Source organism: Lemur catta, chromosome 11 (genome assembly GCF_020740605.2).
Source record: "Lemur catta isolate mLemCat1 chromosome 11, mLemCat1.pri, whole genome shotgun sequence".
Lineage (NCBI taxonomy): Eukaryota > Metazoa > Chordata > Mammalia > Primates > Lemuridae > Lemur > Lemur catta.
The window spans coordinates 14,416,308-14,704,665 of NC_059138.1; the positions used below are offsets into that span (position 1 = coordinate 14,416,308).

A 288,358-nucleotide genomic window follows, 5' to 3' on the forward strand; every position below is an offset into this window, starting at 1 on the left:
GTTTGTAGATAGTATCCATGACTTGATGTCTAATAAAGGGAAATGAAGTCTTTGGGGACTATTTACTGAATTCCTCAACTGCAGAATCCTATCTAGTGTAGAAGTAAATACTGAATTTTATAAAAAAAGTTGAGTAAAGTAAATTTAGTTTTAATGACTCAGACATCAAAATCTGTAACATTTATAGGCTATGAGCCACCCTCAGCACTTCATCTCTTAAGAATTCTTTCTTTATTAGGAACATACAAACTATACAGTGGAGTGATGTTTTTCTTATGCCTAGAAGCAAAAAGAACACTTCTATTTTTTCAACTTTCTTGTGCAGATCTCCTGCAAATAACATATTTACAAAAATCACAATGAATATAAAAGTTTTCATCAAGAAAACAAAGAATAAGAAAAAAATGAAAGACAAATTATACTTCAAATTGAAAGGTTCCTAAATGCTTGAGGTGATGGATACCCCAATTACCTAGATTTGATTATTACACATTGTATACCAGTATCAAAATCTTATATGTTCCCTATAAATATATATATGACTATTACGTACCCATATTAATTAGCAAAAACTAAAAAAATATGTCTTTGCATTTTCTTCCTACTTGTTTGCATCTACCTGCTTATTTCTTAAAAATAAGTAAAGTTGTGTGCTGGAGGCTCAATAATCACTACATGAAAAAAGATTGACAAAAGAAAATCTGTTTGAGGCAAAGGCAGTTTTAACTTCATACTTTCATTGATTTGAAATAGATCAAAATTACAGTTTTCTGTGGAAATACTAATCAATTACTCATAGACCATTTTGCATGCATGTAGTATAACTCTCCAATTAGTGTTTTTGGTACCAAATACTGTCATTTAACAAATATTCAAAAATGATTATGTCCTGGCATTGTCCTAGGTGGAAAAGCCTTTGAAGAAAGTGTATTTCTCCACCCCTTCATCATTCATATACCCGATGCTTCTTATGCCAGACATCATAATAATGGGTTAATAGACATAATGTTGCATGGATTTGTCCTCCTCTCGTTTTTACTTGGGAGAGGAAGGTGCACGTGTATTAATATTATCTGGCAGTTCCTGGGGAGTCCAATGAACCGGGGTGTTCATTGAAATCTATAGATTCTGGGACAGAACTAGGCATTACCATCTTTTGTTTATGAACTGGATATTATCATTTTTTGAGCTCCAGAGTAGAAAGGAGGCAAGACAACAAGGTGCCTAAGATGAACATTTTGCTTCAGCACAGAGACAGGATTTTGTACCCTCAAAACTAATGCAGGAAACCTTTTTGATTTTGAGTCATCAGAAACCCGACAGTGTATGATGTCTTTGCCACCTTAGTTACTACCTGAGTCCTGTGTTCTCAAGTCTTTGTGGGCCCGTTCCACAAGCCTGGTTCCTAGCCCAGGAAAGACAGTGCACGTGATGGGCTGCCTCCTGGATTGCCACAGACACACAGACCCACTCCGCAGTCATCCTGGCATAATAGCGTAGACTTTAGGGAAATACAGCAGCTTGAGGTCATAGGAAATAAGAAAATTATCAGGCCCTATTTCAGGATCACTGCACTGGAACATAACCAGCCTGGCAGAGGGCTCAGTAATGGAGACAATGCCAGAAAATTAGGGAATTCTTGGGAAATGTTTTATGCATGTGTCCTTGCATCCCTTTTATCCCAATTGCAATTGAACTGTTTTTCCTGAGTGAAATATATGCCTGTGGGGGAGGAGTGGGAGAAAGACATTGTATTAGTCAGCTTGAGCTGCTATAACAAAATACCACAGAGTGGGTGGCTTGAGCAACAGAAATTTATTTTCTTGCAGTTCTGGAGGCTGGAAATCTGAGGGTACCCTCATGGCCAGGTTCTGAGGAGAACTTTCTTCCTGGCTTGTGGATGTCTGTTTTCATGCTGTGTCCTCACGTGGCCTTTGCCTGGTGTGTGGTGTGTGGGGGGTGAGGGTGGGGAGGGAGAGACAGAGATAGAGATAGAAATAGATATATTATATATTTATATATAAATATGTATTTATATATAAATATATATATATATAGAGAGAGCTTCCTCTTCTTATATGGCCACCAGTCCTCTCAATTAGGGCCCTTTGCTTTTGGTCTCATTTAATTTTAATTATCTCCTAAGGACCGTATCTGCAAATACAGTCACATTAGGGGTTAGGGCTTCAATCTATGAATTTTGGGGGGACAAAGTCCAGACATAATGATTGTATAATATTAAGATAGTAGAAGAAAATATTATGTATCCAGTGGAGAATAAGAATAAGAAAATAAAATGAATTGAATAAAATATTAATAAGACCTATAATAGTAGTAAGTACAATAAATGCAAATGGATTAGCTCAGTAATCAATAGACTGAGAATCTCAGAATGGATTAACAAAAACAAAAAACTTTCAACAAAATATTTTATGACACACACCAATGCATATAAACACACACATGTGCACACACATTGATAATAGAAGTATGAGAACACATACCCGACACAAATATAAACCAGAGGAAAGCTGAAGTAGCAATATTAATCTATATAAAAATAAAGAACTAAATCAACAAATATCTTAAGTGAAAAAGAAGAATGTGCTGTACTAGTACAAGGAGCAATCAGAAAATCACTATATTCATTAATAATACATGTTCACATATCCACCTAATAATATAGGTTCAAAATATATAAAGCAATAATTGACCCAACTACAAAGTCAATTTTTCATAAAAAGTTTTATTAGGAAAGACTGTTAAGTCTATGGAATTTCTCTTCAACTTCCACTGATATGATAATTTGCTTTTTCAATGTATTTTTTTAATTTTTGAAATTGAGCCATTCTATCATACTAGAGTATGCACAATTTGTTGATTGTGACATATTACGATTGTGATTTGTGCTGGATTCTTTCTGCTAATATTTTTATTAGAATGTAGGTACATATATTTGCAAATGAGATTTTCTTATGAATAATGTTTTATATTAATATCATCCTTATCAAGTTTTAATTAAAAATGTGATGCTCTCATAAAATAAATTAATCAAGATTGTCATCTTTTTCTATGGTTTATTGTATTAGAATTATCTGTTTACCAATGGTTACCTGGGACTTACTTAGCTGTGAAGCCCTTTGTGATGCATTCCTTGACAGATATCTAGATCTCATTTATACAAAGATAGCATCTATGATATCTTTTTCTCTTGATTCATTTTGAGTTATTTTTAGAAGTATATATTTTGCTAAGAAATTATTCTTTTCCTTTAGCTTTCAAATTAGTTGCCAACAAGTTGCATATGGTATTCTTTTACACTTCCTTAATTTCTTCTGTATTTCATATTGGTCTCCATCCTCATACCAAATCTTGAATATTTTTGTCCTTTCTCTCTCTCTCTCTCTCTCTCTCTCTGTCCTTCCCTCCCTCCTCCTTCCTCTTCCTCTCCCTCTCCTTTCTTTCCTCCTTTCTTCCTTATTCAGATATGCTGGGTCTGGAGAGTGACCGGTAATTTACAAAGACACCTGACTGGCCTGAAGGAGCCTGGGGAACAGCTTTTTCTACTCCTGCTGCTTAGCTATCAGGGAACCATAGGCATAAAGCACAGAAGCATCTGCAACTGTGTGTGATTGAGCATATCAGCTTTCAGTGCTTATGAACTTTAGGCAGACACTCAAAGTTACGAACATATTTAGTCTGTTTAACCCAACATTACTCATATTGATTTTATTTTATTTAATTTTTCAAGAATGAGCATAAAGTATCTTCTTCAAGGATGAAAGGGTTCAGATTCCATTGTATTTTTAAATGGTCACAGTTGGCCTTTTTATACATTGAATTCCTTATTCCATCACTATTTGTTCTTTGATGGGCTGTATTCTATATTTGATAGGCTGTATCCCTGCTTCTCACTGCCTTATTTCCCACAGGCAGGAATATGGGAAGAAGACATATCTGTGAACATCTTTTTGGGTTGTATCATAAGAATAATAACTTGGGCATGTAGAGAATTCTTGTTCACCTTGAAAAGTTTGTAGACTGCCTAATTTTTCTGGCATCTAGTGGTCTGATCCTCAGAGTTTTCTGATATTTTTCCTCTAACCCTATTGGTTTAGATTCCAACATGTCTGATGAACAAAAAAGAGAAGACGCAGAAATACTATTATCAATAATATAGGAGACCACCACATATACGAAAGTTTTAGATTTAGTTTCACATAAAAATATTATATGCAACTCTATTGCAGCACTTATAAAAACAAAGAAAACACTTTCCCAGGAAAATATTTACTAAAATTGATCCAGGTAGAAATAGAAAGCTTAAATAGATCAATTTCATATAAGAGACTGGAAATTTTAGTACAATCTCTGTGGAAAACAGTATGGAGATTTCTCAAAGAACTAAAAGTAGACCTACCATTCTATCCAACAATCTCACTACTGGGGATCTATCCAAAGGAAAAGAAGTCATTTTATAAAGAAGACACACACATCCATATATTTATCACAGCACAATTCACAATTGCAAAGATATGGAATCAACCTAAGTGCATACCCACTGATGACTGGACAAAGAATGTCCATGTATTACTACTGGAATACTACTCATCTATGAAAAGTAATGAAATAATGTCTTCTGTGGCAACTTGAATGGAACCACAGGCCATTATTCTAAATGAAGTAACTCAGGAACAAAGAACCAAATACCACATGTTCTCACTTATAAGTGGGAACTAAGCAATGGGTATACATGGTCAAATAGAATGACTTGATGGGTATTGGAGACTTAAAAGGGAGAGGGTGAGAAAGGGGTTCAGTATGAAAAATTACCTATTGGTACAATGTACACTCTTCAGCTGATGGGTATATTAAAAGCCTAGGTGTCTCCACTATTCAATTCAGCCATGTAACAAACAAATTAACAAACCACTTGTACCTCCCAAATCCATTAGAAAAAAGATATCCATGCAAAATAGACTTCTTGCCAAAATTATCTCCCAGAAAGTGGAAATTATTTACACTGAATCACGAAGCAGTAAAGCTCAGTGCTTATGTATAATAAGAATCTTTGAAATGGAACATCTTGGAGTTTAGAAATCTAATATCCCTTTGTGTGCATTAACCACAAAGATATTTGAACAAAAAGATTACCAAAGTTAAGGGTCTTTTAATCCACAAGTGTAAGTAAAAAAGCAAGAAAATAAGCTAAATGTTCCTCTTTTGGGAATTTTTAAGGAAAAAGAGAAACCTAACTTTGTTAACAGTTTGGGATTAATGAGAAATTGTTACTTGGTATTGTTTTCTCTAAAAGCTTTTTCAATTTGTTTTAAATAAAGCTACGTGATATCAAGTTTAATTGTTTTAATAAATATTAAAGGATAAAGTTTAAGATGATTTTGCATATTCTCCAAAGCATGATTTCCTTTGGACATAATATAACGTTTTGTTTCAAAAGTTTGTTCAGAAAGATAACAAAACAGAGGATATAAGTTTGTAGAGCTATAATTTTCCATATTAAGCTAAGTATATGAAGCAGGGTAACTATGCACTGGTTACCAACTTGACTGAGTCCAGTGAGACAGAATATCCATGTACATAACCAGTTACATGGAGTAGGTTTATTATTGCAGATAGGCAGCAAGGGACTACAGAGCCTAGAGTTAATTGCCATCCAGTCCCCCAGGGGTCAGGAAAACTGCTCATGTTCCATTTGCACGGTTGCTGAGGGACCCAGGAAAACAGCTCACCCTCGGTTTTGTACTTTGAGGTCACATGACATGCTGAGCTAAAGCACTGAAGTACATCTTGTTTCTAGAAGGGACTGGGACATAGCCCAGGCTGTTCCAGCCAGCCCCCACTTATCTCAGGGTGTTACAATCCCAGTACATTCTAAAGTTATTGAGAATTACAAGCAAGAAAATGGGAGGGAGAACCGGTCCATATCCACCAGGAGAACTGTTCTGCAGTGAAGTTACATTGTAGAGAAGGTCAAGACATCTGTTAATTGCCTTTTTTTTTAATGGCAAAAAATTTAGGGGGTACAAGTGGCTTTTATTATGTGGATAAATTGTATCTTGCTGAAGTCAAGCTTTCAGTGTATCTGTCACTATCTGTCACCAGAATAGTGTACCTTGTACTTGATGGGTAGATTTTTATCCTTCACCTCTCTCATGCACCCTTCCTAGTTTCCAATGTCCATTACTGCTGTTTATGACCATATATATCCTTCGTTTATTGTCTTTTAAGAGGAAAGTAGTCTTAGTGGCTGCTTTTGCAATCTAAACTCTAAGCCAATTGTGAAATGCTGGACATTATCACAATCAGGCTACTAAATCATCTCTGTCTAGAAACTCCTACAGAATCACCCCAATCTGGAGCCATCTGGGACCTTAATACCAATCTAAACCAGATATGCACTCTGGTCTGGGCAGGGCAAATTTAATGCTAGTGCCCTCTGGAGCAACCAACGAATATTTTTTTTTTTTTTTTTTTAGCTTTGCCCATGTTGGCCTGCTTCGTTTTTCTCATAAATCTGTGTCTGAGGTATCAATACAGAAATGTAATGGAAAATAGATAACACTTATAATAACAAAAAATTTACAAAATGACTATAAATTGACGACAAAAATTATAGAATTTATTGATAAATCATCAGTTAAAAACAGCACCGCTTATAAAGATGATTTGTTTGCACATAATAAAATAAATGACCCAGTGAGAACATTCAATATTCTAAAGATAAAATTTAGACTCAGATTTATATATACAGGTATGCACTTCTAATCAAAATGTCCATAGGCTTTAGGGGAGGGCATATTTTTCAAAATAATATTAAATATCATGATGAAATTTAAATGAATAAAAATAATCGAGAAAAACTTGAACAAGAGAAATGAAGAGGGACATGCCCTATTAAGCATTAACATATATTATGTTGCTTTAATAAATAAAATCACGTGGTGTAACAGAAGACAGGTTAATAGAGCAAAGATAGAAGAAAATTCAATAAGCATTATGATAGGTCCTTAGTGACACTTTTTGTCTGGAAACACATTTTTAAACTCAGGGAAATTTTCTTGAATTATTTTGTTAATAATTTTATCTCTTCCATTTTTTGCCTACTTAGTTTGAAAGTTGTTTTAGTCATTTGTTAGATCTCCTGGATTCTTCATTTAACTTTTTTATATTTTTCCTCTTATTTTCCTACTCCATCATTTTCCCCCGTCTTCTATCCAGGTGATCAACTTAACTTTATTGGCCACACTCTTTACTGACTTTTAAATATCTGCTATTATGCATTTATTTTCAAGCATTGTTATCTGATTTTTTCAGTAATCTTTCATTCTCTTCTTATTTCAGTTTCAAAATCTTCTCTTATCTCTCTCATGATGTTAATGATAGCTTCTTTTCTTAACATTTCTTCCCTTAGATCTGTGATAACCACTTTAGCCAAGTGACCAAATGTAGCATCACTAATTATTCTTAAGGGTGGACCAATCTAATCTATATGTTCTTCTAATGAGATGTAATAAGAATAAAAAATAGCATCACCTATAGAGTAAATCTATATTCAGAAAGTGCAATAAATATGAAAATAAGTTAAATGACATCATGATGAAACAGCCAAATCTAGAAGGTAGGATGTCCTGTTTATAAGGAAATTGGACTGTACTCCTTGAAATATTAAATTTCATGAATAACAAATACAGAGAAACTGCTCTATATTAAAAGGCATAAAGAGACACAAAAACAAAATGCAATTCATACAATGTGATTGCATGATATAATAAAAATGAAGGATCAGTAAAACTCGTATAATTAAATATAGATGGTAAATTACATTATAGAATTATTAATTTTATTAGATTTGATAATGACATTATATAGGGAAAGCTCTTATTCTTGGGAGATAAATGCTGAATTATTTAGGAGTGAAGTTTCATGAATCAGCATTTGAGAGAGAGAGCACACAAGTGTGTTAAAATGTTCACTGCAGTATTTATTCATTCTTTAGGGTTGACACTTTTCAAAATAAAAATTGAGGAAAGGTGTTCTCTTCCTTCATAATCCCTTTCTTCTAAGTTACCTCTTTTTTAATGTCTTTTATGTTCAGAGAATTTCCTCAAGCAATTCTTGATTGTCTGCTCACATGTAAACAGGTTAAGAGCAAATTAAAATGCTGATTGTAAACTTTGAATGTGGGTGGAGGTTGTTAACTATGGTTTAACATGTTATCTCTCTGGGATGTTTTATTTTTATTTTTGTGAACAACCCTCCAGTAAGTACTGTCATATATTTCCACATTTGCTGGTTAAATTCTCTAGAGAATAGTTCTTCAATCTGTTACCTAGAGAGTTTAAGCTTGGGTTCCTGAGTGCTAATAGGAAAAGAAAGTCAGAAATTTCAGCATTCATTTTATAAACCTACACTTAATTCTCCATTTTCACTTTGACATGCTCCCCAATTGCATCTGGTCTCCCAGCCCCCTTGTGCAGAGACCTTCTAATTTATCCTCTTCAGGGAACAAACCTCAAGTAAGGAAGAGATGGTTAAGTAATTAAATAAGGGGGGAAAGAGATCAGTGAGGTTTGACAGACTTTGACATAAGCCTCTTGCTATTGTTCCACCATCGCTTGTATTCAGTGGCATCCCTGGCACTGGCAATCCAATCCCTGTGACTACTTGGGACTCCCCGTTGCCACCTAGGATGCAGCTTTCTTGTATGTGCTAAATTGGTTACCACTTATCCATCTGCCTTCAGCTTCCAAAAGTTTGCTGCATTTGCCTCTTTCCCAGCTATTTTTGCTCTTGTAGATTTCTGACTGTTCTTAAAAATCCCTTCACTCTTATCTTTGTGGAATTTTGGAGGTAAGCAAGGGTATGTATGTGCCTATAGCCCATCATTTGTAACCAATTTTCCAAGAATATGTAAGGATAAAGAGAAGCACTGAAGATACATTGATAAAAAGCACACTGTATCTTTTTATTTTTCAAGGCTAGTATTCAGTAATCCTAGTTTTATAACGTTAGCTGATATATACACGGAGTACTGAAAGGACATAACTGGAAATTGTACTGATAAATAGCTAGGAGAGGATTTCAGGTGAATTTTTATTTTCTTGTTTGTCTCTATTGCCAAATTTTTATAGTAACAAATATTAATTTTGTAAAATGAAAAACACATGTGAAAGCTACATAAAAAATAGCAAATAACCCACACATTTTGGTTGGTTCTTTTGTATGACAAGAATAGCAGAATTCAAAAAAAATTACTTACTGAAAATATGAAATAGAATTCATGATTTCAAATAGTGTTCCCGGTTTTAACTATTAGCATGCTGTTTTTCAGTGCAATTCTTTTCCCGTTAGGGGATGTATGGTATGACAGTAGAGAACCAAATATCCTTCATGACTGTTCATAGAGTGGCTTTTGCTATTCCCCCTCCATGACAATAATTTAAAGGCATGGTCTTAATAGGAAGGTGGACTTACTGTCCTTCCTTAATGGGTGATAAGCTTTTTCTCATTTGACAACCAGAGCTTCCTTCCAAACTATGGCTTCTAAGTAGATGAGACAAAAGCAGTATCAGCCTACGTCCATCAGGCATAGCTAAAACTGATTTTAAATAAATCTCCATCCATAACAAATTCAGGAACACACTTGGTAGGAGGAAAGGAATCATAAGATCTTTATTTAAAAGGCTTCAGAGAACTTGACGGCACCCAGTTCTGCTCTCTGATTATCTTCTAAAAAGAGGTCAGTCCCAGAGGGGCATGGAAATCATATCCCTTTGACCTCGTTCCTCTTCTTTCTTGAGTAAGCTGAGCATAGGCAGGCAGATAGGGCACATGGTTTCAGAAATACACTTTCATATTTTATTGTTTCAAATCGACATGAAAATTGGAGAATTATATGATATTTTGTAAATTGTAAGTTTCCAAGAGGAAAGGGTGCTAGGAAATTGAACTTTCAGATAGCTAGGAAACAGATCGTATAGACCTGTGTCAAGAATTACCTTGCTTCCTATTCTATTGCCCTTCACATTTAATTCCAGGTATCCCTCTGTAGCTTCATTTTTAGATAATCTGACCTTGAACAGGTGAGGAAACTCTGATTCACAATTTTGCAGCTTAGCATCAATTTCCATTTGTCCTGTTCAGTTTACTACTGAAGTCTCTTAAGGAGAAGTTGACCTCTTCTTGTACCAAATTTTTTTTAAGGTTGCTGATCTTTTAGTTTCCATTCTCCTACCACAGTTCCCACCCCAGGCTACCAATTTCCTATACTCTAGAACTCTTGTAGACATAAGCCTATTCCATCTACCTGCCATTCTCTTTTAGCTGCCTTCTTTGAACATAATCCCAGATTCGCCTTTTTAGACTCCACATATGTGAGATCATACAGTATTTGTCTCTGTTTTCTTAACTCAGACATTCTATCCCTTGTTTTTGGCTTTACTGCAATGTCTGACAAGGTGTGATCATCTACTCATGTTCAAGAATGAGGCAATGACACACTGACCATGGGCTCTTGAATGGAGACGCTGCTTTTTCCATTCTACCTCATCACTCCTCTAATCTTTATTTATTCGACACATTAGTCAATAAGAGTCTTGCTGGGCTTTAGGCTTGTGATTAGCACAGTCAGGTAATACTTGATGATGGGCAGAGCTGGGAATTCTTTTTCTGAGATTCAGATAGCAGAGAGATTGTAGTGTTAAAGATCACAGACTCTCAAGCCAATAATGGATTATCAGAGATAATTTTTAAAATCATTCTCCAACTTTCAGACAGATTTGAACTTATACAATTTCAAGAAAATAAAAATCTATTCTCTTTTGAAAGATACATGATTTAAAAATTAGTGGGATCATTAGATTTTGCCTATAAAAGAGGTTATTTCTTAATTGGCCAAACGAGAGCAATATAAGGTATTCAGGCAATTTAAAATTTATGAATCTTGAAAAAATATTATATTTTCCAGTAAATCAACCAATACATTTTTATGAATATATCCCAGGAACACTTTTTTGCAGTGTATGCATGTGTGTTTAATATAGTTACATTTTAAAATGGAGGAAATCTAGGCAAGTGATTCTGTAAAAATGTTTGTAGAATAGTAATCCCAGGAGATAATCCTTGAAAGAAAGATTTCCCTAAGCAATTTACTTTGTTTTCCTCTTGGGACTCACATTGCATACTAACACACTCTAAGAAACCATCAGTAAACAAACTTGTATCATTTTTAAACTCCTTCTAAATGGTTTGCCACAATAATCTTTTTCACGTTAAAACCCATGAATGTGTTTTAGGACCCTAATATTGAACAAAACTTACTTTAGAAAATGCAAATCTAAGTTCATGCTCTGTCCTAGTAAATTAGAAATACACAGAAATATAACAGAAAGCACAGTTATTAATTATAGTCATTTTTTGCCAATCATTTTTGGCAATCATTTTTGCCAAAGAGCAGTTTTCAAAATTTTTGCTGTTTTAGTCCAGTCATGTGGGAAATGATTATCAAAGGCTTGAGCCAAAGATTTTTGCACTCAGACCTTCAATGACTCAGACTCTTACCCCCATTGTTGAAAATAACAGGAACTATTTAAGGAATATTTGAGAATCTTCAAAAGACAACAGTTTCTTGGCAAAAATACAGTATCAGCAGATGAACCTTTATTTAGGAGATTAATGGTTTGCGTCAAAATATCTGTTGAAAATTTTGCTGTTTTATAAATCATAGACTTTTTGTTAAAACACGTGTCTAGATAAACGTGACTAAAATGATAAAATAATAAAATGCCAAGTGCTCTAGTGAGGTATATGACATTGAAGAGGACAGTTTGAAGAACTTATCAGAGTGTATTCTAGCAATTCTAGTCTTAGTATATGAGTGGACTGGAACTAAAACCATCACATCCATCGATGTTCATACTTATTTTTAAGCAGCAATGCCATTATATTCAAAAGGAAGCTTGGCAGGCACGGTGGCTCACGCCTGTAATCCCAGCCCTCTGGGAGGCCGAGGCGGGTGGATCGCTCGAGGTCAGGAGTTCAAGACCAGCCTGAGTGAGACCCCGTCTCTACGAAAAATAGAAATAAATTATCTGGACAACTAAAAATATATATAGAAAAAATTAGCCGGGCATGGTGGTGCATGCCTGTAGTCCCAGCTACTTGGGAGGCTGAGGCAGTAGGATCGCTTAAGCCCAGGAGTTTGAGGTTGCTGTGAGCTAGGCAGATGCCATGGCACTCACCGTAGCCCAGGCAACAAAGTGAGACTCTGTCTCAAAAAAAAAAAAAAAGGAAGCTTAAACAGAATGTAAAGCTGATGAAAGTTGCACTGGGCTGATTAGAGTGAAGTGCCCACCAGGCTCCCTAGTCCCCTGATAGCATCAGCTTTGCACTAGGCAGTGATTCAACAGCATCATCTGAAGGAACTTTGGGCAAAGAGATTCCTATACCTCCTGGGAGATAGCTCAACGGGTTTGAAAGAAAACACAGATTTGATGTAACTATATATCATTTCAGAACTTCTATTCAAAAATTTTAGTATCTGGAAACCCACCTTGTTAAATAATATGATTCTAAGATGTGTCTTCTAGTGCTTTCTCCTAATGCTCATAGTTGTGAGTTCCACTGTCATTTTTCTTGCAGTATCTTCTGAGAGGCTCTGTGACTTTATGGTAAACTTATGGATTTCATTTGTGATTTACCAAGAAAAAACAATGGATAATGGCTGTACTGAAGCATTACTGGATTATAGTATTCACCTTCAAGAAATCTTTTATGAGTCTCTTGGCCAGAATGAAGTTTAATCTTTCCTCTTTTTTTTTTTTTTTCTGTTGTAACTCATGAGCTCCATTTTTCTTTTATGCTAGTGTGTATGAACATCTTGGTATCCTCATTGGCCTGGGACAATCAAGTACAGAACCCGATTTTCCATTTCTTTTGTGCTTTTCATAGCACAGAGTAGGAAAATAAGAGCAATGGTGATTAACTGATGTAGTCGCTATAATTAACCCAGTATCATAAGTAGTTCCATTAATAGTAGGAGAATCACACAATGGAAACTATAGGACAAAAATGGTTTAAGATCCAAGGAAATCATCTTTTAAATGGAAATGTTCCTGAAAAGGTTCCTGTTGACTAATTTGAAATAAATATCAAATTCTATTCAAAGAGCATGAGGATATTCGGCTCAGTAAGGGAAGATCCTGGAAAATCCTTAGGAAAAGTAACAAGCCCCTTTTTTAATCTTGATTTTTTTTTTGTATTTTCACTTACCAGCTTTCCTTAAATCAAATCCAATCTCTTCACTTCAATGTGAAGGAGACTAGAAATGGATTGTTCTTTCTCGTAATAGCATAATGAGATTAGAGGTCTCCTCCTCCTCCTTGTCCTCCCTCTGTGTTTAATGAAGTCATTCTGATCTAGATGAAAAGATTCTTCATAATACTGATTGTCTTAGCATGAGAAGATAAATCACTTTCATAATGAGATGTGTGTGTGTGTGTGTGTGTGTGTGTGTGTGTGTGTGTGTAAACTGTTCCTGATTGTTATGTCACAGTAAAGACTTTAAAGCCATGATAAATCCCTGGGAGCAATTCCATTAAACAATTAGAAAGTGCTCATATTTGCTCTCCAGGGAGCAGGTATATCCAAAGTACCTGTCAGACCAAATTGAATTAAAATCTGGAAAAAAATCATCAATTTCTGAAAACAAAACAAAATGTTTTCTCATTTTCAGAGTTTTCTGCATCCAAGAATGAAGTTCTCTCTCTTTGGCAAATGACTAAGCACTTAAGTTCTATCCCATTCATTTTGTTTGCACTCTTTGAATACTCATTCATTCACTCATTCAGACGCAGGCTTGTTGCTTGATCAGCCATTTTTTTGATTTTCCAGGCAGGCTTATACATACACATCTCACAGTTATAAACACTGTGTAAGTGATTTTAATATATCATTTCACATCATATTGTAGTTATTTGGTTTTCTCTGAAACAACTGAAACAAAGATTCCTGAATAATTTATAAGATATTCAACACAGTTGCTATTTTTCACACACTAAGAAAAGTGCTATTTTATTTTTGGACCTCTTGTTTTTCTAAGAGCTTTTGACTTCACATCCCAACATAAGCTGCTTTCCAAATGGTGTCGCTGGGAAGAGGGAAAGTGGACAAAGTGGCTCTAGAACAAAGGCTATTCAATCCTATTTTGTGTGATTCTTACCTTTGAGTTGCTGCAGATATTCAATAAAATTCCCTTGTTGCACAATTGCACTGGACCTGAATGCTTCACAAGCCTTTTGTTTCCCTTTTCTATGAAGTACCTTATATTACTATGTTGTAATTTAACAGTAAGGACTGAATTATTATATTCAATCTACCCACTGTTGAAATGACAGCTCCAAATGCTGCTATAACCAAAGCAACCTGTATCCAGACCCATCAAAGGTCTTATGAAAGCTTTAACTAAAAACAGCTACCATTTGTTGAATAGCTATAGGCTTTTGAAACAAGAAAAGAGAGATAAATGATTTTTTTTTAAAAAAACCTAATCACTAAAATGTGATGCTCTTGAGGGTAAATGTCAACATTGGGGTGGATAACTTAGATGTTATCTCTTAGCTGCTCCAGGTATTTTACGCTTTCCCGCAACTTTTCAAACCACTGAAAGAGCTAAAGAAGGTGTTAAAATATAGAATGTTATTTTTCTGGGAATTTATGGTTGAGTATCATTTTCAAACAAAAATAGTAAATCCACTATGTGTCTGGTAAAAATCTGGGATCTAAAAAAGCCACAGAGGTCACAATAACTTTATTAAACCAATAAACCAATAATGAAAATATCTGGAAAAAGAAAACCAGGATTGTAAAAATGCCCAAGGATTTAGTATCACCTTAAGAAACAGATTTTATGTCTCCCATTTACAGTGGGTCTGATTTCTACCTTGAAGTGTAGATTCTGAGGGTTTCTCTAGTTCTTCAAGAAGTAGGATTTAAATATGGATGCTGGATACAAAATAATTTTTAAAAACTTACCACAGTGACACCCCAGTATAATGAACATTCCCAGTGTGCAGATCTTGATTTCTCCATACCATTCTCCAATACAAGAAACCAGAGCTCCTTGGAGAAATGGCTGATTCTAGGGATGGGACACTGAAAATATAAGTTGTATTTGGAGCTACATGTAGTGCCAAAATTAAGAAAATGCTCAAACAAAACAAAACAAACACACAAATAAACAAAGGATGAGGGCAAGTCAAATTGACACAGGAACTAATCTCAAAGACCTTTCATTTGTCAAAGCTGAAGCAATCTGAATAATAAAATAATGAAAGTACAGGATTATATTACAAAGTACAAAATCAATATCCATGAGTACACACTGATATAAATAATTGAGTAAATAAATTTATGGTGGAGAAATAACAAATCACTTTTAGAGAAGATTCCAAATAATAGTTAATTTTCCTACCCTTGAGTATGGACTAGACTTAATGATTCACATTTAAAGAATAGAGTATGGAAAGGGGGAAAATAGTAACTTTATAGTGGAGAAACCTGACACACATCACCTTATCCAAGTGATCAAGGTTAACATTATCAGGTGATCAGTCCTGTTGGTATTATACACCCTCTGATTTGATGCAATGAGAGGCCACCTCACTTCTGTGTATTCTTCCCCAAAACCCGTAACCTGAGTTGCTAGAGTCTGAATGTTTGTGTTTCCCTCAAATCCATATGTTGAAATTCTAACCCCTGAGGTGATAGTATAGGAGATGGGCTTTGGGAGGTGATTAGATCATGAGAGTGGAGCTCTCATGAATGGGATTAGCTCCTTTATAAAAGAGACCCCAGAGAGCTACCTACCTCTTTCACATGTGAGGACTTAGCAAGAAGGCCCCACCTATGGAAATGGGCCCTGACCAGACACCAAATCTTGTGGTGCCTTGATTTTGAACTTTTCAGTCTCCAGCACTGTGAGAAATAAAATTCTGTCATAGCAGCCCAAATGGACTAAGATGATTGTCCAATCACAAAAAAATATCTAGCAAGCCCAAACTGAGGAATATTTAAAAAAATATATACACAAAAGCACAAAACTATGAGTCATCTTCAGATGTGTCAAAGTCATGCAAAACAAGGAAAGACAGAAACTATTACAGTTTGGAAGATACTAAGGAGACATGATGACTAAATGTCATCTAGTGGAAAAACTGGAGATGTCCAAATTAAGTCTATAGTTTTAGTTTTGACAAAAGTGTCATGGTTAAATAACATGCTAACATTGGGGAAAGAGGAAAAAAGGATATGAAAACTCTTTATTATTTTTGTAACTTTCTGATAATCTAAAATTATTACAAAGTAAAAGTTAAAAAAAAATTAAGATATGATTGTTATACAAAGATTATGATTTTGATTTATGTATTAGAATAAGTGCTTTCCCTATAAAGTGGGAAAATGTTTGCTCCATCCAGTAACTTTTATTCCTATTCTATTTTATTCCATGTGCTAGAAGACACCTATTCCAAGGACAAGACTGATGTTTATGGTCTTAGAAAGGATCATGAATATAATAAATAGATCTCCACGGGCTCAACCTGTAACCATAGCTAATGGTTCTCAATTCTCAGTGCATCAAGCCCCTAGGGTGGTTAAAATAATACAGACTAGGGCCACATCCACAGTGGTCCAGGTTTCCTTGTTCTTAGGCTAAACCAAGTCATCACTATTATTTTAAGATCTTCCTAGATGATTCTATTATGTAGCTAGGTTTGAGATCCACCCCCCATCCCCCCACCCCCGGTATCTAATCTATTGGAGCATGTAAAAAATAGCGATTCAAAAAGATAAATTAAAAAAAGTACTAAATATTACCTTAAATCCCTAAGAATCATTAGTTAATTTTCAAGATGGAAAAGCCAAATATGATTTTTTTCTACTAATAAACTAATTGTTCATATATCATAATTGCAAGATAGATATGGAAGGTGTCAGGAATATCAGAATTGGATAGAGAATTGTATTCATAAATGAATGTTGAATTTTCCATATTGAATGGAATGTAAAGAAAGGGAGAGTCAAAGCAGGGTGGAGGAGACCCATGAAAATGAGGATTTGTCACTTATTTTGCCCAAGGCTCTCTTATTAGCCTTATCCAATCAGAGCAGCAATCTTCCTTTATGGCTGATATCCCTTTAGATTAGTATTCACAGATTGCATTGTTATTGGTAAGTGACTTTCATAGCATATTAGCTACTGTGCATACTAATTCAGAGTGATGGAAGAGTGCTAATGTGAGAAAGAATTTGCCCTTAACTTCCTGCCATTTCTAGCTGACTTCATGGTGCCTCTGAATGTCAAGGACCAAAAAGAGATAAAAAGAGAGGGAGAGAGTGGTAGAGTGGAAGAGAGAAGGAGGAGAGAGAGAGAGAGAGAGAGAGGGCAAGGGAGGGAGAAAGAGACAGAGGCAGAGAGACAGAGTGAGACAGGGAGAGAGACAGAGAGAGAGACAGAGAGACAAGTAGGAAGGAAGAAATGGAAAAATGGGGAATGGGGATTGGGGGGTGGGAATGGGGTGGAACAGAACGCACATCTCGTGCATTCCCTGATGTTAAGGACATCTAAATTAGCCCTAATGGATTTTTTAAATAGAAGGACAACTTTGCTTTCCCTGCATTTTACAGTTCAGAATTTATTCATTTTGTCAACAGAGATTAGGAATTCTCATGGCTCAAAAAGTATCCTAGTTTCTGCCACTGATTTGATGACTTGACCTCAGAGATTGATATCAGGGTATTTTTTTTTTAAAAAAACATATTTTAATTTAACTTATATGTATTTTTATAACTATCTGCTAGAAATCCCATGTTTGTGTCCCACAAAATTCAGATGTTGAAATCCTAATCCCCAATGTGATGGTGTTAAGTGGTGGGGGCTTTGGTAAGTGTTTAGGTCATGAGCATTGAGCCCTCATAAATGAAATTAGTGCTCTTATAAAAAGAGACTCCGGAGAGCTCCCTCTCCACTCCATCTGCCACATGAGGAAATAGTGAGAAAATGGCAGTCTTTGAACAAGCAAATTGACACTCACCAGGCACAGAATTTACTGGTGGTTTGGTCTAGGATTTCCCAGCGTCCAGAATGTTGAAAATTAATGGGGGTATATACCTCAGGGTTAGAGCATTTGACTGTAGAACTGTGAGAAATAATTTTTTTGTTGTTGTTTATAGCTCTGTAGTCTATGTTAGTTTGTTTTAGCAGCCCAAAGTGACAAAGACACTATTCAACACCTGTTTATGAGTATCTATTCATAAATGGCCTGTGAGGAGCAAACCTACTCAATAAAGTCGTTGAGGACTATTAATCATTAAATCCAAACATGACTTAAATTTTCATGTTTAATTACATGATTCTCTCTCCAGTGGATGAAGGCTTCTGCATTATTGGTGAAGACTTGAGAGTTTGAGGTTATCTGAATAAAATTACATTCTATATTCCTTATTAGAGTGGTAGAGTGGATTCTGACAAGAACAATGCATCCAAAACTGCAATATCACTGAAAATGGTAGGTTCTAACTAGCTGAAGTTGTCAAATCAATTTATGAGAAAACATGCTTGAGATTCATGAAGTAATGAAACATAGGGAAAGACAGCACTTGAGAACAACATTAAGTGTATCTAGGCAGTGAGACACTGCATCCAGATGGTGTCTCCAACAAATCCTCAGTCTAGAACACTTGACCAACCCTCACTTAATAGCCACGAAGGGAAGAACTCCAAAAAGAAGATACATAGGTAGGTACAGTCCCTTGATTCAGAGCTTAAATTCTAGGGTGCTGTTTCTGTGGAGTAGTTCACGTAGTGAATAATTTTGAGGGAAACCATACGTCATAGATAATAGGTACAATTCCTGAGGCTGTTTTATGAAACCCTTTGCTTCCTCCCAGGAATTCAGTTAATCCAGAACTTGCTGATATGTCTCCGCTCCCATTGTTATTGTTGTAATTATTTGTTTAATTTCTTTTAATCCTTACAAGTAATATTTTTTCCTTTGCTTAAAAATTATAACATTGCCAAAAATATTAGTCTCCTGTGATCATCACCCCCAATCCTAATTTTTTAGTCATTGGAAAAAGACTGGTTTTAGTTTGTTGTATAACTTTCCAGAATGTTTCTCATACATTTACATAGATATAAACGAAACTGTAAAACATCATTGTTTTCTGAAAGACTTGGGAAATGATAATATATCATTTATTTATTCTGGAATTTCATGGTCTTGAAATAAGTCAGGGGATTTTTCATTTTATAAAAAGAAATAATGTTGGCCGATAATTCACCACTGTTGAACTTGGGTTCCTTCCGTATTTGTTTCTTTCCTTCATTTTTTATATCCTGTGTTCATTTGTTTCCATGAAAAATATATAAATTATGAATAAAGGAGTAATTGAAAATGCATTCATCAATCTTTCCTTCTCTCTATTTCTTTCTACTTTCCTTCCTGTTTTTCTCATTTTTATGCAAATGGAGGAAAGATACAGAAAGGAAATGGCTGCTCTGATCCCTCCTGAGCTTCATGTTGCTCATCTCTGTGTCCCACAAGGCTTGCATCTGCTCCTTGCATGCATCTGTGACATTTGAGTTCTTGTAATAAATTCTCCATCACTTAAGCTAGCCTGAGGGGGTTTCTGTTTCTTGAAAACAAATAATAATTCATAACTTAGATAATGTTCTATTCTGCAAGCTGCTCCTTATTTAGGGAAGATCTTTCCATGTTAAGAAAATCCATCTAGGTTTTGATGGGAGAGTGTCCCCTTTCATGCAGCATCATAATTTATTTTCATTAAAATATTTTCTACGATTGAAAATTTTATGTATGAAAATACGTTCCTGAGAAACATAAGAGAAATATTAAGTAGAGTGAAGAAAATAAAATGCAGCCACAATTCGACCACCCAGTGTCCATAACATGCTGATTTATCTCCACTCCAATTATTATTGTTATTATTTGTTTAATTAGGTTTAATCCCTTGAAGTAATATTTTTCCTTTGCTTAAAAATTAAAACATTGCCAAAAAATGTTAGTCTCCTTTGATAATCATGCCCAATCCTAATTTTTCAGTCATTGGAAAAAGACTGATTTTAGTTTGTTGTATAACTTTCAGGAATGTTTCTCATACATTTACATAAATATAAATGAAACTGTAAAACACCATTTGTCTGTGTGCCTGTATAACTCATATTTATAAATATGTTTTATTATTTTGTACATATTAGTTTACAACTTGCTTTTCTCCACATACACTTATTTAGTTTATTTTTTAAAATAATTTTGTAGCCATTTTTTACGTACATCATAAATTATGTCTTCCCTGTCAACTAGATATTTTGGTTTTTAACAATTTTCACGGTCACAAAAACACAGTAATGAAACTTCTTGTATGTGTCTCTCCATGCACATGTACAAGTATTAGTCTCTGGTATTTAAAGTTAACACATTTTAACTTTCAATAATCTCTCTGACTTTATAATGAACTTTGATATTAGATAGAATATGTGTGTGTCAGGGAATGGCCAGTTATTCACCAATCTGAATCCTATACCTAGAAACAGTAAAAACTAAATTTTCAAATTCGTCTTGGAGTGAGATCATGGCCATGTAACTACTTTGAGTCAATGGAATGTGGGGATTTTCCCTTTAGAGCAGAATCTAGGAACTTTCTCCTCTCCCAGAATAGGCAGCTGTGACGCTGCCCAAGGGGACCGCAGCACTGCTGTGGACCCCTGATACTGTGTGCACTCCATTCGTCTCCATTTTTCATGAGAACGTTTCTTGTGGTTATCCTGCCCCTCCTCCACCATGGCACATCTGGTATATGTGGCAGAGAGGGCAAGTAAGGTAGTGTAGGTGCAGGAGTTTTAATTTCATGGGTTGCCAGACAAAGAAGGAAGGACCATGACTCAGCTCTTTGACATTAAGTGGGTTGCATTGAAAGGATGGTTGTCCCCCTGGAAGTTGGTAAATTTTAAAGAAGGGAAAGAAAGTGAAATGAATATTTGGTGATCAAATGGTCAGAATGATAGACAGTGGAGGATATGTCTATATACTTACCACTGATTTTCCTCTTCCTGAGAGAAAACTTACAAGTTTTACCTACTTATTGTGTTTGGAATTATACATATATACATATACATATGTATATGTACACACATGTATATAATTTATAATATATATTAAATTAACCCTTTATTTTGAAATAATTTTAGATTCACATTCAGTGGTAGGGGATAACACAGAGAAACCCATATACCTTTTCCCCTGTTTCTCTCAATGGTAACATCTTATAAACCTATACTACAGTATAACAAATACAATATTGACATTGATGCGGCAAAGTTGAAACATCTACAAATCCACAAAAGTCCCTGATGTTGCCCTTTAGCCCCAACCATTTTCCTCTTTCCTTCCTTCTACTCTATCTTAATCCTTGGCAACCATTGATCTGGTCTCTATCTCTGCAGTTTAACAATATTATGTGTAATGTTACCTTTTGGGATTGGATTTTTTCATTCAGCCTCTAAACTTTGAGCATTTCAAGCCAAATGGAATAACAGAAAATAAAACAGACACATTATGTTTGATTCTGAAAAAAGAATATTAAAATTCATACTTTTTTTTGACAAAGAGGCCAGGAACAACAAAAGCAAGAGTTAAGGAAAAATCTAACATATCAGAATACTTAAGCTTGTCTCACAGATTATTTGGCATCTAAATAGTGTAAGAGACTTCCCCAAATTTAGGAAATATTTTCAAATATTCCAAGATATTCAGATTATCATCCTTGCCTTCAGACAAAGTGTAAGGATGCCCCTGCCTAGTGTAAGAACCATTTCTGTTGCCTACATGATACAATAATTCCAAATTCTCAAAATCTGAATTTCTTAGTGACTTCAGGTAATGGTTTTCATTGTTTTATTCCACATTCCAATCAAAAACCTGTTGTAGTGGGACAAAGGCAATATATGTAACCTAAATATTTGTACCCCCATAATATTCTGAAATAAACAAAAGCAATTAATATGACTTTTAGATAATCAGTAAATATTTTGAGAAAATTTGAGGATTGTTCATGTTTCTTTAAATTTTTTCCTTGCTATTTATTATTTATGTAGAACTAATGTGTTGTTTATTTTGTTTTGGAAAAATATGTTAATCTTATGTGATTTAAGATTATAATACTGAGTAAATATTTCAAAATGGTCCCATAAATAATCATTGTGACTCCTTGTTTAAAATCATCTTTTTGTATGTATTTTCTTAAAGATTATTTATAGTTTATGACATCAGAAACACTAAAAAAATTAAGAAAATATTTGTTTCTTTAAATAATATATTTCTGGCACAAGTCAGAGAAAGTTGAAGTCATCATGGTTAGTAATAAAATTTTAGGTTTTTCTATGAAAATCAAGTGATCCCCAGAAAGAACATTAACTCTGTCAGTGAATAGTACTTTCAATCGCTCATTTATTGAAGGCAGAAATCTTAACCAGTGTAATAATCCTCTCACTGATCTCTCTATGAGCTAAGTTCTCTGTATCAATATAATGGTAATTTAAAATCTCAAATCTGAACATACGCCATCTCTCTTTAAAACCCATTAACAGCTTGCGATAAAGTTGAAAATCTTCAGCATGGCGTAACCTATAGACCTCTCCACAGACCATCTTTCAGACTCCCATCCACTCTGCTTCAGCCACACATACTACATGATGGAAAGACCTCTTTGCCTCTTTCCTGTGCGGTACTAGATCTCAAAAACCTAGCATAGAGCCAAGTTATATCATTTTCAGTCAAAAAATATTTGCTGAATAAATGATTTTATGAACAAATGGAATAATTAATTATAATTGGCTCCTGTTTGTTTGTTTTTTTGGACAAACTGTCAAATTAGACCATAACTCTAAAATGGATGCCTAATTGTTTTCTGTTTCCTTAATTCTTATTCTGATATTCTGCTTTTTGAATCCATCCCTTAAGAACCAGTCCTAAATTACCTTTTAACTATTTAATGGAAATTAGAGAATGCTTGTGCTTTCTACTTTAATAAACAACCCTTGTTTATTATGTAAAGACACAGTCGGTAACAGATAGTCCATTCAAAATAAGCACTTTGAGGAAAGTTTAATAAAGGCACCATGCATGAAGATGAGGGTGGTGTTTAGGAAATAGGTACAAAAGAGAATAGTGCAAGATCCTGAAGTTAGTAACCGAGAAGAGCCATTAGCATCCCTGGCCTGAAGGCCCAAGGAAAAGGGAAGGTACTGAACTCAGCTTACCAGCCATTACAGGCCACTTGTTTGGCTTCTTGTAGAGGGACACCGCCAAGTTGTGGTGGGCCAAAAGGAAGGGAGCCCAGTGGAATAAATATTATTTCATTCCTTTCCTTGTCTCTGACATTTTTCAAGACCCCTGGATGACACCAACTAGAAACTAGGAACATGTTAATGCAATGCATGCAGTTCAGCTTCTCAGAATCCACAGTGCAGGATGGAGAAGGTGGTGGACTGGGAGGGGCTAGAGAAGACACCCAGCCTGCCCTGCTATGTGACATTAGCAGTCCGCCTAATGACCAATGCTAAAGACTTCTTTCATTGTGGTTCCCGTATGAGGCCAACCTCTTGCCTGACCAGATCTCCCTCTGTTGCTCCCTTCACCTGTCTGTTCTATCTCTCTGTCATCCATTAATGGGAAATCTCTAATAGTTTGCTACATCTTTAGCTCTAATCCATCTCTTCAATCTAACTTCTTCTAGCAGGTTTGATTTTATTTTGAATCAAAAAGTTGTTTCTGACACTTGAGGCAGTTCATTGAAGAAATATGATTAGAGCTCTTAGGAATGAATAAGGGAAATTGAAAACTATTTTTCTATAGAAAACCTCATCTTTCATATTTAATAATTTAATTTGAAAAACTCAAGCAGCTTCCTCAGAATTTATCCTAAAATATTTCTAAGGATGACTTTGCTTTGTTCACCCTCCTCCCTCCACCACATACAAAAAAAATAGAAGAAAAGAGTTTAATTTTAGCACGTTGGATTCTAATTAGAGAAAATACATATCAGATCTTGGTGATTCATAAACTATTTTGAAAAGCAAATATAGTAGTCATTTGAATGACCACACTATTTTGGAGTAAATAAAAAATTAAATCACTGGAGCTCATGGCCAGCCCCAACCAGCCCCATGCAGAAGATGTAGCCAACTGATCTGCATTGACATGACCCCAAGTAGCATTTGCTTAGCTTGTGACAGTATCCTGAAATTCTTGATTAGTATCTGAAACTAACCCCTAAAAGACTTGCCATACAAATTCCAATTTATTAGGGTTGGAAAATATAATATCCTCTACTATAAGCACCTATGAAATCTATCTTTGGTTTCCTAATTTTCTACTGCCTGAGTGTGCTCTTTTACATGTGACTGGACAAGCTGGGTGAGGTTGTTGTGAGCCTGTAGTAACAGCTACTCAGGAGGCTGAGGTGGGAGGATCACTGGAGCCCAGGAGTCTGAGGCTGCAGTGAGCTATGATGATGCTACTGCACTATATAGCAGGGGCGACAGAGCAAGACGCTGTCTCAAACAATATATGTTAAATAAATAAATAAATAAATAGCCTGGAATCTTTAGACTATGTTACAGTTTTCCACTATAATGAGTGTTGTAAATACAAAACATTTATTGAGTGCCCTTCTTTGTCAAGCACTCTACCAGGAAATTTTCAAACTCTATAAAGTTACTAATCTTCAAATTATTGCTTGAATAAATACTTATAACTTAGAGCAATACTGTGTAAATATAAATAAGGAATATATTTACATATGAAGAAATTAAATAACCTCCTCAAAGTCAAATAACTAGAAATAAAAAATAGAGAGTGAGAAAAGAGTGACATTGAATAAGGCACTGTTAGGTGAACAAAGTCAGACACGGTCTTTGTACTTTTAAAACTTACAGTCTACAGGTGGTGGCAAAAATTTATTCAAATAATCCCATACACATAAATAAAATTGAAGAAATCGCGTAGGAGTGTGGTGAGATGTGAGGATGGAGAGGAGGGAGGGGCTCAGCCAGGAAAGGCTTGTAGGCTGGCTAAGGTATTCTAGACTTTGTCGAAGGAGGGAATCACTAACAGGTTTTAAGCAGGGGAGTGACATGTTCAGATTTGCCTTCTGAAAAGCCCGCTCTGACTGCAGTGTAAGGGAGCAGAGCTGACGTGGCACAGAGCTTGCACTGTGGAGTGGTATTAGTGAACATGGGAGAAATTGACAGGTAGAGTTGACAGATTTGATATTTCTGAGGTAAAATTGGGAAGACTTGAAGTGTCTTTAGAAGTGAAAGTCAAAGATAATGCTTTGGTTTCCATTTTGTGCAACTAAGTAGATGAAGGGTTAGGAAAGAGTGGCATAGGACCACTTTTGTGGATGAAATCAGGAATGCAATTTTGGACATGGTGGTTTGAGGTTATGTGTGAGATATCCAAGAGGGTGCTGAGGTGATTAGACAGTACTCTCTACAGCTCTGGTGTTCGGTAGAGAAGACTAGGATGGAGGTAATAGTTATATCCTGTCACAGTAAAGATGATGGTAAAAGCTGATGTGGATGAGATCACCTCAGGGGAGAACAATGAGATGAGAGGGAGTTGAGCATCAAGGAACATGAACTGCCACTTGCTGGGGAGGCTGAAGCTAAGTCTTTATGCCTCTTGATGGGGCTGCTCGAGAGAGTTCCTCCTCTTGAAGGTGAGAATAGGTGGCAAATGAGGTTTTGGCCAACCTCAAGACTTGAAGAATCTAAGTTTACCATAAAGTTTGTTCACTGATATGTCTGAATGATTCCTTTCTAGGACTGGGATTGGCACTACTTTGTTGATAAGAACACAGCTCTAAGCCAGGTCACAGTGGTACTTCTTGGCCTATGCATACTTAAAAACATTTGGGGTTAGTTTGTGTAGGTTTTGGCTTGCTTCTCCTTGTTTGGAGAGAGGAAAGGGCTTTCAGGTCTAGGTCTCTAAGTCAATTCTTTGGGAAAAGCGCAGAAAAACAAGAACACTTCCCTACACACCTAGCCTGCCAAGTGCTGTTCTATAAACCTAAGCATAGGTAGAACAGAGGATAGGAAGAGTACTCTGGAGCAGTTTTCATCTGGTAGATAGAGACTTATTCCAGGGATGAACTTGAACTAGTGGGCATTCTTTCTTAAGGAGTAACCGGGGTCTGATTTCCAAGATGGTCACAAGTATGTTCTAAACATGAGGAATCACTTGAAAATAAAGCAAACTATGTCATTGCTCTATTTGTTGTATTTTCTGACTGGTGTAATGGTTCCTTTAGGAATATAGCTTGGCAGAAACACATCAAGAACACGGCATGTGGTTGGTATTCTCTAGCTCTTTCTGGGACTTGGCATCACTGTCTCCTCAGTACTGAATTTGGAAGTTGGAATGTCTTTGTGTACATGCATCGTCAACACTTAAGCCAACACTTCTTTGGTATGTTGAATATTTTCCATTGGTACATACCTCACTCCTGGTATTTGTGAATTATTTTCCATTAAATTCCTAGTGCCATGTCTTTAAACATGTTCCTTTCACTTTGTAACTAAAATATATAATATACATAAAATTATACAGACTTGTATAAATAGATGGAATTTACAGAAAAACCATGTATATATATCCAATCCAATTTATACATAGATTTGGATGATCTTTACAGACTCTTAAAATGTATGCTTATACAATTTGTAGACTATAAAATATATCTTTTTAAAGAATAGTATATATTCTTTAATTATTCTAGCATGTACATTTCCATAATATCACTATGTGATTTGTAATTCACATAGATTTAAATGACTGTCTTTTACTATGGGATTCTTAAAAGACTAGATGTGTCTCTCCAGTGTTATAGTTCTTACTCTGATAAAAGCAAAGCGGTGGAAACAAATAATAAAGGTATAGAGTTCCTTTGTCATGACAAGTTTTTAAGAATCGCTATAGTCAGTGTAACTTTATAGTCATAATTTGTCAGTTACATAAGAATTTGACCTGCACATGGCTGAGGAATACCATTTGTCTGTTAAAATTTGCTTTCTGATAGGTGTGTGTACAATAAACAAACTTTAGCTCCTTTTTTCGTCATGTCTGAAAACTTGTAATAATTGTATTGTTTCTCAGTCCTCCCACGCTTGTGACAGTGTGGAGTTTCTCACACAGTGCGTGCTCATCAAAGGGCTTGGCAGGCTTTAATTTCTTGATTTAGGATGAATAATTAATCTGGACCAGTTCCTGGCTGATGATTGTACATGTTCATCCACATGTACAGGGCCTGGTTGAAAACGGCACACTGATATGTCTGGGCTCTGGCACAGCGTGGCTATGGGCCATTGTCCTCCACACTATGAACAGGCTGTGGGAGAGCATGTGAGACCACAGAAAAAATTGGTACACGTGGCTCAGAAATAAATACACAAGGAAACCAGCATGTACACAGAATTGCTATTTCATTTAAAGTTATATTTTTGCCCTTTGTCAATATTTTTGCTGTTTTGTGTTGATATTAAGCATATATATCATTATCAGCAGTTTTTTGGTACAGTCATGTGCTACTTAATGATGTTTCGGTCAATGACAAACGACATATATGAAAGTGATCTGCCCCATAAGATTATAATACCGTACTTTTACTGTACCTTTTCTATGTTTAGATATGGATAGATACACCGATACTTACCATGTGATTCAATTACCTACAGCATTCAGTAAAGTAACATGCTGTACAGTTTTATAGCCCAGGAGCGATAGGCTATATCATATAGCCTAGGTGTGTAGTGAGCTAGACCATCTGGGTTTGTGTAAGTGCAGTCCATCATGTTCCCACAATGACTAAATCACTTAATGATGCATTTCTCATAATGTATTCCTGTCGTTAAGTGATGCATAACTATATTCTGTTTTTTATAAAAAAAAATGTGCTTTCTGGAATAACAGTGACAGCTACAACAAAAATTAGAAACAAGCCCAAGGAAAACAACAATTTGTGTGTTTGCCTCTCAAAACATTTATAAAAATTACCTTTAAAACAATGTTTAAAAAAGCATTAGCAAAAATACTAAAAAGAGAGGAAGTAAGTGGGCAAGAGAAAAAAATTACAACCAACTTGGAAACAGAACAGAAGTTCAATTAAACGTTTATTGTTATTCTTTTGAAAGAGTTTAGGGATATTTTTTTCTCACTGGGACTTCATAGTTTTATTGCTCCTGTTTCATTCTTAATTTTATTTCTTATGGTTACTTTTTCTGCTTAAATACAAACTTGTTCAGGTTATATTTTCATGTAGGTTTTCCCCAATAGGGTTGAAAAAAATTTTTTTTAGTCATTTACTATCGGATCTTTAAATTACCCTCTTTGCTTCTTTATTAATAATTCAAAATAGTGAGATCCCAAGAAAAGTAAAAATAGTCTGATTGGTAATCTTATTTTTCCTGCAAAATGAAAGATGCATACCTGGCTTCCTTTTATATTAACTCAGAATACCAGACATTTTGGCCATTTGATCATCTGTTGCATATTCAGAGTAAATATCACTCCTACATCTCTATATCATCTGTAGCTATAAAGAACTATAAACCTACAAAGAATGTCTGAGAGGGACACTGAAAGAAATGTGTTGAGAAATCAGCACTTTTTTCCTCTTCTCAGCACTCTAGGTAGTCACGCTGACATTAAAAGCAGCATATTAGATAGCTGCATTGTGATGAGTGTAGTCATTGTGATGATATGCGTTTATAGGTGTGTCTTCTATGTGTTATGATATATATATTTCTTTGATCTAGCCATGTTTTCTTCCCATGACCCCATGTAATCGGGGGGGGAGTCATGGGAAAGCCATGACCTTCAGATGACTGAAAGACTGTTGGTGGCAGACATAGGGATAAAACTCATATGATTCTGAGAGCTATAGAAAATTCTGCAGTGAAATTGTCTACACAGGGCAAAGAGGAGAGAGTTAGAACTTTTTCTTCATCACCACTCATCTGAAGCCTCAAGTTCAATGTCTTCACTACCATAATTCCAAAGCTTTTGGAAGTAGTAGAAAAGTTATACCTCTGGGCACTGTCAAGATATACCAGATGAGACACATGTGTGTTTATATACATGTATATATGCATGTGTGTATATTTGCATGTGCATATATGTGTTTTTGTGCCTAAGTATGTGGGGTTGTATATGTGCCTGTGTATGAGTGTGTATGTTAAGAAGATGTTGATGGATTGCTATTTAGATGCATTTTTTTTACTTTATGGTAATGCTAAACTACATAATAATAAAGTGATTCATTCTTAACACTCATATGAAAACAATATGTTTGCATTTATGATCTATGCAAAAATATATGATGTAGGTAATGATAAAAATACTTGGTTAAAATAACTTCTTAGTGGAGATATCATAGAATTCAAGCATTTTCTGCATTTGTCTATAGATGTTGGTATGTGCTATGGCTTGAATATGGTTTATCCACACTAATACTCATATTGAGACTTGGTCCCCAATGCAACAGTGTTTAGAGGCAGTGGGACCTTTAAGAGACATTTAGGACATGAGGGATCAACCCTCCTGAAGGGATTCATGCTATCTTGCAAATAACAGCTTTTCTAGAATGTTACCTATTTAATAAACACCTAAGTTCCGCAACTTACCACATTCTGTTTCTTTTATTTTTGGTCGAAAAAGACTGATAGGTGCCATGAGGTAGGAAATTCTTCCTTGATGAAGGCAAGGTGTTTTCCCTGGTTCAGTATCTCGTATGGAATAGCAATGGTGGGAACTAGAACTGTCTAGTCAGGAATAGCACTGGACACTTCAGCAATACAGAATTCAATTCAAATTATCAAAAGTGAAAAGAGAACATTTCACTGAAACAATATGAAGCTAATGAGAATTGATTAATCTCTCAATTTTTTTTTACAAATTACATTGGTGTAGATAAAGGACACCAATTTACATGGGGGAATTGTGTCACAATAGGTAAAATTTAGGAAGTGTGTCTTGCAGTTTGAAGAAAACTGGAATTAGTTGAAAAATCTCTCTACCATTGCATGTCTTGGTATCTAAGGACTATAACAGTAATCTTGCAAATGTTCAGTAGGTATACTTTTCCTATTAAAATGAAAATATCTCCTGGTATTGCATACCTACTACTCGAGATTCCTGCTAATGGGCCAAAAAAAATGTTCTTTGGACAACAGGGAGAGAAAAGGGATTGCCATGGAGAAAATACAGGGCACTCAGAAATAAACCATCTATTTTGGGATTTCATGGGGAAACTTCTTATACTATACTACGTTAAACTTTTTTTTGGCATTTAATCTATGGGATATTGTATTGGACCAAAATTGAAAAGGATGGTTTATATTAACAACATGTGGTCCTCGTGCATTTTTACCTTGTTCGTCAGAATGAAAAACATTCTGAAGGTCATCTCTTTCTCCCAGGAAGATTGTTTTTTATTCTGCTACAATCGGTTAATTTGGCAGATAGTGAAACCATATGAGAATGGGTTGGTTGCAATGTCATTGGGCAATCAGACACGATAGCAACACAGCTGTTGGAATGGGACCAGCTGGGAAGATTCTAGTCAGAGGCCTGTCAGGAGCACAGGCAGATGAAGCATTGTTGTTACATGGAGTAATACAGGCAAAGATTGATTAATGTAATCCTCCAAGAGATATTTAAAATCAGTGCCATGCTCTCGAAGATTATAAAACAGTTTAATATTAATATGTGTGGGATTTTGGCCATTCTTAAATTTCTTCTTCAAATGCAAATGCTACCTTTTTTGAAAATGGAGCACATAAAATCTACTCCTGTTACTCAGAAGCAACATATACCACCACATTACACATTAAAATTTTGTGTATAATATATTTATTTGCATACAGAAATATGTATTTCTATTGTACATTTTATTATTTTATTTATAGAATATATATATGGAGCATATAGCATATTCCAGGAAGATACATTAAATATGCACACAGTTCATGCTACAGTGTGCACCCTTTTAAGAGAAGCATATTTAAGAGGCATGGTATTGTATATACATGCTGAAAATACACTTTGCACAATTTCATCCAGCTTTGGGTGCTTTCCTAATCTATTTGCAACACCAGTGCTATGGTTGTTGAAAGGGGTATTACTAAACTGGGGGGAAGCGACTATTGATGAACTAAGAGGAGAAAATAAAAGTAGAGTGCACTGCTGAGTAATTGTTGCCATCATTTTGAACTCCTGTCTCCCCCAGTGCCAGATCTTCAGGATCAAAAAAGGAGTGAATGGACAAAGAGCAGAAAAATATGGAACCTTCAGCTTCCACATTTCAAACCATAAAGCTTATCCCTTGTGACTTAATATATCGGTGGTTTTGTCCTAATACTTGGGAGCTGGCATTAAATTAATGATGAACTGGTAAAAAGGAAATGGTTTCTCTTTTCAAGAAATGAACTGGCTTTTTTTTTCATATTCTTAATCTCCTCTTTTCATAAGACCACTCTGAGATATTTACATTATTGCTATGAAGAGAGAAGAAATATAGACTTGACAGATATTCACCTTTCCAGTGAAAGCAGATGAATCATATTGTTTCTGAAAGAGGCTTTTAATGTTTCTGAAAGTAAAATTTGCAGCTGCAATAGAAACTGACCATATAAACTGTAACCATTTTGATGGCCAACTACTGCAACCTCAATTGAGTAGACTCTGTGGCAGTGATGATTGAACATTAAGATGCTGGAACTAACATGCCATGTGCATAGTCTGGTGATTTTGGATATATAGATGTGGCCTATGTTCCCAATCTGTGTAAATTACAAAGGTACCAGACTCAATGGATGAATTTTTCTGATACATGATTGTTGGTGAGCATTGTTTTTTTCAAACGGGAGCAATTTGCATTGCTATTCTAAAAAATGATGCAGGATTATTTTCCCACTTATAGGAGGAGGCAAGCTCTAGACATCCCTTAAAATAGACAAGAGTTTCTCAACCTTGGCACTATTGACATTTTGAGCCAAATAATATTTGACTGGAGGGGGTGGGGGAAAATGTCCTGTGCATTGTAGGCTGTTTAGCAGCATCCCTGGCCTCTAAACCCACTAGATGTCAATAGCTTTCCTCCCAGATGTGACAATCAAAAATGTCTCTACACATTGCTAAATGTCCCTTGGAGGGAAAATTGTCTCTGATTGAAAGCCACTTAGATAGGCAAATCCAGCAATGGTTAATACAAATCCTTGAATAGTCTCCATCTCTCTCCAATCATCTGCCATTTTCAGTATTCCTTCCATTTTTCTGCTCTGTTTGAGAAAGTTTCCATGATCTGTCCGTCTATCTTCAAATTCTGTTTTTTAACTTGAAGTTTCTCTCTCAATAAGGTTGTAGTGGCTGTGGCAAAGATCAAGAACACAAGGAAGAAAGAGAAGGACACAATGGCAACAGAAATAAAAGACAGTTTGATTCATGGTGAGTTGGATTGTTAGAGCAAACAAAAAAGACCCTGAATCCTGAATCCTTGACTCCAAAGGTTTTATGCCAACTGAAGCCAAGTCTATGCCATAATAATACAACAAATTAAAAAGTGAAATATTTGGCCAGTCAATTGTTTTGTTTTCAGAAAACCAGGATGCCCATTGGCTTGATGTTATTCCCACTCGATTGATACATTGATTTGAAGAAACAATATAATTATAAATATGGATTTAAAATGTAAAAGTTTACATTAAAGTAATTGTAGAGTAAAGGAATCTATATAAGCTGATGTTGTGTGGTTATACATGGAAGATTTCTGGAGGTAAGAAATGATTGAAGTTGTTTAAAAAGAAATTATCTTTATAAAGGATAAATACAAATATCATTGGCAATTTGCTTCTTACTTTCAACTTTTTTGTTGTTGTTTCCATTGTGCTTTTTTTTTTTTTCCAACTTTCCAAATTGTTGAGATGCCATTGATAAGGCAAATCACACAAGATAAGTCTAACAAGTGCTAGGGTCTAATACTGACAAATTCATCATGTAACTCACATCAGTATTACTGGACAAATGTCATAAAGCCCATAAATCTAAAATGTAAAATACAAAGTTTAAAAACGCATTTATAAATTTGATTTCTATCGATTTGGCCATCTTTAAAAAATCTGATTGGAAGACTACAGGAAATAGTGTAAGAAAAGAATAAGAGGAATAAAAATAACTGGTTACATAGGAATGAGCACAATCTTCTATTTATTTGGCCTACCAAATATTAATAAAAGTATCTATATGGACGAGAGTCTATATAATGCCACCATTTAGACAATAGCTCCTGATATGAGTTTTTATGGTTTAGAATTGGATGGTGGTGAGAAGTGATGTGGGAATAGCTACCTACATTCTTCTGTCAGATGCTGTGAGCTCATTTGGCCTCTGTTCAGTTATCCACTGTATTTCTGTCCCAAAGCTTATTATAATTCTATTGAAATTATATTAGGAGAATTTTGAAGTTAAGTAATGTTAGGGAGACTTAACAATTTGAGGAATATGGAACATGTGGTTTCAGAAAATGTTTTTGAATTACTTTTCATTTTTCCCTTCACTGGATTATAGGCTAGTGACACACCTCACCTGGTTATAATTTGAATGTCATCCTTTAGCAGGCATTGGATAGAAGGTCTTACACTCTCAGGACTCACCCAGAAGTCATTGGTGCTATGTGGGCATGTTAATCCTGTTTAAGATTCCAAATGAACAATGCAGCATTCCTTTTCTGCTGACAAAGTCAGGAAGAATTTCATGTTTTACAAGTTCACATTTTATACATGGGTCGGGCAGATTCAAGTTGAAACAGAATGCCCTTCCAAACTTCTAGTTTTTTTATCTCAAAAATCATCTGGTCTTAGTAAACTTTCTCCCACTAGATTGACCATTAATTAACTTGATGAAATCTCAATTTTATGATGAGTTTGGTTTCTCAAGCATGTTTATGTTTTAGGTAGACTATTCTGTTAAAATAAAAAGCTAGTTTAGGAGAAAACGAGATTGGCTAAAATATTTCACATAGAGAATCATAAATGAACTAAATCTTTATGGGCTTTTTTATCCCCAAGAATGCAAAAGACACAGTGGGGTGGGCTGAAGTGCCCATTTTCATCGTATCTCTGGCTGGATTTAGTGAAAGTCTTGAAGGGATTTCTGATAAACAGAACAGGAAAGTACAAAAACTAATGCCAGAACATGAAAAAAAATGTTGTGACATAGTTTTTTGTTTGTTTGCTTTCTTTTCATGGTGGGAAAAGGAAAGGTGAAAAAAAAAAAAGCATTTATTACATTGCAATCCTCCAAATACAACCATAACAAAAGGATAAAATATGCTTAACACTCTGGAGATCATTTCTGCATCCTTTTTTTGATTTTCTTTCTTCACTTCCCCATTGTATAGTGTTTATTTTTTTATGTTTAAGTCTCCATGTTAGCTTAAACTCTGGCATTTTATCCTCATGGACACATGAAAATAACAACAACAAAAAGAAACAGAAAAATAGAACGAGGTTATTCTTGTGCAGACTGAAAAATTATAGGTTCAGAAGCCCTTCTTTAAGAGATCACGAGAAAACGTAGATCATTCCTTGAATCCACAATTCCAACATGTCTCTTTCATTGTCTCATTGCTCCTAAACTGACAGTTTATAAGTTGCAAGTTTCTCAAACTGGAGCATAGGCTTGATAACAGCGTCGCTATTGGACTCCTGAATTGCACGTTCCATAATAAGACTATAAAGTGCAATGGCAGAGATTTTAAAACTAGGAGCTCTTTTACCCCTTGTATTCTTCCCAAGCTCCCTTTCCCATTTTCCACTTTGTCAAAGATGTTTTACCTCGTAGCGCCTATGTTCTTGTAATGACACATGAGCAGGTGTTTAAAGGTCTTCTTGAAGGTGGCATTACAAAGTGCATAGCAGGCAGGGTTGATAGTGCTGTTGATGTAACAGAGCCAGTAACCGATGGTCCACACTGTGTTGGGGATGCAGGGTGCACAGAAGGTGTTAATGAGCACCATGACATTGTACGGGGCCCAAGTGATGATGAAAGCCAACAGAATAGCCAAGATTGTCCTGGTGACTTTCTTTTCTCGGGAAGGAGGAGGCTTCTTTTTTGCAGGCTGCTTGGTCATCTTCACAATCTTACGGGCTACGATGTTCTGTTTTTCATCTCCATTCTGACCTGAAGACCCAACCACCTCCACCGTGGTATTAGTTGGGGTACATGGGTCACCTTTTTGGGTCTTGGTGACAATTTTGATGCACGTTTGCTTAGAGTTCTCATCTTTGGAATGGCCCAGGGAAGTAGAAACTGTGTTTTCATCCTGAGTTATTTCATCATCTCTCATATTAGAGGCGACAGCACTGACTGAGGTGGAGTCATTGGAGCTCTCTTTCTCCTCCCCCTGGACACAGTTTTCAGTCACAGCCTCTCTGGGGGCTTTGCCATTCTGGATTTTGTTGTGCTCCAGGCCATCATCACTGCTGGGCATGTTGTTGTTGTTTGGCTTCACTATCCTTCCTTGTACTAGACTTGGAGAAACTGGATCTTGGTTGGCCACAGGCTCCTTCTTGTCCTTCTTTATCCTGCTCTTGCTGGCTCGAGATATGTGCCAATATAGCACAGTCATGATGATCACTGGCAAATAGAAGGCTGCAATGGCGGTACCAAAGGTGACAGCAGCGTTGGAAAAAAACTGAATGTAGCATTCCCCATCCTCCACAGTTCTCACCCCAACAATGAACTGCCAGAAGAGGATGGCTGGAGCCCAGAGGATGAAGGAGAGGACCCAGGCAGCTGCAATCATCATACCTGCCATTTTCGTGGTCCGCTTGACTGGGTAGGTCAGAGGTTTTGTGACACAGAAGTACCTGTCAAAGCTGATGATGAGCAGATTCATAACTGAGGCATTGCTGACCACATAGTCCAGGGCTAGCCAAAGGTCACACACCACAGGTCCCAAAGGCCAGTAGCCGATCACAGTGTAGAGGGTGTACAAGTTCATGGAGAAAACACCTATGATGAGGTCAGCACAGGCCAGGCTGAACAAAAAGTAATTATTGACGGTCTGGAGGTGGCGGTTAACTTTAATGGAAACCATGACCAGGATGTTCCCAATAATGGTCACCAAACTGAGGGATCCAGCCACAAGGACAATAAACACCACTTCAAAGGTCTTATAAGGACTGGTAAGACCCAGGCCATTGTTAGAGGAGTTTGTTGAGTTATTCATTTTGTGTTCTTGTATCAGTAGCCAGGTAGCCAAATAAACATTTAAACCTGCAGGGAAATAGAATAAAATTAACAAATATAATATAAACATTACTTTAAAATACATCATATTTATTCCTTTTAAGCCACATTATTTTCCCCCCAGATCTTTCTTCCCCTGCATGTTTACTGCTCCTACCTGCCCCAATTCCCCAATAAAAGGTAAAAACTTTAAATGTAGAATTCAAAAAGTCCTTTTAGCTGGCAATGAGTCAGAAGTCCAATACCATTTTTAATGTGTCCATATCTAGTTATGAATACCTATCCATCTATCTATCTTATTAATCAATTATACTGAGCATAATATTGATAAATTGAGCTAAACACACCCAAATTGTACACAAACCTTTCTGAAACATCAAGAACTTTCTAGAATAGATATAAAAATTAATAAACTAATGATGGGACAAAATTATGGAAAAAAGCATAAAACTTATGATATTGAATGTGAGTCTTTTAAATAGCAACTTTCTTCCTGCTAGATCTAAGCCTTTTTCATAATAATACTTATTATGGTGCTAATAAAAATAATGTAATACTATTTTTTTAGACAATACACTCTCTCCCAATGAGAATTACTTTTCTTTGGCATCCATTTTACACATGTAATCAATATCACACAGTATTTCCAATATTCCATACCTTACAAAAATATTTGCTTATTAAATGCATATTAAACTAAATAAACCAAAATTATACATAAAACTTTCCAATGTATCAAGAGATTTCTGGAATAGACATAAAAATTAATAAACAAATGAGAGGACAAAATTATGGAAGAAAATACCAACGATATAATTTTTTTATTTTTCAAACCTCTATCAAATCTATTATCTTACTGCTCTCCCTACCAAACCTTTTGTTTTGAAGAAAAAGGAACGGAGGCCCAGAAAGATAAAGAAATTCATATGAGATCACATTTCAAGTCAATGACAGAGACCAGACTGTAGACCTTAGTTTGTTCAATTGTTCATTCTTTTGTTTTGTCCTCACATACCTATTGAGCAACTTCTCTTAATTAGGCATTGTGATACAGTCTGGGCATTCAGTGATGATTAAGACAAGGTCTCTGCCTAGTGGCAGGAATGGGTTGATAAAGAAGCAATTATTAAACATGAGTGTACTTCCTGTTGCCCTACCCTTTTGTGTGTAAGTGGATACATAAACATCATTTTTGAGATAACCCCCTGAAGTCTGGTGGCAATTAAATGATTTTTTGTAAGGGAACGAGTGCATTTGGGATTTAGAAAAGCAAGTTAACAATTCATCAAAAGAGCTATGAGCTATTTCTGAAGAAACAGCATCTGAAGGAGAAATTAGCCCAATTCTACCTCCTCTTGACAATATTGGTGAGTTGGGCATCATAAAATAAGCGTTGTTGAGAAATTGTTTGTTGGCATTTAAAAACTCCAAAATCTCTATTAATTCAGATACCATTAATTACAAAGTAATGATATGAAATACAGCCTTTGAAATCTATGTAGAAAATAATTTGATAAGCACCTTCATAGCACAAATAACATTTAAACAAGTGATTTATTCTGCAGAAAGCAAATTATGTTCAAGTATTTTACTAAAAAAACTTAACAATAGAGTAGAAGTTTGGCCTTAACAAATAAGACCCAAAATTTAGAAGCCATAAAGGAAAATATATGTATTACACAATCCCTTAAAAATTTTTGCATAGAGGAAAGTCAAAATAAAAATTGGGAAACAATATTTGTAAAGTACATGATAGAAAATTACCTAATTTCTTTAATATAATAGAGTTTAGGAAGAAAAAGCGTAGACAGAAGACTAATAACCTGAAACAATGTCCTAGTTTGGTCAAAGAAAAATTAAACATTAATGACTTTTGAACATATGAAAAGATAGTCAACCTCACAATTTAAAAACGCAAAACCAAACAATGAAAAGCCTTTTCCACCCATAATGTTAGAGTAGTGTTGTTGAACATTTTTGGTGGGACTTGGAGGGCAATCCATGGAGGGCAATTTATCTATATCTATAAAAATTTTAAAATTATTAGAAACGTTTGCCTCAGGAATGCTACATCTAGGAATTTGTCTTTCAGCAATAGTCTTAAAAATATACAAAGAGGTCCACTCAAGGATATTCATTCAGAAATGTTGTTAGAGCAAAAAAAAATACCCTAGAAATATTAAAACTATTCTTTGGCAGAGGATTGGTTAAATATATCATGCAATACCCTTACAATGAAATATTATAAAGCTGTTAAAAGAGGTAGATATATATGTCCTGGCATTGGTGTGGGAAGTTACAGAGTTAGGAGATGATTTGATCAAAGCAACACATAGATTGTTATAAAATACAATTATATGTATGCATATATTATATGTAATGTTACATATATTTTATATATATATAATATATGCATCTAGGTCATTGGTAAACATTCAACAGTTTAATCGTTCAAGGTTTAATTTAAACACTGAAGATGATGTTAATGGAACACAGAATAAGTGGAATCATTTCTATAGCATATCTCTTTAACAATACTTTTTTGCCATTATTGATACGATTGTGTACTTATGTAATTTATTTGAACAAAATGATTTTACCTTTCTAGCTATTATTCTAATGATTTCTTAATAGCTCAGGTAACTATAAGATCAGAATTCTGACTTGCTTATAGCAATACTTTGGTCTGTTTATTAGATAAATTCATAGACATTTTAGAATGGAGCTGTATGTATATATTTATTTCATGAAATATTAATTTTAATCAATTTTGATTGAATAATGCCAAACATTTATTTATGAAACATCTTATTTGATATTTTAATTATTTATTCGTATTCACTTTGAGAAAACACAAAACTATATTCCAGTTTTTAAAAGAGTTTTGGGTAATTTCCTCTGGAGAATAATATTTATATTATTTACAATATTTATATTTAAAAATAGGTATTTGAAATCAAATAGTTTGATCCTTCATTATATAGACTGAGAAACTGTAAGAGTGAGTAAGTGATTTGTCCATAGTCAGCTGTTTTTTGGTCATAATTAGTGCTAACAGTAATAAGTATTATTGTTATAGAACTTTATATTAACATAACTATTTGACTCTCACTCTATCCCCTTTCGTATCATTTATTTATTTGTTTGTTTGTTTCTTTTCCTCCTTCCTCTTCATCCTTCTTGTTTACCATGGGCATGTATTGCTTTTTAAATTTAAAGAATTAACTACAAGAAAATGCAAATTTAGGGTTCTCAAATATCAGTGTTGATGATAATCCTGAAAGGCACAATTCTGAATGCCATGATCCTGAATGCTGAAATCTCAAAGGACCAAAATCTGTAAAGACCAAAATTGCTAAAGTCCCAAATCCTGAAAATCACAGTCCCAAAAGATTAAAATCCTGAATGTTGCAATTGTGAAATCTGAGTTCTGGGGAAGGGATTAGTGTGTTTTGAGTTGTATGCAGGATAATTGCATCATGTTAGTTTCATCAAGTTGGGTTGTTATCTTTATTTGGAAATTAAATATCGTTTAAGGTGGTATCTATGGGTGCTAAGTTGTTAAGGGGTGGATTTGTGAACTTAATTTTAGATGTCAACTTGGTGGAATTAAGGAATACCTAGAAACCCAGTAAAGCATTATTTTGGGTCTGTGAGAGTATTTCCAGGGGACATTAGTGTGTGAATCTGAGTGGACCACGTGGGGAATATCTGCCCTCAGTGTTGGAGGGCACTATCCAGTTGGCCAGAAGGCCCAAAGAGAACAAGGCCCAAATACAGAAGGAGAAATTGTTCTGTCTTGGAGAGCTGGGACAGATTTTTCTTCTGCTGTCTCAGACATCAGAACTCCAGGTTCGCCAGGCTTTGGACTCACACTAGCAGCCTCTGGGTTCTGAGGCTTTCTGCCTCATACTGAGAGTTACACCATTGGCTTCCCTGGTTCTGAGGCCTTCGGACTTAAACTGAGCCATGCATCCCAGGGTCTCCAGCTTGCAGATGGCCTGTTGTGGGACTTCTCAGCCACCATAATTGTGTGAGCCAATTATCCTAATAAATCCCCTCTCCTCTATCTCTATACATATCCTGCTGGTTCTGTCTCTCCGGAGAATCCCAACTAATACAGATTTGGAATTGGAGAAGCTGAATATTATTCCTTAAATATATATATTATATATATATGAGATAATATAAATGTATATTATGTCATGTAATATTGACGACTATGTAAAATATAAGGAACAGGTTTTATCATCCCCTTTATACAAAGAAAAAAACTAAGGCTATAGAAGAAGTTAAAGCAACTTATCCCTGATCACAAGGCTAGTTAGTAAATAATCTACAACTAAAATCAACTCCCTTTCCTTCCAGTTAGATACTCTTTCTTTGTTTCCCTTCCCCTTTGGAGAGTTGTACATTATCCAGTAATATGTTAGGCAGCAGCATAATGATGAACTACACCCAGAGGTTGCTAGTTAAGATAAGTTCTGTTTTGGAGAAACTAGAATTCTTACTCAAATAGAACACAGTAAATTTAGGTAATATTAACATACTTAGCTACTATTGTAGTCCCTGAATTTTTAGAGTTAGAATATTTGCTTGGTTATACTAATGCTGAATAAAAATGGAAAACATTCCTCTTAGAAGCAAGCACAATTACGTAAAGGCATTCCTTTCTGCCAGTGTGATGCATGGACTGTGTAAGACCGTACCTCTTCCACTAGGGAAAGCAATTGCCTCCTGCCAACCTCCTGCTGCTTCTGTTTTTTAAATGTCTGTACAAGTTTATATTTCTGGTATGGCGTCACAGGGTGTTATTAGAACAGTAGTGGTTACATCATTGATGAAATAACACAATCACAACAGACTAAACAATGAAGATGACCTTCAAAGGACTGAACATCTTAATACAGATGGCAAGTGTATAGTAACAGTCAGTTTGGTATTTTACAATTTAGCTTATGACTAAGTCCCAGAAGTACTATGGAAACTTAAGAGAAGAAAAGTTTCTTCACTACTTGAGACCATATAGCAAGAAGGAAAGTACCGTGCTTTAACATTTCTTTTGCAAAATTGTGGATGCTAATCTCTTTTTTTAATGATTAGCTGTATGACTATGAGCATGTCATTTAAACTCTATGAACCTTAATTTTCCTTTTCCTCAAACAGAAATAAAGATAGCCCTCTTTTTCTTTCAGAATTGTGGCAAGGATCAAAGTGAGGTAAATGTCTCTGAATCATAATCTATTAATGTTAAGCATTAAACAAATGCTATTATATCCAAATGAGTATATGTTAATCACTTTTCTTAATAGTGAATAGAAAATTGTGTATTTATGTGTGAATATGTGCATGTATGTATCTGAAGAGTGGCAAGATGTGAGTTGCAGTGGTAGAGGTAATACTAAATGGTCGTTATCAAGGATATTAAATTATCAATTATGTTAGATTATCAACAATACCATTGATAATGATAATTAACATGTTTTGAGGATAATTACTCTCCAAAACAATTCCTGTAGTGATTAGTGTTTTCATTATACACCTTTTATTAACATTGAACTAAAGATCAGTGAACTAAGTTACTCGAGATTCAAACCCAGGGCACTCAACTCCAGAGTCTGCTACAAACAGTATTTGGTAGAGGAATAGTCTTACACAGCTGCCACCGCTTGCCCACATATTTCTTCCTCTGCCCTGCCATGATTAAGGCTTATGCCAAGTTGTGTCACAGGTTTATATAACAGAGTGAGGATCATTGAGTTCAGGACAATATTGGGATTTGGGGCAGGAGACATTCATTGTAAGATATGGAGCTACTAAATGGGGTTCTGCATGTGAAAATATGTGACATTTAAGATTCAAAGCCTCTCCTACATTTTTGTCTAGAATTCTTAAGGTTTCATGCCTTAGATTTAAGTCTGTTATCCATTTTGAATTAATTGTTGTGAGTGGTGAGAGTTTTGGATCCTGTTTTAATCTTCTATATGTGAATATCCAATTTTCCCAGCACCATTTATTGAATAGGAATTCTTTTACCCAGTACATACTGCTGTCCACTTTGTCAAAGATCAGATGGCAATATGTGGATGGTTTTGTATATGGGTTCTCTGTTCTGTTCCATTGGTCTATGTCTCTATTTTTGTGCCGGTACCATGCTGTTTTGGTTACTACAGCCTTGTAGCATAGCTTATAGTCTAGTAAAGTGATGCCTCCAAATTTATTACTTTTGCTTAAGGTTGCTTTGGCTATTTGGTCTCTTTGCAGGTTCCAAACTAGGTGTAGAATTATTTTTTCTAGATAGTTTTGATATTTTAACGAGGATTTCATTAAATCTGTAAATCACTTTGGGTAGTATGGACATTTTAACAATGTTGATTCTGTCAATCCATGACCATGATATGTTTTTCCATTTGTTCACATCATCAGCAATTTCTTTCCTCAGTGATTCATACTTCTCTTTGTAGAGCTCTTTCACCTCCTTGGTTAAATATATTCCTAGGTATTTTATTTTCTTTGTAGGTATTGTTGGTGTATAGAAATGCTACTGATTTGTGTGCATTAATTTTGTAGCCTGAGACTTTGCTGAATTTATTTATCAATTCCAGGAGTCCTTTGGAAAAATCTTTGGGGTTTTCTAAATATAAGATTATATCATCAGCAAAGAGCAATAGAATTTATGAAGAAGACCCCAAGGGTAATCATAGCAAAAATAAAAATAAATAAATTAAATAAATAAAAAAATAAATAAATTAAAAAGCTTCTGCACAGCCAAGGAAATAATCAACCGAGAAAACAGACAACCTACAGAATGGGAGAAAATATTCCCATGCTATACATCTGATAAAGGGCTAATAATTAGAATCTGCAAAGAACTCAGGCAAATCAGCAAGAAAAAAAATCAAACAACCCCATTAAAAAGTAGGCAAAAGACATGAACAGAAGCTTTTCAAAAGAAGATAAACATATGGCCAATAAACATATGAAAAAATGCTCAAAGTCACTAATCATCAGAGAAATACAAATCAAAACCACAATGAGATATCACCTAACCCCAAGTGAATATGGCTTTTATCAAAAAGTCCCAAAACAATAGATGCTGGCATGGAATGCAGAGAGAAAGGAACACTTATACACTGTTGGTGGGACTGCAAACTAGTGCAACCTCTATGAAAGTATGGAGATTCCTCAAAGAACTAAAAGTAGACCTATCATTTGATCCAGCAGTCCCACTACTGGTATTTTTCCAAAGGAAAAAAAGTCATTTTATCAAAAAGACATTTGCAATAGAATGTTTATTGCAGCATAATTCACAATTGCAAAGGTGTAGAATCAATCCAAATCTTCATCAATTCATGAGTGGATTAGTAAAATGTGGTATATGTGCACCATGGAGTACTGCTTAGCCATAAAAAATGAATTAATACCTTTTACAACAATCTGGATAGTAATGGAGACCATCCTCCTAAGTGAAGTATCGCAAGAATGGAAAAACAAATACCACATCTACTCACCATTGAATTGGAACTAACCAATCAGCACTAATGTGTACAAATGGAAGTAAAACTCAATGGAAATCAAGCAGGTGGGAGGGGGGAGCAGAGGATGGGTGAAATCATACCTAACAGGTACAACGTACACTATCTGGGTAATGGGCACACTTATAACTTTGACTTAAGAAGTACAAAAACAATCCATGTAACCAAAACATCTATACCCCCATAACATTCTGAAATTAAAAAAAAAGAAAAAGGAAAAATTAAATGCATTATGAAAGACCAAATGTGTTAAAATTATGAAATTGTAAATTGTCAAAACATGATTTTTCTTGTCAAAATATTAATGGGAGAGGGCAGTGACCAGGAAATTAACTGACAAAAGCAGTATATTTCAGAGAAAGGGCTTGATTTCAACATTGATATTAATATATCCCAAATAAATAAAAACAGCTTCTGGAAGAAAAAAATGATTTAAAGCATTTTCCTAAAAACATGAAAATAATCATCATAAAAATATATCAGCATATGAATTGATAAATAGCCTCTCACATAAGCATTCACATCAATGACACAAAAGTTCTAGATATTGACAATAACGTATTTTTCCAAATTGTTACAGAGAGAATGATAACCAAAATGATTTTTTAAACAATAAATTATGATATACATTTAGATACAAATGGAGAATTAAATTTAAAAAAACGAGATTTTCTTCACACCCTGGCCAGTGCAGGCAGGAGGGCTGATGTGTGATGAACATAAATAAATTAAAAAAAATAAATAAATTAAAAAGCCTCTGCACAGCCAAGGAAATAATCAACCGAGAAAACAGACAACCTACAGAATGGGAGAAAATATTCCCATGCTATACATCTGATAAAGGGCTAATAATTAGAATCTGCAAAGAACTCAGGCAAATCAGCAAGAAAAAAAATCAAACAACCCCATTAAAAAGTAGGCAAAAGACATGAACAGAAGCTTTTCAAAAGAAGATAAATGTACATTTAAATGTAATGAGCTAATTTATCAATATATAAATAATCTAAGTGCTAGATTTTTTTTGCATGTTATTTTATTTAATTCTCACAATAACCCTGAAAAGAATTATTATTATCTTTTCCAGTTTTACAGATGACAGTGATCAGAGAGCCAGCAAGTGTTAGAGCCATGATTCAAATTTAGGTCTATCTGATTCCTGGAATCACATTGTTTCCACTATGTCACACCAGGACACAAAACCTGCCTCACTAAAATAGTTTTCTGGAAGAATAAGAAAAGTTGAGGAAAAAAATGAATCTGTGATTGGTAACCACTGGGATCCAGAGGGAGAGAAGATATGTGATTGTATAATATAATTTCAGAAGAAGAAGGAAGTTTGGAAATCAAGAGGAATTCACATAAAGTTGTATTTATAATTGTTTATGTTTCTTTAACTTTTATTTTAAAATTTTAATATTAGTGTATATACTTCTGATAGATTTTTAATTTTTGCTCTTATTTGAACACATTATGGAAAATGGCAAGGTGCTCTGAATGTTCCTTGCCCATCTTTCAGCCACTGAGATGTATAAAGCAGCATATTCACTGAGCAAACACCAGTGATAGAATCTTCAGCCTTTCCAGTGTTGTCTGAAATGCCCACAACTGACAGAACAGTAATAAGGCTCATGTTAGCCTTTAAATTGAATATATGATGGCTAGGCAACATAGTGTGTGCTGAGCTAATTAGCTTACTTCAACAATATGCTCAGACATTACAAAGTATTATTATATTAATAGAAAACATGAAAGCCATAAGGATGATTAATATAGCACCATGGGGAAATATCAGTGTATCATTGGACAGACTTCACCTACTGAGGAACCAGCAGATGACAGTAGAGGGGACTTAAGTATCATCCCTTCCTTGCCTTAAGAATGAAGTGTGGTAATCTTGTACTATGATATCATTGATTAGAAAGCAAATGAAGCTTATTTATTTTTAATTTTTATATAACATATTTATAAATAAATATGTTGTATAATAATCTGACACTACAACTATAAATTTTTTTCTAACATGGGAGAGATGACCATTGAGGTATATAATCTGTATTCTGTTTCAGAGCTCTTAAACATTTCATTAATCCCACTAATTTATAAACTGCCTTGGTACATATATTAAATAGGCTCTGATATTGTTATCAATAATCAATCACTCTTGCCATCAGTGATGCTAGAGAGAAAAAAAAAGGAGAAAAAAGAGAGAATTGGGGTCACACTTATTTAAGAAAGCCATGGGGAGCAAAGTCCCCTTTCTCTAAAGAAAGATTTAGTTGTAGACAATTTTGATATTAATACAGCTGAGGATAACATAGTTTGTGCTTATACTGCAATAACCCTTATGAATCTTGAATATCTTTCAATGTTACTTATAGATGGAGGAGAATCCTGGCCTGGGGCTCAGAAGACAGTCCACCCCCCTAGCTGACAATATTGACATTCCACACTCTAAGTGCTTTGACAACATCACAGAGAAATGGGGAAATTGTCACTTTTTGTTTTTTTCCTTTAATCAGGTTTTTCTTTGAGCCATACAACACATTGTGAGTCACTGTACATATTTAGAGCTTTTTTTATGCATTCCTGACTCTCACTACAACAGCAGTTGTGGTGGGGGTGGTGGCCACAGGGAGTAGTGGGGGCCTTGCTAAAAATCAGGGCTCTTCCTTTCTTCTTCATTTCAAATCTCTTACTGAATTACTCTTGTACTAGGTCCTTATACTCCGTCAAGGGCTGTGGGGGATGGAAGTGAAGGAGGAACGGGCGACCAAGCAAAATAGAATACATTCTTGTTAAAAAGGAATGTGTAATCTATGGGAAACACATATGGCTGATAACATTTCCAGTTATCTAAAACAACTCTGGCCAATTTCATGATAAGTGCCAAAGCTAAGACTCTATGGAGGAAGGCTGGTCAGGCAGGGTGAAATAAATGCAGGAGGCTCCCTGAAAGCCTTTCCTAAATATGTCTATCTCTCTTCTCTCTTTCTCTAATTCTCCTTCCCCTTACCATTGGCTTGTATCTGATTTTCTTTTTAACTGTTGTCAAGACTTTGCAGTATAGCTGTCTTCTAAGTGCAACATATGATAGTGTGTGTCTGTGTCAGTACATTGAACCTGACAACTGGTAGTTTCAAAAATACAGAACAAGACTCAGCCATTTACTTACCTACACTGAAGTTTTTGCTTTATCTGAAAAGATATGTCAAAAGTATTCTGGAAGCAATGTGTGAGTGTTTCTCATTTAGGAAATTGTAGCACAGGATGGCAGACTTTCCTATATAAGCTTTACGTAAAATATTTGAGAAAAGAAAGCCATGCTGAGCACACATTGCATTTATCAAGCTGTACCCTTCAGGTTTGTACACATTACTATATGTGAGTTGCACTTTCGTTAAAAGAAAAAAAAAACGTAAAAGAAAATGATACTAAAGAGTGAACATAACTGAAAGAGCAATCTGATCCTCATATCAGTACAAACAGACCAAAATCTATGACTCTTTCTATGACTTCGTGTAAAAAACATCAGGATTATGCAAGGTCTTATTATGGTGTAAACATGCTTGCTGTTTTGGCTGCCTGTCAAACATAATACTATTCTTAGTGATGCTGGGACAAACTTCCACTTCATGTCAGCCGAGCTATCTTTTTCCCTCTTCCAAACACATCCTAAACACCACTTACCAAAGAAAGGTGTCATGACTAAGGGGGAAAGGGGCGTAAAAGTGATTTAACTTGTAGGACCTCTGTCCTTCTCACTACATACACGACACCTTTTAGTTATCTGTTCACACAATATAACTGCTGCCAAAAAGGAAAAGAGGTCTGGATGATTATAAACAGAATGAAACCTGGAAATATCCAACCCTTTGACTCTTCTAAAATGAAATTGCATCTGAGTAAGCAGCACTGCAGCATCCACCCTTTCCTGTACCAGGAATTTGGCAGAACTCAAGTATTGATGATGAACATAATCTAGTAAATGGTGCAGACTAAATAATGTGCTCTCGAGCAAACAGCAACAAAAGAGAAAGTCTTCTGTCCTTCATAAAGGTTGTTATGTTCTCACAAGGAAGAGAAGTAATAGGAAAATGGAAGCGACTCCCGAGAGCTACTGAAAGCTGTGTGTGATTAGGCAGCTGTATTTGAATCCATGTGTCTTATCTTACTGTCTAGAGAAGCTGGAAATGTGTATAGTCGGCTTTTTAAAATTTTGTTTTGTTTTTCCTAAAGTTGGCAGGCTGCTGGTTTAATAACACTAAATTATTTAATTCATTGCTTTGAATTAAAAATGTGAATCAAATTTGCAGAGCAAATGAGGCTTGTTAGAAAGCTGATAGAAAATTCGGGAATGAAAGCTGTTGTTCTGGAGAAGCTGAGCAATTCCAAACAATGTATCCCTTTAGGGATGCTTTTCAGTGGTGCACGTGCCTTCCGTTGGAAGCTGAGGCAGAGCACGTGGCAACATGGAGCTCTGGATAGTGGGTCAAGGACAGCTTTGAAGACAGGAATGGAAATCAGTTTAGGAGCAGAGAGAAGCCAAAGAGGAAGTTAATACTTTTCCTCTGAAGAGTAGACCGGGAGAGTTGGGATAAGAATAAATGGGATTAGAAGTTATGAAAAGATAAGAGGTGCACAGAAAAGTGAAATTTCTTCTTCTGAGTATAAAGAAAACAAACATACAAATAGCACATCTTATAGCAGTTAAGTTTAGACAAGGACAGTTAGTTGTACTTAGAAATATATATTTAAGTATGTCTCTATTTAAGTCTGCATTGCTTATGTAAAGAAAGGAAAGTTAATCAATGCATGTGTTCTTTTTTATAAAAATGCACATTTATATGAAAAGTAAAGGTAAGAGGATTACGTTTTATAGACATAATTTCATTGGTGATCACCTCTTATAACACGTGCTCCTGTAAGCGTAAGCTTAATAGACACCACCATCCTGTTGGTAGCGATCCCTAAAATGTAGGTATAGAGTCCAGAGAAATTAATTCACCTCCGTAAGGCTAAATCTTGATTCCTCTAACTTTTCAATGACAAATGACACAAGCTTCATATAATTATGATTCATACCAGATTCAATGAAGCTTTAAAAATAAAATAGTAATGAAGTGTGGAGAGTAATGGACAGCAACTATTTTTATTGTTTTCAATCGAAAGACAAAATGATTGTTTCCCCGGAGTCTGATTGCAGCCTATTTCTAGAACTGAGTGAAATGACCACAGTATTATCCCACTAGAACTTGAAAAATGAGAGCATGAAGAAGATTAAAGTCTTTACTAGATGATCTAATGGCAATTGAGATGAGGAAACATAAAAAGCTGCATCAACTCAGCAAAGATTTCTGTATCCAAAACTAATTTGGAATTAAAATAAAGGAAGATGGCTGGAGAGAATGAAGATGTTTATGTGGTAAATCAGGGCAGTCAACTCTCCCACCTGCTTGAAAGTAAACCACTTCTTCCTGCTAACCTCAGCGGAAACACAGCATAATTGAATATTTGTAAGATAAGTCATCACGGCTGCCTTCACCCTCTTCCTCAAACCCCTCCCCTTTCCTCTTCTAATGCCATTAGTTTGAACCTATTTAAATATCCTGACTCCTTTTCATCTCCAGACTCTCCAAACACTTTAAAAAATCACATCTCTCGTTCAGGCTGGTGTATCATTACAGAGCCCTAATTTTACCTTTCCCCAGGGGGCAGTTTCCATGTTGACTGAGCCCAGTGTGAAAGCTACGACAAAAGTGACAGTTTCCTTCTTGAAATATACCATCCTGGCTCGGAAATGTCCTCAGCACACTTTATCTGCCTCCGTTTTCACCTCTCCTCTGTGCCGTCTAATAAAAGTAGCTAAATGGTGAGCAGTTCACATTAAAGTATTTAAATATAATTTCTGTACCTACATAATACCTGAGAAAGGAAAAATCTTCCAATAGACAGTAAATGGGTTGGGACATGTTCATAAATCTGCTAGACAAGATGGTTTTTCCTTGAAGCACAATCATACTGCCATCAGCAAAGCAATCTTAGTATGTATTTCCTACAGGGATGGAAATGTACACACTTGGCCTCTGAGAGAACATCTTAGAGTAGGATCCTGTGAGTAATTATCTAGTCCCTGGAAAGCCACAATATGGAAGGAAGCCCAGAGACTGTGCACTGGATGCCCTTGCCTAACCGTGTGTGTGTGTGTGTGTGTGTGTGTGTGTGTGTGTATGTGCGTGCACGCGCACATACATCAAATGTGTTAGTTGAGGAGGTAGGTGTAATAATGCATATAAGAAGAAAGGAGAGCGTATCTCTGTTCTTAAAAAGGTAATAGTCTAAGTAAAATTTCTCATGAAGTATCAGTGCAATGTGACAACATGCTGTGCAAGGGAAACTTGCAATTCATGAAACTGGCCTGTACGCCATTAGCAAAGCCTGAAGAACGGAATCTACCTCTTCTCTTCTTCCTCTTGAGGAAGGAACCAGCAAAGGCCCACTGGGCCTGGATAGCCACTTAAGAGATGTGTTGGCAGGAGTGCTGGCTCGTTGCTCTATGGGGGTGGTTGGCTCTTCCTTCTGTAATTTTATACACGGTAACTGTGATGCCTCTGTGGATACAGTAGACAAGGATGCAGTAGACAAGGCTTTGAAGTCAAACATGAAACTGAAGCCTATTTCTGCTATTTTCTGGTTGTGTGAGCTTAAATCTGTTGACCCTCTTTCCACATCTACAAGATTTACAAAATATGGAAAATAAAATTGACCATTCACAATTTTTAGAAAAATGTACATAATACAGCAGGCTCCCAGCACAATACAGCATAATAATGATGACTATGAAGAAATCACTATTACTTAAATTCATTATAATTTAACAGATGGTTCTAAGCAACAAATAGAGCATTAAAAAAGGAAAAGAGAAAAAGGAGCAAACCATGCCCTCTTCATATCTTCCAGGAAAATAAGACAATAATTTCAAGCAATTTTTATTGTATAGGTCTATTCTATGTCACTTTTATTGTTTGCTTCCATTCATTTTATGGATTCCAGAAATCTTGCTATCATTATAAGGTATCCTGATTTTTTATGTTGAAATGCTAAGTATTATATCTTCAATCTAACTTTACAAAATGTCCATCTAAAATTAATAACAAATTCTCTTCAAAACCAAAAAGAGGGTCACACACAAGTGAACCGCTTTAAAATTCATACTGTAGATTCATGAAAGATTATTTAGTGATTCTAAACATATTTTTCCTGAAAACAGTTTATTTTGGAGAAAAAGATTATCTTTCTGAGGGACTAGAGAAAAAATGTTGATCCTCTAGAAATTTAGAGCAAATCCTGAAACTAAGAGATTTCTTGCTGACAAATATAAAAATAGTGAAATTTCATCATGTCAAATTGTGAATGCTTAGACAATAGTCTATGAATACGTATAAAATTAATTTGTGAGTTACACTTACCGTATCACTGTGAGTGCTGTTTTCAGAGAAACAACTATTTAAAAAAAAATTTAAACTGTTTTGCTAATTGAAAGAAAATATCTTGTGACAAAAAAAGAGTAGTCATTCTTCCAAATGCCAGTTTTCTTGAGAAACTTGTCTGTCTAATGTCTTTTCTCTCTGACTCATAAGTATTTCTCTTGACAACTTCAATCTCCTTAATCCAAATCCTTGTCTTCAATGTATTTATTCACTCTCTCCCTCATGCACCCTATCTTCAATGAGTGATGGCACAGGTTGTCTGAGTAACCAACTCCAGAGGATGATTACCCAGTCTTTCATGTTATGTTACTCTTCTGTCATGACTAAGCTAAGAGACTTAACTTTGTTCATGACATGGTAGCTACAAAACATTTTTTCTGGAAACGTTATTTCAGGGCAGACACAGCCTCATCATCCTAGAATTCAGGGGCCATAACTATGTTAGAGCTCACCTCTAATAGCAAGACAAGGGGTGCAGACCTATTGACAGTCCTTCGGTGTCCTCTCCAGTGTGCTGCGATCACCTCTTATCCTTACCCTGACTTGGTGTGAGGTCCAGGCATTCCTCAACCAGTCTACAGTCTGGCAGTTGGGAAGGGTGTACTTAGCTGAAGTGTTCCAAGGAAAGACTCATTTGTAGGCTGCCTCTTAGTTCCTGCTCTTCACGAGAAAACACCCTGAGCTCTGTGTCTGCATTTAGGAATGTAACTTGAGAGCAGCCTGCCTCTGGATCTTCCCTTGTTTGGTTGCTTTCAGAGACCACTGTAAAGCTCAAAGGTGACAGCTTAACCTGCTTTGCTCAGTGTTTTTTTTTTTTTTTTGTGTGTGTGTGTGGTATTGTTATTAAAATAACAAATGACTGTGCACAAAGCTGACCTCCTTAAGCAAGAGCAAAACTACTAAGTCACAGTGGCTATAGCCCTGTGGAGGCGGGTGGGGGAGGAAGTAGCTAGACTACATACAGAAAGAGCAAAACCAGACACTGGAGAGGGCAGGGATGGTGAAGTGGGGTGGGGAGATTTCCTGTTGTCTTTGGCACTATGTCCAGTACATCCTCAAATTTCCAAGCTCTGCCTTAAACTAAAGATTGGGAGCTCCTTGAATAAAGTTTAATTTCTGTTTAGATATGATCCCAAGTTTTATAAACAAGTTTTTAATGCTCACCGTATAGCTAGCTCCTTTATTAGTATGAACTGTACATTCCTTCTAAAACAAAAACTAACCCGTAAATGGTTATTTTAAAAGACTCAATGGATTTATAGAACTCAAACGATATTTTCATATATTGAGGTTAAATGAATTGGAAAATTATGAATCACTTTCAATAAAGTACACAAATATACAAAGGCAGAGAATAAGAAATCACCAGAGGGTTTTGGTCACATGCACTGCAGTGCTCAGGATTGGGGTGGATAGATGGATCCCTATTTTTTAACTTGAGGGTAGAGCAAAATAGAAAAAAGAAGTGATTTGAAGGAAAGGTAGATTAGGGCGGCCTTTTAAAATATTTGATTTAGTTGCTTTTCTTTTCTTTTTTTGAGTAAGGATGAGTTATGAAAGACTTAAGCTGAAGAGGAGAAAACACTGGTGAGTGAGGGTCTAGAGGTTTAAGAGCAGTCGTTACCACTGGGGTAACAAGAGCTTAAGCCAAAGAGAATGGTGTCTGGAAGATGTGGGGAGAGCATGGCCCAGAGTTAATCTTGCAAATAGAAGGGAAGGGGTTCAGCATGACAGTAGATTCAATTAGTTTCAGAGATATCAAGGAATAGGGTGTTTAGGAAACTTTTTAAAGGCTGTCGATTTGAGGATGAGGAAGGAAAAGTATGGCAGAGGACTTAAGGAGAAATGGCATCTGGGAACTTCATGGCAGCGAAGGCCATTAAAGTCAGAAACTATTATAAGCTACTGATAGCATTGACCAAACTGGTAGCAAGAGGCATCTCATTGAGAGGGATCTTAGACTGGATTTCAGTTTTTAATCACTCATCTTCATTTATTGCCCCTCTCTGGATTCAAGCCCTGGCTTGACCTCATCTCCCAGCTGTGACTTGTGTGAGTATTAGTATTAATAGTAATGCTTTGACAACCCCAAACTCCAGTCTAGGTACAAAGGACCACTTAAAAATTTTAGTAATTTTCTTAAATTCTCCAAGAGTAAGTTTTCTCATTGCTTATGTTGTGATGACACATGCCTGGAAAGTTATTAACTTCAATAATTAAACAAAATAATACTCACAAATGGATTTAAACAAGCCTCCCACTCCAGGCTTCTCTGCTTTTATTTATGGGCTTAAGTAAAGGCTTAAAGTTGGTTCTGGGTAGGTTGGGAGTAGAAATAGAAAGAGAATTACTCTCACAGTTCGTACAGTTGCCAACTGTGCAATAGGTCTATTTGAGATGTCGCTTTAATGCTTTCTATTGTGAGAAAATATATTTTTTAATTTCTTAAGTTCAGGTGAATTGTATAGCTCTGCTCTACTCATTCCATACAATAACAGATTTTTATGAAGTCATAACCTCTCACATTCAAATAATCACTATTTATTACTAGTTCTATTGTTTTCTTATTGTATAAGTTTATGATAAAAATATTTGCTAATGGTTGTTTCCTGTTCACTAACATTATCCTGAAAGGGATCTTGGTTGTCAGACAGTGGCAGCAAATGAAGTATTAGGAAGCCAGGCATGCTCTCTGTTCTGTCAACTTACCCTGTACATAGAACAAACTGTAGCAGATTGTGGACATCCAGAGCAAAATCCTTCATGTATGGCTTCTGTTTAACTATTAATATACTTTTGAAGCATGAAGAATAATGATTATTATTAGTAATGATTTCCTCATTAATTTGATTAATGAGGAGTTCCTCACTAATAATGATTTTCATTTTTAGGATATATTTAAAGCAAACAGGTTAAAAAAAAAAAAGAAGGATATGAATTAGCAATAGTGTTCATGGGCCAATTTAATGCCCAAGTCGAATAAACCTACCATGTGAAATAAGCCTCAGTCCCAAATGATCAGTTTGTCTATGTGAGGCTTACTTTACCGTGAACCACCTGTTTGGCTCGCCTAACTAACTGATAGCTGGTTCTATTGTTTTCTCTTCCTGAGCCATTGTATGTACATGCTTTATTTCTCACTTTAAGATTTTGGGGGTGCTATCTGAGAGGGGGTTTTTATTTTGAATCTATTTCATCTCAAAAACAAAATGTTTAATTATGCAAGATAGGGCCTTCCTCAGGAATTCAGGCAGATTGACAGTGGACTCATGGTCCAACCACACCACCCTCCATTCTCACCTTGATCTGTTTGCTTTTAAACAGCAGTGGTGGTCTGAACTCATGGAAAGAGCAGGGGTCTATGATATTAAAATATCTGTACTCTCATTTCAGCCATGGTATTTAACCTCTCTGAGCTTCATTTTTATCCTCTGTGGCAGTGAGGATATTTGACTCTAACATCTCTTTCAGCTTTAAAAGAGTCTTAGGATTCTAATTTTACTTTAATTCTCTTAGGATCCATATGATGCTGACTGAGAGGTCAGAGATGATGTCACCCCCTTCTCCCTTAGATCTACATTTTCCTAAATACTAAACCCCGTGTACCTACAAAGAGAAAACAGTTCCCTCTCTCGTGAATTTATGCTAGTTGAGCCTGGATGGCCTCACTGAAGAGGCTTCTGCTCTGTGTCAGATGGTTTTTCTTTGTCACTATCTCTATTCTTCCCACCCCCAGTGTCCTGGTACATACATCTCAGCCTCCTTCTGTGACCCTTCATCCATGTACACTTGAAAATTGGATTCAAATTACTATCTGTGTCTTCATTTCACTCTCAATATTGAAAACATATAAACATGAACTAATTCTCTCAATCTAGCTCCATATTTACCTACTGACTCATTAAAAAGTGACTTTAGCACTAGAGCAAGAGACCATATAATAGAGAAGGAAAGTCATTTACTTGGCCAGTCCATTTGTGTATTCTCACAAATGTCATAGCAAAGGTTTGTCCTTGGGATCAGGGTGTTTTCTCGCCCAGTCTGGTCTCTCCATCTGCCTGATTCCTCAATTAACTGACACCTCTGTGCCAGTGATTTCATCCTGGACTAACTTCATGGACAAACTAAGAAGAGTTATCTAATGACTTACACACTCCTTTTACAGCATGACTGTAATTCTGCCTGAGTAGCACTGCAAGGAGGGAGGGAAATGAAGGAAAGGCTCTTGGAGAGACTGTTTTTAAGACATGCAACAATTTGCAAAGGGTAGGGGAAGGTATTCTGACAATTTCTATTGAAAGCCTGAACTCTAAACAAAATTCCAAAGATTAGACAAGAATAAATTGGCTCTTGTGCAGTATTATGTTTCATGTTATAGAGCAGAATTCAGTGCTAAGGAGATCTACATTAAGTCTAAAATAAAAATGGTATGGTTTTATAATTTTAAAAATATATGAGATTTATTCCTATCTTTTTGCAGTGTTTGCAAACTTCCTTCTGCCTTTGGACATTAAAAAATAAAAAAGTACTGTGAATTCTTTTTTCTGATTTTCAAATTAGAACATTAGAGAAATAAACCAAACAAAAAAAGATTTTGGATCATTGATACCTGACCCATAAGAGCTATTCACTTTATTTGACCATTCACAGATAATTTTCTTCCAGCTAACTTCAGGGGAAAAAACAGTGAGTGGTACTGATTTTTTTGTTGTTGTTGTCAAAGACTTTATAGCATGGTTAGAAACACCTGTGAAATTTTGCTACTGTTGAAAACTTATTTTCCTACACACATGCATGAGGAAACGTGCAATACACTCACCCACATACACATATAATAATTAAAGTTTTAGATTACATCATATATGTCAATGTATTATCACATTATTTAGGATACTTTTAAATTTAAAAACTACATGTTCAAAATATTTAATCTATTTGCTTTAATGACATACATCTTGAAAAAAACCTAATGATTATGACAATTATTTCAGTAAAAATAATAGTGCTAAATCTGTTTATTCTTTGGAAAGGAGAAGAAGGAGCTTTGAAAAGTTAATATTGTATAACCAAATAAATATCTCTGTATCAAATAAGGAATCTATGTGGCTTATGTAGTGTGGCCCAGCAAGTAAATGCGAGGTGGAAATACTTTTAAGGCAAAGACATAATTTTGATGATTATATTACAATGCAAGAGTAACTCAAAAATAACTTCATATGGAATAACCACTAAATGTCAGTAAGCATGGATACAAAATACATTACTGAATCACCATTGATGTTTGAGCTCTGACACTTTTGACTATAAAAATGACACATTTACTTTTGCTTTAAAACGTTCCCTCGTTCTCCCCAAGGTCTGTCACTTCGTGATGTGGAGGTCAGAAGGGGTTGGAGCATGGGAGCAGGTACACTCAGAAAGCCAGAGAGAGCTTTGGGAAAAGCAAGCTCTTGATTTCACCTTTCACAGTTAGTATTCTGCATTTACGTGGCATTGCAATAATCACGCGCAAGCCAGCAACCTTTAAGCAAAATGCCCCCATTTTTTTTTTTTTAGCATTGTATATATGAGCTAATTGAGTGGATTTTGTTTTAAAACTTTTCAGTTGGTAGCTATGACCTCTATGTGGACTGAATTTATGAGTGTTTCTTTTGGGAAAAAAAAAAAAAAACAAAACAGGTATGGAAAGCATCTGAGATGTGTGTTTTCCCCTATCTTACTTTTCCCCATTGCATTGGGGTTGGATTTCCTTGATCATAGAATTTTGCAATGAATTCCAAGGCCAATGTATTTGAAAGCTTTTCTACACTGATGAAATAAGGTCAAAATCATGCACCTATCCCCATTCCCATCTTCTTCCTCACCTGGGCTTATTTTAGTGATAAGCAGAAAGCCATTGGTCTAGAATTGGTGGCTTTCTCATCAGTGGCCCCCTCTGGCGTGTCTCTGTATGTCTGCCAAGGGGCTGAGGGCTCACCTTCAAGGGAGTCTGTGCACAGGCACTACCTTACAGCTCCCCCACAGTCCCCAGGGTGCTAGCACTGAGAAGAACTAACAGTTTTTGAATATCTAAAGGGAATTGGCCCAATGCAATTTTTATCCTTGCTTTTATAGATAGGAAAACTAAGGCACATTGGGTGAGTAATTTTTCCATTAACAGCTAAAAAGTGGTGCTGCTCAGACTTGGAAGTCAAAGAGGACTCAGCAAAGCTTTTTCTCCTGATCATGCAAACGTCTCACTTGTTGAAGCAAGAATATGTGTGTCTGCTCTCTCACCCCCCACCCTGTGTGTGTGTGTGCATGTGAATGTACAGCTGTAACTTACTTCTGTAAATAAAAACACCACTCAGTGAACTGGGCTTACTGTAAGCTCGTCAATATTTGTCATGACTGTATGATTATGATAGTTAATTTTATGTTTCAATTTCTTAGCTATTTAATCAAACAGGAATTGAGGTGTTGCCATGAAGATATTTTGTAGATGTGGTTAACATCTATAATCTGTTGAATTTAAGTAAATCAGATTGCTCTCAATAATACAGGTCCTTATCCATCAGTTGAAGCCTTAAGAGTAAAAACTAAGATCTCTTTCAGAAGAAATTCTATCCGAAGACTAAAGCATTAACTTCTGCCTGAGTTTCTAGCCTGCTGGCCTGCCCCAAAGATTTCAGATTGCTAGTGCCCTGAAGATTTCAGACTTGCCAGTCCCCAAAATTTCATGATTCATTTCCTTAGAATGAATCTCTTTAGCTAGATAGAGATATAGAGTTGATCCTTGTTATTGATGGTAGTTATGTTCCATAAAATCTACATGAACACTGAATTAGTGAATACTGAACCATCATTCTTAGAGGGAATATAGGACTAGGTGCAGAAAACTTTGAAAATTCAAACAAATTGAAGTAATTTAGCAAATTTTAACACATTAAGCCATGTCTTAAGATAGGGTGTGGACCCTCTTCCTGACAAATTGAATGAACTTGATCTGCAATAGCAAGTGTGTCTTAACAAATGATTTGTCTCTTGTCTTTGGTTGGTCTGTTCAAGCTGAAGTAAGTAGAAATGTCCTAATATGACAATCTAGATGAGTTGTATTTTTTTCATAGTAGTATCTGATGTTCAATTTGACTTGACATATCTACCTTTCCAAAGGATTATTGTGACTTCATAGCAACTTAATGTTGTGTCTACAAAATGTATTAATATATTCATTTAAAAATTTATTGAGCACTTACTATATGCAAGGCTTTGGGTGCTGTAGATAAACTCTTGATGGGTAAGATCCAGACCCTGCACTCATGTTGCTAAAAACCTGGTAGGAAAAAGAAAGAAAAAAAGTGTGGAAAACAGTAAAACTGATTACAACTTGCCCATAAACAGGAAAATGGGGCATGTTAGTCTTTATGAGGATAGAGCCTGCACTGGAATCATTGGGAGAAAATTCTACTGTGGCTTGAGTTAGAAACTAAAACCTGAAGTACGTGCACCTGTTCTTCAACAACAAAGGTTTACTTCTCCAGAATGTGGAAGACTGACATCTCACATAGGCCTGGGAATAGAATCCCATGTATTGAAAGAGAAATGACTGTGAGAAACATAGCTTAAGGAAAGACCTACAGCCTAAAAGAGTGTGATAATAGTATATATTATAACCCTAACTCTAAGAAATGGGTTTTGGCAACCATAGATTGTCTTCCATGATACAGAGTATGTTTGCTGAGTTCACTCACACAGAATCATAGAAAATTGATTATGCATATAATTCTATTAGATAGACATGGCAGAGGAAGGATTTTAATCAGAGAAAGAAAACCAGAGATGATTGTTAATCTGTGTACATATCTATGAAAAAGTGCATCTCCCTCCTCACCTCCAGACGGTATCTAAGACAGTTAACCCAACTCTTTACAACATGCTGAATATTATGGAATCAATCTCAAAATTAGTTGTAAAAATTAAATATGTACAAAGCTATAGTAATCAAGGCAGTGTGGTATTGGAAAAATAATAGACAAATAGATCAATGGAACAGAATAGACCAGAACTAGACCCACATAAGCAAAGATAAGTTTCTCAACTTATCTTTGACAAAGGAGAAAAGGCAACACAATGGAGCAAATATAGTTTTTTCAACAACTGGTCCTGGAACAACTGGACATCCACATGTAAAAAACAAAACAAAACAAAACAAAAAGCCAGAAAAATCTAGACACAGGCCTTACATCCTTCACAAAAATTAACTTGAAATGGGTCATAGATCTAAATATAAAATGCAAAACTGTAAAACTTCTAGAAAGTAATATAGGAGAAAAACCTTCATAATTTTGGGTATGGTGATGACTTTTTAAATACAATGCCAAAGGCATGATCTATGAAAGAAATAATGAATAAGCTGAACTTCATTAAAATTAAAAATTGATTTGTGAAAGACAATATTGAGAGAATTAAAAGATGAGCCACAGACTGAGAGACACATCTGATAAAGGACAGTTATCCCAAGTATACAAGGACCCCGTAAAAGTCAACAATAGGTAAACAAACAACCTCATTAACCAATGGGCCAAAGGTCTTAAAAGATACCTCACCAAAAAAGATGCATAGATGGCAGATTAACATATCAAAAGATGCTCCATATCATATGTCATCAGGGAAATGAAAATTAAAGCAACAATGAGACACCATTACACACCTATTACAATGGCCATAATCCAGAACACTGGAAACACCAAGTGCAGGGGAAGATGTGGAGCAATAGTAACTCTTATTCATTTCTGATGGGAATAAATAATGATACAGCTACTTTGGAAGATAGCTTGGCAGTTTCTTATAAAACCAAATGTGCTCTTACCATATGATCAGACAAAGGATCATAGGCTTCTTGATATTTACCCAAAGAAGTTGAAAATATATCCAGACAAAAACCTGAACATGGACATTTATAGCAGCTTTATTCATAATTGCCAAAACTTGGAAGCAACCATGATATCTTTTGGTAGGTGAATGGGTAACGAAATTGTAATACATCCAGACTATGCAGTATTATTCAATATTACAAAGAAATGAGCTATCAAGCCACGAAAAGACATGAAGGAACATTAAATACATACTATTAAGTGAAAAGACAATATGAAAAGACTAATACTGTATGAATCCAACTATATGAAATCCTGGAAAAGGCAAAACTGTGGGGACAGTAAAAAGAACAATGATTGGCAGCGATTGCTGGGGGTGGTGGTGTTGAATAGGTGGAGCATAGAAGACTTTTAGGGTCATGAACAAAATACCATAAAACACTACTGATGGACACATATAATTGTACATTTATCTAAGCTCATGTAATATACAAGACCATAATTGAACACTAATATAAACTATGGTCTTTAGGTGATAATGGTGTGTCAATGTAAACTCATTAACTGTAACAGGTATCACTCTGGTGGGGGATGTAAAGTATTGGAGGAAGATAATGGGAGAGATTATGCATATGTGGTGGTAGGAGGTATATGAGAAACCTCTGTACCTTCTTCTTAATACTGCTATGGATCTAAAACATCTCTAAAAATATAAAGTTTTAAGAAAATAAATGTGATCATGATGATGTTAGAAAGTAGTCTGAGCAAATGTAAAGAGGTGGGAATTGCAGTGCATGTAAGTTCAGTGGTGCTGGAAAAGCACAACTGTGTCTGGGAGAGATGAAGGGAGGTGTCTGAGAGTCAGAAAGGAGTTAAAGGAAAACTTACCTGTTCTACTTATTAAACTCAGACTTCATGCTATAGTGGATGGGGGGATCTGATGAGGGTTCTAAAAAAGGAAGTCCTATGAATAAATTTGTATTTTAAGCAGGATTCTGAGATAGTTGTGAAGGGGATGGATTTCAAGGGACAAAACCAGGAGCAGGAAGACTAGTACCTAAGTCATGGCAATGATCCATGGCAAAAAAGGGACCTTGGGCAGAACTAAATGATAGGGACGGAAAAGACATGCTAGGTTTCAAAATATCTAAACGAATGTCGGAGAAGAGGGAGAAGGAGGGATCAAAGATGACATACCCATTTCTGCCATTAGCGTGAACTCTAAAAAGCAGAAGAACTTCAACTCCTTACAAGAGGCTAATGAGAACGCAGTGGATATCATTGATGCACATCTTTAACAATTAGCTTTCAAGACAAAATCGATTTTATTCTCATTAAGTAAACTGCTTCTCAATTAAGCATCTGGATTTGCATGGTTTTGGGTTTACCATGTATCATACTGAAATACAAAGAGCCCTGGGAACCTGATGACCTAAATTTCAGTCCTACTTCAGTCATTAATTATTGTGTGACCTTGAGTTAGTCACTTAACTACTTTAACTTTTGTCCCTTTAAATATTAAATGAAAACAAGGAAAATCTATTAAATGAAAGAAGATACATAAAGGCAATATCCAAGAAGTCAAAACCATAAAACTAAAAATATCTTAACACAGATTTTCCCCCTAACATGTATAGAAATACATATATCAAATATGGAGTTGATAAAGCATTGTGTTCAAGAGAATGAGATCTAAAATCCAACTAATGAGAACAGATTCTGTCTCTGTTACTTCCTAACTGTGTGACATCTAACAAATTATAAAACCTCTCCATGCCTTAATTTCCTCTTTTATAAAATGGGAAAATTAATGGTACCAAGCTCATAGGTTTGGTGGGAAGACTATATATGATATTTTCTTAAACTCAATATGCACTGAACAAATATTATTATGAATACATAAATGTATATTTATATAAAATACATGTGTGCATATAGGCATGTTTAGTAGGCTGAATCATATAAAATTGCCTATATTCAACCACTTTGACTTACACAAGTGGCAATGTCCTATAATTAGATCATAAATATTTATACATAGTGATCTCGTTATCTCTTTTTTGCTAATCTTCTTAGGCAAATATTGGCTTCAAGACAGAGTTGAATTTATTGTCCACTAAATTACTATTTGTCTACTCTATTCACTAACAATTGTGAGAGAAGCAATAAAGAGAACAGACTGAGCCCAACAGTACTTTGGGTCCCAACTCAGAGCTGTATAAACTCGAACAAATTACTCAACCTCTCTAAGCCTCAGTCACCTCCTCTCTACAATGGAAAAATTAAAAAATTGTTATAAGTATTAAATCAGTTGATGTATGTAGAGTGCATACCTCCTAGGCCAGCAGATAATGAACTCTCAAAAATGTTAGCTATTAGTACATAAATCATTAATTATCCACTTAAATTCCATTGTATACTGATGACATACTTTCTGTCTTGCAACTTCCTTCCCTTTCCCTCCCCACCCCTCCTCTTCTTTTTCTTTCCTTTTCCTGAAGTTCCTTCTCTGCTTTTTCTTTCCTTTTCTTTCCCTTTCCTTTAATTTCCTTTTTAATGAGGAACCACTGTGATTGACTACATCTGAATCATTCTGGGTCTATATATTTATAAAAGAACCTTTCCTGGACAACAATATATTGTTGTATAGTTATTAGTAGTAGTATTATTATTTTTACTTTTTGGGAGGATGAAATGCTTGTGAATTTATTTTTGTAAGTATGACTTAATATACACAATATTCCATCTCTTCTTAGAAAGGGAAAATACTAATGTAATACCAATCTATGTACCTTACCTATTTGCTTGCAAAGATGTGTAATAAGATAAGAAAATCTGGAACTGTTGTGATCAATAAAGAATGTTACACACAATCCCTGAAAGAGAAAAGTACTCAATTGAAGCCTGAATGTGTTTAAGAGAATATTTAAGTGGCCCCAGAGAAGGCAATTTGGTTATGACTACAAAAAGAGGGATGCAAATTTAAAAGGCATCCAAGGACTAATCTCTTGGAAATAGTCCTTGGTAGCTCTAAATTGATACATCCTTGCCTGTGCACAGTTTACCCATTTGCCATTTGCCCTTCCCCAGTCCCTTAGCACAGCTGTGGTCAGTGTGAAGTGCAGTGGCAAATAAGCTGCACTGAGGGTTTGCATCTTCAACTGCTAGGGCCATGTTAAGTAGGCATCAGATGTGCAATAAATGATGATAAGTTAATCAAATGACTAGAAGGGAGACTGGGTATAGCTTTAAGAAAAATTTTCTCCAGACCTATCTACTCAATTGTAATCTGAATGGCAAGGGTGAGTCCCTGATTCCAGAACGTGCAAATGTAGGGCACTAAGGGTAAACTACCAGAGCAGTCTCCTACAGGTAGAGAAAGAAGCATAGTGACAGGGCAGGAACGTGTCGCAGCAAGAGAGGGCACCTCTGAATGGTTGTCTGCAGCAAAACAAAGAAGTTCTGAGCATGGGCTGCAGCTGTTTGAACACAGCCCTCTGCTAACCCTGAGGAGCAGGGCCGCAGAGGACATGGAATATGAGCCTGGACTTTAGGGAAAGGAGAAAGGGAGAAAGGAGGAGAAGAAAAAGAAAGAGAAATAAAAAAGGAAGGATACCTGGAGGTAGGAAGAAACTCTATCAAGGACATTAAAGCACATTTTCTCAGAGAAAAGACCAAACAAGTTTCTGTTTAGTTGGTTATGGTTTTGCTGATTTATTTCAGTTTTACCCAATGCAAAGATGTAAGATATTTTGTATAAGATTACAGGTAGAAATTAATAAGTGAATGAGTTCATGCATATACTAATAAATAAATTGAGTCCAGTGAAAGATGGGTGTATTTCATACACAATTAGAATAATTTTGAACAAACGTAAAACTTCCGCTCAACCTAGAACTGGAAAGGGTCCCAGTAGACAAGGTAGGCTGGATAAGTTACATATTATGCAGGTGTTCCTGATGGAACTTGCTGAAGAATGGGCCTGCCCCAAGCATGGAGGGAAGCATTATTTGACATTTTCTTAGCTCCTTGTAAAAGACATTCAGACCAAATTTTTAACAAGACAAATATTGTCAAAATTATGATCAGGCAAATTATGGAAGGACAAAAATGGCTGATCCTAATTGACCAAACATGTCTGAATGGATGAACGAAAGATGTGAGAACGAAGGAGGCTTATGTCTGGCAAGCAGTTGAGCAGCTTATAATAAATTTAACTATCCTATCATCGAGAACTTATAGAATCAGTACCTATAGTCTGCTTTCCTTTGCTCTTAGCTAAGCTCGGAGCTTAAAATCTATTGATAAGGAGATTGAGCCTGGAAGCACGTTGCTTCCTTTTTTTTTTTTTTTTAAAGAATGAATTAAGGGTAGGAAAGTATCAATATAAATAAATATATCTTTGTGGAAAAAATGGGGTATCTAGAGAATTAAAAAGAGTAGAATGATTAATGCTTATTATTTAAAAATCTGACAAAATAAGGAAATGCTTTGGTGTTCCACAGTCATGGGTTCAACTTCAAAGATAGTGACAGGGTGTGTTCAGGGCATGCTGAAAAGAGTGCACCCATCCTTTTCATCACTGCCCAAATGTGAGTCATAAATCAGCTGATTGGATTTTCATCTATTTCTAGAATTATAGAAAAATGGGTCACTTGATGTAGTTATTGAAAATCCATCCATTTATATCAAAAAGAACAATGAAGAGCTGTCATTATCCTCAAGATCTCCCTCCTTTTTATTTTTTAACCTTTTAAGCAATTGAAAAGCTGTTAGGAGATTTTTGTTTGCCTCATTCACTGGTTAAAAAATTACCTCAATGTGAAAGCCAATCTTTGCCAAATAAATATGGAAAATATTAATGTTATCATCATACATGCCATTTATCCAAAGAGGTCAGCACAGCAATTGAGTCCCAGATAACTCATATATATCTTAATATTGGCCCTCTGCAGTGCAATACTACATAGGAAACTTAAGGAAATTCTCAAATTACAGTATTTCCTAAACATAAGACAAAGAGATTTAAGCTACACTGGAACTGCCTCTAAGGTGCTAATCTAGGTCCTTTCTTATAAACACTCTTGGAAGACTGATATGTAATCCTGTCTTATAGTGATACAAATTCCATTGGTTTCTTCAATGTCATTACTCAGGATGTTGCAGATATTACAGGTGGCTTTCCAACTTTAGCAATCTCTAAAATCCTAGTAGCTGTACAAAAATAATATTATTGAAATGCATATGTGCTTGTATCTGTAGAGTTCACTTCAATGCTGTGTGTTGAAACTTTGCCATTTGGGTTTCCAAAACCTTACCATGATGTTAGACCAGCAATTGCAATGTTTGTTCCATAGCACATTAATTCCATGAGTTGTTAAAAGATGGTCTGTGGAATAAAACCATTCCACTGCCAAATAAGTTTAGGAAAAAGCCTACCCTTAATTCTTCTTTTGGTGAGTCACAATGTACACTGATGTGTTAAAGATGTTGCAGTGAAGCAACCATTTTAACTCCAATTATTTCAGTATTTCTCAAAATTATTTGAACAGAGAACATTTCTTCTCAAAGGATATGTATGAAGATCCTAGAGAAAAACATATACCATGGAACATAGTTTGGGAACATTATGATAAATAAATCAAAATGTTAATTTTGCATGTGAATTGAAATAATTAAAGTTTCCTAGATATTGCAGTAATCCTTGTATCAACTTGCATTTGTGCATACTGTTTCTTCTCTCTGGAATGATAGTCTATCATTAACAACCCACTCACTACTCTGCCTCATACCTAGGTTGGATAAGACCTTTCAAGTGACAACTTAAAAGTAATTTCCGTAGGAAGCCTTTCCTGATACCTCAAGACTGCATTGTGTGCCCACCTCTGATCTTTTCTAAAACCGTGTACTACCTTTATATTAGCATTTACAATTCTTTCACTTCTTTATTTACTTGAAGAAATTGGCTGTGTCTTATTCCCTGTTATAAAGCTAGTGCCTATTACAAGAAACTGGCTGTGTCTTATTCCCTGTTATAAAGCTAGTGCCTATTATAAAACTTTGTGTTTGGGAAATAACAAACAAATAGTTGGTAAATGGATGAGTGGGAAGACCAGGGGAAAATGGTTCAGGGAAGCATATCCTCAGAGAGAGGTTTAGGGAATCAGGGGAGACCACAGCCTTCCTGTACCACTAGAAATCTATCCCAGAGAGAATGTAGACCATGCAGCCAATAACATGATGGAATTGGTTATAGTGGACATTAAACTCTTCATCATGTGAGTAAGAAAGCCTTTGGGATAATTTATTTGCAAGTTGCTTACTAATCTGCTTTAGAGGGAAGCCATGTGGAGAGCTTCTCTTGAATTCCAAAGCAAACAGATGTTCTCTCTCCCACAATGGTGCCAAGCTACTTACATTTTTTTTCCTCTAAAAGCCAATAGTAGTACACATAGTACAATAGGAATTTTATGCATTTTTATGGAAAAACAACTACATCATTTACATAGTCAATAGACTGCAATATTTCCAGAAAAAAGAAAAACTTGAATAGAATTAAGGCAATGACTGTCCTTGAGGAAAAGCAAATGTCACTAGTGCACTAGTTAGAGAATCGGGGGCATTTTTCCAGGAACCAAGTTGATTCAGGACTGGTGGTGAGTTCCAGCTCTGCAACAGGGAATACCAATTTCTCTCTTTAAATAAGCTAAAATTTGACCTGAATATAATTTGTTCTGAGTAAAAAGCAAAACCGAAGGCTCACCCATATATAGACTTCTTCTATTGTCACTAATGTTTAGTACCTTAAAATTTCAGACCTGATACACAAGAATAGATTCCTAAGTAGTTTTTCAGTTTTCCTTTTTCTCCTCTATTTTGTCCTACAAATAACAAACTTGATGCAGAGCTTAAGATCCCAGGCTGTGCCCAGTTCACACACCTGCTCTATTGTGTGCTACTTGAGTTTCTTGTGCAAGCTCCTTTGCCACTTTCTCAGTTTACATATCTGGAAAATAGGGATAATAATAGTAACTACGTCATACAGTATTATCATGATTAAATTAATTATTAAATGTCTAACACTTATAATAAACACTAATATTAGTTACCATTAATTTCATTAGTATGAACAATGTTAATATTTTATCACCATAAAGCAGTAATATCCCCAACCCCATATCCTATTCAAAATTTCCTAAGATCTTTCCATCTGTAAAGCCCTAAACTTGGAAGTCTTCTATTTCATATAATACTTTATATGACACTCTTCCTTGATATTGAGTTTGAAATTCATCCTGGTGATCTCCTCAGGATGACTTAAATATGCTTAGCCCTTAGCCCAACATTCAGTTTTTGTACACATGGTTCACTTTTCATAATACACCCTTTCATTTTTCTAACTAGCCAATTCCTAACCATTCTTCAAGGTCTAGTCCTAATGTAATTTAATTGGGAAGATCACTCTCCTATCCCTGTAATCATAGCACCTTATTTTTCAAGCCAAACAACACTTAGCATTGTGTCACACACAGGCATTGACATGGATTTCACATAGACATCTTAATACATTCTTCTTGAAAATATGAACAAAAACCCACTACCTTTGAGAGTATTGGAATTATCCTGATGGATGTACAGTAAGTATGATTGGAGAAGGTGATAAACTTCCCTACTCTATTTTCTTATTTCCACTAGTTGGCTCTTTTATTATGGGCACTAATCTTTAAAGCTTTGTTCCAAACAATGCACCAACTTGCAAAAGTGAAGCCAATAGGAAGGGACAAAGTGAAGGGAAATATTTAGCACTCCTTAATAAAGTAGCAAATGTCTGCCGCTTGACATTAATATTATGGACCTTGTTTAAAGACAGTAAAAATAATGTTTTAATATTTTTAAGAATGCTCTTGTTATGATTTTATTGTTGAGTTTTATTTTGTCTTACTGGGACATTATAGAATAATTTTTCCACCCTAAGAAGTAAAGTCTCTGACTCCCTCCTCATTTTCTGTGAAAGTAATTACTAGTTAGTTCCTTTTTACTTCCTTTCCTCTTTCTTTGTCCTTTTCTACTGGGGTCTGTGGTAGAGAATTCGTGTATTTCTCCACTTAGAAATATAATTTTATTTCAGAAAGGGGTAAGAACTAAACCTATTTACCCTACTTTTTCAGAGCAAGGGGAAGGAAAGTTACTTCCATGTGGGTCAAGTGACTCCAGAACACAAATAGAAAGCAAGAAAGTGAGTTATAAGTCATTTAGGAAAATTACTTTTTCTTACAGAGTGCTGTATGTTCCACTTCTCTGATATCACATCTTATATCCTGACATCTTCCACAAGGAGTCATCTTCAATTATTACCCACTCTTATGAGCTTTCAAGTAGTCATTTTTGAAACTGCATGATTTAGAAACTGATTAAAATCTCTCTTGCATTGTTCAGTCCCATGTGGTAAGTTCATAACCTGGAAATCCTCCTTGAATTACCCCATAATTTTTAAACTTTTTTTCCCCTAAGATACCATTTCTTTTATATACTGCATATAAGTCACCATATTTACATTACTATCATCATGATATTAGTTCTGAGTTCTCATCAATTCTCACTCTCAAAGGTTACCCTGCTGGTCTCCATGGCTTCAGTCTTATTCACTCAAATTTCTCTTCTACTCTGACTGCCCAATGATCTTTTCAACTTACAAACTTAAATATGTCATTCTGCTGTTGGAAATTTCTCAACACAGAATAAAATCCCAAATTGAATGGCCTAAAAGAACTTTCATGGGACAGTTCTGCCCAATTGCCAAGCCTTGTCTCAAGTTAGTACTGTATTCTCCCACACTACACGGTTCCTTGAATAACATGCCATAGCAACACCGAATTAGCTGCAGCTATTGTAATACGGCATATGCACTCAAGCCTGTGTGCTTTTATGCATTCTGTCTATTTGGAAAGTCTCATTGCTTAAATATCCCTTCTATGTCTTGACTATGTCTTCTCATATAAAGCCTCCCTCGATCACCCCAAAGAAACTTAGATGTTCTTTCCCCTGATATACAGGACATTTTATGTATTTCCATTGTAACAAAGTTACTATACAATGCTATACAATGGAGTTTGCAATTCTATGTTCTCAATTAGAACTTGAAACAAGCACTGTATCTCTTTTGCTTAGCACAGTGTCTAGAACATAAAAGGCATTCAATAAGTATTTGTTGGATAAACGAATATCAGATCTCCTCACCTAAAAGATACCAACCTGAGAACAAAGACCACAATAACCCTCTGTGTGCCAAAATCAGTGCTGAGTGCTTGGTAGGACCTTAGTAAGTACTTTCTGGCAAATAGACTGATTTATTCGGGTGGCACAAACATAAGACAATCTCTAATTTTATTTCTTATATTTATGATGAGTTCTCACAAGAGATTAACAAAAACACATGACTGCAGCTAAGGCAGAAAGTAAAAGTGACAATATTACAAAATGCAATTTTCAAGAATAATGATTTAACTATTATCCATTCTTAAGACTTGGACAAATAGTATCATACCGATTGTAAATGATTTGCTCTTGCTTTAGGCTATTACACTATTGTTACATTTTCTCTATTTTTCTACAGTGGGAGCAAATCATCCCATGAACCACTAGGCTCTTTAGAATGAAATGCACTGTGACCAACAAGTAAGTGCCCTCCCATCACCATCATTACCTTCCACTGTCATGACCACCACTACCACTTTCATCAACAATTCAGATGCTCGTCAAAAGCACTGGCCAAATTCTAGCCCAATTCCTTCTAAGCTGAGTTACCATTTGACAGAACTATCAATCATATTAGTTTTTCTTTCATAAGAAATTAAATCTGAGAAAATGCTAGAGGGAATAGAATCACTGGCCTGAAAAGCACAGTTCTTGGCAAGCAGCATCCTGTTGTGTCACTGACAGAAGGAGAAAGAATAAATAATGGAAGTGTCACAGGGTATTGTTTCTGGAAACAAGATATATAAAAAAATATGCTATTATCCTCTAGGTTGGACAAAGCAAGGCAGAGATTCAAAGAAGGAGGACAGATGAGGCAGCCTTAAAATGAATGCAGATACCAGGAACTTTCCTCAAGGTAGAAGATAAAAAAGACTTTTAAGAAATAAACAAGGATTTTACTAACACATATGGAAAAATAAATCCTTTGGTTTTGTTTTATATTTACGTGGATTTATGCAATTCTGAAGGATGGCCTTTATTGAACTTTAGGAAAAAAACCAGGGGAAATAAAAAGGCACGCTGACATTCCCAAAACAGCTGCCTTTCTACTCCTCCAAGGCTCAGTATGCATAATGTCCAAATATCAGATCAATCGGTGACAAGACAGTCAAACTGCTTTGCCCTTTTTAGAATCGTGTAAACAAAGCAACAGTTTTCAAATAGTTATTTCAGTTCAACCAGATTTTACCACCACTGCCTACTCCATTTAGAAATTAACACCAAAAATATAGATGCAAGTAGTGAGTGTGAAAAAAGAAAAAGAAAAAGATCCCAGAACTTGTAAGGAAGACAAGACACATTGTAATTTGTCTTTTTGTTCTAATGCAGATCTTTACTAAGCTTATGAAAGAAAGATGGGAATCACAATGTGCTTTTGTTATTTTAAGTGAATCTATCCTCTTCCCTTTAATAAGTCCCCAACCCTTAGTCTTTTTACAAGTATACTTCTCTGCCATATTTCACTAAATTACTTCAGTATGTCTTTAGTCTTTAAGATACAAACTTAAACTAGCCAAAGTAGCGTGGTCTAAATTATAGGATACAGTTAAGAGAGAGCTGGTATAGGGCACAGTGAAGCTAAGTTCTGGTCTAGGTTGGTGCTATGTTACTTGAGGGCAACCATTTTATTTTATGTTTTTTGTAATTTTTATTTCAAAATATTAAGGGGTATAAGTGTTCTTATTACATGGATGAATTGTATAATACTGAAGTCAGGGCCTTTAGTATGCCTGGCATGAGAGGGGTAACATATTAGCTTTTACAGACTTTTATTCCATCATCTAGAAAATGGAAAAATTGATCTAGATGATTTCTGAGATCTGAAATCCAATGTAAATTCTAAATGTTTCCAAGTTACTTTGCTGGCAGATTTTAGGAATTGGCTTGAGAATTAGTTTATTCAATATTTAAGGTATTTATTTCATGCTTATTTTTGCCAGACAATGGCCTAAGAGGATGAGGAGTGATTAATTTATTTTTTCCAATTTTACCAATTATTTTTTTCAGATGTTTTGAAATTTGGAGAAGTTAAAAGGACGTTGAATTCATGCTCTCTCACTGTTTCTCAGTGAAACTGAAGAAAAACAGTAAGTTTAGTCTTGGGGCTCAAGCAAAATTTTGAGTTGCTGATAAGCTGGATGAGTGAGACAGAGTCTAACTATGTAAAGTTATAAAGAGAAAAATGAAAAGAGAAATGGCCTTTTTCCTCTAAGGTATTGATATGGAAGTTTCAGGGAGAGTAAAAGTTTTTAAGAATCAAATTATGTATTGAAGGATTATATTTAACATGCAAGCAGATAGTAGATGCTTATTAAATGCCATTGAAGGATTGAAGGTAAATCAAGCCAGCAGTTAGTTTTTGTATACCTATGTGCTCAGTTCAAAGAAGTCTAAGACATGGTCTCTGTGTACAAAAAGAATTACAACCTAATTGTAAAAGGATTAACACAGCCACCCCATGCCATGTGTTCACATGAAAAGTTAAAACATGGAATTGAAACTGTTTAAGAGAATAATAGAAGACATGTAATAAGCTAAAGATGGGTAGGATTTGAGTAAGTGAGGGCAGGGCATGTTTGTAAGGGAGTTATGAGAACAGAAACAATGTTATGAAGAAAGTGTGAATGAGCAGATTTAGTTGAAGAAGGGTTATATAAGGGAGTACAAAGAGATAAAGCTAGAAATATTGGCTGGAACTAGATCACAAAGGCACACTTCCCTATGGACTGAATGTGTCCCTTCAAAATTTATGTTAAAGCCCTAACATCTGAGAGATGGTATTTGGGATGGCACCTTTGGAAGGTAATTGTTTGAGGTCATGAGGACAGGGACCGCATGATGGCATTAGTGTCCTTATAAGGAGAGACACCAAAGAGCTTTTCCATGTGAGGCACAGAAAGAAGACAGCCTTCCATAAGCCAAGAAGAGATCCCTCACCAGCAATTGAATTAATTGGCCACAACCTTGATCTTGGACCTCCCAGTTTCCAGAACTATGAGAAAATATATTTAGGTTGTTGAAACCACCCAGTGTATGGTATTGTGTTATGGCAGCCTGAGCCCCTCATCCACACTTCATCCCATAACTGGTGGGAAACATTGGTTTTGAGACAATGATTTTAAGAAGATAAGCAGCCATAATTATAGTAGCAGTTTGGAATATTAATGTGCTAAGTGGGGACCTGCTACTTTTACAATAAAGGAGGAGGCCCCAAACAGAAGAAATATGGATTGGTGGCAGAAACCAGTTGAAAGGCTCTTATACTAATGATGTGTGGTGATGAAACACTTGTCAGAACCAAGACATGGATGAAAGCACTGATCAGAGGACAAGTGCAAGAACAGGTCCCGGTCAAAACTGTGCATAGAACATGGCAGGTGGTTCGGGGATGAGGTTTGGAATTATGTGGGAAATCCACGTGGATGCTTTTAGGATCAAGGGGTAAGCAAGGCAAAGGGTCAAAATTGGATAAGTAGTCGGTCAAGAATTTGGAGACACAAGAAAATCGGTGTTTAAGGCAAGTAGTGGGTCAAATCAGACAGATCACCAGGAATTGGATGGATCCAAATAAAAGAAAGCAAAACTTTAGTCTAATGCCAGATACAAAATATGGAACCCAAAGAAACAGAAAACTTGGGGTTGGAAATTTAGGGGGTACTATTAGATAAATAAATGTTTTGTTCTTGAAGATATTCATCATAAGTCATCATTTGCTCTGTTTTTGAACATTTCAAGTGCTAGGAAGCTATCAACTATCAAAGTAGCCCATTCTAAGTTTTTCCAGGTCTAATTATTAACAAGTTATTCTTGATTCCAATATTAAGTTTGGTACCTCATCTTTAAAAAATTGATCCTAGGTCTGCTTCCTGCAGCTATCTGAGATATATTTAACTTCTATATAACATCCGTCAATTAATTGAAGACGACTATCCCTGCCTCTTTCCAAGCAAAATATCTCTACTTCCTTTAAGCATTTCTCATATGATTTATTAATAGTTTCTATAACATGCACAGAACTGAATATAATACTCAAATAGACTCTGATGGTTGGAACTAGTACTTCTCTTTCCCTGAGCACAATATTTTCATTAATGTTCATATGATCATATAACACATTTGGTGTTAACTGGTTTATGTTAATAGTTCATCCAGGTTGTAGCAAATTACAGAGTTTCCTTCTTTTTAAAGGTGGAATAATATATCATTTAATATCTCACATTTTCTTTAAGCATTCATCTGTTGATTCACACTCAGGTTGTTTCCATATCTTGGCTATTGTGATGAATAATGCTGCAATGAACTTTGGAGTGCGGATATCGTTTTGACATACTGATTTCAGTTCCTTTGGATATAGACCTAGAAGTGGGATGGCTGGATCATATGGTAATTCTGTGTTTAGTTTTTGGAGGAACCTCCATACTCTTTTCCATAGTGGCTATATTAATTTACATTCTCTCCAACATCATGCAAAGGTTTCCTTTTCTCCATATCCTCATCAACACTTGTTATCTTTAGTCTTTTTGATAATAGGCATTCTAACAGGTATGAGATGATATTTCATTGTGGTTTTAATTTGCCTTTCCCTGATAATTACTGATATTGACCATTTTTTCAAGAGGCTGTGGCCAGGGGAAGGGGAACAAGGAGATTTTGATCAAAGGGTATAAATATCCAGTTAGAAAGGAGAAATTAGTTGTTAAGATCTATTGTAGAAAAAAATGGTTAAGTCTGTGAGGTGATGAATATGTTAATTAGCTTTATATAATCATTTCACAATGTATACATATATCAAATATCACATTATATTTGTCACAAATATATATAATCATTATTTTTCAATTAAAATTTAATTTAATTTAATTTAATTTTAAAAGATAAAGCAGTGAACACAATGTTCACTTTTCTTACTTCTCAAACTCCCCTGATGTAACCTAAGAGTGTGTGTGTGAGGGGGGGAGTGTATATAAAGGAAATCCACACCAGAGCTAGAAAGTTATCAGTAGTTCCAGCATTTTACAGACATTCTTAAGAGATTGAAATATATGGAATCATATTATGAAAAACAGAACATCGCAGAAGATTACTCAGAGCATAATTGCAATTTCAGGGAAACTTTAAGCTCATAGCAGGGACGCTGGAGTGAATGGGGATAAAGGAACAGAGAGGTAGGAGGTGAGAGCCAAAAACCTAATTGAAATTAGAGAAACAGAGAATAAGGATAACACAAAGAAGGAAATAACAAAAGAAAAAAAAAAAAAAGAACTTTTCTAGATCTAGATAAAGTCCCAGTCTTCAAGTTGGAAGAACCTAATATGTGTTAAGAAGGGTGTATTTGCAATTAACTTGTAAAATACCCAACTTTTTGCCATATGAATTATTAAGCAACTGTACTTAAGTAGTCAATATTTGGATCTCTTTAAAATCAAATTTTGTTTTAATTTGTTTATTCTTCTATAATAATAATGTCAAGATCTTGTTGAATTCAATATGATACCATCTGTCCTCTTCTCCATTTGCATTATTCACACATTGGTAAATCACACCACCCACTTTGTTATCAATGCATTGATAAAATGATAACAAGTAAAACCTTGTAGCACTCTAATCAGGTGAGGTAGCCTTTAAGGCTCTTCCAAGAAGTAATTAATTAATCTTCTCTGGATAAAATTGTTCAATCAGGCTTGAGCTGCACTTTGCCCCTCTGCCTCCATAGTACAGCCCAGACACAGATCCTGAGAAACATTATCAGTGGCTGGTTACAACCAAAATGTACAAGATCTATGGCATTCATCTATTATATCAGTTCAGAAAGCTTGATGAGGTTTTGTTGATTTATTCTTATGAATTCATGATTGTACCTAGATCATCACATTATAATTTTCAGTATATCCCTAAGCCATCAGTCTAAACAAAGAGTTTACTTGTGAATGATATCAAGCTCACCAGTATGTAAGTTTTAAATCATTCTTTTTCTGCTTTGTGAACATAGGGTCAACATTTTCATTTTTCTTGTGTTATAATACCTCTTTCATCCCAGAATTTCTCAAGAGTTTTGACACTGATTACACAAGGACATCAATAAATCATTTTAATGTCTAGATTGAATTTCAACTCAAACAGCAATTAAAATAATGGTTCTTATGTCCTGGTATATATCTAATGCTATGTGAAAAAAGCAAGTTACAGAACAGGCGTTTATGCTACCAAGTGTGTAAAAAAACAAAGGCAATTTTTACACAAATTCCAGAATTTGTACAGAATTTTGTACAGAATTAATTACAATCCTTGCCTTTCTGGAGGGAAACTGAGAGGACAAGAAGCTAGAAGACAAGGACAGGCAAAGTACTGTGTGACTATCCATTTCTTTTCTATTTTGCATCATGTTAACCTAAAGAAAATTCTAGTAACTCTCAGGAGTTTGGATTTTGGGAACCAATAAAACTGAAAAATGGGGACTAACATAACTGCCAACTTTTTATTTCATCATATAAAGACATTACAACTAACTTACATCACCATCATTTTGTTAAAAACAAAACAAACAAGAAAAAGAATATGTGAAACCTACCAAAATAAAAGAAGAAAATATTAGGATAAAGGGTCTTCTTTTAAACTAAATAGAGCTTTATAAAATAAACTCACTAAATTGTTTTTATTTTTCTTATTTTGCAGACGACAAATATTTAGGAGCTAGTAATTCAAATTGCTGAGTCTTTTATGCTAACTTTCCCTTTTTTGGCATCAATTATTATTATGCCTTTGTAGTTTATAGAATATTCTCCTTCACAGGAAAAATATGAAAGCAAAACATTATCTGAGTTCTAGTTCCCTTTGGTACTGTGCTAACATTATAACATATTCTAAAGGGAAGGGTCCTAGATTTTCCTTGTGCTCGTCCTATAAATAAAAGCTTAAGGTTATTTCTGTCACCCTCTTTGGCCTCTTTTTTTTTTTTTAACACATTTTAGCTCATTTAGGTATATTTCCTTACAAATCTTATTCCTACCATTTTAGTATATTTTAATATTTCATTATTTTGTATTTATTTTTGTCTGTGTGCTTCACATCCTGATTTTTATATGTATCTCTTTAATACATGAACTCATCATAATAATGGCTTTTGCAGCCGACTGCTGGGAGGCTGATTTTAGAGGATTACATTGTGATATCAACTCAGATGAAAGCTCTTTGGGAATTAATTTTTGTGTCTGTAGGAGCTTCTTTTTTGTCTTCATCAAGATTATTTGTAATTATAGTGTCATCATTTTATTTCTAGGCCCTTCCATTTATTTTGAGTTATTTTCTCTTTTAGAATACGTGGACTTGAAATTTTGTGTATACCTCTCCTGTTTTGAAATTTCTTTTGCAAAATGTAATACTTATTAAGCATAATAAGATGGGCTGGTCATTCTCTCTGACCATTTCTTTCTGTTTTAATTTCATCGATCAATTTGCTTTTGTCAATGAGAAGTAAATCCATAGTAGCAATTTCATTCACTACTTCCTCGACTACTGAATTATGGAATTCATAGTAAAACAAGATATCTCTTTCAGATTTTAGATTGTCTCTATTTAGAAAGATTTGACTCCTAACTAATACGTAGATGTTTGAATTTCCTCACCATTAATATACTGCTTCTGCATTAGCTTGGATACCTGGATGCAGAAAGCATTTTAACTAGGCAATCTGTATTAATTACCTTAAACACCATCACCTCTGTCTCTCTATTATTAATATATTATATAATTTACAAGCTCACCACTATACTTCTCTGCATTAATTCATATGTTTCTATACATTAATATAATTCTTGAGATAGAAATCAGACCATTTATATTATATTTGTTTCATTTAAATAAAGTATAACTTCCATGGCTTTATGTCAGACACAAGTTCTTCTCAACAAGTTTTTCAATATTTGTAAGACTTTATAATACCTAGAAGGTCCTTTGTTCAAATTATGCTAAAATATGTTCAGTCAGAATAAAGCTTTATTCCTTTTAAGGTAAGCAGAGAGTTGTTAGTTTGGGTCACCTTAAATAAACTGTTATCGATTATTTTATTAAATATAGTTATCCCACTGGTCAGAAAGAAGAGGTAAAAAAAAAAAGACCGAATAGATATTACAGAGAGAAGAAAGAATAGGTACATGCTGCCTCTGTTACAGACTCCTGTGGACACTATAGTCTGATTAACAGACGGTAGCAATTCTGTTTTAATGGAATTTGCAGCTTCTATTTTTCTGTCTGCAAAGGAAAAGGAGATAGAAATCCGATAGTTCCTTTGGGAGACTGGCAAAGGAAGAAGAAAGAATTTTGGCAATGCTGGCTAGTCTTGTAATATTTTCTGATACTTCGCAGGCATGCAATTGAGAACTGTTTTGCTACCCAGTCCTTAAACTGTGAAGGTCAGCTTAGGACCATAAGGGAAAGGTTCCTGGCAACCTTCAGAAAGCTTCCAGAGGTAATAGAATGTTAATATTTGGGTTATTCTTCATTGCCTACAAAATCTGTAGGAGGGTAAAAGTTATCTTCATTAGAACAAGCTGAAGTAGAAGCATTCGGCTATATAGCAATAGCATATGAGAATATTTCATATCCAAGTTCTTAATTTGTCATTCTCTTTTAAAAATATATTGATATATAGATGTAATTACCCATTTCTTAGACAGTGAATTTAACTAATACCAATACATTTTTGGAAAATTATATTCTAATGAAAACATTATACTGTCAGAATTTACTTTTTATTTCCACTAGATATACCTGGGAAAGAATTTTTGGCTGGCCCCTTTTTGGTAAATATATATGGACCAGCAGCAAATAGACAAACTTTCAGAATGCGAATGTTCTGCAAATAAAATCTATTTCATCAATGACTAAGTGTCATGTGAACTCAACCAAACAGTGCAATATGCAAATAGTAAGTGTAATGAGAGGACATCGGTGCCACCTAAAGAAAAGGCTGTTTCTGTTAAAACATTCAGAACCAACTCTGAAACCTTTGATAAACATTTTTTATAGCAGGAGTTAGTGAAAGTCTATATATAGGTTGGTGGGTCTCATTGCTGGAAGCACACTAACTTTGTACCGGCTTTTTCCAACCGAATTCCAAGTGAATGAAATTTACTTGTTTAAAAAATTACATTTCTCCATTAAGTTTTCTCCATTAACTTTCAGTTGAAGGCAAAGTTTCACATTTCAATATGGAAAGCCTGGCAGATAGCCTGAGAGAGCAGGGCTCAACTTTCTGTTCTTATTTAGAGTTCGCCTAAATCTCCCCCTATCATCACCACCACCATACCCCTTAACATCCATTCTGTCCTCAACAACGTCATGGGCTACCTATTGTGTTGACAGCAATATTGTTACTTCAGAGTTCTAAAACTTTGGCTATGTACCCTTCTATATAGTCTTTCTGAGGCCCTCCTGTTGTTCCTTTACCTTTTATAGATTCTGGAAAAGGTTGCTGAAAAGCTATTTTCATGTTTGTGCCCTTGAGACCCTGAACCTCTTCTGGTACAGGCACCGATGTCATGAGAACAAAAGGGACTCAAGTCATCCTATCTTCCTATTATCTCTCCCCCTTCCCCTCCTCTCTTGTGCATATGTAAACCACCAGCTCTTATTCTTCCCTGAGTTCTGTTCTCTTTCCTTCTCTTCATAATGCTTTCCTTTCTATAATAGCTTCCTCTCACCTTCCTTTTCTGGATCCTTTTTCCTACCTCTTTTCACTAATACAGTGTATCTAGATACTTCTGTCAGGTAAAACAGAAAGTTTGAGAATTTACCCACCAATAAATCTATATAACTTATAAATAACTAAATATTCACATCTATACTACTGTGATAACTTTCACATTAACATATACCCCAAAATATAAATTGTAAAGAAAGAGGATATAGGAAAAAGATGTTTTAAAAGATTTACTTTTTTTATTCACTAATTGAACAGAAATATTTTTGTTTTCCATAAAAGTATATAATTAAAAATATTTTTACTGGGAGCTTAACATGAGCCTTTAAACAGCAATCCCAAAGGAAAAAAAATCATTTCTTTTTCAAAAAGATACTCACACTAGAATGTTTATTAAAGCACAATTCACAGTCACAAAGATGTGGAATCAACCCAAGTGCCTATCAGTTCATGAGTGTATTAATAAAATGTGGTATATGTATACCATGGAGTACTACTCAGCCATAAAAAGATGAATTAATACCTTTTGCAACAATCTGGATAGTAATGCAGACCATCCTCCTAAGTAAGGTATTGCAAGAATGGAAAAACAAATACCACATGTACTCACCATTAAATTGGTACTAACCAATCAGGACTCCTGTGCACAGAGGAAGTAAAACTCAATGGAAATCAAGCACGTGGGAGGGGAGCGGAGGGGATGGGTGAAATCATACCTAATGGGTACAATGTACACTGTCTAGATAATGGGCACACTTATAACTTTGACTCAAGGAGTACAAAAACAATCCATGTAACCAAAACATTTGTACCCCTGTAATATTTTGAAATTTACCAAAAATAGAAAAAAAAAAGAAAACCAAAAAACCAGACCAAGAAAAAATAAAAATTATCTCAGTGTAACATTTTACAATACAATACAGATGCTCCTTGAGTTATGATGGGATTACTTCCTGAGAAACCTATCATGAATTGAAAGTATCATAATTTGAAAATGCATTTAGTACAACTAACCTACTGAACATCATAACTTAGCCTAGCGCACCTTAAACATGCCCAGAATCTACAGTTGGGCACAATTACCTAACAAAAAGCCTATTTTACAGAAAAATGTTGACTATCTCTACAATTGATTGAATATAGTATGGAAAGTGAAAAACCAGAATGGTTGTATGGGTACTTCAAGTATAGTTCCTATTGAATATGTATCACTTTTGCACCGTTGTAAAACTGAAAATCTTAAATTGAACCATCATAAGTCAGAGACCATCAGTAATTTGAAGATTTGACTCTAAGCTCAGTTTATTTCCATATTTTTGAGACTGGATTATTAATTCTCAACACAATGAACTGTAAACATGAAATTGCAAATATTTTATTAACCATTGCTTTCAACTATGTTTTGTCAGATATTTCTTTAGTATCATCTTAGGGAGACTCCAGTTATTTTCGATGACTATATAACTTAGTCCACTCCACTTTAAGACACCTTCATCACAGGCAGGTATCTTTGGTCCCTGAGTGGGGAGGAATCCTGACCTGTGTGACTACTCCTACTCAAGCACCTTGGAATGAGCAGGGTATTCTGGCTTTGCAGTATGTTTCCCTTCCTTCTCAGGTGCTAGCTTCTCTGGTGTTAAGAGTAGGGAGAAAAGAGGGAAGCCAAAGATCATCCTGTACAATTTATCATACCTACATTACGTGGAGGCAGTCCTAGTTTCAGGTTCATTCCATTGGCTGCCAGCAACCTTGGAGGTCTGTGTGTGTATGTATGTTCTAGGACAGTGTGCACTTTCATTCCAGTCCTTCCTAGCTCCCAAAACCCAGTTACAGAGAAGCAATTTTGTCTCTCTTTGGCCACTGGTAAGAGTTCACTCGTTCAAACCCCCCTCAAGTTGGGGCATAACTTGTTTGGTGCCAGGTTCTAAGACACAGCCACACAGCTCCTACCCTTCCCTTGCTATCTGTTCTTCACCTGGAGCCCCAGGACCCACTGGGATAGTACCTGTGCTATATGAGGCTGCTAGGAACTGAGATGGGGTAGCCTCTTACCTTTAATTTCCTTCTCAACATATGTTCCAGTCTCACCCATTTCGGAAATCTCTAGAATGGGAAAACTTGGACTTAGGTTTCTATCTCCATATTTAAGCACATCCTCTACATTCCGAGTATACTGTTAAACCCTCCTAATAACTCTCTCACCAACATCTCTGTTTCCATTTTAAGGCAGCTTAGCATGAGCTTGCTGGATCTACAATACCAGAACTAGATGTTGGTATCCACTTCTCTCAGGCACTCCTATCTCAATAGACACATTTCTTGTTAGCCCCCCTCCCAATCCCTTTATTTATCTTGGACAGAAGAGCACAGGATCCTTTAAAAGTTATACTTTTGGTTCTATTTCGAAGTACAAAGCAGTACAGTAGTAGGTATACACTTATTTATAAGTTACATAAATTTATTGATGAGTAAATTCTCAAACTTCTTTTTTTTTTTAACTGAAGGATGTATCCAGAGAACACTATTATGGGAAAGGGGCAGGAAAAGAGGTCTGGAAAAGAAAGGAAAGAGGAAGTTAGAAGGAAGAGAATATGAAGAGAAGAAAGGGTCAAGGACCTCAGGGGAGTAGAAGGCCTGGTCACTGTACATGGAGAGGAGCAGAGAGCCAAGGGGAGGAGGGAAGTGAGAGGAAGACAGGTGAAGATGACTTGGGTCACCATCGTTCAGGTGCTATCAGTGCCTATCCCACAAGAGGTTCAGGTCTCCAGTACACAAACTAAAAATAGCCTCTCCATTATCTTTTCAAACATCTATAAAAGGTAAGGGACCAACTGGTGGGCCCAGACAGACTATACTGAGGGGCATATGGTTGGATTTTTAAAACTCTGGAGTAGTGATATCACTGTCAACTGAAGAGATCATCCATTGTGTCAAGTACAGAGCTGGACCCACTTACTTCCTAACTCCATTAAAGGACTATTTCATATCATCTTAAGTCTCTTCTAATCCCCAGCGCTTCCTTACCCATTCTCACTCTCTACAGATGACCTTGCTCCTTCCTCTTATAATGAGAAAATAGAAATTAATGAAAGAAAATGTCCACAGGCTCCATATTGTGCCATTCACAGAGCTACAAGCACCAGAGTCCAAGTACTCTGCCCTCCCTGCTGCTAATGTGGACAAAGTCTTTGTGTCTAAGCTAAAGACAATGTTTCTGCTTGTTCACTGGATTCCTTCCTCTCTTACCCTCTCAAAGATGATGCCCTCTTCCCCCTCAACTGGGCCATTCCCATCAGCATATAAATATGCTGCTAATTAATAATCTGCCAAATTCTTATTAGAAAAAAATGGAAATTTTAAAAATGACATCAGTGTAACTGGCTTCAGACTATGCTCCCAAATTGAATAGACTCTATAATATCAAGCAGTCACAATGAGTCATTGTTATTTTTCCAAATCAGGTGATCAAATGGTGAATATTTAGTTTTTAATTCTATTTCAGTTTATAAAATGTCAGATTTCAATTTTGATTTTCTTAGTGAATTGATTAAAAGATTCCTGAATTGATAAAATGTTTTGTCTAATTAGAAATGTGAGTTCAGTAAAATATTTACCTTTTAGTCTAAAGTTTTCTATGGAGTAAACAAAGTTAGTGAAACGTCATGATATTTTAAGTTTGTTTTCAGGATTCTACAGAACATGTAGTATGTTAAGAAGGAAAAAGAAAACTTTTAAACTGAGAGGTGAATAGATATTTTAATATAATGTAGAGATGCACAGTCCTGGTATATGCCTGTGTGCCTTGTGGCTTTTTCAGATACATATGTCATCCCATGATTGCTGTCCATTTGTCGGAGATCCTAACTCATTTCTCAGATGTCATTGTAGTCAAAAAGAATAAGCCAATATTTTTATAACGTTAAGGATGTGATTGCACAGCAAATGAACATACTAATTTTCTTTCTTGGACTTATGTGTTTGTCATCATGCTTAACTCTAATACTTCCTGTTCATTTGCATTGGCATTAAATCAATCAACAGCTTGAAAATCAGAATCCACTGTATATTTTGCTGATAATGAGACTACCTGTTTTAGTAGAGCTATTTTAGGGAAGGAAAAAGAAACCACATTGTGATAGCTCTTGTGTTAATAGAAGGGGGCTGCCTCCAAAAGACGTATTGGTCGAGGCACAGAAATGGCCTCCTTTCCCTCAGGACTTACTATGCTGCCTACTCAGCACAAATTTAAGTGGAGTTTTGGCGCTTTGGTCTATAGGGCCAGCCAATATGGTTTTCAATCCAGGCCAAAACACCTACTTCTTCCATTAGGCGTTCCTGTTCCTGAGGAGACCTGGAGGAGGGAGAGCCCTCCCAGCTTTCTTGAACAGTGGGTCCAGGGCTAACCTCACATCACCTCAAATGTAGTCTTCAAGTAGCACATGTTCAGTTTGCTGAAGGGTCAGTGGAAAGAGAGGTCATCATTCTATTCCTTGTACAGATCCTTTGGTGAATGCGTATGATAATAATAAGAGAAAAAGAAAAAAAAATTTCATATGAACCTATTCCCTCTTCCTGTTCCCTGTCTGTGTTGCTTTAGTTTACATTAAACAATCCACTTAGCGACTGACTATAAAGCCACAGGCAAACATTTGCATTGAGGCTACTGTGTCAGCAGTTCTCATTTATTTAATAATGAAGTATGATATTATGATGGCCTAATGATAGAAAATACCATAATTGTCAAACTCTCTTGGCAGAGGGTGAGTGGGAATGTGGGTAGAGGCTTCCCGTCTCCTTTTGCAACTGGTAAGCCCCACTTATATCTATTTTATATATTGGTGTTCAGTAATGGAAGATTCAGAAACCAGACCTATTTTCAATCTTGGCTCCTTGTTGCTATCTATACCCATTAATCTTAGGCCAGAGTGAAGCTTTTTTTCTAGATGACTAAGAGTTGGCATTTCCCCTTAAACAGTACATTTATATTAAGGATCATCTTGAAAACAGTTCAAACAGAAAATGAATAGTACATAAAAAGAACATATAAAAATGAAGAAAGAATCAAAACAAAAAGGCCACTGACTAACAATTCTCTCCCTTTCTTCTTTTGTGAAGGCCATATGTTATATTTTATGCCATTCCAGAGTCCTGAAATAACTCCATCCTTTCACGAGATCACTCTCCTTGTCTCGTTCAACATTATTTTTAAATTCTACTTTCTATATTGCAATAGTAAAATGATGACAATTATAGTACCTCTCCTTTCCCCACCAAAAATACACATCAGGGTGGACTGGAATCTAATATTTTTCCATCTTGAGTTGCTTCTAACACCAGGAGTGGTATCAGAATGAGAGAAGTTGCTCAATAAATATCAGTTGATGCATTGTCCCCATTTATTCACATAAAACAATGTATATATATAAATTTAAATAAACACTCATTATATGTGCAGACAAGTATAATTAATGTTCATATGGTGTTTTATAACACTTTGGATAGATGATATATGTTTAATGTGCCAAGTTGAAGTTTAGGCATCCAGAGAACAGATCTTTATTAATTTTTACAAACTAACTTTTATGATAATATTTTAAAAAACTAGCATAAAAGTGCATAGAGAATTCCCCAGTCTTTAGTGTGTGAAGATAATTAAGCCAACATTCTGCAAAACCAACTGCCCAGACCAACGCTGTGCTTCCGAGCACTCCAACTCCTTGGCAGGGCAAAGTGTGCCTCCTTCAGAACATAGAGAGGAAAAAGCCAGGACACTCCTCATGAGAACGAATGGCCAAGCTCCACCATATCTCTCAACAGCCATGGATACTGAGTATATCCAACTCATGGTTGGAATTTGACGTATAATATGGTGATAGTGAATAAGGTAGAATGCAGCCAACCTTATTCTGCTTTTAGAATCAAGACTTTGGTATTGGGGAAATAATTAAGAGTCATGTAGGAGGTGAGAACTTGAGGGCAGGAGTATTCCAAGGAAGTAAACAAATACCAAATTGAAACCCCCAAAGGAATAATTACTAAAAGAGTCATTTTCACTCCCATTATTATTATTTAGATCAGCAACATAATTGATAAGAACTGAAAAAAATGAATGCACTGGTATTACTGGACTATAAAATACCTTGGCTAGTGAAGAAAGTAGTCAGAACACATTTTAGAATTCAGTCATATGAAATTAAGAGGAAAGGTGAATGTTTTTCTCCAAAGGAGTTGTCTAATGTTAACCAAAACATGAATGTTTAAAACTCTTTTATAGCTAAATGGAAATTGGGGCTACCAGATCAACAAGGGAAACTGTGAAAAATGGCTTATCCTGGGGTAGCTCTATCTGTGAAAATAATTAACATCCAACTAAATGAAAATTATCATAGAGATCGAGACCAACTCCATTTAAATTAATGAGCCATAAAGGGGAGAAAAACAATTGAAGCAGCCAGTGAGAAATGTTATTAGTGAAAAGGGAGTCTAGCTGAAGTGCTTCTTTCTATAGAACAAATACATAGCACATGTTAAAGAACTTGTAATAAAACTTGTCATTATACAAATTCAAATATGCCATGACTTATTGTTACACAAAAGAATTTACAAAAAAGAAAAGAGGCTTTATTTATATTTTTGTCCATTAACCATTCTCTTTTTTTCATGGGTATCATTTAACCACTATATATTCTTGAATGGAGGAAATGCTCATAGTTAAAGGGAAGGGAAGGGAAGAATATGGCAAGGACACCAAGAGAAAAGTTCCTTAGGGTATCCTATTAACACTCTCTAGGCTTCTTTCCTCAGGCATTTTCCTTTTATTTTGGTCTGCACACTTCAACTACCAAATCTATATTTTTATTCTAGAACTTCTAAGCTTCAGGCTCATATATCCTACTACTTGTGACATAATTCTATGAAAATGTCCTAAAGGAATCAAGAAAGAAAAGTACTGCACCTAGATTATGGTACTAGTAGGAGCCATTAATACTTGAAGGGGGAAGAGAAGGAAAGATTCTTGGAACCAGGAATATAGGTCTATGGTAAGTGCTGTCTGCTAGGAGCTGTGATCTTCAGTAGAGTGATAGAACACTCTGTAGTGATCTTGCAGAAGGAGAGATGAGGTAATAAATACTCTACTCTAACTCTTCCCCTGTCTTCTGATCATCTTCTGATACCTCCCATTGGTTGAACCCAACTGGCAGCTAAAGGGTAGAAAAATTAATGCAGGGATGTCCGTCAGCTCCCTGGGACACAAAGCATGCCAAAAGAGTAGAGAAAAAAACATATTCAGCACACTTCCCTTTTCAAAAGTATTTCATTTTTTTCTGTATTATGGTCTTCTATGTTGTTTACAGTTCCATGAACTCACTGTTCATGGGGAAAAGTAAACAGAAAGTGATTTCAGATAGAAAATCTATTGAATATGAAGAGGAAATATGCAAGGGTCGGTCAAAAGAAACAAAATAAACTGAGTTAATAGATTTAGAAGGTAGTGGACAAATCAATGAGATCTTATAGAAAGATAGGTAATATGGAGGAAGAAATTGACCCATTTGTGAAACTACTTACATTCTTTTGACTCTAGAATTGAGATGAGACGAACAACATGTAAAAGAGAGAATGGTGAAAGTGTGAGATTTCACACAAAGCTAAACACAAGTACCTGGTTTCTTTGTTCAGAAAACAGGCCATCGACTTTCTAATAATGACATTGTGGTAGGGAGAAGTATGAGGTGAGAAGAACTTGTCTGGCTTTGGATCATGTCCTTTTCTTTTTCGGTAGCTTATCAAGGTACCAGCTCACAGTCTGTGCTACCTCAAAGGAAGAACACGAGTTTCTGATGGATATAAGCATACATCTGAGCACTGGAGGCTCCCCCCATAGGAAAAAGGCCATTTCTCCATCAAGAATACATTTCTTGGTACATAGTAGACTAGTCCAGCTCTAGTCCAAGCTGCCCTCTTACCATCATGGTAAGAGGATAGAAGGGACATTAGATAGGAAAATGTCCCAATGTCTGCGCCTGTCTGAGGCAATGTCCTGCTACTTAGATTAGTTTTCTTGTCTTCACTGTCAGTCTGCAGTTGTGATGGACCTACACTGAGGAGGAAGTAGACGTAAAGCTAGCAGCCAACAGACACTGTTTCTCTGACGCTGCCTTGTCTTCTCTTGGTTTGCTTTGTTTGCCTGAAAAAACAAATTTGGCTTATTCTTTAAATCTTAAGACATAGATACCTGCTTTGGCATAGGATTAAAATTTTTGTTTTACATGTCTGTTTCAACCACTGACCAGGAGCTTTCCGAGGGAAAAAGTCTTATCTGTCCTCTTTCTTTTCACTGCCTATCAGTAGAGTGCATGTGGCAAGTATTCAATGAAATGTTTGTTGAATGAATAATTGTGCATGTGGCATGACCAAATGCCCCCCTAATGTGAGACTTTATTAAATATGGGTTCCTAAGGATAGGCAAAATAAATTAAAACACTCATAGAACTAAGATATGTGTGATTTTGGAAAATCACAAGAAACAAATGTACCAGAAAAGCTATCTATTAAATATATACTTAATTGCATCTTGGTAAGTTGTCACAGAGGACAACTCCACTGAGGTCTCTGCGAGGTTCATTGGTCAAATCACAAAGTCAGTGGTATTGATATTTACAACTATCACAGAGGAATGTGGGACACTTAGATACTCAATCGCTAAACATTCCAACTGTATTTTAGTTCTACTGAAGTGAAACAAACAGAGCCAGTCTACACGTCTGTCAGAAGATGTCTGAGAGGCAGTTTCCTAGAGTAGAAATTCTGGCCTTAATGGGTATACTGGCTAGAGAATAGCAATCTAGAAGTCAGACGACCAGAACTTTAAGATTTAAGAACATACTCAAGCTGAACAATGACCCTCAATTCCTCTTTTGTAAAATGATAGGGCAAGATTATAAGATCTTCAATAATAGCCCAATGAAGCCTATAAATCATTAAAGTAAATACAGAAATTGCAGTAAAAAGAAGCCAAGAAAAATGAGGAGGTAAGAGGGAAATTAAATTAAAATACTCCTTTTAATGGAATATTTTGCACTCTGTAGTATTAGAACATGGCATTGTTACAAATATATTTTATATTATCCTATGGAAAACAAAGAACCATTTTTCCTATACAAATATTGGACAGGGATCGTCGGGTATCTTCAAAGTTTCTCTTGTGGGTTTTCTGCACTTTTCTTTTTCCATATCCCCACAAACCTTCACATCTACTTCTGCCCTGGTCCAGGTGGGACCGATGATCTTCAATCTTCTCCTATCCCCGCTAAAGATCTATGACTTCAGCTTAGTGTTTAAGGGTCTAGGGGTCACATCCTGTGCATCTGACAGGGAAGTAATCGAAGCATGCATACAAATAAAAGCTGTTTCAGAGACACTGTTTTCTTCTCAATCTGAGAGCCACTGAAGAAGGAACAGAAACCAAAGAGCAAGAAGGAAAGATGAGTGGCAGAACCTGGGAAACTGACAGCAGGAGGAAAAGCAAAGAATGCTTGTAGCTCGAGGATGCCATTTCAGCAGAAAGATAGGACTTTCCTCACTAGTTAACTAACCCATCATATTGTTCAAGGAAAGTGATCCAGTGCTTACAATGATGAATGAGGAGGGTATGGAAGAGTGACAAAATGAATGAATAAATTCACTGAAATATTGCACTTGTATCAATTTCTTTCATCTCAGATCCCAAGTTATCCTTGGCAGATATCATCAGGAAGGGACAGCAAATCATCTCCCTCTGTCCTCTTCTCATATGCCAGCCCCCAACTTTTCTCATATGCAATCAGAGGGGGTAGAATGCTGAACCCAAGTGTGTTATAAATACTGTGAAACAAAAGGGAAGTAAGCTGCAGTAATAAAACCTCCTACAGCTGGCCAGCCAAGCAAACCTCTCTAGCAAGTCACATTTTATTATTTTCTTCTCCAACTGTCATTTCTCTAGTGACTGTCATACATCTTACACAAGGTTTCAAATCAAATCTACATCCACCCCCACCTTTCTCCGGACTGGAAGTTCTGTGCTCGTGGTTGCTTTACAACAAATTTCATATATCATCAAAATTGACATAATTCCCTTTAATTGATGTGGCCAGTACATTTTCCTTCATTTTTATTGGAAGAATGAAGCTGAAGTAACAAGAACCATTCTAGCTAGATATTCCTCACGGTCTTGTGCAAAGAGCTTACCCCAGGGCCCCTTCTGTTTGAGGATGAGTCATCTCTGGGAGAGAAGGCTATGACATACTGTAGAAGCACTAGAAGGCTTCAGTCCCAGTCCAGGCTCTTCCACCGACTTATTGTGTGACTTTGTGCACCTTACTTCATTTTCTTGATGCAGACTCTACATTTATGAAATGAGATGGCCTTAATAGAAAGGGGCAATCATCCCAATAGAAAAATGAGCAAACCCCTCCACATAAACAGAAATTTTGCAGAAGAGGAAACACTTATGGCCAATAAACAAATAAACAGATGTTTAACTTCATTAGTAATCAGATTAGTAATCAGAAAAATGCAAGTGAAGACCACCAAGAGATATCATTTTATTCTCACCAAATAGGCAAAACCAAAAAAATATTAATATTGCAATACCAGGTGATGAAAACACTGTGAATGAGCATGTTCCCTTCTATATTGTTGAAGAAATTTTCACCTATAGAAAACAATTTGGTCTTATCCTATAAAGGTGAATATTTCTTTACTTTGTATTTACTGATTTCTTAGAATACAGGCTTACACTATAGAAAAAAAGTATTACATATAAAGTTAATAAATAAATGTATTTACCTATATTTGTAGGATTTTAAGGGTACAAAAGAGAGTCTTCATGAATGGAGTTAATATGTTCATGTTTGTTGTTTATTGCAGACGGTTTTTACAAGCATCTCACTTTATCATTTAAAAAGTCAAATAGTGTTAGACAAAGTTGATATTATTGCTACTTTTTTTGAGATGAAGACTTAGACTTAGGGATTAAGTGACTCATCTAGAGCAAGTGTGCACCCAGAGCTACGTGTGATTCTTTTCGATTGGTGTAAGAGAAAGCATGTTCAGGCAGACCTGGGTTTGGATTTTTATACTAAGCACTAGCTGATGTTAATAACCGTGGAAGAATTATTTCACCTCTCTTAGTTTCTGCATCTTCATCTCTTAAAAAAATGAGAGTAATTATGTCTACATTCTGGAGTTATGAAGATTAAATAAGATAATTTATCTACAGTGTATTAAATATTAGTTTCTGACTCCTTTTCCTTCTCTAATACTGGCCTCTTTACAATGAGACCAAAAAATGCCATCTTGCCAGAGACATCACCCAGTGTCTCTGTGTGACTAACACAAATACATTGGAATTATTGTTACAGATAGGTAATTCTGTCTTGCTGCTTGTTCTTGGTGTCCTTTGTCACCACTGTCTTCATTCCACCTTGCTTGCCTTTCACGGCTACACCCTCTTCCCGTCTTGCTCTGAATCTTCTGCAGATCCATTGTGAACTGACTTGCCTTGACTTCCCGCACCTGCAGATGCTGCCCTCCTGAGTTTTCCCTAGGATCTTCTCATTCTCTCATTCTCTGTGCACCATAGGGGCTGTGCTGGGAGAGAGGTCTCACTAGTTTTTATTGTTCAAACTATTTCCTCTTAACCAAATAAAGACAACTTGACATTCTTGCAGTCTAATCCTGCCTCTTCTGCAACTTAACCAAATCCATGGTCACCGATCACTTTGTCACAATATTTTGTCTCTTGACTCATAATATTCTCCCACACTTCTGATTCCATTAACTGCTTGGTCAATTTAAAAGTCCACACCATTGACCCACGGAATGTCCTAAGCTAACATTTTTTTGACTCCTTCAAATTCATTTGTCCTTGTTTTTACTCTCTTTCAATGATCTACTCTGATTGGCACAAGTTTGACCTACTTATAAATGAGAATTATTCTATCCTTGAAATCTTAAACTTTAATATTTCACTCTACGACTCCAACTTAGTATGTCTGCTTGCTACCTTTCTTACTTCCAATACATTGAGTTCTGAACTGCAGAAAGATCCCCTACTAAGCCCTCTGTTTTTCTTCCAGTTAATAATTTCCCTCCTATTTTCTCATTTTCATTTCTGTCTAGACAGTGCATACTTCATAGTCCATTACTTTACCCATTGGTGGACTTGGATCACTTGTGTCTTGATATTATGTGGAATCCTCTTGCAACCTGTACTCTTCCAGATGCTGCAGTGGCAGAGTGAACTCTTGCCTACTGCTGAATAAAATCCTGTAGCCATGAGGACTGGAACCATGATTAAGACAAGATCCCAGCCTCACCAGAATCCTCCTCCATCATCTCTCCATCCAAATCCCCTCAAGAGCTGTTTTCAACCTTCACTACCCTTAACAAAATTCCCCAATTCTCACAATTGTCTCCTCTCTCCTACATTACTAGGAATTAAGGGTATCAAGAGAGAGAGAGCCCTAATCATCCATCTTTGCCACCTGTGACTTCTCCCAGTTGAACCCAGGCTTTCTCTTGATGCTATGGAAGGCAACCCCCTAAACTACACTGAGCTTCACCCCAGATCCCATCACTCCAGCCTCCTCAAAGTCCTTAATCTCTGTTTCCTGACCTGCAAATTATAAATAATACCAGGAGCAATTATTGTCTTTGAAGAAGAAAAGCTTCTAGAGCAGAAATCTCAGACAGGAAGAGGCCCTATCAGCTTAACAAGTACATGAATAGCAGAAGAGGCCTCCTGGGCAGATGGCCAAACCAGCCATGATGAAAGAGCTATAATAAATTTACCCTGCTGAAGATTGTGTTGTAATTTAGATAGACAGAAATCCATAATAATCACTGTACTGCATGTATATACTAACCTTTGTTATCAAAGTAAAATAAAACCCCCAATGCCTTAATTGTTGTATTGCTTTTCCTCAATTTCACATTCTGATTACTTGTGACATTATTTCTTTCCTTCTAATACTCTCCATCTCTAGATATTAAGGAAGTGGGAAAACTTAAAGAAAAAAAAGGCACACACATACTTTTTTTCTGTATCAAATATCTATAATTTTTTTCCTTCCTCTGCCACCTCCTCATCTGAAACAAAGAACAAAACACATGACTGCTTTCTGAGTGTTCCAAAGTATTTGCTGGTCTTGGATACATGACTGGCCAAATCTTTCCTCAGTCTTCTAAGACAATGATGGTTTGATGGACATTATCACTGGGGCTGAGAATTGAAAACTATTTGGCTAACATCAAATGGAGGATTTTATTTGGGAAGGCATTTCAATAGTATGAATCCAGTGATTAAATCTTTTGTTACTTTGGGCATGTGATCCACCTGGGAGAGTAACTGCAATAATTCTTTTGATTGTCATTCTCTGGGTCTGTAACTGAAGACAGAGAAGCAGACAGTGAACCAGAAGGGCTCTACAGAGTCAGCAAGTGGCATTTGAGATCCTTTCCTTCCTTCTTGGAGAAAAATGCTTCCTCCAAAAATACTTACACACCTTCTCTACTTTCAATTTGGATACAGGTCATTATGTGAGTATTTCAAATTACTCTGCCTCTCCAGATTCAAGTGGTTTACAAATGTATTTACAAATGAGTAACATCATTCTACTTGTAGGAAGTTTAAATATCCTGCAGCATAGAAAATACAGGTACTAAGCTAACATAATACTTTGTATTGAAAATGAATAAAACAAAACAAAACAAAAACAAAAATAAAAATTTCAATTTCCTTCATTGTGCTTTCAGTCACAAAAAATCCAAGAACAGTAGAATAGTTTATTGTTACATAAATAAACATATTCTGGAAACTATATTTTCTGAAACATAGCAGTAATACCAGGAAAATCTTTTTAGATTGTAAATATTTTGAGGGAAGAGCTATGTGTCTTATATATCTTTAGTATCTCCTACTACTCTGCATAGTGCCTACTTTGTAGACACTCAATAAATGCTTTACAAATGCATACATGATTTCATATACTTTTATCAGCTTATATATTTCGATACTGCTTTCATCATCAAATTCCTGAATTTTCTCTGATTATATATTTAGATATTTTGTATTTATACAATAGTTTTCATTATATAACTTGATTTACAGAATACCTCTGGTATAGGTTGTTATTCCCATTTGCCAGCTGAGGCAAATGTGTCTGAGAAGAATTGAATGATTTGCATGATGTGAATTTAGCTAGGAGCAAAGCTGGGACAAGAAACTTTGCCTTGAAATTCCCAGTTTGGTTGTCCTTCCACTTCAGCATACTGCTATTTTCCATTCCATATAATACCATCTATGCAAAATCTGAAGAACTGAGCTAACTCTTGGAGGTTATTTGGGTCAATATAGAACAACAGGCACACACCACCATGTGATGGTGCTTATGTCTTCTGATCTTATACCTAGCTGGGTTTGAATCTTGAATTCATAGCAGTGTAATCTTGGATCCTTATTTAACCTTTCTGATATAATCTTCCTCTTCACTAATAAAAGAATAATTATATCTACCTTAACAAGTTGTGATGATTAACTGAGTACTAAAGGAAGGGCTTAGCATTTAGCCAGGCACACAATAAGTGCCCAATGAGTGATCGTTGAAATGTAATAAGTTAATATTAGTAAAAATTAGGAAACATGTTCTTAAAATTGAAGTGAGAAAGTCTACAGGAAGGTTATCATTGCTATATGTAAGTGAAGATGGCAGTGTCAAGGTTTGTTTCACCCCTACTCCTTAATTTTCTCCTTTCTTGTAGTTGACATCTCTCTTACCCAGCCTCCTCTAGCCATTCATAAATTGTTTCTTGCACTTTATGCATCTTCCTCTTAAGGCTTCTTTCTCTGTACTTATCTGCACCCAGATATCCATGTCTATAGGTACCTCTTAATACATAGCCTACTCAGTGACCTGGCAAATATAGCTACTTCTCTACAAGTTTTTCCATTTCCTACTAACACACATCCCTGTTTCTAGGTAGAGACTGACTTGAAGGGTCATGTTGGTCCTATTACTACAGCTATAGTGAGTAAGTGCACATTCGCATACCTGAGAGTCCTATCTGCCATAGAGCCATGAACTATTTTCAATTTGTTTTTGCTCTGGTGTCTGAAGATGTTTCCAGATTATCCCCTTGTTTATATATGGGCAGGTGACAGCTATATGTATTAAACTCTCTGAAAGGAGAAGTCTATCAGCCAATGCTTTTGCTTGTATTTATGAATATGCACATTCTCTTTTTTGTGGTATTGATTTTGAGATACATTATGTTCTCCATAAGTGAGCTTATAGACCATCTTAATCCCTGTTCCATTCCATCTCTGAGTTCCTATGAGATCATCTGACAATATTTCAATTTGAAACATAATCCAACCTTAAAAGCCTTGTTGGTTCTTATCCCCAATTTTTGGTCTTTGGAAGAACCTCTTTTACACTTGCTCTAAGCTGTTCCCAGAAGAGAAAATCAAGTTAAAGGATCACCAATTCAGGAACAGACTTTTGGTCAACGAAATATTAGGTTGGCTACTGTTAGAAACATAATAGGAACATCATATATCATAGATGCATAAAGTAACATCATTGAAGAATTCATAGTATAATGTAAAAGCTCTTAGGTTGCATTAGTAAAAGAAACAAAAATGCTATTCCAGTAACAGAAAGTCATGTTCCTATTATTCTTGTTTCTAATTTGGAGGAAAAGTGACATTGTTAAGCTATTTTCATTAGAAATTAAAGAAACAAAGAAGGAAGCCACACAGTATAAGGAATAGTTAAAGGCACAGAATAAAATGAACACATGAGAAGAGAACATGTCTAAGAGGTGATAGGATTTATTCAATATGGCTCCAGAGACAAACTCAGTAATGGTTGGATGTCACCAGGAGACAGATGACAGCTGAAAATAAGAAAGAACCTGATGATGGATGTCCGTCTGTAACAGGATGGACTGCACTGCAAAACAGGGAGTTTCCTGACACTGGAAGTACCCAAAGAAAGGCTAAATGGCTGACATATGAGCTGAAGACAGACCCAGTGTGAGCTGGGCTTGATAACCTCCAAGTTCCCTTCCAGTCCTCAGAGGCTATGACTAAAATGGAAATGGGAATGCATGTGCAATTCCTACCAAGGAATGAAGGCTCTGACAGTAAGAGGTTAGAAAATAATGTGAAAGACAAAGACACATTTTGAAGGGAAAAGAAAAGGAAGAAGAAAAGAACTAAATTAAAAAAAAAAATTCTCTTGTGCATTGTCTGTGGCTGTCCCAGTGAGTGTCTGCAAACCCGCAAAGCATGGGAAAAATCAGAGGATAAAGAGATTTGGGAAAAACTAAATTATTTCTCTGCATTCCTCTTCACCGCAGAAGATGATGAGAAAACGGCCTGCCCCGGGGTTATTCTTCCCTGACAGTGAAGGTGAGCCTCTGTCAAGGAGTGATGTGTTAAATGAAAGGGTAAAAGGACAAGAGGAGAACTAAAAATGCCAGACATCACAGAGAAAGCATGCTAGTTCTGAAAGAATGAGAGAACAGTACTCCCGACAGAAATGTGTTTCATCTTTCAAAATAGGCACTCTAAAAATTCAGTTCTGCAGGGGTGCCCTGTTTGTTATTGGGTTTTAGTAATAGAACGGGACACTGGTCCTTGAGGACAGGTGGCCAGGATCATTTCCTAAGGGAAGGAGGAGGATAAGCTTCTGGAAGCTGCTAGGACACAAATCCTGCATTCCCTATTACATGAAGCAGATGTTAAGGAAACACTTACTATAGTTTGCTGGAATGGGAGCTTTCTCACAGAGCCTTCCAGCTGCTGCAGAGTTAGGGACCTTTGGGGAGATGACAGTGGGTCTCAATGAGAGAAAGGGAATAGACATTAACTATTGCATGTTTTATATGACTTTATCCTACTAGGTTAATGTGCAAAGACCTACACTGGGTGTTCAAAAGTAAGATCACTACTGAGAATAGCTGGGGTCCTTCTACCCCACCCCCTCTTGAGGCTCAGTTCTAACTCCAAAGTCTGACCAGGTATTTTCAGTTCACTATTTCCATAAAACCTCACAAGTATCTAAAAGTAAGATACAAAAGTCTCTGTTCAGGTCTAGGAAACCAAGGCTCAGAGAGGTGTACTCACTGTTGCTGGGAGATACAGCTAGAAATGGACAGAGCCACACTGTTAATACTGGACTGTCTGACTCCAGAGCCTGCACGTGTCCCTCTAAACCAGGAGCCATGAACTTGTTCTCTTGTTGTTTAGCAGAAGCATCCACTACCTTGGGATACCTCTTCTCCCTTATAACAGTCTCAAAGTTAACAATACAAATAATAAAACAAAAAGCAAAACAATCTCAGTGACACTGATATTCTCAGCAGCCCTTCACTAGACTTTGCCTATAGATACATATATTTGCGAATTAGTCTAGACACATTTATAGGTTCAAATAAAAATACAGGAAGACACTAATAACAATTTGGGAACAGACAAACCTCTCTCTGGATTGCATGGAAGAAATCTATTTGGGAAGCCTACCATGTTGTCCAGAAACAATGCACGGTGCTTTGCTTCAGTTATCGTCATTGGTTTGAATGCCATGTTTGCAATAATAGTATAGAGATCTGGATATTGATCCATGTTCATAAGTCACTATAAGTTCTTGATAAATCATGTCACTTTTTAGAACTTTATTTTCCTCACTTGGTAATGATGGGACAGGACTACATGACGTATGGGGCACCTTTTGGTCCTAAAAGTAACAATTCTAGACGTTAGTTGCAAGCAGGTCATGAAAGATTTTGAATGCCAAGTTAAGATATCTGGACTTTATCCTTCATACTGTGGAGGAAGCACTGAAAGGTTTCAAGCTAGAGGCTGATATAACAGTGGTAGTATTTTTGGAAGATTAATCTCATAACAGGATGCAGGAGGAATTGTACTAAGAAAAGCTTAGTGGTATGAAGTTCAGATAAGAGGTTAATGCAGTAAACCCAGGCCTCAGCAGATAAGGGGATGAATTAGGGCCCTTTTCTGGAATCTTTATGTAGGACCGTATTATTAGCTAGGCAAGGTCAAACCCCTGCTATACTTGACAGTCCTTCAAATGTTAGGAGACAATCTGCTTTTACTTGGTCACTGCTCATCCAGGATAAACGTCCTCATTTGCGTCAGCTGATCCTCAAATAAGCATTACTTAATGGGTAAAGGTATTTCAAAGCCAGGCAAACATCTAACACTTGATTGGTTGTGTTACATAACCTATCTAATGCACAGTTTATTGACATGCAAAATGAAAATAATAGTTTCTATCTCCCAACATTTTTGAAAGGATTAAATACATATGCTTTAGTTCATGGTTTGAAGCTTAATAAATATTTGATAAATAGCAATGTATTAATATTATCATCCTTATGGAATCCTACTTGTCTCCTCTGGAAATATTCCAGGTTGTAAGTGCCTTTCTTAGTTTGTGATTCAGAATTAACCGCAATAAATGCACTGACTAAGTGACTTTGGGCCAGGCCCCATTTTGAGCATCTGGGTTATGCTCTTGAGCCTCATAATATTACTCAATAAGTCACGTGTTAGTATTGCTAACTCCATTTTACAGTTGAATAAATATGGTACAAGATGATTAAGTAACTTTTCTCAAGTCACACAACTAGTAGACTGTCACAAAACCAATATTTTACTGGGTAATCAAATTCCAGAGTCTATGTCTTCAATTGCTTTTCAAGGCTTTCTCTCTAGGGGTGTTCTGTCAAAGAGAATGTAGTATTACTGTTTCATATATAGGACACTGCCTAAGATTGTATTCGTGGCTTTACAGCATTTGAATAACATCACTGATATATCAATTTTGCTGTTGTATTAAGTGATTGTTTCATACAAACCACTATATCTTTTGTTATTTGGTTTATTTTTTGAAACTTAGTGTATAATATTGTAGCTGTTAACCTAATTATTACCTCATTAGTTTTGGCTCAGTATTTAAACCTACTAATGTTGCTTACATTTCTGATTCTAAACTTTAAAACTATCCCATTCAGCTATTATCCACAAATATATTGCTTTTTATTCCCAGATTTCATCTGTCATTAATAAATGTATTATAATGCATAAGAACCAAGTATAGAATAAAATCATAACTAGCAACCTATTTCCAGACTAACATTGATACACAATTAATATTCACTGGATATAATTGTTTAACTGACTAAAAATTCATTTAAATAAATCCTCTTATATTTAACAATGTTGAATTTTTATTGTAAGCATTCTCTCTCCTTTGAAGAGTCACCAAATGCTCATTTTAAATATGCTAAAATATGAATTTTATTCTTTCCACTGTATCAGTTATGTGACCTTCCCTTAATTCATTTAATTTTCATGAAGCTCTGACTCCTCACTTGAAAAACATAGTAAATCCTGCTATGCTTATTTTAATTTTTTGTTAGAATCAAATTAAAGAACATCTAAAATTACTTACTTTATGTTTCAATTTCATAATCTTATTTTAAAGAGGAAAATGTAGCACTTGCATAGAATGCTAACATATAAAAAGTCCTTTTGTGTATTTTGTTTCCTCCTTTAATCTTCCCAACAATCCATGTTTTGGGTAGGGTAAATAATGTTACCCTTACTTTTAAGATAAAGAAACACTGATTCTGAAGAGGTTAATTTCCCAACCATATAACTTAAAATGGGCACTTGAACTAGAACTGGAGCTCAAGTCTGTTTAACTCAAGTACAGACTATTGCTTTTAAAACCGTAAAGCCCTGAATGAAATTACAAGTTAAATGTCTACACACTCTCTGCTTCTCTGAAGGAAGAGTCATGGGATTGGTACTGTCTTATAAGGGACATCTGTGGTAGTTTTCCTGCCACTGCTGTTTCCTCATGGGGACAAGTAGGTTAATGTCTGCCATGACCCAGAGGAAAAGAAATTAGAAGGTAATTTCTGAATGAAGTTGTGAAAGGAGACCAACAAAGTTTTCCTAACCTAAAATAGTCTCTAGTTACCCTACCTCTTAGAATTGGAATTATTTAAATGTTAAACTGCTCCACTCTTCTTTTAAAAGTTTCTGAAGCCATTAGCTAAAGGCTCAATAACACAGTTACTCTGAGAGATAAGCAAACTTTTATGCAATGGACTCTTCTAGAGTAGTGTACGGAGATAGTATTCAGATCCTGGCAAGAAGAGGAGGCAACAGCCAGGTCACCTAACTCCATCCCACCTAACTGGCCTATTCCTAACTCCTAAATGCCTGCCCCTCTCTCAGAAAGAGTGCAGTGAGTGGTCTAGTTACATTCAGAGCCCTGTTGATGACAATGTCTATGCACTTGCTATCTGTAAGCCATCAGTCTCCATGACTCTTTATTTCTGGTACAAATTCTCAATTAGGAACAACTGCAGGAGACCCTTTCCCATTAACTACACGTAAGAAGTATCATCATGGAGCATATGTTTGGTGATAAAAGAAAACTTGAACTCATTTCCCTTCTTAAGTGATACGTAATGGTCATGTGTGATGTCAAAAGTGTGGAAATATTCTCAAGTCCAGATTCTCTATTTTTTTCAAGCCCATCTCATATATTTACATCAATCAAAAGAAAATTCTTTACACTTCTCCATTTGGATAAGTGCACAAGGCTTATTTTCTCATCAACTTACTTGAAAACCTAATTATACTGAACCAGATGTTGTGTTTAACACCAATAGACGTGGCAAGCAATTGGTTTTTGACAATGACACAAATGTCAATTCAAATTGCTCAGATTCTACCCTGGGAGCTAGATTCCAAGGCAATCATAGTCATTGCCTCATTTCTTATTTTTAGCTTATTAAATAAGAAGGAATGAACAAGTGTTGAATGTACTGTAATATAGTGAATCTGCATGCAAGATAGATATGAGAAAAATCATTGATATCCAAAAAAATTAAGAAAAAAATAATTGCAAACTAGAATCATTAAAATCCTAAAATTAATTCTCACATTCAGCTTGGCTTCTTTTGCACATATAAGAATTGAGGTGAGAAAAACAGAAATTCTTATAGAAGCCAAAATTCTTCCTAACTGTAAAAGTTATTCTAACTGTCTTGGGCCTGTATGTTGAAGACACTGAGCATGATAATTTTATCTATATGGCCACTGAAAGCTATGGTTATTCTTTCTGTGGATCCCTGAGTAAACCAGAAAAAAAATCAAAAGCTACTTATTTTTATTCTAGTTAAAACCTCTGTCTTTGGGCTTAGAGACAATTAGAAAAGCTCAAGTATATTAGTATTCAGAATGTAATGAAATGCAACGAACTCCTAGTTTAAATCACTGTGCTTGTAAGAAACTCTATTCATGTTGACTAGCTTGAGAAAAATGGTTTGATCTTGGGACTTGAAGGCATGTGTGACCTTGATCTGTTTGAAATAGGGCAGATTATAAGACAGCAGTAACGCAGAGTCTCCAACTATATCCAGACACCTCGATTTAGAGTCTTTTCAACCTAAAAAGAATGCAAGCCAAGACAGAAAGGGGTAATATGGAATAAAATGCTAAATACACTAGTAGAACCTGTATAAAAATGTTTAACACGTTTGTAAATTATTTTAATTTCTGGTTTCTGATTTCTGATTACAAGATATACCAAGGTAATTATGGAAAATTTAGAAAATTCAGAGAAGCAACACAAAGAAAATGACACTTGTGTGTAAAGTCTGTATTACCTCAGTTCTTCATTTCCATGCAAACGCAAAACTCAGACACAGACATGTACACACACAGACACACACGAAAAGGAAGTTCTTAAATGCTGTGACTGATTTATAGTTTGAATTGTCATTCATTCAGAGATAATTTCTACATCAATCATTCAGACCTATTAGTAGATGATTATTAATTACCTATTATATCTAGCTACTGTACAATTGTGACATTTGTTGTTTCTGCAAATAAATATGGGAAATTCACAGATGGGGCACCATTTAAAATATTCCCTTTGCTCTACTTCTCTTAATTTGAATACATATATATTTTAATCTAAAGTATATAAGAGGCAAAAATACATCAGACTACCAACAATAGGGGTTAACCACTTACTTAATCTTAGGAGAAAAACTATATTACTTGCTACATGTTGGTGTATTAGACAACCATTTGGTATCATGTGGCTAGACTGATGACAGAAAATTCTCACCCTACCCAAACATAGACTTGAATCTTGAAGACAAATTTTATGTCAAGGGGTCTAAATGAGATAGTCAGTGTGAAGGCACAATATCCACTTAGACACCACCCTCCCAAAGGTAGAGGAGAGGTAGTATTAATGTTAAGGCAGTGATGGAGCCCTTGTAGTGTATTTTTAATGTAAACATCACAGAGGTTAATGATGGAGGCTCTGGCTTTGGGTTAAGTCTGTTCTTCTTTCTTGGGAAAGACAAGGTTTCCAGACAGCTAATGCTTAGGAGAAGAGGAAATGAGCTGTTCCCTATTCTAATCTAGACAAGTGCCTCACATCCTCAGAGGATAGGAGCATTTATGTGGATACCTGTACCAATCCTAAAAGGGTGGTTCTACTTTTCAATAAAGTAACAATAGATATTATGAATTTGAAGAAGTCCTCCTGCCTCCAATGTAACTGAACTTGATAAAAATGAGAGGATTACAGTGTGGGGCTGCCCAAGCAAACAGTAGGTCATTAAACAGCTCCCACTGGGAACAGCTGCTCTCTGAGAAAACAATTAAGAATTCAAGACAATTTGTAAACCCTCAGTTCTTATAGTTGAAAGTTTCCTGTTTATACTTGTTTAAAATTCACCATTATGTTTCCAGTTGCCTACTAGTAGCTACTATTTTAATCAAATTGAGCTTGATTTCAAATGATCATCTAATTAACTGTTTTGCATTGGAGTACTATGTACTCACACCAATTCTAGTACCTTGTCCAGTACCCCTGCATACCTAACTTCCTTCATAATTGGTGCTGCATGTTTTATTTAAGAAAAAGTTTTCCATATATGTACAGGTCTGTTTCTGAGGCCTCTGTTTTTTTCTTTTCACTAATTTATTTATGCCTGCTTAGGAGTATAGTTCCTTAATTAATACAACTTCATAATAAGTCTTCATATCTAGTAGAGCAGAAATCTTTAATTTCCCTGGCCCTTTATTCTTTCATGTAAATTTTAGAATTTGACTTTTTAAATTCCATGAAAATTTCTATTAGAGATTTTAAATAGAATTACACTGAATCTAAAGCACAACTTAGAACTGATATCTTTAAAATACTGTCTCCCTAACTTTGAATGTAATCTAATCTCTATTTATTTTGGTCTTCATTAATACTTCTTACAGTTTTATAATGTTTCCTATTCATGTCTTGAAATTGTTTTTTATATTTATTTCTAGTTCATAATCTTCAATAAGATACAAAATAACTATATTTTCTAGTTATTTGTTTCTGGGACATATTTGCATGTTAATCTTTTACTCAGCCACCTTACAGACCTCTTCTGTTATTTTTAATAATTTATCTAAAGACTGCATTTGCTTTTCTACGTTAAAAATCACATTTTTTGTAAATAATGACAGCTTTACTTACTCCTTTCCTAACCTTATCCTTCTAATATCTTTTATTCTTGGCTTGGAGAATATGGTAGGATTGGATTTTTTGAGTAGGAAATATTTGGATCTATTTGGCTGGAAAGAAATATCATTTAAGATAGCTGGCAAGAGATCAAAGAGGGAGTTCTAAAAGGCAAAGATATGAATTTGTACTTTATTCTGATGGGGAAGTACTAAAGATTTTTGAAAGGTGATTAGATGTTCTAAGAGTTATTTGGAGCATAGGGCTAATTAAAGAGAGAAAGACTACAGAGGCTAGTTAGGAAATAATTTTCATCATCAAGGTAAGAAGTGATCATGGAATGAAGTATTGCTGTGGATATAAGAATGAAAAATAAGAAATGCATTTGAGGCACGATCCAGAAAGAGACTGACTTGCTATGGTGTTCAAGAGAAGAAAGAAAAATAGAGGGAGGAATTTAAAAGGTCTCCAAATTTAAGGTTTGGTGACTAGAAGAATAATTATATTGACAGAGAAATATAAAAAGCCATAGGAGAAATGGTTTAGAGTTTTGGTTTCCTGACTTATTAGAATTTTTACAAATAGGCTTATTGAGATATACTTCACACACTACACCACTCTATTTAAATATATACAATTCAATGACTTTTAGTATATTCACAGTCACAAAATCATCTCTACCACCAATTTTCTAACATTTTTACCTTCCTCTCTCAAAACAAACACAAAACACAAACAAAACAAAACAAAAGCAGAAAATTCATACCCATTAGCAGTGAAACACAGTTCCCCCAAATCCACTATCCCTAGTCAACCACTATTCTGCTTTCTATCTCTGTAAATTTGCTTATTCTTGAATTTAATATAACAGAATTACACATTGTACGGTCCTTTGCGACTGGCTTCTTTCACTTAGCATACTGTTTTCAAGGTTTAGCCCTGTTGCACCACGTGTCCGCATTGTATCCTTTTTGTTGGTGAATAATATGCATTTAATGGAAATATAACATTTTGTTTATTTATCAATTGATGGCCATTTGGGTTATTTCCACACTTTGGCTATTGTGAAAAATACTTCTACGAACATTCAGGTAAAAGCTTTTGTGTGGATGTGTATTTTTATTTCACTAGATATGGAAGTTCTAAGTCATATGGTGAAACTATACTTACATTTTTGAGAAAATACCAAAATGTTTTCCAAAGCAGCTGCCATTTTTTTCATTCCCACCAACAATGTATGACAGTTTGAATTTCTCCACATCCTTGACAACACTTGGTACTATCTGTCTTTTTTGATTATAGCCATCCTGGTGTGTGTGAAATAGTATTTCATTGTGGTTTTGATTTATATTTCTCTAAGGGCTAATGATGTTGATCATCATTGTTGCTTATGATTATTTCAAGAAGCTTATTGACCATTTGTATATCTTCTCTGGAGAAATGTCTATTCAGATCGTTTGCTTATCTTTTAATTAGTTTATTTATCTTTTAATTAGTAAGTTGTAAGAGTTCTTTATATAGTCTAGAGACAGCTTCCTTCTCAGATACATGATTTGCAAATATTTTCTCCTATTTCGTGTGAGTCTTCTAAAATTGTTTTGGAATAAAAATGTTTTAATTTTGAAGACCAATTTGTCTATTTTTATAAATCTTTTTTATATAATATCTAAGAAATCATAGCATAACTCAAGGTCACATAATGCACTCCTCTGTTTTCCTTTTAGAATTTTATAGTTTTAACTCTCATATTTAGTCTATGAAATATTTTTAATTTTTAGGAACAGTATAAGGAAAATAAGAATTCATTATTTTGCATGGGAATATCCAGTTGTTCCCACACAGTTGTCGAAAAAACTATTCTTTCACCAGTGAATTTTCTTGACATCTTAGTCAAAATCAATGGAGTATAAATGTTTATTCTGTCCTCATAGGAAGTGTCAGGCAGTTGGTAAAAAATTAGTATTAATTCTTCTTTTAAACCTTTGTTATTATTTACTAGTGAGGCCATCTAGCCTGAGCTTTTCTTTGTGAAAATTTTAAAATTACTACTTCACTCTCTTTACTTGTTGTATGTCTATTCAGATTTTCTATTTATTCTTTAGTCAGTTTCATTAATTTGTGTTTCTCAGATTTTGTCCATTTTATCTGTGTTACCCAACTTGTTGACATATAGTTGCGCATTGTGTTCTTCTATAGTCATTTTTATTTCTTTAATGACCATAATGTATATTTTGAATCAGACAATTATTTTTGTTTTTATTATTATCATTATTTTACCAAATGAAACCTACATGGATCACTAATATATAAAGTAGGTAAAGGGGTAGCTCTTCCAAAAATCTCAGAATCTTGGTCCGCTTGTCTTCTGTGGGGTCCTCTGAGGCAACCCTAAAAAATCCCCCACAGAACACAGTTGAAAGTCCTAGGTGTAGGGCTAAGTATTAAAAGTTTGTTTGTTTCTGATCAACCTACTGAATTCTAGGTTCATCTGGAATATTGTTTGAGAAGCTGGATGTCTGGACTTAAAATATATCATTTAGTCACCTCTCCGGGAGTGAAAATTGAAGCAACACATTTAAGTGGTTAAGAAGAGAAATGCTGTCTTCAAAAGATCAAATCAAGGATGCAAGTACAGACAGTGTAAGGCAGGTCTACAAAGCCAAAGAAAACATAGTATATAGGAGTGGACAATATTATGGAGATAACAGTTAACAATTTTGAAAAGACCCTTGGATTGCACAATAGGAGGGGTGCCAGTAGCTGTTTCTGTACAATATAGTGCTTTGTGTTGTCTACAATCAACTGTCCCCAATCATAATTATCTATTCCTTTAGGATGTACCTTGCCTGGTTGGCTTCCTCTCTCACAGAACTCAAGGATATCTTCATAGCTCCAGGAGGTTTTTGCCATTTCTATTTGCTGCCTTAATCTACTTCTACTGCTTTGAGGCTTGGGGCTTGCCACTTTAAGAAGCAAAATCTTTATCACTTAACTGCTATACTTAGTGCATTATCTCTCCCTGGGTTTCAGCTGTTCCCACTGTGCATTTGCTGGAACAAAAATCTCTTTCTGTCTTCGAGCCCAAAGTAGTTTAACCAAATAGAAAACTAAAGTAATGTTACTTCTGCAACATACCTAAATTCTCTAATCCAAAAAAAAATTTTTTTAAATAAATCAGCTGAGAATCTTACCACACTGCAGGTTATGATTCAGAAGGTCTGGGGCCTGAGCATCTGCATTTGCCACTAGATCTCAGATGAAGTTTAAACACAGTAAGATCCTTTTGAAACTTTTACTGCTGGCACAACCATATGACAATTCAGCAAAGCACAATAGCAAAATGTGTTATTATTTTTAAATATCAAAAGGAAATTATAACCCAAAAGTTGAAGGTAATAAAAAGAAATAAACTAGCAAATAATCTGAAATTTTAGCAACTGAAGTAGTAATGCCTCTTCTCATTCAAAATACATTCAGACCTACAAAGAAGAACTGGTGCTTATCCTGCAGGAATTATTCCACAGCGTTGAGAATGAAGGAATCGTCCCTAACACGTTTTATGAAGCCAACATCACCCTGATACCAAAACCAGGAAAGGATACAACAAAAAAAGAAAACTGCAGATCAACATCCCTTATGAATATAGATGCAAAAATTCTCAACAAAATCCTAGCAAACTGAAATCAGGTGCTCATCAAAAAAATAATTCATCACACCCAAGTGGGCTTCATCCCAGAGATTCAGAGATGGTTCAACATACACAAATCTATAAATGTAATTCACCACATAAATAGAAGCAAAAACAAAGACCATATGATCCTCTCAATAGATGAGGAAAAAGGATTTGACAAAATTCAACACCCTTTTATGATAAGAACACTTAACAAAATAGGCATAGATGGGACTTACCTAAAAATGATACAAGCTATATATGACAAACCCACAGCCAACATCATACTGAATGGGGAAAAATTGAAAGCATTTCTGCTTAGAACTGGAACCAGACAAGTTTGCCCTCTATTACCACTTCTATTCAACATAGTGCTGGAAATCCCAGCCAGAGCAATCAGACAACAGAAGGAAATCAAGGGCATCCAAATGGGGGTACAAGAGGTCAAACTATTGCCCTTCGCTGACAATATGATCTTATATCTAGAAAACCCCAAAGATTCTGCCATGAGACTATTGGAATTGATAAATTCAGCAAAGTCTCAGGTTACAAAATCAATGTACAGAAATCAGTAGCATTCCTATATGCCAACAGCAGTCAAATGAGAACCAAATCAAAGACTCAATACCCTTCACAATGGCAACAAAGAAAATAAAATACCTAGGAATATATTTAACTAAGGACGTTAAAGACCTCTCTACAAGGAGAACTACAAACACTGAGGAAGGAAATAGCAGAGGATGTAAACAGGTGGAAAACCATGCCATGCTCATGGGTCAGCAGAATCAATATTGTTAAATGTCTATCATATCCAAAGTGATCTACAGATTCAATGCAATCCCTATTAAAATACCAATAACATTTTTTGTAGATCTAGAAAAAATAATTCTATGTTTTGTATGGAACCAGAGAAGACCCCGTATAGCAAAAACAATCTTAAGAAAAAAAAAAAAAAAATTGGGAGGCATCAATTTACCAGACTTCAACCTATACTACTACAAGGCTACAGTAACAAAAACAGCATGGTTCTGGCACAAGAAGAGAGACAAAGACCAATGGAACAGAACTGAGAACCCAGGGATAAAAACCATCCTCATATAGCCATCTAATCTTTGACAAAACAGACAAAAACATACACTGGGGAAAAGAATCCTTATTCAATAAATGGTGCTGGGAAAACTGGATGGACACATGTAGAAGACTGAAACAGGACCCACACCTTTCACCTCTCACAAAAATCAACTCACGGTGGATAACAGACTTAAACCCAAGGCATGAAACTATAAAAATTCTAGAAGAAAATGTTGGAAAAATTCTTATAGACATTGGCCTAGGCAAAGAATTTATGAACAAGACCCCAAAGGCAATAACAGAAAAAACAAAAATTAACATATATTTAACATAAAATTTTCAAGCATGACTAGTACATAAAAAAGTACACAATAGAATGCCACATCACACACATACAAATCACAAAGGCTCAAACATATTGTGACTCCACCTGTCAGCCAGTGTAGTGGACAACGAAAAGTGAAAGGTGTGTGATTTGAGGGTCAAAGTCAGTCACAATTATCTTCAAGATTAACAAATTAAAGCTTTCAGCCATGATATATGCAGTTTGGTCCCGTGAAGGTGGGAGTCACTATATATTTGTTAAATAAAAGAATAAATGAGTTAATGCAAAATATGAAACATAGTTTAGCATGTCTATAGGCCAGATAGTCTAGGGCTGTGTTCCTTTCAATCTATGTTATATGAACAGAATTAATTTTTTAAAAATTGAAATTCAGCTAGATTATTATTGCCACTGGTGCCCATTCTTTATTATCAGGCTTTATTTCTTTTTTTGTTTTTATTTTAGAACATTATGGGCATATAAACATTTTGGTTACATATAGTGCCTTTGCCTCCCCCAAGCCAGGGCTACAAGTGTGCCCTTCCCCTGTATAGTGTGCTCCGCATCCATTAGTTGTGAGTTTACCCACCTCCAGAAACCCCCTCCCATCTGACTGGCACACAGAATATTATACCATGTGAGCACCTTAGTGTTGATCAGTTAGTACCAATTTGATGGCAAGTACATGTGGTGATTGTTTTTTCATTCTTGTGATACCTCACTTCGAAGGATGGGCTCAAGCTCTATCCAGGATAATATAAGAGGTGCTAGATCACCATTGTTTTTTGTAGTTGAGTAGAATTCCATGGTGTGTGTGTATATATATATACACATACACACCACATTTTGTTAATCCACTCATATATTCATGGACACTTGGGTTGTTTCCACATCTTTGCAATTGTGAATTGTGCTGCCATACAGATGTCTTTATTATAGAATGTCTTTTTTTACTTTGGGTAGATGCCTAGTAGTGGGATTGCTGGATCAAATAGTAGTTCTACTTGTAGGTCTTTGAGGTATCTCCATATTACTTTCCACAGTGGTTGTACTAATTTGCATTCCCACCAGCAGTGTACGAGTGTTCCAATCTCTCCACATCCACAACAGCATTTGTTGTTTTGGGACTCTTTGATAAAGGCCATTCTCACTGGAGTTGGGTGATATCTCATTGTAGTTTTGATTTGCATTTTCCTACTGATTAGAGATTTGGAGCACTTTTTTATACATTTGTTGGCCATTATTCTGTCTTCTTTTGAAAAGTTTCTGTTCACGTCCTTTGCCCATTTATTGATGGGGCTATTTTTTTCTTGTTAATTTTCTTAAGTTCTATATAGATTCTTGTTATCAGCCCTTTATTGGATATGTAGCATACAAATATTTTCTCCCATTCTGTAGGTTGTCTGTTTGCTCTCATGATAGTGTCCTTGGCTGTGTAGAAGCTTTTTAATTTGATCAGGTCCTGTTTATTTATTTTTTTTACTGCTGTGATTGCTTTGGGGGTCTTCTTCATAAATTATTTGCCTAGGCTGATGTTTATAAGTGTTTTCCCAACATTTTCTTCTAAAATTCTTAAGTTTTCAGATCTTAGGTTTAAGTCTGTTATCCATCATGAGTTGATTTTTGTGAGATGTGAGAAGTGTGGATCCAGTTTCGATCTTCTGCATGTGGTTATCCAGTTTTTGCAGCACCATTTATTGAATAGAGATTCTTTTGCTCATGTATATTTTTGTCTGCTTTGTAAAAGCTTAAATGACAATATGAGGATGGTTTTGTATCTGGGTTCTCAGTCCTGTTCCAAAGGTCTATATCTCTGTTCTTGTGCCAGTGCCATGCTGTTTTGGTTACTACAGCCTTGTAGGTAAAGCTTGAAGTCTGGTAGACTGATGCCTCCCAATTTGTTCTTTTTGCTTAAGATTGCTGTGCCTACATGAGGTCTTCTCTGCTTCCATACAAAGCATAGAATTATTTTTTTCTAGATTTGTAAAGAATGATGATGGTATTTTGATAGGGTATTTCTTTGTTTTAATTGGTTCTCATACATGCCTATGTTAGGCTTTCTTTTTTAAATGCAATCTGACAATCTCTGTCATATAATAGAACATTCAATCCATTCATATTTAGTGTAATGACTAACAGACTTGATATTAATAATTCCACTATATGTAATTATTATTTATTCCTTTTTGTGTTTTTTTCTTTAACCCTTCTTTATTTCTGCAAGATTTTAATAATTATATTTTTCTCTTTGTTAACTTAGAGTTTCATTACCTGTCTCTAATTAGTAACATCTTTTTCTATTATTTGAAAATAAAATATCAAATATTCCACTTCTCCCCTAATTTGCCCTTTTCCTTAGTTCCACAATTATTCAGACTCTCTCTGAGTATTTTTCTTCTCTGCATGATTTTGGTTTTTATTTTTTCTTTTCATTTAACCCACAGGTTATTATCTCCCATTCACTAAGTCCTTCTACTTCATGCTGATATCTGATTGGCAGCTCTGATGTGGGAAAAATAAGTCTCAGAGTGGCAAGAAGGAGAGAGGAAATAAAGGCACTAGAAACGCAGGAGTGGTTGAAAGGAGGACTGGACTCACTCCTCTTCCCAGGGCCTGAACCTCCTGAAGGAGAAATCTCTGAAACCTGGTGGAGGTAGGAGGCAGCTATTATGTATCTTTATTTCCTTCAGCTTTCCTGCATTGTTGAACTGAGAATGTATAACCTTCTTCTGACATGAATAGCTGTGTCCACAAAAATTAAGAAAGAAGGCACACATTTCTTTTATTGCTTTATTCAGAAAAAAATTAGGGGGGCAAGGAGAAAGTTCCAAAGTTTTTAATTGGATCCAAAATTAAGATATTTTGCTAATTCAATTATTAAATTGAAATCTGCTTCTGGAGAACAAATTAGTAGGGAAAAAAGTAAAATGATTAAAATTTCATACCTCTGTCTATTGATCCTGTAAAATCCTTCACCTTATCCCATATTTCCTGCACACAATAGAATCTAAGAGGAGGAGAAGCCCTTTTCCTTGTGGTTCTGGATCAATGGCAAAAATCAGCATCAATGCTTATAGTCACCCTCATGAAAGGCATCCACATACATCGTCTATTTCATCCTCACAGCAGCCCTTTGAGATAGGTGCTATTTTTGTTTCCATTTCCATCTCCAGTTGCATAATCTTATTCTCAGAGGTTAAATGCTTTACCCCTGAAACAGAAGCCAATAAACAGTCCAGTTGGTATTCAGATGAGATATCTGATTCAAAATCATGGGCTCTTTCCAGTATATAGCACTGCCAGGAATGGTGCTGCAGCTCCTTTGCTCTACACTCTTGAAATTATCAGTGAATTCTTCTCTGAAGAATATTTACTAAATAATCTCATTTAGAAAGAAATAGCATCTGGAATAGTTGCACTGCTAACTCAATCAGTTCCATTATTTTCAATGAATACAAGTTAAAGTGGATGAATATTAAAAGCATTGTTTCTTCTGATGTTTGGAAGCATGTGACCACGCTCCAGGATCAACACAGCATACAACGTGCAAACCCCCACCCTTAACATTCAGAAAGTAATCACTACAAATGATTACACATCCATGACTTTCCAGTCTCTATGCTAGATACTTTACATATTTCATTTACTTTACAACCCAATAAAGAAGATATTATTATCTCAACCTGCTTATGAGACCCAAGAGGCTCAGAGAAGGTCACACAGGCAGAATTTTGGAATTTGATTCCAGGTTTAACCATTATAGCAACTTTTCCTTTCTTTTTGTTCTTGTTCTTCTGCTCCTCCTCCTCCTCCTCCTCCTCCTCCTCCTCCTCCTCCTCCTCCTCCTCCTCCTCCTTCTCCTCCTCCCACTTTTTCATACTCCTCCTCCTTCTTCTTTTGCTTGCTCATGTTTTCTTATTCTTACACATTTACTTTCCCTTTTCTGGTTCTCTGTGGAAAGTTCTCTCCAGCAACATCATGGAACAAGAAATAGTTTTTTGAAACTCAAAAACTGAGACTAGTGAGAATCATTTGTATCACAGACTCTGTATTATGTAAGACAAATACTCCAAATTTACTAATTCTGTTTTCAGAGTTCATATCATGAGCCTACTTCCTAGGAGTAATTAACTTAGAGATCTTTGTGACATGGTAGAATTTTCTGCACAGAATTTAAGGATTTCCACTCCCATACCTATATTTAAATCTTTTCCTGGTGATGAAAATGACAATGAGGGGATACCTGATTCCTCTGAGACACAGGACTCTACTGATCCTGTGTCCACACAGACCTCAAATGGCTTGTCATTTGAGTAAAAATTTTATTTTGGAAATGCTGCCCATAGGTGCCATGTTTTAGGGTTATTTATTCTATAATTTTTATATCCTAGCATAAATATGTCCTATGGCCCTTCTTGCTTTCTTAAGGAATCTTTATAAATTTAATTTACTCGATAATATTTCTCTTATTTTTTTGAGCTATATTATTTAGGGAACTGTGAGCTAATCGTGGTGATGATCGCTTTTGGTGCTGAAAAAACTTTAGCATTTATAATATTGTAACACACATATCCTCCATTTTATACAAAGGAAATTGAGACTTGGAAAAGTTCAACAATTTCTCTAAGATCATGTAGTCACATAGTTTGCTGGTAGCACACTTGAGATTGTAATCCAGGTGTTTAGGCTTCCTGTCCAGGCAGCTTTCTGGTGCACTACCCATTCCTCTGTCTGAACTGGAGAAAAACTAAAAGTAATGAGAATAAAAATAAAAACTAATACATATGAAGTGCTTACTGTGTATATAGGTACTGTTTTAAGAGCTTTACATAAGATAGTTTATTTAATCTTCATTACAAGATGCTGTAAGGTGAAGACTATTATCATCCTCATTTTACATATGAAGTAGTTAATAAACTTGCTCAAGATCCTGTTCCTAAACAGAGTAAAAATTTCAACCCAGGCCTTCTGACATCAGAGGCTGACTTGCTGTTACACTATTAGCATATTCCCAGGTGTGAACCAATTAGTGACTTCAAAGGCAAACAGAAAATGTGTATTGTAGATGCTGTCACTTGGATGGTAGAGACTGCAACAAGGGGATCCACTGAATATGCTAGTTGAGGCAGCATGGCTTGGTTTTCTAAGTTTATCCCTGGGTATAAATAGAATTTCATCAATTATGTCTCCATACATCTGACAGCTGCAGCAGGAGGACCATCAGGAGGCTTTGCAAGCACAATAACTGCCTCTTTCCTGGATGCTCACAGCAGACTACAAACTAACGTGTGCACAAGAAAGGAGGCAGATACAACAAACTCCTAGGACTCAATTCCCTTCCATAAATAGCTAATTTATTTCACACAATCCATTCCATTCACCTCCTGTGCAACCTTTCATGCTACAACGTTCATAAGCAATTTGAACTCCACTGCCTCAGTTATGAGACATGAGAAAACAGGGCTACTTATTTAACTTACTCACCTTCATATCTAGTTAAAAAGATTCAAGAGTGCAAAGTCCAAGATCTGAGAGTTATAAAGATAGATCCATGTGATGGAATAGAATGGAGTTCCACACTGGGGCAGATGCTGCTCAGTACTCCATCCTAGACACTAGCACCAAAATGTATATGAGTTTATCTGTCCCTGAGCAGCAGTCTATTCCTGCTTGATATATTATAGGTGCTCAAAAATATGTGTTGAGTAAATTAATCTGAGTTGGATTATAAGTAGGAGTTAGGGGAACCAAATCAAAGCCTGGAACCAGAATCTAAAAGTTGTAAGCACTTTCCTCCCAGGAGGCAAATAGAAGGTGTATTCACATCTGGCAAGTACTCAGTAAAAGTTTTAAGTCAAGACAAGGGAATATTGGGAGTCAGGCATGAAATCAGGAAAGGAAAAGATGTAATGAGCCATAAAAAAAGAAGCCTGAAAGTGAGGCAAGAGCTGTCTTAGCTAAAGAGCCCTGAATACTTTTGCAGACACAGGTAGTGCCAATGATTAGTTTCCCAATGCTCAGTCGGTGGAGTGGGATCCTGCCATACCTACACGATGTTGGAGGCTCATGAATGGCTATTTTTTAGAACACCTCTATTTTGTATTATGGACCTATCATTCATGAAATTTTTAGAAGCTTTTATACTTCTAGATTGTTTTATTTTTTTGGACAAAATAATAGAATAATCAATTAACATACTCTTTGAGAAGTTAGAGCTCCTTTTACTTACCACTTAATTGTTCTGTGACATTGAGTATATTATACAACTTTACTGAGCCTTAAATTACTCTAAGTAACATGGGGATAAGTAACACTTGAATGTCTAGGCATAATTTTCAACAGTACCCAGCTCACCAACTGAAGTAAAGACATGAGTCTTTACTGGACCAGGAACCCGATATCTGATACATCGATAATAAGGCCAACACAGATACAGCGTTCATCGTTAGAAATATGGAGCTCAGGTCATAAGCAGTGGTAGTCTTATTATAGTCGGCACTCCTCAGGGCACGTGTGCTGAGAGCATATGTTCCATTCAACTTGTCACACTTTAAGAGAAACATTAACAAATTAGTGCATATTGACTGCTTATAGGAAGGGGTCATGTGTTACGTGTCTTTATCTTCACAGCACCACACCCAATACCCTGTATTCAGTAAAAACTTGATAAATGCTTTCTGAATGGATGAGTAAACAAATTATTCTAAAACTATGGCAGAGTAGGTATGGGTATAGAAGCTGAGCTGGGAGAAGAATAAGTAAAATATTAATACTTTTTCTGAAATACTCTTTTACTCCCAGAAAGAGAACCATGAAAAATGGATTAAAGTTATGAAAACCAAAATGTGGTTCACTGTCAAAAGAAACTTCATGACAATTAGAGCTGTCTGGAGCAGACTGTGTGCAGTGGTGAAACTGCACTGGAAGTGTCAGGCCAGGCGTGAGTGAGCACCAGTCAGAGTCAGCAGAGGGAACTGCTGTGTTGTGCAGGGAGGCTGCCTACATAACTGCTTGGATTACTTCCACTGATAAACCTATGATGTTATGAAAGCTGCCCCCCACTGTAAACCTGGGACCTGTTGGCAAAGTATTAATGGGGTAGAGTTTCTAATATTCTAATACAATATTAGAAATACTATGTGTACACACCACACACACATGCACGCACACACACACACGTTTTCTTAGGAACCTTGTATGTATTCAGGTAAACAGATAGGACATTATTTATAACATGCCTCTTTGCAGAAGATGAGAATTAAAAGTGCAATTCCCTTTATTTTGTTTGTTAAGTTATGAGAGTCTTTTTTAAATAAAAGCATAAAAAGGTCATTTACAACACTGATGAAAATATCACCAGGATACATGGAATGTGCACATGAAAACTGAGATGTTGGTAAGTGGACCTTACTCTGTAGCTTTGGGGTTCCTTGATGCAGTGTAAGTAAAGTCTCTGTGTCAAGTGACCAGTTCTTTCTAAGAAATCACTCATCCTTCTGTGCCTAATGTTGGCTGAAATAGGGTAAAAAAAACTGATTAGACTGAAACAATTCATCAGTTGCTTGACTAATAGGAACTTTCACTCCTGAATCATCCAATTAGTTTGTGTAGATGGAGCAGGAAGCACATTCTGGGGACACTGTGAGCAGTGTACACAGCCAACCTATGCCAGGCCTGCTGTGGTCACCAGAACTCAAAATCTGGCTTGGAAATTTCACATCTTTACTGAGTATAGTAGAAAAAAAATGATAACTTGTTTAAGTAATCATTTTTATTTATTTTATTATTTATGAGCTCTCTTTTGATAAGAAGCAATAGTACTTTCCCTGTGGTTGCCAGATGTGTGACTAGATGACTTCAAGGAAACATCTTCCATAAAATCTGGCATCAGATTTATGATAATGATCTAATAACCCTATGCTCTACTAAATCTGCCAAATGACATTGTAATTAAGGTTTATTTAAAGGTTGATATTTGATAGGCATTAAATATGTAATAGTTTATTCAATCATAATGGCACTCCTCTTACAGAGATCCTATTATAATCCCCATTCAATAGATAAGCACACTGACACTCAGAAAATTGTGCAAGTATATGAAAAAATCACTTTGTATCATCCCTTTGTAAAGTATATTTTCCTCTGATGAGACCCAAAACATTTTCTGTCAGGCCACACACACACACACACACACACACACATATCAGTACAAAAATGCATGAAAATTAAAGAGCCTTGGTAATAAGATCAGAGTGTCATTAAAACTTTCTAATTGCTCCCAGTTGCTGAGGAAGGAGTCACGGATAGCTTCCCAGAGGAGTATCATCTAATTCATCAGTTAAAAGTTAAATTGCTGTTACCTGGCCAGTTGGAGGGAGTGACAGGGAGGGGCCAGGATGCAGGGAGAGCCAGGATATGGTGAGTGTGGCGTTCAGAAAAGGCAGAAATGTTAGGGGACTGTTGATGAAGAGTGTGTGTACATGTAGAGAGTGTGGAAAGATATAAACTGGAATGTAAGTTGAATGTATATTATATAAAGGAGCTTTGGCTTTTATACTAAGAAGTATAAGAAGAACATCTTTAAGCCAGTGAACAGATTTGCATTTTCAAGAGATCATGCTAGTTACTACGTGCGGAAGAACAGGGCCAGAGAGGTAGCCTAGTAAAAAATGTTATTGCATTAATCTAGGGGAAATATGATATGAGGCCCAACCAAAGTAGTGACAATGGTGTTGAAAAATGTTTATAAGGAGACATTGACAGGATTTCTGATTGATGAGATGTGTTGTATGAAAGAAAGCAAAGAGTCAAGGATGACACCAAAGGCGCTGCTTGGGCAAATGAGCTTTAGGGGAGAATGCATGATGGTGCTGACCTTCGAGTCTCTCCCAGGGCCCACGCCATGACCTAGCAGTGGTCCCAATTTATATCCATGGGACATTTCTACAGCACCACTTGGGAAGCAGAAAACAGCATCAGAGAAGGCAGACTTGTTTTTTTCTGGGAAAGGGGATTTTCTGGATGGGAGTGACTAGAAGGTAAAGGAGAAAGTGGGTTGAAGTAATGGCAAGAGTATGGAAGTGATTGATGTGTCCTAGAATCTAAACCAGTGAAAGAAAGAAGTGAAGAGAGAAGGAAGCTGACAATATTGCTAAGCTAGAGATGCCACATGCTAAAGGTCCTCATAATACTGAGGAACACTTGCAACTGGAATAAGGGAGCTCTAAGGGTCGGAAGTTGTGGATGAAGAATGAAATGTTTTAATTTAGGATTTTAAGAGGTCATGGAGCTGTTACGGTTGATGGCAGTCTTCTTAGTTTGGATAACTAAAGTGGAGAGATGACACACCTCATTAGGGACGATGAGGAGAATGGATTGAAAACTAAGTTACTAGGTGTGGGAGTTAAAGGCACCTGGGATGATGGGAAGACTCAAAGTAGAGACAAAGATAGTGCACCAGGCATTGAAACTCCAGTGAAGGGGACGGGATGAACAGCAGGTTGGTAGGTGACAGAAGGGAAGGTTATGTGTTGACCTTGCAGCACCATCAGCCGCAAGAGAGCAGGGTGCTTTATACCACTGTGCAGAACTCATGGTCTGGGGATGTTGGAGGATTCCAATCACCACATTGCTGTCCTGGGGTTCTTGGCCATCCCTTATCTGAGATGGTTACAGGGAAAGTGCTGCCCCCAAGAGAAAGTAAGGAATCAGTTAAGATCAGGAGGTAGAGGGGATATTCAAGAAAACAGCTGAATATCCTTCCCCTCCCCCTTCTTCTTGAAAAGGAAAATTTATTCATGATAGAAATGAGAAACGTAAAGGGATGCTGGAAAGCTTTTTTGGCAGGAGTAAGCTGATGAAGGATTTGAAGAACAAACACTGAGTTCCATGAGTTTGAGAACATAGAGAAAACTGAGTCCAAGGGTTTTCCATTTAGGCTCTGAAGAATGATAGGAATCTAAAGTGTGGTGCCTTACTTCATTTTCCAAAATAATGAATATGTAAATCTAATTTACACATGCTCAGGGTGTGGGGAGTGAAGGAAGTGTGGCCTAGTCTATAAGGGCAAAAGGTGGTAGAACAACAGCCCCTAAGAGCAGTGCCTTTATATTCCCCAGGAGATGTTCTTAGCTGAAGTTTCTAAATGCTATGTACAGCCTCAGAAATGTGGTCAGTATGAATTCGCAGTGTGGAGCTGATGGGCTCCATTCACCAGAGTGGTGATACACACACTATGTTCTTGAGCTCTGTAAATGGGTGTGAGGTCTCATTTATGTGCAGAATCTCAGTTACTTGCAAACATTTAATCACTTTGTTATGTTCTCCCAATTCACTTTCCTGATAGCTGTAAAATGAAGGAGCTGAGTTACAAAAGGTTTCATTATCTTAACTAAGAGGACACAGTTAGTACATTGACAGCAAGAACTGACAAGAGCCTGACAAAATGGGAAAAGATGAAAAAAACATAAACATCAGTCATAATATGCACAACTACAGGAATAGCTAAAAATTTTTTTGAAACATTTTTTTATTTCAGCGTATTATGGGAATACAAATGTTTAGTTTACATATATTGCCCTTCCCCCCACCCCAGTCAAAGCATGTCCATTCCCCAGACGGTGTGCATCGCACTCATTATGTATGTATATACCCATCCCCTCCTCCCATCTGCCCGATACCCCATAAATGTTAATAGCTAAAATTTGAAATGTCTCCGCATCCCCTGGGAGCTTCACTACATTGCATTTACTGATCCTATAAGCATGTATGAAGCATTATGAAATCCCAGTTATTGAGAAACATTGAGGAATACAGAAAGGATGATTACATCACCATGAGTTAAACATCTGGATAGACAAGAAAGCTGAAGGTTGATGAGGACTTTGCTTGGAGTTTATGTAGAACCTAATAGGGCTGAAAGGGCCAAAGTAATAAGAGTGGAGGTGGGCAACAACTCAGGAAAAGTGGGTTTTAGAATTTAAGTATAGTCTTATAGTAAAATTCAATAACCTAATTTTTTAGTATTAAAGGCTATCTATGCAAAGGGAAAGAAGTCATATCTACCTAAAGGAAAAGAAGCCATTTTATCAAAAAGACACTTTCACTTGAATGTTTATTGCAGAATAATTCACAGTTGCAAAGATCTGGAATCAACCCAAATGCTCATCAATTCATGAGTGGATTAACAAAATGTGGTATATGTATATCATGGAGTATTACTCAGCCATAAAAATGGATGAATTAAGGCCTTTTGCAGCAATTTGGATGGAACTAGAGACCATCATCCTAAGTATCTAAAGAATGGAAAAACAAATACCACATACACTTTCTAATAAATTGGAACTACCCAATGAGCACATATGTGCACAGAGGGAGGTAAAAATCAATGGAAATCAAGCAGGGGGGTAGGGGGCGGAGAAGACGGGAAAAAAACCTATCTATTGGGTACAATGAACACTATTCGGCTGATGGGCACACTTATAGCCCTGACTCAAGCATTACAAAAGCTATCCATGTAACAGAAACATTTGTACTCCCTTAATATTCTGAAATGAAAAATAAGATAAAATAAAATAAAAACTAAAGGAGGAAACAAAACACCAGTTGTTAGTAACTAGTAATTTTTAGGTCAAATTTCATCACATATCTATATGTTAAATAGAGGACATCAGGTATATGATGAAGTAGTGAATTTCAACTTTCTGTCTCTCTTACATAATGAGGTATAAGGGCATTATTTAATTCATGAGCTTGATGAATCCTTCCAAGGCACCTAAAACCATAGAATGAACAGCACCCAACTTCAGTGGTTTATAATCTGGTGGGAAGACAAGGCACTATGTTCCACGTGAACATGGTGGTTCTTTCTGTTTTCTGTTCCTTCATTCATTTTCCTCATTTCTTAAAAGCTTTCCCTCTTTCTCAGCAGAAATCACAATTATGTTCTGAAAGAAAGGCCTTATATGTTATGTGTCTACTTTTAGTGAACTTTCAAGTTGATCACCTCTGCTCCATGATGGATTGTTCGTTAGGCAGATGATGCACATGTTTAAGACCTCAGGAAAACACAAAATATCCATATCCTGCCTGACTGCACTTGCCTTTTCAGGCTGGATCACACCTGCTCCCTAACCCTTATAACCCTCATCTTCTTGGCTAATTCAGTTATTTTGAAGGGAGAAAGGTTCTACATGGGAAGATGTGATGGAAAAATTTAGCTTCTTGATAGCTAAAGAAATTATACACACATACACGTTCATTCACACACACATAGTGAGAGAAATATAGAGAAATAAAGAATTATATAAAACTGTCAATACCCCCAATCCTGAATTATAAATAGGAATTTAGGTTTTCTGTCTTTATATGAAGAATCTTATATAACATAGTAAATAGCATTTTCAATGGTTGTCTACAGAAACATAGATAGGTACACTATGTGCTGTAATAATAAAAATGAGGAAATGTTGAAAAATGAACACTTACGGAGAAATAGGATAAGTAAATAAAAGGGAAAATATGAGGACAATATAAACTTTAAAATGGAATGTTGTTATTGAGGGAAAATAGAAAAATAGAGAAAAAACATTGTGAAAACATGAAATGTAGTAATATGCATTTACAGAACAGAAACAAAAAAGGCATGAAATGAGTCTTCAATTGAACTAAATAATGTAGTCTTCAGAATCCATGTCATGAAGGTACTTTATAGATAAGATGAAATTATTAAAATATGTATGAAAAATAAGATAACCTGTTCAATGAAGTCCAAGGCAAACCCATTGTATTAATACTATATTAAATGCTTCTCTGTAGAGAATAGCATAGTATTTAAAAGCGAAATTAAATACATTCATTCTAAACTTTATTTGTTCTTTATTTCTAAGGTAAAATTTGATTTCAGAGCTATACAGCTGTTTCCCAAATTGAGATACTAAAGAAATCAGACCACATTTAATTTGTATGCTTCCACCACTCCCAATAATAAGGGTTCTCATATGAAAACCATGCTGGCAATCGGATGGTATGAAAGGAAAGGTAAAATAACATTCTCTCTCTAAGAGGTGCACAGTCTGGCTGAATGTTGGGAATGATACAGTAATGGGTCACGGGACTAGGACCCACACCATTGTCATCCATTACTCTGTGAACTAAGTAAAAATATGTAAGTACCCACAGTGGGACAGGCTTGGAAAGAGACAGAACTTAAACAAAGATGAATATGATAATATAAGATCTATCTAAATCCTCTGGCTTCTGCTTCTAAGTAAGAAAGTGAAATTCTCCAATACACACTTTAGGCTATCTCAGAGGGCCAAAAAGAAAAAAAATAGAAAGAGTTTCTTCTTTTCAAAATGTCTCCTGATTTGGAAAACATAATTTGTGCTTGCTGTATTTTCTATTGTTTGGTGTCATGTTGTACTGAATTCAGTGAGGCTAGCATATTGGCAGTGTGGACAAGAGTTCTGTCACAAAGAATAATAGTAGGCATTTCTCTGTCAGCCTTTCTCCCTGAGTTTCTGAGAATTTTGCGTTATCGCTACCAACATAATTCTCTTTCTTGATTTAGCAATTGTGTCCAGATGTTGGAACTAGTTGCTATATGTAGGTCTAGAGAAGAAATTCCAGTTGAGAGGTTATGAGATTCTTCACTCTCCCTATAAATAACAGCATATTCCAGTTATCCAAAACTTGGGATTTCTTGATGAAATACATAACATGAAGTGAGATCAATATTCCCAAATTACTGATCACTTCGATTTAAAACCTATCAGTCAATTCAAGGAGGGTAAATTAGTCACATCAATGATTTATTAAAGTCTCAGGAATTCAACATTGAATAGGGTTTTCTCAGTTAATTATTCAGTAAGTTAATCTGATGGTGTGCATGTACCACCTTAATTAATTAATTCCGTTGAACCTGACATTGATAATGCATGAATGTACTTTGTAACTTTAAGCAAATTATTTGACTTTACTAAACCATTTCTTTTAATAGTTTGCTTTCCCTTAACTATCAAAATGAGCCTTGCAATAGCTATATGTCTCTCTTCCTAAATACATTCTTTTCCTCCCAAAGTACATTACTTACGGGAATGATGTGAGCATTATAGTAGAAGCCTGTAAGTTAATTAATGATGCTAAGTCCTAAAAGGTCTATAAATCATACTCTGCATATAGTGTGGACACTTTGGTGGCTGCATTAACCCCTCTCCCTAGTACACTAGAGTTGTAGGATCACAACACTTTCTGTTCCCTAAAGAAATCAGCAATTATCAAAAAGAACTAGTGCTCTTCTTATTGAACTAAAAGTACCCAAGGACTGAATTTGCCAGTCACTCAGCAGAGTCTATTTCATTAAAATAAGAAATATTTATATGTAATTTACTATTTACCAAAACCTGTCCTTTTCATTATCTTATTTCTTCTCCTTTAATAGTTCCATATGTGAGATAAGGTAGATTTGATTAATATTTCTTTTTTTATACATGAGGAAACTGACGCTGAAAACTCCCATTGCTTATTAGAACTATCCAACGTATCACCAAGGTGGCACTTAAATCAGGACACATAATGTTCTTTCTCGTATATAATTCTGCCTTATTTTCTTTATTTTAAAGGGGTGTGTTCTAATTCCATTCCTAGTGCAGGTCTTGACACTCCTACATGATTCTACTTTCAGAAGTGAGAGAAGTGAAGTCATTCCAGGTCGGCACACAGTATGAATGCCGTGGATGCCCTGTAGCACCCTCCAAAGAGCTCTGCTCTGCCTTTCTGAAATGAGAAGGCTGATAGTGTTTATTCTTTTACTAACCACTATAATACGCAATGAGGAATGAAAACTATAATTGTTTTTCTTTCAAATATAACTTTTCTTTAGATACTGTTTTATGAATCTTTTGTAATCAACTGGAGAGGAGGTAAGTTTGAGGTTGCCACTTCAGTGATTGCATAATCAATTGAGAAAAATTGCATGGGCCAGGAACGGAGACTAACAATTGGAACAACAATAAAATGAAATAAAAGGAAGCAGAGGTAAGCAATTACGTGTGTATTTTTGGAATCCTGATGCAAGAGAGGAGATTGAATTAGGCAAGAGAGAAAAGAAGTTAAAGTCAGGTTTCATTGGTAGTGTTCGTGGATCTTTTGAAAGAAGATCAAGATTTTTAGTTTAATAGATTAAAATGACATTTAATGAATAACCAGATGGGTGTAGCACTGTTCTTGGCACAGTGTACTCCCGATAGATACAGTTTCTGCATTTGAGAATGAGTTCTGGAAACAAGGCAGAAGTGGGGGCAGTGAACTGTAATGGAAAAAGAAGGGTATTTACAGTCAGAATCCCAGATGTGCTTTCTAAAGGTTTTAATCATTTCTCTGGGCTTCAGCTTCATTAACTTTAAAAAGTCATACCCACTTCACAGCATTGTTATGAAAAGTAAATGTTACTAAAGTGATAAGGAGTTAGGAGGCACTCAGAAATGGTAGTTGGTTATGAGGTTTCAGCAAAGTTACCTCATTACAGGTCTCTAATCTCTGAGAGCTATGTTTGCTGTAGACAATAAGCTGAGAAGGAATATCCCCTCGGACCTAGACAAAGGTGCTCTAGAGACCTTCTCCAGACACTGAGAGATTAATTCTGTGAGATTTCCGAAGAATGTTTTTGCTTCTGAAAATGGATTCCTTTAAATAACTCCTTCCTGTAGAAATGGAAAGCTGGTATTTTGCCACCTTGAATAATAAATAGGCTAATCCATTATTTATTTTATTTTCATTCCAAATCTTTCAATCAGAAATATGCCAGCCACAAAGAAAATGCTCCAATACATTTATCATATAAATTAATAGAATAGTCTGTTTAATATGATGAAAGTATTTGGACAGATATTGAATACTCATTAAGTTAGACTTTTCAGCAGGAGCTTAATGTATTATAAATGTATTAATTATATATTTACTTACTATGAAGTAAGATATAAAAACCAGTTTTCTGCTTGCATTCTAGGTTCTTCTTTTGTCTTTTCTACATAATAGGAATGAATTAAATAAAACTATACTAATAATGACATAATAACATTTATGGGGGCCTATCGTGTGCCGGGCAGCACAGTACACTCCTGGCTAGAGTATGTACTTCACTCACACAACCCTATGAGATAGGTGTCATCATTACCCCTTCACAGAGGATGAGCGCTTAGATAAATTAATGTGTATGTTTGTATTACATTTATTTAAAGTCAGTTAGCAGCTTTGTTGTAGTGATAAGTATTGATCCATTTTAATTATCTTTTTATAATATCCATGGGCTCTAGTACTATTGCTCATCAAAAATAACAAGACTTTAGATGGTAAGGTCTTTACCACCTAATAAGCAATATCAAGCACCAGAAGTTCTGGGTTCAAATGGTAGCTCTGCTACCCGTTGATAAGAAAGAGGAGACCTTTTACATGTGCTTAAGATTTGTTACCACCAACACAGAGTGATAGTCCGCTAAGTGTGATGAAGAAGGTGTAGTGAAAGGACAGGAAGAGGGCACAAGGTCTAGTTCCCATACACATAATTTCACTTCTTTTTCTCTCACTCATGTAAATATACTAAATTGCAAATGACTAAGATTTAAAAAGGTCTGCTCTAATTTATTAAAGAAGGAAACCATTCATAGACTTTTATCCTTTAAACATTATTGTCACTAAATGACTTGTAAAACATGTCAAAATTGATGAAACCCCAATAGAGAATCTAAGATAACTCGTAGTATCTTAGACTGGTAAATATTTGTTGAATTTACTATATTTAGAAGGACAGAAAGAAGTCAAACTCCAGTGATTTCTTTTTTTCTTGACAGCATCTAACAGTTAATAGAAAATACTTAAGCATGTCTTGCTTAAAGAAAACCATAATGTTATTGTGGGAGAAGGAGTTAGAAACTTTCAATTATCTTTATAATATTAACAAATTTATTTTCCTATATAAAAACTCCCATGTGAAGATGTGAAAATTAATATGTGTTTTAATCACATTTTTATTGCAAAGACAAAATTGTTAAATTATTATAAAGAAAATGAGAAATCACAATTAGCTCATTATTCTTAACATATTTTATTTTTTTGGAAGCATTGCCCATAGGGATAACTATTTTAATACAGATGTAATATGTTAAAAAAAAAAAACCAAAGAATTTTATGGATGACCAACTGAAAATTCAGTGCAATCTATGGAAAAAGCAGTTGCCCCCTTGCACACAATATTTAATAAACTGCCTGAAGGGTTGTTCTAATCCACATTAATAAGAATATCAATAAAAAAACAAGTCAGATTCACCTGAATCACAACTACTACATGAAATGGACAAGAAAACTCAATACGTAAACAGGTTGAAAAAGGGAAAATTAATTGAACTGAGACATTTTAGAGCTCGGTTGTAACTAGTTACTAAGTGCTTTTCACTAAATACAACCATTCCACTTGCTCTCGCCTTCCCCAGACTAGTACGTACATGAAAGTATAGCCCAAGGAGCCAAATAAATTAGAGTCAGCACAGCATGGTGGTGAGAAGCATGGCTTTGCATCCCAGCCCTGATACAAACCAGCTGTAGGACTCTGGGAAAGTTACTAAATAAGTATTGTCATCTTTAGTTCCTCAAATATAAATTGGGGACAACAAATGGCATCTAATCTAGAGTGATTGTATATGTAGAATACTTAGTCAAGTACTAAATATACAGCAAACACTAAATAAATATATTCTTCACTTTTTTATTGTTGATTTTGCTGCTAAGATGTTATCAAAGATATTATTATATTAGTTATATTATTAGGTCAGATATGTTCAGCTATAGTGTTGTACGAAGTGAAAAAAGTATTACTTTTTGCCTACATTATTGCTGAATCCCAACTCTTAGTTTGCTGAATAAAAACAATTTACTCCCCAAATAAATAACTCAGGATCACTGTACAGTAAGCCTGTTGGTTCTGTTTTTTTCTCTTAAACTAAGGGTTGTGCGGAATTGATTAGAAATAGCTAATGCCTTCTTGGGAAGTGACAGAAGCCATGAAATGTCAGCTCCCTCCCCTCCTTAGCAAAAGAATTTGTATATTGGGACAAATAAAATATGAAGCAACAAGTAAATTCAAAACACATCATTCGGAATGACAGCCGAGTGACTATAATTAGAATTATTTCATTTGGAACCAAATTTCTTTCTCTCTCCCTCTCACACTCTTGTTCTTTTGCCGTCTCTCTAGTGCACGTACACACACACACACACACACACACACACACACACACACACACACACACACACACACACCCACCATTTAATTTTAGTTAACCACACCAAAACCTAAGAATGATACAGTCAGGAGTTAGAAACTACTCATCAGTAACAAAATAGTAGTAGCACAGAAAAATAGTAACAATTATAAAAAAGCCAGATTCAAGTTTTCAAAGATGACATCATGCTGTTGAAAGGTGAGAGAGCAAAGAGAGAGGGCAGGTTTAGCTGTGTGTAAGTATCTGCCCACCTCCAATCATGTTCCTTTTTATGCACTCCCTTAATAAGCATGGGAGGCTTTATTCTGAGAATGCCAGTGATGAAAGGAGATATGCAGTCTTCACATCTTACAAAGGTGACAGGTGTAGTAGCTGGGTCAATAAAGCAGTTGGTGCTTTCATCTAAAAATCTTAAAGTTCTGAAAGATGATTCAAAATCCTGCTGGAAAATCTATCTCATTCCAACAATAATTACTTGGCTTCAATTCAAACTCCCAGAAAATAAGGAAACACTAGGATCATGTAGACATAGAATGTTCCTAAAAGAATATGTATACGTTATGTTTACTATACTAATCAAAATCAAAGGTAATTAATGTCTGCTGTGTGTTTACAGAGTAACAACACTTTATACTACAAACTGGGTAATACATTAGATATTAAAGACAAAATGATTAGAGAAACATCTTTTTTGTCTGCTTGAACTGCCTAAATAATCTGAACACAATGTTGTCTTTGCTGTCTTTCCTATGTACCTGCCTCCCTGGCCCTATCCCCAACCCAACCCCTCAACCTGGCTAAAAATTTGCCATTACTCACTCAGTTACTAAATATAAATGGCTTTTGGGGTGTGTGTGTGTGTGTGTGCGTGTGTGTGTATGCATATACATATATAAAAAATTTTATCTTAGAGGAAAATTTATTCAACCAATAACACTTATTTCACCCATTGTTGGTTATACTCTGCAAATGACGGAGTACAAGATAATTTTAGTTAAAGTCAACTCTTCTTTGACAAAATAGTCAAATTCTACAAGTGTAGTTTATTCATTCATATTTGTATAGATTTACATCACCTATGTAAGAAATAGATATAAATGTGCATGTGAATTGAAGAAGGAAGTGCATCTGAAGGTGTGCATTTAGGTAGGTTTCTTTATGCAACTCTCTATAAACATGCTTAAAGAGCGTGAGAGTTCCCAGAATGTGTTTATTCTACAAGTGTATGTATATATGTGTGCATGTGTATGCATGTACAGATACACATACATCAGATATTCTTGGGATATAGTTTGAGATAATTATAAATCTGGCCTCTGTAACAGAATTTCTTTTATTCAAATTCTAGGACCAATGTTTATAAGCTGTGATACTTGGCGCAATTCTCTTTGACTTAGTTTCTTCATCTACAAAATGGGCATAAAATTGTACTTACCTCGTGGTATTGTCATGAGGGTTAAATAAAGAAACGTTTTAAAAGGCCTAGACCTGGCATATAGTAATCAGTAAATGTCATTGTCTATTTTCATCTTCCCCAAAAATAAAGGGTACATACTCTTATAAATATAACCGTACGTGGCATGTAAATGTTAGAGAACAGGATTGTATGTGCCTGTGTACACTTATCGTCTTCTCTTTTTCTCTTCTCACAAATGCTGACACCTTTTCCATCATGAAAATAAAGTAATAATAATGATAGTTGGAATCAATTATTGATTCCAGAGTAATCCTTGTGTCAATGAGATGAAATTCCAGTGGGATTTCTGTATGCCCCTGGTTGATTAGCAGCATTAAGCATATTATCACACAATTAGCACACAAGAAAATAAAACAGTAAGTCAAAGCAAAGACTTGTCAACTCCTTGGGAAAACAAAATCAAATACCCATAACTCAAAAGATTTTAAAATTTCCTGTTTTTCAATGCTGACATATTAATAAATGGTTGACTGGGCATGTCAAATTCTGTGACTATTAAGGCAATCTCACCTACATTTTAGAAGTGTAGATTTATCTTTTATTTTCCAAGTTTATTCTCTCATTTTATATTTTACCTCTTCCTGTCACTGACATGAGGAAAATTTGTAGATTGCAAAAATAGATTTTCTGCTTATGCTGTTACAGGATATTTATTAACAAAATAACTTAGATTTACAGAGGAACAAATTGATTATGTCAGAAATTTGACTTTGAAAATCAGAATGGGCTTGTTCATTTTGAACAAGAATAACACCTGATTGTTCAAAACTGAAGTCAGTGTACATGAGCGTACTGCTGTGGTCAGAGAGAAAAGAAGAGATAAAATTCTCCAGTAAGTGTTACAATGCTAGATTCTACCTAATGTGTAAGGGAAAGTGGCCTCACCTCTGCCACCCTTATGCTTTAGTTTTCTATTGTACAGGCTTATAAAATCTTTATCACAGTCTATACTTAAAAACCAAATTTATAAAGGCTCCCTTAGTAATATAATCTGAATATAAATTTTTATGAATATAAACAGTTACTTATGCCCTGTCTTACTTTGCCTTTATTCCAAAAATGCTAAATTATCAAGATGGTATTGTACCGCAGTTAAGAATAAGCACCCAGTAACTGTCCCTTTCACTTCTGAGGTGTTTGATCTTGTGCAAATTACTCAAGACTTAATTTTCTTAAGAAGGATGATGACTAAAACTATAATCTCATACAGCTGTTTTGAGGTTTAAATGAGATAGTGAATATAAAGGGCTTAGAGCTTCAGGCATATACCAAGTCCCCAAACCTGTAATGGTTATTATTTTTACTATTCCCTGTGCCTAGAATGCTCTTTTCACATTTCCCAGCTAGCAAACTCATATTCATACTTCGAGGGTAAGCTCAAGTGATTCTTTTGTAAGTCCTTCATGACCCCTGCAAGGAAATCAAGCAAATAATCCTTAGGGAGGAATAAAGATGCATCACTATGGAAAGGTGAATGACGCTGGTAATAGAAAAAGAAAAACTAAATAAGAGATGGAATATTCCCTGCACTGGGTCAGAGAGCTAGGTGAGTTCTGCTTTCCCTTTCTTCAGTCCCTGATGGCAACTTGATAATCTGGAGAGATGGAACTTCTGGGATGAAAAGTAAGAGTTTTGCAAAACTTGAGAAAGCATAGGACTTTTGTGTGTTTTGTTGGAACTTTTGGTCCTTCCCCTTTGTTTTTATTCTTTGGCCTGGTCATGCCTATTGTCTAAGTGTGTTTGGCTGGGACAGAGTACAACACAAGCATGTTGCACAGGCTGGCTCTAGGCTCAAGAGGGAGGCACAATGGAGGGCTTTCAACTTCATTTACAAAATTTACTCTGTCCTGGATATGAAAAAAAAAAAGAGACTCAGGGTGAAGTGTAGGGAGAAAAATATCACATGAAAGTACTGGAACGTCCCTGATTTGATACTTTTTGATAATTTGAGTGCCAGACTAAGTAAAGAGCTTAGAATATTTCACACAAACATCCATCCAGTTGGGCGATAGGTTCTCAGGTTCTATCAAGGCAAATCATTGCAGGTCATGGCCAGAGAGAACTTAAAACAACTGTTGTTCCTGCCTCCACCTTTATGAACTGGCTAAGAAACACAGTCTTGAAGAATAGAAAGTTTTGAATTCAAGATTTTTAGAGTCATCTAAAATATTCATGTATGATAGCAATAGAAAGATATGCATTGGCTCAGGAAATATTAAGTTCATTAAAACAAAACTAAGTATTAAAACATTTTTTAGAGAAATTGAATCAGAAAAAAGAATTTAGAAATAAATCGTATTATATAAGTACTTGTAATCATAGAAAGCAGTGAAACAAGTAGTAAAGTATGGTTGTATTGTATAAGACAACTGATTGAAAATATTGAAATGAAAAATGTGTACATAGGTATACACAAAAATAAAATAATTTAATAGCAATAATTAGACTCTAAATTTCCACATTATATCACCAATGATCTAAAACTTGAGTGTGAAATACACAAATCCTAATTTTTAAAAAATTTTGTTCTTGGCTTCGATAATTACCAGAAAAATAAAGAATGATGAAATATAGTTTTCCAAAGTAAAACTAAGAACTAATTAATTTTTTAAATTGGTATATACTCTTCAAATTCTCTTTTGAGAGACAGAGTTAAAAAAAGATGGAAAAGAAATGAAACATAAAGGGAGTAAAATAAATGAAAGTGGAAAAAAGGAGAGGAGAGAAAATATGAGAGAATTAAACTACCAATTTAAAAGCAAAAACTGGAAGATCAAATAAATAAATTCTAATTATAAAATAGTTAAAAGGGAATGACCTTAAAAAAAAAGGCACCAAAAATTTTAAAATGAAAGAATGGTAAATATTTATCAGCCAAGCTAAAAGGGAAGAAAAAAGAGGTAGCAATATGTTTCAGATAAATTTGGATTACTACCAAGGTGTATTAAACAGACCAGAGAAATATAGTAATAATTATGTATAAAATGCAAAATATGTTAAAAAAGCAAAATCCATTAGAATTTGACACAAACACAATGGGTGTAAGATATGCAAATACACCTATACATTGGTTAGATTTCTTTTAAAAAATAAGAAAGAGGAATGGATAACATAATGAATATGGGCAATAAATATAAATCAAACATGTATGCATTGTATGTATACATATGTGTGTGTGTGTGTGTGTGTATAACTTGGCCCTTTTCAATAAAGAAAACAATCTTTAATTATGCAAATAACTCAAAAACTGAAAAAAAATTTCAAAATATAGACACTGTAAGGTCACATTCTTGGCCAAAATGCAATGAAATTAGAAATTTATAAGAACATTTATAATAAGAACAAAAGCAACAAACACCCAGCACTTTAGATTTTAAAAATTAAAATGATTATTGAGCAAAAAGAAAAACCAAACTTCAATTTTCAAAAAACATTACTATTTGCATCGAACATTTGATTTTGCTGTCACAGCACTATACACTTACAAATATATTATGTCATTTAATCTTGCAAAGCAATATAAGGTAAGGATTTTTGCTCCAAATTATAAATGAAGAAATTTAGTGAGTTAAAGTTCCTTGCACCATATGTGTGCCACATTAAGAAATCAAACCTAGGCCGGGCTCACGCCTGTAATCCTAGCACTCTGGGAGGTTGAGGCTGGTGGATCGCTCGAAGTCAGGAGTTCGAGACCAGCCTAAGCAAGAGCGAGACCCCCGTCTCTACTAAAAATAGAAAGAAATTATCTGGCCAACTAAAATATATATATAAAAAATTAGCCAGTCATGGTGGCGCATGCCTGTAGTCCCAGCTACCCGGGAGGCTGAGGCAGTAGGATCACTTAAGTCCAGGAGTTTGAGGTTGCTGTGAGCTAGGCTGACGCCATGGCATTCACTCTAGCCTGGGCAACAAAGTGAGACTCTGTCTCAAAAAAAAAAAAAAAAGAAAAGAAATGAAACCTAAGCCTGCTTCATTCTATACCTGTGCTCTTTTGCACTTGATCTTAGCCAAAGACTGAGAAGCAATAGGCCTGAGCTCTTTTATTTAATAATATTAACCAGGTTATATTTTGAACTTTTAGATGAGACCAAAGCAGTTGTCAGAAACAAATTTGTAGTTGTAAATGTTCCCAATACTAAACAAGAAGGATTGAAAAAGAAGGTGAAGAAGGAGGAACTAAACCTTCCACTCAAGAAGTTAGAAAAAGAAGGGAAACAAAAATCTCTATGGAATTTGAAAGAAGGAACTACAAAAATAAGAAAAGTATTAAATTATAAATTGAAAAGCAACAGAATTAAAATTAAAAATCACAAAACTGGCAACAAACAATTAGAAAAACACACATAAAATTAGGAAAAGAAAAAGAAAGATAAATTTGGAGAATAATTTAACAGAATCATATGCAGAATTATTTGATAAAAATTATAAGCATTTTAATTAAATAGGTAATTCATAAACAATCCATAATTTACCAAAATAAACAACTGAAGATATATAAATATGAATAAATATTATCGCTTATAAAATGTTATAATTAATTTTTAAAGTTTTTGTAAAAAATAATTTGAGCCTTTAACCAGAAATTTTACAGGTAGGGCTATTCAAACATTTAAAGAATTGATCATCCTTGTTCTATGTAAACTCTTCAACAGTATAAGGAAAAAGGGGAAGCCATTAATTAATTTTATATAATAAGTATGACCATATTATAAGTATGAGCCAAATATAACTAAAAAAACTTTAAAAAACTTTAACTCAATTTCATTTGTGAATACAGATGCAAAAAATCTTTGGTAAAATAGTAGCAAATAGAATTCAACAGTACTTCAAAAGATTAACATATTGTGACAAAGCCATTTAATTTAGAAATGTGTTAATATTCAAAAATCTAATAATAGATACATCACATAGTCCCAATAAATATACATGATCATCTCAATACATTAAAAACAAAACATTTGATAAAAGCCAACTCCTTAATATCATATACTGCACCTATGTAAAGCTAATCCTCTGTGTCTTATCACTGTTCAAAGACTAGTAGAGTTATTAAATCATCACAAGAGTCATTATTTCAACATCATTATTTAACATTATGAAACATCTAGCAAATTAAAGTAGATATAAATAAAAATAGGACATATTATAAGGCAAGAGACTTTTTTCATTATTAAGGAATAATATACTGATATACCAACTTTAGAAGTCCAGTAAATTTTAATTTTTTAAAAAAATGCACGGTTTTATATGCTAGAATTACTAAATAGTATGCTAGAATTACTAAAATTCATTCTATACATAATTAAAATTCACAAATAAATATTTTACTTGTACCTCTATCATTTCTAATCAACTTTTTAAGTGAATCTTTTTATACTTATTTTCATCCTAATAGAATACATGTGACACCAGTTTTAATAATATCCACAAGAATAACATATATTTCTATGAAGAGGTGTGAAGTTTGTTCATCCACATTTTTGAAAGAGGGGTGAATTAAAATTTTCTTGTGAAGGACATTTGCATATACACTATGGAAAACACCGATTTAATTCCTGGGAAGATGGAGTTAGAAGTGTCCGCTGCTTGTGAACAGCTCAACAGCATGGAGTCCTCCAGGTTGGTGTATCTGGAAACTTGACCCACCTGGAGATCCATGGTGTCGAACAATGAACTTTCCAAACCAGCCAGGCCTCCACAAAGTGAGGGGAGCTCCTCTTCACCACCGTTGGTTGAAGAATACACAACCTACACCTACTCTAGCCCAAATGAGTTTCTGTTCTTTATCTTTGCTGTCAGAATTCCCTCCATTCATTTGCCGTTTCTGGCCTATTGTTTAAGTTCGTGGCCACAATGCACACTTTCCAGACTCCAGATTAATCCCAGGCTTAGACATTTTACCTTTGATAAAGAAAAATGAACAAGGAAACTAGCAAAAACTTCCAAGTAGCATCTACCTTATTATAAAGGTCCAGAGGGTACAAACTTGTGTGCTGTATGGATGCTGTATATAACAAACATATTAAATTGTACTTTGTGACCAAAGATTTTCATCTTGTTGTGGAATTTCAAAGTTCATCATGTACATTTCTGATTGAGGTCATTATCTCTGCTTGCATGGTGGAGGAAGGATGCCTGGCCCACAGTGAAATGTAAAAACTGACCTGGGCTTGGGACTACAACCAACTTTTAAGTTGGTTGTTTATGATTTGCCCTGATTTCCATTCAGAGTTGTCCTAAGCTCCCCCAATCTAAGCAGCTTCATCCTTGCTGTGATTTGCTCCTGGTGCTTCTAGGGGGTTGCATATCATGGAATCCTCAAAGTCTTTATCTGTTCTGTCTGCCTCTGCTGTGCTCCTCAAGTCCCCACAAATGGGCACGCTGGCTGCTCTAGAGCCCTGAAGTTATATTTCCTCCAAATATAGCCAGAGTCTCTAGGCTGGGCTAAGGTGTAGGGAAAGAAAGTGCCTGCATATGGTGTGCCTACGTAAGACCTGGCAAGGATTTTGTTTAACACCTGTAGCCCACCTGTTTCCAGTTTTTAGATGCATTTAACTGGGGCTATGTCTGTTAGTTTCAGTTAGGGAGAAAAAGATAAAAATTAAAATTCATGTATTCTTAGAAGACGCTATAGCTTGATTTCTCACTTATTATGAATTTGCTACCTAAATGCAAACTCTTCTGAAATTTATACTAATTATTAATTATGAAAATTATTCTGATTATCTTAAAACAATGGCAACTGACTGCAAAAGTGGATATAGCTAGGTAGGTGCATAGATGGGTGGGATAAGTGGATAGGTTGATAGATGAGTTTAAAAGAAAGATCATAGCATGTTAGTAGTAAATGATTATTTTCATATTTTGATCCGAGAGTAGGCTTTGATGGAGCTTGAAGAAGGCCATGGAAGAAACAATGATCCAGTAAGGGCAGGCTGGAGTGTTAAAGACAACTCTTCATTTATCTAATCCAGTTTAACTAAGTATACCATTTCATTATAAGAAGAGAGACTGATTAGAATCCACTGACAGTTCTTCCTATCTGGCTGTGTAATGGATTAGCATAATCAGAGAGGAGCACACACTCCCGAGTTAGAAAACTGAGATTTAAGTCACATCTCAGGGCTCTAGAAATCTATTACCAGCAGCATCTTGGCAAGTCATGATTCCTCCAAGTATTATTTGGAAATAATTAGGAGATTCTGTGAGGTTGGTATAAGATTTGTGTGCAAGTTCTTTGCAAGCTGTAAAGCTCGCACATTTAAGAATTTATTAATATTTCTATTTTAGTAAATGAAATTGATCAAGAAGCTAAAGTGCTAGGTTCTTACAACAAATGGGTCAAAAAGCATCTGCACATTGCTAAAACTAGTAATGGAAACAAGGGGGGGAAATGACAGCAGGGAGTGGCCAAATCGGGTTCCTGAGGGTCCAGAGGTAGTTCACATTCCTATCACTGCACTACAGGCTCCTGTGAGACACAGGATAGATGCTAAGCAAATATGTGTTAGATGAGTAAAAACATGTTTTTCTTCTGCCTTGGTCAGTATGTAGTGTGTCTGTTTTTCAAATCTGCCTAGATGGTGAAGCTGCAGGGACGTAGGGAACCTGCTCCTCCAGGGCCTGTGAATCTGAGCTGCCCAAGGCCATTTCCACCTTGAATGCAGGTGCTAACCCACTGTCCCTTTGTGCTTTTCCAAGAACTAGGTTTCACAAGTCTATGTCTTTAATTTCACGTAATTCATACGTGCCTGGATCTTGGAAAGAGGCATTTCATTTTCCCAGGGCATTGATCTACATATCTGAGTGCCTGCACTCCACTGGCTTGCAGGAAGAAAATATTAGAAACTCTGCTCTCATTTATCTCTCTCATCCTTTAAAAGAAATCTGCGTGCATATACTATAATATACATAATCAAGGGATACTTTCTCTAGCTATACTATTTATAAGTAAATAAACACACATACCTTGACTGAGGCTCAAAATATTGCTGTGCATAAAAGTGTGTAGCTGACATTCTTGTACCCACCCCTGTCATTCAGGCCTTTCACTGTGCTCCTGCTGACTTCCACGTGCCAGTATCTTCTTCTCTGTGCCTGGGAGCTTCTTCACAAACCTAAGAAGGCTGCTCTGCCCACCCCGTGGAGCAAGCTGGAAATGTTCCAGAAACTGATAGCTCCTAGGAGCAGCCTTCACATAATGATTCTTTCAAATAATGATTGCTGCAGTTGTTGGCAAGATAGTTATGAGACTAGTGATTTTGTACCATTTCTTAGAATTCCACATGTGTTTAAGCCGCAGTCTCCTCTGAGGTGCCTGGCTTACTAGAAAACTTTTTATCGGCTGCCTTCCCTTCCCTGTTCCACATCCCTCTTCCCTGCACTTCCCAAATAGAAGTGGGCTTGCTTCTGTCTGGAAGGATTCAAATTAAAGTAGGTGTGTGATCAAAATCAATCAGATGCTACTGCTCCAAACTATGTCCCCATTTTATTAGTTCTCAAGGCAACCTGCTCAAAGTCACTGACAGAGTAAAATCATACTGACTCTACTTCCCCCATGGTTTTGTGCAATAGCAATGCGGTATAAAACAACCGCACACAAAATAGTTAACTTGGCAGCAAAACATTTAGGTTCGTCCTAAGACTTGTTTAAGGTCTTTGTTTCCTTTTACCCATATCTTCCATGTCCCCATTGGTCTGCTCTCAGGTTCTCAGAGTCAAGGGAGGGGCATGATATCATTGTTGGTGATGATGCTATCTCAGAAATAACCCTGACTTTTGTTTGGAGGGAATTACATTTCTCCTTTGAATTTATGCAAACAAAATCATGGCTCACTAGGTTTCTGTGTTTGTTTTTATTTATTTAAATAGCCTTCAATGCCTCCTGGAAAATTAAAGGAAATGTAATAGCAATAACAAAAACTAAGCACTCCTATTTAGAGACGATTATTCTTCTTGATAAGATAATTTTTAGTATTTATTTTGCCCCAGGAATTTGCTACAAATATTTGCATGAAAACAAGCTTTTTAAGCCATGAAGTGCACCCATGTCACCTAATTCATAATCCTCTCTTTGTATCTTTCCTTCCAAATATTAACTTTGAAGAAGATCATGATTTCCTCAGAAACAAGTTGTTGAATCCAAAGAAGGAATACCATAAAACAAAAGATGGATCACTACATTGTATATTTTACAATGCATATAAACACATTAGGGAGGAGGATGCAGAATGTAGTATTTTGTATATACATCTGCTGTATTGTTTCCAAAAGGAGTAGTGGAATATTCATCAAGCCTTTCTTATATTAATAGATCCTTAATTTCTTAATTTTGATTGAATAACATACATTCTGACTTTAGATGACATAACTTAGGCATTTAAACATGTCCCCATTTTATTAGTTCTCAAGGCAACCTGCTCAAAGTCACTGACAGAGTAAAATCATACTGACTCTACTTCCCCCATGGTTTCATAACCAACAGATATACAAAGACGTGACATAGCTTAGAAAATTTTTCACATTTTTTATCTCTTTTGGGTAGTGGATGGAGATCATGCAGATTAGTAAGAATTTGTTGATAGCTTCCCTATAAAAAGCCATTGAGTATAGCGTCCATTGCTTAGATTCTTCTTGGGGTAAAACCAATTATTCACGTTACTATTTTGATGAACATTCACTTGTGGTTGATGCTATAACAGGAAGATCTCTCAGGGTGCCCAATTGTGGGGTCATTCATTTTCAGTTTGCCAAACAATTAAATTTCAAAACAGAATTGGCTTTTTTTGAATAATGCATAAGAGCAACATACACATAAAAAAACCTCCTAAAATGATATTGTTCATTTTTTTATAGCAATGGACCTGTCCACTAGCCTTTTATTGAAATTATATAGATTATTGAGAATATAATCAAAGTTTTGAAATTCAGAACTATATAATATTCTTTAGAAGTAAGTTTCCTAAGGATAATAATAGCTGTAGTATTTTGAACTTGTGTAGTACTACAAACTCAACATACAGCACATAAAATTTGTTCCACATATAAATTAACAGTTTAGTAGTGCTTTAGTATATTCTATTCTTCTGTAATTGTTTTATGTATGGGCTTATATTAACAACCATCTTTCAAGCTCTTTGAAATCTTTCTCTATGTTGTCCATTTTTACAGTGTTAGGTTTCTTTAGCAAATAAAAAGTCTTCATTTTACTTTACTTCATTTTACATTTTAATTTGCTACTTTGTGTAGCCATCATAGCATCATTTGTCTACTTTCAGGATCAATTTCACTCAATATGCATTGAATAAATCCTTTATCCTACTTTCAACCTACTATGAATCAATATATGGCTCATCCTTTCTGGTCAGATACTTGCATCTGTAACCTCGAAAGTGAATTAGTCACTAAAACAGTCTCATTCCCTCTGTAACACAGTCAAAGAAAGACCTCTACATAATCTACTAATTAAATACACATGCATACACATGCATGCAATTGAATCTTTAATTCACAGTCTTAGAGACTTAAGGATGTGAAATAATTAACTGCATAAGTGATAAATTCAATATACCAAAAAATTGGTTATTGATATGGCTTAAACAATCTCTTCTACTAGTTGTATTTAGTGCTTGTCATTGAAGATAGCCTATGATAAAATTAAGAGTATTTTCTAAATTTAACACTACAATGAGAGCATTTAACAACTGATAAACTTTTGTTTTTAATTCTAAATGTACATGAGCTTATCAGATAAGCATTCTAAAAGCCAATTGTATGAACTATGAGAAATACATAAACCTTGAGAAAAATGTTTCATAATCTTCAATGCTAATTTTAAGTGAGCCCTTTGTTTTTCTGTTAAATTCACTTTCAACCCTTCAGCCTAAAGTATCTAAAAACCTTACAAATGAGGTTATTTGGAATTTATTTATTGCCATAACTGTGTGACTATTGCTAACATGAGTAGCAATCCTAAAGTATTTAAGAGACTGATGTGTATAAGTCAACCATTGTGATTGCAGAAATGGGCATAAAAATTAGAGTGGATGTAAATTTTGGATAGAGATGACATTTAGAATTTTATTTTCTTTAGGTTGGCATCTTATTGTTAAAAAAATTTAAAAACTGTTAAAACACATTGAGAGAGGCATAAATGGAGGGCAAAAAGTGGGGGGAAATAATGATTAGGTTCACACAAAAGTAAAAATGAAGACATGCAGATATGCAAATATGAGCTCTCCCCTGTGAAATACCACAAAAAAACATGTCTCTTTTTACTTCTCATGACTGTTATTAATGCTTGCTAAAAACAGCTCTAATAATGGTGCAATCCACCACTCTTTAATTATACACTGAGTTACACCTATGGTATTCAAAAGGCAAAGACAGAAAACAAGAAGCCAGAAAATGAATAAAAGATAAAGTGTTTTCAATTAAGAAAAATGATCTAATGCTGCTTTCCAGTGTAGGAGCTCATTTGTTACAAACCACCTTTGTTTGTTACTACTTGGCAATTTTATTTTGTAAAGAAGATACAGCATGAGAGCTGTTAAGTTGGGAACAAGTATGAGTTGAAAATAAACTGTTTACATATAAGGATACATATGCAATAGCATTTTGCCATTAATATACTGATAAATACTAAATGCATATCTTTAGTCCACATCTCTCCACTAAGTTTTGCATATCTAATAGCTTAGCATAACTCTCCTCTTAGATATGCACTAGTTTCCTCAAACTCAAATGTTCACAACTGAACTAATCATCCTTTTTATGACACCTATACCATCTCCATTTGCCCAGTTGCCTTCCCTAAAAACTTCACTGCTCTTCAGGCCTTTTTTTTTTGTTGGGGGGTGGGCAAGCTACCACCACCACCACACATACCAAATCACCCAGGCCAATCTATTGTGCTCTGTAATATTTCTCTAATCCATCCCTTTCTTAACACTTGCACTGATATTAACTTAGTTGGAAGCCATCACCTTCTCTTACCTCAGTTACTTATCTTGCCGCCCTCTTTTCAGTCTTTCCTTTTTCCAAATCACTTTTCATAAACACAAATCAATCATCTCTCTCTCTTAAGTAACCTTCTAATGATGTTTCACTTCCCAAAGCTCAGCCTTGTTAAAACAGTATTCAAGACTCTCGAGAATCTGTCATTGCAAACCTAACAGCCACTTTTCCACTATTCTGCCCCATCATTGTTGAGTCATGCTCAACTACTTTAATTGGTAAACATATCATGTTCTTCCCTCTTGTCACTCTTCAACCTCATCTGAAATTGCAAGGCCCTAAACATGTTCTTATGTACTTTCATTTTCAGGTAGAATCACTCTGAATACACAAATATGAGTGCACATGTGAACACACACACGCGCACATGCACACACACATGCACACAAACACTACGCAAAGTAGAATTACTATACCTGAAAGCACTGGAGCCTTATTTCTCTCTGAGTTAAATGGGCTTAGAATGTAGTCAAGGATCATCTAGCCTGGAGAGTACCACATTCCACCTAGGAAAGTAATCCTGCAGAGTGAGGGAAATAATGTTGCCCTGATACACTGGAAGATTTCATCATAATGCTTTCCTAGACCCCTAGGAATTCAGGACAACAACATTTACTCTAACCTCTCACAGTCAATGAGAAATCATGTTCCATCTCTCAGAGAATCGTTTCTTTGTGACAGAAAACTAAGGCTGACATTCCAAATGCCTCTGATGAATATCATTGATCTTTCAGAGGTTATCTACTTCAACCTTTTCATTTTCAGATGAGGAGATTGAAGCCCAGAATAATGTGATGCTCTCTCTGAACAAGTTTACTATTGCTGTTGTTTTCGTTTAGAAAGATTTAGAGGCAATGTTCTCATTGCTCAAATGTTTTCATTTCCTTCTTGTCTTATCTGCAAAGAAGTAAAAAAATATCAGTCTTTATTACACTATTGAATCCCTATAAGGATGGAATATGTAACAGAAATGGTATGTTCAAGAACACATAACAGAAATGTGTTCAGGTGGTTCCACCTCCCCTACTCTGGCACACATCACATATTCCCCTAGCTCCCTGACAGATGTACCAAATTAATTGATCTCACTGATGGTCTACAACTTCAAGATTCCCACATCCAGAAGCACAGCTTTATATTGCTAAACTTACTGGAATCTGATCCATGTTTTCTATGATGATAAATACACTAAGAAAAAAGTGATTTGCCAAGGGAATATCATTTTAGGGGTAAGGGCCAGGGTGAGGAGGATATAGTAGCAGGAAAGTTTAAATGGGATAAATCTTGCTATTGCAATGAAGGAAGAGAGAGGAGAACAGATAGGGTAAGACTAAAAACTCAATTATTTACTAACTGACTTACTAAATTTAACTCAAAGAATCTATGCTAAGAAATGTGAACTGTGTTGTAAGTAGAAACAGCATGGCCAGAAAAGCAGACACATCAAAAAATTTTATAGAACCTACTGATCAATTCTACATATTAAATATAACTCCTGGGCTAAATGAAGAAATGGGAACAGAATGAGGGAAAGAAGCCATAGCTCCAAGCATATACCAGGAAGAAAAATTTCTAAAACCCGGAGGAGTTGAATTTATATTTTATTATGAGAGCATTATGAAAAGTTGTTAGGACTTAGATTCTCATTATACATGCTCAAATTATGCATTATATGACACACATAAACTTTATCAAACTGGAAATGAAAACTATTTTAACCATACAGTTTTGTATTTCTACACACAGACCAATTGTGAAGATCAAATGAAGACTAATATTATGAAAATATTTTGTATAACTATAAAACATTGTGAAATTATGTTATTTTTTAAAGGAATACTTGAATCCATACAGATAAAATATTCTGCCCAATTTCCTTGTTGATCCTAGAAAAATTTTCTAACTCCAGCATGCAAAAAAATGCATAGGTACTACAAAGTACTGTGTGATATAGATTGCTGATTCAGGGGGAAAAACCAACAAATAGAAAAATACCTTTTAAGCCAGAGGAAGTGCAGATGTAAAGCTCATTCCCAGTGATAGACTTCAGTCTGTTAATTTTATCTCCCTATGTAACAGCAATGCCAGTTAGGGCCTGTTAACATAAATACTATCCTTTCTGAATTGTTGAGGATTGATGGGTGGCCATAGCTAAGTATTGGACACTTCTGAAATATAATAGTATACATATTATTTATAGTTTTAAAAATGTTAAGAACATTATTTTTCTGATTAAAAAATAAATGTCTACATATTGTAAAAAAATTTAAAAATAGATATAGAATTCCAAGAAAATATAAAGTGATAGTTCACTATGTTTTCCTTGCAGAGATAACCAATATTACCTTTTCTACATAGCATTTTGGATTGTTTTTGTTCATATATATACCCTTTATATATATATAATGATAGTGATGATTTATCATTGGTAAAATTTATACATAGAGTGGTGAGAGAGGACATTTTGCAATCAGATGCTTTTGTTTTTATCATAATCTCCTATAATTTTATATAATGACTTATATAAAGGGGTGTCACCTCCAAGCTGACGATAGTCTGATGATAAGAGAATCAAGAACAGTCATAAAGGCTCTTGGGATTGCATTGAATCTGTGGATCACTTTGGGTAGTATAAACATTTTAGTAATGTTGATTCTGTCAATCCATGAGAATGATATGGTTTTCCATCTGTTTATGTCCTCTCGTATTTCATTCCTTAGTGTTTCATACTTCTGCCTATAGAGGTCTTTCACCTTCTCAGTTAAATATATTCCTAGGTATTTTATTTTTATTTTTTATTGTTATTGTGAAAGGTATTGAGTCTTTGATTTGGTTCTCAGTTTGACTGTTGTTGGTGTATATGAATGATATTGATTTATGTACCTTGATTTTGTAACCTGAGACTTTGCTGAACTTATTTATAAATTCCAGTAGTCTCTTGGCAGAATCTTTGGGGTTTTCTAGATATAAGATCATATCATCAACAAAGAGCAATAGTTTGACCTCTTCTGAACTAGAGAAGACTCCATATAGCTAAAGCAACCCTAAGCAAAAAGAACAAATTGCAAGGCATCAATTTACCAGACTTCAAGCTATACTACCGGGCTATAGTAACCCAAACAGCATGGTACTGGCACAAGAACAGAGACATAGACCAATCGAAAAGGACTGAGAACCCAGATGTAAAATCATCCTCATATAGTCATCTGATCTTTGACAAAGCAGACAAAAACATACCCTGGGAAAAAAAATGCTTATTCAGTAAATGGTGCTGGGAAAATTGGATACCCACATGTAGAAGACTAAAATAGGATCTGCACCTCTCCCCTCTCACAAAAATCAATTCAACAGACTTAATAAGGCATGAAACCATAAAAATTTTAGAAGAAAATGTTGGACAAACTCTTATAGACATTAGCCTAGGCAAAGAATTTATGAAGAAGACCCCAAAAGCAATCATAGCAGCAATAAAAATAAATAAATGGGACCTGATCAAATTAAAAAGCTTCTGCACAGCCAAGGAAACTATCATTAGAGTGAATAGACAACCTACAGAATGGGAGAAAATATTTGCATGCTATATATTCAATAAAGGGCTGATAACTAGAATCTCTATGGAACTCAAGAAAATCAGCAAGAAAAAAATCAAACAACCCCATTAAAATGTGGGCAAAGGACAGGAACACAAACTTTTCAAAAGAAGACATACTAATGGCCAACAAACACATGAAAAAGTGCTCAACGTCTCTAATTGTCAGGGAAATGCAAAGCAAAACCACAATTAGATATCAGTGTATGTACTCCAGTAAGATTGGCTTTTATCAAAAAGACCCAAAACAACAAATGTTGGTGTGGATGCAGAGAGACAGGGACACTCATACACTGCTGGTAGAACAGCAAATTAGTGCAACCTCTGTGGAAAATAATATGGAAATACCTCAAAGAACTCAAAGTAGAGCTACCATTTGATCAGTAATCCTACTACTAGATATTTACCCAAAGGAAAAAAAGACATTCTATAAAAAAGACAGCTGTACTTGAATGTTTATAGCAGCACAATTCAACATTGCCAAGATGTGGAAACAACCTAAGAGTCCATCAATACATAAGTGGATTAATAAAATGTGGTATATGTATGCCATGGAGTAGTACTCAGCTGTGAAAAACAATAGCACCTCTTGTATAATCCTGGATGGAACTGGAGCCTGTTCTTCAATGTGAAGTATCACAAGAATGGAGAAACAAGCACCACATGTACTCACCATTAAACTGGCACTAATTGATCAACACTTTTGTGCACATATGGAAGTAACATTCATCGGGTGTTGGGCAGGTAGAAGAGAGGAGGAGGGGATGGGTAAATTCACACCAATTCAGTGTGGTGAGCACTTTCTGGGGGATGGACACATTTGAAGCTCTGACTTGGGCAGTGCAAAGGCAATATATGTAACCAAAGTGTGTGTACCCTCATAATATTCATAAATAAAATAATAATAATAAAGGACTCTTGGTGAATAATACTACTGTTGTAGGGTGAGAGAAAATATATAATGTGTTGATCAGAAGCCTAGAGAAGGGGAAGCACATAGCTAGAAGAAAGGAAAAAAAGATAAAAAATTGACATTAAAAGAAAAGAAAGGCAAAATTAAATATAAGGAGTACTTGTAGAGACGAATGTTTCAGGCCCAGTAATCAATTATAATCATTTTATGAATTCCTTTGCTCTTTATCTATCTTCTTCCTTCTCTTCAGGGAGGATAGAGTTTCCATGTCTACACAACCCCTCAGCCCATTCCATGTTACTCACATAGGAAGGTAGTCCATCACCATGCTAAGACTTGGAAATTAAGCTGAGATGATTATATTATCAGATAAAAGGCTTCCTTGAAATGCCTACACCTCCTTCTATGAAAAACTGCAAGACAGCAGAGATCCACCAACCTGGCGTCAAGGTTGGAGCCAGGAACCATGATCTCCAGGCATCTCAGTTATCTCGATTATGAGGCACAACCTTATAATGAAGCCAAAATCCAATCAGAGAGTAACCTAGTAAGGGGGAAGTTATCTTAGGTAACCATCAGAGGCTGACTCTATGGCCTGAATGGTGAACTAGTGGTTAAAGAAAGTATTTGCACCATTATCTCCCCTCCATGTCATTATGATCAACCAATGAAAAGGTTACTTTAATTTTGGAATTGACTATTCCAGTGAGTTCTTCCAGATGAGCTGGGGTATAATGGAAGTATAATACTGACTTCCTGCCTTCTCAGTTAAGTCTTGCTTTCCCCTGTTCAAACAAAAATGAACAGGCCTACAAAGGCCATGGGATTAGGGAAAACATGGGCACCACTGTCAGTAGAATTGGGAAGGATAGAGGTCAGACAGTAAAGGAGTGGTGAGCAGAGGAGAGGACTATTCCCAGGAGTCTGATGGCAATTTCAAACAGGTTAGTGAAATGGCAGCTTTAAGAAGATAAAAGAATAGGAAAGAGGAACTTTTGTTGTTTCATAGGCCAGAGGAGAGAAGAGATATTCACCCTTAATCTAATCTCACTCTACAACAACTTTAGGAAGAATACTTTATTATTTTTTTCTTTCTTGGTATCATCCTTAGACGTCTTTCAATATGCACAACTTTTCTCTGTCTTGGTGCTTAGGTTTTTATCGTATTTAGGCCCAAATGAATTCATTGACACCTCTTTGTTTGTTTGCTTTTTTGTTTGCTTTTAGGGTTAGGCTCAACTTCTTCATTTTGCTCATGTCATGAATCTGTGTTTTACTTGACCTTGAACTTTATCTATTGGTTTGCGCCATCTTGATAGTCGGGGACCATCAAGCATAATAACCCAAAGAAGGTCTCTTGGGACAAATGCCATCTCAATAAAGAGTTATAGGATGGTTTTCCTTTATTTGTCACAGAAAATAAATCTTATTCTTTTGTCTTAAAGTATATTCTCAATTCATATATAAAAGAAAGGAAGGAAGATCACTGACATTAAATAATGAAGTACAATTTGCCAATTGTCAATATTTTGGCAAATGAGATTTCCCTAAATAGAAATTATCATCAGAAATATCCAATGCAAGCCTTTCCCTGTCTCTTTCAAATTCAAGCTTGGTTTTCATCTAAGACAATATGAATGGCTCATTCATTTAATCAACATTAATATCTTCTGTTTTAGGCCCCACTGATAGATAGCTGTTGTCTCTGCCTTCTAGTGAGATATCAAAAATATAAAGTCAAAGTTAGACAAATGACTACATTAACTTCTAGGAAGGAAGCCTATAAGGTGCTGAGGTGGCTCATAAACCAAGGCCATCAGTCTACACTAGATCGCAGGGAGAGGTTTCTTAGGAGCCGCAGATGGTTAGACTGAAACTCGCCATGCTGAACATGCGGAAGTGGCTAGATGGAATGTTCTACATGAAAGAAACAATGTATGGCATTTATTCCAAGCAGAAGCATTAAAGGAGAAAAGACCATATCATGTCTAATAAATGTAAAGGCAAATAAGTGCGGCTGAAACCTGATTGGGGCAGATAGCCTCAAGATGAGACTGAAGAGATGAGATGTTTCAGATCATGCATCAAAGGCCACCATAAAAAGTGTGATGAGGGAAGAGAGGGATGAATCAAATACATCACAGCCAACACTACCTCAGCCAGGTGATGATTCACATCATCAATCATAAGTCATGCTGATAGCATGTACCCTTGATCTTTTGTGTGCTTCCTCCCCAAATCCCTACAACCCCAATCTGGTAATGAGAAAAAATTAGACAAACCAAATGGAGGGGCAGTCTACAAAATATTTGGACAGTACTCCTCAAAGCTGTCAAAGTCATCAAAAACAAGGAAAATCTGAGAAACAGTTACAGTATCCAGGAGCCGAAGGAGAAAGACACGATGACTAAATTTACTGTGGTATCTGTGTGGGATTCCAAACAGAGAAAGGACATCAGGTAAAAACTAAGAAAATCCAAATAAAGTATGAATTTTAATTAATAAAAAATGTTTTAATATTGGTTAGTTGTGTCAAGTACATTATAGGAATACAAGATCGTAATAGCAGAGAAAACGGGAATGGGTATATGGGAACTGTACTATTTTGGTAATATTTCTGTAACTCTAAAACTATGCTAAAAATAAAGTTATTTTGAAAGAAATGAGTGCTAAGTTTCTGAACTTAGCAAATTAGTGGATGGTTGTGGTTGTGCCATTTTATTTTCTTTTTTCCTTTTTTTTTTTGAGACAGGGTCTCCTTCTGTTGCCCAGGGTATAGTACAGTGGCATCATCACAGATCACTGCAACCTCAAATTCCTGGCCTCCAGAGATCCTCCTTCCTTGGCCTCCCAAAGTGCTGGGATTACAGGCATGAACCATTGTGCCCAGCTATTGTGTCATTTCCTGAGATGAGAAAGAAAAGAGACAGAGTGGGATGGATATAAGGCGGGGGGGCAACGAGTTTCAATTTTATATATATATATATTTATAATTGAACTTTAATAGGTACTTAATAAAAGTCAGTTTTGATTACTATAAACAGTGTCTTTGGATAGAACCATCAGTCATAGGCTCCTTGACTTGGGTAAACCCTGTATGCTCTTTGGGCTGGAACCCCCCAAAACAGGGTTTTGTCACCGACTAGAGTACAACCCATGGTTTTTGGCTATCAGGATGAAAACAGTCTTTTGGGGCTTCACCTTGGAACACTCCTGATAAACAGGCTGTTTCTGTTCATGATCTTTCTGCCTCTGAGTCACAAGTTCTCACTATGGCAGAACATAGCAATTTTCTTTTCAGTACTGAACATTCTTTTGGGAGATTCTGCAAAGGAAAACTACTTAATTTGAAAGGTAGCCAAGGGTCACAGAATACTCTCTGTTAAGATAGCTTTTTCCCTCAGAATATGTGATCAATACATCAGTTATTGCAAGCTATACACAGAGCAGTGCATTGCTTTGTGCTAGACACAGTGATGTGAAAGAGTGTTAAGGTGACATCGTGGTTCTGATTCCATGTGCCCACACCTTTCCCTAGATTCTATTTCGGTTACCTCCTTCCCAATCCATCTCAGCAGGATACAAGTCAGAACTTCCAGAAGTCATATTTCAGTGCAAACTACTAGAAATTTCTTAACTCTTCCCAAGATTAGGAATATATCATCTCAGTTTTGAAGGAATTTCCTTGAAAATTTGTCAATAACCTTAAACTATGACCCCAGGTTAGAAAAAAACACAAGAAAATTAATTGTACTGTTCATGCTGTACATTGATGGAAAATAGTTAGGAACAGCTGGATATGGTAATACATGCTATGGCTGGGAGAAGTCTTTACTCCGCACCAGGAAATCCTGGTGAACTGAGAAGACAGCCAAGGTCTAATGTCTGTGCTTTGTATTTGTGAAATATCTCTGGGTCTAATAGGAAGAAATAAGTCTAGCAACACAAGGAACATAATTTTAAAACGTATTCAACATAGAGAAAATAGCATCCCTGTTACAGTACAATATAGCTAAACAAGCCAAATAGTTAAAGGTTTTATCTAAACCTAAATCATTGTAAATAGGGATTGTAATTTTAGTACATTTCATGTTCCTAGCATATAGTGTTTACAAAATGTTTCCAAATTTATATCTTCTGATCTGTGAATAATCTTACAAAGTAAGAAATACAAGTATTGGAACTATCCATTTTAGAAACAAAGAAACTTCAGGATTAGGTGATATCTTGAAGATCGCCCTTTTTGGAAAGGTGGGGTGACTTGAATTGGAAAAATTGATTTACGTCCTGGTTTTGTCTTATAATTGGAGTTGAGATTGGGCAACTCTTAAATATTCTTATTCCTTATTTGGAAATCAGTAATAACAAATACCTCACAAGATTGTAAAGGGAGCAATATATACAATGTGAAAGCAGTAAATGCTACGTAGTATAAAAGGGTTATTCTCTTCCTTAGCTCAAGAACTCAAAAGTCAAGTCACACTTGCATAAGAAGTAGTGGTCCCCACCTTGCACCTAAAGCTGCTCTACTCACAAAGGGCCAAGGTTCAGTGAGGGCTGAGCACACAACCTCACCTGCCAGCCTTCCCTCAGAGCACACCTATCTACCAACATTCAAGAGCAGTGATTCTGAAGGAAATGAGGACAATACAAACTAGGCTATATGACAGAGAAGTTGTTTTTTAAACAGGTAATTACTTTTACTGGGAATAATCACACCATCATTTCTTTGCAGTTACTCAGTCACTTTATTGACAAGAATAACTATTCTTATGATTTTCCTACTGGAGGAAATAAAGCAGGTCCTATGCCATGTTAAATTAAGGGAAACTGTGAGGCCTGGGACTCAGCGACAAAGAGTCTGAGCAGGAGATGCTAATCCTTCATTTCTTAAAATTCACTCCGTACCACAGGGACCGTCTGCCCTGAAGGTTGAGTGCTGATGACTGACGTGACTTGAAAAATGTTTTTCTTACTCTTATATTTAATTCTTTTCCGAAAATCTGCTAAAATATTTCTTGCTGAATTCCCACAGCTTCCAACACTACAGGTCAACCGCTCACTTTAGGCTGAAGCAAGGATTAAATCACAAAGGTTCTCCGAAGGATCACATTTCTCCAGCCCCAGTGCAGAGATAGGCAGGGAGGTGTATGCTTAGCAGACATCACAGGGAAAAGGGGAATTCAGCTCCTATCTATTTTAAGACAGTAAGGCCTTTCTTAGGGGCCCGTGGACTAAGCTATGACTTGGTGCTCTGCTTCTCTGTGAGAAATGGCAGCTCATAGGCAAAACTCTCCTGTTTAAATGCAGCAGGGCAATGCCACGCATTTAGCAGAGACATGGCACAGACGAAAAAGAATGGGAACTGTTAATTCAGCTCTGAAGAAAATGGACTCTATGAGGAAGTCCCAGAGAGCTCCTCTCAGGGCTCACAAAAGAAATCATGTGTTCCAGCCTGAGGATTTAAAAATCCTATCGGTAGTTTTCCTCCAGCTCTGCCTTCCCAGAGATTCCTGAGCTGAGGTTGTCTCAGCAAGTCAAGGATGGCCATCAAAGCACCTCTCAGGACAGAGAACATTTCCTCCCCACATCTGTTTCTTCAAATATAAAATGGGGACACATTAGATCACAAGACAGTTTCAAGTCTCCCAAAAGGGGAACAGCTTCACAGATATTAACCAGCAGAGGCCGCTTCATCTTTTTTTGCAAGTGGACACTTAGGTTTCTCAGGAGAGAGACAGAATCATTCCTATGAGGCATGGTCAGTGAGGTTGGGACTTTCACAGTGAATTCTCAGTTCTTTGAGCATGCGTTGATTCAAGAGAAAAGTTTGGAGTCGTCACTCTCAATTTACTTCTCTGTAACTCAGCTAGAGGATTTATCACAGAGGAGTTGCCAGTTAGCTTTTATTGTACATCCAGGGCATTTCCGGCAATGGCACAGTGGCCTTTCTATGAGGAAGGATGGAAAATACAATAGGATGGGAGTTGGGTATTCTGCAGTCTCATTCAAGCTGTTATTTGGCAAGTCACTTGAGATCAGTAATTCCAAATTTCCTCAATTTGTTATTACCACCTTTTTGGGTTTTTTGTGAAAATGAGGTGAGGTGATGGATATATTAATCTTTTACAAATTGTTTGTTTTTTAAAACAAAGTATTATTTCTTAAAAATATATATTGTGTATATTAAGGCATCCAACATGATACTGTAGGATATATATGTGTACATAGTAAAATTGTTTCTATAGTGGAACAAATTAACATATCCATCATCTCACATAGTCTCCCATTCCTCCCCACACCCCATGGCAAGAACAGCTATGATCTACTGATTTAGCAAAAATCCTGAGCACAATACACTGCTATTAACTATAGTCTTCATATTGTACGTTAGATCTTTTGACTTTTTCACCCTACATATTTGCTACTTTGTATCCTTTGACCTACATCCAGCACAAAGATGAAGTGATGGGAATGCATTCTGAAACCTAAACTGAGACAACTGATTCACTAGCTATGTTTACGAGACATTGGGCTACAGAATTTACCAATTAGAACCACCACAGAAAGCCAAGTTTCCTTAATCCATATTACATGATGTCGCATTGTACTTCACCCACCTTGCCTATATTCTACAAGAAAGTAAACCTTGAAGTACACTGATGGCAAACATCTGTGAACCTTCTCAAAGAGGGACAGAAAATAATGGGATAAATTTTCTTCTTCCATCAGCACTTTGGGAACTTCCTTTAGTGTCCACAGAAGAATGGATCTACTGTTCTACCCGAAGCCTGGACCATGTGAAGTTATGCATGGGGAGAAGTCTCAGAACAGTAGAGAACTATCATTCTGTGTTTCATGACCCCACTCTAAGATAGGATATGATGTTGGCAGACATCATAAGCTAGATGTTGCCATTTGACCAATCTAACTAATCTTCTCTGCCATAATTCCATCTAGCTTTTCTATTATCTTCTTGGGTGAATTTCAAATGAAATAGATTGGTGTGGGACATATGATTTGAATACAATGATTCCTTTTGATGAAAGATTTTGTTTGTGGTAGCCAACAGGGTAAGTATAGACCTTAGGAATGACATACTGAATTTTTCATAGTCTAGTCCATCCTATCTCTTCAGCTTTCCTTTCCGTTTTCCCAAACCCACCCTAGGCTGGAACTACTGAGAATAATGTGCAGGACTCTGAATATTCCACTCTTATGCTTTGGTACATGTTGTACCCTGTTTTGGGAGGTCCTTCCTCCTCCCCAATCAATCCAGTAAAACTCTACTCACCCTTTAATGCTTTATTAAACCAAACTTCAGTTGGGTTAATCCCATCCTTTTCTGTGATTTCAGGAGTCCTAATGTGTCTGGTACCACCCACCTGTACATTGCGTATCATTGACTTTCCTCACCTTATCTCCCAGCACAGACTGTAAGGACTAGAATTTTATGATGACTCATCTGTCTATCCTAGATGTCTAGCAGAGTACCCAAATGTACCTAATTTTGCAGCAATAAATGTTGAAGAATAAATGAATAACCAAATATTTCTAGTACATCAATACCTATCCTTTATGAAACATTTACATGTGATTTCTTGACTAAATACTGTAGGAAGATAAAAAAGTAAGCTTTAAAATGCGGAATAATAAGATGAAAATAATACTGACATGAATGATGGTTTCTCAGTTTTAAACATGGATAATGTCTTTTTTATGTGTATAACATATGATATCGATGCGATTTCAGTTACTTGTCCAGAAGCAGGTGAGGCTGAAGGGAGCTTCTGAGACCTGCTCACCTTTGCAATCAAGCTGTGCCCCAGGTTTCTTTGGAATTCCTGGGGGTGTCACAGATCAAGAAAGTAGGGACTCTCTTAGGTCGTATTTATTTCTCTCTTTGCTTTATTGTTAAGGAGGCATCATAATCTGTCAAAGAATTGCCATCCCTGTCCAAATCCTTTTTTCTTTGGGCCTATATGAAGATGAATTGAGACATTTTCTAAAAAGGTAAAGGCAAATTAGCTTTCAGCTTCTCCAAATACTGTTTCTCTGAAAAACAAAGTCCCATCTGTCCTCTGATGGATTACTGGTACCAACTAATGGTGCCAGCTCATCTATAAGCTTGGGAAGCTCACATAGGAAAGACACAAAACAAACAAACAAACAAACAAGTAGATTTTCTGTGACTCATTGAAATGTTTCAATTTTAATTTCCAGTCTTCATTGAGTATGGAATTATCTTCTAACAACTCAAAATAAGCAGCTTTATTGCCTGGCAAAACATCCTTTTTTAATTTTGCCACTGAGTATCCCCTAAAGAGAATACAGCATTTAAAAACAAGGCTTCTGGCATGTTCTTTTATACTTCCCTGCCCTCTCACAGTTCCAAACGCCTCTTAAAATAGCTTTGCAAGTGCCTTCCCAGCATTGCCCAGGAGCACATCACGTTCCCAGTGTAGGTGACAGTGGTCTGGGAAAGCGTTCTATCACCTCCTTGTAAATTTCTCTGGACCATGAAATGCTTAGTGTCCCAGACAACACTAATTCCTCAACTCACCACCAATTGCTTCTCCTCTCCACTTTCCTCTGATATAAAACAAAGCAAAAAGACACCCCCACCCCGCCGCCAAAAAACATGGGCATTTCATTTTGAAAACATGTGTGGCAAAGCTGATTACATTTATGGTTACCAAGACTTTAGGATGAAGTAATTTTCTACTTGGAGGAAAAATACATTGACAGAATTAAGAGACATGACATCAAAATTCAGCTTTCCAATTTGTCTTTTCTTCTCACTCTAAAGATACTCCATGGACAATTTTTGCAAATTTGGCAGTAGACATGACAACAGAGTTTCCTAATGACCTTATGAAATGGGAAAGCAGAATAAAGATTTTGATGTTGTCTTATAAAGAGTTCATACATCATACTTCCTTTTGCTTTTTGAAGTTTTCATATTTCTCCAGGTAACAAATACTTTATGTAATTTATTTTCAATTGTTCTTGATTATGCAATGTTAAAAGACTAAGTTGATTTCTTTTTACAAACATAAACATTATATATACATATATGTCCAAATACATACTGCAAGGATTAATGAAAACCCTAATTATTTACAAGCAATTCAGTAGCAAAAATGACTAGATGATATTTCCAAAACCTCTGAAAAGAAGGAAAGTAGATCCTCTAGGCATAAGGGTACTTCACTGAACCAGAGCTGATACTCATCTTAGACCCAGAAAACACACAATGACCAAGAAATGTTCTCACAGGTTGGCACCATTTCATCTCTGTTATTAAAGTTTTCACAATTACTCCTGTTTGAACTCAGCCTTTCCAACAAAATCTTACCACTAAATCATGAGATCCATTTGTAAACCACCAGGGAAACAGAAGAGGAGAGATGGAAAAAGAATTAAAAGTCCCACACAAATGAGGCAGAGTTAACAAGGGGGTTTTATAGCCTCAGGTCTTTTTTAGAAGAAATTAAAATCCAGCATTAAAAAAGTCACATAGAACATTTCATAGGGATAGTCATGGTAGGGTGATGAAATTGACGGTGGGTTAAATATCAAGGTGTTCAGACTCCAAATCCCAGTTCTGTCACCTCAGATCACAATCACCCACATAATATGATCTCCGAAACTAAAAAATAAAGTCATCAGACTAGATGACGTTGAACACCCTACTAAATCCTTGAATCTATAAAGGTGGAGAAACTGAAGGTAAACTAACAATGATAACATTGTCTCCAATATGCAAATACTTCTCCACTGCTTCATATTGCCAGACAATATGGTATCCACTGGGAGACAACTGAACCTCAAGAGAGGGAAAGATGTTGAAACCTCCTCTTTCTAAGCTCCCTAGGAAGTGGTTAAGGTCGCTGGAAGATACCCCTGATAGAAAGCACATGTACACTATAACTACTGAGGCTGCAGGACTCTGTTATAAGGAAATGCTAAGTCTTGTGAAAGAGAGGGGATGAAAGTGGGCATTTAAGTGTAGTACTCTTTTCCCTATTGTCAGGTAATGGTCGAGAGGGAACCGGGTAGGAGGGATAAGTTGAAGTGCAAGTGTAGTGTTATGAGCAAAATACATGGTCAGCAAATACTTATTGAATGAATAAATAAAAGGACAAATAAATGAGTACTCCAATTTTATGACTAAGGCTAAGTAAAGGTTTTTTTATGGCAAGTTAAAGTTTCATGATACAAAATGTTCTTCATTTTTGGTCAGATATCCTTTAGATAGGGTCAAGTAAAAAAGAGAAACTTTTACTGAATCTAAACCTAATGTGAGAAAGAAAGCAATCGATTTAATTAATATGTGGTCTGTTACTGGCTAAAATTTCTTACAATGCGTCAAAACAAAACAAAAGTCAGGTCCCTTTAAAAATTCATGTGTTCGGAATTAATCAGATTCAGCTTAAACAGAATAATACTAGCATATACCTACAAAGACAGCCCAGAGAAAATTTTGGTCAGGCTTAGATGCAATGTTGGTTTCAAAGGTAAAAAATTTACCAGAAGAGAAGATTTATTTTCAAAGATAAAATTTACCTAGAAAGAGTTTCTTTGAGCTATTTCAGAAAAAAATAACTTGGTATTATGAAATCAACAGAAGCAGTAGATTGGGGTAGTAGAAAACTTGGAACTCTTAGCATTCTGGTATTATAAATTATCATTAAATAGACACTTACTGAACTCTTCTATGTGCCAATAATAAAGGCAGGCATCATATTCAATGGTGAGAAGAAGGAGAAGAAGAAAGAGGAGGGGGAGAAGGAGGAGGAGGAGGAGAGGGGAAGAAGTGGATGGGAGGAGAGGGGACATGGGGGAGGGTGGAACACACATCCTGCCCTTATGGAGCAGTTTTGTTTTAATGGAAGCAGAGAATATTAATGAGAATGTCATTGTGTAAAGGAGTTGAATTTAAGATATGGTATAAGATAAAAAGTGGGCCCAGTTAAGGTGTTAAAAGTCAAGTTAAATAAGTAGATACTAATTAATAGCTGCCCAGTGCAAAGCCCTTATTTAAATAGCTGGAATGAGTAGACCAAGGTATCAAACAGTATCAGTTTTCCTAAAGGCAGAGAATAGTGAAAAGAGTACACCCCAGAGGAGTCCTAAACAAACTCATAGGACTTCTCTGACTGCTCAAATAGAAATAAGAATACTCTGTCTGATATTGGAGAAACAAATTAAGATTTTTGGTCTTTCATTTAAAGATAAAATGGGGGTCAGTATGGTCTTTCATTTAGGTTTTCAACTGTTTTTACTAAGCTTCATCATGACCATGACTACTGAAGCTTGGAGCATCAATTGAGAACGAAATGAAAAGAAACAGCTCTGCAATATCCTTCACTCCCCTCTTCTTAAATTTACAGGCTCAAGGAAGTAGAAGAGTTGCCAAAACTGGGTAAACAAACCATTTAAATCCTTCAACAGAGAGGTGAAAAGTTTTTATTATCTGAATAACAGTGGTAAAATATAGTTAAATAAAAAACGCAAGATGCCAAGTAACAATCCTCTTTTCTAAGTAATGAAATAGGGGTAGGGTGAGTTAGAGAGGAAAAAGAATTAAAATATTCAGAACATGAGTTCTATGGTTATTTTTGGAAAGTTTCAAAATTTAAGAACATGGAAGAAAATACAAGATTAGAGAAAATCTAGTACAAAAATAAAATAACATAATATATGTGGTAAAAATTTAAAAAAGTATTTCTCTAATGCTGCAGTCCCCAACCCCTGGGCCATGGACCAGTACCAGTTGGTGGCCTATTAGGAACCTGGCTGCACAGCAGGAGGTGAGTAGTGGGCTTATCTGTACTTACAGCTGCTCCCCATCACTTGCATCACCACATAAGCTCCGCCTCCTGTCAGATCAGCAGCGGCATTAGATTCTCATAGGAACCTGAACCTTACTGTAAACTGTGCATGTGCGGGATCTAGGTTGCGCGCTCCTTTTGAGAGTCTAATGCCTGATGATCTGAGGTGGAGCTGAGGCTGTGATGCTAGTGCTGAGGACTGGCTGCAAATACAGATTATCATTAGCAGAGAGGTTTGACTGTATAATAAATGTACTGTGCTTGAATCATCCTGAAACCATCCCCACTCCCCCGGTCCATGGAAAAATTGTCTTCCATGTCCCTGGTGCCAAAAAGATTGGGGACTGCTGCTCTAATGCATAAATAAAATTTGTCTTCAAGGAGCAAGGGTAAACATTTACTGATTTAATGAAAACCCAAAAGAAAAACTAATGCAATGGAATATTATTCACTGCTAAAAAGAAATGAACTATCAAGGCATGAAAAAATATGGAGGAACCTTAAATGAATATTACTAAGTGAAAGAAACCAGTCAAAAATACTTCATATTATATGATTTCAACTATTTGACAGTCTGGAAAAGCCAAAACTATGGGGACAATAAAACAATCAGTGGTTGTTAGGAGTTGGGGGAAGGGAGGGAAGAATAGGCAGAGAACAGAGGATTTTTAGAGCAGTATAAATACTCTGTATACTATAAAGGTGGATACATGTCATCATACAACCATCCAAACCCATAGATGTACAACACCAAGAATGAACCCTAATGTAAACTATGGGCTCAGTTGATAATGATATGTCAATGTACTTCATTGATTGTTACAAATGTGCTGCTCTGTTGGGGGATGTTGATAGTGAAGGAAGCTATGTGTTCATAGGGGCAGAGAGGGTACATGGGAACTCTCTGTACCTTCTGCTCAATTTTGCCATGAATTTAAGACTGCTCTAAAAAATAAGATCTATTAAAAATAGTGCAGCAGGAAAAGATGTCTTTCAATAATTATACATAGTAACAGAAAAGAAGCAATTTGAATTTTAGGTAACTGACCTCTTGATATCAAGTTTCATTTTCAAATATATTGGAAAAGTAAAGTAAAAGCACATGGGAGTTTGGAAGAAATAATAAATCTGAAAATGTAGTCAAATGTTTGCTGCAAGTGTAATGAAATAAGTCACACCAATTTAGTTAAAAGAAGCAAACAGAAATGACCTTTAGAAAATCTGACCAATATTTGGTGCAGAGATTTCAATGATCTGGATTCCCAAGTCTTAGGGAAATCACATCAGGGATTTAGAGTCACCACCAATTATATCTGAAAGTGCCTCTCAGACACCAAGAGGTCTCAAAATATAGGAATAGGATCCATATCTGTTAAATGAGAAGAGAGCAAGGCTGCCAATTATAAGCCAACACTTTAGATTCAATGTCTAAAAAATAAGGGAATTAAACCAGACCTGAAAATATAACAAACCTTATGCACTAAAAAAACCTACAAAAAAGGAGAAGCAATTAAGTACCTAAAGATTGGGAAATGGAAAAAATGTCCAAGAGGACCATGGGAATTTGCATTATAATAAAGAAGCTAAAATAATCTAGTGAACATCAGAGGGGAGACATTTGACAACTTTCCTTTCTTCCATGAAAACGACCCCTGGGATTTAATCTGAACACTTCAATGATAGAAAGATGTCATTTTATTTTGTTTGAATATGGAAACTTGCTGGAAAATAAATATGACCTTCTTTCTGTACCAATGCTAGTAAATAAAAATAATTTGAATTTTTAGTAAATTCTTACAGAGGTAGAAGTTGAGGAATCTCCTTATAAATGAGAAAAATTTTAAGAGCAATGCTAAGGATGTGAATTTCCTGAAGAATGTGTTATGTAACTAACAAACTGGGAGGGAAAGGTGTAATTATCACTTTAATTAATTAGGGCCCTCTTGTAGCTCCCTTGTGAAAGATAATCCTTGATTAAAAGTGTCAGTATGTAAAAATATTGACTGATATTGAAATGTAAGAGTGTGAAATTTCAATTAATTGTAAAAAAAATCAGGTGGTATTATTGCATACCAGTAGACACTAATGATTCTCAGAAGACTAGGGGCACACAAACAAATGTTTAGAGTTAACAATGGACAGGTAAACAGGAGCAGAATTAATCTGCTGATGGTTTATCCCTTAGAACATTTAGCTGCTTTGGCCTTTTGTGTGTGTCTCTGCAATGCAGAGGTTAATGCTAAGTAATATCAATCATTTTGCAGGGAAAGTGAATAGATAGTATGAAATAGAAGCACATCATGTAATAACATTTTACCAGCACCTTAATGTTTTCCTAGTCAACAGAAATGTTCCAACATATACACATTTTGTAAATATCCATGAAATCATATTTTCTGCCTTGGATATTCCATACTTAGAAGACTTGCTGAGATTCTTTTTACCTCTGTGCCTAGAAAGAGCTCCCAGAAGATTGTGAAGGCTCAAGCACTTTCAAATTTGAAGACTATAAATTAGACTAAGCCAGGAGATTAGTAGCCAAGACAAAGATTCTAAACCGCACCTGAAACTGATTCCTCTAATATAAACTCTGTTTACATAATTCCATTTTCTGAACACTCACTGGAAGTGAAACTTGCCTCTATTTCTTTTTCTTCCCTCTCTCTTTTTCCTTAGCTTTATCCATATTAGATGCCAGATAATATAATGGGCTATCCTCTTAAAGAAGCTCCTTGTTGTATAGTAAAACAAAAGAAAAAAAAATTAAAAACTGGTCTTTGAGCTTAGATGTGGGATGGATGCCCAAAGCCACAAACTCACTCTTAGACCTAGAAGTTATTTAGTGTCAATGAGCCACAGTTCCTAGACTTAGAAAGAAAAAGTGACAAACATCTACCATATAGGGTTGGTGTGGGGTATGAAAAAATATATGTGAAGAAATGGCATAGGTCCTAAATTTTGGTAAAGACTCAAGAAACAGCACCTGTCATTTCATTGTTTTTGTTGTCATTATTATTGTCACAGAACTCATCCAAAATTCTGAAGTATTCCCTAACATTGAAATATCTAGTCATGGAAAATACCCAGTCATGTTCAATTTTAAAGAAAAGCAAAAGGGGGACTCCTAGTTTACGTCTGAATGGCACCCACTTGCCAGAGACAACAGAAATTAAACCTACCTCATCCAGCACTCTTCCTGCCTTCAGTACCCCAGCACACAGCACAAACAAAAAAGTGTGTAACATTTAGGTTTACATGTGAAGACATAAATGCCCACTCCACTGATAAAATCTGATAAAAAAAAGTAATTTTGAGGATAAAGCAAGAAAACAGTGGGCATATCTGGGAAACATGCTTTGTCTCTGGGGCCACTGTTTATCTTCCCCCTAAAATGAAACCAACTGCCCTGATGCTCTCCAAAGAACACAATTAAGCAGAATTTTATCATGTCCTATTTTCATGCTGGCTATGGTAGAAGCCTCTTCCCTTTGTAACAGTGCCAAGGAAGGCACAGAGTATTAGAAAATCTTCATCATGTCCAACAATATGAAACTATGTAAAAATTATTTTATTTCTTCTACCCATAAAATTAGTCTGCACTTACCTTTTACACAAAGTGAGGGAAAAAAATAGGCTTCAAGTAATTCTGTAGCTCCCCATCTTGTCCCTTCTAAAGAACTCCTTAGTAGTTAATTAAATAATCAGGAAATAAGAGGCTCATCTTCCTAAGCTATTCCATCTCATGTATTGGCTTGGCATGAATAGGAAGGTAAGGAAAAGCTTCTTTGGTTTATTAAAGCAAAATAACCATCAGCATGACTAAGGGTGAACAATAACATCGGGAAAAATTATTGTAACTTTCTTATTCCTAGAGGAGGTATTATATCAGTTTGTTACTTAGGATCATCAGAGTGCAACATTTTGAAACAGTAACAGTGAAATGTATCCCTATTAACGCTTCAGACAATTCCCTCATACTCACTAACTCCTCCACTAGAGTTGGGAGAGAGGAAGAGGAAGAAGTCCAGGTGCTTGGTCCAGCTAGATTAGTAATGAAAAAGACAGGAAATCAGATGGAAGAGTTTGCAGAGGAGGTTTGCAATCATACAGATATATATGTTTTGAGAAGATATTAAAGGAGAATGAGAGGAATCATAGAAGGAAGAAACATGAAACAAGGCATGAGAAAGAAATCAAGTACTAATATCTTAAATGGCCAGAACTGATTGAATTCTAAGAGGATAAGGTACACAGTTGGGACTGTGCCCCATCTAAACAAACAGATATCTAAGTTTGGCCTAAATTGAAAGAGATGCTTCTTTATCTATGGCTGTCCTACTGAGTTGTGTTATTCAACACTCACACTAGAATTTGCCTAGGAAATAAAAAAGTCTCTGGGCTACAACTAAGCTCTCAGTCTGCACTTTAATGGCCCACATAGGAGTAGAATACTCATCTGTTAATATTGGCAGCACTGTTTGAGTTGTGCATCCTATCTTTTTTCCTCTTTGATGCCTTTTAAGTTTCAATTCATCAATCTGTTATTATTTAAATTGTAGTCCTCTGATTACCAATTTCAGTACCACATGAAGTGCTTGTTAAAAATCTAGATTCCTGGTCCTTACTCTCAACCTGCTGACTCAAAATCTTGCAAGAGGAAGAAAGTATTTTTGATATTCAAATTGTGAATTCATCTCTTTTAAACAACTTCTTAGGAGACAGTAGTTGTTTAACTAACTCAGAACCTTGTCCTTCAAAGCACTATGCATACTGGCTATTGAAAAAGTGGGTGCAGTTCTGCTAAGAGTCAACATTCAAGGGTTTATAGGATTCTCAGCCTCAGAAAAGAGAGGTCCTGCTTTTCTGAGTCTAATAAATATAGATAGCTTCAAAAGACTGCCCTGCTACCACACTTTTTGTGATTTATCTTCACCAATCTTAAAAATGTAGATCTTCATCCTTGCTGCTGTTGTCATTCATTGTCTATGTGATAGAATTTGAATTTAAACTAGTGTTTACCCTATGAAGATGCTTATAGCTCCTTTGATATAATTAAATGGAAAGGGTACTAGGTATATGTATGGGGTTATACATTATCTATGCAAAAAAATTGAGGAAAAAGAAAATTAGCTGTTAAAAAATAAACTCTGTACTGCTAACACATTTTAAATGTATATTGACATCATTTATTAAAATAGGGCCTCTATTTTCACCTCATCTGTGTCACTAACAAGTTCTAGTTTTTACTATACAACTAGCACCAGTTAAAATGATCCAAGTTGCCTAGCATTTTTACAGGTTAACCCTTTTGTAAATAATCCAATTTAATATCTATGAAAATAATTCAGCTAAACCTATAGAGCTCTTTAAAATAAGAACATCCGTGTCTTCATCTTCCAAAACACATTGCTGTGAATATTAAGTGCCAGCAATGTCATTATTATTATATTGATTATGCACATGAAAATAACAAGCATATACTGAGTACCCAGTGTATACCAGGCAATGTGGCTATCTGGTTGTGGGAAATTAAATGAAATAGAAGATGTAAAATATTCATCAAATTCATCATATCATATCATAGCTTTTCTTAGTTATTATTTTGTAGATAGGTAGAGCATAAGTATGATGCTTGTCATTGCTTGTTGGTATTATAGTAATAATAAATTCCATAAAGAAGAAGAGGAAGAAAAAGAGGAGGAGGAAAACAAAGAGAAAATAAATGTGTGGGCTAATATTTATTTAGCATGTACTCTGCACCAGTCATGGCACTAAGATATTTGTTTGCATTCTTTCCTTGTGCAGTGGGGGAATGAAGAAAGGTCTGTGAAAGAGATAGCTGGCAAAATGGTTGTGATCAGTTATGGAAACTTTCATGTGGGTTTGATTTCAGGGTTTATCTTAGACAGTTGAGAAACACTGAAGAATTTTTAGCAAGAGAATGACATGTTCAGATTTGCATTTTAGAAAGGTCACTTTGGTAGTGTGAGGAGTAGATTGTACTAGAGAAAGACTGGAGAGTGGGAAACCAGTTGGAAACACATGGCTCTGGTGATAGTTCGTGTGAGAGGTGCTAAAGGTCTGAAAATATGTGTGGATAGAGGGAGGGGATGGATACTAGGGAAGCCTCTGAGACAGATCTAATTTGCTGTGGTGATGACTAGAGGGCAGCAGTGGAATTTGGAATAAGGAAGAAAGAAGGCATATTGACAGCATATCCATCTCCAAGTTTGTCGTGGAATTGGTGATTAATAATAATGTGCACATTGATATTATTCACTCAATCATATAGAGTAAGAGTAAAACTTCCAAGTTTCTCACCTAATAAATATTTCTTTCTCTGTATCTCTCTCTCTCTGGATATGTTATATGTGTGTGGGCATGTGTGTATACATATATATACATATACATACATTCAGCAAGGAAAAAAATGTTTCCATTCTAAAGATAGAAGACTTCCATTTAGAAGTCTTAAAGACCTAAACACACATCATATTCTATTGGATTCTCCTCACAGGGATATCTCAATGACATCTCTTTGTCTTGCATAGAAACATTTTCACGACAATGTTAAATATATGAGTATAAATATAGTCTCCCAACCCTTGCCATAACTTTCTAGAACTCTACATAGTAACTAGTACTTAACATGCCCAGACAACAGATGTCTTCCACTAACCTCTTTGCTAAAAAACATAATAATTCAAAGTCTTTCTCATTTAGGTCCATTTGAATTTGTAATTGAAATTGAAATTCTCCCTAAGCTTTAAAAAGGATATCCTTGTTCTATCCAAACTAATTCCTGTTACTCAACACCAGAGGGCATCTTTCGGTGAAAGCCTGGATTTAGGAGGGAAGGGGGGAAGGGATAGAGAGAGAGAGAGAGAGGGAGAGAGAGAGAGAAGGAATTTCATTACTAATGAAAGAAACTGATTTTTTAGTGTGCACCCTTATCTACCCTGAAACATTACCATGGTAACAGCACGAGTTAAGATGATTGTATATTTAGGTCATAGTATAAAAGAAGGAGCTTGAACATGTGGGGCAAAAAGGAAATAAAGTAAGACAAGAATATATAAAGAGTGGAATGAGGCAAACCAACTGGAACTTACCTCATTCTTTGCTAATAGAAGTTCACAGAGTAACAAACCTTTCAAAGCAAATACAGATAATAAATTCTAATTAAAATTAAATGCAGCCATTGAAATTCAGAATCCTCAGTGCCAACAGTCTTATAGAGACAGAGGAATTCATTTAGCATAGCAAAATGAAGAGACAGCTAGACTTGAAGTTGGGATGGGGGTGATTTATGCAGTTTTTGTTGAGCTGTGTCACCTTGGAAAAGTCTCTTCATTCACTTCCTAATGTGAATTAAACTGGACAATATCAGAATTATCTTTTATTCTTTTGCATCAGACAAAACAATATCTATTTAGTGATGTCTCAATGTAGGTGGAAATGGCATCTGCCAAAATGTCAAGTAATTTTGGTGGCCTTCTTTTCATCTGCCAGAGGCAATCACTGACTAAATAGATCAAGCATTTTGTGCCAACTAAAAACCTAGTCAGCACTGAATCTTCTTTGTTTAGGGTGTAGGAGATCCAGCAAGAACATGGAAAGTTGACTTAAACATATGGGGAACACATCACTGAACTCTGAGCATCACAGTTTTGTTTTTCCCAAATGCAGGGAAGACAAGTGCCATGACTATTTATAGAGAGCTAATGGGTACAGAGTAAGAGCAAAGACCCTGGAGTACAACAGGCTTGTGTTTGAAGTCAGGAGTCACAACTTACCAGCTGTATGATCTTGGGTCATCACCAGACCCCTCTGAATGCTGGTTTCATCCTCTGTAAAATCAGGAAAATAACATCTACTTCATAGGATTGTTGCAGTGATAAAATGAAAAAAATTGATTAATCTATTAACTCATTCAACAAATATTTATAAGTTCCTGGATGTGCCTGACACTGTCTTAAACAGTGAGGATAAAACACTGACAAATCAGATAATATAATACATGTAAGTGCTTAGAATAGTGACAGGTGCTTAGAATAGTGACAGGGACTTAGAATACACTTGGTGAAAATACCTGTCCAAGGAAATGTGACCTTTTCCCACACAAAACATACACCACCACCTCCACCTGGCCCAGGTGAATTTGGGATATGCAATCAGTACATGAGCACTGATAATCCTTAATGAAAGAAGTCCCAACACCTGCTCAATGAACCAAAGGTGGACATAGTGGATGCATATGACAAGAAATGAATGCCAGTTGTAAATAGTCACAAAGAGGAAATTCATCTCATTTGATACATAGGAATCTGCTCAGAAATATGTCACAGAGAGCCAACATCATAAAATGTCAACCCCAGTCAAAGACAAGTTTAAGTGATGAAAAAGTCCTTCACAGAAACTCTATGACGAAAGATTTCTGTCTCTATCCTACTGAGTAAAGTCAAGAAATTTTAAGATAGGATTAAGAATGGAGTTTGGGTGGTCATGTGAAGACAATTCCTGATAGACATTCTCTCACAAGTACACCCTAAACACAGGCTGGCATAAGCGATGGAGTTGAACCTAGCACTGTTATTGGCATACCCACAGAGTCTTGCCATTTTTTTTCTCTCTCTCCCATTCCCTCTTCATTTCCCTTTTATTCTAATTTCTCCTCTTCTTCCTCTTTTGCACTTGCTTTAACTTTATTCATTGCTGTGGTTCAGAGAGACTTGTGACTCCTAATTAGCCAGCCTAGTCTCCATTGAAGACAGAATCAATAATGTTTTCTGTGAGTTCCCTACTATCTGCCAGGCCAGGACTACTGTTGTTTTCTTTGGACCTCTAAAGCTACCCATCCCTCTTTTGCCCTTGGACCTACGGTCTGGCTGCTCTGAAATTGAAATTGGAAAATTGCCTAATAAACATACATCCAGCTGCCTGACTTTGAGGACTGTCTGGGCAATGAAGAGGTTAGGGTCACATTAAGAGCAATGTATTCTTGTTTTTTTGTTTTTTGTTTTTCTTAATGTGAAGACAGCAATCTCGGCCCCTCTGTGGGGACTTCAAAGAAACTTTTACCTGTGTTCAAACTGCTAGTCTCTTTCACGTCTGTCTCTGAAGTCAGTTGAGAACTGCAAACATATTCTTGGTTTCTCTTATACTGGAACTATGAAAACAATATTCAAATCCACCTATTTTCTCACTCCAATTTCCCTCAGGGCACCCTCAGGCACATTTACAAAAATGAACAGGCCTCTTTATTTTGTAGGAAGATAAAGCATCTGTCAAGTATCCTACCCTGAATTTTGGGTCTCAGGACTTTCCCCCATCCCCACACCACCTCTTCACAAGCTTTAAAACAGTAAACTGATTTGGCTGGAGTTTCCACACCTTCGTAGGGGCAGGTTACATTTTTTTAAGTTTTAATTGGCATTATTGTTTAGCCAAGAAAAGCCAAGAGAGTCAATGAGAAGTTGCTTATCTATTGTATTGCCACAACTGGAACACATTATTATAATAATAATAACAATAAAAATTCATCTGGCATTAACTTGTTACTTCTTCAGTCCTTAGCTGCCAAGCCTGCAAAGCTGTGACATTGTTGGCACAAATTTCTTCCATCCATTTGACAAGTCTCAAAAGTCCATTATCTGAATTACAGCCTAATACAGTTCCCAGCATGAAACTGTCTCTCTGCCAAGTCTACTGGTTTTGCTTCTATGATCATCAGTGCCTTTGTCGTTATTGCCCTGACATGACACAAGTATGCCTAATTGCGGTTTCTACTAAAGTGTATCATCATCTGTACTATTTGCTTATCAATGAAAATGCACATACATATATATTTCCTACCATATGTTTACGCATATTTACCAGTTGCCAGCAAAACACAACGCGCGGCCTTTGCCATACAATCCCGGGCTCCTTACTCTGGAGTTTAGGAGCCTGTTCACTCAGAACCCTCCCAATCCAGAGACGCCAGAATTAGCTGGAGTGAAGGGAGGTGCTAGCCCACCTCAGCGCCCGGCCGTCGGACTTGGACTTCCCTGGCAGGCCCGCGGGTCGGCTCCAGTGGGGACACCTGGGTGGGGCGGGGACGGCGGCCTGCAGCGCGCCAACCCCGGGGGCTCCCAAGGCTCCCCACAGCCCGAGCGCGGAGGGGCCCTTTCCCCTAGAGCCTCCTGCACCTCGTCCCCAGTCCAAATTCCGGGTCGTCCCAGGGTTTCTCCCTGGAGTCTAGGCTGACTCTCCTCTCTGCCCGCGGAGCCCTCTGCCGGCCCTAGGCTGTGGCCGTGACGGTGGTGGTGGCCACAGGCGCCCGGGGCTGCCGAGCGGGGGCTGCGCCGGAGCGCTGGCGGGCGCGTAGCAAAGCGTGGGGACATGTGTGTGTGTGTGTTGCTGGCTGCGTGTACTGAGGGACCGACAAATCACACAGCTGCCACACACCCAGTGCCACCCAGCGCTAAGAAAAGAGCAGGAAAAGCAAAACAAACAAAAAGGAACAGAAAAAAGGGAACTAGAAAGTCAAAGTGGGGGATTCCAGAGCTTGAGGACTGGGAGGCGCCGCGCCTCTGGTGGGCTCGCTGCGCCTGGGCAGACAGACTTGGAGTCCTGGGGGGCCGCAGTCACAGACGTGCTGTGGCGGTGAACTGCCATAAGGACACTGGAGGGCGACTTGGGTGAGAAGTCAGCGGACAGCTCTGCTTGCCTCACGAGTTTACCTCCATGTTTCTGCTCTCCTCCCGCCTCTCCGCACCGAGTGACTCTTTCCGCGGGTGTTTCCGCACTGGCAAGAGCCTTGGTATCATGGCCAGGGCCTGGCGGGTTGGTGGACCCTCCCTTGGACGATTTTGTGGCTCAGAACAGCCTCGAGGACGGCGACGGGCGGGAAGATAGAGAAGAAGATGCGGGCGCTGAGGGGGATGGACGCAAAGGGCGTGCCTGGTTGTGTCAATAATTCTGGGGAGTTATCCCCTCTCCTAGGTGTACCTCCACTTAGCCCGTGGGGGCACCCCGTGGCGCCAGGCAGAGCGCACCGGTGGAATTTCTGCGTGTTCTACCCCGCGCCAGGTTGGACTGCACCTTGCGGTTCCAAGAGCTACAAGTTAGTGACTATTGCCCCGGGCCACAGATGCTGGGAGGGAGGGACACTGGGGTGGGGGAGCAGCCTCCCCTGTTTATGACCCCAACGCCGGGCGGGGTGGCTCAGAAGCCGCTGTGAGTTGGATGCGGGTGAAGCCAGGCGCAGTCTGGGACCTCACAGGCTCCGGACTGGGACCCAGTCCCCCAGCCACTGAAATAGGACGGGGTTGTAGAAGTCTTCCCTCTCCTTTGTCCTGGGACCCTTTTCCCCTTCTTTTCCTCTCTGCTCCTTGGCCTTGGTCCAGGGACCGCAATGCCAAGGCTCTCTTCAGAGCCGAGGACGGCTGGAGCCGGGGCGGGTCGGGCCTCCAGCCCAGGTTCACAGAAAACGTGGTCAAACCCCAGTGAGGCAGGAGCCTGAGGGGCGGGAGAGGGGAAGCTCTCCTGTCTTTTCCGCGGCGGCGTCTGTAACGGGGGTCGGCAGGAGGGTAGGTGACAGCGGACGGGGTGGCGGACTGGAAGAGGGAGCGCTGCCCGCCCAGCGCGGTGCCCAGGCTGCCTTCCCCACACTCCGCCGGACCCGGTGACCTGCGGAATCGCACCCGCGCCCTGCACTGTGCCTCCTTTGCCCTTTCCTTCCAGACCGCCATCGCTGCCCTCAGCCCTCCAAAGTTTCCATTTGAGAATGTGCACAGGTGGAGGACCTCTCTCCAATTCGCCCAAGCCCCCACCCGGGTTCAGGCGATTGGGAGCGACCCCACCTTGCCAGAGCTCCCGTCCCGGCGCGGACGAGCGGGGAGCTGAGCGGCGCGGTGCTCTTACCTGCCGCGGGTCTAGCTCCAGCTGCCACCCTGCCTGCGCCCTGGTGAGGCTGGCAGACGCGAGGTTCCCGGGTTCAGGGCCGAAGCCCCCGGGCGCGGTCTGCGCACCGCTTAGAGTCCGAAGCCTGCAGCCCGCTCGCTTTCTCCCTTGATCTTGCAAGAGAAAAGGAAAAGATTAGTTGGTGCCGCGACACTGGAAGGGTGGGGCGGGGGAGGCGGGGAGGGAGCGGACCCGAAGGCTTTGGGCGAGAGCTGCGGGCTGGAGCGCGCTCAAGCAGAGTCGCTCACCCAACCCCCGTCCCGGCCCTTCGGCCAGCCTGGGACCTGTCCGCGGTTTAGACTGGAGTTAAATTGATACTGCCCCCCGCCCTCCACACAGAACCATCAAAGGAAAAGCAGACAAGACTTTCAAACCTGGCTTTCATGAAGAGTCTGGAGAGCAAGATAGAACCCAGACCTGGAGGCACTGGCGAGCAGGACTGGACTCATTTCTTCACCAAAGTGCTTGGGGAAGTAGGAATTAGTTTTGGGGGCAACACCTATTCCGGTGCCTCTAGAGCTTTCCTAGTGGAATCTGTGATTTCCGGGGTCTGGCCAACCCTCAGCCTGGCGCGCGGGCGCGTGAGTGTGTGTGCGTTTGTGTGTGTGTGTGTGTGTGAGAGTGTGTGTGTGCATACACCCGCGGGCGCTCACCGAGCGGGTCTTCTGGGCGCCTTGGGTATAGCAAAAGAGCGTGTCTGTATTCGGGCTTGTGTGTTCGATTAGCTGCAATGGGCGGACAATTTCTGGAGAGAACATTTACAATTTTCTTTCAATATGACAGGATTAGTTGCTGTTGAAGGTGCTCCTCCAATGAAATCTTTTCTGCTCTCTGATTTGGCGGTTCTTCTGAGCAAATATGACAGCCTTTTCTCCAGGCTCTTCTCTGCTCCTCTCCATCTCCATCCCTAGAGCCCAGCTTTCCATCTGCAATTTCTACCTCAGAATCACCCCCATCCCCGAGTCCCATCCCTGCAAGTGTATGATTGCTACAAAGGTGACATGGCACACTGGGAAGAACCCAGTGTTGCTTTTTGGTTGCTGAAGATACTTAAGCCGAGTTCTTCCAGGTGGGGAAATGTTAGACTAAATCCACTATGCTTGTAAATATACAATTGTGCTGAACTAGTCACAGATTGTTTATTTCTTTGGGAAGGCTGACAAATGCATTAGAAGAAGAGGTAAATTTTTTTTCCTGTTTTAAACATGGAGCAATGGCCATATTTTCTTCAACTAATGGGTGGTAGACTACAAAATTTCTATGTTGCTTCAGGGAATTTGTGATCTCCATGAAAAGAAAAATTAGGATGCAAACTTTTTGTGTTTGGGCTAGTCTTCAATTTTTATTTCTTTATTTTAATAAGAAATTATGTCCAAGAATTGTACCTATTATTTCTTTTAGGTAGTAACCCCATTTGATATAGGTACAATGATATTATATAATTCTAAAATATAGCTGAGGACAAGATTGCTTTAGTAAAAGCATTTGTGTGTATGAAGATAACATAAATGTGTAATATATAGGCTGTATTTTTCTCATACAACTTCAATCAAATGAAAAAAAGAAGTTGAAACCTTAAATTGAATAACCCTACACCACTTTTTGTGTCCCAGAGACAAAGAGCAAGTTAAAGATATGCCAATTTAGTATATCCAATTAAATTCAGTCCAAATATTGATGTCCAGGCGTTTGCTAGGTGTTAAAGGGCATTCAGAATAGCAAATGCCACTGTTCCTTATTAATTATATAGTGATATAAATTCATTGATAAATGGAAATCCTGGAGCTGAAAGTTTCTGCTCTTTTTGTTAACTCATAGCTCTCACCAAGAAAGACCTGACACAAACTTGATTTTGCTCGATTGAAGTTATCCTGAAATAAAGCATAGGATACTGTGTCTCTGCCTTCAGCCTGCACATCACACTGCACCATCACTGGGAGATTATAAGATCCCTGTTAGAAAACCAAAACAGCCTGCCCCACCTTGTCCTCAGCCTCTCCCAGCATTTATTCCATTATTTTAAACTCTGATTTTGTCATCTCTTCTCCCTTGGTTGTTCTTTTGAAAATGAATTCACACTTTCCTTACTTACTCCATGCCCGCTGTCTACTTACTAAGCCTCCATAAACCCATGAAATTTCTTGAATCTTTTTGAACACACACATACACACACACAGACACACAGACACACACACACACACACACATCAAAGCAAAAAAGTGAAGGGGACTAGTTCTCTGACCAGCAATAGGGAGGAAAACCCAGTGATTTGTTCTATTTTTCTTTCATATCATTAAGAACATTAAGCCCTGTTTTACTAACAGAGACTACACATTCCAAAAAGAGTAATAAAGTAAATGTCCAATGAAGGGTAACAAATATTTTCTTAAACATAAATAAAATAGAGCCTATGTGTAACTGAAGTACTTATGTTCAATATAAATCACTATACTTAAAGCCTTTTGGAAAGGAGCTATAAACTGAAGCAGCATTTAGCAAAGATTACCAATGATGTCCATTTTCTTCTTCTAGGTCATCACTGAAAATACTTTTTGATATATATTAGTAGCTCTGTCACTCACTGTGAGCTTGGAGAAATTATTTGATTGATTTGCACCTCAGTTTCTTAATCTGTAAAATGAGTATAGTGATAGTAATATCTTCTGGGGTTGTTATAAGTAATAGTAGAGTTATTTCATGTAAAATTCTCAGGAGAGTACCTGGCATCTAGCAAATCAACTATAAATATAAGACTGTCAGTCAAGATTTAAAAACGTAGGTTCCTTTGTCACATTTGTGACACACTGAAACAGGGTATTTAGGAGTGAGTCTTGCCAGTGGAAACCATAATGTCCATCAACATCATGCAATTAGCATGTTAAACATAATCCTTCATAACTCTGACCCCAGGGAACTCCATTCTTTTCTCCTTTTAGTTTGTTCTTCTGTACAAGAAGTGATCATGTGCATTCTGGGCTTTTTATTTTCACCTCTTAAACCAGTTTACTTTCTGAGATAAAAGAGCACTGCCCTGTCCCAGGAATATAGCATTTACATATATTAGCAACTCTTGGTGTGGAACATTTTCAAAAGTGCTTTTCAAAGACTTTGTAAAATGCATCTATGGGTTTTTCTTTATCTACATTCCTATTTTCCACCTCAAAGAACTCTAATAAATTAGTAATTTCCACTTATGAAGCCAAACTTCATTACCTACAACCTCATAATGCTAGTTTCAAACACATACTGCAGAGCTCCTGATGCCTGTAAGGGATGACTTTGAATCTTTGACAAAGCGTGGTTTTGAATAAGACTGTAGATAAGGTCACCACTAACATGAGGAGGAGGGCAACGTGGGTTTCATTCCGGGGAATGTGGCGCAGATTTATCATGCCACACTGATTTCAGTGCAGCAATAATTAGGATTCAGTAATTAGATGCACAAATCAGCACTCTATCATCATAAGTGGATTAAGAGGGTGACAAGTTCAACACCAGTGATTTCCCATCAGGTATGGCGGTCATAACATTTTTTTATTTTTCTATTTTCAAGTAACTGAGAAAATGAAGGTGAGGACTTTGCCCATATGGGGAAAATGAGCCAAGAGTAGATCTTGCCTTGTCCTACATCTCCCACTCACACGAACTGTTGAAGAAGTGCACCGGGAAAGCACAGTATTTATCAGCAGGAGGTTTAGAGAAGGCGGGCTGATTTATCTGATAGATGCCAAAGGGACCTTTCTTTTCCTTGACCTCAGTTTGAAACATAACAATCCTGGGTTAAAAGTGGTTCTCCACTAGATGACAATCACTGCTTAAAATGGGTTCTTCCATATCCCTTACTGTTTTGAAATCTTAATAATAGTCCCATAATAGACATACTATTCTTCTTAGAGTTATTTATTTTCCCTACAGATCTTCATGGGGAGTAATTTAAAAGCTTCTATTCTTTAACTAGAAAAACTGATCTCTTTTTTTTCTCCTCAAAAATCCTAAGCTTTTCTTTTTCAGACCTTGCAATAGAAATTTTCGTATACAAATAGGACTGATCCTGAGTGGTAACATTTAGTGACTCTCTGACAAACAATGCTTTGCTGTTTTTTTCTTTTCTTTTTCTTGAAGTTTGGCATTGCAGATGTCTTAAACTCTTTCTCTCTTAGCAGTCATAGTGTTAATCAAAGCCTGAAAACATTTACTGCTGCTGCATCTAAAATATTTAAAGTACAGAGCTCTTTTTTCAAACAGGGAATATGAAGAATGGAGAAAACTAGTGTGAGGAGGAACCACCCTACAAAATGTTAAGCAGCTGCAATGGTGATAAATCAGTGTTAAGAATACAAAAGGAAAAGGTCACCTAGAATGCATGTTTGCTTAGAGAAGCATTTAGTGTATGTGAGTTCTTCCTACCAGGAGGTAAGCTGACCACTGCTTCAGAGGCCAATCTTTAAGTCAGGGTGAACCAAAAAGTTTCCGCAACGTCTACCTCAGGGTATATTTTGACAAATAGTTTAAATTTCCCCTTTTTACAGGCGAGGTTAGACCTGGAATCTCAAATAGAGGTAAGATTCTAGCAAATTCAAAATGAAAGTCTTATCAGACTTTTCTATATTCATGAGGCCCCCGATTATTTAAATCGGTAAATCTTTGTGCAGAAAAGAGTCATCTAGGAATATTTAAAACGTTGCTGGTCTGTAGAGAAACTTGCACTTACTCATGGGAATTCATATAATTTCTCAGATCACATACCACACCACTTCCTTAAGCTAACTGAAATGGCCCTTCAAGGGAAAGCTGGAATTGCTAACACATTCCAAAGAAACATCCTGGGAGCCAGCACAACATAACACAGTTTTTGGATTCAATTCGACCTACCTTCTACTTCTTTAGAGTGACTGAGATAATTGTGATGTAAAAAGCAGCATTTTGTTAAACAAGACTTAACTGAGTGTGACTGGTACTGCAATATCATTTGTATAGATCTTTGTGCTTTAGAAGCAGACTCTTTCTCCTAGTAGTGCGCCGAAGGAAGCATCCTCTAAAGCATTCCCTGATTTACTGTGGCTAATAAGATGAATCCTGAGCATTTTGTCCTTTCTTCCTCATTTACTCAGCAAGGTGACCAGGCCTTGGGCTTAAGGGCCTCATTTACAAAATCTCACGGGTGGTGTTTTGTAAATCCTTACATAAAGGACAGAAACAAGGCCCTAGACAAAGTTAATGTACGTGTTCCATTCCTACAAGACTTATTGACAAACGTTTTTCTAGAAATTGAGCTGATTTCAAAAGGATGCCAAACAGACATGCTTTGACAATCATTGAATATCTTCAATAACAACCACTCTGAACTGACCTTGGGAGCTGCTGATGCCAGGGTATGGAGTAGACAGTTTCTCTTACTTGATGGTTGCACCTTAGACATATTTCTTTCTTGAGCAAGTCTCATGTAAACAATCTGCCATTGCTTTACTTTCCTTCTAAAGTGTTCTGAATTTCAGAGGGCAGTTCTGAGAATGCTGGGTTGCATCTCTGAGAATTCAGTGTTTTTCAACAGCCTACCATAGACTGAATTTGAAGCATCAGGATTGGTTCAACAAATATTTATAGATAATTTAATATTCTCTTAGATATTAGGGCTACAAAAATAATAATAAATGATTCCTGCCCTGCAGAAGCTAAAGATGCAATTGGAAAGAACAAACATAAACAAAAATATTGTTCTTAGACACATTTGATAAAATCTTTGGTGTCATAACCCATGGGGGATTCAGGAAACGACCTTGAAACTTCACCAGGGAGCTGATGCCAGAGGTGGATTCTAGCTGAGTTACACTCTACCTGGGACTTGGAAGCTATGACAAGTTAAATGTTGTGAATGAAATACTCTGGATGATGAAACAATCATCAGTTGCTTTCAAATATTTGAAGCAATCACAAGGAACGTACTGCTCAAATGGAAGACATCTATTAATGACCATCTAGCAAAGCATGGAGTCCATGCTTTATAGTATCCAGCATGCACAAAAGTAACCAAAAATACTGGAATATTATGTCTAATTTCCAAAGTTAATTAATGGAAAAGCTTAGGATAAGCAGGACCACCCCTACACACTCTTTGTCTAGGGTACTGTGTTCTAGGATGTTTTCCCAATCTTCCAATTTCTCTTTAGCTCTTTCTTTTCTTTTATTACTTTTTTTGTTTTTTGGCTTTTGCGTTTTGGAAGCAATAAGCTAACTGCAAACTTACATAGCAATGAGTGTCTCTGGCACATGGACATTTCTGTAATTTCTTGAGAAGAAAACTCTTGGCTGTGGCTATTACAGCGTGTTCTAATTATGTAATGGAACTGGGGATGGGGGTAATGTAAGTAAAAAATGAAATGCAGTCCCTGTTCACAGAATGGGCTTAAAAGAATGAAAATCGTTGTGAGCCATAGTTTATATCTTCAACTTGCAGAATAATATTAAGCTCATCTCTGGGACTATTCTCTCAGGTTTCTATGCGTCTTGCCCCAGCACAGGCCACAGTGATAGGGAAGAGAATAAGAAAAGGGGAGGGATGCTAACTTTCAAGGTGAAAGTGGGAAATAAGCCACCCAGTTTCTAAGAAACTCAGATTTTTCTTCCTACCATCTAATTCAAAAATGTTCACTCATTCTAAGCCTTTTTATCCATAAATACTCCTTGAGGACCTATTGCTACTCTGTTCTTATGCAACCCAAGAATTGGCTGGAGATTTACCAGATGATCCTGACCTCAACCCTGTATACTAGTGCTTCTGTGTAGGTTTAGACCTAGACTCCTCCTCCTTAAATTAATAAGAGAATATTTATGATCTAAACCCTGATCCTACTGTCTTTTAAATGAGGGTATGGCCAATCCAGCAGGGCTGTAAGCATAGTGGACCCTTCCCCCAATGGCCAAGTCAGTTTTAAGTTTAATCAACTTTAACTCTATTTTGATGTGGTTAATTGCCTACAACTTGAACAATTACGGGAAACATTTCTTGGGATACCACTAAACAATTGTGATGATGATTCTTATGGGAGACTTTAAAAACTCACATTAAATTACGAATTATCTTTGACATTTGTCTTATGATTTCTGGCCAGAACACTAATATACATATTAACATAAATATATTCTTTGCATATAAGTAAAATCATCCAATCACATTAAAAGTGTTACTTACTATGAGTGCTTAGTGATGTTAACTTTTCCCGGACTGTGAGACTTGGTAAATTTTCTTATTGTATTCTCTCCTCTGCACATACCTTCTTATTATTTTTGTTTTTAATCTGGAGCTATCCGCAGTGAATGTAACTTATGAACTAACAGGAAAGTATTGAATGAAAAGGCTAATTAAGACAGTAAAATAGGTATAAACTCCAAAAATGACTGCATCAGATGGAAAGAGATTAGAGTAGAGAGGGGGAATGTGGGAAGAAATTGTGAAAAAGGCACTTACTAAGTGAAATTAGATGTCCTAATAGAGCCAATACTTATGATCCAAAAAAGACAATGAAGAATGTGATTCCTGTGCTCACCCCAAAGTGTGTCCATGGAAGTGTGGGAAACTAAGATAACAGTTGTCAGAAAAAGGCAATGAGTCATTGTTGTTTTGTGCTCCTTCACTACACTGCTAGAAACTACAGTAGGACTCTCATACTAAGCTGAAAGTTCTCAGCTCCTCAAATGCAGCTTGTAAACCCATTCTACTTAGCTCTTAAGAAAAATAAGTATTGAAAACAAAAGTAGTTCTGAAAAAGCTTCTATTTCTTTCTTTCTTTTTGCTTGCTTGCTCCCTTGTGTGGTGACAGTTCTCTCTGCGAGCCTCTTTAGAAACCTGATGGCACAGACAAAAAGAATTTACTCAAAATAGTCTGGGGGTGTTGTGATGTAGCAAAGGAGAGAATTGAAATATATAGCAGTCTAGTCACTAAGGATAAGGGTCAGACTCTAATACCCAAAACCAGCATGCCACAGTGTCTCTCAAAATGAATCCGTAGTGAACTGGAAAAATTGATCTAAATGCTTTATTCAAGCTATAAATAGCATGTTCTATGCTTGTTTTACAGAGGTGCTAGGGAGACAGCATTTTTAAAGCATTTCTTTGTGACTGTGTATAAATATGCAGAGTATTTGTTTAGCTTTCAGTTAGCCCTGAAGAATAAAAGTGGCTCTCTAGTATAGATAATACTTCATAATATAATTACAAACAATGTAGATTTGAAGATGAATGGTTATTTAAGGTTAGGTCTCTAGCCTCCATTCACTTTTTCCTAAGTCTGCCTCCATCCTCATGAATGTTTATATTTTTTCTCAATAGTGACCATCTTGACTCATTTAAAAACAACTCCTCAAATATCTACTTATGTGCACACTTCTGTGTAGTGAGATCAGCAATGATGAATTTCTGCTTCTCACTGAAAGAATGTACTTTGTCCACAGTACTGCACTATTACAATGGTATGAACTGGGTGAATATGCACCTAGCCACATATGGGAACATCAACTTCTGTAATGAGGTCACCTGGAACATCAAAATGCCACCATGCATCACATACTTGTGCAAATGTTCATTTGGCCAATATCAAAGAGTGAATTTATTCTATAATTTCAAATTATCCTATTAAAATAAATTTATGATTTGTGAATTTTTAGAAAAAGATGTTAACCAGTTAATAGATGTTTATTTTCTATTTTTTCTTTTTTTTTGTACAAAATAACCTGTCTTCCTAAATGGAATGCAACAGTGAGGTCAAGTAGAAAGTTTCCTGGATCCTAATCTCATCTGAATTTTTCTATATTATATGGCCTTGAATAAGTAATTTAACTCCTCACACCTTATTTTATTTATTTGTAAAAAAAAATGTATCCATCCTAAGTGATTTCAGATGATTTAAAAATATTTTAATACCACAAGATTTATTATGTTAAAGTATATTTATTTTTGGAAACCAGATATAGCTCATGCTCCTTTGACTAATTTTATAATTATTTTACAATTTTCATTATTTACATACTAAGTTTGGTAGGCACAATAATTCCCACCATCACCCAGATATCTACCTTCTAATCCCTAGAATTTGTGACTATGTTACCATATATGGAAAAAAAAATGGAATTTAGACGAAAAATGGAACTAGGGCTGCTAATGAGCTGACCTTAAGACAGGGAAATTATCCTACATTATTCAGGGGAGCCCAATGTAACCAGAAGTGACCTTAAAAGTGGTGAATGAGGCAGAAGACTCAGTGTTAAAGTGATATGAGAAGAACTGGACTGGCCATCAGTGGCTTTGCAGATTGAAGTATCCATGCATCAAGGGATGCCGGCAGCCTCCAGAGGATAGATAATATAAGAAAACAGATTTTCTTCTAGATCCTCTAAAAGCAACACAGCCCTACTGACACTTTGATTTTAGCCCAGTGAGTTCCTTGTGGGACTTTCAAACCACTGAACTAAAAGATAAAAAGTTTTCATTGTTTTATAAAAACAAGTGTATAGTAATGTGTTAACACAGCCATGGAAAGCTAATATACAAAGTTTTCACTGATATCATAGGAAATGATTTAAGAACTATATGCTTGACAATAATAAGTTTACCCAAATGTCTAGGTGGGTGCTTTATCTTACTAATAACATAATTGTGCCAAGTGTTGTGCCCGAAAGTCTCAGTAATAGTGGCTACAATAACAATCCGAGTGTGGAAGCAGGAGGAAGGCAACTGTTTTGAGGAAGCAGTTTATTGATACTAAACATTCAGCACTTGGGACAGTTCAGTCATTATTCCCAGTGTTGAGTCAGTACCTTGGAGAGAGGACAGGGCACATTCTTTCATAGATTATCAGGATAGGCCCAGATGATCAGTTGTGCTGTGTAGTTAATCCTCTGCCAGGATCTCAGAGTAGATTTGGGAGTGATTGGGCTGATGGACACCTGAGAAGAAAGTACAAAGTAGCAGCCTCCATTTGCTTCACCATCAAGTCCCTTCATCTGAGCTTTGCCAAAGCCAGTTTCAGCCAAAATGTTAGATTATCTCTAACCCAATGCTGCATTCCACATGTAACTTCTATGATTTATGCATGTCTAAATTGCCTTTTCTATGTCTCCTCCTATGCTAGTCTCAATCTCTGCCTTGAATCATACAGCCCTTGGTTACAGTCCATCTTTGCAGTCCAGCAATGATTTTGACTCAGAATAAAGGCAAACTGAGCTCACTGCTAGAAGAGTTGGATAGAAGATGGTATTGACCAAAGTAAGCCACCATACATTCATTATTCATTCATTCATTTAGTAAAAAATATTTATTTCCTGCCTACTGTATGCCATACATGGTTCTACATGCTAGAGATAAAAGCTGATTAAGACATAGTCTTGCTTTCTTGGGCCCGTTCTTGGGGATGCATACAGTAAACAACAACAAAAAATATATAATGTAATATGATATAATGATATCAAATAATAATAATTACTATAAAATTTACAACCAAGTAAAGAGACTATTCTAGATTAGATATTATGCTGTTTGCCAGATATTGACAGTTCTCTCTCATTGCAGGTACAAGGTAGGATGGAAGTTCTGGTGGGAGAGGCCCATGTGATTAGTTCTACCTGTGAGGTGTGTGTGGCATTGATGGGACCCAAAGTCGAGCATTTAATTACAAGAGTGAGAGCCACCCAGGCTTTCCTTTTTCTACAGTATAGCAATGACAATATTTAAGATGGCAGCAGCTCCACAGTCTGGGTCGCTGGATGATTCTTGCTAACCACTGTGGAAATAGACTGGAAATGTGACATAAAATTTTGTTATTTTCTGACACAGTATTTGCTTTTCCCTCTACAAAATAATCTCTCCTATTCTTATTGATAAACATAGTCATGGAAGGCATGACACTTAGGATTTGAAATTGCAGCAGAGACCTAAATGATAATAAGTGAATGATGTGAAGTTCTGGGAGAAGAGCATTTCAGACAGAAAAACAGATGATACAAAAGCTTTGAGATGAGCATAACACAGGCTCCAAGAAAGTTCTTCACAACTCTGAACCAAATTTAGACATAGACCATAGCTCTGGAGATTGCCAGTGTTTTTCTTGCCCTCCCCCTTTTTTTGCCTAATAATTTCAATTTCTTCACATACTAATATTTATTTTGAAAAAACATGGTAGATGTTGGACACAGTATCTGAAATCTTATAAACCCAACCCTAGATGTACAGTTAAGTACCTAATGTAACGCTTACCTGTACAATCATTCTACTCAGGTGTACTCATATTTTTGCCACTATCTTTACACTCTAACTCTGCAGTGTCCAACCCCCAGGGCACACCCCCTTCCCCCCCGATCCGTGGAAAAGTTATCTTACATGAAACTGACCGGCTCCTGGTGACAAAAAGGTTGGGGACCACTGCAGTCTAACTGTAGTTCTTTTCACAGTTCTCTTTGTAACCTGGGGGCTGTGGGGGAGGTGGGAGGGACAATGCTTGGGAGCCCGTGTAGCTTCTGAATCACTGCAATCTCATAATTTTTATTTATGTATTCAATAAATATTTATTAAGCAACTATGATATTCCTTATTCTGAACAAAACTCTTGTGATAAAATGATAAACAAAGATAGAATTTACAGTCAGTATAGTGGAGGATAACAAGCAAATAATCATACAAATTCAAGGGCAAATCAGAACTATAATAAATGTAATGGAATAAAGTCATGTTGCTTTGGGAATACATGCTAGGGGGATTTGAATCCACCAGGGAGGTCATGGAAGGCTTGCCTGAGGAATTAAAGCTGGAAGATCAGGGGCCAGGTGCGGTGGCTCACGCCTGTAATCCTAGCACTCTGGGAGGCCGAGGTGGGTGGATCACTCGAAGTCAGGAGTTCGAGACCAGCCTGAGCAAAAGTGAGACCCCCGTCTCTACTAAAAATAGAAAGAAATGATCTGGCCAACTAAAATACAGATAGAAAAAATTAGCCGAGCATGGTGGTGCATGCCTGTAGTCCCAGCTACTCAGGAGGCTGAGGCAGAAGGATGGCGTAAGCCCAGGATTTTGAGGTTGCTGTGAGCTAGGCTGATGCCATAGCACTCACTCTAGCCCGGGCAACAAAGCGAGACTCTGTCTCAAAAAATAAATAAATAAAATAAAAATAAAGCTGGAAGATCAGGAAGATGAGATGTAATTAGTCACATGAACAGTGAAAAGAAATGTTTGCTACACAAAGGAACAGCAGGCCAAATTTTCTGTAGTGAAAGAGAGTATGGAAAGTAGAAGAAACTAAAAAAAGACCCAGATGGGTGGGGTAAGGAGATTTGAGGATGCTTTCATGAAAACAAATGGTTCAGGACGGCTAGGAGGGAAGCTATGCAGGACACTCTAGCCGTGTTTAGGGATGCTGCCTTTTTAATGAAAGTAGGGGGAAGCCATAGGAGGGGTTAAGTAGGAGTGGAAAAGGATAACTACAATCAAATGTGTCTCTTAAAAGCATTTTGAGCACAGCGGGGAAAATGAATTGGAGGAAGGCAAAAGCAATGGCTAGATCAACCTGGCTGTTGCCTACGCTCCATTAACAGAGGATGGCGACGTTGACTGAGGGCATAATGGTGGACATGGAATAAAGTGATGAACTCCTAAGTTTTTGATGAGGTGAACCTTATGAAATTTGGTGAAGATTGGATGTGGTTGGAGGAAGATAGATAGTTTGAGGATGACACCCTGCAATGTGAGATGGTGATGATGCCATTCACTGACACAGAGAACAGTGGAAAAGAACAAAGCTCTCAGAGGGGGTTTCATGTTGGACATGATTGAATTTGAAGGATTTTTGAGACAAATAAGGAGTGTCAAGTAGAGAGTTGAAAAATACAGACCTAGAACTCAAAATAAAAGTCTAAGCCAGATATGTAACCTTGTGAGTCATTTGCTCCTAGGTGGTAACTGAAGCCGTGGGCAAGGCTGAGACTGCCCAGGGAGAGAGCACAGATGAGTGGAAACAAGAGCAGGGTGCTGGGGAGGTCACTGAAAGACCAGCAGAGCAAGGAGAGAGGACGCAGCAGGTGCGGGGCTGCAACTAGAGCTGCATCAGGACAAATGTCAGGAAATTGGCTTCTGCCCACCATGGTCCAGGGGTAAGGTTTTAAAGAGATTGTACCCCAGGGCACAAGTTCTTCATGAGAGAATTGACTTCATCAATTAACCTCCCAGATTATCTGAATGAGGGAATAAAGAACAATCCCTTTCTCCAAATTTAGCTACTGTTCTTTTCCCCACTATTTGTCCCAAAATTGGGTGTTTATAAATCAGAGACTCATTCTATGAATGGATCATCCCAAACCAGCAATGCCCTCAGAGACATGCAGTGGGTGATTAACATACCTGCAGGAACATGAGACAAGCTGAGTTTACGTTTTAGGACTCAAATAAAGCAACAGCCTACTTAGTCAGAAGACAGACTTCCAGCAAATGCAGCATTTGGAACATATCTATAAACCCAGAAAAGCAAACAAGTAAACAGACATCTCCTGAACTTCAAAAATAGATGTTAAAACAGACCATAAAAATATTTTGTGAGAGAATTCCTCAGACTCTTACACAGCTCCAATTTTTTTTGTTACTTTATATAGGACTTTTACAGACTCTATTATCTGGTTTCTCAACCAATAGACAATTAACTGCATCCAATTACAAGGATTAAAGAACTGTTGGAAGCAGGAATACAGGAGACTGGATGACAAAAATCCTGGCAAGAGTAAGGAAAAAAGGAAAAACAATAATAATAAAAAATCATCCCAGCAACTCAGGAAGGAGAGCTCTCTGGGGCCATAACCAGAAGCACACCCCCGTCTCACCCTCATATCCCTTCAAGTTGCTGCTATGTACAAGTTGGCGAAATGTTTAGCATCATCTTGATTAATCCTGAGGTTGAATTATGCTAAGTGCATTCCTTAGGAAGGCAGAAAAGCTCATGTACATTAAATATTAATTTCTTTAATGAGAAACAGGACAGTACTTGAGGGGATAAACTTTAGTAATCTTTAAAATTAACCTTTTCCATACCTCTCATATCCATGTGAGCTAGATAAATATATAAACATGGATTAATTATTGCATTAGTTAATGGACTTTCCTGCCTTTAGACATTAGCTGGGAGCATATTTGAACTTAGTGTATTGGTTTGCTAGGGCTGTTATAACAAAGTACCACAAACTAGGTGTCTTAAACAACAGAAATACATCGTCTCAGCTCTGGAGGTCAGAAGTCCAAAATCTAGGTGTTGGCAGGATTAGCTCCTTCTGAGGGCTATGACAGAAGGATCTGTTCCAGGCCTCTCCCCCTCTCTCCTTGGCTTATAGGTAGCTGTCTTGATGTGCACGTGGTGTTCTCCCTGTATGAGAGTTTGTCTTTAAATTTTCCCTTTGTATAAGGACACCAGTCATATTAGATTAGGTCCCACCAAAATGACCTCATTTTAACCTGGTAAAGACCCTATCTCCAACAAAGGTCAGATTCTGATGTACTAGGGCTTAGGACTTCAACATATGAATTTTAGAAGGGACACAATTTAACCCATAACACTTAGTATCTGTGCAAAAAGAATAGGTGAATAAATTAATAAATTCCATATTTTTAACTGCTGTTAATGTTGGTGAAAGGCATAGTCTTTAAAGTTTACTTTAGTATTATTAATGGATGGCTTCAAATTCACTTACTTTATCTTCTTCATGATCAAAGGCAGTGTTTAATAATTAATGATTAACCACTGCGCTTCCATAATACTTACCACAATCAGCTTAGTGCTCTATTCTTTTTAAAATATCACCTCCTCTAATTCTCTTGTAATGTTCCTGGGGACATGAACCATATATTGATCATGTTAGTGTACTTGTTGCATAGTGTTGTGCTTTGTACATAAGTCGTTAATAAACATTTTTGTGGTAAATGTAATTGAAATGTTAGTTGAGATTATAAATTTGCTCAGTGACTGTGGAGCTGTGTGAATTTAATTGACTCACATAGGAGATTGCCTTAGTCTCATTCACCAAGTTCTAATTAAATAAACTAATGAAAAATTGACAAATAGTGGCTCAATTAGACCCATTCCATCTATCTTGTTTTCTGGACATTCATTGCCCTTGCATTCGTGGAGTGATTTTAATGAGCTAGGATACAACAGAACTCTGGTCCCATCCCTAAAAGGATGATCTCAAGTATTTGGTTGTCCAACTCTCTTTAAGAGTCAGTCCAGTAGCCTCTCATACTCACTTAATGAGATTGACACAATTAATTATCTCTGATTGAATTTTCCCAAAAGCCACATGCTAGTAACTGACATGAAAGAAAAAGCGTGAATACATGTAAACATGGATTAATTATTGCATTAGCTAATAGTCTTTCCTGCCTTTAGACATTAGCTGGGAGCATACTTAGAGTATTCGTTTGCTAGGGCTATTGTAACAAAGTGCCACAAACTGGGTGGCTTAATAGCGTCTACATTGTTCACTAATTTATGTATAGATTCTGATGTCATTTTTCAGTGATTCAGGTCTCAGTTCTAACGTCAGCTTTCTAAAGATACTTTCCTGATCATACCATCTAAAGAGCCCTCTCTACCTCATTCATTTTCTATTAATATCACATTATTCTTTTAGAAATGTTATTTTTAGTGCTGACCACTATTGAAAATAATCTTTTATATTTTTATTTACTATCTACTGACTCCTATCTATATGTTCTTCCTGGAAGACAACACAGAACAGCTTTTCAGGAGATTTGTTCAACTGCTTTGAAGAAAGAATGCTAGAATGCTGCCATACCACGACAGCCTCTGTGAATCATTTCTCTTGTGTATCACAACTTTCAGTTTTCAGTATCTTCACATACACATCCAGAGTCACTCCGGTGTGGTCTCACAGCTCATTTGACCCACCTAGAAATTACATCAAGAAGTCACACGAGCAATTATCTCTATTTCCAAATGAAAAAAAAGCAAAGATTGGAAAGGTTAAAATGACTAACCTAAAGCCACTTGTTATTAGAGCATGACAGAACTAACACCCAACTCAGGTCTTCCGCATTTGTGCTCCATGTCCCTTCTTCTGTTAAGAATGAGCCCCACTACTAATAACTAAGTATTAATTTCATATAAATATAAATATTCACACACACACACACCCGTCCATGTACACACATACATACTCCTGGCTTGTCCAAGCTTTATTTAAGACTTATTTTTCTCGTGAACACACATCTCTTTTTAATCAGAAATTTCTCTGTAATGTTGAAACAAGTAGAAAACTAAATTATAAAAAAAACTATTACTCTTAATATTCATTTGTGAAGTTGTTAATAAACACTGTGGGAAATAGTAATCGTTATTCTATTGATCTTAAGAAGTCTTCCTTCTAAGAGCCACCAATTACTTCTGTTACTCTAGAGATATCGATATGGCTTGTTTGCATAGCTTTCTAAATAAAATATGAATTTTAACAGAAGATATGTATAAAATATTTCATCTACTAGTGACATATTTTATATTTATATAGATATCTGTCTTTATGGATCTATGTATAAACACACAAAACAAAAAAGTAAATTCAACCAAGGCATGTATAATAATTCTAGCTAAGTTTTTTTTTTTATTTAGTGCTTGGTTCACCTCAATCTCATGGCCAATCAGCCTGAGAACAGCTAATGATACCAAGCCTTTTTTATAGTAGAACAACATTTTTCAGGGTAAAGAATAATATCAATGTTGTACCAGACATAAAAATGCACTTCTCAGATTACCTCCCATGGTGCATGCAGTTGACTGGTGACCATAGCTGCTATTCTTCTCGATCCACAAAATCCATGCTTTCTATATGACTGCTCCTGATGAATGGCAGAGGTGTCAAGGCAGGACCAACCTAGTGAAATGTGGAACTACTCCAGCTAGTGGCATTGGCTCAAGGACCCTGCATTAACCTGGCAGAACCTTTCTTGGAGCTGTGATACAGCCCAAGATTCTTTTTACCCAATGCTCCTTCCTTGCCTCTCACTTCCCAAAAATGTTACATGTATATTCTTGTCTAAAGAATTTTCCTGCCTCTTTCTCCTTCCCCTGGTAAATCTAGCATATCAGTCTAAACCCATGTTGGCATCTGCCTCTCAGCAGATCTAAACTAATGCAGCAGATCTAAACTAACTCCCCACTTCACCACTTCCTATACCCAAACACAAGATTCAGCATAATATTCGAAATAACTACTCCTTATTAAGGATCCAAGAGACAGCCAGAAATCACTCCAATGGAATCTCAACCATCACACAGACTACACTCATCTTCAGGATGTACAAAGGGTATATTTTTCCTAATGTGGTAATGCTTCATGGTAAATTTTTTAGATGGCTAAAGCAGACAAAATGACCATGGTTGAGATTTCTAGAAATTGTTGCATAGTATACATCCAAATGGAGAATAGTAACAATCTTTCTTAACTTAAGAGGAAAAAATTATATCAAGCTATAGATAAGTGAAAAAAGATAGGAGAGAATTATATGAGAGAAAAGAGATAGGAGAATAGTCATGACAACCAGACAACTGTCCTTGCGAGGCATGCTGGAGGGAGGATATATCTTCTGAGTGACAATCTAAGTCTGTAGAGATGGACAAATACAAGAGCTACACTACTGATATATATAACTAGTTACATTAAAAACTTTATAATTAAATCATTAATATGTCATTTTTTTCTGAAAAATAATTTACATTTATCCTGCTGTTTTACGAACATGTCTATGAGGGACTACTCTTTGGTAGTCATTGCATCTTGGGACCTATTATTAAGAGCAAGTATATTGAAAGAGTCTTAGACACTTAATCCAGCTCTGCACTAACCAGCCACACAGCTTTGGGTAAATCACAACAGGCTCTCTGAGTTAGAGTCCCCTCATGTAATATCTGGCATGCTTAGCTCAAAAGGTTGTGTATATTCAAAGGAGGCAAAGTGTTTAGAAGGCTTTTGTAAATTAGAAAGGGTGGATGAGGATAAAACATATTTTGTCTTTTCAAAAGAAGTCTATATTATAAAACTGGCAAAACTTAAACCCTCTGATATTGTTTCACTTGTTAGAACCAAAATTGCACAAGGTAAATGTGGGGGACAGAGGGAGTTTCTTTTGATCCTTCCTGTTTGTTGCACAAGTGCTTTGTGGTTTTCAACTCTTCATGCAGTGTGTTTGCGTTGGCTAATGTTGGGTAGATCGTCCTATTTCCACTTACACACAAGAATATATTGAATAGATTTTAAAATGTAACCCCTATAGTTTACAAATCAGTGACCAAGATACTCATAAATATTACCTGGGACTTAAATTTGAACCCCCCTTTTTCCACCACAGGGTACTATGGTGATATTCATATTTCATTTTAATATTTTTTTATTCCACAGACTGAAATATCAGCAAAAAATTACATCATCCAACCCCAGGTCTCCATTATCTATTCTAATGCCAGTCTTAGGTTTCTCTTTTTCCTATACCCATAGCCAGATCCAGTGCAAGCTATCTTAACCTCACCTTTATCTATTGACAAGACCTCCAGATAGAATCCCCTCCCTTCTACTCTCCTCTTCCTTCGTGTCACTTCCAAAGTACAGTTCCTAAAGCATCAGTCTGGCAACATAACTCTCCTACTCTGAAATTGTCAGTAATTCTCCATTCGATAAAGCTCATCACCTTTAGCCCAATATTCAAAACCAATGTATACATAAATGGATTTATTTTTCCTCATCCTTACCAATCTGATATTTTCAACTTTTACCTATCTGATAGATAAAAATGATGTGCTATTATAATATGTGCCTGTGTGCACATAAATTGCATTTATTTATCTTTTCAGCTGTTTGCAGGACTTTTTTTTTCCTGTGCGTTTTCCTTTTTCCCATTTTCAACATTTCTTTTATTCTCTTTCTGAGCTTTCTTTTACATATTTTGCTATGAATTAGCTTTGTCAAGTGTTTTTTCCCCCTGTTTAAAGCTAGAATTTGAGTTTAAGGCCAAGAGTTTCCAGCTTTGTTTCCTCAGAAACAATACCGAACTTGCACAGAGTAGGAATTCAGTAAGTGCATACAGCTTGGCTTTCTATGACAGATTGTCTAGCTGTCAGTTTTGAAAGCTAAATTAAACAGATGTAAGGGATAATCAAGCGCAGATGCATTTGCATCATGGTGTTGAGAGGACTGGCTGTGGCTTTGACATAGTCCTTCTCCAATCTAACACTGTGTCTGTACAGCCAGGAGTGCAGTCTACTGATTGGGCTCTGTGTCTACACATGCCAGGGGCTATGGCAGGAGGTCAGCTTTAAGAAGTTCATGGAGTTAGGAATACTCATCTCCTTTACTGACAGGTGAGACAGCGCTGCTTAGAAAACAATAACCTTCTTCATTATTTTATTTCACTGCCTGCATTACTCTCTGCTCCACAATCATGCACATTCCAAGGCTCCTGTTTTGTGTCTGAACGTTTTAAAATTCATATCATGTTTTCTTACATCCAGGAGAATGAAAATATAAAATACAATAAATAGTCTTACTGGGTGGAAAGAGAGGGAAGGGAAAAATAATCTGTACCCTTCTTGTGACCGTGTGAAACTTGCACATCTCTGAAGAAGGGGCTCTGTAACTCAGAGTAACCTACTTCTTTATACAGCTTGAGGAGGCAGCTACCCATTAGCTGTCCAGAGGGGAAAAAAAATCCGTGATATCTAGCCCTAGTGTCTGTCAAATTGAATATTCTTTCTGTTCTGTCAATGAAAAGTATAACAAGAACTCAGAAAGATTTCCATCTTTCAAGTGTTCAACATCCCCAGCTCTCTCCAGCACTGTCAAGAGTTCCTGAGTAGGTTGCTGTTTCTAAGCCTTCCCAGGCAGTATAGACACATATCACTGTTCTTCTTCCCCACCATTTCCTCTGCATCCCAACTCCCACATGACTGATTTCTTCCATTCTGTGTTACGAACTGCTACCCAATTATTCCACCCCACTCATTACCTTGCCTCCCTGTCCCTTTTCTGTCATATAGGCCAACGATCCAAGGGTAGAAATTGGTAGTTGTATATGTGACTCTTCATGCTTTATTTATTTCTCAGGAATATTTAGGGAAAGTTCATAGTCCTTCTGTTTGCCAGAAGGATGAACACAGTTCCAGTTCTGCAGCCTGAACTTGCTCCTTCCTGTGGGATGCAATCTCTTTCTTTCTCTTTGTGTAACATCTTTACTACCCCTTAAAATGATAGCATCTCATCCTAACCCTGTCCCACTATAACTCTTCTCTATATTTTTTTCCATACTTGTCCTTTAGTCCAATTATCTAAATTATTTCCCTCTGATATATTTCTTCTTTCTTCCTTTTTTCACTTATACTTCATTACTTTGGTGATTGTTTTCTTTTTGTTTTTTTTTTCAAAGAATTATACATACTTATCTTTCTTCCCAGAGGCGTTTTAAAGCAGCAGCCATTGATATTTCTTAGGCTAGTTTGTTTCATAACGATATCTAAAACACTTGTTAGAGAGCCAGTGAGCCCTGTGATTTATGACAATTGCTCAAGCAGTGGCAGAGCTGGAAGAATTGAACAAAACATCAAAATTCTGAGGGAAGCAAAGAGCTAATGCAAAATGGCATAGACTTCTAGTTTCATAAGAATCTTTACAACACTCAAATAAAGCGTCATACTTTATAGGAGAGAATACTGCAGTTCAAAGATGATAAGTAATTTACCTATGGCCACCCCACCAGTGGATAGAAAGATTGAGGAAAGAGAACCAGACAGACCTAAGTCACCTGCTTGCTACTTAGGTCTCTTCCCATATTTTTTCCATTGCAATCATTTCTCCCATTTTAAAGGTCCAGAATTAAGCACAAGCTATGTGAACCTTCTCTCATTAATCCAGGGGTACAGATTGCTGGCATACGTACTTTTCATGAAAGGGAAGTCAGTCTGACAACAGCTCAGGACTCACAATTGCATTGTTTTAAGAGTAAACTGCCTCTCTGTTCTGCCTTCTAAATTATAGGGGAGGAAACATCCAAGCTCCCAATAAAGTTTTAAATAGGCTGCATTGAATGGCATGCTAACTTGGGCTAACTGTGCCATCCAGGAGAACTTCACCATCAATCTGACAGTTGGGGGTTTGGTGCTAGTGCCAGATGGGAGCTCATGATTCTCGAGGTCCTTGCCCAACTCTAAGCCAAAGAGGAATGTAAAGGAGTCCCAAATTGCCTTCCCTTAATATCTTTACCAGTTTTATGCTTAGAAAAAAAAAAAAAAAGGAATTCCCTATTCTGGGTAGTTCATGATAGCTGCTTGCAAGCAATTTGATTGGCTTTACATAGCAGCTGTCTCTAGATTAGCTTCAAAATTGCAGTTTAGTGGGAAAAGGCAAGTGGAGCAAACAGAAGAGTGCCACCCCAACCTAATTTTATGCATTTTAGAAAGTTTCTCTCATTTTTGAGTTCTTACTTCCATGAGGGCACCCTTCCTTGGAGAAAATATGGACCCTGTTTATTTTAAGATACCTTATGAATTCTATAATTTAGTGCCTTGGGTTTATTTTTGAGTTTGCTTTTTGTCTTCTTAAAATATTTGGAAGGGGGATTAGTAAAAAAGGATTTCTGGAGGAGGGAAGGAAGCATTTTTAATTGTAGACTTTCAATGTTCTTTTTATACAAACAAACCCAGTAAGCAACATTTGGGATAGTGTCTTATGTTTTTATTTGCCTGGGACACACAGGATTATCTCTCATCAGGGGGGAAAGTCTCTAAACTATACTGCTTTAGTTTAAATTAGGCTTGCCAAATGAAATACAGGGCATCCAGTTAAATATGAGTTTAAGATGAACAAGAAATAATTTTTTTCAGTAGTAGTTGTCTGAATATTTGATGGGGCATAACATACACTAAAAAGGCCTTTGTTGTTCATCTAAAATTCAAGTTTAACTGTGCATTCTTGTATTTTTATTTTCTAAATCTGGCAACCCTAATTTAGATATCAGTATGAAAATAACTGTGGAGTCCTCTGCCTGTGGAATTTTAGAGAAGTCTAAAGTTGTTAAAATTGTTTGATACTGTAAAAAGGGAAACGCAAAAGAGAAAAAAGGAAGAAGACTAAAGTACTATGGAAATCATAGCAAGGAATTTCAAAGTGTTTCTTGGATACGTTCAAGAAAGGTGGCCTCACTCCATAGATCAAAATGATGATTTTTGCTACTAATTTAAGGTTTGAATTTACAAACCTATTTGTTATAAATTTCCTTTTATCACTTGTCATAACAGTGGTAGTCAATGTAGAATCAAATGATTTCACCCACTTTGGGAGGTGGGTAAAGAAGCCATATTTCATGGTTGTCAAAATTTGGGGTAGTGAATTAATACAGTAAATGTTTATATCAAAAATCAGTCACTTACTAGCAATATGATGTTTGCCAAGTCTTTTACATATTCTGTGCCTCAGTTATTTTAGTTTTAAATATTGATAACCTTAGTGCTTCTTTCATAGGTTTCTTGAAGGGATTAATGGGCGTAATGCATATCAGTTGCTAAGCATAGTGCTTGGGAAACACATGTTCAATAAGTAGTAATGATCTTTCTTCCATCTTCTCCATTCTTCAAAAATGTTTATCAAAATATTAAATGTAGGATAAAAAATTGTGATATATTAAAAAATGGGCTCCAACTCAGCAGTAAAAAGAAATGAACTCTGATGCATACAGCAACAGCATTATCAAATATCATGAATATAATTTTGAGCAAAAGTAGGCAGACAAATGAGAATATGTCATATATTAGTGGCATATGTGACTTCAGGGTGGGCCATTTTTAACACACCTGCTCTATACAACAAAAGTACCCTTAGTAATAATTGCAAAGTAAATGAAAAATAATAATTGAGGAAAAACAAGGTGAATAGTAAAAATAAAAGAAATAAAAATTATTAGTAAAAATAATTTAAAATAAATATTATAGTCCAAAAATGGGAAAATCACTAAGTATATTTGACATTTTTTTAGACTGTTCCATACATGTTTTCATAATTGCATGTGAAATTTCTGAAAAAAATATATATCAAAATGGTGATTGTGACTATTATTTTATAGTGACATGGTGGGAGATTATTTTTTTTCTTTATTACACTTAGTTTCAACAATGTATAAGAATGAAATTATAAAGAAATCACATATAAGAAATAATGAATTATTTACTATATTTTTCCAGTGAGCATATGTTTTTATTTACAATAATGAAAGATAAAACTATTTTTCTAAAAAAGATAACATTGTCTCCTCTTATTCACTTGGGTGAAAATCAGAATTCAAAACCAACATATAAACTCTGATGCTTTTGTATGGGCCTCATGGTTCATGTGACCATATTTCCTGTTGATGTGTTCTGAGTGACAGACAGGAGTGTGAGGCATGGGATAAAGAGATGAAAAGAGACAGAGAGAGACATATATATGTATATGTATATATACATATATATACATATATATATATAGAGAGAGAGAGAGAATTCTACTTGGTCATTATTATTTCAAGAATATTTTTAATACTTTTAATAAACAACAAAGCATAAACTTATGAAGCAATTACATAAAAATTGAAATAAATAAGTGTGCCAAGGTAAACTAATCCACCCTTTTCCCAATCTTTAAATGTCAGCTATTATTTTTCTGTTTCAAGTTTTCCATCCAGATTTGAATAGCATGTATCCCTTCATTTAGAGTCAAAACTTTTCCAGAGTGCCTTGAAGACTTTACTACAGATCGCTATCTTTGGATAAAAATCACGTGTTAACTTGACTTTGGGTCCTTGATCTTTCCAGGACAATGGTTGTCAACCATGATGGAACATTACTATCTTTAATGGAGTATTTTAAACATCCAAATATCTGGGCAGGATGCCAGTTGTACTGATTCTGAATCTCTTTGGGTGCAACTTTGAAATTTTTATTCTTAAAAATTTCGTAGTCTGTGTTGATAAATAGCCAATGTTAAGCACCATTGCTTCAGGCACAGAGACCTATACTGCAAAAGAAATAAAATCAAAGAGGAGGCAATAAGTTACCTTCCTATAATTCTCAATCAACTACAACTGAGCATTAAGTCTTTATGGACAAGGATAGAAGAAGATTAATTATTTTCATAGCATCTTTACAATAGCAAAATAATATCCCAGGGATTTTGTCTTTTTATTTTTTTTTATTTTTTTAGAGACAGGGTCTTGCTCTGTTGCGTGGGCTACAGTGCAGTGGCATCATCATAGCTCACTGCAGCCTCCAACACCTGGGCTCAAGGGATTCTCCTCTCTCAACCTCCCAAAGTACGATTACAGGACTGGGGCATCGCACCCAGCCCTCTTTTCATTTAATTATGTCTCTCATTCATAGCCATTTGACTTTTGAATAGCTTGCATATAGTAGGATCAAAAATTTTTCATGAATTTAAATGTTTAGGCTATTTTTTTGCTATTTTTAATCTTGCATTTCAAAGTCCATTAACAAATGTTAAACATTTTTAAGATTTGCTGGATAAAAACAAGTAATACAATTTTTATTTACAAATTGACCTTTATAGAAACATAGCTTTTCTTTTTTTATGAGATTATTGAAAGATAATCTTTCAGTGATATTAATGACTTCAAATTTATTGAGCCTTTTTTATGGCCAATATCATGGTTTATTTTGTTAAATGTTCCAAAAATAATAGGGTGTGATATTTTAAATCTCTATTAAGTCAATTTGATTGATGATTTATTATTGTTTTTATATCTTGATCTTACTAATTGTTTTTGTTATTTGTCAGGCATTGCAAGAAAGCTGTTGAAATCTCTAGATACTTTTATGATTTAATTTTATATTCTGTATTAGCTTATTATATATACCCCATTGTTTAATTTTCTTAATGTGTTCTTTAAGGTTTGAAATATACTTCACCAATGTATACCACCTCAGGTATGCACAAGTATCCTACAGTAATATATAATACCAGGACACAACTAGGACATTGGCATTGATACAGTCAAGATAAAGAATAATTCATCACTACTACATACTTCATTTTGCCCTTTCCTTACTTCCCTCTCACTCTTGAACTTTTAAAAATTCTTGGCAATAACTAATATGTCCTCCATATCTATAATTTTGTCATTTCAAGAATGTTATATAAATGGAATTATATAATATACAACCATTTGGGATTGGATTGTTTTTCATTCAGTGTGATTCTCTGGAGATCTATTTAGTTTGTTGTGTATTTGACTAGTTCATACCTTTTTATTGCTGAAGAGTATTTCATGGCATGATATACTACAGTTTATTTGACCATTAACCCATTAGGGAACATCTGAGTTATTTTCAATTTCTGGCTATTGCAAATAAGGCTGGTATATATGTTTGTTTACAGTTTTATGTGTGAACATGACTTAATTTCTCTAGGATAAGTGCCCAGGAGCACAATTGCTGGGTCATATGATAGCTGTATGTTTAGTTTGTAAAGAAATTGCACGGCTTTCTTTCAGACAATTTATAAAAGACTATACCATTGCACATTCCCATCAGCAATGTATTAATGATCTAATTTCTCTCCATCCTCATCAGCATATAATATTCTCACTTTTTAAAAAATTTTAACCATTCTGATAGGTATGTAGTGATACTTCATTGCACTTCTTACTAGATAATGATGTTGAACATGTTTCCATGTGTTTGCCATCTGTCCAACCTCTTTGGTGAGATGTCTCTACATACCTTGATAATTTTCTAATTGGATTGTGTGTATATGTGTTTTTTTAAATTTGAGTTTTGAGAGTTATGAGGGGACTTCAAAGAATTCATAGAAAATGGAATTAAAGGATCAAAATTAAAATATAAACTTAACTTATCAATATAAGCTCCATCAAGTTCTAGTCATTTTTTTGGATGATAATACCAGCCATTTATTCCATTCCTAAGGTACTGACAATCTTGGGATTTTAACCATGCCAATGCAGTCTTTTTACATTATTAACTGAAGAAAAATGGGTGTCTTAATGATGTTTTAAGATTAGCAAACAAAAAGAAGTCAGAAGAAACCAAATCAGAGCTGTTAGGTGAATACTCAATTATTTTCCACCAAAACTCTCACAAAATTTTGGTAGAGAAGAATTTTCTGGTGGAGCTTTTCTGTGTATTTTTTCTGCTAAAGCATTCACTAGCTTTCTCAAAACACTTTCATAATAAGCAGATGTTATTGTTCTTTGGCTTTTCAGAAAGTCAACAAAAAAAACGCCTGAGCATTTTAAAAATCTTTTGCTGTGATCTTTGCTCTTGACCAGCCCACTTTTACTTTGACTGGACCATTTCCACGTCTTGGTAGCCATTGCTTTGATTGTGATTTTTCTTCAAAATTATACTGGTAAAGACATGTTTCATCTCCTGTTATAATTCTTTGAAGAAATGCTTCAGGATCTTAATCTCATTTGTTTAAAATTTCCATCGAAAGTTCTGCTCTTGTTGCAGCTGATTGGGTGCAAAAGTTTTGGCATCCATTGAATGGAAAACATGCTCAATTTTAAGTTTTCAGTCAGAATTGTGTAAGCTGAACCAGTTAAGATGTCTCTGGTGTTGGCTATTGTTTCTGCTGTTAATCCTCAATCCTCTTTAATGAGAGCACAAAAAAGATTATTTTTTTCCTCACAAATTGATGTGCATGGTATGCCACTGCAGGCTTCATCTTTAACATCATTAGTTAAGTTTCCTGGAAACAGACCCTTTTTAGACTTGTTTTTAAGGTTTCTTAGCTAGATTCAGAAGTTTCTTTGGGTTAGGGCTAATTTGTCTCCACTATTGAGGAAGTAACCAACTAAAGGCTCTACTCAATGTCTCAAGTGTTATGAAGTCTTTACATTCTGACTGGTGGAAAAATAAACTACTCGTAATCCTTTGTGCACTCTGGAAACTGTTTTATCTCTTTCCTTCTAGTGGATCTCTCCCTGTGCTAGCCAGTTTTCTCACAGTTGTTCTCTGATCAATTCTCGGCAGAAAACATGAGAAGTACCCTCTGAAAAACTGGAGTTTCTCCCTCTTTCTCCTTATCTCCCTCATACACTTCCCCAGGAAATTTAATAATCTTGATGTTTGTGAACTCTGAGTTCTGTCTAATCTGTTCAAGGAGATCACTGAGTTCTGTGTGGGTTTTACCCCTAGGGCTGATGCCTGGAAACTCTGTTTAGAAAGTAAGTTGGAGCAATCATAAGGCTCACCTTGTTTATTTCTCTCTCTCAGGGATGACTATCTTGTGCTGCCTTTTGTCCAACATCTGAAAATGTTGTTGCATATATTTGCCTGATATTTTAGTTGCTTAATATGGGAAGGTAAATTAAGTTCCTGTTATTCCATATTGGATGTAAGAAGAAATCTATAAAACATAGCTTTTAAAGGAAGAAATCATTCCAATTTACACATTCTTCCCCAGATAACAGAAGAGAAAGGGACACCTTCTAACTCATATTATCAGATCTGCATTACCCAAATACCAAAAGTGGACAAAGACATTACAAGAAAGAAAACTAGACCAATCTGTCTCATGAACATACATTCAAAAACATTCAACAAAATATTAGCAGGTCAAATCCTGCAATATATAAAAAAAAGTAACCCATAACAAAATAGTGAGGTTCCTCCCAGAAATGCAAATATATTTCAACATTTCTAGTGCCACATACCAAGGATTTGATCAAGAAACAAACATCAGAGCATGTCAAAAGACATAGGAACCAATCTGAAAGAGCTCCCAAGAGCTAAAAGCTGGAACAATTTGAGCAATAAAATAAGTGATAGTATTGGATTATAACCCCTAAAACAAAAGAAACATCCATGAGTCTATACTGATATAAGTAAAAGATAGAATAAATAAATAAATGGAGAAGAAGCAATGAATTTTTACAGAAGAATTCAAAATAATAAATGTAGAAGAAATGAGGAAAGTAAAAATTCCCCTCAATATTAATTACTCCAGGCAAAATTTACTAATACATTCTAGAGTTCATGGATGAAACTTTAAGAAAGAAGATATTTATGCAGCTTCAAAATATCTACCTCAAATATATATATTCATTTCTGTGGTGATTTTAAGCAACGCCCATGAATCATTTGATATTTCTGTCTCCAAGAGATGAAGGTTTATTTGCTTCCCTTTGGCCAGATCTAGTGACTCGCTTTTAAGGAATAGAGTATAGAAAGGAATAAACTAACTTTACAATGGAGAAACCTCACAGACACTATGTTGATAAAGTGATCAAAGTTAATATCATCACTATTAAGTCATGTTGCTCTCATGTACTTCCTGATATGATGCAATGTAAGGACACTTTGCCTTTCTAAGTGCTTCCCCAAATCCATAACTTCCTTTAGATTATTTAAAACACACACAAACTAAATAGAGGGAAGATTACAAAATACCCAAACAGTACTTTTCAAAAGTGTCAATATCATGAAAGAAAAGGAAAATACTGAGAAACTTTCACAGATTGGAAGAGACGAAGAATACATGATGACAAAAGCAACATGGCATCCTGGTTTGCATCCTGAAATAGACAGGGGGCACTAATGGAAAGTTTGGTGAAATTTGAATAAAATCTCTGGTTTAGTTAATCATATTGTGTCAATATTAATTTCTTCCATTTAAAAAGGTGCCATGGTGATATAATATGTTAACATTAGGGGAGCCTGAGTAAGGGGAATATGGGAACTCCTTGTATTATCTTTAGAATTCTTCTATGAACCTAATATTATTTATGAATAAAAAATTACAAAAACAAAACTCTTTAATGTTAGCTTACACGGTAAAATCTACCTCTGTCTCCCTTGCTCTTTGTGCTCCAGCCAGCATGGTTGTCCTCTTGTGCCCGGTACTTGGGATGCTCCTTCCTATCACAGGGCTTTTGCACGGGTGGAGAGTTTTCTCCTCTAGCTATATTTAAATCTTATTTTCCTTTCTGGAGAAGTAATCCCCTACTCACCCTTCAGAGCTCAGATCAAGGGTCTCTTCCTCACTTTGGCATGTCTCACTAGAACAAATCCTTCATTTTTAGGCTGTCATGTATCCCGGACCACTCCTTCATAGCCCTAGTCATAGTTGCAATTGTGCATTCCTTCATATGATTATTTATTAATATTTGTCTCTTCTACAAACAGTAAGCTCCATTTTTAAGGACTACATATGCTATAATTTACCCAGTGTTTAGCACAGGCTCTGGCACAGATTAGACACTCAGTAAAAACTTGTTCAATAAATGATGTAGTTCCTCACATATCTGAAGCATCTGAAATTGCCCTAACACTTGCTCACTAAAAGGAGAGGGTTCACTTCCTTTTCCATCAAAAGTGTTGGCAGGCAAAAGATCCTAGTTATAAACATTGTATGGGGAAATACTTTAAAGCAGGAAAGATTATAGGTGCTCTGAGATCCTTCACAATAAGAAGCAGAAATTTGGCATCTCCCTATGTTTGTCTGTGTCTAATACCCCACCCCAGGGGCATTTCAAGCTACCATGCCATCAGTGTGAAGTCTTGTGGCTCCTTCAGTTAGTTCCACGCAGTAGATAAAGAACGAGAGAATTCATACATGCCTATCATGCAAGCAGAGTAAGGCTTTGTCTCACTTTATTTATTTATTTTTGGTTATTAATTTAAAGATGTTAAAACCCATTCTGTGAGTTGCTGTTTATCAGGCAAATGATTCTTTGAGGCAATTCCCAATGGGACTTGCTTTACATTTTTGGGACATTCCAGTTCAGTGGCAGCAGATGGAACTCACAGTTAAAATTTTAAAAAGAGAGACAATGAAATGGGTTCCAGAAAGATAATAAGGCTGCATTCGCATAGGCAAAGAAAAAAAAAAAAAACCTGCTAGAATAATTGCTATTTGGAACTAAAACCTGTTCCCAGGGAGTTGAGAGAGAGAGAACGTGATAAGAAGGAATGTTAACTCTTTCTTTGTTTGGGTTATGAAGTATTGCTTGCCCCAGAGATAATTCACTGAGAATGGAAATGCTCTATGTTGATTTAATTTCTTGCAGCATCCAATGTTCCTTTTTAAGGGGTGGAGAGAAATAGAAGCAGCCAGTGCCTTCCAGCACTCAGTACAAACCCTGGGTTTGGATGTGATATCTACTATTTGCCTCTCTGAGGAATTGTTACTGGACATTAGTTGCTTTAAATATAGAACAAAAATATCTGGTCCTTCATTAAAAGAATATCAGGTGTTAATGAGTTAATCGAAAAAATTCCAGGTGACAAGTGTTCCCCTGATTTCATGGATTACATACCACAGACAGGTAAAGCCCAGCTCATTTATTGTATGACCATGTTGACCTGATAGTTGGATGGAGTATGAAGAGCCCATGGTCAGGAATTTCTCTCAAATAAACATTTCTTTTAAAATAAAAGAAGACATTGATATCCACATTCCATTTTTATGTTTAAAAACAAAGTAGAGAGAATAAACATCACTAAACTATAATCACACCATCCAGAGATGCCAGCTCACTCTGCATCCTTTTAATAGTAATGATCACAAAGAATAACTATGAACACTAGTCTTTTATATTCATCTACTATCTGCTAAGAATTACCTTATGTCATTAATGATTCTTCCTAAATAAAATGGGATTGGGTGTACAATATTACGTCAGCCGGGTGACCATAAAAATGAAATAGAACTGAAACCTCTAAGAGATTTGTAAACACAGTCTAATTAATGTGTATGCTGTGTGGGAACTGGGCGAGGTGACCTAACAAGATCCCACAGTTTCTCTCTCCTGTCATATACCTGGCTCAGAAGCTTAATAGACACAGATGCAGGTTAAATGTACGGGTAAGGATATTACTAGTAAGGATATAACTAGTAAGAGTTAATCTTACCAAAGACCCTATTTTCAGTCTGTGGGTTTGCCAAGGATTTCCCTTTGAGAAAGGTGAAGAGGCCATCTTCCACTCTGGATGTGATTTTATGGGTTCTGCCAAATGACTGTTTGCCCCAAATCGCTTCAACATTCTCCTATACAATTTTGTTTGAAATTCTCAGTCTTTAGGTGGCTGTATTGGAGCAGTCATTGTTCCAGGAAGTCCTCTGTTACAAATGCAAGTGCCACAGCATAGGGAGTGAAGCATTAAACTTCTCACATTTTGGTTAATGACTGTGTTGTTAAGTCCTTGATGGGATGGTGGATCACAGAGATGATACATTTTAATCGGGTCTGGAGGGTGAGATAAAAGGGTCCAGAGACACAGTCATAACTGAATTCTGAATCATGGAGCACTAGCTAAGAAGACCAGGACAGCAAAGTGGGATCACTGAGGAGTCCTTTGAGAACTGACATGGGGTATGTGCAGAGACAGAGGGAGTAGATGCACCACCAAGAGAAGAAGGTGTAAACAGGAGGACATGGGTGTAACAGCTGTGTGAAGTTTGCTGGAAGTCAGGAATCATAAGGGTTATAAAGCATTCAAGTTTAATAAAATCAAAATCAAGATTTTTAAAAATGTTATGTATCTATTTTTAATCTGCCACTGGGATATATAACAGTTACCGTTACTTAAATATTAAACAGTCGACACTATCTGGGCATTTTGGTCCTATCGAGTGTTTGTGTTATTTAACCTAATTTTATGATTTTAGATTATTTGATGGAAGAGAAAATACTGAAGGAAATGGTAGATGAACAATCAACTAACTCAGGATGCGTCTACCCCAGCTTTCATTGTGTGCCACCTTCTCTTTGTGACAGTAGACAGGTTCTCACAAAGTATGAAGATTCTGCATAGTATAGTTTCCCCTTAAAATAAATCCTGACTCTACAGAGAAGAAATGCTACTTATCCATAATTTACTAAAATGTTTTTTAAAATTACCTAAACATATCTCCACATCAACAACTTAACGAATAAACTTGGCATTTAGAAAAACAAAAACATCGTTTTTTCATGCATAGGTTGGAAAACATAGAAGGTGGATGCTAATTAGTAAAGCAGAACTGTTGCAAGGTCACCAATTAACATTAATAAGTCAAGAAACACGGTACACTTCTATCTTTATTATGAAAAATACGCTTGAGTAGATCTATATGTGCAAGGCCATAGTTTATTAGCATGAATGTTGGTTTGTTTCCCTCCTTTCCAGTCCTATAAAAATCCTATCCAGGAGGTAATTTCTGTCATATTAGTTGAGGAAAGAGAATCATCTAGCTGCAATGCCTCCTATCCCTTACCTCAAACCTCAAAATTAAGGACAGTTTGAGAATTATTTTTTAACACTTACATCTCATTCTTTACTGGTAAATGTTCTATAGTCCGTTTCCTTGGAGGAGAGGAGGGAGCCCTGATTGGTAGCATTTGCTAATTTCTATAGTGTTAAGTACTCCCATCATGGCCAATTTCAAGCTACCAATGCAATAGCAACTGGCTCCAAAAATTCCTGAAAATTTACCAGTTGTCTCTCCTCAGCTATTATGACCTGCCTGCAACATACATCTGATATTTGCACCTCATATATAAGAGGCATTCGTATCCTATTAGCAAAAATTCAGAAAGATAAATTTAGTTTCCATCCCCCTCTTCTGCCACAAGTCAAAAGCCAATCTCTAGGTAAAAAGGCAGAAGAACCAGAGGCTGGGTGGCTGGGCCCCTTTCTTCTTCATCCCTTCATGCTTTGCATTTTACTGAACCATGGCCCCACCTGATTTGAGAAAGTCAAAATAACCAGAATCACTTAAGAAAAAAGTAGCTTATTTTTTCTAAATATGTGGGTATAAAAAGATTGAATGTAGATTAGCTCTCAGTTGCATCCCAGATTTGAGTGCTTATAGCAGCAATTCCCAACCCTAGATGCATATTAGAATCAGCTGGGGAGCTTTTAAAAATGCCCAAGGCTGTTTCCAATCCCCAGAGACTCTGATTTCATTGGGCTGTGGCGGGGGCTGGGCATCAGTATGTTTTAAAAGCCCCCCAGATAATATATCCAGGTTTGAGAACCACTGGTTTATAGGTAGCCGATAGGGTTCTAGATAGATGGCGGTAAGCAGAAGCAAATGTGTGGAGAGGCAGCTGGAAGTGGAGGGCTAGGTATGTATATTTATGTTTTAAAAAGATATTCATATTATTATAATGAAACACCTAATAATAATAAATGGGGACATTTTGACAAATTGATGTAAAAGGAACCAGGTTAACATAGATTATTTTTTCCCAAAAATAATTGTTGAATTTATTTCCAAATATGTTGAATTTATTCAGGAATCAGAAAGGAGAATTACAGTTCAGGATGCAGGAAACGGCAAGCCACAAGTGCACCTGGTAAGGGAAGGTTAAAGGGAAGATTTTATTGACAAAAGAGAGAAGTTTACATAAGCGGTTTAGAAACAGAGTTCACTGGTTCTAGAGGCTCAAAGCCAGAGTTGTCATCAGTTCATTGGTAGAGATGCTGTTACTGGGTAAATGTTATTTTTAAAGCATCTTATCTGAATTACTGCTGTCCTAAAGAACGTCTGGTGATGAATCTTGTCATAGAAATATACGTACACCTGTGAAAGGTGCAAAAGCTGTGCAAAGCAGGAGATGTGTGAAGGACACAGAGGGCTTTCTTGTGGGGCTTTAGAAAGTCGCTGGAAACAGTTCTTATCTCAGAAATGCAAACATGAGCCCCTCTCCTTCATGCCTTCCCAGCTCTACTTTTTCTAGATCTAACAAAAGTGATTTCATCCTGATATTTGGAACTTTCACACCACTATAGTGCTGCCTTTCTTGAATGACAATGACACTCTTTGATTATAACATAGATTAATTATATTTCAGTTTTTCTGGCCATTGTCTCTCAGTTCACTGCTTTCCCTTGGACAGTCTCTAAAACTCTGGTTTCGAACCCACAGGTGGCATACCTTCAAGTTTTCAGGTGGATTCCTAAATATCAGTGAAAGAAAGAAACATGGCTTGTTTTGGTCTAGGTTTTATGATGTCCCCAAAGTCAAAAAGAAAACAAGGGCCTACTAATTACACCATTCCAGAGAAAAGTTAGACCACCCTTTCAGGGCTTGCAAGAGTGATCTACAAAAGGTTAAGTAACACCTATCACCTGTCTCCAGGCTGTAGAAAAGAAGTTGTGATTCTTCTTAGAGAAGGCATTTTTAGGGGTCAAATTTTAAGAGAGTGGTATTTTCCCTCATCCCCCCATGGAAAGAGGGAAAAGGGTACTTTATTCTCACTTCCAGAGAAGTGAGAGCATTTTTAAGAGGGTCAGTCGGAGAGCCTGAGATATGTATTTTGCAATATGGGGGAGCATACGAAATAGATTTTTGTCCTCTGTCCCACAGGTTTAAAAACAAAAGCTGAGGCTGAAGCTGAGTGTCCAACAGGAGAGGGAAAGAGACAGACGTCTGCATCAGAAGTCAGGTAAGCTTCCACCAGCAGCAAGGCGATGGAGTGTCTTTGCTGTGGACAGGGTGAGAGTTATATGGGAGGGAGCTGGCCTGTGGGTCATTTGAAAAGACACTTCCTCCAAGGGCTCCTGTTCATGGAGATGCCGAATATGCGCCTTCTTATGCAGATGCAGCAGGGACTGCTCTCAGGGCCTGTTGCCCACAGTAGGGGAGATGGAATACGACCTGCAGTGGGGAATATACCAGGCACCCATAAAGCACCAAGCAGGAAAGTCGGCTTTAAACACCCGATAAACCCAGAGAACACCAACACCAGGCTACAGTGCGGCACATTAAGTAAGCTCTTTTCTGCCTGCATTTTATTCCATACTGCCCCACTCTGCCTGCAGACAGGAGCTGGCGTGGCGAGAGCCCTCTACACTAGATTGGGGACGGGTAAGAGGAGGCAAAGGCCCTTGGAGGCTTTGTGGTGCACATCCTCTTTCTTCACGGAAGGCTGCCTGGCTTGAAGCAATATCAAACTGGGGAGGAGAAAATATTTAACATAAATCGAGTTTAGAGTTATGATGTTTCTACTGGATTGGGTCTTTTAATTATGGAAATGGAGACCTTTCTTGTGATTAAGGGGACTCAAGGACTTTTTTTAATACCCAAGAAAGAGTAAAAGAATTACTAGATCTGCCCAAGGTCAGAGAAAACAAAACATTGAACCCAAATAGTGCATTTAGAAGAACAATGACAGGAAACAGTAAAGTTATATTCTGCCACACTCTTTCCAGACCTGCCCTTTCAACGCCCTAGGGGTTCCATTCCACCAAACCTCAGGGATTCTCAGAGCCAGGTTTAGGTCTAAAAACTCACTGGGAAATAATTATTAACACTTTAACTATAATTTTCCCCAAAGTCATATAATCAAGATGAATAATAACAAAGGCCAGTCACACTACAAGATGCACACAGTGTGGTGGAAAGAGAATTATAGGAAGGAAGGAAGAAAAGAAGGTAACAAAAGCTATAGTCTGGGCTATGCCATTTTTAAAGTAGGCAACTGTGGAAAAGTGACTTAACTTGTGATGGCTCTGCAAACAAGAAATAATGATTTTTACCCTGCCCGCCTTCCAAAGTTGTAGGAAGGATGATAGAAGAACATGCTTTGAAAAATGGCAAAATTCTATAAATGTATGATGATATAGTTGACCATACCAGGGCTCAGAATATGGTGTACAGTTGAGATGCTCATGCCCTTTCTGTTGTTCTTAAACTGTCTCCATTATCATTCTGTATTAGAGGAACAAAACCTTTTCTTCACAGGATGCTATTCTCTGTGCTGATTCATTCAAAGCAGGGTGGGGGAAACATTAGTTCTCTGGCTTTTCTTTCCTGTAGTACATTTCCCATGAGAGGTAGAAATCAGAAACAAATCTTAGAGAAGATGTATTTCTCATGTTTTAAAATAACATTGATTTATGTTTAAAAAAATATGTGTATTGTAGAAAATTTGGAGGTATATAAAGGCATACAAAAAGTAAAAGTTTCCCATCACCCTGACGTTCAACAAACAATTGCTCTTAGAATCCCACTTTAAGCACAAGGAAGGCAGGTGTTTGTCTGGTTCATGCTTCTTTATTTTCATGCTTGGAACAATGTGAGACACATAGTAAGCACTCAGTTCATTCTAGTTTATCTTCAATGTGTGTGTGTGGATGTACTGACATAGATTTATCCTCCAAAAATAGGCAATGACCAAATGGTACAGTATTGCATTGATTGGGCTTTTTGGTTACAAGGAACAGAATAACTTCAGGTAATGCAAAATTTAGTGTAATATGTAATAGTAATAGTGTAGATAAATATGGAAAAAAACGAGATTTTGCAGGCACTTGGGAATATTAGTATAATTTGTCCTTATGGAGACAGGAATACAGATTGGGGATGGGAAACTCATCCAGACTGTAAAACAGGTTTACCAATCACCTTCCAATAAGAAATTTCTGGATCCTGATCTAGCGCTCCCGTCACTGTGACTTGGGTGTTTTCTACATCAGGGCTGTTTTCCAGGTTTGTTTGTTTGGCTTGCATATCTACTAAACACTCAACTCTCTCTCTCTCTTTCAAAATTCAAATTCCTTGATAGAGTGAGTTCAATTGTTCTGAATAGTCACCATTATCCTTGTTCGATCAAAATTTATACCTAGCCACATCCTAGGCCGCTGGCTAGCACAGAATTTGGTTAGCAAAAACGGCCACTGTGGTCCTTTCTGCTGCGGACTAAGGTGGGAAAAAAGAAACCTTCAAATGATTATGGCAGGTATTCTGAGACCAGGCTGGTACAGACATTAACTGTATATTGTTTTGTAGCCTACTTTTTAATTTTGTGTGTAATTATCCCATTTAATTCAGTAATAAGTCCTTTTTTTCTTTTTTTTTTTTTTGAGACAGAGTCTCGCTCTGCTGCCCGGGCTAGAGTGAGCGCCATGGCATCAGCCTAGCTCACAGCAACCTCAAACTCCTGGGCTCAAACGATCCTCCTGCCTCAGCCTCCCAAGTAGCTGGGACTACAGGCATGTGCCACCATGCCTGGCTAATTTTTCTATATATATTTTTAGCTGTCCATATAATTTCTTTCTGTTTTTAGTAGAGACGGGGTCTTGCTGTTGCTCAGGCTGGTCTTGAACTCCTGAGCTCAAACAATCTGCCCGCCTCGGCCTCCCAGAGTGCTAGGATTACAGGAGTGAGCCACTGTACCCGGCTCATGTAATAAATCTTGATTAACAACAGCTGAATAGTGCTTCCTGTATGCATGTATTAGAATTTTTAAAACAATTATCGTATTGCTAAATATTAATATTTAGATTACTTTATATTCTATTATGAACAGTGTTGAAAAAATTGTGTTTGAAAACTTTTTTTACATTTCTGTTTATTGCTTGCAGTTAAGGTTCCTCTTGGCTATACTAAATTTCTTAGATTTTCCTAGAGCTTGATGACCTTGACAATTTTGAACAGTATTGTTCAGCTTGCAGTCTTATTTTTAGGGGATCGATGATAATACTGTTATGGATATAGTAAAATTTAACAATTCCCCGTTTATTTGTTAACAGGGATTTGGACCATTTAGATTATTTCTACTTTTCACTATTACAATTCTAATTCATTTTTTTTAAAAAGTTGCTTCATTGTCTTCCTAGGTTTATTATTGCAGAGGATGTATCTGAAATCAAACTGCTCTTTATTCCTACGTAATCTGTTACACTCCTCACTTGTTCATCTTCCTGCCTGGGGGTGTCAGGCTAGACAAACTAACTCCCACTCTCCCACTGTATGTGAACTCAGAAATAAATAAAAATTGTGTTCTATCCAGAATCTAACTCTTCTTTCTTTGTAGATAGCCTGTACTTTTGTTTAGCTTTATTTTGTTTACCTTTTTATTGTCTCAATGTTTTTGTGATTGTTTACTGGTGCACATTTTAACAGAAAAATTATTATATTTTATTTTTAATAATTTTAACTTAGATTTTTCTTCAGCTCTAGAATGCTATTTTCCTTTTCAATTTGTGGTTGGTTACTATTTCACTCCCATTTATGATTGGTTATTTTCTTTCTTTCTTATTTTTTTTTTAAGGATCCAAAGTATCTCTAATTTATATCCAATATGAAACAGATTTCTCAGAGCTTCTTTTTTATACTGATTTTTTTCTTTATGTTCTAATATAATAGTTGGCATGCAAAAAAATCTATAGATAAAATAAATATAAGTTATAAAGCATAATACGAAACCCTAGCAATCTTACCATGTTACTCTACAGCTAAAACATTACCAATACTACAATCTAATGGATTACCCTACGTTCTCTTCCTTTATTCTACACTGTCTCTCCCTCCAAGCAGGAGCCAGTCTCACTTTGTTTTTGTCATCCTCTGCATTTTAAAATAGTTTTTAAAAATCTCATATATATGTATATACATCCATATTCATGACAGCTTATTGGTTAATTTTGCTTGACCTTAAGATCTATAAAAGAGGTATCAAGCTGCTTATCAATTTCTGGGACCTGTATTTTTCCCCAACCATCTAACATAAAATTCTAAAATTCTTCTTGTTACGTGTAGCTCTAGTTCATTATTTTAATTATTGTATCATAACCCATTATATAATACACTATCTTTCTTTATCCATTTCCTGACAATGGGCAATTGTATTGCTTCCAGTTTATGTTTTTAAGATTAGAGCTATCATGAATATCTTATGTATGTGTTCTGTTATACTTTCAAATGTTTCTCTAGACTTTCACCTAGGAGTATAATTGCTACAATGTGAATATTCATCTTTACAAAGTAATACCAATCAAGTTGTTTTCAATATGCTTATATAGATTTGTACTCCCACACTCAGTTTATACACACTTAAGATGACCCATAACTTCTTTTGATATTTTCAGAACTTGCAAATTTTGCCAATTTACTTGATTTAAAATTATATCTCATTGCGGTCTTAATTTTGGTATCTGTGATTGTAATTTTGAGTATCATTTTGTATATCTATATATGATTTGTGTGTCTTTATCTGTAAAAAGTCTATTTAAGCTTTGTCCTATTTTTTGTTGGATTTTTTTATTCATATGTAGAAGTTTCTTTAGAGAAGTTCCACTACTTGCTAAACTCTCTAATTTTTGATTCACTTAAAATATCTTTATTTCTCCCTTGTTCTTGAATGATTATTTGGTGGGTATGCAATTTTACTTGACAGTCATGCTTATTTAAACACGATCCTACCAATTCACTGTCATCTGGCTTCCACTGTTGCTTTTGTGTCTGCTGTCAGTCTAATTGGCATTCTTTTTAAGGCTATCATTTCTCCTTGCCTGCTTTTGAGATCTTCTTCTGGTCCTTATTGTTATTCACTTTATCATGATACATGGAAGTGTTTTTATTTTAAATTGTAATCTTTTAAGGGAGGGTGTATCTAATGTTTAAACCATGGATTGCATTTTAGATTTCACAATTATATTTTATTTCTTGAAGTTCTATTTTAGAAAAAATCAGCCTTGTTATTCACTCATTACTTGTGCATTTTTGTTTCTGTCCTTTATTTCTTTAAATGTTTCATGCACAGCTACTCTATAATTTATATCTGAAAGTTATAGTACCTTCAGATTTCAGAATCTATATCTGCTGTTTTTTGTTTTTGCTGATTTTAACTTATGATGTTTTGTCTCTTTATGTGTTTTAGAACTTTGATTAGATATCAGTGTTTAATCTTAATCTGTGAGACTCCTGGGGGTCTAAATTCAAGATTTCAAGATGCTTTTTCTCCAGGGATAGATTGCTTTTGTTTCTACTGAGAGCCAGAGTCTTGCACATGGAAGGTCTGGGCTCCATAGAAGGCTCCTAGGCTCAAGCCAGCACCTTTCAGCTGGCACAAGGCTCAGCATCCTGATGCTAAGCTGCTATGGGCCATTGTCCTCAGCACAACGGCCAGCGGCCTGGCTCTCAGAATCTATGTTGCTCACCATTCCTGACAACGTCCCCCTACTCTCTGAAGGGCTGAGTGGAAACATGAACCCAGAAATAAATTTTTAAAATGTATCCTATCTAGAATATAGTTATTTTTAATCGGAAGGGAGGTGGGGGAAGATTCTCAGAGCACATCATTGGTCATACTGACAAAGGTGGAAGTCTTTCAACTTTTCTCTACATTTCACCTTCTCCATTTCCTCTGCATTTCTTTAAAGAACATCCCAAGTTCATCTTGCTCATCTCTAATTTAATTTTCTGTGGTACCTCTTCTGTCCTTATTTGTTCTCATACATATTTTACTTCTTTTTTATTTTTAATTTTATTACAAGCTGACTATATCATTTTCATCAACTTTTTGTTTACATCTGCTTCTCGTATAGCTCTTTCTCATCTCGAACTGTGGCTTTATCAATTCACTGTTCATTTCTCATTTCTTAGAGGTCATGTTTTTTTAAATTGTATCAAGAACACAAAAACTGATGCACTATAAATTTTATGTCTATTTCTTGTAGTCCTTTCTCAATAGTATTAACATTCTGGATACTGTTTTTCCTCTTATGCTACAGATATTCTTATAGTTATCCATTTTTGTTAGTCATCCTTGAAAGAAGAGCTACGTTATAGCAAAGCACAATATTTACTAAGCAAACGAAGAGACAGAGATATAAAGAGATAGCAGCAGCTTCTCAATTATTATCACTGCATTTGATTGTTAGAATCCTGCTGACAGATAGCAAACTAGAGACCTAGTAGATCAATACCCTCCTAGTCTAATTTTACCTAGGTGAAAACTTCCAAAACAGAATGTCCTGGGCCTGTGCATATTCTTTTTACTATAAAGAGAAGAATTTTCTCGTGAATGATCTAAGCCACTTGTGGGTTTTCCCTTTCTAGAAACGGCTCTTTGCCACGACCTCCAGAGGGGCATTGCTTGCTCAGCTTCCCCAGTTCCGATCCCTCTGTGCCCTGTCTGCTGCTAACCTCAGATGTCCTGATACAATTAGAAAAATATAGTGGAAAGAGCACTTAGTAGGGAGTTTCAAAGTATGAGTTCTAGCCTGGGTTCAGAAAGAACAAACATTCTTTCTGCCTGTAACCTGCTAAGATTATTTTGTTTTAGTTGTAAGACAAAACTAAAAACATGAAAAATATGTATTGAATTGGCCTGATGCCCTTTCCACTCCCAAATACAAATTGTTGACAAAGGGATACTGGGGGAGGAAATGTACAAGATTAATTCTAGATAAATGGTTGGCTTTGACTTCAGAAAATTTCTGGGAACTCAGATTAGATTTTTAAAAGCCACTGTCTTTTTGCCATGACCTTCTCTATAAGTGAACCCATTTCCCAGAAAAATTATCTTGCTCTCTTCAGCAATTCATCTTCACTCAACTGATAAAGCAGACTGATCCTGTGCAGTCCTTGAAGTTATCCAAGAGACCAATTCTAATGAATTTCAATGTGACGTGTGAGCTCAATTAGCTCAATAGACATAGTTTGAGATGTCTGGGAGATAGATGCACAAGCCTTGAAGAGAGCTTGAAAATTTTGAGTCTTATTTGGCATGAATGATTTCTCATTAGAAGAAGTCTATTTGGAGGTAATTTTTTCAGTACTCCACTCACTGTAACATACAGACGGTTTTAAAACAATCTTTGAAACTATTCCTATTGTTGCCAACCTATAGAAGCACGATGTGGCAGAAAGATCAATGACCTAGGAATCAAATAACTGAGGTTATAGTCCTGTCCAATCTACTAACTTCAAGCAAAGTTTGAAGTTTCTCAAAGTCCACTTTCCTCATCAGTAAAATGAGAAATGGAACAAAAAGACAACTACACTTATTTTCACCTACAATCATCTGTGACTGTCTTTGCTATCTGTTAATATGTGTGTTCTAAAAAGATTTAAGAAAATAATACCAAAGGGCAAATATTTGTTGCTGAGAGATGCAAAAGTCTAGAACAAAGTATGGGAAAGCTGCATAGATAATGAGAAAAAAAATTCAATGTTATGAATTGGAACATGAACCAATATATTAGATACCCACAATCAACATTAGCATATCCTCAGTATAATTATTATTCTGTTTGTCACTGGAAAGAGTGCATGCATGATTTTGAAGGTCACTGTTAAGACCTACCACCCCAAGTACTATCCCATACTACTTTCTTGGTCCAACATTTTCTTCCCACATGACCTGATACTTCCATTAACAGAGTAATTAAATTGGGTTTAGGTATAGGGATTTTTTTGCTTTCAGAAAATTACTATTTAATAGCATGTATGACCATAGAGAGTGAACTCCAATTTACACTATAGGAGAAATCATTTTCTGCCTTTACTGGCATTTCTACTTTGGCCCATTATATAGGAACTTCAAGAATTATAGAAGTTTTAGAGAAATATCTTCCCTCCTCCTTTGTGTCCCTTCAATCATTTCTTCACAAAACAAATGAATGAGAAGAGAAACCCCACAAATATGGCAGAGAAACTTGTCGTATTTGTAAGATTGGAGAAAGGGTGGTACACGTGTGTTGTAGGCTTTCCTCAGTCATTCAGAGCAGCCTGTTGTTAGGAGCACAAATTCTCTCTCCTCGGTATGTTAAGGCCATAGAATCAGGTTTTCTCCTGACATGAGGAGAACTAAAATTCTGAGTGGGTAAATTAAATTTAGAGGAAAATTATAGAAGTCCTTATTCTGGCCACAGTTTAAACCCTATTTTTAAATCCATCTTTTACTGATAATAATAGTGATATTTGATATTCATCCATATGATTGACACCTGTGTCTGCATTTCAGTCTTTTTCTGAGCTTGTAATAGGGAAGGTCACAATAAATGATGACTTACAAAATGTTAACAAATGAATCATGAGCCAAGAAAGCTTAAAAACAGAACCTTAGCATTGGTGTCACAGCTTGTATCATATGTAAGCAAACCTCACTCTCTTCCTCATCCCAGTGTGGTCAGAATGTGTCAATGTCCAAGCCATTGACATTGAGCTTGGCTTGGCCATGTGATTTACTTTGGCCAGTGTTGGTAGACTGAACCAATCAAAGCTTGGTTCTTCTACCACCTACATGTCCTTGACACCCCACTAGTACAAGGACAATGTGAGACATATGAAGAAGACTTATATCCAACCTACACAGCTTGGAGTCAGATCAAGTCAAGCCCAGGCTGTATTAGCTTCACCCAACAAACTCATAGACTCATAAGCATGAGTACAGATGTCCATTCCTTATATGCCACTGAGTTTTTTGGTAGTTTGCAAAATGTTAATAATTAAGACACACAGGAAAATGGGGCTTCTGGTGGAGAGCTGAAGTATCTGAATATTTTTGCTTGCTGTACCTTCCAATGTGGCTAGCATCTATCATGGTCCAGCTGGTTTTCTAACAGATATAGGTATTACTTAGGTAGCCACAGAGCTCTCTAGAGATGACCTTGTTCTGTACCTCATAGGACTAGGTTAGATTTTAGTCTTTGTTTTGCACAACTGAAAACATGTTAGAGTCATTGGTTGAAAAGACATTTCTTTCATTGTTTTCTACACTTAGGACTATAGATCGTGACGTTTTCGATCTATGGATTATAAGCAAAAAGCATTACTAGATGGGATCAAATTATCCTTTGGCAATGGCATTCCTCTTGTATTGGTCTGACCTATATTCCTGAGATCCCACCCTATAGTACATATAATTACAAAAACTAAAAAAGATACATATACCAAGATCAATGATTAGACTAAAAGTGATGAAGATGTTTTAATTGTTATTGGATCAGGGAGTATATCTTTGATCCAACGAAATCTAACAGAAGAGAGAAAAGAACTCATGGAGCAATTTAATGATTTCCCCAAAGAAACTCCAAAGCAGTATTGATATGGAGGTGTCTCCTTAAAGCCACAGATAGACTTCTTAATAAAGACAACTTGATAACCAAAGTGTTTTTTTTTAATGTTTACATTAAAAACAGGTATAGAAGGTACACAACCTGTACCTTCATGTATCTAAGTTTCCATGGTTTAGGTAAATAACACCCGCCTCCCAACAGTGTGATTAAAATTTCAGTTACCACAGTACCTTAAGATGCTTTGTATAGTTTCACTTGCACAATTATTTTTATGGTCCTGTACTGTTGTGCAGAGGGAGGATTGCCTGCATTTAAAATTGTAACAGCTGCCCCACCCCTATTTATCCCTTAGTGCTGATTCCTCTATTTATCTCTTCTGTATCTGGTAGTATTAATCTTAATATTTCTAACTAATACATGATAATTGCCTTTCCCTGACTCATTTCAGTAACTTTTCTTAATTATATTTTCTATCTTTTCTTGAATTTTTTTCTACCCACAAAATATGTCGAAAAATCTTGAATTCTTAGGAATTATCTACTGGCTTCTTTTTATGGTCATAGAATTTAGCTTCTTTACCACCAACCTCATCCCTCGTTTGCCCTTGCACCATCCTCCCGACATAGTTATAACTCAGTTTTTGCTTAAATCAATAGCCAGTGTTCATATTAAGGCTCTGTGAATGTCACTGCTGAGTCAAGTAGTGTATTTTGAATGTATGTTCTTTACCTTTCAATTTTTTTGCTCCTTGGTTAAAAAATGTTTCATTCTTTGTTGCTTGGTTTTCAATAATCCCATCAGTGTTTTTCTCAGTGTTTCAGTAGATTTTTCCAAAGCCTAGGAAAAATTTTACAAAATTTCAAACCAATGAAGTAATTGATTGGTTTTTGGTTTTGTATTTTAAAGACTTCATTTCTATAGCTCTTTTTTATGTATCTCTTTGTCATGTTTCTATTTTTCTATTATTTGGTTTTTCTCATTTATATTATGTTTTATATGTTGAGGGGAAATATACAATAAATACATTAGACTTTAAGTGAGTAACATATGTGTCTGTGAGTAAAGTGCCTGTAACCAGCTCCCAGATAAAGATAAAAAAAATACTTCCACCACCAGAAGCTCCTGTGTCCCTTCCTAGTCAATAACACCACCGTCCCTGTCCCAGTGTCCCCCTGGCCTCCCGACAAGGTAACTTCTATTTTGATCTCTACCACTTGAAATGTATTCAAGTGAAATAATTGGTGTGTGCATTCTTTTATTGATATATTACCTGAGAGATTTATCCATGTTATGGTGTGCAACAGTATTTTGTTCTTTGTACTACTGTATAGTACTTTATTGACTGTACAGAATATGATTTGTTTATCCAATCTACTGTTGATGGACAGGCAGGCATTTTTCCTTCTTTTGCCTATGTAAATAAAGCTGCCAAGAACATTCTTGTATATTTCTTTTGGTGGACTTATACACCAGAAGTGTCAATAATTTATCTGCAACGGGCATAATAATTTAATGCAAAATTTATTTTATTTTTTGAATATATTTAGTTCAGAAAACATATAAAATTTTCTACTGTGTGCACAAATAAATGCATATGGTTAAGCCCAGCATACATATCATTTTTAAACAACATATTCACAATATAACCGCTATGTTACTCAGGGTTTGTTGGTAGCTATTAATTCCTAAAATTATATATGAAATGGTGATGCTTGTCTTCACTACTGCTTCATCTTATATCGTATCAGTGGCCTATTCTCTTGGTTTTTCCAGGCCCTGCTTTACAAAATGACAACAGAAAGTTTATCTGAGAAATTAGAATTTGGCTTTGGTTGTCATGATGCTCAGAGTTATGTTTTAATACTTAATTGATCTAGATTTTTGGTGCTTTCATTTTAATTATCCTCTGCTATTAAAACCCCTAAATCTATGTATATATTAATGATTCTATTAAATATGCTTTTATTCCTTGTAGGGTGTCTCTTGTGGAATATAAAAAATATTATAAATAGAATAATAAATGCATAGGCTATTTGAAGACTGGCATGTGCTTACTAATCTCACTCATTCTCTATTCCACTCCACCACCAAGAACAGAATCAGTTGAGACACACAGATGTCAAACAGAGGGGTGATCAAAGTATATAATTTATTATTGGTAAAACAGAATTGGAGAATAGGGCTTGTTCTGTGGTCAGCTACTATTTCCCCTGGAAGTAAATGTGTCCTCTCAGAACTGCATTTCCCTGCGCATCAAGGGTCTTGTCGGCCACAGGAAGCAATGTAGAATCCTTACACCTTAGGCCAGGCTTCTCTGAGGGAGAGGCGACAGTGTTGGCTGAGTTACGTATACATAGAGCCCTCTCTAACTCATCTGTCAAAGAGAACACTTCGGGGCAAGGCCACAGTGTCAAAATCTCCTAAAGGACCCTGGTAGACATTCTTTAGGAATACGAGATGTGGTCTCTGGAATAACTAATCCAGAAAGCCAGAGGACCAAGGGACACAGTAGAGATAAAGGAATGAGAATGCTTTATCTGAGAAATCATATTGGAAACTATGAAAATTTCTATTTAATGAGGTATAACATACAAAAGTATGCCAATTTTGTTGTATCTTTATGGATTGTTATGTATAAATACTCACATATTACATCATCCAGATCTACCTTATAAAATATGTACAACACCATTCAGGCCTATTATGCCCAGTGAATATCTACCACCCACATTATCCACTGATCTGATTTCTGCTATGACAGATTAATATTGCCTTTTAAGGAATCCTACAAAATTTTGTGCATTGCTTCTTTAACTTTTCTATATCTGTAAGAGTCATCTACATTTTTGCATGGAACAGTAAGCAAATATCGTTTATTGCTGTGTTCATTTATGAACATACCTCACCTCCCTTTAATTTTATATAGTATTGTTGCATATTTACATGGATTGTATCCAATTTTTAGCTATTATTAATAAAACTGTCATGAAAATTTTTGTACATGTCTTTATGTAGACCTAATTACAAATTTCTTGCAAGCATACACTTGGAAGAGGAATTGTTGGGTGTGATGTTGTAAAATACATATTTGGTCTTTGACCCCATTTCCTTGCATACAACTTCTAAAATCCTTAGAAACCCCAAAGTGATGTATTTCTGAATGCTAGTGAGTTCACTTATGGCTGACAGCCCATAGGTAGCTTCAGGATCAGGTCACTGGAAAGACCAAGGCAGGATTAGAGGGTTGGGACTTTCAGCCCCATCCCCCAACCTCCAGGGAGGGGATAGGGGCTGAATGTTAAGTTGATCCCCAATAACCAATGGTTTAATACATAATCATGCCTATGTCATGAAGCCTTCATAAAAACCCCAAAGGGCAGAATTTGGAGAGCTTCCACATGAGCTGAACACGTAGAGGTTCTTGGAAGGCGGCACACCCTTTCGCCCTTACCTCTCCCTATGCGTTGCTTCATCTGTATCCTTTGTAATATCCTTTATAATAAATCGGTAAACATTAAGTTCCCCTGAGTTCTGTGAGCAGCTCTAGCAAAGAGGGGGTTGTGGGAATCCCAGTTTGAAGCTGGTTGGTCAGAAGTTCCAGAGGCCTGAACTTAGGACTGGTGTCTTGTGGTGGGGGGACAACCTTGTGGACTGAGCCCTCAACCTGTGGGATCTGATGCTATCTCCAGATAGATAGTGTCAGAACTGAATAGGAGCACACCCAGCTGGTGTCAGGTGCAGAACTGATTGCTTGCTTGGTGGTAGGGAGAAGTCCCCCACATTTGGTCACAGAAGTCTTCTGTGTTGATTGTTGTGTGGCATCAGAGCAGAAAAAAAACCTGTGTGTTATTTTCTACTCACACTGGGTCACAGAATAGGCATGTGTTTAAACTAAAACAAATATTTTCTAAGTTTTTTATCTACTTATACTCCCATGATACATAAAAATTTGAGGAAATTATTTGATCATTATTTCACCAAATCATCCCTCTATTCAATTTCCTCTATTAACTAATTTTAGAATTCCTATTACACTTTTGCTTGGGGCTTCTCAGCCTATATTTTACAACTTTTTTAAAATATATTTTCAACTTTTCACCTTTCTGAGTATTATTCTGTGTAAATTCCATAATAATGTTCTCCAGTTAGGGACAAAATAACGGCAATAAACACTTCCATTTAAAAATGGTAAAAGTGGGAGGCACACAGGGTCACTAGACCATGGCAATTCTGAAACCCTGCTGGTCGAATGTTGGCAGATTCCTCTTCCTTGAGAGGTAGCTTCTTACTCTCATCCTTCATGGCACGACTCTTACTCAATTGCCTGGTGATGAGGAATCGTTTCTTTCCATCTTCCCCTTTATTTATTTCTCAAAGGGCACTGAAGATTTTGCCTTTCTGATAGTATAAACCACTTCCTGAGCCTCTTTCCTGTCAGTAAAAGCTTGGGATCCCAAAGGTGTTTGCACGTATCAAAGAGTCCTGGTTAGGCTAACAGCACTTTTGCTAATACAGCTTGCTCAGAAATTTTGTAAGTTTTCTATGTAGGAGTTGATTTCAGCTAAACATATGGCAAAAGCTACACCTATAGTTTTTTATACATGACTCTTTTTACACTTAATTATGGCTATTTTGGGTTTATCAGGCTTCTATGGAACCAAGCCCATAAGCTCTCTGAGGGCACTTTTTCTCATCTGAAAAGACCTACTAGAGGCCACTTTCAAAAATATTTATTAATGAAATGGTTATTATAGTAGAATGTTTGACTTGGCATTTTTTTTCCAAGGCCATGTCTTCCTGGTGGTGCCTGGATCAGGTGTTTTTTCCTGAAACTGTGTTTTAATATATACTGCTTTAATTTGGTGAGAAATATTTTCATTTTTCTATCCTATGATTTCTGGAGTCTTTGTGTGCTAAATTCTACTTTCAAACTGGCTAGTTCCTTTTCTTTGCTCATTTCTTCCTTGTAGTAACTTATTAAATTCACTGGATGAAAACAGCTTGTGCTTTCAGAATTTAGCCTCAAAACTTAATGAACTTGAATATTGCAAGCTCCTTAAGCACATTTTCTGTCTTCTATATTAACTTGGGTGATGATTTTGCCAAATATTTGCTATTACATAACACAAGTTGCCACTTCTGGTTCATGGAGATGCTCACCTTGAGTGTAGCTATATATTTTTATTATTTTTTATTTAAACACATCTATCATTGCAATAAATTATAAATATATAAGAAAGCAATTTCCTTATTAACTCATTCTTCTATTTTGAAATATGTCTACTGTCATCATACATTCATTTAAACACATGCACATGCGTTTGTTCACACACACACACACACACACACACACACACACACACACACACAGAGTATCCAAAGTATTGATCTTATAAATGTTATACCTTTAGCAGTGAGACCAATTTGGATAGCTCTGTAAGCAGACCCTTGTCATTAAGCATGCAAGCGTGTATGTGGGCAAAGAGGTGCCAGAGGGGTACTGAGTTTAAAAACTCTTGTTGAATTTTAATACTTACAAAAATAATTTATTAGTACAACATATATTGACCTTCATTTTACTCAATATCATATTTCACAAAAGATGTTAGCTAACTGCAATAGGGTAAACAAGTATGTCAGGTATAATCTACTTTTAAAACATAACAAGATATTTTCAGGCTATTTTAGAAACTATTTTTGTAGCAGATGTTTGCATATAATGTGCTAATTTCAAATGATGCTTATTTGATTCTTGGAGGAAAGTATGTCAATTATTCTCCATTTGGAGGAACTATACATTCCCTAGAATAACCCCAAGTATTTTGGAGCCTTTTTGAAAATAATTTCTTATATTTTAAATATATTTCAATCATTCTTACCAGACTTAGTAGTTGAACTTGAAAGGTAGTAGTGTAGTAGAAAGAACAGATTTTAATGCTAGACAAATCTGTTATCTAAAACCTACCTCTATTATGTTCTAATTGTGTGAACTCAGGCAAAATTAACTTCTCTGAGCCTCATTTATAATGTATTTTTTAAGTGGAGATAACAATAACTATCAAATTTCTAGAACTTTGGTTAGTTTAATTGAGATAATGAATATAAACTTCATAATATGGGACTAGCACAGAGTTGATGTTCAGTATGTGTTAGTTTCAGTGCCTATTTATCTGACATCTGTGAGATTTTATCCTAAAATGTAAATGTAACAATTATGTGCATCTCCAACCATTCTAAATGAGCCAGATTATGCTTACCAGCTCTTGTATCTCTTCATGTCAGAACAATAAAAGCTGGATCAAAAATAGATTTTACTTCCTTATGTGTGCATATGTGTTTCCATTTCCTATTGCATCTTGAAAAAAGGGAGGACATTTGTAAGATAATGGTGGGAAACAATGCGATTATTTACTCATTCTGAAATGTGGCCCCAGAGGTATTTTTCTGCTTACAGAGGCTCTACAAATATAATTCCATAATGAAATTTTGTTATAAAGAGGTATTTTATACTTCTAACATTAAATATAACAAATGCCAAATGGAATTAAAGAGATGGAACAGAAGAACTCAGTACATTTGTTTCCTATCTAAACTCACCCTTGAAGAACATTGGGACAGGATTTCAGATATTCTGCCAAAAGATGCTTTCCTTCATAGTATCTGTTGTACAAATACTATGCTGTGCTGTCCATATTGGTGCTTATTGGTGAGCAGGTCACCATTCATTTCTCAAACACAAATTAGGTAGAGAATGCTTGAGAGGTAATTGCTGAAGATACTATTCCAGTGCCAATTATTTAGGGTAGGTTGTTTCAACAATGTCCTACAGGAAAACACACACAACACTCTCACCCACACCAGCACACCCACACCCACACTCACAAACTTGGGAAGACCTGGATTCACCTCCCATCTTCAACTCTTTCTACTCACACAACCATGAACAAGTTAGTCTTTCTCTCTAAAATTCAGTTTCATCATTCCTAGATTACATAATTTGTTTTTGTCTAACAATACATGTCACATAATAGGTACTTAAACAAATAGTTACTCTCAGTTCTTTCTTGTGTAAGTAATGTTACCATTTCCTAAAGAAAACTCTTAGGCAGTTTGTGTGGTGGACGGAATAATTTATGTTTCAAATACCAGAGATAGGTTTTTAATCACGTGCATGTCTCTTGCCCCTAATTACGTATATTATCCAACAACTAGGTCAATAGGGATTAGTAAATCAAATATGGAATTAAATGCTTCAATCAAAGTAATTGTATTTATTTTTTATTTAGCTAAACATTCTTGATTTTCAATTTCAAGAAAATTTCAGTATGAAATAACTAAACAATTCAATAAATGCTTGTTAAGCATCAGTGTGTCTTATGCTGTACTAGGTACTGATGATATAAATTAAATAATCACCACCCAAATTTTTCACCCCCATATCCTGCTAATGGGGAGGGGAATAATGCAGCCACCTTAGAAAGGAGTCTGGCAATTCTCTAAATGGTTAAACATGGGGATACCATGTAGCCCAGCAATTTTACCTCTAAGTATCTACCCAAGAGAAATAAAAACCTATGTCCGCACAAAAACTGGTACATGAATACCCATAATGGAATTATTTATAGCAGTCAAAAAAGTGGAAACAACCCAATATCCATCAACTGATAAATTGATAAATAGAATGATTTACCTCATATACTAGAATAATATTTTGTAATAAAAATAAGTGATTTACTGATATATTCTGCAACATGGATGAATCTTGAAAACATTATGCTAAGCGAAAGAAGCTGGTCACAAAGGACCACAAATTGTATGATTCCATTTATATGAAATGTTCAGGATAGGAAAATCTATAGAGACAGAAAGTATATTGCTTAGGACAGGGATTTGGTGTGATGGGGGAGGATTGGGAGACTAGGGGAGGGAAAGCTAAGGAGTGTGCAGTTTCCTTCTTGGAGTAATAAAGTGTTCTAAAATGGATTGTGGTGATGGCTGCACAATTCTGTGAGTATATTAAAATCTATTGAGTGGTACACTAAATGGGTGGTTGTATGTGAACTGTATCTCAAGAAATCTGTAAAAATAAACACAGCATAGTCTGCAGCCCCCCGCCCCCTCCCCAGGTATCAGGTGGGAGAGACATGTTAACAAATTATAATGACTCCTGCTACAGAGATCCATTTTGTTCTTTCACCCAACAGATATTGAATGAGCACCTACTCTTCTTTTCAAGACATTCTTTAAAAGAAGTCTATATTGCTAATGTGGAAAGAACACAGGGGAAGTGGGGTGAGAGAGAGAGAGAGAGGGAAGAGAGATTGAGTTATGTAAAGAACACTAGTCTAGAAGTTAGAAAAGAAAAAAAGGATAGAAGTAGTATAAAAATGAACACTTTAATTCAAATTCTTTCTATCTTTGTGGTTTCTAAGTCTTTTACAAAGACCAAATATTGTATTTATTATACAAAAAATTATATAACTTATGCTAGGAAGAATGCATCATTGCATGAAAATAGTACTTAAAAAATTCAAAGTAGCTGTTGAAGGGACAATAGCAGAGGCTAAGTAGATTTCTTAACGTTTAAAATCAGACTTGAGGCATCCATATACAGATGCTTTAGCAAATACCTCTTTAGTCATGCACATATTTTTAGGTATGCTTCCAAAAAGAGGCACATCTGTACACCTATTTACTGTTGAACATAGGTTTGTGTTGACTAAACATAGAGATCCATTCAATCAAATAGACACATACACAAACCCTTATTTGTATTCATTTAAATATACAGGCATACAAACACTGACACCCACACTCAGAGGAAGTATCTATGCAAGCTAAAACTAGTTCTTCAGTTTTAGCAAAAAGAAGAGAGCTGTTTTTCTCACACAATCTTTTAGACTTTTGTAAGTAGAATGTTTTTTCTTTGCACTTGTAAAATCTGGATGTGTAAGAGATCCCAACTTACCCCTAAAATACCTTGAGATTTTAAAGTTAAAAATAAACATTAAACATAGGGAAATTAGTTTTGCATTTCCTATCTAATGCTACATGCCTGTGCTCCCTAACCTGTGGAGCGTGGCATGTTAGGGACCGGGCTGCAGAGCTCCACCTCCCGCCCCACAACACTCCCCACTCGACCCCTGGTCAGGGAAAAATTGTCTTCCGTGAAACTGGTCCCTGGTGCCAAAAAGGTTGGGGGACTGCTGCTATATGCAGTGATTTTATAAGTGCTTTAGGAAAGTGTAAAGTGATGAGGGTTTGGTCTCATTACAGCAGTTTTTTGAGCTGGCCTCAGGGAAGCTGCAGTGGGGACTGCCCAGCGCCCATGGAAGGTACTGAGAAGATGAAGTCGCCCTCTTTGGAACAAACACAGTAACCTTCAGTTCTATAAACTCCAGAGTTTAAATGGGCAGGTTTCAGATGTGCCAATGAAATGCCTAGAAAATACACCTGATGAAAGTAAAAGTGATTTTAACCCAGATGTTCTACATAAAATTAGCATTGTTCGTTTGGAAACTCTACTCTGCACCTGTGGTTCTCAGAGTTCAGTAAGCATCAAAATAATCTGGATAGCTTGTTGAAGCACAGATCGCTGGGACTCACTGCCAGAGACAGAGTGATTTAGGGAAGAAGGACTTAACAGAATCTTGCAGGAAGTAGAGTTGAGGTCTAAGTGGGAATATGTAATTTTGCAAAACTCTGCAGGATTATGCCTCACCCCTCTACCACCCTCAACCCTGACTTTCCAGCCTGGTAAGTAACCCCTGGGCTAGGTAAATTACGCAACTTCAATTACAGAAATGGATAGTGCTAGCCTTAAAAAAAAAAAAAAAAAACCCTGGGAAGTAGAAATATGTGTAGCAGATTAAGAGTTATCATAAAGTGGGGAAAAGAAAATGGACAGAAGCCCATAGTCTAAGCTGCCTCATCTCTGCCAAGCTACCACAGACTTTGCAAGTAAATACTGTCTCTCCTTTTTATGATAATGTGAACTTAAAGGTATTGGTTAAATGACAATGAAGTCATAAAGTGATAGAAAACTTACATTTACAGAAAATTAGTGCCAAAAATTCACTGTCTGGTAATGTTAATTAGAAGATTTCTTGTATTCTTAACCAATTAAATCAGCTTCCATTACCATATGAGCAAATAGAAAAGTGATTCTGAGTGTTTTAGCAGAGAGAATTAACATGAAGTCCAAAAACAGCAGAATGCTTTTCCTTTAAGGCAAGAGAGAAATATCCAGAGGAAACACTTGTACTTCAGCTTTTGAAATCCAATGAAAATGGTTTTTGCTCTCAAAGCTATAGCTATGGAGCAGCAAGTCCGCAAGGCACTGGGTTAATGGTGTGGCTGATTGCTTCTATGCACACAATCATTATGATGGATATGGGCAAGTTGCTTAACCTCTTTTGGTCCTAGTTTCCTCATCTGTAAAATGAGGAAGTTGGCATAGATGACTTCTGAAGTCCCCTCCAGCTCTAACATTTTGTGATTTAGTGCCTGACTGGCAATGTTGCCTCTTAAGTACTACTGTGCACAGCCATGCATGACTTCAAATACTCCTACGCTGGGTGCCAGCTTGTCTTCACAATTGAAAGTAAAAAGAGCTGGCTTTAGCCAAAATAGTGAAGTAATCCAAATTTTATTTAACTTTCTATATGTTTCATTTAAACCTGATTTTGGTGCCCTTTTAGATTCCTTTTCATGCAGTTGGGGTTTCCTTGTATTTCCTCATTACCCTCCCTTCATACTGACTTTGCCCCCATGACTGAGAGGATTTGCTACTATTTACCATTCAGTATGACTGGATTTTTTAAGCATATAACCTCTTTTTATGGATAAATTGCACTTATGACTAATTTTTAAAATGAACAAATGATGTTTTCACTTTCAAAAGCATGTTGTGTATTGGTATGCATGTAGGAAATATTTATGGGGTAATTGTAACCTCTCTAAGGTGTAGATGGCTGTAGGGTGAATTGAGAAAATGCTTAAAGACAATGGTGCTATCAGAACTTAGTGCAGACAATTCTAGATCCAAAGGAAGAGCCTGGGCAATCGGGTTCAGGAACCCAAGCAAAATATCTGGTAACAAATTTGAGAACTCGCCTAAGAGGACAGGAGAAAACCTTGGTAGACCTGAATGAAGGCGAACCTTATTCCTCAAATACATTTTCTCACAATCCAGAAGAATAGCTAAGCATGCTAACATAAAGGGCTTTTAAAATGTCCAAGCTTGATTAATCCAGTGCAAAAAATGTTGAAATAATTGTAACTGGGTTGTCAAGGGGTTCTGTAGGCATATAACCAGGAGAATTCCTGACAGAATCCTTCCTGTTGCTTTTGAAATCGTTCCATACCTTCTTCTAAGGCTGACCCCTGAAATGAACCTGATAGGTTGGTCCAGAATCCTTGAAGGCTGGCTGTATTTTTCTGAGCCCCTGTCTAAATTGTCTTTCTTTCCCAAGGAGGCACTCTTTGAATGACTCGCAGCTGTTGGGGAGAGATGGAAGAGCATGAATGCCGGGATAATTGTCTTCTAACCAGAACACCTGAACTTGAAGTATTTCCTCAGCACCTGTTTGCCTCTATAGCTAGATTACTCTTCTGTGCCTCTTCCTCTTGCCTTCCACTTTGCAACTACTCATGGCCAAGCTCACATTCTTATGCTTTTGACCACTCGCCCAAAGCCAAGTGACCTAGAGTTTCTATAACCACAGTCCTTCTGGCATGTAAGACATCTAGTATCCAATCTTTAAGACAGGGAGTAGCCGAAAAGGCTCCCAAATGATTCAGGTAAGAGGAAGAGACAGAGAAGAATAGGAGGGAGGAGAAGCAGTAGTCTTAGTCCCAGGCTGTAGTGGACAACATGAGGTGAATCAAAATTTAAAATTAGAAAAAGGCCTCTGAATAAGTGTTAGTGGATGTATGAAAACACAATTAAAAATGTTGATTGACATAATTTAAAGATAATGTAAGTTATAACAAAGGAAACAGATTCTTAAAATATGGCTTTACCATGAAAGAGTTATATAACTTACATAAGTTGATTTTTCCTGTGCCTAATTACTACATAGAAGAATAGTATTATCTAATAATGAATCTATCATATTAATTATGGACATCAGTTTATTCTAAGTTTGGTATAACTGCAACATGAAATTCTGGTCAAATATGCTATGTCTTCGTACCTCATTGGTGGAGGGACTATAGTTATCTGTTCATAGCTCAAAAATAAATTAGAGAAAAAAGTGAATGATGGGACTGTTATGTTTATAGATTTAGTCTTAAATGACTTTTGGCATCTTTAAAATCTCTATTCAGAGGAAAAAATAAAACTACTGCTTTTATCCATTTTTAAAGCATCAGAAATAAACTATTCTTATATAAATCGTGATCCAACTTAGCAGCCCAAGTTTTGTTCTTAATTGTTCCCTTCATACAGATATGGCTTGGAAGAGAACCAACAAACTAACATTTTTATTTCTACATCCACTGGATGGAATAAGCTCAGGTTGAATATTTTTAAATAATTCGGAACCAATTTTGCTTTACTCTTCAATACTTTTATGTTGAATACAGAATTCAAAGTTCCTTATAAAATTATCAAAGGACCTTTTAAGAAATTCAGATGAAGCCTTTGATTAATCTGAACCCCAATTCACTCTTCATATTTTAGCCAAGTGTATAAACCTAAACCATATTCCAAGCATCCTTGGCTTTTCATAGAATAGCTTCTGGTCCAGAGATAATGCAGCATGTCTAGGTGTACTGAGGTATAGCTGAAAGAGAGGCATGGTATGTCTAAATTAGCTAATGCAGAGACCAATCAGAAAATATCATTTTACTACAAAGCACATGGTACAACACACATTCTCCAAAAATATCTCACTGCTTCAGCTAGAATGGGCTGTAAGAACGATCAATGATGGATTATAAAGAGAACACCAAAGGGATGCTATAAAAGTAAAAATAATATAAAGGGGCAGAAAAGTGTTTTCAAACTTTAACAGTTATATCTTCAGGCTTTTGCCATATGTACATATCACTTCTAATATTATTTACTAAATAATTATTTGTAGATATATTTACATAGACTCATTGAAATGATTTTTAAGATTAGCCTTTCTGTCAGTTAATATACATAAAAATTTGAGTTTGTATCAGTCAGTTTTTCTGTACAGGTATATGTATATATGTGTGTATACACACACACACACACACACACACATATATATATAAAGAATCATCTTGCATACCATACCCTTGGTCACGATGCTCCCCTCCCCTGTATCCCTACCCCTTGCAATCACCCCATCAAGAGGCAGTGTCTATTTCTCTATACTTGGAAACTTTGAATCTGGGCAGGCCTTGCGACTGACTCACTGTGGCCGATAAAATGCAGTAGAAATGATGCTATGCCATTTCTGTGACTAGGCCTTAAGAAACTTTGTGCACTTCTGCTTTCTCCTGGGACCCTACAACACAGTTTGCTATAGTAGTACTTCATTGATACAACCACCGACACCTCTTGTAGTCCTTCTTCCTCAATTGAAGACAACTTGTGATTGGGGTGGGTAGATCCTGGTAGAGACAGTTAAGAACATTTATTTTCTCTTTGTTGCTGGCTCTTTTATTTCCTTATAGAGAAATTATGTGTGTAGTAAGTCATACATAGCTTAATTTATGAGCTAGTACCTTATTCTTGGAAGGTACATATGACCCTGTAAAACAAAGAGGAGACAAAGCACTATGAGAAAATAAAGGAGGGACCTAAAGCTATGGATTGACCCTTGATTAAGGTCTAAAGTAAAAAGGGTGAATATGAACTTCATCAATACCCAACTCAGCTAAAAAGAAACTATACCTAGATAAAAGGCAGGAATGCTGTTCAATAATGTATTAATAGTATGCATTTGGCTAATGCATCTTTAGAGATATATTAGGATGTGTAAATAGACTTATTTTTGTGTTTGTTTGAAGTCATCTCATGTAAGAACAATTCTGCTAGTTGTCAGAATATCTACGTTAGGATTTTCCAATATGATGGCCAAACTCAATATGACAAAATTTGCTGTGCCACCCAAGTGACACGCTACATAAAGAATGCTAGAGAATGAATTGAGTGGGAGTACTGGTGAGTGAAGATTCTAAGAGAGTTTTCAGAGTGCTTTGTGTTTCCCTTTTCCTCCTATCTGCAAAGGAATAGAGGGACGTACATCCTCCACCTCAAGCTAAGAAATGTGAGATATTCAAGACAAAATCTTAGAGAACACATAGACTTGTGTTTAATTCTTCTCTAAAAAAAATTTAAAAGAGATCATCTGGCTGACGCTGCCTATGAGAGCCAAATGAGGAAAGAGATATAATATGGAAAGGCATGTTGTACACTAAATGCAGAAAAAGAAGGTATATGCATAAGCTGGAGTGGATAAAATAAAAGGTAACTAACTATGGGCCATTCAGAAAAGATCATGTCAAAAAGAAGACATGTGACCTCAATAGATAGAATGTGTTTGAAGTATACTGCCAGAAGGAATGGCTGATTGGGACGTACCTAAACAAAGAACATGGCGATCCCCGTGGGAGGAGTCCCTCCATGACACAAAAATGCCATGAGAAAGGACTCACATGTGGGTGTTTACTACTCCAAAGTTGCCAGCATTAATCATGAAGCCACCCATCAAGTGAGTCTCACCATTTCCGTTCCTGACTTTGGGGGAACCTGGAGGAAGAGCACTGCCAGCAGGAAAGGAAGATATCAAGAGATGAAAAGATAAAAGATAGAACACACATCCACTACCTGCTGCAGATTTCCAAGCCTGAGATGGGAGAGAGAAAAAAAAACTTTGAATTAGAGCCCCGAGTTTTGATTTAGAACAAACTGGACTTAGATGCATGAGAATTTGTTATTAATATCTATAAGCATCTGGACACTCTGCAGGATCCAGCAGAGATGTGTGCTGGAATTGTACACTTAAATAACTTGATGGCATATTATGGGAGTAGGTTGCTCATTGTTGGAGTGGTGATCTACAGATAGCCAAGGGGAGAAGGCTAGAATGATGTAGGTGGTAATGTACTACAGTTGGAGACATCAGTAATGACTCATTTTACCTTAATAAAGATGGTTAAGATAGGTGGTTACAGATTTAAAAAAATTATACACACATGTATATGTACAGATTAGTATAGACACATATGTTTCTATCAGCTGAGAAGGCCTAAAAGAAATGACACTCCAGTGGAAAAAAGCACACCTAGTTCCGGGATCTTGGATTCTAGTACCATTCTCCGATAAAATGAGCTAGAGCTTCGTGGAGAATTGGTGGATGCTAGGACTAGAGAAGAAAATATACAAAATAAGCCTGGAGCATCCTATAGTGACAGAAAGTAATGCTCAAAAAAATTTGGGGGGCATATTAGATGAACACAGGAGACAGCTGAGAGAGTTCCCAAAGACCAAAAATGGAGCAACTTGAACAATAAAATAAATAAGTAGTATAGGATTATAACTCAAACATAAGTATCAATTAATCCATAAAGATATAAATAAGTAATGAGTTAATAAATGGGAGAGAAGGAACAAATCTGTGCAGAGGAATTCCAAATCCATTATTGAGATACTCCACCTTAAGGAAGGGGAGCCTAACTCCCCACTCCTAAAGTGTGGGCTGCACGTAGTGGCTTCCTCCCAAAAGAATACAGAATGGAAATCCTGGAACAGAAAAAGGACATTTGGCATAAACTTAGGAAGCCTGAATACACCACGGACTTTAGTTAATAAAAATATAGCAATATTGGTTACTGATTGTAACAAATGTACCATGCTATTATAAGAGGTTAATAATATGGGGAACTGCATGTGGGATAAGATGGGTATATGAGAACTCCCTGTACTCTCTGCTCAACTTTTCTGTGAATGTAAAACTATTCGAAGAATAAAGTCTATTAAAAATAGTAGTAGATGGGTAAGTGAGAAGAGCTCAGTGAATGGGAAGTGAGTTTACCATAGTTTTTCTCCCTTATCCACGAGATTGGGCTCAATTCAGCCTGAAATACTGAAATGGGCCATGAGAGCAGACAGAGAACACTTCAGGAAGCTTCTTGAGCCTTCTAGATCTGGCTTAAGACTCAGGAAAGGGGTCTTCTATCTAACATGCAGATAGAATAGAGGAAATTCCCCATTTTTCTTTTCTTTTAACTTCTTTTCTTTGTTTTCTTATATCCCCGTTCCCAAACAATCCTATGACAGTAACAGCAAGAGGGGCAATGGGAACCCACAGAAGCCTAAAACTCTGGAAGAAAGGACTTTCTCTCCCATTAAAAGAGCTGTGGTCCCAAGTGGCAGGGGAAAACGCTTGTTACTTTTCTCACTCTCACAAAGGTCCTTCTGCCCCTCGACCCCAGCCACAGGCATAGTCCAAGGAATTATCCAGCGTAGCAGGATATATAAAACTGTAGCTTCCTCCATGGAGGACTTAAAAGAAAGTACTGAGGTGATTAAAAGAAAGGGAGGAGGGGGAGAGTGTGACCTCTAAAAGTCCTTTATGAACACTCGGACTCATCTTTAAGCTGAGCATATATGAATCAGGCCCTAAACTGCCTCATCGACTTTGATAACTGAACTATAGGGTAGACCACAATTAAGTCCCACGCTGGCCACTTGGGGCTTCACACATGGCCTAGATCCTAACAGTCCTGCAAAGGCTCTGGAAACTGAACTGAGTTGGAATCACGACCCACGGAAGACTGGTCAGGATTTGCAGCCTGAACTCAAACAGGATGATTGCCTGCTTTAAAACATAATTAACATTCTTTATAGAAATTAAACCAAACACAGAGTCTCATACCAAAACATTCAAAATATCCATGATACAATCCAAAAATTATTGGCCTATGAAGAACAAAGAAAATATCGGCTTGCATGAGAAAAGAACCATCAGACTTCAACATGGAGATGACACAGATATATCATATCTAAAGAAGAACCAAGTGGAAATTTTAGAACTGAAAAACATAATAACCAAAACAAACAAACAAACAAAAGCTTTCACCAATGGGCTCACTAAAACAATGAGAAGACAGAGGAAAAAGTCAGTGAATTTGAAGATAGAAATTATCCACTATCAACAATGGAGAGTAAAAAGATGGAAAAAAACAAGGGCTCAGGGACATGTGGGGAAATATCAGAATGTCTAACACCCATGCCATCAGTGCTTACAGAGAAGAAAGTAGTACAAAAACTTTTTGAAAAAAATAAAGCTTGAAAACTTTCCAAATTTGCCAAAACTTATGTACATACAGATTCAAGAAGCTCAGCAAATAGCAAAAAAGACAAATCCAAAGAAATCTGCATCTACACATATCATAATTAAACTGCTTAAAACTTAAGATAAAGGAAAAAATCTTAAATGCAGTCAGGGAAAATGATGTATACTTTTAGTGCAGTGATGAATCAAATGACTATGGATGTCTTGTCAAAAATAATGGGGCCAGAAAAATGTGTAACAACATTCCTAAAATGTTGAGTGAAAAGAAGTGTAATCTAGAATTCTGTATCCAACAGAAATATCTTTCAAGAATGAAGATGAAATGAAGATGTTCTAAGATGAAGAAGAACTCAGCAGATGTGTTGCTAGCAGACATGCTGTAAAAGAACTGTAAAGATGTTCTTAACACAGAAGAGAAATGATACCAAAAGGAAACTTAGAACATCAGAAATGGAGGAAGAGCAACGGAAATGGTAACATCAGGGCAAATATTTAATATAATAGAGTATTCTTCTATTTAATTTTATAAAATATGTTTTGACAGTTGAAAGCAAAAATTATAACAATGCCTGATGAGTTTTTCAATGTATTATATATGGGTGTAATGAATGAGACAACTACATCGTAATGGGGAAAGGGTAAATGGATTTATATGGTGCTAAGGTTCTACTTAAGTGGTAAAAACATCAATAAAGTTAAGTATGTAAATTAAAATACCTAGAGAAATCTCTAAAAATTGTACAAAGAGAAATGGAAATGACAACTGCCCTGGGATACTGTTGTCAAGGTTAGTAGAATGGCTAGAATAAAATATACTGACAGTACAAAGTGCTAGCAAGGAAGAGGAGCAACTGGAACTTTCATACATTGCTGGAGGAAATGAAAAATGGGTCAGCCACTTTGGAAACCCATTTGGCAGTTTCTTACAAAGTTAAACATCCACTTATCGTGTGCCCTAACAATTTCACTTTTAAGTGTTCACACTTGAGAAATGAAAAACATATCCACATAACTGTACACAAATGTTCCTAGCAGCCCGAATGGCCTTCGATGGGAGAATGGATAAATTATAATGCATTTATACAATGGAATACTACTCAGCAATAAGAACCAGTGAACTATTGACTCATGAAACATCTTGGAAGAAACTCAGTGGTATTTTGCTGATTGAAAGACTCTATTCTCAAAAGGTTATACTCTATTTATGTGACTTTTTTGGTAAAAACAGAACTACAGATCAGACCAGCAGATTTGGGGAAGAAGAGGGAGCAAAGGAGAGTCTTTTAGGGTGATGGGGTTGTCCTGTATTCTGATTGTGGTGATGACTATGCAAATGTATACATGTGTTGAAATTCACAGAACTGTATACAGATGCAAGTAAATTTTATTGTGTGTTAATATGATATAAAAGCATGTACAGTATATATTTTTAAAGTTTTACTGAGATACAATTGATATACAAGAAGACCTGCACATATTTACAGTGTACAATTTGATGAGTTTTGACATATGTGTACAACTGTGAAACTATGAAACTATCATCACAATCAAGGTAATAAACTTATTCATCACCGACAAAAGTTTTCTCTTGACCCTTTGTTTTTTGATTTTATTGTTTTTTAATCATGGCAAGAACAAGTAATACAAAATCTACCCTTTGCACAATTTTTAAATCCACATGCAGTATTGTTAACAATAGGCACAATGTTGTACGGAAGCTGCCTAGAACCTATTCATCTTGCAAAACTGAAACTTTATACCCGTTAAATAAAAGCTCCTCATCACCCCTGTCCCTCAGCCCCTCTCAACAACCATTCTGTCTCCGTTCCAGTTTGACTACTTTACACACCTCATATAAGTGGTATAACACCTCATATAATGGATAATGTAATATTTGTTCTTCTGTGAATGATTTATTTTATCATATATTCTTTAATTTTTTAAGGAACCTCTATGCTTTTTTCATCGACAAGTGGAAGTATATAAAATTTAAAAGCTTCTGTGCACAAAAGAAACAACCAACAGAATGAAAAGGCAACCCATGAAATGGGAGAAAATATTTGCAAACCATATGTCAGATAAGGGGTTAATATCCAAAATATATACGAAACTTATATAAATCAATAGCAAAAACAAAGACAAAAGAGAACAACAACAAAAAAAATACCTTGAGTAAAAAGGGCAAAGGACTGAAATGGAATAGATATTTCTCCAAAGAAGAGATACAAATGGCCAATAGGCATATAAAAAGATGTTCATCACTAATCATCAGGGAAATGCAAATCAAAACCACAATAAGATATCACCTCACACCTGTAAGGATAGCTATTATCAAAAATCAAGGGATAAAAAGAGTGGGAGTGTGTGTCTGTGTGTATGTATGTATGTATGTATGTATATATATATATATATATATATATAGAGAGAGAGAGAGAGAGAGAGAGAGAGAGAGAGAGAGAGTGCACATTCACAGAGATTAAAAACCGGATTGAAATCAAAGGAGCCAAATTTAATTTTTACCTCTGTGTGCACCAAAGGCAATAACATAGAATATCCTGTTGTCAAAATGTCTTTTGAACTCGAGAGGTCAGAGATAGCAAGCCAATCGTGCTAAATTCATAGAATGCTCCTCATCTATTGGATAAATTAAATAAAAAATATCACCAGGCCATATGGCATTAACTACAAATGTTTTCAAGAAACTCTTTTAATGAGAACCTAGTTCCTATTTTCTTGAGTTTTTCTCATCATAATCTGTTTCACGTCTGAATTTCCAGCCCTCAGAGCACCTACAGCACTTTTCATTTTCTGACAGTTTATTGACAGTCATAAGCACTTAAAGATGTGAAATATAAATTAATGATATTGGAGTCCAAATAAATGACGGATAAAATTAGGTGCCCAACTACAGTGTTCAGTGAATGCCTGTCCATAAACATTAGCCTGCGATAGTTCTGTTTGATGTCCTGTGGAGGGGAGGCAAAGATGAGTTTTATAATGGGGACCATTAACGTCTTTCATGCCAGTCTTTTGGCCCCTGTGAAAATCATCAGGCAGAGAAGAAAAGCCCCCAAAATCATAAAGTGAATCAGAGATTTAATATGGTATACACAGATAATTGCCAGAAAAATAATAGGAGAAAAGAAAGAAAAGATATTCTGGGTAACATAGAAATGAAAAATTGATTAAAAAAATTTTGAAAATCTTTCCTTCTAATTATTCCTTATATTCATATTTATTCAATTCCTTCAGTAGAGAAAGGAAATTAAAGGAATAAATTTAAGATAACTAAAAAGAATATTTTTGCTGCTCGTTTTGTGCAATTATCTGGCAGGTTTATTGAAGTAAACTGGCAAGGATCAGCACCATTACCCTTTGTTACCATAGCGCTGAAATTGTTATAATTCTCTTTCCTGTTCTTTTTGACATCTTTATGAAAATCTTGACATGGTGCATCCTAAAAGAGAATTGATTATGCAGACCTTGGTAAAAGTCATTTTCCAATGCAATTGATTCTTCTCATTTGGTTGAGGACAAAGGGGAACTGTGATAACCTGTTTCTCTTCCGGATATCAGAACATTTTGAGAGAAAAATTGGTTAGTCTACTTTCATGCATTATTTCATGAAAGTAGATACAAAGTTTGCAGGTCTGAAAATGAGAACAAACAGAAATGGATAGAGGGAAATTTTGGCAACTCAATTCAAAGAAAATGGCTTCTCCAAACAAATGACAATTCGTAAAAAGCTGGCCTAGATCAAGAATTCTCTATTCCAGCCACAGTAATAAACACTTTATATACATAATTCAAATTCATTGTTCTAGCAGCCTCATGAAGTAAGTGTAACAGAGGTAAAGTACTCACTGCAAACAGTTAGGTATCTGGTTAACAAACAGTGATTGAGCATGTGAAATATAACAGTCACCCTTCTGAGTGCTGGACTGGACATGGCAAAGGTAGTTCCCCCCATCTGGCCATGGAGTCTGTATTCTATGGGAAAATCAGATACTAAATAAATAATTTTGTTCTACTTGTTTTCTAAGAAGGCAACTAACTGAACGTGGAGGTCAGAGAAAGCCTTTTCAAAGAATTAATATTGAAGTTGAAACCTAAAGAATGAATAAGAGCTACCTGGGCTGAGTTCCATGTCTCTTCAATGTTGTGTTACAGCAAACCCATCACACCACTGTGTGCCCTCATCTTACTTCCACCATGTAATTCATAAAGAGAGAAATGTCTGTTTTAAATGGGCTCACAGTTACATGGTAAAAAAAAAAAAAAAAAAAGTATAAAACATGAGATCTGAACAAGATCTTAGATCCTAAACATTAACTCCACTTCCTGGTTAATAATTTGGGAGTTTTAAAAATAATTGCAGTTTTATCAGTTAATTAGTAAAATACAAATATTCCTAGGATGTAAGTAATAATAACTGCCACATATGTGGTACTTACTTGGAGCTTTATACATATTAATTGAATTCTTTCTTATAACCACCCTGTGAAATGCACATTGCCATTATCCTCATTATGTGTTAGAGAAAAACAAGCACAGAGAGGTTAAGAAAATTCCTTAAGAGCACACAGTAAGTAGGTGGTGAGGCAGGATTCATACCAAAGGTCCACTTTCTTACCCTCTTAGCCTCTACACTTGTTTATCAACCACTTGGAAATAAGACCCTGCAGTTACAGAACACAGGACAATTGTCAGGAAGATCTGGAGGATGACGGATACATAGAATACAGAGGAGCAGAAAGAACCAGTGACAGAGGGACAAGTCAGTCCTGACATGAGAGGTGAAAAGATAAAAGAAAAACTCCACAAGGTTTCTTTAAAATACAAAATGCTGCCCCTAAGTGGGAATTTTACTTATATGAACAGTTATCTTATTTGAACTGGCCATGAATGAATGACCCAATGTGAAACTTCTGGGAGTAAAAATGTTCTGTATGAAAATTAGACACATTCCACATTCTAATAGAAGTGAAAGGATTATGGGAAAGGAATATGAGAAAGTGATGTGGGAAAGGAAGTGAGGGTGCGTCTTTCTGTTTTCTAGTTCCCAAATTTTATCCTACCAGAAAAACATGACCTGGAGCTTAAATCAAAAATGGATTTAGAGAAACTACCAGGCTTGCTGAATGAACATAGACTGGGCTGCCCCTTTGGCATGAACAGCTGTGATTTCCTTCCAGTTCCCCAGTCTGCGGTTGTTATCTTCCAATGTACCAAATGCACCTTCTTCGTTCACTCAGCATGCCAAGCTGACCCAGTGTCCTGGAATGGAATCAGTGTTAATTTCTGTGATTCTGATTTTTTTGCTTTATTGATGTTTCCTTCTCCCTTCATCCCACTTCCAAACTAAATTTTAAGCTCTTTGAAAACAAACCAAAATGATGAATTATTTTGTGCTTTTTGCAGTTGGTAGGATTTAATTGGGTTTTACTGGTTCAGTTCAATTTTTGGCACCAGTAAGTCAAATCCCTGAACATGAGGGACAGACAGCAGGTGAGATGGTGAATAATGATGCCTGGTCACCGTGAAATTCTGCTAGAAGCCATTATGTCACCCACATAGCTCCTTTCAACTTTCTTTTTTTTTTTTTTGGCAAATATTTCTGGAATTACATGGAATAATATTAGGATTTAGAAATGTTGCAAATAGAATTATTATCAGAGGAACCTAATTATTTTAATTTTCTGGCTCACATAAAGGAAAATGAAATAGTATAAACCTCTTTTTAATTTCACCTTTAAGAAGACTGTTTATAGTATTTGGTTCTTCTTTCTGCTGACTGAGGAGAAGTTAAAAGGATGTGTCAAGTGTAATATTTATCTATTGCTGTGTAACAAACCACCCCAAAACCTGGTAGGTCAAAACAACAACACTCTATTTGCCATGATTCCCTGTTTTGTGGGACAGTTCTAACGCTGGTCCTTCCTGGGCTCACTCACACCACTGCAGTGAGCCAGAGCTGGAGGATGCATGATGGCCTCATTCCTATGGCTGGGACTTTGGTTCTGCCTATTAGCTGGGTTGTCTCTCTGTGTGGTCTTTCATCATTCCTAAGCTAGGTGAAATTCTTATGATTATGCTGAAGGCAAGGAAGGAATCTGCACATCTTCTTGAGGCTGAGGCTGCAGAACTCACACAACCTCACTTTTGCAAGAATGTGTTGGTCAAAGGAAGTCATATGGCCAACTCAGATTTAAGGGATAGGGAATAGACTCTACCTTTTGATTGGGAAATTTACAATCAATTTGTGATCATATTATGGCTAACACATTGAACAAATAACAATTTATACCAAAATTTTATGTCAAAATCCCATGTTAGGTTTCTTGAAGGCAAAGAATATTCATTATAGTTATTTTCATATATCAAGCTCAGAGTGCTGTCATATAGTTGATATCTATATCTGCCTACTGAACATATATTTATAGACTATGGATTGGGAAAATATAAAAAATAAAATTCTTATAATTACCTTATAATGTATATTTTTATGGCTGTATGAAGTTATTTATTGTGTGAGATTAATTTGGGCAGACCAGGAAGAGTTTAATTGTCAGCCTTTCTTAAGGGAGACAGAGTTAGTTTGGAAATGCAAGCTTGAGACATTTTAGATTGGGAGAATGACATGGATAAAAATCAAAAAAGGTGAGAAGACAAGTTATATGTGGTGGGACCTTGACATATTGTTGGGTGAATAAAGGAGTATTGAGGTTTTTAAGCAGAGAAGTGAAAACTAGTGGATTTTTTTTTAAAGGCAAGACAGATAATTTCAGATCTGATATGCTAGGCACAAGGAAGATGTAAAAAGAAATCACAGACTTTCAAAAAGTGGCTCACTCTTCTAGTAAGAAGGCTTTACATTCAAACACCGGTTCCTCCCTCAAGCAGAAGTCATTACCAAGGACTAAATTTAAAGGAGCTACATGGAATACTAAGGAAGTGTAGTAAAGGGAAAAACAATAATAGAGTCTTTATCAGGTGGAAATTCTTTGCCTCTAGGCTCAAACCCCTCATCCTCTAATTTTTGTCCCTCCCATTCTCAAACTCACCTCTGCCAGTCTGTTTCCATGCATACAACCTGAAAATGGGCTCTTCTCTTGGATTATCCTTTTAGCACATACTGATTGCAGTAAATGCCACCTTGCACTTTGAAGCCTCTGAAGCATTCTTTACTTGTTAGCCAAGCTCCCTGTCCCTGTCCAGACTATAAATTCCTTAAGGTTTGAAAAGTTATGTTCTCTTTCTCCTGTTTTTCTTCCCAACGACAGTGTTCATTCAAATCTATAGTTGATAATAAACCAAAAAAATGTTAAAAGTATTTTCCTTGCATTGTAATAATATGTAGACCTATTATTTTCTTCTTGAAAATAAGTTGATATAAGTAACTCATCTACACCAGTGCCTGACATATAGAAATTACTAAATATAAATAACTATTACCATTGTTGCATGTACAAAACTTCCAAGCTGATGCTTAAGATTAGACAACACTTACCCTTATACATCCTCTGTAAGCCATGGGCAAACTAGCACCTGTACTGATTGATTTGTGTAACAAATATTCATTGTACACTTAACATGTGCTAAGTTTGCATTTTCAGTGTAAACAAAATCGACATGGTTCCTTTCCCCACGGAGTTTATAGTCTGTACTTGGGGGAGGCACATATTAAACTAGTGGTGGAGCAAATTATAAACCTCAATAAGAGTTAGAAATGGAAAGAACAAGGTGCAATGAATAAGTACGAAGGACAGGGGCAACATACTAGACCAGTGTTCAAGGACTATCTTTCTAATGTAGTTATATTTAAGCCAAAATTAAAAAAACCCAGTGAATGGTAGTGGAAGAACAGTCTAGACAGAAGCAGCATCATGGTACCAAAAACATAGGGATGAAAAGAGGGATGGCAACCTGTAAAACAGAAGAATTTCAGCATGGCTAGAGTGTAACAGTCTAGAAAGAAAGTGCTGTGAGGTTAGGCTACAGACAAATGTAAGGCCAAATCCTGTAGTTCGCTGCAGGCCTTGAGAATGACTTTGGGTTTTCTCCAAGTTATAACTAAAAGGTTGTAAGCAAGGCAAATGAATTAATTTAGAGATGACTCTGGTTGCTCCGTGGAGACTAAGTTAGAGGAGAAGTAGTGAAAGAGGGGGACCACATGAGGGCCATGTGGAGGTCTGGAGGGCGGGGGTAAGTGCTGAGCAGGCAGTAGTGTTGAGAAGAGTAGCTATACAATGGAGACACACTTCGGTTGTGGGAATCACAGGATTCCTACCAGATTGCATGGAAATGTGAATGAAAAGGATGTATTGGGGACGATTTCCAGGTTTCTTCCTGAAGTGATTATAGGCACATTTTCTGAGATGAATATTTAGAAGAACCAGAGTTGAGCCCTGGATCTATTGTTCAGTTGGTCTGTGAGTCAGTCAAATGTGGCTTCAAATAATCAGTGAGGTATAAGAATATGGTGGTCAGAAAAAAAAAAAAAGGTGTGGCTCAAAGATAGAATTTGGAACTTGTCAGCATATTGATGGCATATAAGTTTGTAGGACTGGATAAAATCACTCAGCAAGAACATAGAAATAGGAGGAAAAAGAGTTAAGGCTAAGTCCTAAGGATTTCTATCTTTTAAGGTATGGTAGAGGAGGAATATTTGGCAAATGAGATTGTGAAAAAGTGAGGAGAGAGGTATGAGAAAAACCAGAATATTATGAGAATACACTCTGACATTTTATAAACCTAAAATACAGCTGCTGCTCACATCTCCTGATTTACATAAGTTCCAGAGAACTTATGCAAAAAGAATGTAAACCCCTGTCTAAAGCTGGAGTTTAGCTATACATTAAAATTTTGGATAAACATGGATATAATGATTGGAGGGATAAATGGCAGCCAAAGAGACATTTTTTGTGAAGATAAAATCTGGCAGGCTTGCAGCAATGCGTAAACAGCAATGGTGAATGGTTCTTGATGAAGTGTGAGACTGTTCAAAGGCCCCACTGATCTACTCAGTTCCTTTTTTACTTCCAAGTTCCACCTAGAGAGCACCAGGCTGTGGGAGAGAGAGGGCTGTGGTATAAATGGAAAATGTAAGCCTCAATCACTAGGACCTAAATGCTCTCTCCACGAGCCATTATCAAAAAAGCTAGGCATGAGAAGTGGTGTCCCTTCACCAGCTAAAAATAAAAGGTTAGTACCAAAGATGCAGGGTCCAGGGATCCGGGTGACAGCAGCAGCATCCCTGACAGGTCTGCATACAATATAGTCTCAATACATATTTGTTGAGTGAATACATATTTGTTGAGTCAATTGTCCCAATTTTCTCCAATAATGAGAGAGAGAAAGCATTTATAGAGAAATATAGTACTAAGGCACTGTGCTATGCACTTCCATGTTAATCCTCATAATACCCTATAAGGTAGTTACTATTTCTTTTAATTAACAAGATATCTAAGGCACAGAGAATGCATTTCCTACAATCACACAGCTAGCAAACAAAAAGGCCAAGTTTCTAACCCAGGTAGTCAGCTTCAAAGAATAAGAAACTTGATCAAAGCACCCTACTTTAGCTTTATAATCTGGAAATGAGTGTATGTGAGAGAGAGAGAGACAGAAACAGAGAAAGAGAGAACTATATATATAAAGAAATATATATAGAGAGAAAAAGTATATATAGGGAGGGAAAGAGGCTCATTACCATTATTATCTCTCTAAAAGGCCAACTTGCCAAGCTATGGAGTATAGAGTGACTATTTATAGTGAAAGCCGCATGTACTAACAGTCGAGAATACGCTTGTCTTCTTAAGTCTCAACAAATATGGATCTGTAATTATAGCTATCATAACCCGTTCCTTTCTTTCAGAATTTGTAGCTGTTTGCACTTCAGAAATACATAAATGGAGATAAAGTCTCTCAAGTGATATTCAGGGGACACCTCATTATTCACTTTCTACTGAGGAGCTATAAGCACCCACAGCAGTTTCAGACTTACATTTTTGGCCAAGAAAATATAGTTCATAAGAAACCCCTTCCTCCAGGACAGTGCTGTGTAATCTTTCACATTTAGTCCCTTTCTCATATGTCACTGTACCACAGAGGATGTAGGAAGATTTTGGTAGAAGACATATAGCGATTACACTATTAGAGTGAGCAGGATAAATCATCCGCCAAAGCAGCATTTGCCTTTTGTCCATCTTTTTGATTATGGGCACTTGACATCTTGAGACCTTCAGCTTTTGACCGCAAGCACTGAATGATCCATGCTTTACCAGTCATGTGTGTACATGTGGCCTTTTCCTGTATTCTGCAGCACTATGTAGGCAGACAAATGCCCAGAATTTCATTGGCTCTAAAAATAAAATAGAGTAAACGTGCAAAGCACTTTAAGACTAAAGGAACTACACCATCCATGGAGAGAAATACTACGCTTCTTGTTCACTACTCTATCCCAATTGCTAATATGATGTCAGGCACACACTCGTGGCTCAGTAAATATATGTGGAATAAATAAATGCATAAATGAACAATCAAGTGACTCTATTCATGAAAAAAAAAGAAAGAGAAAGAGAAATGCTTAATGAAGAGCTGTGACTTTGCTTACTGCACACAATGGCAGGGAATTGGTACACTGCTTGATTCCTGAGCAGTTTTGATTCAGACTATGAATACTTAAGTAAGGATCCCAGTATAATTCTCCCTAGTGTGACCTTTTAGTGCTATTCATGGGGGAAGAGTTTACCCTTCTCCTTCCATTCAAATATTTCCCTAAAGCAAAACTCCCAGATGTGGAAAACAACTAATGAGATAAGTACTGGGGAGAAGAAGTAATAAGACAAATGTTAAAAGACAGATATGACCGATGTTCCGTTCTGTAGAGGATGCCTCTTGTGCCTACATCAATCCCTGCGCCCACCTATGATTTCAGACAAAGAGCGGACAGTTCTGTGCCAGCCCAAACTCACTGTGCTGTGTGACAGTGTCACACCTCAGGCATACACGCCTGAAATCTTCCCTCTTCTGGCCTCAGATTTTTTTCCATGCCCCAATAGGAGCTTGAAGGGCCCTTGCTCAGCTGCAGCTTGGAAGTAATCCGCAGTCAAAGGCAGACAGGAGCCCGTGAATAGCCACTTCTCTCCCCCCTTCCATCCCGTCGTTTATGCAGACCACTCTTACCGGCCTTTCATGCACTTCTCACAGCGACCATGGTAGAAGCCTCAATAGGCCTGATGTTGGCTTTTCCTCCTTCCCTTACTGTCCTCACATTTTCTTCCTGTGATAGCCTCTCAGATTGACTACCTACACTCATGTCCCCAAAATAATGGCCACCTCTGCACCTAACAGTGCTTTTCTTTTCCTTTATTTTTTTAAACATAAATATTATGCAATTCTAGAACTATCTTAAGAGACCCATTTGAAAAACTCAAAAGATATTATATAGATACTAAAAGAATATATATAAAGATATTAAACACATAGTAAAATAATATATTCTTCCTACAAGACTCCTTGTGTCCAAAGGGAAGAAATAGATGTCTTTAGAAGTTTGGGAATACTGATTAATATGCCAATTATAAAGCAGGTAATTTACTGATGCTTTCTCTCTCTTCCCCGTAGCATTAGCTGAGTGGATGAATACATGGAAAAACAAGAACAGCATTCTGAGGTTATATGTACTGTGAATGTTTCTGATGTACCATCTGAGAATCTAGCTCTGCCTCTTTTGCCTCTTGTGCTCAGATAATATTTTGGGGAAAAATCACAGCCCCCTCTGTACTTATCAGTATAGTCCCGCAGCTTTTTTAAAAAATACAAATATTCGAGTTGCTGTGAATGACATTACTCCATTTCTTTTTATGGCTGAGTAGTACTCCATGGTGACTACTACCCGGGTCACAAGCACACTAAAAACCCTTGCCTTCAGCATTATACAATGTATCCATGTAACAAAAATATCTGTTCCCCCTTAATATTTTGAAATAAAAAACAAACTCAAATATGCAATTCTAGGAGAATTTCCAAAGAACCATTTGGAAAACCTGAAATAAAGAAAAGCCTCTTAATTAGAAAATCTCTATGTATCAACTATATAGAGTCAACTAATATTCAACATTTCCTAAAATGCATGTGATTTCAAATAATCTGCCTTTTTGTTTCTATCTTTTTTTTGTTCATTTTATTTTATTTATTTATTTTTTTAATTTGTTTTATTTCAGGAAATTATGGGGGTACAAACATTTTGGTTACATGTTATGACTTTGCCACATCCCAACAATGATTTGAGACGTACCCTTCCCCCCCCACAACACTTACTGTGTCCATTAGTTGTGAGTTTACCCACCCCCAACCCCCTCTACCCCCAAAGAATATTACTACTGTGTGTATTTGTAAATACATATTTAAGGTTAAATACATTAAATATGTAAACTTATCTTCCTCACTATTGGTCCTTACCTTCATCAATTATCTTGCTCCAAGCCCTCCTCTCTGACCATCAAAGAATATGACATGTTAATAAAATGGAAAGGTTAAGGCCGGGCGCGGTGGCTCACACCTGTAATCCTAGCACTCTGGGAGGCCGAGGCGGGTGGATCGCTCAAGGTCAGGAGTTCAAGACCAGCCTGAACAAGACCCCGTCTCTACTAAAAATAGAAAGAAATTATCTGGCCAACTAAAAATATATATAGAAAAAATTAGCTGGGCATGGTGGCGCATGCTTGTAGTCCCAGCTACTCGGGAGGCTGAGGCAGTAGGATCGCTTAAGCCCAGGAGTTTGAGGTTGCTGTGAGCTAGGCTGACGCCACGGCACTCACTCTAGCCCGGGCAACAAAGCGAGACTCTGTCCCAAAAAAAAAAAAAAAAAATGGAAAGGTTAAGATTATTGACTGAAAAAGCAGCATACATAAATATTTACAGTGTGTGATTTTACTTTGGTTAAAAAAAATATATTTATGTAAGTGCTATTCACCTACTCAGAGAAAGAAAGGAGAGAGGAGCAAGAGGAGAGGATGGAATGGGCAGAGGAGAGGAAAAAAGAGACTCAGAAGAGTATAAGGTGTAACATTGAATGTGCTTTTTTATTGTTTATTATTTTTATTTTCTGTCTTTACTTCATAATTTCTACTATACATATACAACTTCAATAAAAATTATATATCTATATATATCACAACTTGAAGAAATCACTAATTTAAGTTCTGTTTGAGGGAATTGTTTTACTCTTCTCAAAAAATAAAGAAAAGAAACACAATCTCTTGCCAAGGATAAATCAACCCAGATGGTAACAAGAGGTTTCGGGTTTGCCTGGAATCTCCAGGCTCATGAATGTTGAGTGGTCTCTAAATTTGGCAACCTGTTTTTCCCATTGCTAGTAATAAGTGCTTTCTACTATGATATACAAAGCACTGGGTACCCTGAATAAACACTATAAAAATAATCTGCTTTACTTGTGGTCATGCTGTTTTGGATGCCCATGGTCGATTGTCTGACCTACTTTGGAGGCCAGAACTCTCCTGTCTCTTTTCATTTCATTCTTATTGCTCCCAATAAGAATTTACCAAATTTCATAAATACTAAAAATAAAGGTGGTGATTTATCAAATGATGGTAAGCAAATAGTATACCTATCTAAGTCCTACAAATCATCTTCAATTGTGTTCTTTGGATTAGTTTTCTAGCCTACCGAATCAAAGAGTTTCCCTTCTTTTTCTTTTACAAGGTATACTTTACTTCCATTAAAAAAAAGATAGAAAATTTAGGAGGAAATATGTGCAGTCTCTAATAGAATGATGAGGTATGGGGTATGAGACACTCCCTAGGACTCCCAGCAGGCTCTGCAACATGTTAAAGTCACTTACCCCAACCTATACTATCCTGTTGGACTCTACAGAACTTTTACAGGGGTATAAAAGGCACCACTCGATTTTCATGCAAAGGAAGTGGCTCCCATGGTGAAATGTGGAGGGACCTTGTAGAGCCAATTGCTTGGTGTGGAAAGGATTCACAGAAACAAAGAAGTAAGAGTTCCCTCTCTCTCTCCTTCCATCCCTTACCTCTCCCTCCTTCTCAATGGTGAACATAGTTTTTCTTTCTGCACTCGAGGCAAGTCAGGCAGAGAGCTGAGATCCTCGGAATACTGAGGGTGTGGGACTCTAACTCTATTATTTGTAAAGGCTGAGAGCCTTGCCAGACTGCTATGATGTATTGATACTTCAGAGAAGCAAGGAAACACTGTAAAATTTCATTTACTTAATGGCTTACAGATTAATTGAGTTCCATACGGCCCCGAATGTTGTACAGTTTTCCTTAAAACATATTGTACTATTTTTTAAACAGTACAAATGATTCTTTCTTAAAGATAGCATTTTTTTTTCTTTTGAATTAGCTGTCTCTAACTGACCCCTCACATCAAATTCATATGTAGAGATTTTACATTGAAAGAAATAACCTTATCTTATTCCTCTAACTACAATAAAAGGCAGAATACCACCCTATTCAATCCTCTGGTGATGAAACCCAAAACACAGAGCTGGCTATTAAGAGCCATTTTCAAATAGGGAGAGCTTGCAAATGTACTTCAATAAAAGAATATTTAGTTATTTTCTCTTTTGTTACCCTTTGATTTAACTGAGAGTGAAAAAATATTATTTCTCTCTTTTTGGTCCTTAGAAAAGATTGCATTTTCTTTGAATTGTACATTCAATAAATTCTGGAGAGAATTTAAGTCAAAAAAACTTTTGTTAATCAACTTTTTGTAAATAACAAGACATGTTGAATAAAGAAAGTTCCAATAACTGTTCCATTACATGAAAAGTTACAGTAATGTCACACTCTTCTACCATTCAGATAACAAAATAAATGGCAGACATAATAAGGATTGTCAAAATTCAGAGAAACAAGCAATCCATGAAAGCCACATTACACAGGGACTTGTCATTGAGGAGGAGATAAGATGTGCTTTGGATGATGGCCATAATTTGGATACATGGAGGTAAAGATTATTTCATGACCAAAGGGCAGATGAGAGAGATCAGGGAATGGCTGGTGGCAGGCAGGAAACCAGCCTCCCTAAAGCAGACATTTCATGTCAAAGAAAAGTGGTACCTGAGGTGAGATGAGTTCATATGTTTGGGGTGCGGGGTTGGGAACTAGACAGAGCTGTGCCAAGAAAGAAAATGGAGCAAATCCTTATGAACCCATCTATAGAATTTAGATTTGATCTTTCAGGTGCTAAGGTATCATTAGAATTTTCTGAAAAATTAATTTTGTTATCTCTATTAAGGAGAGGAAAGGCTAGGATATGAAATATAGAAGAAGGAAGGGTCAGACGGGTATTTGGGATTTTCTCTCCTGGTAATGAAGATGAAAGTGACAGACACCGAAATAAAAGCACATGAACTGTAGCGGCAGCAGCTATAGAGCCACACATCACAGGAGAGAGGGAAGCCAGAACGATCTATACCTGGCTTTGACCATGGCTGAGTTTCTTCCAGCACTACGTAGGCTCTTGGCAGCAGAAAAAGTGCTGGAAGAAAGAGTTCAGGCAAAAAAAAAAAAAAAAAGAAAAGAAAAAACAAGGAAAGGAAAGAAAAAAAAGATTACAAAGAGAAAAAGCCACAAAGTGTGGAAAATACTCCCAATTTTTTCCTATTTTAAACAGCTGAGAAGATGAGGAAGAAATTTTTAATTAATTTGTCTATTTTAAATTAATTCAAATTAATTAATTACATAGGTTTATCTATTTTAAATTAATATTAAAATTAATATTAATCTTGTATGGCACCACGGATTCTCTCACATCCGACCTCCCTCAACTTGTCACCAGTGGGACCATTCCTCATCTTCAGTGTTACTCTCTCTCTCTCTCTCTCTCTCTCTCGATGCACGCTGTACAAAATAATTATTTTACTGTTGCTTATAATTTTAGTCTTTTTGATGTATTTAGTTTTTTTAAAAAAAAAACATTGCCATAAAAGATAATTTCAGATCTTTTTCTTCTCCAACATTTTCATTTTCTTTTCTTAGCTTTTAATTAATGATTAAGCTTTTTGTTGAACGGAGAAGATGAAAACAGCATGAACTTTATTATGCACTTGTCTTCACTAAAGTACATGATGGTCTCTAACGTTCTTCTCTCAGTTCTCAGAAAATTAATGTTTTTCACCTCTCTGGGCTGAATTCCCTGCGTATATGAGGGACTCTATCGCTTCTTGCCTCTTCTGGGATTTTGTTTCCACCATATCTATTCCATCTGCTCTTAAGTCAATTTTAGATGACTATATTTAAAAAAAGATATGGTTTACTGAGGAAAAACATTTGTTCTATTAGTTAGTGGGAGTTTTAAGTGTTTGGTTTCCATTTTCTAAATGCCTATTAGGGATTCTTATTCATGATGTTTGACTAATCTTCCATGACTACCTTTCCCCATTCCCCAGATCTAAGAACACTTCAAAAACAATATTGTACCACTAAATCCATGGCACCACTGCAAAAACAGCAAAAGGGTGTGATTAAATGATCAGAGCATAGAGGAATTCCTTGACACCATCAAACAAATTGTTTATGAAACCTAACTCAGCTCAGTCACCTGCAATTCAGAGCAGGTAGAAAAGACAACCACCAAACAAGTGAGTTTACTCAGCAGGACTTCCTAAGAGTCCCAATTCCAAAGGCTGCTGGCACTGGGAGCAGGACCAAACCTGTCAGGTGTTTAGCAAGGTGATTAATTCAAGGGCTGTGGAACGGTTGGATCAGTCTGTCACTCAGAAATTTTCCTAGAAGCTAAAACTACGAAACAGCTTTTCAAATAAAATGGAAGTTCTGCCCTTGGAGACTCCCTAGATAGATACTGGGCAAGAAAAAGCTGCTACGGCAGACAAAAAAAAAAAAAAAAAAAAATACTGTTGTGTCCATAAATTCCCTTCCCTTCCAAGGGAAACCCTGCCATCCATGAACCTTCTTCCCATTTCTACCACCTCCTCTCCTCTTGCTTTCAGCCAGGGCCCTTTATAATCAGGTTCAGCATTCATTGTGGGAGAAAGAACTTACTTATCTGTATTTTGGAAACACTTCAACCCTAACACATTGATAAATAAAGCTTATTAGTTATAATTAGGAACAAACTAAAACGTCAAACAATTGAAGGAAAGCAAAGGCAAGAAAGAGATACAACAGATTGAATAAATAAATAAACTCCCAGGGAAACCCAGACTAATGCACAAATGGAAGATAACATTCAATATAGCATCCTTAATAACCCCAGAGATCCAAAATAATAGCACACTTCTAAAACAAAAACCGACTGCTCTAAAATAAAAGTAACCAAGTAGCCTGAGTTCTTGAGAATTAAATTTAAATGAAAAAGAAGCCCCTTCACGTAAGCGTTAATAAAGTAGAACAAAGCACAGCTGCAATACATTGGTATCAAAGATGATACTGATGTGTGCCTTAAAGTTAAAGTCAAAGAGATGAAGATGGTAAATAAGAGGTGAAATTTTGTGAATATAATTAGGAACATTGAAAATAGATCCAAGAATTCAAATAATCATTCCAGAAAGAAAGAACAGAAAGAATGGGGTAGAAGAAAGGATTAAAAATAGAAGAAAATTGACCTTACAGAACAAAGATGTGGTGCAATGAGAAGAATGGTCTAAAAGTGACTCCGGATGTTATTGTTCGTTCCTTGGACAAATCACCTTCTTCTCTTTCTCTCAATTGTGTTGCACCAAGCTTGGCTTCCCTTAGCCAGGGGGACTGCAGAATCTCATGGGCCCCAGGTCTCTGAGTGCCAGGCAGCTGCCTTCCCAGACACCTCTTGAAAATAACTGGCACCACAACCCCAGACTACTGGGCTCCAGTCTTTTTTTTTCCCCTGAGAAGATTGTCCTTCAGCTTGCACCATAACAAAGGAAATATTTAGGGGAAGTGCTCTTCCACTGCAGCTCGGATTGAGGCTGTGGGCCCAGGAGGACCCAGGCCTCTCAGCACATCCCTCCGTGGGGTGTGGGAGAATGGAAAACTAGGGCCTTTGCTTCTCTTCTTGTTGAGTCTGGACTTATGAGTTGTCACTTTCCTCAAGGAATCCTGTTCTGAAACCACACAGCGTGGTGGGACAGCACAGTGCAGATGGGGACTGTGCACAATAAACACCTGAGTCTTCAGAGAGAAAGGACTCACCAAATGTCTTATAAAATTATTGGTTATTTAAACATTTTCTGGAGAAAAATATATATTCAACAGTAAAAAGAAATTCTACTTTTTCATATTTTCAGATGGATTATATGATACAGAATTCCAAATGCATTTCAAACAGGCATTATAAAGAAACTTGATAGGCCAATGTTAAAATTCATTTGTAGAGAAAATATAAATAAATAATCAAAAAAAATTTGTAAAAACACAATGTGGCATGTGGTGGATACTGCACTTTTCTACCCAGATCCCTCTTCAGGCCTGAAGGACTTATCCCTCCTGCCACTTAGACTTCTGCCAACTGCTAACTCTCAGCCACCAGCCCTCTCCTGGAACCTCTCTCAGATGAAGAAAGCCACTGCACTCAGAGTTTATGTCCCTGATCAGAAGCAGCTAATGTCCATTTTTTTTTTTTGAGACCAGGTTCTTACTCTGTCACCCATGAGAGATCATAGCTCACTGCAGCCTTGAATTCCTGGGCTCAAGAGAAGTGATCCTCCTGCGTCAGCCTCCCAAGTAGCTGGGACTACAAGTGTGTGCCACCATGCCTGGTAATAATAATAATAGTTATTATTATTATTTTAGAGAAAGGGTCTTACTGTGTTGCCCAGGCTGGTCTCAAACTCCTGGCCTCAAGCGATTCCCTGACTCAGTCTTCCAAATTGCTGGGATTACAGGCATGAGCCACCGTGTCCAGCCTCTAAATTTATCAGTGATGCTGGAGTATCATCCATCTCACCCCAACTTGAACGTCCTTGAAGGGCCATCCTTTCTAAAGAGCTCCCTGCAGTATCAACCGTGGCTTTGTTGTGCCATCTCAGTCCCATTCTGCCTCTGCCCATTCGTCATTTAGCCTTTCCTCATAGATGTCGATCACCAGAGCACTCACTATTAAACTTCCTGCATACTAATCTTCATCTCAGAGCCTGTTTCCACAGAACCAAACCTGCTCTATCAGATGGAGAAATCAAAACATGCAAATTATAGTACACTAAACAGGATAATAACAATACATTAATAGATATTGAATGAGAAAGTGAATAGGAAGGCTAGAAGCAGCCCCACATATATATGGTGATTTAGTACGTCATAAGGGGGTGTGTGTGTGTGTGTGTGTTTAATTTAGCCAGGAAATGATGGACTTTTAAAAAAATACTATCTTCTAACATACATTAAAAATAATTTACGCATAAATTGAAGACATAGGACATTTCTAATTATAAACCAATCTTACATTCTTTTAATAAATCTCACTTATTCATAGTGTATTAATTTCTATGATGTTTGATTATATTTGCTAACATTATAGTTAGTATTTTAGCTTGGATATTCATAAGGAATATTTGTATATAGCTTCCTTATACTGTCTGTAGCAGGTTTAGGTATCAATGTTATTCATGCTTCACAAAATAATTAAGAAGTTTCTTTAATTTTTAATACTCTGGTATAATTTAAGGAGCATTGGAACTATCAGTGTTTGAAGATTTGTTATCAACTTCTTATGAAACTGTATGGGTTTGGATACTTTTGTTTGTTATGTTTGGTGGATTTTCTTTAGACTTTTTCATATATTTTATTTTATATTTTTTGTTTTCTTATTTCAGAATATTGCAGGGGTACAAATGTTTTGGTTACATGAATTGCTTTTGTACAGTTTGAATCAAAGTTATAAGTGTGCCCATCACCCAGATGGTGTGCATAGTACCCATTACATGTAAATTTACCCATCTCTTCCTCCCCCCCTCCCATCTGCTTGGTTTCCATTGGGTTTTACTTCTATATGTGCACATGAGTGTTGATTAGTTCCAGTTTAATAGTGAGTACGTGTGATGTTTGTTTTTCCATTCTTGTAATACTTTGCTTACAAGAATGGTCTCCACTTCCATCCAGGTTGTTACAAAAGGTATTATTTCACCATTTTTTTATGGCTGAGTAGTACTCCCTAGTATATACCTATGCCACATTTTATGAATCCACTCATATATTGATGGGCACTTGGTTTGATTCCATATCTTTGTGATTGTGAATTGTGCTGCAATAAACATTCGAGTGCAGATGTCTTTTTAATAAAATGATTTTTCCTGTGGGCAAATCCCAAGTAGTAGGATTGCTGGGTCAAATGCTAGGTCTACTTTCAGTTATTTGAGGTATATCCATACTACTTTCCATAAAGGTTGTGCTACTTTGCAGTCCCACCACAAGTGTTTAAGGGTTCCTTTCTTACTGCATCCGTGCCAGCATCTATTGTTTTGGTACTTTTTTATAAAAGCCATTCTCTGGAGATAAGTGATATCTCATCGTGGTTTTGATTTGCATTTCCCTGATGATTAGAGATGTTGAGCATTTTTTCATATGTTTGTTGGCCATTAGTCTGTCTTCTTTTGAAAAGTTTCTGTTCATGTCTTTTGCCAACTTTTTAATGGGGTTGTTTGATTTTTTTTCTTGCTGATTTGCTTGGGTTCTTTCTAGATGCTGGTTATCAGCCCTTTATTGGATGTATAGCATGCAAATGTTTTCTCCCATTGTGTAGGTTGTCTATTCACTCAATTGTTTCCTTGGCTGTGCAGAAGCTTTTTAATTTAATCAGGCCCCATTTATTAATTTTTGTCATTGCTGTGATTGCCTTCAGGACTTCTTCACAAATTCTTTGTCTAGATCAATATCTATAAAAGTTTTTCCAACATTTTCTTCTAGAATTCTTATAGTTTCATGGCTTAGGTTTAAGTCTGTTATCCATCATGGATTAATTTTTGTGAGTGGTGAGAGGTGCGGATCCTGTTTCAGTCTTCTACATGTAGCTATCCAGTTTTCCCAGAACCATTTATTGAATAGGGATTCTTTCCCCCAGTGTATGATTTTGTCTTTTTTTTTTTTTTGCCTTGTATGTGTGTGGCTTTGTCAAAGATTAGATGGCAATATGAGGATTGTTTCATATCTGGGTCATCTATTCAGATCCATTGGCCTATGTCACCGTTCTTGTGCCAGTACCATGCTGTTTTGGTTACTAAAGACTTGTAGTATAAACTACATGATGAGTGCAATGCGCACTGTCTGGAGAATGGACACGCTTGAAGCTCTGACTCGGGGGGATGGGCGGTACATGGGCAATATATATAACCTGAACTTTTGTACCCCCATAATAAGCTGAAATTAAAAAAAAAGACGTAGTATAGCAATAAAATTCTAGCAAACCGAATTCAGCTGCATGTCAAAAAAATAATCCACCAAGTCCAAATGGGCTTCCTCCCAGAGATGCAAAGATGGTTCAACATTTGCAAATCTATAAATGTAATTCACCACATAAATAGAAGGAAAAAAAAGACCATATGATCCTCTCAATAGATGCAGAAAAAGCATTTGACAAAATTCAGCACCCTTTCATGATAAGAATGCTTAACAAAATAGGCATAGATGGGACATACCTCAAAAGCTATATATGACAATCCCACAGCCAACAGCATACTGAACAGGGAAAAATTGAAAGCATTCCTGCTTAGAACTGGAACCAGACAAGGTTGCCCTCTGTCACCACTTCTATTCAGCATAGTGCTGAAAGTCCTAGCCAGAGCAATCAGGCAAGAGAAGGAACTCAAGGATATCCAAATGGGGAAAGAAGGAGTCAAACTATCGCTCTTTGCTGACAATATGATCTTATATCTAGAAAACCCCAAAGATCCTGCCAAAAGAATCCTGGAATTGATAAATTCAGCAAAGTCTCGGTTTACAAAATCAATGTACACAAAGCAGTAGCATTCCTATATGCCAATAATAGTCAAGCTGAGAATCAAAGACTCAATATCTTTCACAATAGCAACAAAGAAATAAAACACCTGGGATTATATTTAACTGAGGAGGTGAAAGATGTTTACAGGGAGAACTATGAAACACTGAAGAAGGAAATCGCAGAGGATGTAAACAAATAGAAAAACATATCATGCTCATGGATCAGCAGAATCAACACCGTTAAAATGTCTATACTACCCAAAGTGATTTAAAGATTCAATGCAATCCCCATTACAATGCCAACATCATTTTTTACAGATCTAGAAAAATAATTCTACCCTTCCTATGCAAAGAACCCAAATAGCCAAAGCAACTTTAAGCAAAAAGAATAAATTGGGAGGTATCACTTTACTAGACCTCAAGCTATACTACAAGCTATTGGTTTGTTTGTTTGTTTGTTTGTTTAATGAGTACTTGATAACTTCCTGTTTCTGCTTTGGAGGTTGGACTGTTTAAGGTTTTTATCTTATCTCAAGTGGTACTAAATTTTTAAATTAATATTTACCTAAAATATTATTCATATCACCTAGGATTTTAAATTTGTTTGGTAGAGATATACAATTTCTCTTATGAAATTTTAAAAGTATTATATTTCAATGATTTTTCTCCCTTAATTATTTCTAATATATGTCTTTCAATTTTTTGCTTAATAATGTTACCTAGATATTTCTTTATTCAAAAAAACAAAATTTTATGTATTAATTAGATCTACTGCTTCTACCTTTTATTGTCTGTTTTCATATTTACCATTTCCTTATTGTATTTCCTTTTGATTTACTCTGTTTTTTCTCTACTCTTTTGAAATGGATTTTTAGTTCATTTATTTCATTCTTTCCTTTTTATTGATAAAGGAATTTAATGCTATGAATTTTCCACTGGTCACTGTTTTAAACAATATTCCATGGATTCTGATATATAGTGATTTCATTATCATAAGTTTTCCCCAAACACTATTATTTCAATTGTGTTCCTCCCTTTTACTCAAGAATTATTTAATTAGGGTATTTAATTTTTAATTAAAAAATTAGGACATTTTAAAATTTTTTCTAATAATCTCCAGTTCCATTGCCTTGTGATTAAAGTTATTATTCATATTTCCACTCTATAGAACTTACTGATTTTTTGTGACCTAATATGAATTTTTGAGAACATTAAATGAGCATTTGAAGAAATGTATTCTCTACTATTGTGACATAACGTTTGATATATACTCATAAGATCTACCTTATTGATTATGTTTTTAGTTCTATATCTTTACTTATATTTTGCTCACTTAATCTGTTGCTAAGGCTTGTTAAAGACTACCATAAATTAGTCTATTTCTATTTATGCCTCCTTGCATATCACGTGGTATCCTCCTTTGCCTCACAAAGGCTGTTGTTGTGTTTTTTGATGCATAGATTTTTTTTTTTTTTTTTTTGCCATAGAGCTACAGTGCAGTGGTGTCATCATAGCTCACTGAAACCAAACTCCTGGGCTCAAGCGATTCTCCTACATCAGCCTCCCAAGTAGCTGGGACTACAGGCCCATGCCACCATGCCTGGATAATTTTTTCTATTTTTACTAGAGACAGGGTCTCGCTCTTGCTCAGGCTGATCTCAAAGTTCTGACCTCAAGCAATCCTCCCTCCCCTGCCTCCCAGAGTGCTACGATTACAGGTGTGAGCCACCGTGTCTGTCCAATACATAGATATGTTTAACTGTTATATTTTCATTGTAAATTATGGCATTTACATGCATAAATTTCCCTTATGAGCACATTTTATAATTGTCAGCTTGAATTCTACTTTGTCTCATATCAAGATCATTAACCTTGCTTATTATTTTTATTTATCTGATATAATTTAGTCAATTCCTTCATTCTTGGCCTTTGTTAATAAACTTGTTTTAGGTTTATTACTTGTATACAATATATAGTTTGGTATTGCTTTGAGAGCCAAATTGTAAACCTTTTCCTTTACTAGTAAGCAAATTAAGCCCATTCATGTTAATTGGAATGACAAAGACGTTTTATCCCAATGATATCATAATAGTTAATATTTTTCTTCATTTCTCTATTTGCCATTTTTCTGTATAAAATGTATCTTACTTGTTTTCTTATTTAATTCTGTGGGAGAATAGGAAGATTTATATTTTTATTCTGGTGGTTACCTTTTTATGTCTACCACTTTTAATGCCTTTTGTCCACTTTTTATTAGTTTAACATTTACTGTCTGGCTTGTCATTTTTAAAAGGTTATCCTTTAATTCTCCTCTATTGCCTATACAACAATCAATAAGCTTATTCAGCTTTCTGCTTTCCCTCCCTCTCCCTCATCTGTTCTCATGTTTTAGTAGTATTATTTCTACACTGACAGATCATATAATATTTTTACATTAATCTCCCACTCTCTTCCTCACTCTTCTTTTAGATCTAAATCTATAATAATGTATATATCTGTGCATTATATTCATATTTTTGTATTTTATAGATACTAAATATATAGTTCACCACAAGTCTTTTTCCACTAATGCCCTGGTTGGATAAAGCTTATTCTCTAATAGATTTCTCAAGAAGACATATAAATGAAGATTACTAAGTTCTTTTATCTGTAAGGTGATTTTTCCGATAACTTGATTTTTGAAGGGTAACTTGGCTGGATATAAAATCCTTAGTTCTCCTGGAGAGAGCTGGAACCCATTATACTAAGTGAAGTATCCAAAGAATGGAAAAACAAGCATCACATGTACTCACCAGAAAACTGGTTTCCCTGATCATCACCTAAATGTACATCAGGGAAGGATACCAATTGGATATCAGACTGGGATGGGGGGGTGGGGGGAGGGGATGGGTGTATGCCTACATGACGAGTGCATTGCGCACCCTCTGGGGAATGGTCATGCTTGAGGGTGCAGACCCGGGGAGGTGGGGGGGGAGGGGATCGAGGTATGAATACATGGCGAGTGCCAGGCGCACTGTCTGGAGAGTGGGAGCGGACGCGCTTGGGACTCTGACTCGGGGGGATGGGCGGGACAGGGACAATGTATATGACCTGAACTTATGTACCCCCATGATGAGCTGAAATAAAAAAAATATAAAAAAAAAAAAAATAAAATAAAATAAAATCCTTAGTTCTTTCCAGTGTTTTCTTTCACTGACTTTTTAAAAAAATTCCACTCCTATTGCTTTGATTTGTATCTTATTATTGAGAAGTCTAATGCCAATCTAATTTGTTTGCCTTTCCTGGAATCCTTGAATTTTTCTTCCTTTGTATTTGAAGTCACATGGTTTTATTAATATATGTCTCAGAGTTGATCATTCCAGGCTTATTTTCCCAGATACCTGTTTGGAGCTATCAGTATGTAGGTTTAGTTTAGTTTTTTTCTTCCCATAGAATTTTCTAGCATTACAGTTTAAAACATGAGTTCTGTTGAATTATTTTTGAGGGGCTACAATTATACATACCATCTTTATTTGTCTTCCCCTTCTGCCACTTTCTCTGTGAAAATTTATCCTGATTTCTTTACACTATTTTTATTCTTGCAGGTATTTTCCTGCCTTTATTCAATAAACCTTATTAAGTTTTTATTTGAATGTATATTCTTATTTGGGCACATTTTAATTTAGGCTTAATTTTTAAAACGATTTTGGGTTTTTCCCCATTTCTTCCCAAATTCTATCAATTTTCATTATATTTCTTTTCTTTACCTTTTTTTCTTTTTTGGTCCTTAGACCAAAAATTATTTTTTTTAATTTCTGAATTTCTGATTCAAAATACTTTTTTAATATCCACAAGAGCTTACTTTAGTGTATTAAATTCAATTTGGTGCTCTCAGTCTTTCTTAGCCTCATATTCGCTTTTGGTGTGTGTATGGGGGGTTCAGCTAAGGAATATTGATTCTCATTCTCTGACTTTGCACAGTAATTATGTGTAAAGGTTTGTGTAATTTCACTGGCTTATTTTGTGGAATTGCTTTTGTTTATAGGATTCCTAGTTGTAGGGAAACAGCATGTTGCATGGCAAGAGTAACACCATCTCGAAGCGAAACTGCCATGATGACCTATGTTTGACTCTTAAACGCCAAGGCATTCTGCAGCAAGGTCAGGAAACAAGGCCTGTGGCATGGTAACCCCTCGCAAAGATGCTTACCTAAGGTTCCCAGTGGTCTCCAATTTCGTACTAGCTGCACATATTTTACCAAAAAAGTTTGTTATATCAAGACTACTTTCTGGAGGATGGGTGTGAAGATCCACTGACTCACAGGCACCTGAGAAATGGCTTCTGTTCAGAGTCCCTATTAAATGTTTCTTTCTGAGAAACTGGGTTTGTCGCCCTGTTTCCATGGTCTCAGTTCCCTCTGCCTTTCGGGATAGGTTTGCACGTGTCTGCTCACCACAGAACGCTAGTTCAATGGTACTTGCTTTTGTCAGTGTGAAAAAGTCCAGTTTGTTTAGTGCAATTTCTTTTTTAAATATTGAAGCTCTCAGTTTTCCTCTTTTGCTTTTTTGCTCCCACTTTTACTATTCAATTACTAAAGGTCATTTCTCCCGTTCTTTTTTGCCCTTTTCTCCTCTATACACTAAGCCTTCCAAGATGACCGTTTCTATTAATAATTACATGTCATTGACTTGTTAGTGCTCCTGATCTACTAGAAGACATTTTTTTAAAAATACATTTTTAGTACTTTTTACTCTTAGAGTGAGCTTTCTTTTTCTGGTGATAGTTTTAAAACAGTACTAGGCCTGTCACTAACTCCCCTCTTATTTCTTCCCTGAAGATTTTTTGTTTGTTTGCTTTTTGTTTTGTTTTGTTTTGTTTTTTTAGACTGCCTTTGCCTGCTGAAGAAGTTTGTGATGAAAGTTTAAGAGATTCCTCGATGGGATTTGGTATTTTTAGTATTTCTTTGTTTTGTACAATTATTTAGAAAATTCTTTATTGCTGTCTTCTGTTTATGGCCAGGGAATATTTTTTGTGTAGTTTCATTTGTCCTTATTGTTGTCCTCTATTGTTTTAAATAATATATGAGAAGAGTAAAATTAAGTAAATACCATTATATTTTACTACATGGAAGTCCAAATCATAAAATTTAATAACACACATATTATACTCAGCATGGCAAAAATGTTATACTATTAACAAAGTTTAAAAAGAAATGAGAATCTAGGGGAAAATATTTGTAAGTTATAACAATATATATAGAACAGTCTTAAGAGTCATTACAAATGAATAAGAAAAATGCCAACTGAAAAATAAAATGTCAAATAATCCGAAAACATAATTCAATAATGGATAAAAAGAAATAGCTGCTAAGTATCAGAAAGATACTTAACCATATAACTGATCAGGGAAATGTAAATTTAAAAAGTGGGATATCTATTTTCAATTCTCTGATTGAGCAATATCAGAAAGACTGATCATATCTATTTTTGACCTGTGTAGAGAAAAGGAGCCTTTATTGGTATAATTTCACAAATGCCATTTGACATATTTATCAAAATCAAGTATGCACATACTGTTTAGTCTAGGGATTTCAGTTTTAGGAATATATCCTACAGAACTATTAACAAAAGTATTCCGGGGCAAATGCACAAAAACATTTGTTGCAGTGTTATTATTATTATTATTGTTATAAGACAGATATAGTGTAAAGCATTATGTAAGGGAGAGAGATAAAAGAGAGGCTGAATTCGTCCTTTTGTAATGAACACACTCCTGCAATAATAGCATTAATTCCTTCATGAGTGTGGTGCCCCAGTGACCCAAACATTTCCCATTAGGCACCACCTCCCAACACTGGGGATCAAGTGTCCAACACATGAACATTAGGGACTACATTCAAACCGTACCACCCTATCAAAAGCATTTAAAACTAGTTATATTTGAGGAACCCTAATATAAACAGGTATGAAATAATTGAAGAAGCTTAGTACAGTTAAGAATTAGAAAGTTATTTCTCTCAAGAGTGATCTTAGAAGATCTGAAGCCCACAGTGACAATCTATTAATTTTCTTCTTAGGCTGGCATATTTTTTTCCATTTAGTGTTCAGTAAACTCAAAGCCAACTACCAAATACTCAGCTCCATGTATTTTCTAATCAATAGATAATTCTCTCTGACTGAGGCTAGGGTGGAAACAATCCAAGAAAAGAACTACCATCTTTAACTTTATTTCCATTCTTCCCTTTATCTGCACTCTCTCCTGATATAACCCCTCTAAGCACTTAGTGATGATATTTTCTTTGAAAAAGAGACACATGCAATTATATATAAATTTATTTTCTCAAAATTTTTCACAGGAATACTAATTTTTCCATTCTTGCAAGCCCATAAACTCAAAGCCAGTACAATAAGGAATTCAGATGAGTAATGAAACTATGTATTATGCAATATTAATATTTATTGATATTCGTGCTAGATGTTTCACATTTTTGTAACTAAATTGACATATACATTCTTATCCCCATTTTACAAATGAGGAGACTGAATTCCCAAGAAATTAAATGTTACCCAAGTTTACATAGTCAATTAGCTAATAAGTGATTAATCCAGGATTTTAAAAGGAACCTTTAAAACAATAGCCATCCATTTTTGCCTCTATCCATAAGATAATATAGAAGTATGTTCCTTTAAGTATTTTGCTAACCAAGTTTGTCCCAGATGGTTTATCACTGGTATAAAAGCAGTTAAGAAGGAAAAAAATTGATATTCATTTTACAAACTTGAAATGTAAGTTTAATTATCATTCTATGGAAATATATTCTTTTTAATTATGATATTGTTATAGGTTTGTCCATTTTTTAGAATGACATTCTTGGTTGTCAATTTGTCTGGTTTATCTTCCCTAACATACAATCAGGTCTTTTATATGCTAATTTTTACATGTGTTGAATTGTACCTTTTGCTTTTACTTTTATGCTGTTTTATGTCCTTAATTTACAAAAATGTATTAGTGTCTCAGAAATGGTTTAGCAAAAAATAAAATTAGCAATACAAAGCATAACATGAATTATAAAACTCAGAAAAATATCTCAAATTTTATTAAGCACAGAAGTCTTTTATAAAAAAGTAAATATATAATATAGTGATAGATGCACATAAAAGTGTGACTATTTGGATAAACACCTAAAAATGAAAATTCCAAAAAGGTTACATCATAATAAATATGTGAACATTGAATACTACTAGACTGATGAGCCAGATAACATTGGTGTAATGCCAGTGAATTCTGCATAATTAACATTTTAATAGAACAGAATGACCTAAAGTTTCCCCCCTGTATTAGTGAAAAAAATACATTCCAGTAAAAAAATGATTAATTTTTAAAACAGATATAGAGAAGAAACTAAACCTATAGTTATATCAATCAAAATTGTAGTCCTGAGAGTTAAAACAAGTACAAATCACAGTATTGTGAGATATTTGCAAAATCAGCTAGAAAATTAAAGATTAATGTTCTATTTAAAGAGAAAACAGAACAAGTTGATAAAAAAATTGCAAAAACTCCCCCCATTAAATGATGTTATTGGTTATCACATGGTGGTTATGACATACAATGTAGAATGCAATTAGTATCAGATGATCCTGCCACCAGATATTTTGGTTTATAGCCATTCTGAACCCTTGGGGTACAGAATTTGACTCTGCTCTTGGAACAGATGTTGTACCAATATCAAGGAGAAATTCTTCGTTAATATTTGATCTGTTACTAAAAATCAAACCCCGTGAAAGAGATATTTCATTGAGTTTACAAATATTTTGTGTGCCATAATTGAGCTAGAGAAAAAAGGCATTAACATCAGTAGTAATGTTCAATCAATGATACATGTACCAAGAGAGGGCATTGCTATGTGAAAAGATGTTGACTCTGGATACCAATCCATACAATGCTTAGTGGTCAAAATTAGATTTCTGGATCATGATTCAGTGATGCAAGAAAGAGTAACTATCTAAAATATACTCAAAGCATATCTCTTGGTCTGTATCTTTCCAGCATGCTGAGTGAAGAAATGGCAGCAAGAACAAACCTAATTTTCTGTATGAACTACCGTGTGCATTAAAGATGCTCTCACCACAATTTAAGGAATGAAATATGAGATCAAATTCTTTCCTAATGATTCTTATATTGAAAATTAAAACATGTTTATGATTTTATGTGGCTTGCTCAAGTGAACTTGTCACAGTCTAACTCAATCATTTAAAGAAAAATATTATTTTTAGATGATAGATATTAGGACTTTTTCCTTATTCATGATAATTATGAAGTTTTTAAAAAGTCTATATCAAGGTCAATCACTAGATTGCTATTTTTTTTTTACTAAGCCTTTATTTTCTCCACTCACTAAAGATAGAAACTGATGATAAATTATTTAAAAATCACATCCAAATGATACCATGGAGCATGAGAAATCCTGTTGAGTGCTGAACCCCTCCAGAGTGGATTAGACATTTTTCTTCCGGCTGCGCTAGTCAACCTAACAGCTTTTCACAAAAACATACCCACCTAATTGCCATCCAGGAGGAGCCCTGAAAGGAGCTGTTGAGTCCAGTTGATTCCAACTACCTAACAGAGCCAGCACATTTTGGCTGCCTTTCACAATTATCTGCAACTGTAACTTAAGACTTTTTCACTTAGTGGAAGTAAAGAATAAGAAATGCAAGAACCTGATTCATTATTCAAACTCTCCATCATCAAAACAAGATGCATTTATTTTTCCATTCACTCTTAAGAAACAGTTATAACTATAAAACTTGTATACTCATGTGTACATTCTAAATTTAATGATATTGTACTATAACTTATGTTTAAATACACCTAAAGTGGATGGTCAGCACATACATAGAACAGACCACGATGGTCTGAAGAGGATGTATTCAAATGCGTGAATGTAGAACACAACGTAGAGTTCTCTGTACTATACTATACAGCTCTCTTCCTCCTCCTTTCTTCACTTGACCCAGAGAACATCTACAGCAGGGAAAGGATGCCTGTGGCTAGTAGTGTATTCACTTTGTAATTTTAAATTAACCAATTCAGAAGGAAGACGTAGTAGCTTCAGAGCTTTCAACCGTAAATGATCAATTTCTTCCTAGAAAGGGCTTTAGGAGGATAAGTGAGAGGCACAAAAAATACTCAAAATCTCATATGATAAAGACAGAAATAATATAAATGGGAAAAAAAGTCAGAATATTTGTGCCAGGAGGGTGCTTCTATATCATCTATTGATGGTTTGGGAGTCCCAGGGAATTTTAATCTCTTACTCTGAAACACACAATTGGATAAAGGCAAATCACAGACCATAACTCAGTTCTTTGGTCTTTCTCAAACTTCAGCGTTCATTCTACCTCACTCTGCATTGTTTCTCTGCGTTTGTTTTCATCTAGATTGCTCTTCAAAGCTACAACACTTTCCTGAAGATGCTGTGTAAATACACTTAATGTACTACTAAGCATACTGTAAGTATATGAGACTAACCTCTATATAAACACCCCTCTCTTGAATGTTTTGATTAGAAAGAAGTCTAAGGTAGTGGGAATAACTATGCAACCTCTTTGGATTATGAGTCTGAATTTTCATACATTGGTACAATCTGTATTTCAAGGGTTCTTGATTCTCCTGAGGTTCCTTGTCCTCCTTATGTAGGACAACAGTCCCCTGCCAAGTTGCTGGGAGCCCAAGGAAGTGTTTCACATTTTTTTCATAGACTCATTGCTGTTGGGCTGCATCCTTCTCACCAGATAACCACGGCTGCCACTACTGCCCGTGGCACTAGCCTTAAGTGTCTTGAGCATTAGAATCACCTAGGGAAGTTTCACAAATATTGAAGCCCTGGTTGCACCCCTTATCAATTAAATCAGACTGTCTAGAAGGTGGAAACCAGGCATGAGTACTTGATTAAAGATCCCAGTTGAGTCAAAGGGCAGCAAAGTTTGGAACCCACTGACCTCTGATCAGAAACTGCCAGCTACCCAAAGCTTCAAAGTGTCTGATGGGGTAAATGGAGTAGAACTGATTTCCCTGCTTTTCCTCTTAGAATCTCTACTTGGGTGCATCCATTAGTTTCCTCTTGGCTCTCAGCCTCATATACATGTATGCTTTTTTTCATTTTCTCCTCTATTCTGTCAAGGGCTGGAAGCCTCCAAACTACTTTCCTGGACTCCTTAACTGGGTTTTGACTAAATTCTGCCAATGGAAGGTGTTGGCAGCCAATTGGAAGTCAGGGGAAGGAGAGAAATCATTTTTTTCTGCTCTGGCTCTGGCAGCATTTGTGATATCACCAGTGAGTCCAGCAGCGTCAGAGGACTGCAGGCTCCTGGCTCCTTGCTCAATGCTTGCAACGACAGTTCTAACTGCCACGGTTCTCTCCTTGCAGGTTTTGGGCAATGCCACTTTCCTTCTTGCTTCTAAGCCTAAGCAGTTGCATGTAGTATCTTCTTGCATTTATTTGCATTGTCTTTTCCCTATGGCTTCTCCTTTCCAATGATTGATAAACATTCAGCTATGTTAAATTCTTCTGAAATACATAAAGTGCTTTTTGATTGAATAGATTGAATATTTAGAACCAATTGATACAGTGGGGTGCTAAAGCTGTGCTGCTTGAGTCCCTACGTCCTTATGAGTTATTAATGAAGTGGCTCTTTCTTTTCCTATTTGTAGCTATCTCTCTCTTCTCATTGTCTAGGGTACCCTACTATTTCCAGGAGCAGAGACCTGTTGATAGACACACTCAGAATTCTTCTTCTTGTGACGCAGGATAGTTTTACAGCATCAAGCTTGTTATGCCAATTTCCCTCTGTGCTAGGGTTCAGTCACTGTTTCTCTCAAGAGGATCTCGGGGCCTCTGCTTCTACACTGCTGGTAGTCCCACACTCTCGGTTTACTGAAGCCATCTGAACTTCATTGCTGGACTTAACATGTAGGCTGAAGTAGGAACACTTACTACATTGTGTTTCTCAATGTCAGTCTGATTTACACATCTCTCCTCTTTAAATTCCTCTGAAAGCATTAATTCTCAAGTTTTACTATATAAGAGAATGACCTTGAGAGTGCATTGAAATTCAGATTCCCTGGCCACACCCCACACCCCACCCCCAGCCCACCCAGACACTCTATATACACATGTTAAATGAATAAAGAAAGAAATAAATGTTAAATGAATAAAGAAAGAAAGAAACGTTTGCTGTAAAGTATACGGAAAAACTTAATTCTAATAATCTTGCAGACCAAACTTGGAACAACTGAAACAAAGTATGTTCCAGGTCTTTTGCACTCAAATGTTTATTGCAGCGCAATTCACAATTGCAAAGATCTGGAATCAACACAAGTGCCCTTCAATTCATGAGTGGATTAACAAAATGTGGTATATGTATACCATGGAGTACTACTCAGCCTTAAAAAGGGAGGAATTAATGCCTTTTGCAGCAATTTGGAAGGAACTGGAGACCATTATCCTAAGCGAAGTATGTCAAGAACGGAAAAAAAAAACACCACACGTACTCTCTAAAAATTGGAACAAACTGATGAGTACACAAGTGCACAAAGGAAAGCAAAAGTCCTTGGAAATCAAGCAAGCAGGGGTTGGGAGACAAGAGGAGGGGCAAAAATTCACCTAATGGGTACAATGAACACTATTCCGGTGATAGGCACGTTTATAGCCCTGACTCAAGCCATGTAACAAAAACATTTATACCTCCTTAATATTTTGAAATAAAAAAGAATGTCCCAGGTTAGCACAAGGGGTGTGTGTCCCCCAATCTTGAGGAAACACTCTAGAATAAAGTGTAATCTGTAACAGTTTGATGACATTATAACTGGCATGTTGAACAAGCAAGACGAGTAGGATACAAAAAAATGAAGATGTATTTTTGTCTTTCACTATCTTTGTAAATGAACTAACTTATTCTAAGCCACAATGCACAGTCTCTATTTGCTAAAGGGAAAAAAGCCTGGTCCTCTGTTTTGTCAGATTGTTGAACCTGGCCAACTCATTACCACTCTCTGGACTCTTCCTTCCCTGTTCCACCTTCACCTTCCTGCAAATTGGGGCTTTTGATCCATCTTGGATTGAACTGAGGGAGAAGAGGATAAACTTTTCTTAATGAGGAGAGCAATTACTTGACTAGTTCTGCTAAGCCTGCCTGATATTTAAACCTTGCCTTCCTGGGTGCTTGTCTTGGTCCTTCAGATGCTCCGTCCACTGAGCCACTCCAGTTGGGAAGTGCTCACCTCCCTCATCAGGCAGATGCTCCAACTTAGGCTCTTTTGCTCTCCTGGATTCATGTCACACAGAATTCTCCCTGTTGAAATCCCCACCACTATTTCAAGCATTGTAATGGGCAACGTTTAAAAGGACAAGTCATCTTATGCCTTCAACTCTGGACCTTGGAAACATTCACCCATTCTTTTTTTTAAATAAAAATTGATACTTTATTTAATATTCATAGCATCATTATTCATAATAGCATAAAACTGGACACAAGATTTTCATCCATTCTTTAAGATGCTGTTTTTATTTTTGATGACAGTGAAGTTTGTATTGACATTCCAATTCTCTCTCTCTTTCTCTCTCTCTCTTTCCCCCCCCTTCCCCGCCCCCATGATGCTTCAGGCCACTAGCTACCATCTCTCTTTTTAAGATAACCCAAGCCTGTGTCAGACACTTTCTCTACTGAGCATCATAACTGCTAGGAGTGGTTTCTCTGAGGCTGCCTGTCACTCGGCTTTGGATGGAAGGGAGTATACCCTCCTCATTCTTAGCAGGGTGGCCCTAAGAGCATAGACAGCAACTCTTCACAATCCACAGTTGAGCCTCTCATTGCTCGACCTGTTTCTACCTTCCTTGTGAATTTGGGAGTTCTCTCATCATCCTAGAACACCTCCTGAGAAATGTCCACTCAGCAGTCTGGCACATCACTTTGAAATTCCACATCTGTTGGATCCTGTTGATGCAACTGACACTGAGAAACAAAGAGCCCAATTGTATGAGCATTACGTCAGTAATTTGGGTCTTCTTTTTTCAACAGCACATAATAATTGAATAATTGATAAATGGCTATACTCAGGGTTTTTATTTTCATTTTTGTGTTTAATTTAGAGTAATAATTAAGCTAAAAGGTATATTGACTTCCAATCCTGGCTTTGGATGTCTTTTCATGGCCAGGACACCAAGTCTTAATGCCTAGCTAGATTAATTATATAGTCTCTTAGGTGAATTAGCGTCTAGAGTGCTCACCTGGCAAATATAACTCCATAAAATTCAAATAAAAATTATTACCAAAATCTAAAATAAGCATTAGCTTCGAACTCAAATAGCCAATCTACTAAGCCAAGCAAGTCTGTAAAATGAGGCATTGGCAGCATCCCACAGAGAAGCCACAGTGATCTTAAAATGCAAATCGTATTAGAATTTGCGTTACCTAATCCTCCAGTGTCTTCCAAATATGTTTAGAGTGAAATCCTAGGTCCTCACCATAGCCTGCAGGGCTCTAATGTGATTTGGCCCTCGCATACATCCAGACCTTTTTTTCTCCTACTCTCCCCTTAAGACACTTTCTTCCAGACACGCTAGCTTTTTCTAAGCCAGTTTAGCTTGTTGCTGTTTAGAGCCTCTGCACTTGATGATGCCTCTCCTACAGCAGCTTCAACTGGGAGCAATTCCCCCTTCCCCCTGAGATACTCAGCAATGTCTAGAGACAATTTGGTTGTAACAACTGTACTGGGTGGATGCTAGGAATGCTGCTAAACAGCCTACAGTAGCAGAACAGCCCCTACGACACATCATTATCTGGCCTCAGATGTCAATAGCACACAGCTGGAAAAACTCTTTTCTGTCTGCAGTGATCTGCCTGCTGACCTGCCCATGGCTGCTCCTTCCCATTCCAGCCTCAGCTCAAAGCTATAGCAAAGCGTTCTTCCGACCACCCCAACCCCACCCTCACCCCCACCCCTGCCTAGGTCATCACTGTATTATTTCACTTACTATAAAGTTTATTGTTGTATTGTCTTCACTCTCCCCTACTTTCTAGCTTTCGAGGGTAGTTCCTTGGTCTTCCTGTGCATGCTACATACCGCACACCTGAGCAGTGCGGACACACAGTGACATCCGTTAGACAGGTGCTGGATTCGTGAATCACAGAGAGAAGGGCACAGAAGCGTGAGTTAATAAGTAGCTAAAACCTTTTTTAAAGATTTTTTTTTCCAGAAACACTTTGTTGAACCAAAATGGAAGGAGAAGGAGTTCAGGAATTGATTTTTAAAAACAACAGGAGGTTTCAGATACAATGGATTAGCAGATCAAGATTTTCCATGGCATCACTAATGTTCTAAGGCTCAGGTAAGTCAGAAGAGAACTAGCGCACAACACACACTAATATTACAGTACAAATAACATGTTCACAAAATTGGCAACTTCTCTGCCCACATAACTTAGCACGATAGTGAACAAATCTTACTGAATGAGCTGCAAAGAGGGGAGAGGCCATTAGGTCCTTCATGAGGTTAGGAGGGAAACCACTGAAAGAACACTACAGAAGCTGGGAAACTTTCATTATACCTCAGACTTTAGTCAGTCCATGTGCTATAAATTAACATCAAATCAGTTGCTTATAGGGGCCAGGTTTCTCAAAGCACATCAGATGAACTTCTCCCTTCTGATTTGGTGCCTGAAAAGTAAAGATAACATCCTTATTCCTCACTGGTTTGATGGCTCAGTCAAACAGAGAGACAGAGAAATTTACCTTATGCAACTGGAATGCATTGAAATTTGCTCGTTTTTAATCATTATTCACTGAGGTCTAACTTTTAAGGAATCAAGATTTTTCCAATGTCCAAAATGCTAGGTATGCAGGGGTTTGGGGTAGAGATGGGGAGAAGACGCCAGAAGGAGTAGAGAAATTAAATCTACATCTCATGAAAGCTTCCTGATTTGCTCCACTTCTATCTCTAGTCAAGGGGTAGAAGCTCTTACGGATCCATGCTGGGAGTCCGTGAACCTCTGAAAGTTAAATTCAGAATAATGTTTATGTACATTTATTTTGTTCAGAGTTCCCACCACTCTACTGGAAGCTCTAACTTGTTAGGCATTGTGCATTCTGAAAATATGCCCTATTTGATGACATAGCACTCAGTTATAAAATTAGTTTAAACTGGGGACTATTTTGATGAACTTGGTAGAATTTGGTGATACGTTACTCACGTGTTTCCTTTTCAGAGAGTACAAAGATTTAGTAAAGGAGCCTGTGACTCACCAACAGCCACGTGGGCTGTTTGAGCTCGTGATGTACTATTCCTGAGCATCTTGTGATTTCCTCCAAGAAGAGAAGCGTAGTGAAGAGTAGAAAAGAGAAGAGGACAGGTGTTCTCTCCCTACGGCAGGAGTTCCAGCAAGTAAGGTAGGGCAAGTTTAAAAGATTTGGTTCCTTCAGTTTTACCTAACGTGATTTTTGTGCCCTCCAAATATCACATTACTTTACAAAAATAAAGGAATTTATTTGGTGGAGATATATATGATTAGAGTTCATGAGAAGTTAGGAGAAATATGGGAAAAGAGGACTGCTTCAGCAGGGAATGATGAATGAAGCTGGTTAAAGCAAGGCAAACATGGGAAATTCTGGAATTTCCACAAGTAAGCAGTTAATAGATTATAGAGTCTGAATTTGGAGAAATAAAGAGTAACCAGTGCAAGCCTTGCACCTCCTGCTTTCTCATCACATGCTCACCAGTTACACTTAGGAGAAGAGCATAGAATTTATCTTTCTTAACTCTGCTTAAAACTTGTGGCAGGTGACCAGGGGTGACAGTGGTCAGAATATGGCCATGTAAAGTTGTTGTAGGTGGCAAACACAATAATAAAAAATAAATGCTGAAACCATCTATCTGAACAAGAGCTTATTTGTATTAATTTTGCCTTTGGCTTTACTTCACTTAGAAATATGTAATACATGTGTAAAATTATCCCATACCTGGAGTAGGGTGATGTAGAGATGGAAATAGTTTGTCACTTGACAATCCTGACCTCCAAGCATCAGGTAAACTTTCTTTGAGCCCCAGACTTCCAGCTCTATAGCAAAGGTTTTACAAATACTGAGACTCCTTCCGTGACTAACCCTTGACATTTCACATCAAAAATAGATGGTCTCACTCAATAGGAAGATGTGTAAGTAGATCATATCTCCCTCTTTGTGGCTATAAATCTGATAGGCAGGTGATAAAAATAGTAGATTGTGTATATCTATGTAGAAATGGAAAGATAAAGTAGGAGTGCTCCAAAAAGAAAAACCAGTGACCGCTAAGACTGGATTTTACATCAAGATAAACAGAGGATCCAAACAGACTTTCTGTCTCTAAGGGGAGGCAACCACCCATACATATTGAAAAATAACTATTGTGTTGTAAGAAATGTGAGTAATAAAGAAAAGATTCAATAACCAAGTCTTAGGTTATGTGAATGTAATAAAAAGTATGATGAATAATTCTTTGTGAAACTCTATAAGCATTTCTGGGGCACCTGTCAGAGGAAGGACAGATGAGGACATAAGATCAGCCTGGTGAGCCTGTCTCCTTGGATGCTGAAGAAATGTCTCTCCACACCGCACTTACAGTGCTTGAGGGCACAGCAAATAAACATGTTCTTTTCCTTTGATGTTCACATCTATAGCTGTGGAATTCCACTTCGACCTTGGGACAGATGGCTATGAAGCTATGCTAGGCATTAATGCCTGGCATAACTTCCCATAAGAATAGTTCTCTATCTGCATATATTTATAGCCCATATTCCCAGTTTGGGAGGTACTGAAAACCCTTACTGTTATTGTTCCCTATCACCATAGTCCTGGAAAGCTTTAAAATACCAGTAGCCAATTCCTTCTGTATAGGCTTTCTGAAGTTTCTTAGTGTTAACATTACTTATGCTAGTACAGTGCTAGTCCAGTAACTTAGCTAGCCAGCTAGTAGCAGGGAGGTTTTTTTCACTCCTTTTTTTTTTTTTTTTTTTCCTAACTAATTCCCTGCCACATAGCAGAAAGTGATGAGCACAGACAACTTCTAATGCAGAGTTGAAGTGTGGAGGAATGAGTAGGAAAAATTCTGTTCATCAGGTTCAGACTAGGGTGGTAGAAATCTAAATCATTAAACTGGAACTCTGTTTAGGGGAGATCAAAAGAAGTCAAGGGGGCAATTCGAAATATTTCTGTGTTTTCAGGTAAGTGTCACTGTTCTAAACCTCTGAGTATATTCCAACACGTGAATTACTCTATCAAATTCACCTTTTCTTTAGAGGCATAAACCCTGCAGTACTAAGGCCACTTAGTCCTATCTGGACTGGTTTTTCTCTAGGCAAATGGCTCACTTGTCAACCTGGGATCTCTCTTCACCTTCATCATGAAAAGCCCCGTGTCCCTTCTGTGCTAAAGCGCCTGCTTCCTGAATTACACATCTCCCTCTTTCCGTGGCTTCCTGGGAAAGGTACTTAGGACGTAAATTTTTTTGAGATTTTGTAATTGACTAACTTGATTCTATCTTGATTAAAGGTAGAATCTTAGGATTAATTTGTCTTTTAAATTTGAAAGCCCTGTTTCATTATAGCCTAATTTCTAGTGCTGTGGGAACTTTTTTTGTTCTTTTTATTCTTGTTGCTTTCTATGTAATGAGGTTTTTTGTTTGTTTTTTCATCCTTTTTGGAAACTTGGATAATCTTCTCTTGTTCTCTTGATTTTAAAATTATACAGCAATGTGTGTTGGCATGAGTCTGTTTTCATGTTCCAAGTTTGGGCACTTGGTAGGAGCATTTAATCAACAAACAGTTGTTTTCAGTTTTCAGGATTTCTCCTGAATTATCAAGCATAATTTCTTACTCTTGGTTCCCTCTGTTCTCTTCAACAGAAACTCTCTATCTCTCTCTAACTTTTTCTTAGTATACTTTCCTATTGTCTTTTTATTATCATACCACTTTCTGGTAAATTTCTGAAACTTTATTTTCCAAATATTTGGTTTTTTTTTTGAGACAGAGTCTCACTCTGTTGCCCTGGCTAGAGTGCCATGGTGTCAGCCTAGCTCATAGCAACTTCAAACTCCTGGGCTCAAGCAATCCTACTGCCTCAGCCTCCCAAGTAGGTGGGACTACAGGCTACCACCATGCCCGGCTAATTTTTTCTATATGTATTTTTAGTTGTCCAGCTAATTTCTTTCTATTTTTTTAGTAGAGATGGGGTCTCGCTCTTGCTCAGGCTGGTCTCGAACTCCTGAGCTCAAATGATCCACCTGCCTCAGCCTCCCAGAGTGCTAGGATTACAGGCGTGAGCCACCGCACCTGGCCCCCAAATTTTTATTAGCATTTTTATTTCTGATATTATATTTTTAATTTCTAAGATTTGGGTGTGATATGAGAGTTGTTTTGTATTATTTTCTGAATATCCTAGTTTGTAATTTCCATTCTTTTTTATGGAAATATTGTTTTTCTTATATGTCTAAATATATATACATACACACATACACATGTGTATAATTTTTTTCCTACTTTCTTTATAATTGTTCCTCCTACTTCCTTTTTTCTTCCTTTTGTTTGATTTTTTTCCTCTTCCTTCAAGTGATGGGTTTGGTTTAAATATCTGATGATTATAAATTATCTGTTCATATTTCAGTGATGTTCCAGAAAACTATTTGAAAGCTTTTTACTCTGCTTGGTTTTATTGCAGAATAATCTGTATGGGCCATTTAATTGGGTAACCCTCAGTTACTGGATGCATTGTTATTATTGTCTTAAGCTGATCAATTTCCCCATAAAGGAAATATCCCATTTCTTAGCTGAGAGGAATAAGCCCAGCTACTCAAGTTTTCTTGATTCCAAATACTAGGGAGGGGAATGAGGTGTTTAACTTGTAAAGAGACTTTCATTTAGTCCCTCTGTTTTCTGTCATTGCTGGCCTCTCATGTACTTGGTGCCCACAAATCTGATTGTCTCGTTCAACCTTTAGTCTTTTAATGATTTAAGAATAGAGCTTGGTGGGGTGTGGTGGGTCACACCTGTAATCTTTGGGAGACCAAGGCTTCAAGTGTGAGGCCAGGAGTTCAAGATGAGCTTGAGCAAGAGCAAGACCCCATCTCTACAAAAAATAGAAAAATTAGTGGGGCACGGTGGTGCACGCCTGTAGTCACAGCTGCTTGAGAGGCTTAGGCAGGAGGATCACTGGAGCCAAGGAGTTTGAGGTTATGGTGAGCTGTGATAATGCCACTGCATGCTAGCAGGGGCGACAGAGCAATATGCTGCCTGGAAAAATAAAAAATAAAAATAAAGCTATTACCCAACTGTACTTTTTATACAAATATTCAACCATTTCTAATGTCTCAAACTCTCAAACTACATCCTGTGCCCTCACTTTTAGAACAATCCAGGGCCTCTGATTCCTGAGGTTTTATGTAATTGTTTGGCATAAATCAGCATGATTTTGGTTTTGAGTTATCCCTATATAAATGTTATGAATTCTTTATAAATTCCCTCTCCCTTACTCTCTCTCACTGCCCTCCCCCAAATCAATCACATCAGTAGTTTGTTGTTGTCTATTGTTGAGGTATTTGCTAAGGAAACAATAACTTGCCCTCCTTTTCCTTGCCTGAGTGCTAAACCTCTTCAAAAATAAGAAAAAAGAAACAGATAAGACGATATATGGAAAACAAAATAAACATTTTGAAATGTTAGTGCTGATATTAAATGTTTCTTTTATCTACAAGAAAGTGGACTTCTTATTATTAAACCCTAGAATGGGAAAATTGTACCTTCCCTGCAATATTGGACTGGAGCAGACCTCCACCCCTAAGGCAGAGCTATTCCTAAGGATTCCAAACATAATATATATTACCTGTAGTCTGTTGGCTCCTTAGAAAGAAAGGAAAGTGCTGGCCACACATGCCCAGTTTCTCCTTCCAATCAGATAAGAATATTCTACTTTCCCTTGGGCAGAGTGAATAGTAGGTAGCAGAAGACCAAGAGAATTATGCCATAGGGTCTCTTTTCACTGGAAGTATCCATCAGGAGAAAGGAAGAAGCATCACCACCTCGAATATTCCCTAGGGTTTATTCTCCTGATTCATTACCTTAACCACTAAAGCTATGGTCGGGTGAGATGCGCTACCTTTCTGGGAAGAGCTTAGCTGCCCATCAGAGCAGTTCTTCCTGATGCCACTCTGCATTTAACTGCTCGTCTGGCTTTCTTCTTGGATATGGGTCAGAAGAGTGCATTAATTAAATCATTTCCAAGGCCACTCTGTACTCAAGGCTGAAAAGTCACTCCTTATTCTATTTCCATGCCAAATTAGGTCCAGCCACTTTTTCAGAGGTCCTCAATGAGCCTGAATGACATCATAAATATATTTTAATAATAAAGTACATAAAAGACACTACAATAATAAAATTCCAACAGCACAGAGATGCTTTAGATACAAATATAAATCTCCTGCCATCATCAAATTCCCTGGGAAAAAAATATAGATCCAACTATTAAATCTCTTTGTAAGCTGAAGTCCAAAGTCCAAAAGATATATAGATCCGCAATTAAATTATATTGCCTTTCTGTGTTAATACTCCACAGAAATTTAAGTCTGCCCCAATTCCTTATTCCTGCTCAATTTCAAAGCTCAGCTGTATTCGTCCAGGTGTTCAAATGTAGTGGATAAAAGCACAGATTCTAAATCAAATATCTTATATTTGAATCCTGTAGGGATTACCTGAGAGTTGTGCAACCATGGAGAATTTTTTATAACCTCTTTGTCTCTCAGATACCTTATCTGCAAAATGGAAATAATAATCATGGCCACCTCAAAAAGATGATGTGAATTTTACCTAAGGTAATATATGTAAAGCCCTTAACATTTATTGGGATATAATTAACTCTCAATAAAGATTTAATTTACCTTCTTCAGTGACTTCAGCCTGACCTGTCTTCCACAGGAATGGGTAGGACTCCTTTGGGTCCTCAGATGTTAAATTGATCAATGCCAAGTCTCTGGGGTTGCTTAGTTTTAGAACTCAGATCATTAACAGGACATCTTAGAGTCCTGTTAATGATTCTTTTTCCACACCCACCAAATAACACAACATCCTCAGAGCCTACAGCAGTAATCTCAGGGAAAATTATGTTCCCCAGAAGTCAATATTTGGAGATGCCAAAGATCATATTGCATTCTCAATGGTAACTGATTGAGGGAACGTAATTAGAGAAAATCCTTATTTAGCCTTGCCATCATTCAAGTAATTCAGAATCTATGACCTATGAATTTAAAATGCCCATCAAGATGTTAATTTGGGCATTTACATTTTCAGTAAGTGGCGGAGGGCAGAGGGGCTCCACACATGTGTACCCTCTTTCCCATAAAGTGGCATTTGTGCAACAGCAGCTCTGCTTACCAGATATTTTAAACTTCCTGCCTTTATTTTCCAGAGTCTTCTCAACTTCTTAATTTCCTTTCTCGGTTTGAATCCCATGTGTCCATGTAGCTAGGACGAAATTGAGGGAGAGACAGAGACAGAGAGACATTGGCTAGTTGTGGGCAGCTACTCTTCCTAAATGTGCTAAATAACTCCATCTTCCCAAGAGCAAAATTGTGAGGGGTGGAGAGAGATTATCCTAGTAGATCACCCTGCAAATGGACAGATATCCCAAGAATGGGAATAAATTCTACTGACATTTTTATTTTTTCATAGAAGTTATATTTGGCTTTATGGATTTTTTAATTTTAGCTTTGTCTTCTCTTTCTCTAATTTATCTTTTTTTGTTTTCTTTCTCCTACTTTCATTGAGTTAATTCTGCATTTTTTTCTAACTTTTTTGAAATGGACATTTAACTCACTAATTTACCATTTCTTCTAATGTAAGGGCATAATTCTATAGAATTCCTTCTAACTATTGCTTTAGCTGCATCTTGCAAATTTGGCTATGTAGCATTTTAATTATAATTTAGTTTAAAAATTATCAAGTCACCATTATGATGTCTTTGACTATGAATTACTTAGAAGACTGCTTTTTAATTTTGAATTCTATGGAAGGTTTTAATTCATCTTTTATTTTTGCTAAGTTAATTGTATTATAGTAAGAAAATGGGTTCTGTATAACACTAATTCTTTAATACTTACTGAGACTTGTTTGAAGGCCTAGCATGCAATACTTTTTATAAATGTCTCTTACTTGTTTATAAAGAATGTACATTATCTAATTGCTGGGTGCCGTGTTCTTATGTTGAACAGTCTGTTTGTCCATGTATAATAGATTGGGCAATTTATAACCTTCCCTACACTTATCTCTGCCCTTCTTTACATCTGTGTCCAAGGAGGCTGACCTTTGTAGACTGCATCAAGAAGAGAGTGAGGGTAAGGCATTTAATCCCATAGTCCCTCACTTGGAGGCCAGACATTGGCAGTGGCTACATTTCTCCCCTGAAGGCAGCAGATTTTGTCAGCAGTTTTCTGCAGCTACTGCTGTAACTACACCTTACAGTATTGCTACAACTACACCATTCACTGGGTTCAGGGATATTCTCTCTTTACTTGCTGCTTTAGACTTAGGTGGTAATGGTTCCATGCTTTAGCTAGCTCCTGGAAAACTTCATCTTCCCTCGTAGGTTTCCCTTAACTCTACAAACAACTTGGTAAAAAGTACCTTTGCTCAATCTTCCTCAATTGACTCAGTTGAAAGTGTCATCTGTTTCCTGCTAGGGTTATGACTGCTATAGTTCTATTCATGTCTATTTGATTAAAATGTTTAGTTGTATTGTTACACTTTTCAATACCATTCCTTTTATGGAGAGAGGTCAATGATTAAGAGCAATGTCTTAAATAGTAGATATGTTAATGTTAAATTAGTTCATTTCTTAGTTTGATTCTTTGGTGAATTATTATAAAGCCATCCTGTTTATAACCTTTTGTTGTTGTTTATATCACAATATTATTTTTTTTCATTTTTTTGAGTCCTAATTTACATATAGTAAAATCACCCTTTTTTGTATAAGTTCTGAGTTTTGACGAGTTCATAGCCATGTAAATCATCACTATGAATAGCAGCTTCCCTGCCCCTCCTCCTGAAATTCCCTTTTTCTTTTTTGTAGTCAACCTCCCTCTCTTCCCTAGTCTTTAGCAATCACTGATGTCTTTTCTGCCCCTATAGTCTGCCTTTCCCAGAATGTCACATAAATGGAATCATATGTCATAACTGCCTTTTGAGCCTACATTCTTCATTTAATGCATTGAGATTCACCCACACTGTTGCATGCATCAACACTTTGTGTCTATTTGTTACAGAGCAATATTTCATTATATATATTTATCACAGTTGATGGATATTTGGATTGTTTTAAAATTTTGTTGATTATGAATAAAGCCATCATAAACATCCGCAAACAGGTTTTTGCCTTGTTATCTTTTTTTATTTATCTTGAGTATATACCTAAGAGAGGAATTACTGAGTTGTGAGTATATATTTTATTCCAAGAGTTACTGGAAAACCATTTAACAAAATGGCTATATGATTTTACATTCCCACCAATAATATCTCTTTGATTAATTCCGAGTAATTTCTTCAGATATATTTTATAGATTACTAATTGTCTTTTATGGCTTACATTTATTGTTATCAAATTCACTGAGGCTCTTAATTTCAGTAATCCTATTTTACATTAATAGGTGTTTTATTTATTTGCTTTCACACCTATACAATAGTTTTCCAAGATCTTGTTTCTTTCTTTGCTTTTGGTTATTTTTCTTTAAATATTTTTAATGTATTTGTATATTCTCTGATATATTCTCATATTATATTCCCGGTGGTTGAGGTCTAATAGTGTTTTTTACCCCCTTGTTCATAATGTCTAAACTGATTTTTAGTCAATGTGGGCTGTTTCCCTGAGTGATTTTCTATTGTTACTTCATGTTCATTGGGATTTTATATGTGAGGATCCAGTGAGTCTTGGATTAAAAATATATCTTTCAGAAATTACTTTTGTTTTATTATGAACCCCAGGATGCCATTGACTCAGGGTCACTTTAAGTTAATTGTATTGACTTGAGTTTCGTTCCCTTGAAGGAAAGTAGGCTTTGGTTTTAATTTGTTAGGGGAGGCTAGGAAGAAGAAATGTTTCCTTTTTATCCTTCATTTATGTCAGGAGTATTTTTTTTTTCTATCACTCCTTTCAGTCATTGTGTAGCCCTTCAAATGCCCAACTTCATTCAGGTTTCTCAGTTCCATCTCCCCACATGGTCAAGGTGAATACCATACCTCTTCTTCCCATATGGCTGCTAAAAAGCCAAACCTCTTGGTTACTGAGGTAGATAAATTACAGTTTCACTTACAAGTCCGCTTGTCAGTCTTTTACTTTTGCACCTTGGTTGTTTCCACAAATTGGACATGTTATTATTTTACATACTCAATATTTTGAAAAATTTAAAGATATTTGTCATTTTCTTTGATCACTATTGTTTTTATCTTATAGATCTTTCCACCAGGATCATTTTCTTATATTTCACACATAGTTGCTTTATACTCTGTAGCTGATAATTATAATATGTAAAATTCTCACGGATGTTTTACTGAACTTACTCGTGTAACTTGCTTCCTTGTGTGTTAATAGGTCTTTAATTGTAATTTCATATTTAGTGATTCTTTTTCTGTGTTAGAATCCTATGAGGCACTTATTTTGCTTTTTCAAGGCACTGGGGAAGAAGGTTCTTTAATAACCTTGGAATCACTTAGTTCTTCTATTCCAAGTCTGTACTTAATGCAGGAGTTTAAGTTTAATTGCACATTGCAGCTGACCTCAGACTTACTGGCCAGATCCTGCTGGTGATATAGGATAGCACAATGTCCTGGCCAACCAGTACCACAAACTTGGCATACAAATAGTATAGAAATCTATTTTCCATCTCTGTGCATTCGTCATGCATTCCCAGTGTCTTGAAAGAATGATTACTTCTGCCAGGGTCTATGGTTCACTGTCTAGTAGCAGCTTAGCACCTTATAGAACCTGTCCAATCATCTTTTCAACATGAGATACAGATAAGAATTAAATACACTTGTAGAGGGAGAGACTTAAGACAGAGCCCAATGCAGTTACAGAAAAAAGAAATGACTGAACTACATTCATACATGCAGCTGGTGGTAGAACTTGGACAAAGACCCATTTGGTATTAGGCAAAATGTGCACATAAGTGAACTAACATGTTCATTTATATGTATACAATAACATATTAATCTGGAATACACTAATTTATAACTTATCATTTGGGATGAGTTGAAGTGTTTCAGTAGATATGAGGATTCATATGACCTCATCTCTCAGGATCTATCTTCAGCCAAAGGGATCAATTCTTATTTAGTTTTCTGGCTTCCTCCCTTCTTATCCATTTTCTAATTCCAGGCTTCTCATTAATATGGATGTTAAGACTTTAATTATACTTGTTATGGTATTAAACCAGATAAAGTTGTTTCCGATGTTTCTTCCTGGTTTTGCGTTTTAAAGATTGTAAAGCTAAATCCTGTTATAGTGCAATAACAAATGTTCATTTATATGTATTGCAATACCACATTAATCTGGAATACACTAATTTGTAGCATCATTTGGGATGAGTTGGATTGAAGTTTACTTGTATTCTATTTGTGAAAAAAATGCATTTCTGAGGAAACAGATGGTATTATACAAACTTCAGGAAGTATGATTAACCACTTTAAGAGAAGAAATCACTTTCCATTAACATGAAGCGTCTGTTTTCAATAGCTGACATATTCATTATGAATCTTGTCTTTTCAATAAAGGGAGTGATGGATATTCCCTAGGCAGAGGTTTTTTTAATCTGGTTCAGACTTCATGGTAGCAGAACTTTATTTAATTGAAAATCTAAAAACAAAATCAGACATTACAAATTCAGAACCCATGTCACTATTTCAACTAACTGAAGAGAAATAGGAGGTTGGACCAAGACTTGGACAAATTACATTGTGAATTCATCCATAGTGTTACAAAATGAAAAGAACAAAAATAATAATAAACAGTGCATGTCTTTAAAGAAGAAAGTCTAGAAAAAGAACATATTAAATCAATCCAAATCTGTAAATTATGGAAGAATGACCCTTGATAGCCATCCAGTTGCTTACTTCCTCTTCTCTTCCCCTTTTCTATAGAGCCAGCTACTACTGTGAGTTTTTCAGAACTCCTCTCATGTGCCAACTTCTCTAGGAAAACTTTCCTGATGCAATGTCTCAATAAGATACCATTATTCTGTTCTTCCAAAATACTTGCATAATCTCTACCATAGCATTTCGCACATGGCAATGCAGTAGTTGGTTTACATGTCTAGACATTACAAACCCATAATCCTTCCATAGAGTCATTAAATCCTAGTTTTCTGGAAGGCAGGAACCATGTTTTTCCTCTCTCTATTCTGATCCAAGCACATAATATGGCTCAGAATAGGCACTCAATAAACATGTAGGGCATATAACTAGCTAGAATTTAAAGCCCAGGTCCCTGGATGTAGACTTTAATTTAACAAATATTTCATATATTGAATAAATATTTTATAAGAACAATTTTTATCATTCATACACTTTATTTTACAGTTAGGTTCTTTAGAGAAAGAACTTATTACCAAGAGTTATTTATTTATTTTTAACTTTAAGTCATTTTGTTTCAATATCTTTGATGTTTTCCTTAAACTTGGCTGAAAGCTTTACAAACTTTATAAAATTAAGCAGCTCTTTTCAAAGAACCAACTGTTTGTTTCACTAACCTTAAGTAATTCTAACCCATTGAGTTAAGGAGAGGAAATTATAAAGAAATACAAAGCAAAAAAAGAATGTTAATTAAGAAGAGATGAATGGAAAGAAGAGATATAAAACATTCTTCAAGAAATTGAAGAACAGGCAATATAAACATACTTTTATTAAGTACCTGCTATGAACTATATACTGGATTTGATACCAGATGGAATTTGATGTGTGGTTCCTGAATCGAAAGAGTTAGAATTCTAGCTTGAGAATAAAAGATAAAAAGGATATTATTTCTACTCACATGCTCCTAAGGCATAGGAATAGAAAAAAGCTACAGGAAATTTTTTTCTATGCCCATTAAACTCCTAGCTTAATAGATGATTACCAAGAGGAGGGTTATAGTTATTATTCTTGCTCTACCATTTAATAAGTATATAGCCTAAGGCAAGTCACTTAACTATCTGACTTTCAGTGATAATGCCACCATGTGGAATGATTGTAAAGATTGAATATTGTGAAGGAAAGTATATAAAAATGCCTGGTAAATGGTAGACAATAATTTAATTTTTATATTCTTTATCTTTTATTCTGGAGAATAATAGACTTTAAAAAATTTTTTCATGGATTTTATTTTATTTTTTTTTATTTCAAAGTGTTAATGGGGATACAAATGCTTTAGTTATATAAATTACCTTTGCACTGCCTGAGTCAGAGCTACAAGTGTGTCCGTCCCCCAGACAGCATGAACCACCTCCATTAGGTGTGAATGTACCCAGTCCCTCCTCCCCCTCCCACCTGCCCAACACCTTAGAAGAATGGGCTCCAGCTCTATCCAGGATAATACAGTAGATGTTTCGCCATTTTTTTTATGGCTCCATGGTGTACATATACCACATTTTATTAATCCACTAATGTACTGATTGGCACTTGGGTTGTTTCCACATCTTTGCAATTGTGAATTGTGCTGTTATAACCATTTGAGTGCAGATGTCTTTTTTATAGAATTTTTTTTTTCCGTTGGGTAGATACCCCGTAGTGGGACTGCTGGATCAAATAGCAGTTCTACTTTTAGTTCTTTGAGGTATCTCCATACTACTTTCAATAGAGGTTGTACTAGTTTGCAGTCCCACTAGCAGTGTATCAGTAGCATTCATATACACCAACAGCACTCAAACTGAAAACCAAATCAAAGACTCAATACCTTTCACAATAGCAACAAAGAAAATAAAATACCTAGGAATATATTTAACTAAGGAGGTGAATGACATCTACAGGAAGAACTATGAAACACTGAGGAAGGAAATAGCAGAGGACATAAACAGATGGAAAACTATACCATGCTCATGGATTGGCAGAATCAACATTGCTAAAATGTCTGTACTACCCAAAGTGATCTACGGATTCAGGGCAATCCCTATTAAAATACCAACATCATTTTTCACAGATCTAGAAAAAATAATTTTACACTTCATATGGAACCAGAGAAGACCCCATGTAGCCAAAGCAACCTTAAGCAAAAAGAACAAATTGGGAAGCATCAGTTTACCAGACTTCAAGTTATACTACAAGGCTATAGTAACCCAAACAGCATGGTACTGGCACAAGAACAGAGACATAGACCAATGGAACAGGACTGAGAACCCAGATATAAAATCATCCTCATATAGCCATCTGATCTTTGACAAAGCAGACAAAAATATGCACTGGGGAAAAGAATCCTTATTCAATAAATGGTGCTGGGAAAATTGGATAGTCACATTTAGAAGACTGAAACAGGATCCGCACCTCTCACAAAAATCAACTCACAATGGATAATAGATTTAAACCTAAGGCATGAAACTATAAGAATTCTAGAAGAAAATTTTGGAAAAACTCTCATAGACATTGTTCTAGGCAAAGAATTTATGAAGATCCCAAAGGCAATCACAGAAACAACAAAAATAAATAAATGGGACCTGACCAAACTAAAAAGCTCTGCACAGCCAAGGAAACTATCATTAGAGTGAATAGACAACCTACAGAAATGGGAGAAAATATTTGCATGCTGTACATCCAATAAAGGGCTGATAACTAGAATCTATATACAACTCAGGAAAATCAGCAAGAAAAAAAAATCAAACAACCCTATTAATAAGTGGGCAGGACATGAACAGAAATTTTTCAAAAGAGGACAGACTAATGGCCAACAAACATGAAAAAATGCTCAACATCTCTAATCATTGGAGAAAGGCAAATCAAAACCACAATGAAATAACACTTAACTCCAGTGAGAATGGCTTTTATCAAAAAGTCCCCAAACAACAAATGTTGGTGTGGATGCGGAGAGATAGGAACAATAATAGACTTCTAAAAATTATTAGAAATACTAAAAAAATTTTAAGAATTCGAATATTATTTTATATTCTTACATAATTAAAAGTAGTTTTGGTGTGCCTCCACTGTATCAACAATGCTAGGAAACGACAGGACTAGGTGGAGAGAGTTGCTTTTCACTCAGAAAACCTGGAATGGAACAATGACTTCTCAAGGTCCAGCTCATCCGCAGGTGGCTGTGACGCTTTCTTTCATGATAGAGGTAGTAAATGGTTATGCTTTCTCTCCCTTCTCTTGTTATAATACCATAATCGGGACATCTGTGACATGCAGGAATCCTGCTGTCCTGAAAACAATTACAAAAATAACTATTTTTCTGGCTTTTTGTTCCCAAATGTTTGATAGCTCTTCTCACTGCATACTTTGGTAAGGAAACAGATGAGGGAAAACAGGGAGTTGGGAGGGAAGTTCCATATTCCGAAATCTACAGGAATGGAATGACACAAACCTAATCCCCCAGGGGGATGCTCCTCCACCTGATGTGGAACAAGGCCAGGTAAGGGAAGGAAGAGAATCAAGATTCCGGGGGGCTACACAACTCGAGGCTAATATTTCTTAAGTCCACTTACATATATGTAAATACACACAGACACATGCACACCCACGGAGATACCCTAACAAACAAACATGCTGATGAACTTACAAATGCCCATATACATTCAAAGGCATGATTAGAGTAGGTAAAGCTATGAGTGAGTGAGTAAGAGGCCGGGTAGGTAAGCAAAAGAAAGCAGAGGTGATTAAAATAGATTGCAGACAGAAGAAGAAAATGTGAGTGGGCTCCACAGTGACCACAGGATACTAGTGTGCAGTGTGAGTCAGTTGAGAACATGAACACAACCAGTTGTAAGACCCAGAGGGATCACGCCCCGTTTGGTGAGTGAAGATTCTAAATTTATCTGTGCTATTTGGAGCCATCATATGCAGTCATCGTTAGCCTTCCCCAGGTGCTGGCTGTTTAATACCAATTGAGACATTTAATTTGAAAAGACTACATCTGATGATTATTTAGTTTCTTAAGAAAATGAAGAAATACTTCTTTTCCACGGAAGATGATCCCTATGAGCCTAATAGCAAATGCTTAAAGCCTTGAAACTACTCTGTAAATGACAATATCTTGAAAACAACTATCATATTCACCTTCCAAGTGCTTCCTTTGCCTCTTTCTACCCCTTAGGCTGGAGGACCACTTGGCACCCTGCACTTGATGCCTCTGTATATCATGTCACCGGAATTTTAATGTCCATTTGACATAGATCAGGAGTTAGAATCTGCCAGTTAAAAGTTCACTGGAACTCCATGTACAAAATTCTACCATCTCACCACTGGAGAGGATTTCTTTACAGTAAATATTTTTAATTTATGGAATTAAATGATTTAAGCTATTTAGTACATAAATGTTTAAAGGCAATATACACATGTACAAAAGGCGGATTTTTAAATTGTTCTCAATTAAAAAAAAATTTTTTTGTAAAAAAGAAGGCCTTGCCCATGTCAACACCCACACTCAAACACACACGTACTCATATACCCACAGGAGTTAATATTTAATCTTGACAACCCAGAATTTAAAGCTGTACTCTCCCTGGAGAACATCATTCTGACAGCTGATATAATACATTGGTGGTGCAATGAGGACTCTCTGTAAAGGAGCATGGTTTGAAGGATTTTCTTAAGGTAAATACAGTGGTCTGATAGCCCAGGAAGCTCTGCCATGTGATCTGGTCTCATGAGAACTAACCCTGCCATGTGGAGAATTTTTCAACCAGCCTGTACTGGTTGAAACCAGTGGAAGAGCTGGTGCAGTGCAGTGAATTGTCCTCATCTCTGAGCCTTGTGCATGCCCAAGGCTCGGGTTCTATGAGTTGGCCAAAGGAGGGCCTGGGGAGATCTTATTTACCAACTGCTTCCTGTTCTCCTGGAGCCTGAGGTGACTGTAGCAATGACATCTTCCCTTAATATATGTGATCCTGCCCAGCACTGGCATCACCAGAATGGCTGGGGATAAATAACATTTAATAAGTAAAAACTATTTGTTAGGTAAGATGAAGAGTCACTTCACCTACAGTACATCATCAAACTCTAACAATCATTCTAACATTTTAGCATTCTGATATTGATTTAACGTAAGAGCAAACTTAGGCTTAGAAAGATAGACAAATCCATCATGATTGTAAGTGGCAGGACCAGGATTCAAACCCAGTCAAGACGGCCATTAAGTTATGGGAGTTTATCATGCCAAGTTTTGACTCTTAAATTCATGTGAAAGGCAATCTGATTGCAGCTGACAAGAACAAACTTGAGTGCAGTCCAGACTGGGCACCATCTAAGGGCAAGTCTGAGCAGAGCCAGTTTCAGCGTAAACACAGGACATCTATTTCCCTGACAGATGGCTGCCTTTATGAATCTTCCTTCCAAGGACGCAGTTCTGCTGACAGGGATATAGATTTTCACCAGGCAGGAAAAGTCATGGCATAATCTGAGGCAGTGTCTGTTTTCTGGCAAATCTTCTTTCTCACCAAGTAGAAGGTGAGAAGAATGTTCTCTCATTTCTCATCCCAGGAGGATGGAGGGCCAACTTCCTGGATTGGAAACAAGGTAGCTTTTCTCTACAACTCTACTCCTGCCCCCACAAAATCCAATGTGTCTGTTTAGCACAGATTTCTTTCTTCTAAGTGGTATAATTTAAGAAGAGAGCAAGTAGACAATTTCTGAAGTCAGAGCAGCACTTTGAAAATTAACACTACTTTAAGGTTTCAATATTTTTTAAATAGTGTGTCAGGAAGTAACCAAGAAGCAACTGAGAAGGGGGCATTAGATGCTACTTCAAACTGTGTTTTCAGCAATGGTAATACTGTAAACTTTCCATTCTGTGGGTTTCACTCCCTGACATCTGGAACATTTGCCTAGCTGAGTCCTGTGTGCAGAATCAGAGATGAAATACAGTCACTGTGCTTTGGGCACAGTGGCCAGTGGTCTATCTCAAGAAATGAGGATAAAGTTGGTAGCCAGGGACATATGCTCTTCCCAGGTATGAGGATGAGTTTGAGGCAGACCACACATTGCTTCATGTACAGCCTCCCTGTGATCAATAACAGGGGTGGCTAGGTAGCTTTAGGAGGGCTGTCAGGCCATTTTTCTCTGTAAAGTTATCTGGCTCTTTTATAACCTTTGATTTCTCCAATAATATAACCAGAAAGACAAAGATGAAAACACAGAAAACACATATCAAAAATGATACAAAAATAAATTTAAATGCTGGAAAAAAAACCCCACATTTTCCTTTACATTTTGTCACTTAAATTGAAGAATGTATGGAAGATGCTAGAAGGGCTCTATGAGAGAATCATTTCAACCATCACAGGAGGGGGAGGGACTTCCTTTCTTCCAATTCAGTGCAAAAGCTTTGAGGGAAGGGGATGTGTTACTCCTCTTTATGTCTTTAGCAGTACCTAGCATGTTTCTTGTACATGATAAGAATTAAAAACGCTTACTGAATGTGTTGAATTAAACTGCTGCAAGTCACACAGCTAGGACCAGACAAACTGAGCCTGGAGCTCAGGTTTTTTAAAACACTTCACAGTCAAACTAAAAATTTTTAAAAGTACACCTATACCTGGAATATGCAATGCAGATTATAAAATCTCAAAAGGCATCTTTTGATGATGATGGCTTCATTTCTGCTGCCTCAACTTAAGTATATCCTAAACAGCTCCTTCATAGTATGAAATTGCCATCTATATTGTACTAATGATCTAGTGAAAAATGTGTGGTAATCTTTAACGCACCCTAGCCATATAGATATTATCATTTTTTGCAACTTTATTGAGATATAGTGGACAAATAAAAATTGCATGTGTGTATATATATGTATATATACAGTACGATGTTTTGATGTATGATCCACATTGAAAAATGATTACCACCATCAATCTAATTAACATATTCATCATTTCACATAGTTGACTTTTTAACTTTTTTTGATGAGAGCATTTAAGATCACCTCTCAGCAAATTTCAACTATACAATACAGTATTATTAATTATAGTCACCATGCTGTACGTGATATCTTTAGATTATATTCATACTACATAACCAAAATTTTGTAGCCTTTGACCAACATCTCCCCATTTCCTCAAATTCCCAGCCCTGAAAACCATCATTCTACTTTCTGCTTTTATGAGTTCAGCTTTTTAAGAGTGTGTATATAAGTGAAATCATGAATTATTTATCTTTTTGTGCCTGACTTGTTTAACTCAGCATTACGTCCTCTAGTTCATCCATGTTGTTAAAAATGCCAGGATTTCCTTTCTCTTAAAGGTTGAATAATATTCCATTGTATGTGCATGTATTTTTTAGTACAGAAAATATGGTATGTATATCTATTCAGCTGTCTTCACTCATGGGGTTCTAGGAATAGCCATGGTTAAATAGGATGTGTCAAAATTCTTTTGACCACTGAGCTTTGTGGTATCACCTCATGATCAATGCTTGAACATTCAGTCTCTAGAGTTTTCAGAATATCACAGATGCTTAAAATAAACACCATGGACAAATTAGAGAGTTATGCAGGGAAACTGAACATAGAATATAATATTAATAGAAATAAAAGAAATAACAATTTTATAGAAAAAGCAGGACAGTAGTATCGAATTAGTAAAAGAGGTGAGGATTGGCAATTAAGATAGGACTAGAGAACTGATGAGAATAGTGCCAGATAATTTGAAGAGGGAGGTTAACAGGGGAAGAGAAGTAAAAAGATTAGGGCTTGAATAATGAAATATATTAGATTTAGTCTTAGAAATAATTCAATTAAACACTTTTAAATTATATCTAAGGACATGGAGAACAGAGACAAAGAAACAAATCAGGGAGACAGTGAGTGGTAGAACTAGGACTTGAACTATGTTTTAGCAGAGATTTGCTACGCGGTTACTTGAAAGGGAGTGGTACTTCAGGGACAGATACGCAGCAAACTGATAAAAGTTTTCAGGCTCAGAAGAGGACAAATAGAGTAGTTGACTTTGGAGTGGAGATTGCCATTGTTGATAAGAGAAGACAGCAGGAACATATAAATATAACTGAGGTCACTAAGGATTGCTGAACAGTTCTTCTTTCCTTCTCTCCTATACATTTTTGATAAATTATTTGAGATCTGTGTGATATGGACTTAATAGAAGTATTCTTCCTGTTCTTTAACCAGACTCTAATTTTTCAGACTTATCTGAAACTAAAAGCTTTTTTGAGATGACCACATAGCACAATTAAGTGAGGGTGGCACCATTATCTAGCTTTATGGGCAATCATCCATTGTTCTAGGGGATGAGATGACAGACCTGAAAGCAAAGTATTTTTTGTCTGTGAACAAATTGGATTATTGTCTGGCAAATCAGTGACTGAGTCCCATCTTTAAGAGGTTCTCAGATTCTCTACTGAGGACAGAAGTAATAATGCTTGATGCCTCCAGCCTGTAACTATAGAGTTACTCAACAATTATGTGCATTGTGTGTATTTGCTTGGGATCTTGGCACTCTCATCCGTGCTCATGTGTTGATGAGAGTAATAGATAAGTTATAAACGGTTTTTAAAATGTCATTCGATGTTAAAAATCTTATTAATGGCCTTTACATAGGGCAACATGACTGGAATCAGCTTCAGAACTACTAAGAGCACAGAGCTGGGTTTGAATCCACCACTTGATGTGTCAGTTTCCTTATCTGTAGAATGGGGATAATAATGATAATAATAATAACAATATCCACTTCATAGTGTTATTGGGGAAATTAAATAATATATATAAAGTACTAGCCCAGTATGTGCTCACAATGAGCAATTTTGTTATTATTATTTGAACACCTTTGTATGTTCTACTCAAGGTAAGAAAGAAATAAAACAGGAGACAAGGATCACTATCGTTTATTAAGGACCTACCATAAGCCACATGTGAATTATTATAGTTCCTCTCATTTAATCATCTCAATATTATATCAGGTGGGTATTATCATTCTTATCTAACAGATGCAGAAAATGAGGCTGAGAATGCCATATTTAACTTGTCATAATGTTACACAGCTTATGAGAGGCAGATACAGGATTGGAAACCAAATCTTTATCCATTTTGAATAAATTACATGAATTATTCCTCTCATTTGGAAATCAGTTTGTGGGAGTGAAAGTAGAAGTAGGGTCATATGTATCTATATTGATTTAGCAAGTCTTCATTAAGCATCTACTTCAGTTGCCGGAAACATTACCAAAAAATCTCATAAGCTATAGCTTGATCTCTGGCCTCTAAATCCTCATAATCTGGGGAATAAATACCATCCTTGAGCTGCCACAGAGAGACCTCTTCTTCCTGGGGAGGAGGGAGATACTTACATAAACCCAAGCAAATGAAAACTGTCACCTGCACAGCCAAATCAGCCTGTCACCCAGCCAGAGTCAGACGCTGATTGCACAGCTGACATCTGTATCTCATATTAATCACAGTGTCCCAACTTGGCCAGAGTCACAAAGACTCAGACAAGGAAGCAGCAAATAACCCCAGCTCCTCTGTGGTTCTTCCATCTGTCTATCAGAAATGCATCAGCCTAAGCATGACTAAACTTTTACATTCAGGGAGAAAAAGGCCACCGGCAAAGGAGCCAAGAACAGCATCCTAGTAAGTGTTAGATGAGGTGGACATTCTTGTTCAAGGCAGTGTTTTTATAATTTCATTCATGTTTGTGCTGAAAAGTCATGTGTGTGTTGTATTTGTGAACTATTGCCTCCCATTTTTTCAACCCACATGAGCAATTCCCTCATGTTTTCTTGGAGCACCTTAAATATTATGCTGAAGTCTTGACTATTTTAATAACAAAGGATGAATCAAGTTGAAAACACATTTTGCTTTGAACAAAAATGAGCCATTTGTTAGAATTCTCCTCACTTCATTTTTGACACTCTTGATTCCTGGATAGGGCTTCAGTCCTGAGACATTATATCCTATCCCTTTTACATCTTCCTTAACTCTGGAGGTTCCATTAAGCTGTAAGCATCCAGATCCTTCCTCCTCCCCTGGGTGCTATCCTACCTGCTGTCACTTTTAGATCAGTGGTTTACAAGCGTGTGTCTGGGAACCTAGTGAAGTACCAATAGAAAGATTTTTTTAATAGAATAAGAAATTAAATTTATAAATATTATGTAATATGTGTATTTATGTATGTATATATATGTGTCAATCTATATGTGTATGTATGTCTGTGTGTGGGTCTATGTATATTATGAATCCATCTCAGGGGCGGGGGGGGGGGAAGATGGTGCCATCACTTGGAACATGGGCATGTAGCCACATGTCACTACAGAAAGTGAAATATCTTCAGGGAAGTAGGAATGCAACAATGAACAGATGTTGAGATGTTACTTATTTGCTGTCAGTGGATTGAGACGCTGAGGTTTGTGGGTTTGTGTATGTCTGGTTAAGTGGATTTACATGTCATACCGCGCACCTCAATTGCCCCTTGTAAAATGAGGAGAGCTCTAAGAAAGGTTCTGTAAGGAAACTAGTTTGACCTTAATTTAATAATGCTAGAACAAATAAACAAGGAAATGGCTGAGCTGACACTTCTACTTTAGTACATTCCTGCAAAATCTCTGTGAACAACTGTAGAGGCAAAAATAATTACCACCAGTAGCATGCTATTCAGCAGATATTAGGAAAATTAAGTATAGTGTACTCCTGTAAAGGAGAGATTCTAATTACAGTTAATAAAGTAACTGATTTTTAAAAGAAACTTGTGTTATGGAGAGAACAGTTTTAAAAATGGATATTCTGACATGTTACCATGGTTATGTGATTTTGTTTATTGAATTTAAGCTAATCAAATAAAGCTCTATTTGGATACTTTGATAACTTAGAAGCAAAACATAAAACAGACTTAAAAACATTATTTTCTATCCAAGGTAAAAATATTGTATGTAAATGTCTGATTCATTTGTTTAAAATATCAGAGTTCAATTTCTTCCTTTCTATGCAAGGGAAAAATTTACTGACATCAGGGAGGATATAGAACAATAAATAATTACTGTGTCTTATGGAAATATATGAATGGAGACATTCATGAAGTACAGTGGAGGCACAGAACTGATCAGTTCTGTCCCAGGAGCATGTCAGTGTGGAGGATTAAAAATGGATTTTAATATTCCTATGTTGGCCCTTTAAGGATGAATCAAAGAGATGATGGAGAAGTTAT

General features: G+C 36.3%; 1 protein-coding gene across 1 annotated transcript; it reads right to left on the minus strand.

Moving 5' to 3' along the window:
- Positions 1-34,385: 34,385 nt before the first annotated feature.
- On the minus strand, positions 34,386-168,101 carry CHRM2 (cholinergic receptor muscarinic 2). The gene is made up of 2 exons (XM_045564052.1): positions 167,921-168,101; positions 34,386-36,430 (listed from the first exon to the last, which is right to left on the minus strand). The coding sequence occupies exon 2, from the start codon at positions 36,381-36,383 to the stop codon at positions 34,983-34,985; it is 1,401 nt and encodes a 466-aa protein (XP_045420008.1). The 5' UTR covers positions 36,384-36,430; positions 167,921-168,101; the 3' UTR covers positions 34,386-34,982.
- Between the last annotated feature and the right edge of the window lie 120,257 nt (positions 168,102-288,358).

What these genes read in the sequence shown, in the direction of transcription:
- CHRM2 (XM_045564052.1), bottom strand. Translation starts at nt 36,383, where the DNA reads ATGAATAACTCAACAAACTCCTCTAACAATGGCCTGGGTCTTACCAGT.